A 207,315-nucleotide genomic window follows, 5' to 3' on the forward strand; every position below is an offset into this window, starting at 1 on the left:
GGGAATAAAAGTCATCAACTTGTACTCTTGAAGCACTTTGTTCCCCATTGCAGGCTGCTACATGAGGCAGCTACTCACTCTCCCATTTTTTTGAGGAATTTGTGAAGTGGCATATATGGGATTAAAGTGTTCTGTGTGATTTTGGGATCTTATCAGAAGGGATCAGTGCTTAATGTACATGGCAGTGATCAATTCAGGACAAAATAACAAAAACAGTTTCTAAGGGGATTTTACTTTTTGTCAGTTATACCTTTAAAGCTATTGATCTGCCAGAGAGTGTTTTGGAGGTTTCTTCCATTTTTAGGGATTGCATATTTTGATGTGTCACTCTACGATTGTAGAATTAAGACACAAATGTGGTTCAGATTTAAGAGTTTAAATCAGTACTAAATATTTCATTAAGTTGTTTTAAACTCTCAAGGTGAGGAAATACACAGTGTTCATGAATAAACTCGTGGATCATGTTGTTGAACCTTGGTTTGCAGTTGTGTATCAGTAGCTAAATATGAAGTGTAAGGTCTTAAAGTCCTATTAGAAAAAACTAGAAGTGTACAATGGAGACATGAAGAAGAGATGTAAAAATTCGAGGCATTTGGACTAACATCTTATGCCTAATTTCTCTTTGGTTCTATAGGCAATCTCCTATCAGAAGTGCTCATTTTAAGAGACAGAAAATTAACATCTGCCAGCTGATATGAAAGCTGAGAGAATAAAGCAGCCTTTCTCTTGTATCTATGTTCATACAGACATTTCAATGTTTTCATTTAAACTGCTTATCTCTTGATAATTTCTCACACCTTATTTCCTAAGAATATGTTTGATGTTTTCCCTTTCTAGTGAAACAGGCAATTTTTATTCACCTTTTTTTTTAAAACTTACTAGGAACCTTGGGAAAAGATGTTACACTAAAGCAGATTGTGTTCAGCAGCTGGTTTGTCCTTCAGTAGGCACTGGCCTCATGAAACTAAATGTAACCTAAGCCAGCTAAAACTCCTTTTGCCTCCTGCCTGCAGTGTGCTCTCTCTGGGGGCGAGTCCAAGGGCTGAAAAGTCCTTTCTTTACTGACTGGCTCTAGTCAGATTGAGTCACTTGGGGAGAGTCTGGATGGCATTTGCATGCAGATTGTTTTCGTGCATGAAAAATGCATGAATATTCCCTCAGGTGTTAATTAATGCAATTTTTAGTTATTGAGAACTTCAAGCAAAAAAAATCAGAGTTTTCTCAGACTATATGCAAATGTGGTCCCTACACCTAATTATTCGGACACACTGCTTAGGAATGTCTGGCAGACAAACTTCTCCTTCCTTCTATATTCCTGTGACTGCACTGTATCTTTCTAACAGGGAGAATGTTGGTTTTTTTTCAGTTTTCCTTAGCTGGTTGTAAAGTAGGAGAATTTATTGTCCATTTCTGTTCACAATAATTGAGTTTGTGGGTTTTAATTTGTTGGGTTTTGTTAGCTGTAGTGGGGAGGTAAAGAGGAGGAGCTTGAACAACCTCCTTTCATCAGACTTTAAATACTGTATTTGATAGGTAATTTAATCAGTAAACAGCAGGAGATGATGACATTTCTTGGGAAGTTTTTCAAATGATAAAAATAGCTGGACAAATGATAAAAATAGAACTGTTTCCCTCAGGACAGTACTAATGAGCCTGCAGTTTGGGTGGGATAAAGACACATGCAGCAGCTTTGTATGTTCATGCCCTGTGTGGTGTATGTGACCCTCTGGAATGAGGATTCCTTGTCGTTGACAAGGAATTTAATGCATGAGGAGGAAAAGGATTAATTGCTACTTGTTCTGATTTTCAACTTGACCTCCACAAAAGGAAGGTCCCTGTAGCATCTCAAATTGTGTCACGAAAACAACTCTACTCCTTCATTAGTGATGGTAGTTTATAGTGCTGCATTGAAATCAGTTCTGAAAGCTAAGTTTCTCTTGTAGTCTCCATGTTGGCTCTTGGAGCTTCTGGGAGCTAAGACAATGAAAATTAACAGCTTGATCCCATTAACAGATTCCATAGGTTTTTTCTGCACAGAGCTGTCCCTTTAGACATAGATGCTACAGGAAAATTATCAAATGGGTTCTGAAGAAACCAGTTTTCATTGGAGGGGGTGACTAGCTTGAAAGCAGTGCTGTTAGTACCAGTTTGGGTGAGGAGGAACTTCATTTTTACATAATCCATATTTTCAGTCAAACAACGGGACAGTTTGACTTGCTTTTCCTATTGTAGTATGAAAGGAGAACACAAAACTGTGTGCACACTTGACTATTGCTCAGGAAATACCAACCAACACAACAATACTGTAATTGTGTTACAGTTGCAGAGAAGCAGACCTGAGTAGCTTATTCATACTTGGGGATGTACCCTAATTGCATCAATATTTAGTGATGGTGATGTGGAGCACAAAATCTCTTGACCTCCTCCTGCACACCCAGCATACTCACAGTGCACATGGCATTTCCAGATAATTCTGTGCACAGTGACCTTGCAGGAGCAAAATTTCTGCACAGGAGCTCCATGAACAAAACCAGAATTAGTATTTCTGCAATAGATCTGGAATCATTTCAGCAGAAAGTTGTGAATAATAAAAGGCAGCAGAATGTGTTAGATTGCAATTTCACTTTGCTTCTATCTAAGAAATGAAAATGTGAAAAGACACCTGTAATCCAGTGCTTAATAGCTTAATTTAATATGAACTATTTTTGAAACTGAGTGGCAAGTCATAGCTAATGGTGATCGATACAGTACTTCGGATGGAAAAAAATTCCCTGGGATGACATCACTTCTTGCATTGTTATAGCAGCCCTTGAGCTAGGCAGCCCCAGAGCTGAAGAGAAAAATGTGTGATGTAAGGAAAAGAAATTGTATCTCAAACTTTTTTTTAAACCTCTGTTTCAGACTGAATTTATTTCATTTTCTGTGTTCAGATGAGCCTCCTACAATTTGTTTAGTTGAGGAAGGCTGAGAACATGAGCTCTTAAATTAATTGCAAGTTCCAGTTCAAGATTGCCTGGTTATGTACATATGGTAACAGTTTTTTTCTTTAATGTCAAGATTGAAGAAATTGATTTACCCTGGGTTCACAAAGAAGCTGCCTTCAGCTTTATATCAGATAAATAGTGGTTGAAGTCTGTCAGTGGAAGCCTCCCTGATGCCTCTCTATTTGTGGAATTCAAACTTTTTTGAAAACAATTGTTTCTAACCTGCAGAAAATATTTTAGAATGTGGTCAGTGTGCCACCTTCTTGTGTATCATCTTTCCAACCAGCTTTGTAGGAGAGCAGCATCACAAAGATCCTGCACATTGTTTGGTTTTGTGTCAAAATCCACATTAGCACCGGGAATTAGGAGTAAAAGAATGTGTTCCAATATAGCTGCTCCTTCCTTTGAGCCATGTGAGTTGTGTTGCTCAGGTGGACACCTGTCACACTGCACTGTGCTGGTGGGCTCTGGAAATACATCTAATTAGAATTAAATGAGGCAGACATTGAAAATTTTCAGTAATTGTTTGATGTGGAATATTGATCTGATAGCAGTTGCCTGGGGAGGGGTTTACAAGAAATACGTATAAACAGTATTGCTGTCTTTATTCTCGAAAATTACCGTAACTATGAAGGTGGAGTGAGTTCAAGATGTGCGTTGGTTGTACTTGCCACATTCCATCCTCAGGTGCAGAAAAGTAGGTGTATTTAAATAGTTACTTCTCTGTGCCTTGGCAGTGTAGACAATATTCAGATAGAGATGCTATATAACTGATGAAAATTTTACTCAAAGAGAACTGAAATGCCACTAAATAATAGCACCATGAAAATAACAACTTTTTAAACTCTTACGCAGCTTCCAGTCTATGCCAAGCCATTAAGTTTTCCAAAGGTATTTCCATTAAAGGGCAAAACTGAATTGTTATGTTGTATAGCAGACAGAGATTTTGATGAGTGGAGAAGTTTGGCAACTCTCCCAAAGTCACAAGAGAAGTTGGTGACCACCAGGAATAGAAGGAGCACATGCTGACAGCCAAGTGTCTGTGAGCCACAAGACCATCCTTCCTCCTGCACACAGGGAAGCACTGGCATGAAAGGGAAGTCATTTCTGTGGGTTTGGAGAGGCCTTTCCGGTGGTTCTGGCAGCATCAGCAGAAGGACACACGGTTTTGATGGGAAGGCCTGTCTGCATGCCTAAAATTATTTTGTAAAGTTGGCTGCTTTCAAACTGTGCTCATTTTATGAGGGTTGGCCAAATATTCCCCATGCAGGTAGAAGGTCAAAGATGAATCTACCATTTTTGTTGAAGAGGTTAGTAAGTGGGGGATGAAAAAAAGCATTTATTGCCTGTCCATCCTGTGAAGCCCTTTGGTCTGTGCTGTAGCAGGCACAAGTGCCAAGGAAGAGCTTGTAAAACTGGTAAGAAGAATTGTTCTTTAGTGCCGGCTTTTAGATCTAGCTCTGGCAGAAGTAATGGAAAATATGTATGAATTATATTCAGCGATCTGTTTTATTAGCAGTTCTCATATACTGTCGTATTTTCAACGATTACCCCCCCCAGTTTCAGTAGTTAAATGTCAAGACATTTTGTGTCCCTCCACTCTCTTTTCAGGCTGTAACTCCAGCAGGAACCGACAGTGTGAGTACTAACACTATGTAAAGCAAGGCCAGGGAGACAGCAATTAACACTCAAAGCAGTAGTTAGACAGTCAGCTGTTCAGTGGCCTAGGTCACGCTGTGTGGATGCAGCTGAACTGTTTGTGATGGGGAGGGAGCAGGCAGGGAACACAGCCCTTCCTGCCCACACCATGGCATGGGTGCTGCCTCGGAGGGTGGTTATTTGTGGAGAAATATCTTTTCCTTCCTCTGATATTTTGACCCAGAAGAGTGGGTTAGGGTGTAGAAGCATCAGGAGGGCTTTCACAGAGCTTGGCCCTGCCCATATGCTAGGTTTTATCAGTATTAAAAGTTGTCTAGTCCATGTTTCTGTAATTACTGGAAAGACAACAGTAAAATAGTTTTCTCCAGAAGCCTGTGTTTATCCTCATAAATATTTTGGGAAATGAAGGAGGTTATTTGCCATCTTGTAGTACTTTAAATAAAGTGTGATTCTGCAGTTACTCTATACTGTCATCTTGGAATGGGGTGGGGGTAATAAAAAGAAGCGGTGTTTAGTCATCTGACAATTAATATGAATACACGTTTCCATATGCAATAGAAAGCAAAAGGATGATAAATTTAAAGTCATTATGTAATGTTAATGTTGCAGTAGTGGCCAAAGACCTTGGATAGATTGGCAGTCTCATACCTTAGGTGTGGTGCAAACAATAAGTAAATATTTCTGCCTTAAAAAGCTTACAGATGCTGACAGCCTTTTTTTAGACAAGACTTGCTGTGAGTGCAGAGGGGGGCTTTTGTTCAGTTGTGACTTAGAGCAGTCCTCTTGAAATTGTGAAGTAAGCCCAAGGTAGAGTCAGTGCAAATGAAAATGAAAGTTGTAGAAACTGAAAGAGAAAACGCATTTATGGAGTGAAAAATTGCTGATCACAACTTGTTTCAGTGGAAATTTATCTTATGTAGCACCTGGTGAGATCCAGAGACATTTGGATTCCCAAATGTACGTCATGCTCTGGTTGGCACTGCGACTTCAGTGGTGGGAGTCCACCATGTCCTCCTTGAAATAGGCTGAGCGCTAAGGTACATAACTCCCTCCTGAGCTCCACTGTGGCTTTATTGCAATGAGAGAGAAGAGACTCACCTAAGTACTTAGGCCCAGATTTTTTTCTGGTAGATCCCCGAGTCTTAATTCTGCAGTCTTTTAATAGTGAGTTTTCAATATCTTACTACATTTAAAGAAAAAAAGGTAGTCAGTGCTTTACTGCATCCAGTTGGATTGATGTTTACATACACTCCCTTCTGGCAGCTTTCCTTCTGCTAATGTCGCTCTGATTAGCTGTAAAAGATTGAGGAGATATTCTTGAAATAGGTTGTTCCTAAGGGCCACTCTGATGTTTATCCTCTTAGAGTATGGCACAGCTGGGAATGGCAATTTGCTCTTGTAGCAGGTTGACCGAGGATCAGCTGCAGTATTAAAAGATTAGTACCCAATAATTTCCAGCGAGCTGTTCTGTAATAAACTCAGCATGTTGATGTGGATTTTCAGTGTTTGAATGCCTGTCTCCTTTAGGTAACATTTTATTTCAAGTCTAGCAAAAACCCCAAAACCCAAAAATACAGCCTGCCAAACAAAACTCCCAAAAAACCCAAAATGCCTCCCTTCCCCCCCCCTGCCCCCCCCATATTCTATGAATTTGCACTCTGATGTTAACAAAAACTTCGATTTTAAACTTGTAATTTATGTAATGATATATGTGTTTAGACATCTGGACAACAGCTCTGACAAAGCAAACAAACCTCTCTTAACTAACAGGTTGCTATGTTGTCAGCCAGAACAAATGAGAAATATGTGGACTAAGTCAGAAGAAAATCAACCAGTTAATTTCTTTTCAAGGTTTATTATCATTGTTGAATCTAACTTATTAATGACCTCTGTACATACAAAATTGAATGCATCTGTTGTAGCAGTGTTTGTATTTATCTCATGACCCTGCTGTAAGCAGCTAGCACTGTAGCGTTACATATCCACTCATATCTCATTTTCCAAAGTGCGTAGCTGCTACGTGAGGAAACAACACAACAAAATTACTAGCATTTAGAGGTGTAGCAGCACTCTCATTCCTTGCTGCCCTCTTAATTCTTCAGAGTTAGCTATGAGGACTTGTGTGGGTCTTACAACAAAATTTCTGTATGGGAATTGGTAGGCAGGAGCTTTGGCAATCTGGTGTCTTGAATGCTGATGGGGCTTTTTCCACTGCCCTGGATACAAGAGCATTTTGATGTTACTTTGGATTTTAGCCATGGTAGATGCTGCAACACTCTTTTTCTTCAGAGAAAAAATGGTGTTCTCTGGCCAGTTTTAGTCAGATGTTTAATGTTAACTTTTATATGTAAGATCAGCTATGCAAGAAAATGGAAAAATGCTTTTGCCCTCAGAGTGACACTGTGTTTCTTTAGCCTGTGAGCAACACAAGTAGGAATTACAGTGTTTGGCTCTTGGCCTTGGGAGCTGTCATAATGTCAACAAGAGTTATGAGATGCTTGTGCTGACTTTGTACTGTGTTCACAGCATCTCTGTGCCCAGGACACCAGGGTGAGCAATTGCAGATCCTCTGTGGATGTTGTGGCAGGTTCTTTTGAACTGCAAAAAGTTGTGCCAGGTCTGCTCAACGCAATTTAAAGTGTGCTGGATCTGCTTGCTTGAGCTGTGTGTGATGAAGCTGAGTGCTTGCCTTTGTTGCAAAATGTAGAAGGTGTGTTGGTATTTTAGCAGGTTTTGAAGCACTGGATGTTGTGCTCATGAGACCCAATTTTTTCATCCTTTAAACAGCAGCATCTCTGGTTCATGTATGATAAGCAGCGATGCTCTTTGTAACCATGTGCATTTGCTTGTTTTGCTATGGATTGTTTGAAAAATATCTGTTCCTGAAGGGTTGTTTTCCTTGTTTGCATGGCTGGCTTGTGAGGGCTTTAGTCACTTGGTTCAGCTTTGCTGCTGCTCCACTTAGCATCTAAAACGTCTTGGCAAGGTGCAGGAAGTGTTTTTCCTCTTCTTCCCGGAGGCTCTGCAGAAGCTTCTGCCCTGGCTGAGCCTGCCCCTTCACTGTGTGTTTCAAAAAGAAAAAGCAATTTCCCCTGTTGTCAGGCAGCCTGTGAGTAATGTGCCTTCTTGCCTCAAGAAGGATCCCAGCCCCTCTGATTCTCCATGTGTAAGGAAGAGGGGCTCATAACACTGCAAAATAAAATCCAGGATGGTGCTGTCAGCCTGTGATTGCTTTGGAGGTTGAAAAAGCAGGGAATTCAACAGAAGAAGCTCTGAAGCCAATAAAAGATTCTGTTTTGCCCTTGCTAGTCTTGGCTTGAGATAAAAGTGACTGTGGATGATAAATTTGATTGGTAGGAATCACACACAGTGGAAAACACATTAGCATTTCAGATTTATAGCATTTTGAGTCCAACACTATGTGTCAAACAAAAGCCAGAAATTTCAGCAGCAAAAGTAAAACCCATGTGAAAATTGATTAAGCAACAGTATGTCCAGAGGGCAAGATATTTAGAGTGGGTATTTGGCCTTTGTTCTTGCTTAAATGTTTTTAACCTTTCCAGTGTTATAAGTGGATTGTAGGTATATTCATAATGTGCATTGGTGTTTGCAGTCAAACAGAAATCTTGAGCAGATGTTAGAGCTTAGTAAATAAGATGCAGGAAGAGGTATGTCACAATGGATGTATTTTTAACATGCAAAATAGTCTTTGTTCACTGTATTTCACTTTGTTCACCCCTTTGTTCACTGAAGGGGAAAATCCCCACATATTGCTAAGATAAATAGATCAAATTCAGGGTTGAGTTACAAAAAACTTAACTTCAAATCAATATGCTTTAGTCATGTTGTAAATATCTGAAAACAGAACTTGATCATCAGAAGACTACTTAAAATGCTAAGCATCCTTGACAGTCACCACTGCTTTGAGCCTTACACTGAAATGTGAAATTCAACCTCTCTATTTCCTGTGTTGAGATTCAGTTGTTGAAGATATTTGCTGTATTTAAGTTTTACAATAACTTAATGTACCTAATGGTTAATTGCATTTTGTCACCCCACTGTAAAAGGCCTTGTAATTGAATGTCGGGCTTCAGGACCTTTCACTTGGCTCAGCAGAAACTCTTCTCCCAGCCTGTTTTAGTTGCAGAAGCTGCTTCTTTTCTGACAAGAGTGTTGTTGAGGGGATGGCTTCACAAAGGCATTTCTGCCTCCCTCCCCAGGAGGAGAGTACCTGGGAAACTGAGCACAAGGTAGGGATCCCCAAAGGACTTAGCACATTGTAATGCAGAAAGAAATGAGACTTCTCAAGCTGGTGTCAAACCTGTACCTCTGAGAATCACATTGTGCCTCTGAGCTTTGTATGTAATCTGGAAGTGAGAGTGGAGGAATCGCCTCCTCCTTCTCAGCTGGGTCAGACAAGTACAGCAGAGCCTGGCTGTGTTGCTTCCTCAGTCATCCACCTGCCTGAGAGCCGCTGTCTTCAGCCTAAAGGAGTCTGTGGGTATCTTAGGTCACCTCTGCCTCACAATGAATCCTGTGTCTGCCAAAAGACATCCACAGCGCCTGGGCTTAAGGTATTTCTGTAACTCTCAAAAAAAGTTTTGCAGATTTTTGAAGGTAAATGGAATCCTTCTCTCTTCTCAGCTTTTTCAAGTCCTATGTTGCTCCATCTCATAATCTTTTTATTGTACAACAAAGGTGTGAAATAATAGAAGTTAAAAATTTTGTCCAGGATGAGAACAATTGTATGAAGACTTACTAAAAAAGAGGTCTATGGAGTGTTATCTTTTTTCCCTCCTAAAATCATTGTGTGTTTACCCACCTCTGCTACCACTGAAGTAACTTAAAAAATAAAGAACCAAAACTAAGTTTGCTGGCTTAGGAGGAGAAGTGAAAAAAGAGAGTTGAGAAAATGCTGCTTTGTGGACCTGGAACTACAGTATTGAGAATCATACAGGATAATAAGATAGAAATAAATACTGTATATACTTGAATTGTAAATGGTTTGCAAATAGCAGCCAAATGCTTGATTGTAATTGAAATTGAGGAATTCCTGGTCTTTCTGTATAAGCAGCAAGTGATTTAGGTCCACAGGTGGGAGCTACTGATGGCTCTTAGGAGCTGCACCTGGCTTCCTCAGTGGAGCTATGTGGACAGCTGCTCTGAGGAAGCATCTTCCGAAGTTATTTTAGTTGCTGTCTCAACTTTCCAGGCTGTGTCTTTAGCATCTTTCTTTGCTAGAATTATACAGTAGCATAAGGCAGAGGTGCACGCTGTTCCTGAGCAGCCAGCCCTGACAAACCCCAGGCTGTCCCTTCCTTTGGATCAGGAGATCTCTCTGCATGCAAAACCAGCCTTCTCACTCGGCTGTACCAGAACTGTCTGGATTTCTCACCGAAGTTTGGTAGAAAATAATGCCAAGAAAATTTATTTTGAAGTTTTAGTATATTAGGCCTGCATGTTGCACTTGATTATTGCCTCTTTAATCTGTGTGCCACTATTTTCACAGGTGCAGAGCAAGATGTAGGAGTGGAAATTGCCACCAACTCAAAACCGTAACACTTTGCATACTGGAAATGACTAATCAAGGTGCAAAGCAACAGCTTTCAGAATGTGGTCTTGAGTTATAAATAGAGGCGGGGTTTTGCTAGGTCAGGAATTGCACAGCTGTTTGGTTGGGTTTATTTTTTTTTTTGTTTGGGTTTTTTTTTTTTACATTCCAGTGGAAATAAATTTACCATATTTTTTAATCTTTCTCATAACCTTGTTAATTTTTCACTAGCTAGCATGAATCTCAGTGCTGAATCCTGGTCTCTGCTTTAATACAGCTAATGAAAAAATTGCCACTCCTATCTGCATCATTAGCCTAATGTTAGTTAATAATACTTAGTATTCTGCAGAGTCACTTGTATCTTCAAAGCACTTAACAGTTATTAACTAATTAATCCTCACAACATGCCTGTGAGTTGGAAGGTAAATAAATATTAACATTCCCCTTTTAGCAAAGGGGTAACCAAATAGGAAGATTAAGTGATTTGCATGGACTTAGTGGCAGAGCTGGCAAGAGAACTCCTGTGCTTTAATGCTTGTGCTTATCCTTCCAGCCACACTGGCTCAGTGTGAATTAAACCCTTCACCATTATCCTGTGTAGCCTTTCTGAACACTTCAGTACTTTTTCAGATCTAAAGTTTCTGTCTCTGGTCATAACCTATCATACTGAAGGATGGCTGCTGCCCTGGGGTGCAGACACAAAGTGTGGGCAATATTAGAAGGGAGGCTACAACTCCCTCGTGCATCCCCCAGAAAATCCATGCCAGGCCTGTATTTGGAATGTTCAGAAGAAAAATACTGAGCCTGTTTATCAGGCCTTATTAGAATATATGTAATATCTGGCCATTGGTATCACAGGACAATATTAATTATTTATACTGCTGTTTCACTTAGTGCTGAATCAAAGCTGGAGCACCTGAAAATGGTAAGTCTTTCTGTGGAGACCATGTTGTCAATCACAGTCTTCAAGAAGCATTTGTGAGACCATGAGAATTCTGTCTGATATGCTTAAATGTAGGGAATATTTTTAAATTATGTAAATTATTTTAAATGGCATAAATTATTTTTAACCAAGGCCCCATGCTTTCCTCAAACCTTCCATGTCCTGTGAGGAGATCATATCCTAAGTGACTCCAGAAGGCTCTGGGTAAAGTTTTGCTTTGAGAAACCCTACAAACAAAAATGTGGTCTAAATACTAGAAAAATGCTTATGTAAGTGGACACAGAGAATGTCATTTTTAATAGATATGTAGGTCAAAGCTCAGCTTCCACCTTGTCAGCCTCCTCTGAGGGAAAAATCATTTCCATTCTTCAGCCAGAAGGGGGTCACACTAAGGGGAAATGCCTTGGCAGTGGCTTTGGCACCAAAGGTGGAGCAGGAGTTTGTGCCCTGGGATCCACTCCAGCAGCTGCAATGGCCTCAATGGCTCAGCCGTGGCCCTTCCTACCCTGAGGATCCTACTCTGCGTTCCCTACACCGCAGTTTGGAGGTGGGGGAAGCTCAGCAATGGCAGCCCCCAAGCACACCCTGCCGGGGCAGAGCTGGGGGGGGATGCCCTTTGCTGGCAGTCAGCTAACCTGGGCGCAGCCAGTGAGGAAATGTGGCCCTGCCAACCTCCATACCTTTCACTGTGACAGCATTTGAGCTTTTCTGTCTACTCTTAGACATATCTTGGGGACTCTTTTACAGCTGAGGGAATTAATGCCTTAATGCTGCTGATCTTCTAAACCTGAAGGCTGAGATATTTGTGTCCTCTCTTCCCCGCAGCCTCAGTGTTCGTGCTGGTCTGTAGTGTGCACGCTGAAATGTTAACAGTTGCCATGATGTAGGAAGACAGCAAGCTGTGGGACAGGAATGTGCCAGGGAGCAGATTCTTGTGTCCTCCTGTGTCAGCTTCTCCTGATCACCACAGCCTGTCTTTATCTAAATTGCTCCTGCGTGTCATTTTGACAGATGTCAAAATGGGCCAGAACTGAGAAGAATGGGCCAGAACTGAGCTCAGTATTTTGTTGAGCTATCCCCTGCTTCAGGGGAGTTGCTGAGTTAGCCCTGTTTCATGTTTGTTAATTGCCCATTAGAGCTGGGTGATCTGCCAGACAACAGGTTACAGAAACTGAAAGTGTCAGTAATTTTAATTTGAATTTAGTAAAAGCTTTCAGACAGAGACACGAGGTGGAATTAGGATACTTGGAAAATGGTTTAGTGTTTTCTAAATGCTTTTCCCTTGCAGATGGTACTGGTGAGGTTGCACCTTGAATCCTGTGTCCAGTTCTGGGCTCTCACTATTTTATTATAAAAAACAACAGAAAAACTGGATTTTATGAAATCCTGAACTTAAAACTTATTGAACAGCATAGTTGTTTTAGCACAAAATGGCAACTTGGCTATTTTTTTCTGTTTTTCTGGTAGTAAGAATATTTCACATTGAATGAGAATGTTTTGGATCTTTTTTTTTGATCCCAAGTTTTTTGACAGGTCAGTCACTAGTCCAAAAACTATAGATTGTACATCTTAGTGTGAGTCAGATGCTAGATTTATTGTCATGTGCATCTAGATGCGATTATTCCTATTTTTTTCTTCTAATGTTTGCATTGCTGATGGGTTTCTTTTATTCAGAGCAGTAAAATGCCCCCTGCCCGTGCCAGTTTGCTGGCATCTCCTTGCCCTGCTTGTTTTTAAGTGGTTGGAGATACCTGCCAAGAGCTGCCTGAGCAGGAGAAACATGTGGCCCTCTCCTGCTGGTCATGGAAGGACTGGGACATACAGCATGCCTGTAACAGGCTGTACCCACTATCTTCTGCATGGGGTTTCACTCACACTCGGAGCTGGCTATGGCCTGAAACTGCTCACAGAACCACTTGGGAAGCTAACAAACCCTAGAAAGGTCACGGGGAAATGGTACCTGTGTTCCTCTGCACTACACAAAGGCATTTCAGAGGATATTCACTCTCACTGTTTAGACCATAGTGTGCATTCTAAAACGGCCCTTCAGTTCCCAGGACTCCTGCTGGCATCCTGTTAGCCAGTTAAATGGGCTGTGCTGCTAGAGGCAGAAGGACAGGGTGTAGAGAAAACACAACAGCCTTTTATAAAATGTTCTCCTGATTTCCCACCCACTTAACATCAGAGAAGGCTTTTCTGATTCAAATACATATTTAATATTCTATACTTAAAAATTCTCCCTGCTCTGTTAAGCCAGTGTCAAATCTCAGTGGAAGCAGCTTTGTGCTGCATTTTAAGAGTCCACACAACTGCACTTAAAAATGACCAATTTTTCATGAGAATAGGTGCTGCCAGTAGGATCTTCAGGAACTGTGGGCTGAACAGTTTTATTTTCAACTCTTGCTGTAACTAATAAATTGGGTTTTGTGGATTTTCAGAGAAGCAAAGTGATCCCAGTTATCTTTCTTAGATTAAAATAAGCCACAACATCTTCCTTTGCCTTAGTGAAGTAGGACAAGTATTTGGCAGGGGCAGCTACAGAGCTGCCAGCAGGCTCCAGGTCAGAGCTGGAGCTGTGGACTGTTGCAACACTGCCTGAGGCAAGTTGAAAATTTTGATTAAATGGAATTTTCAAACACAGCCTTTTGTTCTGCAGGTTTCTAGGTATGAGAAAGGGGGTGAGAAGGTAGTGAGCCTTGTGACAGAGAGAATGGCTGTGGTGTTCAGGTACTCCCTCACTCTCTGGGATGAAGACTTGTGTGTTCCCGTTTTTCAATTTCACATAAAGGTGAAGTTCTCCTTTGGCTGCCTCAGCACCAGTCATGGGTAATGTATAATGCTAGCAAATTTAGCAAGTGTGCCATTGGTATTCAGCATGATGCACCGAGTCGTGCATCCTGTTTGCTATAGGTGTTGCAAAACTGTATTTAAAATGACAGCTGGAAAAAGCAGGGGTCCAATTTGTTTTTTACACTTTTTCTGGTTTGATCTCTGGCTACCTCCAGAAGGGGGGCTGGAAAGATGGCCTTAACATGTTGTGTCTTTGTTTCCTGGGTGTTGCACCTGCAAGTGTGAGCACAGCTAATGCTGTCTCACTGTTTTCCTCACACGAGCGATGGCTGGGACCGTGGCAATCTTTCCTTCCCTCTGTCCAAACCCAACTGTTTTCCTTGTGCAGGCACATGCTGCTTGGCCAGTTCTCTGCAGCCATTCATCCAGATTTCCCCAGTTACTGGCATGTTTTGAACAAACACAGACAAGGGGAAGTATGAGACACCATGTTAAAATGCTTCCTGCACAGTCCCCCTAAGAAAGGTCCTTCTACAAATGCTTGACATACAGATCATGTTCGACCTTTGATCATCTGTCATTTTATTGTAAGAAAGCATGCCATCATTTGCCACTGTTTAAAATAGACCCAAAGGAAGTCAGGGCTTAATCTTAACCTCAAACACATTGAGCCCTGTATTTCCTATCCAGCCATACACTGTGCTATCTGGTTTCCTATACCTCAGGCCTGCTAAGTTTAGTTCCTCTCAGCCAGCTGCTAAGAAGGAAGGGAAACTGTGCTCTCTGTGGATAAAGCATTTGCTGTCCAGAGGTCTCCCAGCCTTATGGACTAAGTGGTTAACGGCGATACAGTTTTGAGGTTTCCCAGTTTTTTTAAAAAATGAATTTGGAATTCTTTTCTCTCTCAATTTCTGTGGGTTCATGCATTTAAATCTTCGATGCCATACTTTCTTGGAGTTCTCTTGGAAGAACTTGTATGCTTAGGGATAATCATTTAGCATTTATGACTATCATGTGGTTAGACCATTGCTAAATTAAACACTGGAGTGTTATGCATTAATTAATATTCTATCAAACCGAGTGCAGTCACTCAGGTCTTTCATCTTAGAAAGTAGATGAATGAATGGAATATATAATGTACCATACAGAAAGTGAGATTGTCTCACTAGAAATCTTTATTCATCATAGAAAGTAGCTGCATAAAATAGCTGAGATAAAACTGACCTATTTTTCCTCCAAATCAGTATCATTCCTTGTCCGTTTGCTTCAGGCAAGCAGATTGGAGGAACTGACTGATTTCCTTCTTGGGGGTATTCTCAGGCCCTGCTATGAAAGCCACAGACCTGTTTCAGTAGTGTGTCTTCTGAGGACCTTAAATATTTATTAACTTCATTGCTTTCTTTCCCCCCTAATGTTTAGTAGAATTATAATAATTTTGACATAGCTGTTGTACCTGCTGGGTTATTGGGCCATGTCTGGCAGCCACATGCCACAATGCACACACAGGTGATTCAGCATCTACCAGCAGGAGCTGGCTTTTTGGGGAGGATTTGGCAAGCCTGTATCCCTGCTGCATAGTGATGTATATTCTCACTGGTAGTACACACTTCCTGGCAGAGTTTTGGGTTTGGATTATTTCCAAAGCAAAACTCTTAGCAACACTTCACTCTGTGAAACCTACAGCACTGGGAAAACTCACTGTTTGTCCCTCATGATTCTACTAAACCTTGGTTGAATTCCTTCCTTCTTGTGGTGTCACACATCTCCATCATTTCAAATCATGCAAGGGGAAAATCCTCCTGATGGAAAGGATATATATCACCATTGCAAGAGACAGAAGGGAATGAGGGCCTTATTTCATTGTTTGTAGAAAGCTGCTATTTTGCTTTCCTACAGCTGCACACAGTTTTATCTGAGTTGTTTTGATGTTTCCATAGTCTTGTATCCTTCCAGTCCTGCTTGGTCCTTGCTTTTGAGCGGCAGCACTCATAAATTCAATTTCAAATGTGGTATCAGGATCCACTTCTCTTAATGTCAGGGTGAATAAAAGCATCCAGCTGGACCTAAAATACAGTAGTCTTAGGTAGAATATTGATATTGGACAAAAAAAGAAAGGTTAACTTCCTCAAATGTAAAACAGGGTAGGAAATGGTACCCTGCATTTTTATTTTAATATATGGATGTATCTTATTTCTCCCCACCACCCATCATGTAATTACATAATTTTAAATGGCATACTTTGTGAGCTTCAATATTCTCATTTTGAATTTGAGGCAGATTGGTCCTGGTGTCTCCATACATTTTTTAAATTAATTTTTTAAATTTGTGAAGGAAAAAGCAAACCACAAAGTCAGTATAGAGCATTGTCCTACAGATAAGGACATAAAATGCAAAGAATGGGGATGTAAAGCAAATGCTTCAGAAAAAAATTGTCTGGACCGTGTAATTGAATTTATGTAATCCAGTCATGGAGACAGAAGAACCTGTCAGTACTGCTGTATTAGTCTGCTCACAGATGGCTGAAAATTTATTGCGAAAATACTTAGATGCTAATGGCTCCAGAAAACTCCTATAACACATCTTGGACCAGTCAGGACTGCTTAATACAAAATTCAAAGCTGAAGGCCAAAGGAGGCTTCTGTGATGAGGAAGCTCCTAATACACTGAATAACCTTGGCAAATAGTTGCCAAACTTACTGTGATACCAGATGAGAGTGGGAATATATTTGTCTAATTATTCTAATTATTGCAAGGGCAGGGATTCATAATCTTCCCTCCCTCTTTCAGCTGGTGTGTGTATATGGCTCATCTTGCTGGCTTTAACACAAAGTGCAGGAACAGTCAGGCTACTTAGGTAGCCCAGATTAAGGAGCTTTAATAAGTGCTTGCTCCAGGCCCAGCTGTGTTGGTAGAAGCATCTCGATGATGCTTCCCAATTACAGATGACTCAGAGAACCATTTATTATACTTATGTAATTATGAAGGTTTTGTGTTGTAGGTTTGCAGTAACAACTTCGGTTTATATCGGTAATCTTAACACTTCACCTGTATTTCACTTGATAGATTCAGGAACAGGCACCTCCATTCTCTGGGAAAAAAAAAAAAAAAAGATCAGCAGGAAAGCCGAAACTCATCCTTTTGTTTGTCATGTGTTAAGCAAATGGTGCTGACACCAGGAAATGTGCAGCACTTGACACGTGCATTCTGTAAGTGCTTGGATGCAGCTCGCAGGCATCGCGTGCCGTCAGTGCTTTGCAGCGCTGACAGCATCCTGGCAGCTCGTCATGCTGGACTGAAAGGAGGATAAATGACTATATAAAGCACGTAATTACATTTTTATGTGCATAAATATGTATATTAGTGAAGACTTCAAAAAATTAGCAGCTATCACAGACTAATGTATTATTTAAGCGACTTTTGGAGGTGTAAATATATTTTAAACTATTTTAAGAATGCAGTATTTTTTTCGGATGATAGTTCAGACTTTGAAGGTACCTGTGGCGGGTCAGAGGAGCCGTGCAGGTTGACTGGCAAGTTATTATTGTTCTTGCAACTGCTACTCCTTTCGTAACAGGAGATGACCATGGTGTCTCCTGCCTGCAGAGGGGCAGTTTGGCAAAGTGGAGCAGCAAGAGCGAGGACTTATGTGATTGCCTGGAGAAGTGGGGTGAGGTGAGAGAGTAAAGGAGGGAAGAGGCTGCTGGTTCACAGCCCTCTAAGGAGACATACTGATGGCAGACCAAGTCTTGGAGGGAAATGCTTGGAATAGTCACATAATATTGCAAGCTTAGCCTTATCGAGCTCAAGTGTGGATGCACAGACAGTCTCCACAGACCCTCAGCTGTCAGAACCAGGCTGCATTTGTACAAATGCTGTGCTGCTCAGGTTCTCCTGTAGTGAAAACACAGGTAAAGGCTGTAAATCCCCAGCACAGTGTCCTACAGCCACCCATGAGGCAGAGCAGCCTGACGACCCCAGTACTGGCAAAGCATCAATCTCAGTCTGAAGGAAGGCGAGCATGCAGCAAGCTGGTATAACTACAGCTCTGGCTGGCAGGTTCTGGCTGAGAGGACAGATTTCCGAAACAGAGTTTGAGAAAAATCTCTGTGTATACATCAATTCCTTCAGGAGCTTTAGGAGAATGCTGAACATGGGGTTTACAGGGACACCACCTCCTGCCTCTGCTCTTCTGCTCATAGCCCAATTCTCACTCTTCTACCCAGGTCCTTCAGCCATTGGTTAACGGTATGAGTAGAAGAAGATGTCATGTCATGATGCTTTAACCATCATCCCACTATTTATACCCTCCTTGGGTGTAAATAAACCAGGGAAACTTGGCCTGATTGTCTAATGCAGCTGCAGACAGGCCACAGCAAGCCAGGGCCTCTGCCCCACTACGCTCTCTCCCAGTTTCACCTCTTCCTGCGACATTTGTATTTTGATTTGGTTGCACCCTGCCTGCAGGCAGGAGCGAGCCAGAGCAGCAGCCAGTTCACTGTCCTGGATGGTGTGATGGCTCAGGGACTCTCGGGCACTCAAGATCACAAAGAGTGACCCTCAGAGCTGAAAAGAACTTGCTAAAAGGTTTTTAAGACCTCCATAAGACCACCGTAAGACCTCCATGAGGCCTACATACAGAACATTTATGTGTGTACAGCATCTAGCTATCCATTAGGAGAAAAACATGAATGAACTTGGAAGCAGGGAAATATTCCTGACATTACACTACTGAGTTACTGTGCACATTGCATGACATCTGTGCAGAGACTTGAGTAATGGATGACTAAGTATCATCTGATTCTCTGTTAATGAAAAGGAGGTGAATATGCATGTTTCACTGAGGAAGGAAATTATGAAACTGGGGCAAAATACTGGGAAAGGACTGCACTTCAAAACCCTCTTTTCCTTCCCAGGACAAAGCAGATGCTGCTAGCAACTTCAGGTGGGGTTGGAAAAAGCCAAAATTATAAGGAACCAGTCTTTTGCTTTTAAGTCTTCTTGAGTTACGATAGTGAGTGATAGAAATTTCATTGTATATGTTTCCAGTGTAAAGCTATCGTGTGGACAGATTTTCTTCTGCCTTTAATAAGAATTGGGTAATCCAGACACATGTTCAGCTGTGCTCTGAATTTAGAAATCAAGCATTGCTTTCAGCAAGGACTTTTAAAAAAATTGATTTTCTTGATATAAATCATCTTCTAAGGTGACCTTGGGTGAGGCAAATCAATACAGGATTGCTGGAAGCTGCACTTGCTCTCAGCAGAACTACTGACGCCAGAGTTAGGCAGCCCCAGCCAACCCCTGCCCCATGGCAGCCCTCCCACACCTGACTCCAGCCTCTTGTCCTGGCCCTGGGGAGCCCCCAGCACCCCCACATGCAAGAGCAGGTAATGTGGAGGGTGCCTTGAGCTCGTGGAGGTCCTTGGATTGTAGCAAAGCAGCACACTGTCAGGGAGACGCTGCAGATCTTCAGCTTGTTGGGCTGGTCTGTGAGATGGGCTCACTGGGATCCTGTGAGCAGGAATAATGATCTTCAGTTTGTCTGTAGCATCCCCGAGATGCAAGGTACTGCAGACTGAGCAGTCTGGCTGTGGCAATGCAGTGACCGAGATGCGCAGTCATCGCTCACTAAAGGTTTCTATTATTTTAAAGATGTGCTGGGAGAAGTTACTACTCTAATGCTATCATGTATGTATATCCAAGCTTATCTTCCTTATGGCTTCAGATATTTCTGTGAAAAACACAGGAAATAACAGAAATGCAAAAGAACACCAGAAACCCAAATAGCCTGTGCATCACTGTAGTTTCCATAATTTCCTGGATTTGACTAGCTCACAAACACTGCAGGAAGTGCTTTTTCTTGTGGTATTTTTGCTTCCTCTGCCAGAAGAGTGGAAGCATTACACAACGACCTGTGGCAATGAGAGAGGAATCCATTCTGCCGGTGGGTTGGGTCACGGCAGCACTGAATTTGTGCCTTCTGTGGCTGTTCCCATCTCTGCAGTGGAGGCCTGAGGGCCAGTATGGCAGTGCTTGCCAGGTCTGAGCACCCAGGAATGCATGGTCCTCTTTGGGGAGGGTGGGCTGTGAGGGCACAGAGCTGCTCTGAGGGCACTGGGATCACTTCTGTCTCCTCAGAACGCTATGATGGCAGAGAAGCTGATCAACCTGAGGTGCTTCTTTGCAGCTTTAGGCCAATTTTTATTCTCAGTGAATCTGCCAAACGCTCACATACAACTTAATAAATACCCAGGAGGTTGAGCCAGCTCCTTGTGTGTATTTCATTGTTTTAATACCTTTTGAGATCTCGTTTGGAGACGTGAAATAGCTGTGATGTTCCTTCATCCAGGCTGCACCCTGGCCATTCACCATTCACTCTGGTGAGCCAGAGCAAATGCATTAAATCCTGCATTAAAGCTCGGCTGATAACATTGTGCTTATTAAATAATACAAACATTTTTCCTGTTTGCCAACCAGTGGGGATCCCTAGTACACACTGGGGAAGCATGAACTATAAAAGCCTCTATTCTTTTTTAATTAGGCCGTATCTAATTAAAATTATTGCCTGCCAGTACTAGCATTTATAAAGTATTTTCCAACCCAGCATGACTCATGGGGCTATACAGAGACAGATTGCACTGCAGTCTATTTGGGATGTGTTTGCCTGTGCTGTGCAATTGTCCTTTATCATCACAGGCAGGCAGTGTTTGTTCAAATTATTATTCGGTGTGTACTGCCAGCCATCTAGGCCTCCACTGTTCTTTTTATAAATTCACTGATTAGCCTATTTTGAATATGGAATATGGGTTTGAGATCCAGCTTGGGGCTCTGAACAGACAAATCATTTGGAGGACTGTCCCTAGAAGTCACTGATGGGGAATTTAACAGCTCAAGATGCCAGGCTAGTTTGGGAGTCAGCTATTGCAAACGATGTTGAAACACCAGCAGTGTTTCTATTAACCTGTGTGGCAATGGGAACCATCACATGTGCTCCGAGCAGCCTGCTCAGGCCCGGCCCATGAGGAGTGAATGATTTGTAGGGAAGCAAAGACCCTGGCAAATGGCACAGGCTGCCATAGGCAACCCCAGGAAAACCAAGCTTAGCCAGCAACAACCACTGGGGTGGAGCCAGGTGTTCCTCCAAAGAGAGAGCGACCGAGAGCCTGCATGGAGGGATGGGAAGCGGCTGTGGCAGGCAGATGTTTTGCCTACATTTGCCTGAAGAATGAAAGCGGGTCTGACGAGGGCATGGGGCGTGGTTGAGCATGGATGAGGGGAAATGGACTGGGAGGGAACCGTGCCCAGAGGCAGCTGGGCCAGCTGGTTTGTGCAGGGCAGGAGCAGTCTGCAGGCAGTGGTGCTGGCTCATGGTGAGGGATGGGTGCTCTTGTGGGGCAAGGGGACACTTGGGGCTCAGGGAAGTGCAGGGAGCTCCCCATGGAGCTGAGGGCAGCTGCTTTAGGCCGCGCAGTAGTGCTTGGAGAGATCCTGCTGGTTTGACAGGATCTTGGCTGAAAGCATGCAAAGTAATGTGCAGCACGTGGAATCCCCAGGTTTACAGGCTGAGTGCTGGTTCCCAGGCGTGGAGAACGACTGCGGGTTTGTAGGCTTCAGGGATTAGAGCAGCAGCTCAAAGGGGTCAGACATCCTCCACTTAGGAGGTGTGTCTGCACTGGAAAGATGCAAGGAGTGGAGCAGAGTAGAGCCTGTGTGAGCCCGTGCTCCTGAGGGGAGGCAGGCAGAAAGCAATGCTTCTGCTGGGAGATGTGCAGGGCTGCTCTCCTTCCCTGCTCTGCCCAGCCCCTGTTTCATGGCCCCCACCCTCCAGCTCCCTCAGGTTGGGTTCGAATGGTGGTGCAGATGTGAGGGGTGAGAAGCAGGAGAGGAGGTGGCAGCAGGGTGCTGAGTGAGAAGACACAATGACAGTGGCAGCCACTGATGGAGCAACTGAAAGTAAAAGGGTCAGCTCCACATTCGCAGCATATACAGGTGAGCTGAAGCCATTGCTGTGGTAGTGCAAGGTTTACAGTTATATTTCATCTATTTTTCACTTTCTGTGGTATGTTTTTCTTCTAAGAGTTATTACACTGCATTAAACATAGGTGTGATGCTGTTATTGACTTTCCTTTAAGTTCATCCCAAGCAAGACTTGACAAGACATGGAATTAGGTTAAAATTAAAATCTTAACATATAAATTTAAGTTTTTAGTGTAGTCTTCCCCATCTGAGATTATACCAGCTTTATTCTTAATGCTGTACCTAATACAAAATAAGATGTAATAAATGTTCTGTGAGCTGATAATCAAAAAGGCAGGGCCTTTAAAAAGAAAAGGTAATATTTTTAGCTATAGGTGGGGAACTGGGACACAGAATCAAATTACTCCCATGTCAGGCAGGCTAGGAATTAACATGTGTTTTGAATTTCTAGTTTCATCTTAACCACAAAAGCAAATTTTCTCTTTGAGTAGGGATAGCATGTTCTGGATTTTAAAACATTTCTTATCTGGGGTGCTAAAATAATTTAAAGCTCTTGCTGTGCTATGGTTGCTCCCTTGATGCTTGGACAACTACTTTTATGTCTGCAGCATTTTCTTCTCCCACTGTGGATCAAAATAAAAACTTTCTTAACTTGTGCAAGACAGTCTTTGCTATGAGTACTTTTTTTCTTCACTGTACCTTGAAGAACAGTTGTGTGCATCACCCAATATGAGCTTTGCAGAATTTCTGGTGTTAAAACAACGGTAATAAAACCTCCTGGTGCTCTTTCCCACAGATAAACAGTGTGGTACTTAATGAGAATACAGTTATTTGTAAACTGCCACTCAATTGGTTTTTATGGGTCATTCTTTTATTTCTCTTTAATTACATGGTAGAGAAAGAAGAAGCTGAGGTTATGCATGGGACAGGGCTGGTTGTTGCCATCTAACAGGGGCGAGCTTTGGACTCATGTTTTCCTGCTGTAGAACGCAAAAAGAGTCAGTGAACTAACACCCAGGTTAGGTCCTGCTGCCATGACTGGCAGGTTGGTTTTCAGCTCCACATTGCTGCCAGAGCTGAGTTTTTTCTGAGCTACTGCTGTGCTGAAGCTGCTGCTGAGCCATTTGAATTGCTGTGATCATGTTCTGCTGGGAGTCTGATTTGCCTTCAAATTTAGGCCTTGCACCTCGAGAATTGAAGGCAGCATCTTGGGTGGATTTTCTTAGGAGCAGCTGTTTTTGCCAGCAGAAGGCACTGGGTTAGACTGCCTGAATCCCAGTGCCCTTCAGCAATTTGTTTCTCATTTCTAAATGCAACAGTATTATTCCAGATGCCTGAACTTCTCATAGGAAAAACAGTGGGAGGAGGATGCTAAAATTAAATTAGGGGGATTACAAGTTTATACTTGTTTCTTCTGCTCTTTGCCCTGCAAGAGGCAGGAAATTGAGGGAGACCAACCTTCAGGCTGGGCTGCAAATGTCACTCACCTCTTCACATCTCACAAAACCAAGTTCCCCACACCCCAAGCAGTGCTTACCCTCCATCACTCGCTTGTGTGGTGTCGGGGTTTTCTTTCCTTCCTGAGCTGAACACGTGAGTTCAGCGAGAGCTCACACACCAAAGCACAGACGAGGATGGGAAACCCGCCTGTTTGGTTGCACCTGGTTTCACCGGTTTGCAGCCACACTGAAAAGTTTTCAGCCTGAAACAGCACCTTATAGCAGAGGAGTTGCTTTTCACTGCCATTGGACACAAAATGGTTGCAGGTCTTCAGAATCACATCTCCTTCAGCTCTGGTCTTCCCTGGCACCACTGGAGAGATAGACCTGCTTTAGATCTCCTGGCCTTTGGCCAAACAATCTGTGTCTGAAAGGGAAGTACTGCCAGAGCAGTTAATTTTAGCCTTAGTAATTATTCCTGGCAGCTCATGCAGCACCAATTAAACAAGGATTTAAATTCCCCAATGATTTTTGCAAAATTTTCACTTTCAATCTGTTTTAAGTCCTAAATATGCAACCTGTCTATTAGAAGATGACTGCTTCCCCAAATAGTTTAACTTCAGGTTATTTCATGAATGAAAAGAAAGGGTTTCTCTAATGTCAGAAATCATTAGTATATGTGCTTTTAGCTTATCTTTTTTATTAGCTGTACCATCCTCCTTCTTGCTTGGTTGCTTTTGTTTATCTACTCTCAAACTCTAGACACTCATTAACCCTAGATTTCTATTTGTAAGACTTAGTGTAAGAAAAAATGTGTGTGTGGGGAGGGTTGTGTGGGTTTCTTTGTTTCCTAATGAGTACAGCCAGACCACAGGCAGGTACCATTGTGTAACCACTCATTAGAATGGCACCAGGAGCAGGGTACTAATTTGAATGCCTGTAAGGTAACAGGAGCTTATGCCCAGGTGCAGGGCTGCCCTGGCTGGCCCTGAACCCTGCCAGGAGCTGTGTGGGAAGGAGTGTAGCCATGCAAACCTGCTCAGCAGCAGAGCTGTGTTGTCACCTTGTCCTGCTGTGTGCAGCATGGACCCCTGCTGTGTGCCAGCCTCCCTCCCTGGGCGAGGACAGGAGCTGTCCTCATTGTATGTCCAGGCACAAGGCTTCTTCTGGGAGTGAAAAATGGGTGAGTGGCGTTTCCATGGTGGACTTTTCTATTATAGTCCCTACTATCCATGGTGGGACATGCAAATATGCTCTGGAGACATAAAATATGTGGGGTATTTCAGACACCCAATACCTTGGCGGTTAAAGAAACTGCTACTTCCTGCACTAAGGTTTATGTTATAATTGCATTAATAGTTGTAATAGTTTGGTGGGTGTAATTGTGAATTGTATATAAACTTGTGTGTCCTGTGAATAGGTAAAGCATGTAGTGTGTGTTGAAAGACAGAAGCAGATGTTTCACATTGTTTAATAAACACATTCCCAAGCTGTCACATCTTCATCCACTACATGGACCAAAAGAGAATGAAAGTATAACATCTGCTTGTAAACATGATCAGGTGTGAGTCAGTAAAACGCAATAAGTGCAGTACGAAATGATAAATTGCATGTTTATATGCTCTTCTATCATAATAGAGTTTGGCCTTGGAAGAATTTTAGCTAAAAAATTAAACCCAGTATCTTAAAAAGGAGCAACATGCTTCCTATATTTACTGCAGGCTCCTAGGTTATTATCTGTGGAAAATATACAAATGTAACACTTATTTCCTTTGTAGTCACACCTGCAGCCCCATGTTCTTACAGTTTCTGATGGTAACTAACGTAAAGTAAGAGCTGGTACCTTCCAAGCACCTCTTCCTTTAACTTCATCAGTAGCTTAATTTAAATATCCAGAAATGCTCACAGTGACAGTAAAAGTGATTATCTCCCTAAGTTCCTATTGTTTGAAGCACTCCTTTATCAAAGCAGCTGATTCTCTGCTGATGTGCATTTTGTGTAGCTGTCTCTGCTTGTGCGGAGGCTGCATACACCTGTTCTGCTTCAGCAGCCTGTCAGGCGTCCAGCAGTACCAGAGGGATGAATCAAATATCCTGAGAATTTGTAGCTCTTGCTTTGAAATATTAACAAAATTTGGCAAGTTAGAGTGGACAAAAAGTCCCCACTTGTCTTTCCAAACAGTTCTTTAAAACTAGAAAACTAAAACGTGTGTACAACACGGTGAAAGAACGTTTAGCTGTAGTCTCATTCAGCAATCCCTAGCACTTTACCTGAAAGTTTCCTGTGAAGCTTGTTGTTATCTGCAACATTTGGTTGGAAGTTATTACTTGGGTTTGTTATTGTTGTTCCTACTGAATTAATGGGCCTTTAGAACTGGAGACAGCACCAAGAAAAGGGGAAATGATCCCCATTTCACACCCAGCATTATACTTAGCAGGTGTGAAAAAAGCCAGAAATGTACCAAATGTACCAAATGCAAACGATGAGCAAAGGTTGGAATTGGGTTGTCTCTGTCACTCACTCTTCAGGTGGATCACGTGTCAAAGATGCAGTTGGGTGGAATGCTAAAGGACAAAAGCATCCCTGTCTCCCCTGCAAATTCAGCTGAGGAAAGGTGCTGTAGCATACCAGTAAGAGCTGCCTGTGCCCCAACAGATGATGGATAAATCCTTATCTCTGAGCTCATTGCCTGGCCTTGCATTTAAATATTTTCAATTTTCATTTATTTCCTTTTTGTTAGAACAATTGTTCTAGTTTTTGACTGTCAGAGTGGCATTTTACTTGAATGGCATACCCTTGTGTGACACTTCAAAGGCTTCTTCCTTTATTGCCATTTGCTGCCGTTTCTGTGCTTTTGATTTTTGAGAAGTCCTAGGCTGGTCCTTGCTCCTTAATTTTAAGTAAGTACCTGGTTGTTGTCATCCATTGTGTTTAGAACTCAAGGTCAATGCTGCTAAAGCAAGATCTCTGATCAGTGAACACTGATTGCCTTCAAGACAGTGCTCACGTTGCTGAGGATCTCATGCTAATAGTGTTCCTAGATATGAACTGTGGTCACTGCAAGGATTCTAATAATCTTTATTTTCAACATGAATTTTGTTTCATAAGCTCTTTCCTGTGACAACCCTGTAAAGCCAAAGAAGCCTTGCTCTGAGCTCATGTGATTAAAGCCAGGATTATTGCAGAATCACACACAAAGTGCAGTGCAGAGGGACCAGGTTAGCTCCCAGTGTAATTCCAGCCTCTGCAGTTTGGTTTGGAGCAAAACGGCTTTACCTTGTACCCAGCAAGTTTTGTATTCCTGGGATGTAGGACCTGGCTGGCCATAGCCATTTCAGGACTGGTGCAAGAGTCCTCAGATTCTTTAAAATGAGAGTCTTCTGTAAACTTGCAGGAGCATTACATTAGCTGCTAGCCCTTGTTGGAAAGTTGAAGGCAAACAACCTTAAAGAAATAGCTCAGGGTTTCTGCAAGACCAATACAGCTGATTTACAGCAGCATTCTTCAGAGTCATCGGTATCAGATGTCTTTTGTTTGCCTCGCTGTGTCTTACAAGGGGCTGCAGATTGTCAGCTTTGGGATTTCTCTTGAAAGAATTTGCTGTGATCGTAGGGCATCAGGAAACCTCTCTTTTTCTGTAGAAAGATGAGGGGATTTGGCAAATACTGAATAGCATGATCAAATAATTTACAAGCGTGACTTTGAGTTTATTTCCTTTCCCTGAGCTATTTATGCAGCACACGTTTGAAGGCAAGCTGTGAGTATTATACAAAGAAATCTGCTAGCATGCAATCTCCAAGAGGAGATTTAAGATTTAATTTCAGGCAGGATCTGGATCACAGAAACTAATAGGAAGAGCTGTTTACACTACTCTGACAGCCATACTAAAAATTTCGTGTGTTTAATGCTTGCATTTCCGTACTCCATTGCTGCTCTGGTGAAGGGCATTTATTTGCATGCATGGACTGACTGAATGAAATGCCCTCTGATGTGAAATCATGTTTTATCATTAATTGCAGAAGCTAAGGTGAATGTAAGAGGGAACATGGAAGCTTTGTCTCACCCACCAGTGTTTATTGCCATATACCAAGTGATGGGTGCTGTTCTGATCTTGAGCTCTGGTGAACTGACTGTTCTCCTGTGGCACCAACGCCTCAGGACTCTGGAGTCTTGCCCCAGAGCTGAGAGGCAGCAGAGAGAGGAGAAAAGGTCTGGTTTCCATCTGCCCACCCTGTGTGAACATGAATGAATTAATTCTCTTTCTCTAGTTATAAACCTTTAATGTAGCAAGAGCATGAGCTCAGTGCAGTATCCCGGGCTACACTGCCGGGTTCCTGTAGTCCAGCCAGTAGAGAACAATTGTGCCTCTTGCCTTCTTTTCTGTTTTTGCACGGTAAATGGTGCCTTCCCTCCAGCTGCCACAGCCATCCCTTACTGGTAAGGAAAAGCAGTAATGCCCACTTTTAAAAAACGGTAACTTTGCACTGAAACACCCCTTAGTTGTGATTTCAGCATGGTAAGGAAATGCAAGCATTCCACACCACTCCATCCTCACCCATCAGCATTTTCATCCTTTCCCAGAAAACAGCTAGATTCCCTGAGATCCTGGGGGGCTGTAGCTGACAGGACTGAACCCCTAGCAGTGGGGGAGAGCCAGAGGTCGAGATTCAAATTATTACAGTGGCTCTGCTGAGCTGGCAGCTCCCTGCTGTCTGCATCATGTGGTTCTAAAGGTTTGCTTTCCCTGCCTGTGGAGACAGAGGTAACTTTTGCAAAAATCTCCAAGTACACACAGAATTTGACAATGGCTTTGAGTTCTACTAGTGCTGGGCTTGCACAAACCCAGTACTTTGTGACAAATATTGCAGCTAAATGCATTAATTAAGAGAAAGTATGGAGTGGCTGCTTCCCCTCTGCTCATGCTCTGCTTGGGCTGGCACTACTGCCCATTTGAGCTGCTGGCTTCAAATGTCCTTTCATGACCTGCCCCACCACTTTGTCTACATCAGAGTCCTTCAGCTCATGGTAAGTTAGGGCATAATCTCTTGTGCCCTTCTCTGACCACCTCCTTTTCTTCTCATTTTTATCCCTTTTTGATCTCACTTCATCCTTTTTTCTTTTTCTGTCATCCTAGGCTCCCAGATCCTCCTTCTGTTATGGAACACATGCAAGAACATAATGGCAATAGCTCATGGCAGTTGGCATCGTAAGAAGCTCTAAATATTAGGATAATATCCCTGAAATTAGAGCTGGTGTCATTATCTATTTTTTTTAGTTCAGGTGTATTTGAACACTTCCAGTGAATATATTCAAATACTTGAAAAATGGATTCTTTCTGAGAAAATTTCCCTTTGTCCTGGTGTAAACCAGCAGAAGGATACAATTCATTGAAGAGGGAGGACTCAGCACATGGCATGTCTGTTTGGCTCAAGTCAATGTCAAGGCTTCAGCTGCCTTCAGTGGAGTCAGAATTTCTCTAATGAAAGGAGGCTATACTGCTAAATCAAACTGCCTTGATTACTGTCACTGGAAGCTCTGCTTGATTCGACACAACAGAATTTGCCCTGTGGAAGAGGTTCAGGAGAGGGAGAGAGCGCAACATATAACAGTCCTGGAAAAAAAAACTGATTGTAAAAGGTGACTTGAGCTCATACACATGAGGCCTTATTAAATGGAGACCCTTCAGTCACACAGTTACAACAGCTACAGCTGGGAAAGAGCTTTTCATTAATTATTCAACAGAAGGAAGATCTATATTTTGCCTCAAACTGACACTTTTTACCATCTGCTTAAAACATAACTGTCTCCTAACAACTATTATCCACATGGGCTTTTTCTCCTTTTTCAGACTAATCATCATACTGAACTTCCAGATTGTTTAAGGTATCTGAGGTCCAAGTATGAGCATGCTGTTACAAGTAGCTGATACTTAGAATTGCTATTCATTTTCATATGTTTGGCTGGCAGCTCATTAGTATATTTGTTTTTCTCAGTTGTAAATGTGATCCAGCAGTGGCCTTGATCTTGCTAACCCTTATATCTGAGCTTAACTGCAGTCCTGTAATCCCAACAGGCTCATTTTGAAAGGACATAGTGACTCAAATTCATGCCTAGTATAGCTATTGAAATTAGCTTTTTTCACCAGGGATAAATTTATCTCAGTATCTACAAGTGCCATGGACACATACAGAGGGTTGTTAGTAGTGGGCCCTGAACATGAAATGAGCAACCAGACCTCAACTGCTTGCTTTGAAGATGTCACTTACACGAGATTTTCTGTGAGTTCCCCCCAGGTGTCCCACCCTCACTCCTAGGAAAAAACCCAAACCAAACCCCTCTAAAAAACTACATGTGCTGCCTGGGGTCTTTGAAGGGAAACTGAGATTTATGTTAAACTCAATGAGCAAAGCATCCTGCAAATGGAAAGGAAATTCAGACATTTGCTTTCATGGGTACCTGAATTCCAAACAAATATAAACAAACACCTCTTATATGCTAAGGAATATTTTAAAAGTAGTTAATGATAAACTGAGGAGAAATTTGTGGCTCTTGTATGGTGAGTGTTGCCGCAGAGGACCGTCATCCTTTTCAGTCCTGCATTTTAGAGTGCTGTTGAGAAATGTGACATCCTGTAGTTGGCTAATCCTTCATCACTGCGAATGCCATCCCACAGTGGGAAGCCAAGACAACGTTGAGGCTGTCTTCAGAATATAATCCTGCACAACTGGAGGCTGGCTTCTGCTGCACTGTGTCCCTGGCAGCAGTGCTGGCTGGCTGGGGACCTGGAGCTGATGGAGCAGGCAGTGAGAAGCCGGGGGCCTGCGAGGACACATGGGCAGGTGGCTGCGGGCTGTGCTGCACAGCTCCCACCCCAGAGTGCCACAGGACACCTTCTCCAGAAGGGGGGAAAGCCCATGCCAAACATTTCCAGTGTTGTTCTTATCGAGAGGGGGAATTTGCTTAGATCTATACAGCCCTATGTTTGCCACACTTTTGTTTTGGAAAAAATGGTGGTGGATGGATCACACTATTGGAAATATTTGTTTAATTTTTAATTGTAGAGCAAAAGGACACTGTAAGTATATCATTGTGCATGTACTTTTGTATCAATTTTGTATCCTTTAAAAATCCATTTTGCATTCTTTCCTGTTACGGTAGTGGATTTGTAAGTTCTTTCTCATCCTTGCAGACTGGGCTGGAATTCTGAGCTACGTGTTGGGACCTCATTATCAGACATTGCCATGCAAGGCAGTGCTTACTTAGGCAGCCGAACAGCAGCTGGATTGCACCTTATCAGCCGAGCTCAAACACAGCGCATTTCACCACCCGGGTGGCTGAAACGTGCTTCTTTTCAGATGCCTTTTCAGATTCATGGCAGACTCTTTGCATATGCACCACCTGCAGACAAGAGCTCCCGAGTGACTGCTGTCCATAGTTCTGCTGTCTCCAGCGGCAGGGAATGAATGTCAGAGCTGGCAGAGTTAAAGGCATCGATTATCAGCGGAGTACCAATCATTCGCCATTATTCTGGATCTCTACAAATCCTTGTATTATTGCATTTATAACACATAAATTGTTTGAGGAAAAAACCCAACCCCCTTTATTTCCATATGAGGATGATGACAAACTAGGCAGGGCAGAAAAATTTGTAGAAAACCTGCCAACCACAAAACACTCCAAGAACAGCGTTCACACAAGTTTAACCTATCTTGTGTTCACTTAGACACCCAACCGGGAGCTCCGTAAGCCCACATGAATTCTGTTCGAGGAGGTTTGGTTTAGCGTAACTGGGTGCCAGAGCAGTTAAGCTCTGGCTGAGACACCTGGGAGCCATTAGTTTCCCTGGAGACTAAAGACTGCTTTTGGGAATGGCTGATGATTTGCCTTGCATCAGTCCTCAGGTGTTCTGCATACCTCCGGGGCTTCTTTTAGTGGCCAGCCCGGAGCTCGGGCCTCTTGCCTGCTCAGCGCTGTTCCTGCTCCAGGGACTGAGCGCCAGGACAGCTTCTCTGCTGCCAGACCTTTGCCTGGTCCTCGCCCGCGCTTCATCTGCCCTTCGGTACCTCCCTGGGAGCAAGAGAAGTAAGAGCCAACAAATCAAACTCTGTAATTCCTCCTGCATTCAATCGTATATCCTATTTGTAAACCCAATGAAGGAGGCAATATAAAACAGCAATTTGAGAACTGAATTGGTAGGAACAGCTCTCCCTCAGAGCAATGGAAAGTATCTTCTCTGTGATTGCGACATCAGATTCTGCTCCAGTTCACGCTGAGAGGATTTGCCGGGGTTGAATTTGTGCTGGTCATACTTGTGTCTTTCTGTTACTGCGTGTTTTTATTCCTTTAAAAAACATAGTTTGCATCAGTTTATCTAATTTGGATCTGAAGCCTTTTGATGTTATATAAGCATTTATTGTCATTACAATTGTGCCTGGACTAGCGACATTTTCAGGCTGTTTTGTAAAGTGGCGTTTTACACAGGGTGGGGGAAGTGCTGCAGTGTGGTACACAGGTGGTTTAATTTCAGCTTTGTTTTCTTCGGTTGAACCTCGTGTGCAAGTTGCAGTGATTTAAGAAGGTCTGACTTCAGGAAACACGGATGAATAAAAATGGGAGGCAAGTTAAGTGATGTTTGGACACTGAATTTTCTCTCAGTTTTGCCTATTAGATCACTCCTTAAGCAGACACCTCTGCTGTGCCTTGTGGTTAGACCTTTGGCTTGGTGGACTGAAGTCCATATTACCTTCAAAAGCTCTTTAAGGCAAGTTGTGTTTGTGTTCACTGTGCCTTTAAGACAACCTGCATCCTAACAGAGAGTATTGCTTCTTTACTGTTGCATTCCAGAAGATCATTTTTACTTCTTCAGTGAGCTGTTCTCTGGCAATCCCTCACTTTCTTGAGGATGAGATGGTGGCTCACAGAACACAAAACAAATTTATAGATAGGCCAGAGTTAACTGTAGGCCTTTTTGCAGGCAGTCATGGACCTGCACTCCTATTCTAGTCCTGGCACAGCTTTTTAAGAAAAATGGAGAGAAGATGAAATAGTTTTACAACTTGGGTTTGCCACATGTACCACTGACCTCATATAAACCTAAGCTATAAATGCACCTTGCTACCAGAGCAACTTCTGTCTTCTCCACTGCAGCTTTATGATCTTTTAAGTTATAACGTACCTGAAAATGAACCCCTGAGAAACTTCTCAGTGTGGCTCTTTGTCTTTATTCAGATATTATGGAATCCACTTTCCACTGCAGCATGTCTTTATTCAGATATTATGGAATCCACTTTCCACTGCGGCAGGAGGAGAGGCAGTTAATGAGGGACATACTTGCCATGTGAGCTGCTTGGTACTTTCATGGCATGGGGAAGTCTGAAGTGCCTTAAATTGGCACACATCTACCATGATTTCTAATATAGCAAGAGCAGGGTAATTAATTTCTAACATTAATCTATATAGTAGATCTGAATTTCAATATTTTTGTGTCTAAATCATTATTTCACTGTGATGGTTTTATCTCAAGAGCAATATTTCTCAACCCAACCAGGACTGGGGAATTCTGATATCAACAAGATGATGTCTTAAGATAGAGGATAATTTTTGCCCATCAGCGTCTTGGTTGTCTGTAGTTGATTTAGGACACTACTGGTCATATTAACAAGGTCTCTAATTTGGATACACAGCTTTATAAGCCAGGTTACTGGCAGCAGTAGATACCACTGACTTCAACTGAAGTGGGAATACTAGTAAAATTCAAAACTTAGAATGAGGTGTGTTTGATTTTTTTTTTTTTCCAGAATAAATGTTCCTGGCACCCAGGGGAGTGGGGTCTCACATGTCTAAAACTGAGCCTGCAGATATAGAAGTATGCAACATTCAGAGGACATCTGAGAATTCTTGTCCCAAGCTTGTGATGGTCTTTTTCTGTAGGTGAAGGTTCCATGGCCCCTATTACTTTGGTTTAGCATGGTTGTCCATGATGCTGCAAATTCAATCCCAATGGCCTGAATAAAGAGCCCCTTATCTCTTAGATCTTTGCTGATTTGCGGTCTAGTGTTGGCCCAGCCTCATTAGACAAACAATAACCAGGTACACTCACTTATAAAAGGCTAAAAATAAGTAGGTAGCAGAATGTTCTGAAATATTCATGTTCTTTATTCTTGAGGTGAGACAAATATGGGTAACGTTAGAGATGAAGCTTCACTGCCTACTGAGTGTTTAGAAGTATTTTGCCTGCTGAGTTCTCTAAAAATAAATTTGAATGTTCTGTTCTTAAAAATTATTAATATTTTTGACTCCAAGCATAAAAGGAAACTTTTATTTACTGAACTTAGATTAGTATGTAAATACTGATTTAACATTGTAAATGGAAAATAGGAACAGTGTCTCAGATTCTGTGTGACTGCCCTATTTATTCTAGCAGTTAACACAGCATGAGACTAGAGGCTGTTAGTAAATTGTGCCTTTAGGATATGAAAAATTCAACTCCCTAATAGCAGTAATTTTAAAATAAATATTCTATTAGTAATAAAGTTAGAAACATTACTCCAGATATTCTTTCACTGTTTGAGTAGGTATTTCATGAATGGGACTTTTTAGTTTTTTCAAACTCTTGGTAGATAGAGACTCTTTATTTTAATGTGGATTTTTTTCTTGGTTTTCCATATATTCAGACCTCATCCAGTGCACAGTGTTTCCTGTAAGTGTCACACTTTCAGCAATTGATCTCTTTTTTCATGTAGGAAAACCTTTCTGGATACTGAATAGACTATAAAAAACCATAAAAGCCCCCCATTATTCCTTGCTTTAGGGCTTACTTGTGCCAGTTTCCAGCTTTTCATATCTTGGTTATATGCACTTGAACACCCTGACTTCTGATAAAAATATCACTTGTCAGCTGAGACCACAAAATTATTTTTGTCAGCATCTCTTTTCCTTCTGTCTAGAGCGAAGAGGGGAGTTTTTTCTATCCTGTAATCTGATTTGGGTTTGCCTTGAAATCATCATCAGACTGTTGAAAACAACCTGTGGAAGATGAGAAATGGAGATAAACTGGGGAAAAAGGGGTAAAAACCAGGAGCAAAGTTACTGTTTTATTTACTATATCAAATTGTTTGGATTCTTATGAAGTCTTTTTGATATTTTGGTTAAAATACATTAAGTAGTACAGGACAATTTCCTCACTTTTGCCTGCCCATAAATGTTTTCCTTATCATAAATGCTATGGCTTCCCACTGGCAGGAGGTGAGTGGCTGCCTGAGTCTGGCTTCTCTATTTTTCAGCATAAACAGGTGGCACATCAACAGCTTTCTCCTTTTGTGTGAATGGTTTTTAGAAAGCTGAAACTTGGCCTTCTGGAAATCAAATATCCTATTTTAGGAATTCAGCACAGGATTCTGGACAGTAAAATGGGACAAATTTCTGTTAACTTCAATAAAAAGGAGGTTTTTGTCAGGAGAGGTGAGCTAATGCCTTCAACTCTTAAGGTGATTATTTGGTAGTTAGTTGTTAGAGGTAAGCAGGCTCTTTGACAGCTTTAATGTCTTATCGTCACATTGACTAATCTGGGTGGATCTTCCCTTGCAGCATCACTGATTTCTTAGATGCGTTTTGTGTATTCAGGCAATTTTTTTCTGAAAACAGTATCTTGGTGTTTGTTTGGTGTATTGGCATTTAGAAATTCTTTCAGTTTATAAATACCTATATATCGATACATCAAATTATTTCTCTGCATCTTCCAGGTTTTTAATGAAAACTAAATTCAGTTCTGAGCTCCATACATCCCCCTACTTTATTATTTCCTTAATATGATTTTTATTTTCAATGCTTCATTTAGATCTCAGGTCAATTGTCTATAACTTCTTCCATGCTTACTTGAAACAGTTATTTCAAGTAAAACATAATGCTTTGCTGAAATTCAGGTTGTATCGTAGTGTAAGACAATAACACAAACAAATGATTAATAAGAATCAAGTAGTGCTGCTTTTTCACTTTCTGCTGAAAAGTTCCCAAAGTAATTCTGAAACAGGAGCCTGTAGTTATAGGATACAGCCAGATGCATCTGGAAAACCTTCATCCATGCTGATACTCATGTGCAGCAGTCAGAAATTGCTGAAGAATTCTGGTCAGCCATCTTATCCTCATTTACTTGTAGTGGAAGATAAGCAGGTTTATGAAATCCTGGACTACAGCCACCTGCCTGTTATTCCCATCCAGCCAAAAGGAAAGAGGCTCAAGGGAGGTTCTGGCCAGGAGCAGTGGTAGTTCGATGTGTATCCAAATGTGAGAAAGATGCAAATGGCCAAGACATGAGACTACATGTTTTCATTTGCAGATGACATGAAATTCAGTTATTTTACTGGTATAATTGAGTGGATCTAACTGGGATGTGAGCCTGGAGCATGGCTGGCTCAGCCAAGGCTTTAGTGGGCCTTTGGTACCCACAAATGAGGGCAGTTCTTTGCTTGTGCTTGCACCTCTTTCTGCCTCTAGCATTTAAAAATGCACTCAAGAGCAATCATCAAAAGGCAGGAAAGCTTTAAGCACCAGAACTGAAGAATCCATTGATAAAGTGAATAAGTAGGAAAATGAAGTGAAGAGCTTCTCTTTGGGAAGAGATCTACCATTTTGTTATTCTTGTTTGGTACCTCGCACAAAGTGGGTTTGTGCCTGGAGCTCATGGGCACTATTTTGTCTGCAAGAGTAACTGAAGGAGAGGGAATTTGCGTACATGTGTTGATTTATTATTTTTTCTATTTTATTTATTAATTTCCCCGAAGCTGAGAAACACAAGTAGTTTAAATGCAGCAGTTGTGGTGACACCAGGAAGTAATTATTTCAGGAAGCTTGCAAATGTGCCCCTTATTAAACAAGTGGAGGTAGGTTGGGTTGGTTCGTTCGTTTAAGTAAAGCAACAAGAAAAGAATTGGAAAGGTGCTGCCTTCATAGGATGCAGTACAGGATACAAGTAAAGAAAAAGATTATGATTATGTCCCCAGTAAGGAGACAGTTGTCTCCTGGAAGGAGAGAAAAACTATGCAAAACCTTGGGGTTTTGTGGGCATTTCGGGGAACAATTCTCCATCAGACTTGCTGTTCTTTTAAGATAAATTTCTTTATAGAAAATCTAAAGAAGAAACTGCATCAGCAAATGGCTTATTGATGTGTTAAAAAAAAAAAAGTATGATGTACATAGAACGCTGTGAAAATCTAAGCTGAGATCTGTCTGCCAGATTGGTCCTGGTGAAACTGCAGAAGATGGACTGAGGTGACTGTAAATCAGCCCCTCTTTCAATCCAGGTACATCTATGGAGTATGGGGAGAAGAAGAGGATGGAATAAAGGACAAACTTCCCGTATATCTTCAGCAACTGGTTAATTTAAAGGGCTTCATATTTGAGGTATAGATTTTTCTTTTTTCTCTTTTTTAATCTATTAATTGCAAAAAAAAAAAAGTCCATGTAAAAGTAGCTTTTGAACAAATTTTAGGATTGAAATAGAAGTTGAACCCCTTCCAATAAATGACCAAGGACAATGTAGGAGTACTCTGAGTTAAGAGTACTCTGAGAAGAGGAAAGTGAATGTGCAATATTTCTGGCTTCTGCTCTAGCAAGACTACTGTTGCTGTAGCAAGACTGTGCTGACCATGAATTTTGGCTTTGAATCCATTTGTCTTCTCTCAAGCATGTAACTCTTTTAGAGAACTATTTTTCTGGAATTTGTATGGTTATATGGATTCTTCTCCTTCAGGAGGAAGGTCACTAGTGGATTACGTGAGATACAGTAGAGAAACCAGCGTGTTTGCAATGAAATTTGGTTCTAATATTGCACTATAACATCCACTGATTTAGGAAAAAATTAAAACTGCAGTGTGTGTTTTTCAGATATTTAGAACTTCAACCATCACCTTTAAAGTATATGTATTGCTTGGATGTAAATTTTGCATTAAGGAGTGTTGGATTGCTCCTAATAACCATGTAAAAAAGATTAGATCGATTTGAGCAACCAGCCTGAAGTGTTATTCTTGCTGTTTATGAATCAGAACAGCACTCATTTTTCTGCATCTCTGCAAAGGCATCCCAACTGTTTATGTTGCTTTGAGGGTGCTCTACCACCAATCCTGGCTGGAGGCAGCTGAAGTGGGGATGTGGATAATGAAGATGGTTTCCTGTTTCTTTTATCTATTTTGCTTTTCTGCTTTCTGCATTTGCTTCAGTGTTATGCTTGTTGTCAGCCCAAGAGTGGATAGCTTGTGGGCACAACTGAATTATTACTCACTTATCAGTTCATACATGTCACAGATAAAAATATATTTCTATGAGAAAGTGTTTATTGTAGTCTTGATGAAACTGCATTATGTTTATTTTGATGGATGACGGTATCCAAATGATCACAGTACAAACTGTTAGTTTCAGTCCCTTTTGATTTAAATTAGGAATGAAATTCTTTCTAATTCTGCCTGGTTGCAAGCAGTCTGGTACTTTGATAGCATGTTTGTGTTGCAACCTGCCCTCTCCTCCAGCTGCTCAGGCATAAAACAACCAAATGTTGGTCTGAGGAGGCAGAGGTACCTGTTACTGGTGATCCAGTGTTTGGGCTGAGGTTGTTAAACAGCAAATTCACATTTCCTGAGAAAAGGCAGCTGCATGGCTGTGATTGCCCAGGTGGCCACAGGGCAAGAGGGACCTGCTGGGAAGGTAGACACTAGTGAGGCAACTCAACCTGATGTCACACTCTCCCATTTAAGATTATTTTAAAGATTTAAAGCTCAGCTGCACGGTCACCAGTCCTTTGGAATGAGGATTTTTTTTTTTTTTTTGATTAATGCAGAACTGCTTGCTGCTAACTGGAGTTTGTGTTCTGTTAGAATGTCTTTGAGATGTCAGGGAGGCTTTGTGAGCTCCTTTTGCACCAGTCAGACCTGGGAGCCTCTTTGGTTTGCCAGCCCATATAAGGCATGCAGAGGACTGAAAACTAAGCCAGGTGTTTGTAACTTTGTGCATCTTTGAGTGGAAACAAATGCCCTTGAGCAGCACTTGGGCCTTCTAACGAGGTAACTCACACCTGTCTCATGCCATCGCCTGCTGGGCAGTGGCACAGGTGTTACAGGTTATGGAGCTGGATCCTACATTTTGGGCCATGATTCTCTTTGTCTTTTTGGATGCACGCAATGCAAAATGGTGAGCTGTCCTGTGGCATGTTCTGCAGCCAGTGGCTGCTCCGGAAAATGCCTGGAACAGCAGACTTACTGCCTGTTTAAAGAAAGGGGAAAAAAAGTCAATTAGCATATTGACCTTACTGAAACATGCAAATCACTTGCTTGGCCACAATTTCTGAAATGAATTCCCCTAATGTCTGTATTCATTCTTTCAAAAATTATTAAAAGGGTTTGTGGGATTATTCTGAGCTCAGATAGAAGTAAGCATCAGGGTTTTAACTGAGGAGGTGTGGAAAGCAGCAATAGTTGTAGGCTATCTTGAATAACCATGTTAGTGTTTTGCTCTTGCAAGGCTTTCTCATCCTGGACTGTGTTTTCTGTCTTTCTTTTCCCCCCTCACATAAATGTTAATAGTACTTTTAAAGGGTTCTCTGTTAAAACAAACAAACATGTTTTAATAGAGAAAAAAATGCGTTTGTTTCCTTTTAAGTGATTTTTTTGAGAAATTTCCAGCACTGCTTCAAAAATCAAAAAGAAATAATAGGTTTTGAGTTTTAGAGGATATTGTGAACTCTCGTGTTTGTGTTGTCTGGTTTTGGAATTTGCCACACTCGGTAACATGAAATCACTTCTATTTTTAAAAATTGTAAGTTTTCTGAATGCTTGTTGGAAGTTCTAACATATTTTTAAACATTATTTGAAGTGCAAATAAAATTGAAGTCGTTGCAAAGTACTTTAGGGGAGAACAGATGGGAAAACAATGCTATACCATGATGTATGTGTTCTCAGTCGTTTCTAGAAGTCGCTGAGGGTATTCTGCTTGAACCACATCTGAGCGCTCTGCTGTTCGCTTAGAGAAAGGACAAAGGACTGACAATAAGAACATGCCATTTCGCTGCCATCTACACCTGCCTGTCAGAGCTGCGCCTTGTGTGAGGCAGGTGCCGTGTTTACGCCATCGTCGGGGGAGCAGACGAGACGAGCCCCTTCGCGGCTGGCCTTGGAGCAGCCCGGCGCGGGGTGACGGCGGCTGCCGGCGCTCCGAGCCCACCGTCCCGGCGGGGCCGCCGCCCACGGGCAGGTGCGGGCGCGCCGGGCTGGGCGGGCGCGGGGCGCGGCCAGGGGCGGTGGGAGCCGCCGGAGCCGCCTCCCGGGGCGGGCGCGGACGCGGGGCGGGACGGGCCGGCGGCGGTAGCGGCGGCGGCGGCGGCGGGAGGGCGCAGCAGGGGCCGCCGCGGCCGCAGCATCGCGGCGCGGTGGCGGGGATGGAGCCCTGGAAGCAGTGCGGGCAGTGGCTGATCAGCTGCAAGGTGCTGCCGCCCAACCACCGGGTGACCTGGGACACGGCCCAGGTCTTCGACCTGGCGCAGACGCTGCGCGACGGCGTCCTGCTCTGCCAGCTGCTCAACAACCTCCGCAGCCACTCCATCAACCTCAAGGAGATCAACCTGCGCCCTCAGATGTCCCAGGTGAGACCTCTCCCCCAGCCCGTGGCCCCTGTCCCTGCCCGTGTCCGCGACCTTCGCGCCGTGCGCGGTCTCCGCGTGCTTTGCCCTGGGACTCGGGCGGCGCGGAGCGGGACCCGCGGGCTGCGGGAGCGGGATGCGCCCCGAGCCATCGCTCCGCAGCCCGGAGCCTCCGCGCCTGCAGGGCCGTGGGCGTCAGTCCAGCCCGGGGCAGTCCTCGAAGCCGGGCACCGTCCCTGCGCGGGGCAGCCGTCCGGCCCGGGCTCTCCGCGTCCCGTCCCGGGTGCTGGGACAGGGCACAGCGGCAGCGCCGGGCCGGCGGCTCCCGAAACCTCCGTGAGAACTCGTCACCCACAACGGAGGGCTTCGGGCGGGAGTCCCCCGGGCCCGTCCTGGGGTGGCCGTGCTAAGGAGAAGTTCTCGCAGTAGTCCCAGGGGCAGCAATTTAACATCTGTGTGCGTTACTGTTTAATGTGAGCGGGTTACAAATGAAACGACCTCTTGCTTCCAGTTTTTCTGGCCGTAGGTTGGGGAGGGAGGGAGGGCGGCGGAGGGGCGCGGGCCCGGGCCGGCGTGGCCGGGGAGCTGAGCCCGCCCGGAGCGGAGGCTGAAGGAGCCCTGGTAGCGCCAGTCAGCTGCTCTTCCCTGCTTTTTGTGGCTTACGGAGTTGAATGGAGAAGACTGATTAATAATGGGAAATCGTGATCTTGATAGCTGGTTGCCTGTGTAGTAATTTTTTTTTTTTTTTTTTAATTTAGGCCCTTTATTTTTGGCTTCTTAAGTTGATATTAGGAATCATTATTTAATGCCTAAATGTGATTCCTAATTTAGCCCTGTTTTAAATGCGGTTTTTAGTTTGGACTGATGTTTTGTTACTGTGACTCATAAAGTTGGTTTCAGATATCGAGATAAGATTATATTAATAATTCAAGACCAGACTATATATATTTGACTTCCTGTCACTGCTTCGTGCACACCTATGCCTCGGCAGAGAGGGTGGCAGCCAAGCAGATGTTGTTTGGAAGAAAACTAACTTCTGAGCCTGTCGTGTGTTTTAAAACATTGAGAAACAGATACACTGTAACGTTTCAGTGTTGTGATTATCTTTTTGATGTATAGTAATACAAATTGCCATTCACATTTAGGATGCTGGCAAAAAGCAGTAGAGTGAATTATACTACTTTGTCCATGTCTCTGTCGATGTTTGCTTACAAACAGTGTTATTTTACTTCTTGTTAATTCTTTCCTTTAGCAGCCATGCCTTCCTACCAAGGTGGTGTTTTCTAGAAGCTCAGAGTGGCAAAAGGAAAAACGTAGTTCAGCTAGTCAGAGTCAAAGCTCTGAGATTCTTGCACTAGATGTGAAAGGTACAAAGGCTGTCTCCGTGTACTTGGGAGCTCAAGTGCCTGCTTGAATGGCATATGCAGAGGCAATGCTTCATCTGAGTGATGGAGCACAAAGGGTGGGCTTCCCTGAGTGGTAGAAACCCAGTTCAGTTTTTTCTCTGCACCATTACAACTTGTGACTTTCAGCACTTGCTAAACCAGAGCCTTGGTTTATGTTTGGTTTTTGTTTTAACGATCTAGGAATGTGTTGTCATGATACTAACATGTTTTTGAGATGGCTAACTCATTGCATCAACTTGAATTCTAGATTAATGCTGATTATCTGGACCACTATTACTTAATTTTATTTTTGATGAATTAAAACCATGGTGGTTTCCTTCTGTCTACTAAATCTAAGTTATCAAGATGCTCTGTTGTCCTCTTTGCTAGAGCAGTTTTGGGAATCAAGATTAATGTTTATTTCTCTAAGTATGTTTGAACTATGGATTATAACTGTAGATCTTGGATTATTTACCACAGTTGTCTCTTTGTCTGCTATGTGCCTGAGATACCTGCACTCCATAGTGCTGCAGATTGCTCTCTCCAGTGTTGCATTTCTCTACCCTACACCGATTTTACCCTTTAAACAAACGGAACTGTTGGTGGATCAGAATCTATAACGGGTAACTCTACATAGTGTTGAATTTACTGGAAATGTTACCTTTGTGTTCTGTGAGTTCAAGATTCAGCGATCATCTGTGTGGGCTTTTTGAAAAGTGGACACCCTTTCTGCTGGAAATGAGCATTCAAGTGTCAATTTCAAAAATTGTTGAAATTTTGCCAGTTGCTTGTAATTTGTGGCTGAGACTGTAAGAGCTTGTAGTAATAACTTCTGGAGAAGTATCAATGTCTTGAAGATTATCCAGTTAGTGATATCTGTTTGGAGTTGTGCCCTAAACTGTGAGTTTTGTCAGAATAGTATTTGTCAGTAGACTGATAACTGCATCATAGTAGATTTGCATCATAAAACTGCTGTATCATAGGATCTTGGGGTCTTGTAGAAACACTAACTAGCTCACCTTTCCTTGTGGGGTAATGAGCTATGGGCATTGGAGGCAGAGCAGGGGTGGCATTAGGATGGATATTGTCTTGGCCACTGAATGCAGTCTGTCTAAAACTGCTGCTCTGCCTGTGCTCCTTAGCTGAGTTGTTTGAACTTCATATGGCCCTTATCCCTCATCTTCTAAAACTGAGCTGCAGCTCCTGTACTCCCTGATCTGATGTTTTCTTCCACTAAGTCTTAGAATGGGCCAGGGGAGTCTTACTTCACAGTTTTTAATCAATGCTGAGACTGAGAAGGGTGGATGAAGGCTTAATGAATGGGTCTCATTGAGGGCAGACTGTTTGATTTTGGCCTTGTCTCTTACTGTAGTTGATGTTTGTCAGGCCTTTGTCTATGAACCAAGTTTTCATGTCTTGGGGGCTACTTACAAATGCAGCAGCTCCTAAGAACAGGAAGGTGAGAGGTGGTGCCTGAGGCAGACCTGGGAGTAGGTGTCAGTCGGCTGACATAGGTATCAAGATTTTTCCATTTTGTTACATATTTATTTTTTCAGAATAAATGGGACAGATCACACCTCAGTGATGCTAGTCAGCTGTGCCTTGTAGTCCTTGTAAGCCACATCAAAAATGCAGGGGGATTGTGACTGATGCTTCAATGCCAGATGCTCTTTGTTGGTGGAGCCTAATTCAAACAGGAGCACTGCTGCTTTGCAGGGGCAGGAGTAGAAACTGAGATTGATGATGCTCAGCATTGCAACACAAAGGTGCTTGACCAAATGGCATGGGGGGTGTTTTATGGCCTGGCTAGGATGGGGAACCACATGACTTTGTCCCATCACTAGCCGTGCACCTTGTGTCACTGCTGTTCTTGTGGGTGGGCTGTTTTATGTGTCTGAGATCTGTGGATTCTGCCCCTTCACCTGTTTGGAAATAATGCCTGTGCAAGAGAAATGTCCCAGTGGCTTTAGGGTGTAAAACATTGGGGTTTGAACTGTTTGAATGCTGGCTGTTTTCATTTGCATTACTGTATGCTTATGAAAACACGTATATTTGGTTAGTGGAAATTGTCCTTTGAAGAACAGGAGCTGATTCAGTCAGTTACACTTTCCAGAAAGTGAGCCTCGGATGTTAGAAGTGTAAACCTTGCATATATAAAAGCTAAGCAGCATTGAGCCTTTCGCTTCTGAATTGCCTGCTCAGTGATCCTGTCTGACAAGCTGGTATGTCTTGGTGTGAGGTCCCCTGTGAAAAATTACACATGGGCTTTGTATGAGGTTGGAAATTCAGGTTCAGGGACATGGATGTCCAGGTTGGTTTTTTTTTTCCCCCACTTTGAGCAGAACAGGAAAATGTTGGCTCTATTAAGAGCTTTTGTGTGAAGGCTCAAACTCACTTTGCTGTTTAAACTCCCACGAGCTAACAACTTGAGCTACTTCAACCTCATGGTGTGTGTGCCATTAGAAAAGGAAATGTAAGATAGATCAAGTAATGCCTTTTGGCCTGTAACTGTAGGGGGGCCTGCCTGGTTCAGTTAGTGTTGTGAACGTGGTCTTACTGCAGGCACCAAACTCTTAAACTCTGTAGCTACTGGGAATGGAGCTAGAAGAGGGAATGTGTTAAATGAATAAGGGAGGTGTGCTGGTGTGTTGCAGTGCTCCCCTGAAGTGGAGCATCAGTCCCAGGTGACAGAGAGACAGAGGATGGAGCACTGAAGCTCAGCATCTGTGTCTTCAGAGCTGTTCACTGTAGTCATTCACTTGCCTCAGATGCTGCCTCTTGGTTAATGTTGGCTGGTGAAAGTCATAAAAATAGAAGTTGTCCATAACAGAAAGTACTAATCCTAATGTTTAATCATCATCAGGCAAGAACTTAGGTAATTTATCACCAGAAATGTAAAACCTAAACCAGTGGATTATGATGGATTTGCAGAAGATGTCATCTGTTTAATGCTTATCTTTTATCTTTAATACTTTGCAAGCTAGTTTTGAAATGGTTTTTGCAAGGCATTTAGTTAACTTGTGAGAGATTGCTAAACAGGAAAACAGCACTTAATGCAATACTGGCATGGGAGTTTACCTAAAGGGGATGTTGACATAGATTAAATATTAAAAATAACTATTTCCTATTATTCTAATAAAAATAAACAAAATATCCCTCACTTAGTATTAGAAGTTCAAATACTGTCTAATTTTAGGGAGTTATTTTTTTTGGTGTGACCATATTGTCCAAAGGAAGTTGGTAATCTCTGTCATCCATGTCATATTTTGGTGTGATGACAGAGCTTTTGTGCAGGAGTTTATTTTTCTTGGTTCCGGTGGTATCAGGTAGTCTCAGGATGTGGGTGTGCTGAATGAGACAAACCTCCCTGTTTCCTCCGATCCTGCCTTTGGCTTGGAGCCTCCCCATTCTCCCCAGCTGACCACCCTGATCTCCTACCCCTCTGTAAGCTCCCTGCAGGTGGTTATGCTGTGTTTTCTTGTTATGTTAGGTGCTAGGAAGTACTACAAAGATACATTTAGATTAATACAGTTTTTCTGAAACTGTGAAACTTCCTGGGCTTAAAGGAGAGTTTAGGAACTAATTCAGTTTTTGTCAGTGTAGAAATATGAGATGTATTTAACCGCCCCATATTCTTGAATTCTTTGAATCTTACAGTGTATTCACATACATTCGAAAGAATTCAGTTATTAAAACAAACAAACAAAAAACCCCAAAACTTTTGAAGTGTTTTCAGTCTCTTTGCTTACCTGCTGGTACTTTGGTCCGCTTAACATCTTCACCACGTTTAACTTCATTTCCATGATTCGTTTAAATGAAAACTATATTTGCCTAAGATACAATATCCAGAAAAGATATATCTATCCATGTGAGTGCTGTGTGTACATATGTTTATCTTTTATGTGTTGGACTTGATAAAATATTTTGAACAAATATTCGTTCAAAGCAAAACCTTAATATGACCTCTGTTTTGTTCTAAGAAAAAAAGACTGATGAAAAAGGAGTGACCTGGTTTTTCTAGGTAATTCTTCCTACCTTAGGAAGGTGATGAAAATAGCTCTTGAAAACTGATGTAATGATTTTAATTGATTCACATTGATTCTTTTTTGTCGGGGGAAGGGAAAACTGTAGTTGTACTCTATGGTAAAGCTTATTTTACATGTTATGTTTATTGTACAGTTATTAAATGCAGCAAATGCATCTTGCCAAGAGGTGTCTCAAATGTTCCCTTCTGCACAAAATTTTGGTGTGCTGGCAGCTATGTAATGCATTAATAGAAAAAATATTTCTGCTGGTTTCTCACAGAGGCTGTAGTGTCTGCCAGCAGTGGATGATATAAATTAATGTCTGTGTTTGGCATGCTGCTGCGTCATGTGGGAAAAGCTGTTTTTTTCTGAGCCTTGTCTGACAAAGGTGGGAGACCTGTGATAGTGGCAAGTTGAAGGATCGCTTATGAAAAGAAACATAATCAAAAGAGTTAAAGAAGAGAGATATGTATAGTAGGAGGATATAATCAAGGGAAACACTGTTAACTAGAGAGAATGGTCATAAGTTAGGAAGCTGGTTTCACAAGGGTATCAGCAAGCAAGATTCTTAAGAATTTTGATATTTATTGCAAGATAAGTACAGAAAATCAATCTTATGCTGTGTTATTCTTTAATGATAATGGCTGGTGGCTTTATCATTGCTGGCATGCCAGTCTGTTGTAACGTGCTGCCTTAGGCATGTGAGGTCCAGGGGGTTATTTGCCAGGCTGCAGCACTGCACATCAGGCTGGGTTAGCAAAAAACAGCACTACAGTTGGTGCACTGGGGAGATAGAGGGGCTTGGGTTTCTCACATGCATCTCCTTCCGCTCTCCTTTGAAGGTCAAAAGAGTTGATGAAGTCATAGTTGTAAAGAAGGAAATACAGAGGGTAAGGAAAGAAAGGGCTGAGAGGGAGGCAAGGCAGCTGCCAGGGGTGAGGAGCAGACCCTGCAGGGAGTGTGGTGGTGCAGGGACCTGGCATAACTGAGCCTGGCTTTCACAGGTGTGGGTTTTGGGGTGCAGGGTTAACTGGGAGCAGCAGCTGGCAGGCTGGTGAGAGGCACGGGCACAAAGGGCTTCCAGAGCAGTTTGATATTGGTGAAATAGAGGAGAACCTTCTGCTGAGGTGGTGTTGCCTCCTTGACCAGCAGCTGACCCAGAGGAGCATAGGACAAGTGTGTGTGGCTGCAAAGGAAAGCCACTGGGGTGTGCTCCCCTCTGTGTGCTGCCACATGCTGGGGGAGAGGGCAGCAAGAGCCCAGAGCCCAGTGTGTCACTGCCTGCAGCAGGCGGGGGGGTCCTGGCTCATGCCCTGATTGTGTGGGTATCCGAGTACAGAGGAATATGTGTTGTTTTATTAGATCACTGACAGTTTTATCTTATTTAAGTTTTGCTTTATATAGAGGTATCAGTTTTTGGACTTGTTCCCCCAATACTAACATTGTACCTCTAGTTCGTTAAAGACCAAGCAGAAAAAATCCCCCATCAAAAACCTTTGATTTTTTCCTTCTCCTTTCTGTTGTTGTGAAACAACATTGCAGTGCTTCCATCACATTCCATAATACTTCCTGGCAATGTTTAGTGCTACCTTACATTGTATTATTTCAGTATTTCAAAAATTCAATTTCACAGAGAAGTATGAATTGATGTGCCGTTTATCAAATAGCTGTTCATTTCTTCCCCTGCACTTTTTAGTGTACTTGGCATCATCTGGAGCTACCTTTTCTTTCCTCTTATTTTGCTTTGACAAGTAATGTTTAAGACTTGAGGCATTGTGAAATACCAGCTGTTTGCTAAGACTTATGATGTGTAAAATGCAATCTGAACTGACATCTCTATGGTAAGGCTTTGAATTTTTATATTTTAGAGAAAGATGTTCTCTCAAAGCTCAGTGAATGCTACTGGCTTCAGTTCACCACATTGTCAAGTGAGAATATATCTTTTGGGAAAATATCGGTCAATAACCCTTTCTGTCATCCTATACTAAATGTCAATAGTGAATGTCTTGGTAACATGAAACACTGAAGGACTATTAATAGGATATTTGTTTCTTTGTATATTCATAACAGGAAACGTTAGACACAAATTATATACTGTAGAGGTATTGTAGCAATTTGTATAAAAGCTACTCACCTACTGTTTAAAATGTTCTTGCAGACCTACAGGTATGATTCAGCTGTCTTATGTTACAACCCAAAGTATTTTTGGCCTTTGCTTTCATTCAGAATTTCATTTTATGATTGGTTAATAGGTATTCAGTTAATCTGTCAGTACTTATTTTTTTGCTCATGTTATCCCTGAAACTTATTTCAAATCATATAGAGGTTATAGTACCACCTTACAGGAACAAACAAAACAAACCAATAAAAGACATTGCTATAATCAAAGATTTTCTGAAAAAAAATCCAACAAACTCAAACCAAAAACACCCAACAACGCAAGGCATTTTAAAAGCATATTTTTAACTGGTAAAGCTTAGCAGAACAAGGTGATTTGTATTTCCAAAATCCTTGGATATGCCTTCTAATCCATGGTACCATCAAATTTACCTGTTTGTTTCTGAGCTGAATAATTGTGTGTGCTGTATAATCTATACTTGGTATTTTGTACCATTGCTTGTTCCTTCATTCACACTGTTTCTGCATGGAAAGAAGCCTCAGAATCAACTAAAATAGAATGATTAGAACTTGGCCCTTAAAAACATTAATTGTCCAAGCAGTCTGACATCACTGTTGTGGAGGAAATTTGATGCATTAAGAAATGAACATGTTACTTTGCTTGCACACACTCGAAACTAAGATACTGTAATAATTACAGCATCATCATAGCTTGTATAATTCTTTGTTCTCTGCTTGCCTGTTAGCAGCCAAGATTTAAATTGTGCTTGTGTTCCAGTGACTGACTTCAAATTCCCATCAACTACTGCCTCATGTAGCAGTGATGCCTTGTATCAGCTGATAAAAGGCCATCAGGGCAACGGTATTTTTCCCTCTGAATTGCTCAGGATCTGTGAGTAAGGATGTCTGAGTCCAGCACAAAGAAGGTTAAAGGCAGGTGGAGGACCACACTTCTCTGCACTTCAAGATTTTAGGCCTGTCTTGATGGAGGTATGGTGATGACATAGTGCTACTATGGGAATTGTAACTTGAAGTGAGCACTCATTAATCCCACTTATCTCTGTAGGATTTAGATCAAGATTTGAACTTCTTTTTCCTGGGAAAAAAGTAGACTGTAGGAAACACCAGAGAGAATGTTCAAACTATTGCTATTGCCTGCAGCATCTTTCACTCTCAAAATAGAAAGAGTGAGACTCCCTGAAGTGCCCTTGCAGGCTGCTGCCTTTGGGCTTATGGTCAGTTGATGTGTGGTTGGTTGAAAAGGGATTTCTGCCAAGCTTTAAAAACCTAACTTATATTGAGGCAGCTATTTTGAAAATGGCTCCAGAGCTTTGAAAATAGCTCTTCATGCTACTTTGTGGCTGAAGTTTTTCATTTCACAGTAGTACCGATTTGGCTAAATTGTGTGAAGTTGTGTGTGGAAACATTTAGGTTTCACTTTGTCTTAATGTTTTGCCCTCCATGTATGTGTGCAAGGCAATGCAGGGTGTCAGGTCAGATCACATTCTCTTCTGAATTGGGAAGTTCTTATTTTTAAAGATTGTTGATAATTCCTGCTGAGCTTTGGTTTCCCACTTTCCTTTTCTCTATCTCTCTCTCTCTCTTTTTTTTTTTTTTTTTTTTTTTTTTTTTTTTTTTTTTTTTTTTTTTGTGTAAGGATGCTTCTTTGGGATGTGCATGTGTCCTCTTAGCTGTGTTTGATCTGACTAAATTTCTACAGCGTTTTTAAAAGTGCAGAACACATTAAAATCTTGAGTAGTCTTTAACAGGTGTGTAATGTCCTGAGGTTTTATGGGAGTCCTAAGTAGAGTTACCTTGAGCCATTTTGTTCTGGATTCTGCATGTCCTGATCTTTTTCTCCATCAGAAAGAGCCCAGTACACATTTACACACCATCGTGCCTTGATGTTAATCACTACAAGTAGTCACGAGAAAGTTATTTAGGGTCTGTGTTCATTCAGTTTGCGTTTGTGGTTGGCAGCACTGAATAAGGTGATGCATCTTCTCTGTGGATTGTGCTGAGGCCACTGGTTTCACTGCAAGTATGCTGAACAGATGGCACTCCTTGTAAAGCTGAGGTTTAACTCCCCAATTGTTCTCAGTGATGCCTTCAAGCAACATTGTTGGTTAGGACTGTGCCTCAGGAGGTGCTGGTACCTACTGGTACTGTGCTGGTGCAGGTTTTATGAAGCTCGATGGAAGTGACTCTTGTAATCCTACTGGAATGCCTCTGTAGTTGTATCCTAGCCCTATAGTTTCCCTTCCTGTTGAAGACCTTGGTAAAATGATTAGCTGAGATGAAAGGCTTTGCTGCCTGGGACATTTATCTGTTAATGCAGAGGGTGATGGGAGAGTGTGGATGTAGGGGTAGCTGAGCCATGCTGATGCAGGGTGGGCTGCACTTCATGAGAGGCTCCTGAGGAGCACACTGGAACATATTTCAAATTTGTATGTCTTCCCAGCTATAATTGCTCAGATTCGTAGACCCCCTGGGGAAGCTGCTTAATTTAAACTATCTGCTTTCTCTTTTCTGAGAATGTAGGTTTTTGTAGCTTGGAAGCCCCATAGTGCATCATGTTATTTCAAGAACACAAGCTCTAGCAATATTAATGTAATGTGAATTATTCTCTCGTGCGAAAAATACCTGCTACGAAGTAAAAAAAAAAAAAAAAAATCATAATTTTTAAAAAAGAAATTATGAATTATTTGCCATGACCAATGGGAGAAACATAGGAAAACAGCAACTAATTAAAAGGTCCTGAAACAAGAGGAGGAATGTATTGTGTAACACTGTCTCTTAGCACATGTCACTAGAAATAGGCCTGAGGAGCGGATCCTTCCATCAGTAATGTTACAGTAATTGTGAGTGCATGTGGCCTCTGCTTAGCAGCAAAGAAGGGCTTAGATGTTCTTTTTTGGGGCAAAATTGCTGTCTTGGTGGGGTTTGTCTGTATAGGTGTTCTAAAGGTAGTTGTTATATTAATTTAGACTTGTTCTTTCTCATGCAGAACATGTGTCCATTTCCATGCAATGGAATGGCTTTTTAAAAATGTTTGTCCAAATTTATAGCCCAAAATGTAAGACCACAAATATATTTTGTTAAATGTTTAGGTTTGGAAATAACTCCTAAGTGATGTATCATTCAATTCCAGTGAGAAACAAGTGATTTCATCTAATGTTGTGTCTAATCTAAAATTTGCAGTGAAGCAGTTCTGCAGGAAAATTAGCCCTGAAAATGCCATTCTTGGGAGCTGTTCTTAAATCTAATTGGGAAAGAAATGTGGTAGTATTCAGCTTTTCCTGTTTTGTGCTGAAGAGTATTAGAGTTTGACCTCAAAATCCAGTGTTTCAATAAAGTCATGTTAAAGTTTAATGAATTTAAAATGCCTTTCATCTTGGTTTGAAAGAACAGCAGAATTTGAAATGTTAAGCTTTCTGTAGAATATTTCATTTTCCTGACAGGTCTGCGTGTGACAACCTTTTTCCAATCTTCCCTGTTTCTCATATTTTTCTACTTTGACTCAGGTGACTTGATCTCACCTATAAGAAACCCAGACTGCTCTGTGATTAAGAAGTACTGCTGTGATGGGTCTGGGTTTTTTAAAGTTATTATTTTTTCCACCTTTCCTTCTCTATAATTCTCATTTGTTTTGACTCCTCTGTTCTGCAGCTTGTGCTCTGTCCTCTCAAACTGGTCTGTGCTACTTTCACCTTCTACATTTGCCTTCCCCTCCCACTCGTATTTTCTTTTCCTGCCAGTGCATCTGTTTCCTCTTTCACTTCTTTCCTGATGCTCTTTCTTCCGTTCAACTGTTTCCCCTGCCCTGTTGTCTTCACTGTTCCTGTTGGCTTCATCCCTCTGCAGCTTGTCTGAAATGTGTTTCCTACATGGATAAGAGCATATCTCCTCCGGAAGCTGCGTGGATGAGCGTGTTGGGCATGGAGGCTCTGGTGGAAGTTATGCTTTTAGGACCAGTGAAAATGGGATTTAAGAGAACACACAGTGCTTGACCAGCAATCTCATGTTGGGCTGTTTTAAACTGCTTTTTAATGCACTTTTGATAGATGGTGATTGCTTTGCTTTTACCCATTGTTTATAAAATTTCTGTTGCCTTCCTGCTGTAGTCAGAGCTTTGTAACATATGCGAGGGTGTCCCCAAAATTTTTTTGCTGCTTTGCTCCAGTGACTGGGCAGATCACTCTGGTGGAGTGATGCGGATAAAAGCTAGTGCTGGCAGCCTGCAGGGTGAATCAGACTGGAAACTTTTCAAAGGCAGCAGCACTTGTTTCCTGCCCTTGCCACCAACCTCTGGAGGTTTGTGCCACCCCATGCCAGTGCTTAAGCAATATTATTCTGTGGTTGTGTCCTGAGGGAGCATGTGGGGATGGGAATGGTAGTTATTTTTAACCACTTCTCAGATTGATCTTCAAGGTTGCTTGCAAGGCAGAAATTGCCAGTCCTGCTAGCCAGAATGTTCATCTTGCATCTCCTTTGTGCTGGACATCAGTCTCAGTGGTTTCTGTGTCTTTCCAGTGAATTCTACTCACTCTTCAGAGGCTGATACTCATGATAATTATATTTCTGCTTCCCAGACTCACTATTTACACTCAGAGTGAAACAACCACTACACTGATTGTATTGTGAGATACAAGTTACTACACAGCGGTGTCTCTGAGGGCTTAACTATTAAGTGAATAGTTTGTTTCTTCAGGTTTCTGCAGTTTTGCTTGTTTGCTCTCATGGTCTTCATAGGCCTGGTATAATTCAAGGAAGTTGCAGGCAGAGAAGTGGGAGATGCCCAGCTGGTTATTCCATGGAAGTGGATGTGCTGTCAATGAAAGCTCAGGACGGTCAAGGCATCAGTGACCAGTAACTGTTCTGTAAATGTTCACCTTATTTCTCTGCTTGAGGCTGAAGCAGTTCAATGTTACTATTTGTAGTTATTTTTTAAAGGTTTTCATGGGACTAAATGAATTTTTTTCATGCAGTTTCTCGTTTTAATGGAGAACATGCATTTGAAGAGTAATTTTTGTCATATTCATCCCTTTATGCTGGCTGATGCTATGGTTTCATATAATTTGAAGTACTAGAGCAGCTTTAAACTATTTGTTTCATGATGAGATACTGATGAGAACTTAATCCAGGTCAATGATTTTTGTACTTTAGTATTGGATCTTAATCCAGGTCAGTGATTTTTTTACTTTAATATTGGATCTTTCATAACTTGTGAATAATTTGCCTCAGATACCCTTTCAGAACCGAAATATGCTGCTGTGAGGAAGTCCTTTTGCTTAGTTTTCAATCATGCTTTCCTCATCAAAGTTCTCATTGTAAAGTCTAGCCTGCTCTTTTATGCTTCCTTTAACTTTCTTTACTGTAATAATTGTGAGAATGACTTTAACCAGGGAAAGTCCTTTTAAAATTTGTTCTACTCTAATTTAGTCATATTCTTTTCCAACTGTTACAATTTCTCTGTATTTTCTTACCAATCATTAGTGTCCCAGGTGAAAAATAAACTTAGGGATCTTGAGAGGCTATAGATTTCCCTGGGAAGACATATGATGAACAAATAATTTGTGTGAGGTGTTTTTTTTTCTCTCCCTCAACTGGCTTGGAAATGGGTATGATTTTTTTTTTTATATAAAAACTTTATAAAATTTTCATAACAGTAGTCACTGACAAAAAGAAGTGATTTTCATATTGTTGTTTGGATGTCCTTGGATTTCCTATGTGTGCTCTTCAGTGTCCTGTATTGTATATACAAAATTACACCTTTAGCAGACAGTAAGTTGACTCGTTTTGACAGATAAGGAAATGGGACAATTTACTTTTTGCTAGTTCTCTGCAGCTGTCAAAAAAATTAATCAGAAATACCCTTGAGTGGCAAGGCATACTGGTACTGAAATGGTAATGACATTGGTAATGGCATTTGAACCAATTTATTGGTGCCTCTGCCATCCTTAAAGAGTCATTTTCCCTGTGAATTACAGTGAACAGATTTGTACGAACTTCAAGTTGTGTTTATTGATGGCGGGGTGTACACCTGACAGGCTTTAGCAGTAATGTGGGTGCCTTTGTCTCCTCCAGAGAGAGAGAGCTCCTTTATGCCCTGAGGACACTCTTGAAGCAAGTGGGAAGATTTGAGCAGAGAGGCTGTGGGAGAGTTTGTCAAGAATTTGCGTGGAGGTTTTTGTGTCCTGGTGGGGTGGCCTCTTGCTGGTGGCAGATCTGGACAGATTTTGGTAGAGCCGTGAGTCACGTTCAGAGGATCAGTTCGGTCACTTGTGTGTGGCACAGCTGTTTTCAGCCATGGAACAATGAGTCACAAACTTGTGAGTTTCCAGTCCTTGCTAAAGAAAATACCCATGTGTAGGTGCTGTTGTGGTTTCGTTTAGAAATAAGTGAGCGGTACAATAACTAAATAATTAGATTGACTAGGTCAAGTACTTACTGTATACTGATTTCTGCTTTTTTTTAAAGAACACATATTGAGGAGTGGCATGTTATTGTCACAAATGGAAAAATGCTTATTTCTGAAAAAAGTGAACAGGATCTGAATACAAATATTTTCTGAATCATATAGTCAGAAAATTGGTTGCAAGGGTCTATTCTAATTGTTTTGCCTAATTACTCTCCTGTCCTTGTTTCACGTAACCTCACTTATTCTGATCTATTAAAAGGCTGTTGCTGAATTATTTTTCTGTCTAGTTGTTCACACTAAATTATCATCTTGAAACAAACGAAACAAATTTGTTTTCTGTTACATGGACCCCATGCTGCTATTCTTATTTGACTTAAAGGCAAGGATCAGCCTTGCAGTATTGTCACGTCCATTTTCCTGTTGTTGCTTCGCCAGTGCTGAGAACCATCTCCATAGAGAGGCAGAGGAAGGAAGATCTGTCATTGTTATAAATTCCCAGTTACAAATTGCATATATATTGATTTTGTTATTCATTCTAATCTTGTCTCAATAAGCTATTATGCCTTTTAGAAGGTAGTCACTAATCCAGGATCATACTGTGTTTTATTTAGATTTCGTTTTATTTAGCTGATTAGTCTGTAGAACAAAACAATACTAAACAAAACCAGACATAATACTAGGTTTTCTAGACAAAATTTAGGCTTCCTAGACATTCTTACAGCTTAGCTCCAGTGTTTGCTGTGTTCAATATGTTATTTAAAAAAACCATCTAAGGAACCATTTGTGTTGAAGTGATGTTCTGTTAGGCAATTAGTAAGCTGATGCTTGTTCAGAGGCCTGGAAGTATGTTACAGCAGCTGCTTGTACTGCTTCTGTATGTGTACTTTTGTATAATAGATTTAAAAAAATATTTGCCTGTAGCTTGCAGGCAGATGCTTTCACTGTCCCTATGTTAGATTGCATGTTTTCCTTTATGTATGCACTAGTGCCAAAACCAGTTATGGGTTACTGCTCATGCAGAAATTTTTAGCCATGACAAGAGTGACTGTTGATTTTTATGTAGATGTGTGTAAATAGCCAGTATCTTGCTGTGATTTTGGCATCCCTTTAAAAACCTAATGTTGTTGGTGATACTACATTTAAGATGACAGGGATATATTTATACAACCAATTTAAATTGTGCTGTTCTATCATGTACTGCTGCTAAATTACTAAATATTTAATTAATTCATTCTACATGCTTGACCACCTCAGATTTTAATAGGATTAATTTTATGAAGAAAACAGGATCCAGCTTTCTTCACTAAGTTCAAAGACCAGCAGAGCACTGAATGGGGACCTCCTAATTTAGTGGTTCTCAGGTTGCCTTTGTAGATTGTTTTTTCTGGCACTGTTGTGTATTTGTCTTGTAAATTTAGGAGATCCGAAAATACAAGCATGAAACTAACAGTGATTTACACAGCCCTTCTTTCAGGAACAAGGAGTACCTTTTACAGGTGCTTTTAAAATGCTTCAGGAAATTAGGTTCTCATGAGGTCACCAATATGCATGCAGTGCTGTTCTGAAGTCATTCAGCTGTGAGTCAGTAGCATAAAGACTGGAGTTCTTCACTTTAAAAAGATCTGTAACACAGTTCATCTACGGACACTTGGAATAATGTGCCAAAACTCAAGGCATATTGCACTTTAATAATTAAAATGATTATTTTCGTGCAGTGTTCTGTAGTTCTCTTCCCAAGGCGATTGTGTAGCAAGAGAGTAGAAACATCTGGTGGCAAGATACTTGAACTTGACAAGGTATTGATGGCAGAGTGCCTCGAGTGGTTATTGAGGCGGGGCTTTCATGTGTGTGACGTCTTCTGCTCCGTGCTCTAAACAGCTGCCCCTGGGCTCCATCAGCACCCCAAGAGTTGTGCAGTCTATATTGCAGGAACTGCCAAGACACAGGAACAGTAAAGCTTCTGCTGGTATGGCTGGGGGCCTTTTGCACTTCAGGCATCTGAGGTTTGAGGCTCAGTGGAGACACTAAGCTTGCTCTGCATCTTGGGCTTCATGCTGCTCTCGTGTTGAAAAGGCAGCTTTCCTGTGTCATCTTTTATGGTCTCCCATGGACTTTACCTGCTGAAGACTGTGCAACAGATCTTTTCACAATTATGTTGGGTTCTTTACTGAACCTGCTTTCATGTTGTTTATAGTGAGCTGTTTGAAACAACTATCTGTTTTCTTGATTGGATTGCAGAAAAATTTGATATTAGTATCTTAAGACTCAGTGCATAGTATGGTTCAGTAATGCAGACTTCTCACTGGTGCTCACATTTAAAACCCCAATTGTACTGCATCAAATTGCTCAGCAGACTTAGAGCTTAGATGATGCTAAGTTGTACCATGCTGCTCAGGTTTCAAAGTATTTGATTTATTCACAATTTGATTATTTTAGGCTATTTAACAAATACTCACTTGTGCTCTAGGATTTTAATTTTTTTTCTTTTCATATTTCCATAAATCTTCATTTTCATGAGACCATGCTCATGATTGTTTTACTCTGAGATACCAAATTGCCATCCTTTGAAATGAAGTTTTGGACCATTTCTTGGTGTACCTCAACTGTTATTGTGAGACGAGGTATCAGTATGATTTAGCTGTCACATGAAATGGGACACATATAGCAGTGGCAGATGAATTTCTGTGAGCATCCGCTTACTTCCCTCTGCTGAGATAATCACAGCTGTTAATTCATACTAGTGGAAGTAGGTATTTATGCAATTTTGACACATCTCCCACACAAATTTGGGTTGCCTTCAGTGGTGTGTTTCATTTTGGCAGACGGCTTGGAGTGAGTGAATGCAGCCTTTTAGACAGCAAGTGCCTATGATGGTGTACAACTGGAATGCTTTATGTCAGCTTAACCTTTCTTTCACTGTTTGTCAGCCTTTTTAAGGAAGGAAGCCTACTGCAGCTTCACAAAGATTCGTCTGATTTTAGGTTGGTGGTGTAAATTAAGATTCTAAAACTTACCAATTCTTGCATTATACAGATGCCTCACTTGAATCCCTTTATTAGGAGGGTTCCGTGTCACTGAGAAAATGAAGCGCAGTTTGCCTAACACTGGCTGGATCTCAGGACGACACGGTGGAAAACAGTTGTGGGTAAAATGATGTTGGTTTCTTAATTTTTCATTTTGTATTTTAACTGCCCTTTTCCTCAGAATTTTTGGAACTCTTAATGTTTTTTTGTCCTTTTTATCACAGGAATTGCAGCTGTGGATCAAACCACAGTTTCATCTACTTCAGTATCTCATCATCAACATCCGGACCAGATTCTTCAGAACAGTAGTGTGTTCCCATAGGTAGCAGTGGAGGACATAGTACCCTGGGAATTTTGCAAAATGCATGTGCTGAAGCTTGTTTTGTGCCCCAAACATTCATTATGCTGTAATGCATTATGGCTCATTATGCCATTGCAGTCTGCTGCACAGGCCACAGTACTCCAGTAATCTGTAGTTGTGGTCTTCTGTTTTAAAAGGCATGTAATAAAATGAGAGGTTCAGACAAGGGCAGTAGAAGTTTTCAATTGTAGCAAACAAACAATAGAAAATGAAGAATTTGTCAGCTTTTGGCAAGAGGCAACATAATGGGGGGACTAAGAGAGGCCTGAGAAAAGAGAAAATTATGTGCTACCCTTTCCAGTGTGGAAACAGAGCGGGGATGTCCAATGGCAGTGCTAGGTAGCACTTTTGAGATGGCAACTGTATGGCACTCAATGTAGGAAGGATGGCATTTAGTGGCAGGTCAGTATGTTGAAGCTTCAAAGAACATCACAAAGTGTAAAAATGTAGTCAGTACACTGTACAACCACTGAGTTTTTTTCCTCCGATCCTGCAAATTTACTTTTGGAGTTTGTTTTCCATTCATGGCTGTTCCCACAGGTTTGTGGTTTGGACTTCTGGACTTACCTGTTCTACTTACTTGACTTGCAGTCCTTGAGAAGTATTCTCTGAATATATTGGAAACCCCTGTCCTTGCCATAGAGAGCATGGTCTAATAAACTGCAAACCTGAAGTGACACACCAGCAAAAAATAGAACAGTAGATTTTTAAAATAGGTAACTAGAGGACAGTCAGATTCATAGTGGGCAATTTGTAGAGAGCTGTACTTGCCTCCTTAAGGTCTTGCTGGGAATTTATTCCATAACCTTAAGAGTTTGGAAAAGAATACACATGCAATTGAAGAAAACATTTAAAGTATTTAAGGAATCATGCACGTTAACACTAATGACTGTTAATGAGAATATTGCTCCTTCCTTGTGGAAATCAAAGACCAAGTACATGATCTGTATCTGCTGGTAAGAAATGGAAAAGCATAGGAGTTATTTGGGCTAGGTTCACCTTTAATAGGAACTGACAACCCTGTGTAGGTCATCGGCATACCTCTGCCCTCCCTAGTTGTGTTGATTTTCCATGCAGGATTCCGTGCTGACAGCTTTTGAGAATATTTTAAGTGCTTAGAAAAGAACAAGTTAGTACATGCTAACTTAAAAATGCTCTTGAATCCACACTGTAGGTGTTTGTTGAGGGATTACATAGTCGAGGTCCAGGCCTGTGTTCAGGGCACTACAGCCACAAAGGAGATCCAGCTCAGATGGTGTATTCAGTGGTGTTACTTTTAGGTGTGAGGTAGAAGTAAGTGAAAGAAATTGTGTTTCTGTAATGGAGCTGAAGTCAGGTGTGGATCCCCTGACAAATTCTCTGCCTTTAGCTTATGTGGCAGCTTTTTGTCACACCTTCATAGTGTTCCTTTAGGGCTCACCCCCAAATTAATTTCCCTTGCACAGGTATAGGGAAAGTAAGAGGTTTTCTCATGTTACTGTGCTAACATTAGAGATGTGGTAAAAACCAGGCACAGTCATGAATAAAAGATACCAGGATACAATGGAAGCAGCTTTTTCGTGTGCCAAGCTGACAAGATGGAGCAGATGTGTTGGGTGTTCTGTTTTGCACAGATGTGAAGATCTGTGTTTCATACTGATGCTGTAAGGTTTTTAATGGTTTCAGTGTGAATACAACTTTTGTTTTTTTCTGACTGTAAAAACATTGAGACCTAATAAGTTTCCGGCTCTCCATTCCTTTTGCTGTTTAAATGTATCAGTTAAGGTGGAGGCTTTAGGGCTCCCCCACCCCTATAATAAGTTTAAATCCTTTAGGTAGGTATAGGTTTTGAGGTTTCTGACAACTGCTAATATTTCACCAACTAAGTTGAAATCTGAGTGATTAGAAAACCTGTGTTGGGAGCAATAACATCCAAGTAGGAAATCACTGTTCTTAACAGTTTTGCCATTTACAGAAACAGTTTTCCATGTCACAATTGTAAATACACCTTATGGCACAGTGACTACTGTTTTTAAATGGCAGTTTCATAAACAGTTTTGCCTGGAGCATTTTAACATCAAAATTTTAACACATTATTTTCTCGTGTGTGGCTTTTTTTTTCATGTCTTGCACAATGTAATCATTAATGAGTCAAGTGTTTTACTATTTTAGTGCTCTTTGCTCCAGGATCTCTCTTCCAGTCTATTTTGATTTTCTTTTTTTTAAACTGTTGTTTTAATGTGTGTCTGTCCCTTTCCTGTTCCTTTTCCTGGGGTTCTCTTTTCATTTCCCTCTTGCTGTCTTCCTTCTATTCATGTTTTCCTTTAGGACTATTTTCCATTTGCGATCCTTCTTTTTACATTTGCTTGTAAAACACTCAGATTTTTCTCGAAAGACATTTTAGAGGTGCAGCTTTGGGATATAAGACAGATAGGGCTACTTATTTGAAAAAGAAACTAAGCACAGGAACTCCCTAGCTAATTTCTTTGAGCTTTACGTGCTTCGCAGTGTGTTCAAGTTGCTGTTTTTTTGACAAGATAGTGCAGAATAGATTTAGTTAAGTCTTGCTAGTGGGGAAAAAAGGATTACTCTAAAAACTGCCCTTTGCAATAGGATGCTGTCCTGAGTTCTCCTACTCCTGACTCTTGCCAATTACACTTAAGGAATTCCTGTAGTCAGGGCTTAATGGTCTAAGTATTCCCATGTATTGCCAGTTTCATGGCTTGTGGGGGCACTTGACTTAAGGGACACAGAATTTCAATGTTTCTTTGCCCTCACTTGCTCAACCAATGCTATAATGCCAAGGAGAGAATCAGTAATGCATAACAAATCCTGGACTCCTTTCCCTGCCCTCTATTCACTCTGTATCAGTATTAATAGAAGTGGAGCATCCTTTGTGCTCTCTCAGCTTTTTTTCAAGTTTCAATTTCCATTTTCTTTCTTTGAAGCACAGAGAAGAGCAAACGTACATAAACAAAACTTCATACTCAAGCCAAAATGCAATAGACACAATTGAATAGTAGTCAGTTAGGAATTTTAAGAGCTTTCCTATGAATATTTAATTACTACATTAACTGAGCAAATAAAGAACATGCTATTAATATTCATAGTGTTGGTAGTGGTTCAGAGGAATTTAATATGTTTTATAGTTCATACAGCATCTTGTGTTGTACAAGCCTTCAAAGAATACCCACATCTGGAAATGTAATAACACTACAGGTCTCCCTTGCTGCTCCTTAATCCTATGAATTAAGGAGTGTCTGTTGCTCTTTGCATAGCACATTTCCTAGGAAAATTCTTCAGTTATGTAATGGTATCAGAATCTTAAGCAACTCTACAAAGAGCTCAGTGTGGTGTCTCCTCCCTATTTATTAGTGTACCTGCTTTGTGGCTTTTTGAGAGCAAAGTTTGGGAGGTATTTAACATTTGCCTGGTTTTCTTCTGCTTAGAGCTTCAGAAATATTGATCCTCTGAATGATTGGGGTGGTTTGCAGAACAGGAGGTCAAATGCAGAATGTAAAACTGAATTCCTTTGATGTGAGTGATGTGTTCTTCCTGTGTCTGTTAGTTTCTTTTTTAAACGTAATTTGCAAGTTAATAGATTTTATCTAAGACTAAGAAAAAGAATAATGCTTACTTGCCTGGTAGCTTCCATTTGCTTATTGAAAATAGGAAAAAACTCATCCTCTCATGTTGACTTGGTCTTTAAATTTCTTATGGCCCTTTTGCCTTCATTTAGTAAGATTCCGCTTTAAAGATATTTCCAAGAAAAGCTGCGTACATTTGAACAAGAAAAATGTTACAAATGCCATTCTGGAGTATGATATTGCTCTTTTCTCTCTTGCTGGCTTATGAAAAGACATTAATAGATGTTGAATTAAGACTTCATCAGTGGGTCCATACTTCACTTACAAATCCTTGCAGCTATTTTTGCTGCATATAGTGATAATTACTGCTTTTGGCAGAGCAATCTAATCTAATGTACTTTGACTGCTGAAATCTGTGAAGAGCCAGGAATGATTTCTGTGTTGAATTGTTAACCCTGACTGTACAATTCTGTCGGTACCACAATGGTGCTTTGTCTAATTATCTAGTAATCTGCTGTTAATTAACATACAGATAGCAAAAAAAATTAATTGTGACATCTAGTAGAAGTATAACATGCTCCCTCTTTTTGGGATTGTTTTGTCAAAGATGGCATGTGTTGGGGAACTGTCCAGCCTGGCTTATGGAAAGGAGCTCTTGATATGTGAGGAGCTGTGTCTCTAAGTACCTGATTTTCTCCCTTTGTTGGATGTAGTTGAAAGAATTGTAAGGAAGCTGGAAGTTTCCTGTGCACGCACACTGTGCAGAAGCTGATGAAACCCTTGGATCTTTATCTCTAGTTACTGTTGCTCTTTTATGTGTGTAGGTTCAAGGTACAATTTTGGTCTTGCTGCTGTGTTCCTTTGCTATTGTTACAGGATCTTGACGTGGTCACTAAAGGTGATGGTACTGTTTGCTCACAGTAGCCAGTTCTAGGATCTGTCTCAAATTTGGACTCAGCAGGATTTGAACAACATTTTTATGAGGTTTATGCTGCTCCTATCAGCACAGTTGTTGCAACAAATACCGAAACAAGTGAGAAGGCAAAAATCTGCAACCCTCAGGGCATTAATCAACTTCTTGAAGGAAGTTTTGAGGAGACAAGTTCTGTTTCGGTGCTTTCTTTCACTGAAACAACTTGCAGCTATCAATCTTGGTGACAGAATGTAGAAAAGCGATTCTTCCAGTTAAATCCATTATGGAAATTTTCACATTTCTCCTCTTGTTTAACAGGTACAAGTGCAGAATTTTCCTTTTTGCATATATTCTCAGGAACAGAGTAGAAATAAAAATGGGGGATTCCCAGCTAATCTGTTCTCTTCATCATTCCAGGAACAGATAGGAAAGGTCAGGAGCTCATCTTTTGTAGTAAGCACTGAGAGTGTAGAAAGAGCATTTAAGTGTTATGGCAATTGTCTGCTCTTCTGTTCTTTTGACTTCTATTCTTGTACAATTCTGCTCTTCTAAGAACAGAAAGAACCAATAGAAAAATCTCACATATTCACAAACCTGAATGTGCTTCCTTGCATGTAACATCAGTATTTCACAAATTTAAAAAAAAAAGGCAATTGTACCTTCTGAGATCTGTGAATTGAGGCCAAATTTGCACCTCTTGTTGCTTTTTTTATATACCTGTTTTGAAAGTTGGGCCTTTCCTCAGCTATTTTTGCTATAACATGCTTACTGTAATGTAAAATGCTATTACTTTTTGGTTTTGCATATATGGCTCTTTAAAGACAAGGCAAAGGCAAATAGCTGTAGTGTGTAGTTTATAAAGTGCTGCCATTTAGAGGAGGAATAGGAGGGGAAGATTTCAGGACCTTCCGTGATTGACGTGCCTTATTTCTTCCACAGGAGATAAGGTGGATTTAGTGGGCAATGGGCTAAGCAGAGTCCCTTTTCTATGTTTTTACTCTTTTGTCATAGCTTCTACAGGATGATGGCTAGGAACAACTGGCCTCAGCCCTTAAGCAGTTATTGGGAGCCTCCTGAAGTCTGTGTGGGGCTGGGAACACAACATGCAGAAAAGCCAGTGAAGTGCAGTGATGCAGGAAGGGATGAGTATTCCATGTTAGCAAAAGTGAATCACAGTGGGGGGAAAAAACACCTTTCCTGTCACTGAATGACAGTGATCCAGTCTGGTTTTAATACCCATTATAGCCTAGCATCTGTTTAGACTGCCTTAGATAACTCAGACTTCAGCATGTTCCTAGTTTGCCTTAATGCAGTGTGGATGTCTGCTCCAGACACAAGGGAACTGCCAGCTTCCCAGGCTTGTGACTAAATATCTGTGCTTGTGACTCAATCATCATAATAAAAAGGAGGTGGAAGTTGAAACAAATACAAATAGCTTTTTTCCCCCCTTGCCACTATTGGTAATTAAAATAACAGAAAAAGTGAATTAGAACTCTGTTTTTCCTGAATACTTGTCATTTCTTGGCCTTTCAGTTTTCACTCGCCTGACTGGTGTTGCTATGTTGGAATTTCATTAAATGTCTTGTGGCACAATTTGATCTTCAGAGCTCTTTGTGTTGGTTTCTGAACGCCTGTAGAAGTGCTTTTAGTACAAAGGATACATCTAGATACTGAATATTATGGCCTGCATCAAACAGACCTTTATTCCATTGAAGTACTTCAGTGCCAAAATACATTTTTTGAGAAATACCTCTTACATTATGGGAATAGAGGTTATATGATTTTCCCCTCCCTTTTTTCTTTTGCATTTCATCTTTCACTTCATTAAAGGTCTGGTTAGAGAAATCAGTCTTCCCTGTGGGCAGCTTCAGCCTTGCCTGTGCTTTTAGTATCTAATTAGTCATTTCTATTCAGAACCCTTTGTAAAATATTTCTATGCATTTCTGTCAGCGCACATAACCATGTTCTGTGTGGAAAAAGCCTCAAATAAATGTTTTTCTGTGAAGTGGCAAATATTGTGGGAGAAAACAGCATGCTCTTTCTGTGGAACCTGGCATAATTTGATTTGCCCACAGTCTTGCATTTAAAATTCAGACAAAAATAATCCTAATTATATAAACCGTACCCACTTTTTTAAGGTGGTAGACATACTTTATTTTTTTTTTCAAACTTGCTTGTCATTTCAATAAATGTTGTTAGTGCCTCTTGGAAAATTAAATTCAGTGCAGAATGGACCAGAGGCCACTAGAATATGTTCCATAAAAGCACAGTGGTTTATCACAGGAGTTACACTATTTCAGCAGCCCTGGCAATGGGGCTACATTATGGGTTTGTAGTCGTGAAACATTAGGATGCTTTAGAAATGTCTTCATAATCTATGGCTGTTAATATTGCAAAGTGTTTTCAGGCTCCTGTGCCGCAGTCACAGAATCACAGAATGGGGCTGGGTTGTGATTTCTGTCCATCTGTCTTTGGTGCTGGATATAGTCTCCTCTTAGGGCGTGCCTGTAGATCAGCAAGAGAGAAGTTGTATTTCTCACTAGGGTTAACTTGTTTTGTACTCATGGCTTATATCCCCCTACTGCAATATTTTACTGATCTGTGTACTGAGAGTTCTGGTCTGCTGTCTCCTAATATAGCCGTGCAGTTTAAAAAGGGGTGAAAAAATGCGTCATTAACTATTCCAAGGGAATGTTTTTAGGTTGTGGGTTTTTTCTTTTTTTAATAAAGAGAAAACAGTTCTTGTACTGAAAGACAGTGATTCCTGTGGAGGAGACTTTGAGTGAGGTTTAGCTCTCCTTGCATCTCTGAAAACTGGGTACCCAACTGCTCTAATGATCTCCCTTGCCATGTGCAGAACTATGTTTTCTTTAGAAAAAGAAACGCAATGATGCTGTAGGTTTTCAAATATCCTGCAGGACTGTATTGGCTAATGAGAGCCTGCAGACTGATGGTGCCTTTCTCGTACTGCCAGCAAGGAGGGTTGTCTTTTATAGAACTTCCTAGATGTTAGCAGTAGGCTCTTTTTTAATTTGGAGGCTTCTCTTACTAATTTGTACATCTTGATAGAGTAACCACTGCGATAAAATTCGTTGTTTTCAATGAGGAAAACTGTTTCTTTAGAAAGTCGCAGTATAAAGTTTTGGATAGAATTCTGAACGTTTTCTGGGTAATTTAACCAAATAACTTTTCTGAAACATTAGCAGCATATAACAGGGGTTTTTAAAGACTTTTTCCCCCATATATTGTACTGCAAAATGAATTCAATTAAATATGAACATGCTTTTGGTTTTAGTAATTTCACAGCTTTATCCTTGTAGCTGCTGTGGTTAGCTTAGTAGTTAGTAATAAAAATTTCATTTTACAAGAGAAAACTGATGGATACTGAATAGGGCCAACTCAAACTCACTCAGCAGTCTCTGAACTTGCAGGGGGTTAAACTGTAATGTCAGGATACCTGTTCTGCTGAAGGCACTGCCTGGCACACACTCAGTGATGATGTGCTCCCATCTCAAGCACAAGTGGATTTGACAGATACTTACCATGTGGTTTCTAAAGCCTACAAGACAGGTTACTTGTTATACGATTATTGAATATTAGATCATAATTAGGTCAAACCTGTTTAACATAATGATACATGTTAATGAATTAGTATTTAAAAAACAAAAAAAGAGGGGCAGAGGAAGACAGGGGGATTAGATTTTTCTTTGGTGTTACTGTTAAAATATTCCAAAGAATTTAATCTACTACTTAGAGTGTAGGTGCTTAAACATTTCCTTAAAAACATGTGGGCTTGTAATATCTTGTAATATGCTTTCTAATCTGTTCAGATATAATTCGTACTAACAATAATTTTAACAAAAGGCTGATGTCAGAAAATGGCCTCCAAATTTAAAGAAATTTGAAGTAACTAGAAAAATCTTGTTGGAAAAATGCTGCCATCTTTATCTTATATTGTCGGAGACGTCTGTTAAGAATAGTTGGAGGGGTTTTGCAGAAGGGAGAGGACATCTTGTTTGTGAAAAACTGCTGATCCATTAAATGGTTCTTTTAGCTATATTAAGAGGCTAAATGCAACTCACTAAAATGCTCTTTAGCAAATCTAGGTCAGATTTTAGGCCCATGACAGCTCCTGTCTCTCCCTTAACTTCTTGCTCCCTTTAGAGGTAAACAATTTAATACAGCTGTAAGCTTTCTTTGCACTGGGAGACTTCAGCACTAACTAATAAAAGCTCAAAACTTAGGTTTCAAAAAGGCAGCTGGATTTTCCAGTGTGAATCATGTTTTCAGTGGTTTTGAGAACTTTGATGTAAGGAAATAGATGAGTATTTAAATATTGTGCCTTGGACAAACCTGGTGGCCCTTGATAGCTTTAAAGAAGAAGAATAAAAAATCTGGGGAAAAATACAGTAGAAAACAATCATACCTTTGTATGTGCCATCTTGTTTCTAAAGCTCATTTTAAAGACCAGCTCATTTTCTGATTCTTTCTGCCGTGTGATGGAGGAAGAAGCACATATGTTGAACATCTGTTGGCCTTCCAACCTTGCAATTTCAAAATTATAATCTTTGTAAAACCAGATAAGCGTGCCACATTGACTAAGTGAGCTAGACTGATTCTTAAAATTCCACTTGGCATAAAAGCAGTCTAGTATAAATGCAGTGTTCTCCTTGGACAGTTCAGTGTGTAGCCCAGTGATGACTGCCCCATGTGAGCTGGGAGACACATGCTGAAGAGGCTCTTTGGAAAGGGGGAAAATGGTGGAGGCTGCAGGTCCAGCCAGTACAGCTGGGGATCCTTACTGTTGATGAGTCCCTGGTCAGTCACAAGTGCTTTCCTGGGAGCTTTGGGTTGCACAGGGATGTTTTTTGTGATGCTTTGTGATGAGTTTTTTGGCTGCCCTGATGTCCACAACCATCTGCTGGAGCTGTCTGGTCTTGTAGCACCTCTGGTTGAATCAGTGCTTTCATATGTGGGCCCTTGCTGTAAATCTGGTCTGTGCGTGCTCTGCTTTTCCCGTGTCTCACTGGATAGTTCTGTAAGATGTGAAGTAGGGCTGCCTGTTGAATTGGTATGGCTGTGACACTCAATATCAAAATACTGCTTTGATCAAAACATATAGCGATTCTATAATCCATCCTAATATGAGTGATCCTCATGAATCCACTAAAACATGCAGAACTCTGTTGTAATATTGAGTTGCTGTTTCAGTACTTTAAAAATGCATATTCAAAGCATGGTGCGGGGTCCTTTGAAATGCTGCTGCCTATAAATATTGTATTTGCTTTTCAACTGTGACTCATAAGACTACAACAGCATCTTTATGAAGCTGATGTCCTCAGAAGGTGCTAGTACCTCACGGAGCTAGTTGTTATCAAGAGTGCATATTGCCCTTTTTAGCTATCCCTCTGAAGTTACCAGTGCTCTTGACAGTTACTGCCTTTTGGCTTGGCAAACAAAACAATCCACAGGAAAATGCATTAAAAGCCTTTTAAGGAGATCATTGTGGCAGAAGCTTTATTCTTTTTCAGACTCAGATGATTATCAATGCATGTGGATAACTTAAAGGGAAATAGCCTTTGATTCAGTACAGAAATCAAGGTGGTCTGAGGATCTTAAATCTCCGCTAGGTAAATTTAAATGACTTCGCTCCAAACTTCATCTGGTCCTGTACACCAGATGGAGAATATGTATTTGTAAAGTCTTTAGTGTGTGAGTGCACATGCATTCGTTACACATTCAAACTAGAATTTAACAGATGAAATGCTTGATTTATACATGAATAATAACTTTCACATATTAATATAATTTTCTGAGGTAACTTAGTTGTTTTGTTCTGTGCTGTCTGTAGGGAGCTGAAAAGAAAGTCTGTCTTTAGACTATTATGGATCTAGTAGTGTATTGTCACATCGTTTTTTTTTATGTAAAAAGAGAGAAAATAGTTCCTGTTCACAAAATGTCTACTCAAAATTTGGATAATGCTTTTGAGTCTGGAGAGAATACTTATGGCTGAATTAGGACCAGAGCATAGTGGAAGTGCTGACTTACAAATAATTGTATTGGTGAATTATACGGTGTGTTTGTGACCAAAGCGAGCACGTATATTGCTAATTTACTAATTTGACATTTAGTATTTCTGTTTTCTTTCCCCTAGTTTCTCTGCTTGAAGAATATAAGGACTTTTCTTTCGGCATGTTGTGAAATATTTGGAATGAAGAAGAGTGAACTTTTTGAAGCATTTGATTTGTTTGATGTGAGAGATTTTGGAAAGGTAAGGATGCTCCTGATTATATCCCAAGTAACATCTGTGTTCCGCTGCTTGCACATAGAAGACTTTTCTGGTGGCTGTGATACAGAAGTTGTGACTAATGGATGACCATTCTTTATGATAAACATAGTGGGGAAGAGTTAAGAAAGCAGAAAAAGTAGGTTTGTATTGGAGGGGCTAATAATGGGGAGTGAAAAATACTTGGCAGGAAAGTTCTCAGCATGTGAAAAGCCAAGATAAATGGTTTGAAAGATGCTGAGTTAAAGGGAAATGAAATGGAGGAAGATAAACTGTGGGCGAGTGCTGCCTGCTGAAATCACTTTGGCATAAGTCGTGTGGATTTGGAAACCCCGGACCTGTAGGTTGTGAGCCCATGTGGCATAGATCATGTTTCTTAACTCTCAGGTGCTTGAAATTCACTCAGATCATTTGCCCTTGTAAAGTTATTTTTTGACAGTTAGTTGTTTTTTTTTTCCTAGCCTTCTGTAAAGCTCAGACACAGCTATGGTAGGTTAATGTGACTATTCTAATTTACACGATATATTTACAGTATATTCTGTTAGTCTGATGACTTATTCTACATGTAAAGCTTTTTTTCCAGTCTGTTGTTCAGCCTCCTACATATCTGTTTGATCTATCATTGCCAATGTGTGTTTGGTTCAACTTCAGTTTCTGCTTTTGAGTCATAGTATCATTACCCTAATTTCACAGGAAAAGTCTAAAAATTACCTGAAGCAGCGCTAAAAATAGCTCTTTATTCAAATTTAGTATATCTTAGGCATTATTGGTTTTTTTAAGAGATCATAATTTTACTATCTGATTTTTATGTGCTGTTCTTTTTATAAATAGGCATAGAGGTAAAGATGATCTAAGATCAAAAATTAATCGGGGCTGCAGTATGATTGTTTGAAATGGCTCAGTGGTTATCATTAACCAAAATATCTAATTGTATGTCTCAATCTTTTGTCTGGTTTTAAGTTTTTTGAGCATTAAATCAGATAACCTGGTAATTCTGCCTGTTCTTCAGTTTTGCTGAACATCTTATCCTCATAACTCATATTTAAGAAAAAGCTTTTTGATAAAATATAATCCTTTTGGACAAATTTGGCTCATTAAAAATGAGATTTATTTCTGTTTTGATTGTGCAAGTATCAGAGGAATTTTGAAATTGTTGGGTTTTATTTTTTTGTGTGCACTAGCAATGTTCTGTTTAAGATATTTAAGTCATATATCTCAATGTTTGATTCAAATATTTGGATTCTTTAATATTGTATGTTGTAATTACTTGCTGAAAGTTTCTCATTTTGTATCATGTAAAGATATCCTGTTTTTAATACAGTCTAGTTTTAAAGTAAAGATTTTACAGTGCAAATTATTCTTGCTGCATCATTGAATACCCAGCAAAAACAGTTTCTGAATTAATGGTGAATCTAACCCAAAAATGTTTCTGGTACCCTTGATATGTAATTATTACACAATTTATTTTGGAATATGATTTTATGTAAATAGAATAACTGGTTAAAAAACCCCCTATATTCCATCCACCATACTTAGTTTTTAATGTCTCTTCTGAAAGTCAATTTGAATGTAGAGACATGGATTTTTTTACTGTTTACAGCTGCCATAGAGGCACAAATAGGCTAATTATCCTTGGCACTGGTTTTCCAGTTTTAGTGCATCCAAGCAATGCCTTCCCTAGTCCAGGTCATCTTTCTTGGAAAGCCATGAGGTGAAGATGCAGTGACAAATCTGAGAGGTGCTGCTGTGTGGGATTCTCTCATGGGGTGAGCTCTGTGCGTGGGAGCAGCTGCTCATGTAGAGGTGGAGATGCTGAGCTGTGCAGCCCTTGTAATGGTTGTGTCGGGCAGCTTTTAGGAGCAGCCTGATGGCTCTGCTGAGTTGACCAAGGCTGTGCAGCGCCTGTAATGGTTGTGTCGGGCAGCTTTTAGGAGCCCGATGGCTCTGCTGAGTTGACCAAGGCTGTGCAGCCCTTGTAATGGTTGTGTCGGGCAGCTTTTAGGAGCCCTATGGCTCTGCTGAGTTGACCAAGGCTGTGCAGCCCTTGTAATGGTTGTGTCGGGCAGCTTTTAGGAGCCCGATGGCCCTGCTGAGTTGACCAAGGCTGTGCAGCCCTTGTAATGGTTGTGTCGGGCAGCTTTTAGGAGCCCGATGGCCCTGCTGAGTTGACCAAGGCTGTGCAGCCCTTGTAATGGTTGTGTCAGGCAGCTTTTAGGAGCCCGATGGCTCTGCTGAGTTGACCAAGGCTGTGCAGCCCTTGTAATGGTTGTGTCGGGCAGCTTTTAGGAGCCCGATGGCTCTGCTGAGTTGACCAAGGCTGTGCAGCCCTTGTAATGGTTGTGTCGGGCAGCTTTTAGGAGCCCGATGGCTCTGCTGAGTTGACCAAGGCTGTGCAGCCCTTGTAATGGTTGTGTCGGGCAGCTTTTAGGAGCCCGATGGCTCTGCTGAGTTGACCAAGGCTGTGCAGCCCTTGTAATGGTTGTGTCGGGCAGCTTTTAGGAGCCCGATGGCTCTGCTGAGTTGACCAAGGCTGTGCAGCCCTTGTAATGGTTGTGTCAGGCAGCTTTTAGGAGCCCGATGGCTCTGCTGAGTTGACCAAGGCTGTGCAGCCCTTGTAATGGTTGTGTCGGGCAGCTTTTAGGAGCCCGATGGCTCTGCTGAGTTGACCAAGGCTGTGCAGCCCTTGTAATGGTTGTGTCAGGCAGCTTTTAGGAGCCCGATGGCTCTGCTGAGTTGACCAAGGCTGTGCAGCCCTTGTAATGGTTGTGTCGGGCAGCTTTTAGGAGCCCGATGGCTCTGCTGAGTTGACCAAGGCTGTGCAGCCCTTGTAATGGTTGTGTCAGGCAGCTTTTAGGAGCCCGATGGCTCTGCTGAGTTGACCAAGGCTGTGCAGCCCTTGTAATGGTTGTGTCGGGCAGCTTTTAGGAGCCCGATGGCTCTGCTGAGTTGACCAAGGCTGTGCAGCCCTTGTAATGGTTGTGTCGGGCAGCTTTTAGGAGCCCGATGGCTCTGCTGAGTTGACCAAGGCTGTGCAGCCCTTGTAATGGTTGTGTCGGGCAGCTTTTAGGTGCCCGATGGCTCTGCTGCTCAGCTGTTCCCATTGGGTGCTTGTGTGGAAACTTGCCATGCACAAGTGGAGCTTGGCGTAAGCAGTGTTCAGAAGGGCTGAGCTGCATGTTCTGTAGCCTGGGCAAAGGAGCATGTGAGCTTCTGAAAAGGGCTGTGAACTTCACGTCATCTATGGAAAGGGAAGGAAAAATGGCAACTGTATTCAAATTAGTAAAATTGCAAGGAAAGAAAAGGTATGCTAAGTGATTTTGTGTGCCTTTTAAGTGTATTGTTTGTACAGTTAGCAGAAAATACCTTGAAGTGGCATGTGATTTCAATTGCATATCTGATAATGTACTTACTGCTTTGGAAATTCTGATTGTTAGTAACGGTGGTGAGAATAGGAAAGTGTCTTTTTCAAGTTCTTCTTTGCTTTTCAACTTTCCCCTTCATTATATTTTCCTGTCAACAACAACTGCAATACAGCTAGCTATGTATCTCTAGCTTCCTTGAACAGAAGTTGTATGTATGCAAAAGGCCGAAAAAATAGTGCTGCAGATTTTTCCTGCTACTGCAACCAAGTCATCTTGCCATTTTGAAAAGAATTCTATGACTTGCCCTCTCTAAATGCATACAAAATATGAATGATCTTAAAATGATTCCAGGTGCAAACAAAAAGGGGAATATGATTTAAAAACAGTTTTCCAAACTCTTGCTCAAACAGGTGATGTGATGAGTGTGTGCGTTACCTATAGCCTTCTGTGCATTTGAATGTACTGGAAACTGTCTTAAGATGTCAGAAGCTGGCAAGTACTAATTATTGGTGACATATAAACAAACTGTTGCTGAGGTGGCTCTGTAAACCTACTCTGTTACTTTTAACTCTTTCAGTTTAATTTATAAAGAAATTACTATTGAATTTGTCATGTTAAGATGGGATGTTTTGTTTAGTATGACAGACTTCAGTGACTATTTAAACGTGCTAGTGTAGGGAGCAAGAGAAATGCGTTAGCTGTAAGTGAACAGTCCACCTTCAAGGAAGTAAGGTTGAAAGGGAAAAATAAGGTGAGAAACCTGGTGAGGGCAATTGTATTTTTTGAAATATTCTGATATTTTTAAACTCTTTAAAGAAAATGGCAGAAAAACCCAGAGCATTGTAAAAGTAGCAGCTGTATCCTGCTAGTGTAGTCATAAGACTTTTAACAGCCTTGTGAAATACTGGTTACAAAATGTTTGTTGTAATGGTGAAACTTGCACTTAATAGTTAAACGAGCTGTTTCCAGATGCTTTGACATAGCATATGAAAATCTGACTTGAACTTTGCGCTCCACTTTGCATAGACTTTGATCTCTCAGTGATTAGAGAAAAAGAAAGGTGTATGTGGAGTGGATGGAAATCAGAGGTGAAGCTGAAGTAGCAATATGTAAATAGCTAAAGAATAGGTTAAGAAATGGAAGCAGGTAACCTCGTGTGTTTAATGTGTACATTTGGTATAAATATTGGTATTAGCTGTTACAAGATGAGAGTTTTCTTTTGTTTCAAATATAACAGCACAGTTTCTTATTCTTAGACTGACTGTGCTTGAAAAAAGAGGGCCTACATTACACAGGAATAGGAAGGTTCTTTAAATCGTGCCTTTTAAAACTATATATAGCTTGATTTTCTTGGAGTTCTACGGTATTCACGCATTCCCACTCATTCACCTTTCTATCAGTAAATTTCATTGTTGCTGCATTAAGTTCCTGACAGAGCATGAAGTGCTCTCCCACACACTGGAGGTGCCAGACAGTGTTTTCATTATGAATTCCATGCTGGAGAGTCATTTTTCACTACCGCAGGGTTCTTCCTTTCTACCTGTGTGCCAGAATAAGCAGATGCTGTTGGTACATGTTCTGTCAGCTTGGAGCCCTGCACACTCCTCCAACAGCAGCCTTTGTTGCTTGGTGCGCCACAACAAATTGTTGCTATGCCTATTCTCTGAAGGAACTTTGTAACTAATGGGTTGCAGAAATGGGAATATGAGGATTAGTTCTGGTGTCTGTTGATGTCAACAGATCCTCCCTGGCCTCAGAGAGCTGTGTTTGGGCTCCTGTGGGAGGGAAATGGTGTCCAGAAAGTGTCAGAAAAAACATCTTTTGTGTGCTCTGCTTTTAAATTTCCAGAAGTTTGTGTAGCTGAGCATGGAGTGTTTTTATGCTATAACTGGTCTAATATGAACATAGCAATCCTCCTTGTAGGGATCCTGCATTAGATGTCTAGAAATAATGTACAATATTCAATTATGATCTAAAAAAGACAAACAAGGAGATCAAGTATCAAGTGCCACCAATGAAATAAGTACCTAATTGTTTAAAAGCCTATAACAATGTCTAGTGTAGCTCACTCTGGTGACACTTAAAAGGCTGGTTTATGTAAAAGCAAGCAACTGCTGTGAAAATACTGAGTTGCAGTCGAGTCACGTAGTTGGTGATCATTTTAGTCACTCCTTCACTGCAAAGGAAATCTGGGCAATGATGCAGGAGGAAGTCATGCTGAAGTTGAGAATCCTGGTGTGTTAGTATTCCCTCAGGTTTGATGGATTCCAGGAAGACTGGACAGATGTGCATGAGATACAAACACCAGAATCAACACAACGAAAAGCAACTGTTGTTATAAAAAATTATATACCCTTCCAGGAAAAGTACCGAAAAAATCTTCAGTAGAACTGAAACAGTTAAGATTATCTGCAGTTGTTTCATATTTTCTTTGCTGAATTTAATCAATGTGACAATAGAGCAAAATATGGTCACTTTTCACTCATAAAGTTACATTAAAACTTCAGAACATGGGGGAACATGCCAAAACACACTACAGTTCTGTGAAGATATTAAAATGAAGGAGATTGAACTGATAAAAACAAGCCTATCATTAAAAGCAGAGCTCTGTATCTTCATTGTCTGAGCTCTTTCAGTTGTAAAATAAAACTTAAAAAAAATGCTTAATGGTTTGCTCAAGAAACTAGCTATAAAATTGCTTTCAGGAGTAGCATTTCAGGGAGATGGACTGGTTTGGGATGAATGACCCTTGAACTTCTCCAAGACATACCTCTGCATGTGGAGGAATGAGGAAACAGAAGAAATGGACAGGTTTCAGCTTTCTTCTCCATGGAGATGCTTTGGACAAAATGAGCAAGAAAATACTAGCCTGCTGCAAAACTAGAAAAAAATCACTTGCAACCCCAAAGAATATAAATCACAGTTTTGGGCAAAGTGTTGAGGTGGGTGAAGTGAGGTGAGTAATGGTATAGCTCATGAAACACCTTTTTGAAACATCCCTGAAAGCTTGCAGAGATTGTTTGCCATGGTGTGACCAGGGAAACCATTACCAGTGCTAGATAAATTTAGTGTCCTTAACTGTAACACTTTGTTGCAGTGGTGATTGCTAAGTAGGCTACAAATTTCTAGGCATATAACTTCAATAAACCTAAGAGAATTAGCAGGAGCTTTTAGCTTCTGCATGCACCTATGTATTTAGCCCTGAATATTTCAGGATTATGGTCTAGCATGTCTCTGTTCTAGAATACTAGTGGACTCTCACCTCCCTGGTCTTTCAAAATGGATTTTTATTAATCTCTTTCAGGTCATAACTTTTCAAGTTGAGACATTTGCTTCCAGCTGATGAAAAGGGTAACAATAATGTTTGGGTTTGACCACATAATGAAATGTTGAACATATCACAAATATCTGATCATTAATGAAAAATTCTTATCCAAGGGACTGCTTGGAATATTTCTGTTCTTCTATAATATAGTTCTGTTCAGTTTTTCAGCAAATGTTATCAGTTAGAATGCCAAGGTTAACAAGAAACTGTTAATATGAGAAAATGAAGCTGAGTTTCTGTGGTCATTTCTTTGTTCTTATGATGATCGTGTTGGAATGTTTTCTGTGTCTAACTGACCTATCCTGGGAACACTGAACTCATAACACTGAATTCTGGTAGTGTGCATTTCCTTTTGAGGTGAAAGAGGTTTTGGAGGAAGAGGAGAATTGAGGAATAAGTAGCTTTAACAGGCTCTAAGACTTGTATCTCCTCACACATTTGTTTATACAAATGTTTTTAAACCTGATTAATTCCCTGGAGTGCTTATAATAAAAGCATTTCAGTAACCAGAAGGTGATGGTGAAACTGACATTTAAACCCAGACTTCCTGAATTTACAAATACTGGTCTAAATAACAATAGTATAAACTACAGATAAAACCAGAAGGTAATAAACTAATGATTCGCAGATGAAGCTCATCTCAACTTTGAAGAGGTTTGTGTGTGTATTTTTTTTTCTGTGACAATGAAATTGTTTGCTGCCACAGAAGGGCTGGAAATGTTTTTTTGTCTTGAAATAAGGAGATCATGTTCAAGATACAGTAGGATGTTTATTCAAAAGTAATAGTAAAGTGAGCACCCCATTTAAAATGGGAAATGATTTTGTGCAGGACCTAAATAAAAGGTATTCAGATTCTTATTCATTTATCCTTGAAGGGCTTTGATTACATCAAGCTTAGCTTAATTACTATGGTGCTGGTAAACTGTTCTTTCCCAATATTCAGTGTGATTCCTCTGTGCCTGGCCTTCTGTCTGAGCAACAGGCTGACCTAAGCAGCATATGAATTACTTAGAATACAGTTTTGCACTCTTACCTGCTTTTCTTGTTTCCTGCAGTTCACTTTGGATCTTAGCTGACTGTATCTTGATAAAAGTGAAAGATAAGGAGGCAAAGAAGCGCAAACAAATGAAAATGGTCTTGAGAATTGAACAACTTGAAATATTTATCAGTCCCCATATTGCTTGCCAAATGTCTTTTGTTGTATGTGTTAATGATGACAACAGGTGTTCAATTGGCTTGATATATTATCATGCAGAGTTATAAAATAATAAATTTTATTTCTTTCATTGCTGCATTCTAGTAGGAAAAAGTTAGAGAATAGTAATTCTATAATTGCTAAGTTTGGTTTCTGCCTTTTTTTTTTTTTTTTGGTCTGAATGATCTGAAGATGTCTCCTAACCCTCCCCTCTCCCATCTGACTTTCTTCCCCCCCATCTCTTTTATATCATGAGTTTAAAATGTGATTGAAGGGTGTCTGTGCTAAACCTCCATCAGAGTGATTGGGCTGCTCTTGAGCTCTACCCCAGAGGCACAAACTGGCTGCTAGGGCGATGTGGTTTAAACCATCACCTGGGCAGTGTTGTGATTTCCTCTGAGGAGTTGGGGATGTGGAGTATTCTCCAAGAGGAGCTGCTGCTGACATCCTGGGCCACACCTGGGAGGTATTCCTATGCTGGGGCAAAGCCAGGCAGGCCATGATTTCTCTTCTTAGTCTGCAGGGATCCCCCTCGTCCTGCAGGCAGGAGGGTGACTGCCTCCAGCTCTGTATGGTTGGGAGGTCTATGGAAACCAGGAGGGTACTCGAGTGAAAAGTCTAGGAGTTGCTGCTTGTTTCTTTGTCAGTATCAAAAGCTCAGGGTTTGTTTATGTAAAGCATGCTCTGGTAGTTTGATTGCTTGTGAATTCACTCACTGCTTCTTCTGTCCAACTTCAGTAGAAAGTGAAAGCTGCAGTGAATGGTTTGCAGCAGGAAACGCCATTTGAGTATTTCATAAAAAGGAAATAGGTATTATGAATTAATGAGAAATATTTGCAGACTGTGTTAGAGGTGGTGACAAGGTTAGAGGAAGTGTTTGCTAATCGAGAATTATGTCATTGTATTCTCTGGTTCTTAATTCTGACACAATAATTGTGTTACAAATAAATGTCAGCTCCACATGCCTTTGAAAAGCATGGATACTTGAATAGATGGGTAATGGAAAAATATGTCAGAATATGTATTGCACTGTATTTTTCTATAAATCTGAAAAACTTACATTGTATTTGATTAGATCACAAAGACTATCTTGCTAGGAAAATTAATGCATCTTTCTGTGTAAACACTGAAACATTTGGGAATGTGGCTTTTTTTTTCTTGTCAAAACATGTTATAGCAGAAATGTGGGATCATAGGTTTTGGGCCTTAAATGTCATTGATGAAACTTTGATGAATGAGATTTATTTGGAAAAGTTCTATAAAACATGTTGTTTGCATTTTCATGGCTTTCTTCATGAGATTTTGAAGGTGAAACAACGGTAGTTGAGCACTGAGGATTTAATTTCCACACCAACCATTCAACAACTAAATCATTCAGTGTAAAATTTTATGATGAATCTATTAGCTGATAAACTTGGCAATGTGTTTAGAAACAGTTGTAAATAATGACAGTTGCTAAGTAGAAAGTAATATTACAGAAGAAATAAAAGTACTGGCAAGTAAAATATTTGCAAAATATTAGCAAAAGTAAAATGAAATGGCACACTTTAGCTACTGCTAACCTCTACAAGTAAATAAGACCTCGAGTTTCACCCAGTTGGAGTTTAAAACTGTGATATGCCAGCATGGGTCTCTAGGGCAGCCTGTGAAGAGCCTTAGGTAATAGTTATACCGTGTAATGCAGCATGATGCTGAAAGGGCTGACAAAAGATTATTGTTTAAATTTTTGGAATGTACTATTCTGAGCGTATTTTCATACACAAATTTTAACCTTAATATGATAAAATTGCCAAATTAGAGTTGTATATACGTTTGAGTAGGCTGCATTTAGGTCTTCAACTGAATCCCATTTTGTTCTGGGAACATGTAAAGAACACTTCACAGAATTACTTTGAAAAAGCCAACTGAGGGCTAGTTCACATAAGTAAAATTTATTCCCCAAGTCAACTTTAAGTTGGTGAAAGTTTTGAAGTGTTTCTAGAGTAGAACTAATTTGAGCAAAACTCCGTCAGTGGCATTGTGGAAGCACATGATGTATGTTTCTTGCAGTGGTTAATTGCTAAGAGCTGCACAATTCAGTGTACTATGTAATCCATTTCTAAACCAAAATATGTAGATTACTTGAGGGCAGGTTTACTGCATGTGCCTTTGAAGGAGAGTAGAGTAAAAAATTGAATGTAGGTCAGTGGTGGGTTGGGGAGTTTTACACTAATTCCCATTCAGCCTTCACTGTTGTCCAAAACTCACAGCTCAGTTTGAAGAGATGCTGTTGATTGCAAAGTGACTCAGTAGGGTGTAATGTAGGTTTTTCCTCCCCCAGTGCTAGACAAAAATAGAATGATATTCTTGAGTGGTATGAGACATAGCCCCAGCTGTGTGCCCTCTGACTGCTGTACCTGAATATATCTTGGGAGTTGTGTCTGGGCTTGGGGAGATAACCAGGAGGTGGCAGGAGCCTTGGAGAATAAAGCATGACATGAGGAAGAGACATGATGTGAAGCTTGTAGCAACCCTGTTCAAACAGTTGACTCGTCTAAATATTATCGGTATCAAAGTCTTGATAAAAGGTTGTAGTTGCCATGCAGTGGGATGATCCCATACAATGTATTCATGCCTTCAAAAGCAGCAGAACAAGGAGTAAGACCTAATTTCTTAATATCTATTTCACCTTCAAGTTTTCTGTCAAATGCTTTCCTCACTTAAATAATAAATTATAAATTAATAGCTTTTTGAAACAAGTGGCTAGCCAAGAATAGCTGTGCACATTTTTAAGATTATATTTACATGGCTGTTGCAGTTTCTTATGATTTTATCATATCTTTTATCACACACATGCATACACATTTGTTGAGATTTAAGCACTTGTGTATATGGCAATCTCTCTGAGAACTTGTTTGCTCTACTGTATATTGTTGAGTGATGTAGTTCTGGGTTTACTCTGAGACTGAGTTTTAGTATTTTGATTTGGGGAGGACCTCCGTTAGAGTTTTTTCAGCTAACTAAAAGGAAAGTTGAGACCAACTGAGTACCTTAAGTAGTGGTTGGACACAGTCTGATCTGTGAGAAACAATTTGGGTGTTGGTAAACAAGCTTCATTAGGAATCTTGAAGTTCAATTAACTCAGTGAAGTTAATGAGAGTTCTTAAACCACCTGATTAAAAATGTCATCATACCATTTTTAAAATGGTGAGGTCCACATTTTTGTATATGCTAACTTTGAGGCTGGATATAAGATGGTTTTTCTCAGTTGCATTTTTTGTGGCAAAAAAATGTTTGTTAAAAGCATGATCACACCATATTAGAAAACAAACAGGTTTTTCCTGGCCAAATTAGTACAAATTTGCTTTAAATTAGATTAATCTTTTAATTTATATTAATATTATAACACATTTTATCATGTTGTTTTGTCATGGAAAAAGTGGATTCTAGACCAGACAGCTGATATAAAATTCTCAATACTGTCTCTCTTTCTATGGACATTTCCTTATAAAATTAAATGAATTGGAATATTCATCTCTTTTTCAGACCTCAGGAAAGAGAGTAATTTTCCTGTATCTAGCAAGCATCTGGCCAAAACTTAGTGAAGGAACTTGAACACTAGGAACTTGAGCATAACGTGTACTTTGATTTTTGAACTTTTACAAAGTAATTCACATTTACATTTTGGGTTTTTTTAATGAAGATTTGCCACCCACAACTGGGTGGCATGAATTTGGAATCTGTAGGAGTCACAACAAAACCGATTTTAAATCTTGCCTTTGTGTGTATTATTAATTAGATTAACCATGCTGATGCTGGATACAGAGTTAAATGGGAGTGCATGAGAATATTTCTATTCAAATTGTGGGGCTTTTAGGTAATTCCTTACATCTGTTTCTCTTGTGAAAGTGACTAATCCACCTCTGTCTAGAACAGTCTGCTAAATACTAGAAAAAGATGCCACTTTGAGACTCCAGGTTAACAAAGCCATAACCACAGCAAGTAGCAGAGCGCTCTGACCACAGGCTCTGGGCAGCAGAACTGCTGGTTTCCTTCTTCCATGCTTTCCTCTTGGTGCTGACCTGTGCTCACCCTTGCCTGACACCCAAAGAGTGCTATCTGGCTGATCATTCCTACTTAGGCTTTCATCACTTAATGTTCAAACTGATTTTCTGTGGTTAGTTGCTATTTACTCTTCATCACTGCCTCGTCTCCTTTGCTGCCTGCATTCTTTGCCCTTCTCAGCTCTCTGCCGTGCAGTCTGGTGTACGTCCCCATCCCTGCAGTGCTTCTTGGGCCTTTTCCATTTATGTGTTTCAGGTTTGTTTCTGGAGTTTTTTTTTTTTAATTTTTTTTGTCTCTTGGTTTTGCTAGAAGACTGGTCTTATTATTCCTGTGCTTATTGAAATGCATCTTCAGATGTTTCTGCATAGCAGGTAAGTACCTCCTACTCATCAGAGGAGAACTATGCTTCTACTGAAATTCCGGCCGTTCTCTAGAACCTGAATATGAGATTCTCTTTGTTAATTTTTCTTCTCTAAAGAGGAGATATTTAATTTGGTTTCATTGGCTTCCTCTTGCATCTTATTCAGAGCATATTTTATATGTTCTTACTGTACAGTGAGAAGTCTTTGATGTCTTGCACCACCAAAACTCAGAAAAGGAAAAAAATAGTTCTTAGCACTGATATTCTGATGAAATTTTATTTCCTTTGTCTAAGTGGACCCCCTCCTCCCCCCCAGCCCCACTCCAAAGATGAAGTTGTGAGGAGGAACTTAGAATTTTGACACAAATTATTCAAGAAAATTATTTTAGGATTTACAAGCTATAAGATACTGTCATTTGTTTGGAAACTGTCAAAACAAGGTTTTAACTTAGCTGTGTATTTTAGTTAGAGCATTATTTTCTTGAAGAAAGTTGACATTAGGCAGTAGTCTGTTTGTAATGCAGTAGTCAAGTCTTTAGGCAAGATAATTCATGCAACTGTCTATGCTTCATGTATGGCTTTGTATATTGATCAATATATGCATATATGAACTGCTGGGATGTCTCAAGAAATCAGAAATGTGGACCAGTACCAGATTTACTTTTCCCGAATGTCTCAGATTTCATTTATCGAATTCCAAGATGAAGTTAACTGATTCCTCATTTAAAACTGAACTAAACAACGTTGAGAGGAGGGTTAGCTTTCTATTTCTTACCAAATCAGTACTAACAAATGTGACTAAAAACTATTCGGGGTGTTTGAATCCGGAAAACAAGGCTTGTGTCATAGAAAAAACAAGGCAGTAAAAAATATTAGAGCAATCGCACTCTTTAGAAGCCTGGATTAGGAACTCCAGAAGCTGATCAAGATCTTGGCAGAGTAAATGCTGCATAGAAAACAGCAAGAGTCCTGTGCCAATGCACAGCTCTGGGCTGACCCAAAAATTGCCATGCAAGGCAGGGAAGTGCAGTGTGCTCTGCTGTGAGTTCGTGCTTTTATATATTTTTTTTATTTCTGCTTGTGTGTATTTGCAGAAGCAGAGACTTGGGGCAGTGCTGGCAGTCTGAGCTGTCTGAGGCATAGAAAGGTCTGAAACACAGGTCTTCATCTCCTACTGTTGATGTAGATGGAGTATGTGCAAATAAACCAACAGGGAATGTTGCCAGGATTATTCTGGCTATGACTAAATAAAAAAATGTCTCCTTAGGAAAGTGAGCACAGACTTTTTTTTTCTTCTTAGATATATTTTTCTGGGAGTCATGAAAGATGCTTTGTTGCATTGCTCTATTGAGAATGAAAACCCAAAAAACTGAGTTATTTTCCAGTGGTTGTCCAGAAATGGAAAATGAAGGTGATTACAGGTGCTGGTTTAGAGGCAGTTGTTTTCAGAAGCATTTGAGAGAAAGTATTTTTTTGCCAAGTAAAAATAATGTAGGCTCATGGAGAAATTGAGCTGCTTTCTGTGCGAATTCATGGGATTATTTGAAAAAAAAAAAATCAGTCCTCTAATACAATGAAAAATATGAAGCTTGTAATCTAAATTTACTGACATTAATTCTTATTTTGCTCTTTGTGTACATGTTGAAAACAGTTTTCTCAGGCAGTGAAATTGGTTGCTTCGGTAGGTATGGTACCAGAGTAATGACTGCTTCTTTGCTTGTTTGCAAGCGTAGAACTCTGGCTATGAAGGGGAATTCAGTTATAAATTTGTTTGCCAGTATAAGGTAAAGTGTTAAAAGCCAAGTCCACATTCTCAAGGAAATGTTGTGACTCTGTACCTCGGTTTGAAAGCTGTTTGGCCAGTAGGAAAGAATCCATCTGACAGGGTGCCTCAGACCTTATGATGGCTTTAAACTGATCCATCTTAGTTCACTTGGCAGACTAAAGTCTTAAGGGAAAAGTGCCCTTTCTGTGCAGCTTCTCACAGAAGAGGAGCCCTGAACTTGCAGGGCAGAGAATCTTGTCAGAAGCCATTTTCCTTGCCTGCTCTGTTGGATCTTAATGAGTTGTAGTAGGAGTTGTTCTGAGGATGGAAGACCATGTGGTGCATGTTCCCACTGTCACAGAGTGGGAAGCTGAAGTACGTCAGTAATCAAAAATCCACTGAAAACTTAAACTTGTCTGGCAGTAGCCTGGCCTGTTTGTTATATATGTAACACTTCATTTTGACCAACAACTAGACCTTCATCTTAATATAAAATCGATAATTATCATTTGTTGTAGGCAGGTCTTAACAGCATTTCTCCATAGGCTGCAGTGTAAAAGCATTGGATGAGAGTGGTTCTAATGGCACCATTGTCATTGAACAGCTGTAATTTAAAGTTTCCAAAAACTGAATCTAAATCTAGACTGTGTCTTGTCCTCCTCTTTTCCAGACACCTCACAAAGTCTCCATTGTGTGCTCTCTGCATGCTGTAGGTACCTCAGTTACAGCAACAAGCCAACAGTGTTCATGCACTTCACAAAGTTCCTACATTGATATTTTTGTTCCTTTTGGTGGAAAGGAACCTTTTTTTTTTTTTTAAAACAAATTACCATGGAGGGAACTCTTACCTTCTTTGTTCTCATTTCATGTTTCATTTGCTTTACAGGTTTGGTTTCAGTTTCCTCACCTTGTTTTCTACTTTTTAAGGTGATGCTTTTTAATTTCAAACCCTTTCAGAAGCTGACTACATTAAGTCTTTTGAATGATATTTTTCTTCTTCCTCTAGTGCCTCATTCTCCTTCCTTGAATTTTCTCATGTTTCTCCTGTTGACATCTCTCTTATTTCCTGAAACTTCTATCTCTCCAAATCTTCTGCCTTTGCTGTTGGCTGAAGATTGTATTTCATGCATCTGCCTCAGTTAAGCTGGTTTTGATGCTGTTTCATTGCTACTATTTTTGGTATGAGTGTGGTAGGGGAATTTTTGTGCTGTTGGAAATACCTGTGAGTAGTCAAATTAATGCCTGCCAAGTAAAAAAGGAAGATATGTTGAGGAACACAATTTTAAGAAACATTATAGGTAGTGTGGGATAAAATTACAAGCTCTAATGCTGAATAGCTTTTAAACAATTCAGCATTGAGACTGTTCTACTCAATTTAATGTTCATCAGCTTGTATATATTTTGATCTTGATTTTAGATTTGAAGTTTGATGTAAAAAATGAAGAAGGTAGAGGTGTAGTTCAGATTGCTGGGGGATATGAATTGCAACTTTCAGTTTGAAATACTCCCCTGTGACATTTGACCCATAAAAATTTGACACTTAGCACTAATAGTGCCTTTCATTGAAACCATAATATCTATGACAAAATGCTGGGAGAATGTTGTTATCAGATAAGGTTTATCTTTCATGTTGTATGTTTGAGAAAACCACTTATGCAACGTTGGTTAATTGCAATATATTTTTTCTGAATTTTATCTCCCCAAAATGCCATTCTGCATGGACTACAAATGATGTGGGAGCCTGTTTTTTACAAAGCATGACCTTTTCTGGTGTGTTTTCTAGGTGCATCTGCTTGCCTGCGGTTGGCTCTTGCATTTGCTCACTGTAGGCTACTGCTGAGATTGACTGGAGCAGGACTAATAATGCTTGGGATATTGGGTTTGGTTTGGACTTATTGTACTGGACTGAAATACCCAACTAAATTTGTGTCAAGAGTTTCATTGAACTCATATGTGCCGCTGGTGTTTTTACCATAAATAGTGAGGACTGATGTTGACCTTAGATAAAGCTTTATGACTTGTTACCAATCTGGGATGTGTTCAGTCCTGTGCCCTTTCACAAATGTTTTTAAGCACAATTCCACAACGAATATTAGGAAATGCCTATAAACCCTACAGAGTAAAAGTGAGGTACAGTCCTGTGTGCTCTAAGAGGCAGTATTAATGTCAGAGATTACTGCCTCTACCATGGCAGAGCTGGGAAATAAGCAGTGGACCTCACCTGCCCTTCAGAATAACATGCTAAGAAACCTGTCTTTCCCTCTGTCTCTGCTTATCAGTTCTCAAATGTAGTTTATGGCGTGACCATAGAGTTGAGTTAGAACAGTGAGTGAAGAGCACAAAGTAGAGGACAAAAGTTTCTGTAGTCAGCAGAGCTGGTGAGATTCCAGGAGGCATTTTAATTGTAAATACCACTATATGGTTAATGATACGTATCTCTGGTTTGCTCTTATTTACCACAGTATCTACATCTAAAATACATACTAAGATCCTCATCACAGACTTTAAGAACTCAAAATGTTGTTTTCAACCTCCAGACAAGTGAAAGCTAAAGAACAACGTTAAAAAAGTGTATTAAAAAAAGAGAGGAGTCAATCCCACTTTCTCTTTAGTTCTGCAGTGGGATTTTGGAAGTGTAGGACATAGTTAATACAATCTGCAAGCTGCTGCATGTTCAAGGTAATGAGACAATAATTAAACAGTAAAAAATAAAAATAGTAAGTTAGTTTCTTTCATTCATTTTGTAATTTTTAGTATAAGAATCCATCTCAAGGAGAATTGGGTACAAACATGATGGGAACTGTTGTTTTTTATGTACTTCTCTGCATATTTTCTTCTACTACTACAAGGGTACTTTGGATTTTTTTTTTTTTTTTTTAATCTAAATGAACACATGATTGGGACAAAACCAAACCACTGCTCTTACCAAGTTTCAGTAGAAGCTGACAATGCCTCTTCCATTGCAGAATGTCTTCTCAAGTTTAATTTTTTTAATCCCTTATCAAAACGGATGATTTTTAAAATGAGTGGAAGACAGTGAAATGTCTGAGTTATGCCATCCTGTTTACTGTGTATCTTTTTGTAGTGTTAGAGGCAAGTGCTTTTCTGTTGGACCAATCTAACCCCTTGTCTCTTCTGGTAGAGAGATCCCCTAAGAGTGTGAGGCCTGAAAGATTGCTGTGGGCTTTTGTGAGCCACTATGAGCCAGCTGGAGGGTAACTGCAGCAAAGAGAGCAACTCACTTCCCTTTGCAGTGTGGAGGGGATTTTTTTTTTCTTGCAGATGTACAGTGTGCATTTACGCCTAATAAATATTCCTATCTTCATTGATTGTGTACTGGAGTACATTCAGTTCATGGTTCAGGTGTGACTTGGCACCACTAAGCAAACCCGTATGCTAGTTAAATTTGTGTGGTCAATGGATAAAGTAAACTCAGAAAAGGGAGAAGTGTGGAAGTGACGGGTTCACCCAAGACAGGAAGAAAAACTCTTCCTCTGCTTTTAGCAGAAGAGAGGAAGAAAAACTCCATTGCACAGCCTCCTCTGAGTATTTTTCTTGCAAGGATCAAAATTGGCAAAGAATCTGTTTAAATATTAAAGTGAAATAACACAGTGGGAGTGAGGAAAGCACATGTCACCTGAACTGCAGGATGCATACCTAAAACAGTATTGGAGGTGCAATCGGTAATCAATATGTAAGCACTAATTTTCTTCTAAAATACCCGTATGCCAATTTTAATAAACACCCAAGGTCACGAACACCCAAGATGTACATATAAAATGTACAAACTAGTGGTTTCAGTTTAGAGAATTTGCTTGTTCTTTTTGTAAGATGCAAAAATAATTTTCTGAAGCCTGTTAAAGGGCAGAGACAAAAGAAATGTAACTTTGGAAAACACACAGTACTGATCTACATCCTTTCCAATTAAAAAAAACCCCTACATATCCAAAGTCTGAACACCTTGGATAGTATCCCTGTTTAGTCATGAGGGATTTAAAAGGAATGCTTACATTTAGGTTAAAAAAAATAAATTTGTCTTAAAAGATCCTGTTTAAAATGCAGGAAAAATGCCATTTCTTTCATGATTGATTACTGTTATGACCCATATAAAAAATAGTAAAAATTATGGTATCATCAGTAAGAGTGTTCAAAAAGCATTGAAAACAAGCACTTGATCAAAGCTGAATACAGCTCGAAGATGCTGTTTCTAAGTATAGGTTATCCTTGGAGTGTTTATTCTGAAGGGAAGCGGAATGACTTCATAGCAGACAGGTTTTGCAGTACTGTCCTAAGAATATCCTTTTGTATTCTTTTGCCCTCCGTGCAAAATCTGAAATGTAGTAAATGCACCAGAAAGGACAAGCTCCAAATTCCATGTTTAGAACAACAGCATGGTCTGCACTTATAAGTTGCTGTGTTTATAACACAGCAATGCTTAAAGTAAGGTTGTCATTCTTTAAGCAAGATCTTAAAAAGAGGAAAAAAAAACCCAACCAAAATACCAGCCCCAAACTTAACACCCCAGAAGGCATGGTGAGGGCTGGGAGGTATTCAAAGAATCAAAACCACGAGCTGCAGACAGGAAGCAGCTGCTCAAACTCCTTCCCTCCATGCTTGCGTTAGGGAGTCTTGGTTTTGCGGATAAAATGAACCAAGGGATGAGCATGACTGTGCTGCTTGTGCAATTAAAACTTTTTCATTTCCCTGTAAGAACAGAGCTATCTAGGGAACCTTTCTTTCTTTTGGGCTAGTGACTGTAGCCTCGTCAGAGGCCTAAAATTTGAAAAATGGGGTTTTAAGCACAGGTTAAAAAAAAAACCTGTCTGTTGTTGGATATTGATTAGTCAAGACTTGCTTATTATAATCCAAGTAACATGGTATTGAGTTTTACAGATTCCTAGAGAGCATTTGGTTTTGGTTTTCCTCCTTTAATGTTTAGGATTCATGTGTGTAGTTGTGTCAGCCAATCCCACTGTTCTAGTTCCAGAGTTTGCATGATCAGAGTTGTCACTTCTGATAAAAGGAGTAAAATGTTGAGTGTGCAAAAGGGGGTAAATATTCTTGGCATTGACCTGTCCTTTTGGGCATTTGGACATCAGGTCATCTGTCCTCATATCTTTGAGTGGTTTATAAAAATTGCGTTCTACGAGCTTTGTCTGCCTTCCTGGTTCCAAACTGCCTGGCTCACCTCTCCTTCTTCGAAGACTTTGGAGGAAAAGTTATATCTTCTGTAGCTGTTGATTCCCCGGGGCTTTTGAAGTCCCAGCGGTTTGCATCTCTGTATTTAGCTTATCTACGAACAGATCGGCAACACCCAGGAGGTTTTTTTGGGTCCCCCCACCCCACTCTGGAGAATTTTCCTGCCGCTTCATTGTGGAGACACTAACAGTAGGGAGAATGCATCCGAGATGAGATTTCCCTAGGGCAGTGCATGTAGGGTATGAAGGTCTGCGTGCCCGGAGCAGCCAGGCTTCCCCCTGCAGCACAACAGCACCTCTGAGCTCTCCTCTCACAGCTGGAGCTGGGGCTCAGCCCTCAGAGGAAATGTGCATGACTGCCAAAACCAGCTTTTACAGCAGTTGTACCCTTGCTGCCTCTGCATGAAAGTATTTGGCACCTGGTTTCAAACCTTTTTTTCTGCAGTTGCTGGCAGGCTCCTGTCAGTCACAGACTTGGCTCGGGGTTGTGAATTTCTCTGCCATGGTTCCCTGGGACAGTTGGTCTATTTTCCTTACTGCTCCAATGCCAGTGCTAAGCCTTGATAGGAAAGAGGGATGAAGTTTCCTTAGGGAAACGCATCCTCAGATGTGTTTCCTTAGGGTGTAGTTCAGTGGAAATGGAAGAATGGGCACTTAGAGTGAGAGAGCCAGAATCAGGATGGCTGAAGGTGGTGTCAATGAGAAAACAGGCAGCATCCCACAGCTGGTGATTACCCCAGTGGAAAGTAAATTTGTGTCTTTCCTTTGGATTGCACCTATCAGTGCTCCACACCTAAAGCCTGGATTTCATTATCTGAATGAGGTGAAAATCAGGATATAGCTACACATGAAGCTGTGTGTAATGAAACACATATGATGACGTTTCTACCTGCTGGAGGTCTGCAGTCTGGCCTGTTCCTAAGGAGGTGTTGGTGCAGGTGCCAAGGCTGTAAATTGTTTTTTCACATCTTTGTGTCTGTATGGCTTTGACACTTCAGTGCATGCCACGACAGTATTTAGTAGAGGCATATTTGCACAGCTGGCATTTGAAATCTGGTTTTTCTTTTTGAGGGCCTGTTAGAGGTTGCCAGTATGTGAACCGAAGGTTTGCTTTTAGGTCAGGTTTTTTCTTCTCTCTTTCTGTGGGTGTGTTTTGTGTGTGTGTTCCCCCCCCTTCTTTCCTTTAATTTTAAGGAGTTTTCATTCATTTTGCCCTTTTGAAAAGCCCTCATCCTTTCTCCTTCCCTAGAGGCTTGTGGTTTGATTAAAACTAACCTAAACCAACATGGACTACTAACACGGTACCCGAACAAGGCAGATGGAGAGAAAATGTTCAATTTAACTTATGAACACGCTTTACTTGGAATAATATGCTCATTAGATCAGCAGCTGTGTAATTACCCTGGAGTTCTGTGGCTTCATGTATTTTCTTTTTTCTTTTTTTTCTCATCTGTTAGCCAAGTAAAATGGAAATGTAGTGATTCCTAGAGGTCTTTTGGTTCAAAAGTTAATGATGGATTAATGTACAATATTAATACATATTAATCAATATATGTATTTCAACCGCCACCCACCCCCCTCTGCTCCAAATTGATTTAGGGTTGTCCAGAACCTGGTAAATGCTACGCTAGTAAAAGATAAATCTTTCATAATATAAGTAATTTGAGAATATATTTATAGGTAGCATTTTCATCTTACCTCTGAGTGACAAAATGATGTTTCTTTTTCCCCTCCTCCTCACCAGTCTGGTGAATGAGTGAAAACAGCTTCATGAGAACTCACTCAGCATGTGGGCATGACTGGCAGTTCTGGCTTCAAAGTGTCCCGGATACGTGGCACTTAGAATTGGCCTTATAAGAGCGTCACCACATGATTTAAGTGCCTGCATGGAAGTAACTGCTTTGATGATCTAACCACAAGTGAGTCTTTCTAGGTTCTATTGGCATAAGATATGAAACTGTTGCCATCAATATTTGTTGATCACTTAAAATTTTCAGTTTAGGTAAATATCAGAAATAAAATATGGGCATAGTCCTTACAGCAGCTGTCAGTATCATGGAATTATTGCTTGTCTGGGGAGACAGTGAGTTGCAAAATGATTTACTTCTGTTTCTTCTAAAAGTGGAAAAGTACTTTTGAAATGTACTTAATCTGTTCTTTAACTGCATGATTTGCAAGTTCTTTTTAAAGAAACAAGATTAAAAAGAGACACCACTAAAATACTTTAGAAAGGGACATTTTAAACTCAGACACACTACTGCAATGGAAAGTAGTAAAACAGTCCCTCTAGTGTACTGCTGCTGTAAGCAGGCCCAGGAATATCTGATGTGATTAACTGAAGACTATGGCTGCAGGAAATTACAAAATAACATCTTGGCAAGGCATATGAAAGTTCTTACATAAACTGGAGAGTCTGACCTACAACTGTAAGTCAAGTCAAGCCATAATAACTATCAAGCCAAAAACCAAAAAAGCTGTTATAGTTCCTGATGAAGTTAAGAGTTAATGTACAGTGTGAAATCGTTGCTTTTGCCAGCAGTGCCTGAAACATGAATGAGGAGCAGAGCCACTCATCAGGGTGTGGGCTGAGGTGTGCTTCCTCTTCCAGCGCTATAGATTTGAATTTCGTGTCATATTTTGCATAAACTGGCTACGTACTGAAAAACAAACTTGGATGTTCACATCTTCTTGAAGTGAGTGTGACTTTGATGTGACTTCTAAAGACCTGCTTAACCTCTGTCTCGTGTTAGGCAGTGCAAAGGAGCTGTACTGGGGTGGGTGCACTGAGGCTTCCGTTTATGCCTGGAAGCCTCTCGCTAATATCTCCCAGTGTCAGGTTGCCTGCGGGCAGATCATAGACTTACTGAACTTTTCAGTGTGAAGGAATGTAGTCGTTGTGGGATGTTTTGGAGTATAAATGTTTCTTTTTTTTGTGTGTTGTAGCTGGCCAGAATGTCAATTAGGAATCTTTACTCAGTACCTGTTTTTTTGCCAGCTCTTCCTGGTGGTGGTGTGTGCGCAAAGCTCTGCAGCCCTTTGTACATATGTTTGTTGCAGAGCAGCACAGGCATGGAATCCATGTTGTTCTGGACTTTGTACAAGCAAGGAGTGCTACTTTTGCACTTAAACTAAGATCCAGTTAAGCCTCATTCAAAGTACAGGAGCATCTGTCAGAGTCCTTGCTTTGGAAGAGAGCTGGGTGATCATTTGGGGTTAAATGCATAAAAGGGATTAAAACTCTGCTGAAAGGAAGAGAGCAAAGCAAAAAAAGCACATGCAAAGTGCTAAATTGAATGTTAGAGACTTTAATGTGTATAGTACATTGTAATTTTGCAGTTCAGAATTGCACAGTATTAACTGTATCAACTGTATAGGGCTTCAAACTAGCACTGTTCTGAAAAACTCCTGAGTCTTTCTTTTGTCAGTTACTGAAAATCAGACATTTTGCTACATTTAAGTTTGTTTTGCTGAATGCCTATTGAAGGTCTATTTGTTTATCAGACAACTCAGTCCATACATAACTGCAGTCATCCCCGTTGACCTTGAAATTTGGGAACTCTTAATTGTTCCTGCAGTGGCTTAGAACCAAAGAACTGAGATTTCAAATGGAAGGAGAATCTTGCTTTGCCCCACTTTTTGTTGGAGCAAATACAAATATAGTTACATGCATAGTGTGATCAGAAGTGGTAATTCCATGTGCGATTACTGACATTTTCTCAGAATTCTTTAAGGAAACCACAACTGTAAGAGAAATGCTCCTCAGTAGACGTCGTTCTGTTTCTTGACAGTGCTGTTTTAAGCTGTGGTTTAAAAGGAGTGGTTCAAGGGGTAAGCATTATCTTTTATTCTGTGGAAGTTGAATTTGTGTTCTAATCGTTAGTAGAGATTGAAATGCTCAATGGTTTCTGTTCTAAGAGCAGGGAAGATTCTTGTAGTCTTCTGTTGTCTCTAGTTGTACAGTTCCTTTCTCTGTCTTTTTCTCTGTGCATTTTCTGGTAAATGCTTCTCTGGCTTCCCCAGTGTGTGTGGGTGTCATTGTGGCCCTCTGTGCCCGCCCCCTCTAAGTTTTCACATCAGTTCCTGAAAAAGTTTTTCTCTTCCTCTTATTTATAAACCTTGCTTTGGTTCGTGTTCGTATTGATAGCCCTAAAATGTAACTTGGCAGAGCACTTTGGGAATAATGTTTGCTAGTTACCCACCTAAAATTTGTAATTTTATTTCTACAGCTTTTTTATTTATTTATTTTTTTAATGTTATCTTGAAGCAACTGTAATTAGCTGTGAAGAGTAAGCCATATGTCTGCTGGGTTTGATTATGCTAGATAAGTGAGAATCCCTCTAAGGAAAAGGGTCTGCGTGGGTGGAATAGTTTGCAAAAGATTTTTTTGTATGCTGGGAAATATCGTGTTGAAACACGTAAGGGATATTCAGTTCACCAGACTTGCCCCTCTTTGTTTTGAGAACCATTAAGCCTCCTGTGGTTTTGCCGATCAGTGCCCACCCATGTGTCAGGACAGATCATTTTGCCATTGAATCCCACAACATCTTGTCTCGTGTGGCTCAGCGCTCCTTGCAGCCCTGTGCTGGGATTCTTGCAGGTGTGCAGGGGCAGGTTCTGGTCTGCTACAGAAACCAGAATTGTGCTGCAACAGTAAGACTTGTTGAAGGAGTCCTTTTTCCCTTTTGACCTTTTGATTAATGTGAAATAGTTTTGAATTAATTTTGTCATTTATTCAGTCAACTTTTGTTCACAATTTTGAAAGCTTATTCTAGACCATGTTGCATTTCTTCGGTTCAGAGGGGAAATATGTGCCCCCATCCTTGATTATGTTAATAGCATATTTATTTGTTTTTATTATTCTTTGCTGTAAGACAAAATGAGATTTTTTTTGGTGGCATTAATTTTCACAGCAGCTTAAATGAACTCCAAATATTGCCTTCACAGGGTTAATCTAACGTTAATTCTTAATTTTGCTCATCTGCCTATGAAATATGATTCACTATGGAGGCTGTGTGACTTCAGTTTCAAGTGTAGTTTGTGATATTTCTCAGTGGCTTTTATTTTGTCATTCTCCTGTGTAAACATGTAATTTTCCTTCCTTTGAGAGATGCACTTTTAGCTCTCTTTTATGGTCATGGTAGTCTTGTAATTAGAACTTCAAAAATAAACAACTGAAATTGTAGAGATTATTCCCAAATGCCTGTGAAACGTAGAATTGCTGTACTGAATTTTGACACTGCTGATAAAAACCCTCTTTGGAGATTTCTCTTCAGCTTAATATGGATTTTGATTTGAAAAGATACAGGCTGAAACCTCAGAGGAGTCTTGTCATTGGAAGTACGGAAATTCAGGCAGGGTGTCATTTTGGGTCATTTTCTCTCTCTAACAAATAGGACGTGCATATCTGAGTACGAGTAAATAGTTACGACGGAGAGGACTTGCCAGGCAGAGGCAAAGTAGGTCTTGCATTAATTCAATTGCCAGCAAAACAACTCCACGTATGTGACCGTGTGTATGTATTCTACCCTTCCTAATGGTCCCCCTCGCTTTGTGCGTAACCTCAGCGGGCACAGGAGGTGTTCTCTTAGGGTGAGGTCCTGCAGACTGCAGTATTCCAGACACGAGGAAGGGTTCGGGGCTGCGGGGCGGTGGCAGCGGGCTCAGCTTCGGCCCTGGAGCGGCCGCTCGCCTCGCAGGCAGCGCCGCTGCCTCGGCCTCTGGCTCCATCTGCTGCCCGCCGAAGCTCAAACCCTTCCTGCTGCAGATGCCGGGAGAATCACGAGCGTTTCAAGCCGTCTGTAGGACAATATTTGATAACAAGTGCATCCAGGTCCGATTGGCTGTTCGGCACAGCCGGATTGTGTCTCTGTTTATATAATTTGATTTGAAGTAGTGCTGCTGATAATGAAATAACAGAGAGCACAAGATTTTATTGCTTCTGTTCTACAACTAATCATAGTTTCTGTTTCCCTTTTCTGCAGGTGATAGAAACACTTTCGAAGCTTTCCCGCACTCCCATTGCACTAGGCACAGGAATAAGGTATGTTATGGCCGTAGGGAATGGTGGGAGTGATGCCTCTTGGTGTGCTGCTCTTTGGAAAAGTTGTTAGAGGCACTAGGCGCTGTGTCCCCACTAAGAACTTCTCTAGCTGTAAGCCACAGTGCCAGGTGAGCAGCTGAGCAAGGCTCTGGACCTCTGAGGAGTTACAAAAGCCATCTGCTACTTCTGGGACACTCGCTGAAGGCCTGAGTGATGTGCACTGCTCATGCTGAAATAGGAGGTGAACAGGGGAGCAGCCGGTATTGCAGAACTCGGGTGATAATTGTGACACAGGGATCAGAAGTCAAGCTGATGCAGTGCTGATTTATGTAAACAAAAAATGGAGTTCCTCTTCTTTATTTCTTCTAAAAAATCAGAAAAATTGGCCAAGTTCGTGAAATTCTTATTGTCAAAAATAAACCAAAGAAGCCCCAACCAGACCAAACCTGAAAATTTTGATGATTTTTTTCTGGTTGAAAAATGTCAAAAATATGTATTTGTGGTGATTTATAACAGCTGTGTTCAGTAGGGTTTTTATTATATTGTCAATCCACATAACAAAATACAAATACACATACACTGCTCATCAGAGAAAGGGGGGAATGTATAAGCACATTAACATACAATAATCTGTGGGAAAATTTCGGATACCAAACAGAAGTACACTATATGACTAGGCTAGTGGTGTCTGTAATTAATGCTATTTTTCTTTCTATAGGCCCTTCCCTACAGAAGAAAGCGTTGATGATGAAGATATCTACAAAGGTCTTCCTGATTTAATAGAGTACGTTGTAAATATATTAGTTACAGATTTTGTCTTTCAGTTCCATGCTATTGTTTGTATTGTGTTGTAGAACATATAGTTTTAATGAGAATGGGATATTTATTTAATTTGTAAATATTTGTTAGCCATCATGCTGACCAGGAAGAATTAATTATGAAAACTTTTTGAATTATTATGATGCATTTGTGTATATAAAGCAGTGTGTTTCATAGAGGGTGCTGGTAGCAAAGTAAATAAAGAATGCATTTTCAAGTTACCTGTCAGTACTATGAGAATGCTTTCAGAAGATGACAATATCACTTGTAAGGGACTCAAGGAAATTGTCTTGAACTTGCAAAGAAAATGCATGTTTGCATCATAATTCAAGTGCCTCCTTTCCCGAACGTCAGTGAAATTCTTCATGTGAGTGCATTTACCTCTTCTGGGTAAGTGTTTGCAGGATTGTCAGGATACTCTTGTGTCCCATGGCTGGGACCTCTGAAGATCCATGAGGAATCATGTTGGACAAGAGCTAGCTCAGAGCTCACTGTTCCAAGGCTCAAAGTTCCCTAGCACTCATTGCATGCCGCTTCCTGCAGTGTGGGAGAGAAGCTGCTCTTCACACCAGAGATTTGTTTCTTCAGTGCCTATAAAGAAGGGAAACCTCACCATGATTGGCATGGCTCAATTTACCACTTTCCCTGCAAAGCTTGTCCTCGTCTCTGCAGCTGACTGACTGTCTCATAGATAATTGCTTTTCACTCTGTGTAGCCGAGCGTGCAGAAGGCAGGAGTTGCAGTCTCCTTTGAGACCTGAGTGGGCAAGAGGTGATGTCCTTATCTCTTAGATGTGGTGGCATTATAACTGCTTGAAAACAGTATTTCTACCAGTTCTCAAATGGGTATGTAAATTCAGCATTGTGAGACAGACACAATTTTCATCAGACACATTTTTTTTCATTGAAGAAAAAAAAGCTAACAAATCATACCAAAGAAATTGATTCGTAACTCTTCTTTTGCAACAAATTGTGAATATTATTAATGGAAATTTAATAGTTGCATGGTGTCTCAATTGTGGAGGAAGCAATTCAAGAACAAGTGTGCCAGTGAATGATGCAAATGGCCCACATTTTTTAGTTTCCCTCAATTATTAGTAAGTTTATTTGAAAATAATTTAATTGCCCCTGAGTTTAAATGGTGTTTAAAGAATTAGTTTTTTTTTTGTCAGAAAGAGCTGTAGTAGTTAAATGTTTCTATCCTTGCTCTGCCTTTTTACCAGCTTTTTTTCCCTGGAGCAGTGGTGGTGGAATGAGTGTGTCTGCTGCATCTGGCAGCTGCCAGTGTTTAATGGATAGTGCTAGCACACCATCCCTGCTGGTGGGAAGTGAAATGCTGGACTAACTTGTTGGTTTTTACTCTGAAGGATTTCAGTGTGATCTTCCAACAGGAAAAACCTCAAAGTTATCTGCATATCTGATCCAGTTTCTATACTGTTATTGTGACTCCACTACTTTCAGTACCTTTTAGAGTTCTTTTGTAGACATACCCTAAGAAACAGGAATAAAAGATATTATGGGCTTGATACAGTCCTAGCACAAAGTAGGTAACACTTTAGCAGGGCTGACTGTAATGAAGCTGAATTAGCTGAGGGTAGAGTTGAGCACTGACTTTCTGCTTTATTTCTGTGGTCTGGGTAATTGGAGGGTATCACTTGTGCTTATTTTGAACTGCCTGATTTTCAGTTTGATTGGTTTCTTTTTTCATTTTTATGTAGCTGAAGGTTGCATGAGATGCTCCAGATTCTGGTTTATGATGTGGAGGCACAGTGCCTGAGTTCTGGCTCTGCAGTCTTTGGGGACTTTATTTTGCCCTGCATAGTCCTTTCTTCAGGCAGGAAGAAGACTTGTAACAGTGTCCCACATCCCAGTGTAGTGGGATGCTGGGCAGTCAGGAGAGGCAGCTCTTCTTCACTAGATGTGGTTGGAAAAGGGTCAAGGAGAAGAGGGCAGCTGGATTGTAGCTTGTGACAAAACTGTCCTGAGGTGCTGCTTTTGCTGTCTGGTTTAGTCCCCATGTGGTTCTAAATTCATGTAGTCTTCAGTATTGTGTTGATTTTATAAAATGTATTTTAAATGAATGGAGAAAAGAAAATTAATAGACTTAATTTCCCTTAATGAGTTGTTTTCATTAGATATTCTATTAATGAATATCTGTTTGTTTACTGTAGAAACTTCTCCAATGAGTATCCCTTGCAGAGCTGGTGGTGCTTTGTCTGTGCTGCACAGTTTGTTTCTTGTCTTGTCTTTTCAGTGAAACTGGTGTTGAGGAAGATGAGGAGTTGTATGATTGTGTCTATGGAGAAGATGAAGGTGGGGAAGTTTATGAAGACCTAATGAAAGATGAAGCAGCACAGCAACCTGTATGTTTTCCAGTTCCTAGCCACTTTGGAACAATAGCAGTTAACAATACAGTAATCACTTTGATAGTTTTGAGTGGTAAAATTTACCAGCTATTCTAAATTAAATTGCTTACTTGAAAGTGTCCTACCTCCAAAATTGTTATAATTTTGTGAGATTATTGTATATGATATTATTTCAGCCATAATTTGGACAACTAGCCTAATGAGGCCAACTGAGATTTGTTTCAAACTAATGAATTTCCTGCTTATTCAACCCTGTTTAGTTATTCAACCATATTTTGTTGATCATTAGGTTGTTATTATGTTGCAAAGTAAACTGTTCCACTAAGTTTTCTCCCGGGGTAGCTGAACTTCAGAGGTAGCTTTTCTTACTTGTACTGGTGATATCACACATTTTCTTATTCCCTCTTTCCTTTTGTTTATTGCACTCAAATTCTAGATGTTTGTGGTGTGGATAGAAAAATTGGTATGTCAATTTCTGCTGAAAGTGTCTGTGTTTGTGATCTCTTTGGGTTAGGTGAGCACTAAACTGAAGTGAATGGTTCTAACTGAAATGCCAGGATTTGTTTGCATTGCTCATATAAGTATTGATGAACAACAAACTCCCCAGATTTGCAAATGAATATAAACTATTGAGTACAGCAACTTCTGTAATTGCACAAATACTGCAAACGTTTTGGGCAGTATTGAGCTAAAGGTAAAAAATAGCTGAAAGTCTAAATAATGTTAAATTCTAATTCTTTATAGAGATTAACTACAGTTAACTGTGACAGTGTCTCCTTCCCCGTGCAAAAGAATTTGGGAATAAATGATAGATTTGAGATGAGAGTGACCATGATGATGCACACAAAGCACAGTTCTTCTGATCATACTGCATTTTTGCAAAATGGTTACTTGTGTCTGCATCTGATAAAGATGGAGCCATCATGTTCATCGTGGGAAAATGAAGAACTGCACAAATTGGGTTTTCAAGAGTAGTTTCTGAAATTACAGCACCTGGTAAATGAGAGTGAGAAGCTGTGTTCCCACTTGTAGGAGCTGGTTGTAGAGTCACACAGAGAAAGAGAGAAGGGTAAAGCCAAAGCAGTGACCAAGCTTTATGTACCTGTGTGATTTGCAGCTTGGTATGTAGTTGAGGTGGTAGGAATATGTTTTCCACTCTAAGGTGGCCAAGCTGTATAGGAGCTGTGTGGACAGTGTAAGTGTGGCTTACTCTGTGCTGTGCTTAGCAGGTGTGTCAGCCTGGCAGCAGAGAGGGAGTGGAAGGAGTCTAGCTCTTGAACTTACCAGGAGCTAAATGTTAAAATTTCAGTCCAGAAATTCTGCTGTTCCAGGAAGAGAAAAGTCTTTTGTTCAAAAGATAAAAGTGTTTTTTCTGAATGGAAAGAACGGCAGTGCTAAATTTCTACTCCTCACTATCCCTGTATTTAAACAACATCTAGTCATCTGGTCTATCTGCAGCATAGGAATTCTCTACGCTGGATGAAAATGAGTAAGATAAAACCAGGGATATGCTGAAGGATGCTGCAAATTGGTGAATAGGCTTCAGAAAGGATGTTATAGCTCTGTTGCTTATTGAGATCCTGCTTATTGTTGTTGGAGAGAGCATTTTGGATTTGTTACTGCTTCTAACTGCAAAAGCCTATCCGGTTACTGTGTCAAACATCCACGCTGACCTCTAATATCTCCAGATTTTCTGTGCCTTGCTTGACATGAAAGGTTCCGTATCATCTTATGGTTATTTACTCTTTTATTTGAAATAGGATTTTATTGAAGCTGTAATGCTGTAAATCCTATCTTGGGTAAGAGTGCTTGTAAACTATTTTTATAGAGTCATGTAATTACTGATAATTACTTCCACATCCTATGAGTCTGGTGGTTTATATGGAAAAATCCCAGGGTCTTGTTGGAGACACACACATACGTATGTGAGAATTGAACTTAGAGGTCATTGCTCTTCCTGATCTGAGGACATACTCCTGTTGTGTCTGAAGAGAAAGCTCCCCTTGAGAAATGAAAGGGGAAAAACTGTAAATAAGTACAAGGATTAGACTGAATCCAATATTTATTGCAATGCAAAGTTGCTTACATGATTCAGCCCCATTAAGTTTAATGGAATTATTAACTGCTGAGTATTTTAAATAAGATTTCTCTGTCTGGATGTAAATTAAATGTGACCTTGTATTTCAGCTTCCAAAATACATGCTGATACTTCAGTGTTTTATGTCTAAGCATTAACTTTTCATAATATTCCTTTGATTTTCATTTTACTAAAGTAATCAGCTAATTGAACATTAAAATATTCTTGGCTATTGCTGTCATCTTTGGAGGCTGCAGTACTCAGAGAATTTCAGGAAGCAGTTATCCTAATTGCGTAATTCTAAACAAATAAACCCATTTGTTATCCATTAGGTGCCTGTTAATGACTTAAACTTGACTCCATTGTAATTGCAGAAATGTCCTGAAAATGACATAAGAAGCTGTTGTCTAGCTGAAATAAAGCAAACTGAAGAGAAGTACACTGAAACTCTGGAATCGATCGAGAAAGTAAGACGCTGCTTACAGACTTGTAGCATGCATTTTTATAGCAGTCTAGAAGATAGAATTACAATAGCCAATGTATATATAATCTTTTTTCTTTCAGTTTTTCATGGTGCCATTGAAAAGGTTTCTGTCAGCATCAGAGTTTGATACTGTTTTCATCAACATTCCTGTGAGTAATTGCATATTTAATGAGCAGATATGAGGTTCATGGCTGATTGTGATACATTTGTGTTACATGTTTCTGCACAAAATGATTATTTAAAATACAATGCACGATGTGTTTATGTGGATATTAGTTGATTTTAAAAAATATGTACTACCAATTTTTTTTTCTGCTTGAAGGGAGTAAGTTAAGATAAATAGTGTTAGCATGTGAGATAGTGAATTGTTATAAACTGGAGTATTTTTGATCCTTAAAAGCTAATAATTTCTAGAAATGGATTATCTTCTAATAAATGCTGATATTTTAATGATGGTACAAAGTTGTGACTGCTAAGTTACCTATCACTGTGTACTGACTATCTGTAGCTGCTCTGCAAATCCTTGTAGCTGCCCTGGCTCTTACATCATTGAACACAATTGAAAGTTAATGTAACTCATAGTTTTGGATTCCTAATCTGGTGCTGGAAAGGATAAGGAAATCCTCTGTGAACTATCTAGGAAACCTCTTATCTGACTGAAACAATGGTGGTTCCTGTGATTGCTACTTTGTGTCATTTCGTTTTGGCTTAATCAAAACAGTGTGAAAAATTACATATATATTTTTAGTTGATAAGTGTTCAGTATGTCTTTACTCAGTCTAACATCTAAGTAAGACATTCAGAAATGGTCTGAAGCCTCTCTCAAGACAGAAAAATGAAAGCCATGTTCTTTTATGAGGCCTTTGTAAAGAAAGGGTCCTCAGAGTGTGACCCATGGGCCACGTCGAGCTATTATTGCTTGTAAAATATCACTTCGGGTTTGGCCATCTCTGGCATGTCCAACAGGCCCTCCGCTTTTAGGAGGAGGTGTTGGGGATTTTATTTATTCTGTGAGAACCTGGCCTGTCTATAAAAACATTTTGGTTGCTGTTCCAGCATCATCCTGATAGAAGGTAAGTTATGACACTTATACTGATGATATCTTATCCTTTGCCATATTTTTCCCTCAGTGAAGTTTTCACTCTGCCTCTTAATTACTGTCATGTCCTCCACTTTGAATAATTGCCCAAAACGTTGTCACAGATATCAGTAACTAACTTGTCTACTTGAATTACATCAGCTCCCCACAGAGATCCCTTTGCTTTTGAAAGCAAATTTATATTCGGTCCTGCATTAGTATTTCTTACTCATTGTAAATAAAGCCATGATGTGCCCTGCCTAAGTTACTGTAAACCTCTTTACTAAGGCTCTGTGTGCCCAGGTATATTGACTTATTTTTATTGAAAGACCTAATTCCAGTCAATGGAAACAGCTGCAAAAGAGTACAGAAAGGGCTTGAATGCTGTAAGCACAAACACGGAGGTCAGGCCACTCACTGCTAGTTAAAGGATTGCATGGGATCACATAAGTTCAGAAAGAACAAAACCCATTTATTTTAGACTAGAGAGACACATAGTAAGCTTATGTTTGGGTTGTTTTATTTTGCCTTTTGTTGTCAGCATTCAGTATTCTGCTGTTAGAAGATGCTGCTTATTTCCAACTCCAGGAACACTTCATAGGCATCCAATAACCTTAATTGAAATACAGGACTTGCCTAAGCCAAAATATTTGCAAACGCTTTGTCTGCTCAGACCTTGTCTGTGTGGCAGTTCCTCAGCAGGAAGGCTGGAGGGCAGTGGAAGCTTGTTTTAAACTAAAAATAGCTGTTACACACAGCTCTGCAGCAAAGTGAGATGTGAAGAGCAAGTGCTGTGTTCTCAGAACAGAATGGATTTTCTTCTGTTATGGGGTTGTGGTGAAGGATTGTTTCCTTAGGGTGATGTTATATTCCTTAAATAGACTCTAAAAGATGCTTGCTGGATCAACTGCTGATAATGAAATACCTCATTTTGAAGGAAGAAAACCCCTCCAAACCAATTACCCCAAACTGCCAGTTTAAAGAGAGTGCCTTTCATTGGCACTCAAATTTTTAAGTTCTGTTCTTCAAAGTGAATGTATGGCTCTCTCTATATTTGTCTGTATATGTCTGTCTATATTGTGTATATGTGCATTTGCATGTACATCTATGTGCGCACTCATAGATAAATGCACTTATATCTGTACCTATGCGTGCCTGTGAATTATATATATGGACATACAGAGAGAAAGAGAGTTGAAAGTACATGTAAGACATACTGAAGTGTTGGAACATTCATTAGCTTCAAATGATGTTAACATCAGTTTAGTTTAAAACTTGATTTGAATTAGAGATAGAAACCCAAAAAGACCCATTGTCCCCTTAGCATTAAGCTGTTTTTCAGAGGTATTGCTTAGCTGAGTCCCTGTGTGCTCCTTAGAAAAAGTGCTTCTCTTCCAAGTACATTAATTGGGAAGCGTTTCTGTAATAATGTCTGTGTACTGCAACTTAACATTCTGAGGATGAGGCCATACAGTTGCTAGCAACTTAATTTCATTTGTTTCAAGATTCTGCACCCTCATCAGTGATGCGATTGACCTTGTATGTACTGTTAGTTTTCATCAGTGTGAAGTGAAATGTTTCAACTTAGTTCACGACTCAACATTGAATATTATTTGTAGAATATCATTTCTTGCAATAAATCATCTTCAGTGGCTTGTTCTGTTAAACAGTCCTCTCTTTTTCATTCCAGTGATCTGTATACTACTTACAGTTACCCAGATTTCAAAACTTCTTGACCTGTTCTGACTTAATTTCTTGTAAATTCTCCATACAGTGTTAAGGCTGATGCAATCTCCCATAGTTTGTGTGTGATAGTGTATAAGCGAGGAGAGTTGCAACAGTAATCAACGAGCAAATCTTTCTGCAATATTCTTTTCTTTCTCTCGGACATTAGTTGTGTGCAGTATTGGGAAACTCATTATGATTGCAGTTAATTTAGCATTAGGACATCACTAATTGACCAATGTAATGTACAGAAATAATTTTTCACAGCTCAGGGACATGAATCATTACTTCAACTTTTCACTAATGTGTTTCCTTGACTTGCTTAATTTTAAAATTATCATTATAAAATAAAGGTGAATTAACAGTGCACGTTCCAAGCTAGAATAAATTAGTCTTTAAGTGGTAGTTCTTGGAGTTTCGTTTTTCTTGTTGCACTGTACAGAAGATGTGCCAAACCTGAAATTAGACTCTACTCTCAGGTGATCTGTTTTTCAATTTATTGAAATTAATGGGTCTAACATAAAATAATATATTTTTATATTCAACGCTTTAAGCCATTCTGGTTTTACAAAGCTTTTCCCCTCCCCATTACTCTTTTTAAGGATTTGGTGAAAATTCACAGGAATCTTACACAGGACATCAACGATTCCATTGTTAACAAAAATGATCAGAACCTATATCAAATTTTTATTAACTACAAGGAAAGGTAAGATTTAAGCACTCTTACTAATTGCGCCAATATATGCTCAGTTTGGTATTTTGCTGTATTTTTGCTTGATGAATATTTCTGAAATGGAATTAAATTCAAAGTAAATATCCTTATCAAGATAGTTTTGGTGTTTTGAGCCTGGAAGTCAAAATGTTTTATGAGCCCTCCCTCTTGTTAGCCCAGCTTTGGCAATATTTTTATTTAGATAGTAACAAATATATTTTTATGGAAACCTAAATATCTTGCTTTGCACAGCATTTTTTTTTCATGCACATAATCCCAGATATTTTATGGCATGTATTAGTATTGTTTAAGAGATTAAAAAAAGGATTCTTACTAGGGATATTTCAGATTAGAGAAAACAGAAGAGGTCATAACTGGAAAGAAGAGACAGCAGCAGATGTAAAAGAGAAGAGACTATGGTCTTGCTTTACCCTGAGTCAGAGGTGTGACAATAAAGCAAACAACCTTTGCCTTCAAGCTTTGAAAAGCAGCCAAGCTGATAACAGGATAGCTGTGGCAACATGCCATACCCTGTGGGCTAATTGCCAATTTTTTTACCCACCTTTTCATATTGTTCCTTCTGCTAGCACTGAACAGATGTTGGACTACACAGATGAATTTAAATGCCCATGGTACTTGGCTGAAAAACACTTGTTCTGTTGGCTACGTTGCTGGCCTCTCTTAAAGTAATCTTTGGGTTTTGGTTAAAAATGAGATCCTTCTGGGAGAAGAGTCAGAAAGACTTGAGGGAGCTAACTGGATTTGCTTCAGGGTGATGGGTGAAGGAGGATTATTGAGGTAATAATTGGTGTGTGAGAAACTGGACAGCAGCATCTAATGAATGTTAGATGGGACAGTTTTCCAAGGGAGCAGGGTGTCCCAGGCTGCCCATAAACAGTCCTGCCTTCAGAGACCCTCTGTCTCAGCTTCCAGTTTGAAGCAGGACAAAGTTATTTCCCAGGCTGTTACACTGCTGCTATAGGAGGGAATAAGGAGACAAGGAGTTGTTCTGGAAAATGCTTGTCTTTCTAAAGTTGTTCTGAAATTGTGCTAAAAGGGGAACAAAGGACACTGAGAAGAAATACCAAGTTTATACTATAAAAAAAGGGAATAGAGGTTGATGCAGTGTCTGAAACATACAGTGATTAAAAGCAATCATAAATGATAAGTCTTAAATCCTTGTCATCACCTTATTGTGAAGAAACGAATGAAAAGGGTAAAGGTTAGGTGAGAGAAAAAGAAATTTAGGAGACCTCAGTGGAAGGCTCATGGGAACCCACCAAAAGGGGTTTGAAGCATACAGAAGAAATCACCTCAAGAAATAAATGAAAAGGTGAAAGAAAAAAGCACTCTTGGCACTGCACTAGCTGAAAGCACTCCACAGAGAGGCAAGAAACTTCTGTCATAAAACCAGGCTCCTTCAGGAAGCATTGCTTCACTTGATGTCTATTGAAAATTTCTTGAGATTTCATACATTATTATTTTGATCTGAGAGCTCAGACCTGATAGAAACTGTTAGAGACAGATCAGTTTGCATAACCTACAAGTTCTTTAAAGGGTGGCTCTAGTTAATCCTATTAAGCCTGTGCTCCGAAATTTATTCGTTACAACCTCAGAAGTCTACATTGCTGTAAACACTGCAGAGTGTTCTGTTCAGCAGTTTTGCTACTTTTTAATGTATCCTGTATTTATCAGAACATATTTATGTATATGTAACTATTAAAGGAAAATGCAATGATTTTAGACCATTTTGAAAGTAGAGCAAAACTGTTCACCTGAATAGTCTTCATTCATTCATGCTGCCCATTGAACACATGGCTAAATTCTATCCTTGCTTTTATAGACACTGCTCCTTTTGAAACAAGGATTGTGAAAAAATGATCACCAGGGTTGTTCTTAAATAAACAAATGTTCCTTTCATTCTTTCTCTTCCTTTGATTTAGGTTGGTTATTTATGGACAGTACTGCAGTCAAGTGGAGATAGCGATATCATGCTTAGACAATATCTCTAAGACAAAAGAAGATGTTAAATTGAAGTTAGAGGTATCAGTATTTTTAACATATATATATACACACACATTATACCATGTGTTTCTGTGACTATGTCCTGCTTTCATTGAACTCAAAACCTTTATGATGACAAAACTAGCTGGACTGATGAGTGAATGTGTTTCCCTTCATTCTTTTGGACCCTTTGATCAAATGAAAATGTGCTGCATGTACAGAACTGCACATCCTGGTCCTGAAGTGAGGGGAGTTGTGCCATTGACATTAGCAGAGTAAAGGCTTTCCTTCAGGAAGTGACCACCAGTGGTACCCTTCCATTTATCAGCATATCTCAGCTGGAATGTGGAGCTGCAGGATCCCACAGGCTGGGAGGGACCTGTAGGCTGAACAAGCCTTTGTCACATAGCTTCAGGGTTGTCTACCATGACCCCTGGGTCCTTTCTGCCAAGCTGCTGCCCACCTGCTCAGCCCTCAGAGTCTGCATGTCCCTGGCTAGTGCCTGCCAGGTGAGGGACTTTGCCTTGTTGCATTCATGGGCGGTTTGTGCTGAAGGGTGTCAGTGGCACCCTGAGCTGCGCTGTCTGTGGATCTGCTCTGGGTGGCCTGTGCCTTTTGCTGCAGATCACTGCCAAATGCACTAAAGGGGAAGGGGCCTTGGACAGAGTCCTGTTTGCAGCTGTCCCTCAGGTGGTGCAGGAAACATCAGTCATGGCACTTTTTGAGCCTCATAATCCAGTCAGTTTTCTATAGACCTGGAGCATAACATCCCAATCTGGATATTACTCTACTGTGAGAGAGGAAGCCTTGGAAAAGCCAAGGCAGGCTGTCTCCATCCATTCACAGATCTAGGCATTTCACTGTGCAAAGCAGTCAGGTAGGGCAGGCATAGATATACCAGTGGTAAATCCACGCTGGATATTCCCATAGACCTTTTTTCTGTGCCCAGATATTGCTGCCAAGAGGACTTTGTCCACAACTTTGCAGTGAAGTGCTGAACTGAGACTGATTGCGCTGTGGTTTCCATGATTATCTTTTGCTTATTTTTCCCCCCTATAGGAATATATAATTTTTTTTTAGCTGTACAGAATGCCTAATTTCTGTTGCTTTTGTTCTACTCTCTCATGTATGTTGAAACATCTAAGAACAAGTGACTAAATGCAGGCTTTTTTCCCTTTTTGTGGTATTGTCATATCAACTTTTTCTTCATTTTGTTGATATTATTTATCACAAGCTTAATATAGTTGTTTGTATCTCACTGAATTTTCATATATATCACTTGAATAGGTTTATTTTCTAGCTCTATTGTCTTATTCTTTCTTCTGCTTTGAACTAGGAATGTTCCAAGAGGGCCAATAATGGGAAATTTACGTTGCGGGATCTCTTAGTGGTTCCAATGCAAAGAGTACTAAAATATCACCTACTGCTCCAGGTATTTTATTTTTGAAATTTAAGGGGGCTGAGAGCAAAACTGTGATTGTTTATCATCAGTGGGTTGTAAAAATGAAAGCTAAATGTCTTTGTCAAAGGAAGGTGATTGACGCTTCCCTAGATGCGTTATGAAATAAAATTCAGTCAAGTGCAGGGTTTCTCCCAGAGATCATTTCCTAGAGCTGAAGCATATCTGGGGAAAATCAAATAAAACACGATTGTTTCCTCAGTCTCTGGACCTTTTATTGTTGGGGTTTTTAAAATGGTTAGTAGTACCAAACCATAATCATGGTACTTGAAATGTGAACCATTACCCCCCCAAAAGGAAGCTGGGCCATACATACAGCATACTTTTAAGACACTTCTTAGCTGTCATAAATTGCAATTAAGCCATATTTATTTTGAAATGTTTCTTGTTATAACCCACAAAGCATTAGCTTTTGCAGTTAGTCCTGTAATAAGGGTGGAGAGTCTTATAAATTTAATTTGATAGCTGTGCCAGGAGACTCATTAGCTCAGCTGCAAAGAAATGTATTACTATATTAGACTGTCAACCCTGCTGATGCTTGTAAAATGTCATTTTAAAAAGATCTACTACTTATATATGGAGCATAATTTTTACTCTGCAGAACAACATACATTTTGTAATATTAATTTTTTGAAATACTTCTATATATGAGTCATCAATATTTTGATCAATGCAAAATTGGAAAAAAGCAAAATGAATGGTACAACTTTAGAAAAAAAACTTATGAGATCTGACTCATGATTTTATAATCAAGCTGTATATTGTGGAAAGATGAAATACAGTGTCACTGTGCTCTGTGTAACGATATCTATATGTTGTACAAGAAAAATATTTTACAGACTTGGAAAGAAAATAATGAGTAAATTATTAGAATTGTAATGCAAATAGAAGTACTAATTACTTATTTATTATTAATTTTAATATGAGTATAAAAATACTATTTAATTTCTTACGATTTTACTATGTGAGCTGAAATATTTAGTTATTGCCTCAAATTATAAAGAAGAAATGACCTGTTTCCCCAAGAGGTTACACTTTACTTCATAAAGCCCAAAAAAGACCCTGTATTTTCCATTTGGGATGTGGCTAAAAGAATTCTTTGAACATGTAAATTTGATTTCAATATGTTTTTTGAGTTAGCTTCCTCTTATGTATAATGAGACCGTGACTTTTAAGCTGTGCACACTTCAGCTGAGGTTTCACTGCCAGCATGGATCCCTGTCTGTGGACACAAGTGCATGCTTTGGAACAGGATGAAATACCATATAGCAACGTGTAAATGAACCTGAGTGTTGTTTACCTGGGCTTCCAGCATGCACATACGGTAATGATCTGATTTGGCAAGTTTTAGTGCTAGACAGACCAAATTCCCTTCTTGTGATGGTTCATTAGCAGCTAAAGTCAGTGTTTAGGCTGTGCAGCAATCATTCCTAAACACTTGCCAATTAGCTGTTTGCAATAGTCCACACTCACTGATAGGCTGCTCACTCTGGCGATGAAAATGCCAGTCTTGGGCTGTGTTTTCTGGTTTTGGCTTCTTTATTTTTGGGGGGTGGAGATGACCAATGATGATTTCAATTTATACAAATGACAAACAGTGGGTGGAAAGTTTTCACTGTTCTGTCCACAGGAGCTGGTAAAGCACACTACTGATCCCATGGAGAAGGCGAATCTAAAACTGGCACTTGATGCAATGAAGGTGAGTATTTATGGCAGTGGAATACTTTTGCCTGTTGGTGGTTAGAATGGTAGCTCAGAATTCTGTTCCCTGGAGGATATCATGTTCTTCATAACATTTCAAATGTTTTCACAGGTTCCTGTGAGCTTTGTATGTCATGGCAAGTATAAAGTTGAGGGTTTTGCTCAAGTCTGGGAAACAAATTCAGTAGTTTTCTGAAGTACAGGGTTTGTGAAATGGAACTTTCCCATTTTGGACTACTTTTGCATTGGCTGGTGTTTCAATCATGTTGGTCTTGCTTCTGAAATCTGGGAGTATTTCTACTACTGTAAGTCAATTTGATCAAGATTCGGTAATTTCCCAGTGAGATGGAGAGCTGTTTTTGTTTACAAGACCTTTTTCTGTCATCTTAATATGATCTCTGTGCGTCACCTTTGAAAGCAGTTACATCTTTCTGGAGGTAGGGTACCTGTCACTATACATTCACCTGCAGTTGGTACAAACAAAGGCTTTATAGAATAACTGCTGCCTTGTGCACAGGGTAATGTATTTCTGTGCTCCTCTGCACAGCCTCAGAAACAAAGCACAGGTCTGCTTCAGTTGCCTTCATGGCATGAATAGTGACATTCATGTGCTGGAATTGGGAAATTTTTTCTATTCTTTTTGGGGAAAGGAGCCAACATGAATTAAATTATATCTCCTGTTGTAATCTGTATGGTCCACAGTAGATCCTGAAGTCAGACTAAGTTAGTTTTGGGTCGCACAGCTGTCTCATATTTTGTGACTGCCTTGAATGCCTGGAATACCAACCAGCTCACAAATGAGATTTTTAGTTCCCTTTTTTGTTATCCATTTTTGTGCAGCAAGCATAGAGGGATGAGCACCATGATAATTTCCCTCGGAGAGGTGCCTGAAAAGAGATGGCACAGAGATGGAGTGTTCATCTATCTAGTGGCAGGCCATGCGTCCTGGTTGCTGCTAATTGCCTCAGAAAATAACTCTATTTTATATTTACCCCTGCTTTTTCATTCCAGTTTGCTGGTTTTCTTCATTGTTGGAGTCTGTTGGTTGTAAAAACCAAAGAAATCTCTTTCCAGAGTGTCTGTGGCAGATATGCACTGGCTGGCAGGACGTAACCAGTCAAAATACCACAAAACCTCACCCCCAACCCCTCCAAACCCACAAACTCCTGAGGCATGAGTGTCTCTCCTTAAGGCTGCAGCATTGCTCTCATTCTGATTTACTGTAGTCCCTGCCATTGTAGTAGAAATAACAGGGTAGCACTGGTGTTTTGCTTCTAAAAGCCCTGGTGTCTTTTCACCAAGAGAGACAAAAAGAAAATGTCTTTGGAGAAACTGCTAGCAAAACGGTACTGCCCCCCTGGAAAGAAAATTCTTGGAAGGATTATGCTGCCGGATTTCTTTTGGCAGCAAGAAAAAATGTTATTTAATTTCTAAGCTAAGTCTTTTTAGACTGATGTGAATGTATCCTGCACAGATCCATTTGGGAAGCTAGCAAAATGACTGCAGCTATTCACAGATTCTGATTAAAAACATCTTAGGGAGAAGATGTATTTTCCTCCCAGCCTCCAAATTTGTGACCATATTGAAGGGATACTGTAAAAGCAGGTTAGGAAGATCAGAATGCCTTTTCCAGCTGCTGCTCTCAGCATCCCCGACCCTACCAATTACCTCTTCTGCTCACTCCTCATCTCTAGCCATAAACAGAGAAGCCCCAGCAAATTGTCACTATTACTCAAGCGTCTTCAGAGCATTTAAAAGGCTTTAGTGAAATGTGTACAGTACATGTTCTGCTAAAGGGCACAATAATGATCTCACTGGGTGACTTCAGGTAGTATATCCCTTCAAAAGCCCCTTTTAAAATCTGCTGTGTAATGGCTTCTCTCTGCTGTGCAACAGTAAGAGCAAGATCCCACTGCTGGGGTCGTAGCTTTTTCTCTTCCAATAAGTGCCCAGGTTTATGATTCGTTCACACCTTACATTCTGCTTTTGAGCTGTCTTATATATGTTTTCTGCTATATTTTCTATTTACCTCCTATTTACCTCTGATGTTGGGTGTTGACTGCTTTTTCAGTAGTGAGCTGCATAAATTATGTTTCTGTCTTTAATCTTAAAAATAAACCACTAAGGAAATTCAGAAAAAAAATCAGCTCTTTTTGCGAATTTATTACTTGTTTCCCTCTTTCTTGATACTAAATTCCTGTTCCAATAGATATCACGAAGAGAGTTGTAAATATTATTAAAGATATGCAGGTACTTTATTCCTTCTTTATTTAGCTGTACATATTGGTAATTCTTGAACTCTAAAGAGAATTTCAAAAGAAATACTAAAAATGTAGGTAAGATGAAGATAAAATTAGAAATAAACTTCTCAAGATAATGTATTAAAGCAGTCTGTCATAGAAAAGTTATTCTTTTCCTCCCTTTTGCTGTTGATACTCTAGGACTTGGCTCAATATGTAAATGAAGTAAAAAGAGACAATGAAACACTTCGGGAAATCAGACAGTTTCAACTATCAATAGAGAATTTGGTATGTGATTTTTAAATTTGCATACAATTTTCAAATCACTTTTGATCAAAAATATTGTTAGATGTATTTTTCCTCGTTTCATAGGAGTTTATAATATTCTTGATAATATTTAAGCATAAGTATGTTTTGCTTGGTTTAGAATGACATGCATGTTAAAGTACATAAATCTCGCTATTCTGGTTGTCAGTAGTTAAATATATTTGCATAGTTAAGGGTTTGTATGTGTACAGTGCCTCTCAGATACTTTTGTAATGGGAAAACGTTTTTGTTAGAAGAAAAAAATGGAATGGACTGATTCTTTATAGTACTTAGTTTATATCAGTGAGGAAAAGATGTTGTTTCCTGGTCTAAAAAGTCCTTTTTTGGGGGTAAAAGGAGTGAGTGGTCTAACATTTGAATGTGAATCTTCACACTGTTGCTGTATGGAATCATGCATTTCGCTTCTATTTCAGAACCATTCCCTCTTACAGTATGGGAGACCTCAAGGTGACGGGGAAATAAGGATAACAACGTTAGACAAACGTGCAAGGCAAGACAGGTGATGGCATAACTTGTGGTGTTTGCTATTGAAAACCTGTTAAATAACTCTCTATAAATTTGAGGTCAGCTCACTGATTCTTGGGGGCTTTCTATTCCACTGGGCATTCACGGAGCCTGTCTGCCATTGCCCAAGAGAATGTATAAAGTGATGAATGGAAAATTAGTTATTACATTATTTTATCTAGGATCACTCAGTCCCTTACAAGGAGTAGGTCTTAAGCAAAAGTACTTTCAGTGTTGGTTGTTTTATTAGCCAGTAGTTTAGTTCTTCACCTTCAAAATTTCAAGTGCCACTGGCAAAAGTGTGTAAAATATGACTTTTTGGTCTTAGCTTTCTGGAGTGTTTTTAACCATCTCTGTATTGTATTTTCATAGGCACATCTTCTTGTTTGATCTAGCTGTCATTGTTTGCAAACGGAGAGGGGATAATTATGAAATGAAGGAAATAATAGATCTTCAGAAATACAAAATTACAAATAACCCCACTACTGATAAAGAAAATAAGAAGGTAAATATTTGTCACTAATTCACATAAAATGTTTATTTTTAGCAAGAATTTGAAGCATTTTGTGGGAGTTTAAAATGTAAATACAATTTCTTTAAGATGTTTTTCATTTTAAATGTAAGCTGGAGCGAATATTTAGAACTTTCAACTTTGTTTATTTTGAGGTAATTAAAATGTTTGAGTAAGTCATTCGAAGGGAACACAATAAAGTGGTCTTACTGTTCCCAAAATTAATGAATTAAAGAATATACAAATGCTTTGTTATTTTTAAGGGGTTTTTTTCCCCTTTCCTTTCTTCATAACTGATGACTTTTGTATTACCAATCTTCTTATGCAGTGGTCTTATGGCTTCTACCTCATTCATATCCAAGGTGAAAATGGTTTAGAAGTTTATTGCAAAACTAAAGACTTAAAGAAAAAATGGCTTGAACAATTTCAGATGGCTCTGTAAGTATATATTTATTAAGGTAGAATCACACTCATCACTCATGTAAAGATTTTGCTTGAATTATACTGAACTTTTTTCACGTTTTAATACCGTCTACTTATCTATTTTATTTGACATTCTGAGAAACAACTGATTGACATCTTCATCAACAATATTTCCCTGAAATTCCTCTTTGAAAAGGAAGAGGGCACTCTAGGCTACATCGTATTTTCCTACCTTGCTGCTAAAACTGTTTTAGCAATGCTGTCTTAACCAAATATGGGGTAATACTAATTATATTTACAATAAATATCTATCAGAATAGTGAAATTTTTTCACATCCCATTTTAATTTTGACTAATTGAAGTATGTTTCTGAAAGGTGATACTGGTGGTTTGGGAGCAGATCCTGGCATCTTTCCTAGTGGCTTTTATCTAATTTATTAGTTAGCTGAATCAAGTTGCTTGGCATATTACACTTAGTTTTAAAAGGCTGATTTCCTTTGTATGTTTTAAAGTGAGAAGAGGTTGCTTTAGACTTCTTGAAAAGTAAGTTGTTCGGTTGCAGCACTGCAGATTACATTATGCAGCATGAACTTTATTTCCATTTCTGATTCTTGTCAGAAAGACAAACATGATTATTGACACCTTGGGTATTGTGACTAAGTAAAGCATGCACAAGGGAACTGGATGACAGGTGATGCTTGCTTTAGGGAAAGAAAAAGTGTGAAGGGGGAGTGAGAGGCTCCCAGTGAACACAGAGACACAGCATTAGCAATGGTCGGTTTGGATGTGGTTGTAAAGGGGTGTGGATTCAGGAAAAAGGCTATCATGACCTGATGTGAGTGAAACTTCCTCATAAACTATACAGGCTTTTTAAAAGCCTCAGTATGAGGAGTGTTAACGATATAATGGAAACATATAGAAGGAGAACCTGAGCTGGACAGATATAATAAAGCCTGTTTACTAGGTTTCCCACCTTGATGATTTTTATTGAAGGCAAAAAATGGCATGTGTTTTGGCAAAAATTTCTGGGTGGCATAATTGGGGATGGAAGGAGGTCTTTATTTGCATGTGTGCCTTTTTCTGTCCCTCTGGTCTCCCTGCTGTGCTTTGTGTAATATCATAATTATATTTACTTAATACATGTGTGAGAAGTGAGGAACTCAGACTTACCAACTTCATCATTGTGACTCCTCATCACTCTTCAGACATCCTGGCCCAGTGCCCCAAAAAACCAAACAAACCTGAAGTCAGGCTAGGAGCTAAGAAGAGTGGGGAGAGCACTCTGATTTTTTTTCCCAATTCTTCCCAGCCATTTCTATGGCTGTGTGCAGGACCTTTCTCCCCTGCCCCTCCTCGTGTTGCTGTGTGTGTGCAGCTCTGCCCATGCAGTGCTGGGCACCAGCCAGCACTGCTCAGCTGTTGGGACTGTGCCTCTGTCCCAGGTAATTGCTGCTGCTTGCCTGTGTGAACAGAGCAGGCAGCACCTCAGTGGTTGATGAGTCTGTGTGCCATTCTTTCCTCTCTGGCAGATGGTCTTTGAAAATGGGTGGTGGTGCCTTGCATGGAAGTTTGTCCTTCTTGTAAAGCCATACCTCTAGTTTAACCTCCTTCCATGTGGTTAAGGCACCAGGGCTGGAGCAGCAGGATCAGGGCTGGGGTGCAACATGATGCAGTGGCATTATTGCTTTATCCCTTCTGAAGTTTTCATTGCTTATCCCCAACTCTCTCAAATGGGTTTGACTTCACTGTAGGTGTTTCCCTCAGCATCTCTCCCAAAACATACCTTGGCGCATGTAGCAATAATGATATTGTAATGCATGTTGAGACACAAGAGTATTACAAATACAAGAATATTTGAGAATAAACAAAGCTAAGCATGTTGAACTGTTGCTCAGCTGGCTCGATTTGTTGTTTTCATGGTTCTCATTGTCTACTGTGTAGATTAACTTATCTGCTCTAAAAAGTAGCCGTGATTGAAATTATGCTGTTATTCATTGCATTCAATTATAATTGCTGCTTCCATGGGCAAAATACTTCTCTTTACTTAAAAATTTTATGAGACTGCAAACCCAGCACAGTTGAAGGGGTGAATAACTTTGGGTTTTGATTATCAGAAATGATGCTGTTTACTGAGTTCCAGACAGAAATTTCAATGCCTTTGGAATAGCAGTGTGTTGAAGTCAGGTTTGTGCAAATGTTAAATCTAAGAACATCGTAAGAGACCAAACTAGGATCTCTCATATTATTTTTAAAGTAAGAATTAACCTTGTTGCTACTGGAACAATCTAAGAGGCATAATTATTTCAGATAGGTTGTAATTTCTCTTTTTTTAAGGAGGGGGGGACTTAGATATTTATACTGGTGTACGAAACAGTGATGAGAGTTTATTTGGTGAAAAAGCACCTATTACAGACATGCTGGTGTTGTTAAGATGAGAATTTGTCTCCAGATATGGGAAGCTTATGTTATTGATGAAGTATGAAATAGAGGAGAACACTGCTTTCCTGGCTGGACTTGATTTAGGTGCAGAGGGCAGGAATACATTAGGCATACTGGGTATGGAAAATCCCTACAGGAAGGCTAGATGAAACCCCAGTGCTCTATCCAGAGTGTTACTTTTCAGACTAGTAAATTTCTCTTGGAAAGCTAATTTCACAAACCTGTGAAAATATTCTACCTCTTAGCCTGCTCTGTGACTGTACTGTGTGGTGAGTGTTATTTTATGGGAGGTTGGAAATGCTGGGTTACTGGTCATAGGAAATTTAATAATTTGTTTTTATTTATATATTTTTTTAAAATTTATGGCACTTCTGTTCCTTCAGTATTTATTTGCTGTTTTCCTGAGACTATTGCTTTATTTAGAAAATATATAATACCAAACACCACAATTGCTTTTTCTCCTGAGAATTTAATGGGTGTTCTTGAAGTCTCTTCATACAGCACATCCTCATACAACAATGATACTGTGGTCTAGCTGCACTGAGCTTGATGCTGTTGACCTAGACACAGTACTTAGCCACAGCTGAAGCTGCTCATTTACCCATACCTCCCCCCAAAAAAGTTTTCAACCCAAAATTGCTGCTTCCTGGATTTCCTAGGTCACAATAAAATGAAGCAGGACACTGGGGCAGCATAGTTAATGTTGCAGTCAAGTTCTTAAAGTTGGAATTTTGGTTGGTGGATCTGTGAAGTTTTTGTAAAGCTGTCTGGCAGAAGCCACTGGAGGATGTTTTAAGAGGAGCCATTGTTGCAAGTGCTTGAGTTCTCCCTTGATGTGCCTCTTCTCTTGCTTGTGTGAATGGACATTCTGCATGCACAGGGAGAGTGTAACCTGCTTATTGCCTTGGAAGAGATGTGATGCTTAACTGTGACAGTGGCCAATTTGAGCAGTTGCCATTTTGTCCTTGGAGCTCTGTTCATAGCAGTGGATGAACCTTTAGCTGGAATGGTAAATAAGCATCCTTTCACAGATAGTGCTGCAAAGACTTTACTGTACCAGACATGGGATGTTTAAATTTTGTCTAGCATGTCAAATAGCACTGGTTTAAATGCAAAGTCATTCCATATCCAGGATAATATCGATATAAGTGTAAAACCAAATTATTGTTCCCATTTAGCCAAATTAGTGGCATCATGTATTAAATGAAAGTTTGTCAGCAATGTGATAAAGTGCATGGTTTATTTGCCATAACTAGGCCATTTAAAATCTCAAAAACTGATTGTGTGAGACACAAATCTTTTATATTTTCTACTAGCACATCCTGTCTAATTTCTTTGCTCCCTGTTGAAAACACCAGAAGAATCAGAACAAATATGTAATACTTTTATGTTATTCAGCTTATGCTAAAAGGTGGGAGTGTTGATTGATATTTCTCCCTAGAACACTCTTCTACACATGCTTTTTGGTTTTAAAAATGCTTTTTTAAAAAAAATAGTTGACTAATATTTATGTCAATGAATTTATGCTAACCATTCTTTATAAAAAAGAAAATACTCCTTGAAAGTTGAAGCATCCCTCCTCTATTGTAGGCATATGTACATATTCTATTCATATACCTCAGTTATATTACTACTTAGCTGACTAATTACCAGGCTTAATTTCTTATTAGAGCGCAACTGCTTTTCTCATCAGTGTTGAGAAGAATTTAAATTCTTCTATTTTCTCATGAGATGATAGAATAGCAAAAGAAAATCTGTTGATTGTTGCTATATCTGTCTCATGCTGACACTTAACACTCCCTTCCAGCCACTAAATACTTGGTGTGTAGTTTGTTGCTTGATCACAGAGTAGAGCATGAAGCAGGTGTGTGTTCTCATCACCACAACAGCAGAGATCTTTCCCATGAAAGTCTGCAGACTATATTTTCCCACTGACAATATTTGAATCCATTAGTGAATGTGACATATAATATCTTATGCTGGTTTGTGCTGAATTTATTTTGTCTTTATGTTGTCCAGTTTCCTAATTTAATTAAGCCTTTCTCAACTGGTTTTTGTAATTCACTGTAAAAATGACCGTCAGCAAACTTGACTTGAGTATAGAAACATCTTACACATAAATGCAATTTAAAGAAGAATTTAGGTTGGAAGAGGTGTGTGGAGATTTTTTGCTTCAGTCTTCTGCAAGGCTTAGGTTGCTCAGGGCTGTGTCAGCTTTGGTCCATGCTGGATTTCAATACACACAGAACCAATATGGTAAAGTCTCTTGCAACAGTGTTGGAAGACACCTTTTAATTAGGCTTTATTTAACTATTGCCTTTTGCCAACTAAGAAATTTATGGAAATATCTTGCAGGAAGAGGAACGGTTAAAATTTCACTTTCTGAAGTACTATGATTGTAGTTTCTGCTTTGACGTAGCTGAAATAGCTTTATTAATGTCACGTCTAATTAGTAATGCCTGAAAAATCAGTGGGAAACAGGTTCATTAGAGTGATTTGGGTATGCATTAATTGTATGAAGTTAATGAATCTGATTTTTCTTTTAAATACCTGAATAAAAGATTTCAGACATGAAAGCTGTACAGCCCTCAAAAAATAGTGGTTTTAGTTTTAATTACACTGTACTTTGTTTTGGGTCACTAGAGAATTTGTGCAGCAGCTCAGATAGAGTCTAACATGTTTTTGAAAAATTGCCACTTCAGTTTGACATAAATTCACACGTTTCAACTCAAGGGATGCAGAACATATCATCTGATAGTAAGGAAATAATCCTGAGATTCATTGATTATCAAACCTGGTAGATGTGTGCACAACAGTTTAGATTAGGAAAACCACAAAAATTGCAACCAGAGCTCATTGATTTTCTAGATTTTAAAGAAAACTAGTACAAGACACAAAGTAGGTGAAAAGTGTCCTCTTACCTATTCTCATTTGTATTTCCAAATTCGCTTTGCACTCTTTGACTAATGACATTGGTCAGATTCCACTCAAATAGATCTGTTCCCTCAGATAGTGCATTAATAATGCATGCGCATTAAGCTTTCTTCTGAGAGAATATTTGAGCTCTGACATATTGAACACTGACATATTAAATTAAAGGTTTCTTATCAGAGCACCTTAAAAGCCTTAAGATGTCTGCTGCATTTTTCAAATAACCTGCAGAGGTGTTTCACGTGTACCAATCTCACACAGGTTACCAAAGTGATAAACAAACACGTCTGCTTGGGGTTTTTTCATCAGTATAAGTATTGCAGTACTGCAGAAATGAATGCCAAGTCCATGTCTGTTAAAGAAGAATGCTTGCCTGTTCTTTGCTGTGACTCCCGTTGGTTTTGATCAAATGTTTTTCAGGGTTATAAGCAATCATTCACAACATATTTATAGTTAAAATATGTCTTTAGATTATTCCAGACACAGCAAGAACTGTGTGAAGATGCTAGATATGATTAAGAGCAAGCACAGTGTAAGGGCAGTGTAAAATGTGTAAGCAAACCAGAATTTATGAAAACATTGGGTAAACACCTGAAGATGATAAATATACTTTGGTGTATGTCTTCCAGTTCACAAAACCCAAAAATATCCCAATCCTTAAGTTTTTACAACTTACCTTACAATATCTGAGGAATATTACTATAAAAATTAGTGCTTTTTAAAATTCAGTGAAATAAATTTGTAGTGATGCAACATCATAAAAATAAAGTACCACCATCTTAATATTGCCTTTTTTTTTGTCCAAGGAGTTTTTGAGTGTTAAAACATAGAATGCTGCATAACATGTTTGTCTTGATACTCTGATTATATGAATAGATGTTGTAGCTTCTCCCTGCAAATCAGTTACCTTTTTCCTTAGCACAAATAGGTATTTATCCAATAATTTGCACGAATCCTGTATTTTCAGAGTTTTTGACTCCAAAACACAGATTTTTCTTCAGTTAAGTGTGAATATGATAAAATATTTAAAGCTTATCAATACAAGCAACTTAGTAAATTTGGATTTGTAAGACTTAGGACTTTCACAAATAAGATTCAGCCAGTGAATATAAAAGTATATAAAGTATAGATGCTTTTGATTTGCAAATACTGATGTGTGACAGAGCTTTGTTCCTATCAGGTGGCGTTCAAAAATGTTATACAGGAATAGATTAGCTGAAAGCAGTTCACCTCCCATGCTTTTTGGGGAAGTAGACTGATAAAGAAGAAAGGAAGTCATTGTCTTGTTTGAAACAATGCACTATGTTTCCAAAAAGTTAACAAGATAATTTCCTTGATCTCAAAAAAGCCACTCATCGTATGATCAAATAAGCAAATTTCCTAGCAAATTCTTAGAAGTTGTGTGTTCTTGATCAAAAGCCCAATTTACTTGTGATATGCTTAATTTAATTTTATAACATGTCTTCTTGATGAAGACTCTTTGATGTGACAAACCAGAATGTTTGACTATTAGCATATGGAGAACTGATTGATTGATTACTTCAGTAAATAGCATTTTCAAAGATGATTCTGAAATAACAGCCGAGCTGGAACAGAGAAAATGAATTAGCTGTAAGTAATCAGCATTGCTCCTGAGAAGGTAAAAAAGAAGCTGAAAATCATCCTTTGTGAAATGGCATTACTCACCTCTAGTGAGATTATCCCTTAGGAATGCCTTTTTAAAAAAAAAAACAACCAAACCAACAAACTAAAATCCAACCCCAAATCCTTGTAAAGATTCAAAAAGGAATACTTATTTGTATTTTACTTATTTGAAAATTACTCATTTGTGACTTTCTCTTTGCCCTCTTACTTTGTTATTGCACAAATGCCTTTCTATTATAATGACAGCATTTTGTGTGACCAGTTGAAATGGTGATAGTTGCACCAAGCTGAAATGCTTTGAGTGTAAAGTAAGCATGGTGCAAATGTAAGGCTGGCTCTGTTTGTAGGGACTGGCATCCTAAGGATGAATCTGCTGCAGGCAGTGAAGGTGAACATGTCTTGGGACCAACTTTGCATGAAATTCTTCATATGAGGTTTGGCTGAGAGCTTTTAGCCCTGTTTGACAGTAACATACTGTTGTGGGTGGGTTTTAAAAAATTTATTTATTTATTTACTGTCTAGGTAGCATTTGAATATGTGGCAATAGCTATATTTTAGTGCTAGTAAAGTTTGCCAAAATTTTCTAAGATGCTTAGTACCAAATGTCATGGCTAAATTTTAAGGTGCTTAAAATTTTGAAAGGAGGTCACTTTGGCACAAACTAGGAATTTTACTTAGGATATCTTAATATGTAATTTCTGTTAGCAACGAATATCTTAGAAATACTTACATTAGATCTGGGTTTACTGATGCGTTTTCTGCAGTGATGCCAATTATTTATACAGTAAGTAAACCTGGAATAAAAATTTTCAGTATCCAGAGGTATTAACCTGTGCCCTTTTTTTTACAAGCTACACTGCATGAGTACAACATCAGATTTCACGTCACATACACTTGAAAATGATCTTCAGTAGTTCGTGCTCAGGGTGTCCATGATTCTGAACAGTTCTGTATGGAGCATTTTAAATTATTATAGGCATAACATGGAGTGCAGAATAACATCAACTCTGAAATGCAAAGGTCTAACTTGAGGTTGAGAGTTCAGGAGAGTTCAAGGTATAGAGTTTTATCTGAGTTCCCTGTAGTATTTCTTCTTTTAATACTTAAAACAATTGCAATTCACTGCAGACTCTTTATCTGATACTTCATGCATCTCCTTATTTGTTATGCCTCTGGGCTCTCAGGTGGGTATACATGCAATAACTGTTCTCTAAAGCCAAGTTTTAATCAAGGGAAATGGCTATTCAGTTTCAAATATAATGCACTTCCAAAAAGATAGACATTTTTCGAGCACGTACATACAACTGGACTCTGCGTCATTTCTTGTGACACGATTGCATTTCTTGAAGAGACTGATGTGGGAAAATGATCTTTGAGACCTGACCTAACTAGCATTTCTGTGAAAAGAAGTCAAACCCAGAAATAAGAAGTATCATTAGAACACTCCCTAGCATGTTTTTTTTTCCTTTTTGGGGAGAACTGTCAACCCCAAAGAGTGGGCAGCTGTCTCACTGTACTGTTCTGCAGAGCCCATGACTGCTCAACAGCCTGTTGCCAACTCAAGAAATTGCTGTTTCATGTTACTCAGAAAACTATGGTAGGATTGCTGCCAGGGGAAAGAGAAGGCTCCTTCCTCTTCTCTCCAAGATGCTAGTGCCACTGAGCTACGGGAGACTGGAGGGTACAAATGGTACCTGAGAGGTTTATCATCAGTGTCCTAGACTGCCTTGGTTCAGGCAATGTTTACAAGGCCTTTGCTTGCTCTGTATTTAACAGCAGTGCTTTACCCAAGGGTATCTGGCTCAGCACCTGCTCGTGCTGATACCGTCTTGTTTTGTGGCCAATTCACTTTTTGAAAGGAACTTCCTTGATCCGTTTGCAAAGGGTTACTTTTCATTTCTCTTTGTGTGAAATCTTTCTTTTCCTTTACATGCATGGATGTGCTTCTTGTGTGCGTATATCTAAGGAATATCGAACTTTCTCAGAGTTTTTTTCCTCTCTGTAATACCTTTTTCGTTTCAGTTAAAAAAAAAAAAAGGTTTTAAAAACACTTGAAGTTTGGGAAGGAGAAGTTGAGTTGTTAATTAAGTACTCCAGAGCAGCAATAATTTTTCAGCATTAATTGAATTGTTTGTAGTGGGTTTAAGCAACACCTTTTCAGTGGCCTAGATCCAGGGATAGGAGAAATCTGTAAAGGTCTTAATTGCTGAAGTCAAGCTGGTATTGAAAAGCTGCCAGGGAAACAATTAAAAGAAATGGCCCTCAAAATACAGCAAGAACGAGAGAACTGGTCACTAGTGGAGAACAGCACTGGACCTTGCAGGTTGTTTAAACTGTTTCTAACTGGAAGCATTAAATGCAATGGTAAATAGATGTGTAATAGAAGAAAGGAGAACATTCCTGTGTGCTGTGTTCTGAAGTCTCTTTCCTTTAACTCCTTGCTGGAGATAAAGCCATAAGATGGTAGATTTGCAGTGCTCTCTGCTGCTGAATAACTTCTTGTTGCTTCTTGTTGCTTGTTTGAGCTGAGTTTGACATTCTTAACCAGGAGCCAAAGACTCCACGTTCTATTTGCTTCTACTCTTTGCATTTTCATAATGCCACTTTTTCTCTTTTGTGCACTCTTTTTCAGTAAAGGCCATGTAGTTTGCATTTTATTCATTTCCTATTTAATATTTAAACTCGCTGTAAGGATTTAATTAATATAACAAACATAATACTTCATTTTATCCCTTGATTATATTTCTGTTAGATTTGGCAGCCAGTAAGCTTTCAGTAGTATGTTCATGCAAGACAAACTTGAGACAATAGTTCTTGGTCTCCAAGGCTAATACTGAAATATCTGAAGTACTAAACATTCAAGGAAAGATATACTCAGTATAGAAAAATTTATAAAACAAGACTACAAGACTTTTTTCACTTTTTATAGAAATATATCCTTTCTGAAAATGAAGACTTAATGGGATTAATGGGATTTTAATATATTTATTTTCCACCTGGAAAAATAGAAGGAAGGGACTATATAGTAAGCTGTCTCTCGGTCTTTTACTTATTCTCTTGGGATACATCTGTAGTAATTGCTTATTTAGTAGAAAAGTTTGAGTTTTGTGGCTGGATGTTTAGTAGTTTTTCTGGTGCATGTTATTTTGTAAGCCTTACCTGTGTAGAGGAAGTTAAACTTAAGAAAGTACATTTGTGCCTACGCCCTCAAAGATGATGTAATTTGTTTGTTTATTCCAACCTGTTGTGGAAGGTACTCTGTATAGTTTTTCTTGTAGGAAACAAACATGAATGTAAGAATGCTGATAAAACCCTAAATTGTTGCTATAAGGCAGCCAAATGCCTGTGGTATTCTACTGCTCTTCAGACACATTCTGATTTAAATGTTTTCTCATCAGAATATGGTTTTGATAAGTAAGGAAATTACAGTAACAAATCTTATCTAAGTTGCTTGATACTAATGATGTACACCTCATTGCATATATACCTTGGCAACACTTTGGATCAAAGATAATCAAAGTTCAGATTTGTAAAATGGGGCATAGAACTTACACAGTTGGATATGTCAAGATTGCCAAGGTTCATTGTGTTGGTTTTTTTTTGTTTTTCTTCACTTAAACGTCAGGCTTTTGATTGTGACAAGTTTGTGTTTTGAGGGTTAAGCATGAGTTTTAAGTCTTTGATGTGTTATCGCAGCCCCTAGTGTGAGAAAATTGTAGTTAATACTGTTTCTTTTTTTTCATATTAACAATTATTTTTTGTATTTTGAGATAGGATAATCAGGAGAATTTATTCGTTATTTTATAGGCATAGGAATAAGCACCTCCACGTCTTGTCTGACAAGAAAATTTTGGGCTATCTATGTCATTACTCTGTGGTGTGCTGTGCCAGTAAACTAAACAAAGATGATTACTGGAATGGATTTTGTCTGCAGAAGTTTGTGGGGGGCGGTTGGTAACATGACACTTCCTGACACCATTTATAAAGGTGTTGCATTATGTGGGTGGGATGTGATTGGCCTATGATCAATTTACTCTTCTGAAAAGAACGAGTCAGTAGAAAGAAGTGGCACTGCAAATGTGGAGAGAATATTTTTAGAAGGGGAATATTTCATATGCACACGGAGTGCTCCAAAGGCTGATGATATGAAGGGCAATTGAATAAAATACGTGGGTAACTCTTTTCTACACTGAACTTTCAAAACTCTAAAGACAAAGGGACTGCTCAGAGATGGTTGACCGAAGAAGATGGTCATTCTGCCCCTGGAACAGCGGCTGCCATGGCTTGTGCAGAGACAAGAATTGCGTGTCCATGTGACAGAGACTCATGAGATATGCACCTGCAGGTCTCTGGCTTGGTGATGTAGCAGTGAATTGGTCCCAGTGGGACTAATATTCTGTAAGTAAATTGGAAAGAGAAAGCTTTGCTCAGAAGGCTCAGGGGCAGCCCAAGGACATTGCAGTAGTAGTGACTGGAGTAAATTTTGTTATAGGGTTCCAGCACAGTGCAGGAGGGGACACTTGTGGTTGTCCCTTACAAAACCTCTGGTGCTGAATTGAAGAGAGAATTGGAAAAATTGTCCTAAGAACAGATTCACATTGACATTTTGTCTCTGCTAGAGTGGGGAAGTTAAAACTGCCTGGGGAAAAAGTAGAAGAGACAAAGGGAAATGACTTTTCCCTCCCCACACTGCTGTTGCTCGTAAAAACAAGAGACTTTTACAATAAAATGAGAAACGTGTTCTGTGTCACTATTTACTTCAGATTAAGTATTTCTGGTGTATGAGTGACTTCCTGCTCTGGCCACTCATCAAGCTTGTTTGACAGCAGAAACAGAAAATACATTTCTTTTGCTGCCTGGGGCACCGCATTATAGCAGTGGTTGTGGTAGGAGAGACTGAGGAGTCTGCAGGAGGGCTTCGCTGTCCCACTGTGATGGTGAAGGAGCCCAGTGTAAGACCTTAAAATAAATTTTGTTAATTGCTTTAATACATTTGGATTTTTTTAACAATCATGTCTGGGTTTCTTCTTCTTCTTCTTTTTTTTTTTTTTCCTTCCTCCAACAGGAAATCCTTCTTCTAAAGAGGAAAATAGTATTAGGCTCAAAATCAATATTGACATAAGTACTCGGGGCTTTTTCTGTCTTGCAATATGCCTATGGGTTGGGAAGTAGAAGAGAAAAGAAGATTTGAGAAAGATGAAATGTTCTCTTTACTGTGTTGTGAGAGCTCTGCTCTCTCTTCTGAGGGTATCAGTGTAAGGCTTCCTTGCTGTAACCAAAAGAGCTTCTTTATGGTTGAACATGGCTATGAAAAGTTGTGTGCTATGACTATTTTGTCGTATGCATAGTAGGCATACTATATAATAGTGTGCATGACTATGTTGCATTATCAGCTTTAGTAGCTGTATTTGAAAACTCAAAACCTAGTATGTAATGATCAGTTTGAAATGTTTTGTGGAAAAAAAAATTCTATGATCCTTGTGGAATTTAGACATAGTCACAGATGAGTTGTGCTTAATCTCTAGTTGGAAACTTTCATATATTAATCAAATTGCATTATTTTTATGTCGTATTTGATTTTGCAAAAGAAATATATTGAAAACTAAAATATCGAACCCCTAGATTCATTAAGTTTCTGACTTTACATTTAAAGGCTTGATGCGCCATACATGCTGCTATAGTGCCTCATCTCAGGCTTGTCTGATGTGATGTGTGATGGGACTACAGAACTGGATTTGCCATAATGCAGCATTACTTATTTGGTAGCAGAATGTGCAAGAGTTTTTCTGCCCACAGTAGCACTGCACTAAATGTTCTTCTACAAAGCCTTCCTTATTCCACCTCTACATTTGCAGTAGACAGCACACATTGATTTTATATTTCTGGGGTTTGTTGTATCAGTAATTATCTTCCATATTGTGCTTCACTTTACAGCACTCTGTCTCCAGAGTAAGCATACAATTTCTTACTTTGCACTGTTCTTTTCAAATATTGGTTTTAATATAAAGAAGAATGAATACAGTGTATTATCTTTGTTCTGTTAATAGGAGGTATATTTTGAGTAGTTCATGCACTTCATTCTGTGTGGAAGATAGCCTGAGAGAAGAACAAAAGAGAATTTTTACATATGGAAGAAAGTTGTGTAGTCACATCCATGTGTTAAACTACTGTCTGTATGAGGTTGTGATTTTTTTTTCTTTTGATCCACTTATTAGTTTTGAAGATGGATTCTGTTCTAATTAAATGAACGGAATCTTTTCTTTGGTGTGTTCTTAAAAAATCGTCAGGTTGTTAGGTTTAATTTGATATGCTTTCAATCTCACGAGTCTTGCACTTTCGGCTTATACTTTGAACATAGTTCTGCAGGATGTCCTGGTCTTAACCAATAGGTCAATAAAAATGAGCTTTTGTTGGGAGTGAAGTACTGCAGCTTGTTCTAGGGATTTTTCTGGATTGCTTGGAGTGTAGCCTAAGAAATTTTGGCAGCCCTCTGGCAGACGCGTTATGAAATATAGGCTGTATCTAGTTAAGAGCCAAAAAATAATAATTCTTTTTCTCCTGGTTCATACAGTTCTCTATGAGATTAATTTTATCCTGCTACTGTACCTTCCTGCTGTGGATGGGCAGTATGCACACCTGTTTCTGTGAGCAGGAGTTGTGGAATTTACATCTTGCATGTTAGAGCAGAAAAGAGAGGGACACAGGTGAGGTAGTTAAAACAGTACTGATTGTAAGGTTATTCTCAGGCATAAAAGCAGAATTCCTTTTGCTTTTTGAGTACAATTTCATTTTCAGCAAGTTCATTTTCAGCAGGTGGATTTGAAGATTGACCTTTCTGATACTGGGTACTTAAACAGATTCTTTGAATGGTTTTTTGTAAGCCTTTTAATTCCATCCAATAGAGAGTGATGCTTGCATGGTTATCCATGTTTCGTTGCAGTTTGTGGCTGGTCTGTGTTTTCGTCTGGAAGTTATTTATAATACATAAGAATGTAACTTATAAGTGTCTCCAGCTTTAATGGAAGAATATGTAATTTTCTATGTCAGAAAAAGCTTCTGGTTTTTCCTTTGAGTGCTGTAGATTCTTGCATTCCTGCCCTCATGATTTTTTTTTCCTTTTTTAATTCCTATGCGTCATGCCTTGCTATTTTTTTGATAGAAAAAACAAGAAAAAGTAAAAAATTCATTAAGCCTTACTATATATATATATATATATATATATATATATATATATTCTTGTCTGATACAGTCTAGATTAATATTAAGTGATGTACCTAACATTTCAGCATTACTGATTTTGACAGTGTTAAGCTAGTTTGGGGATCTTCTTGAATTAAAAAAAAAAAAAGAGAATCATTGAAAATGCCTGTTCTCCCATTCAGTCTTGGAAATGGGATAGATGACAGAAAAAACAGAATAGATTACTTAATAAAATTTATATCTGAAAACAGTCACTGGTCCAACAAATGATGAGTGGGTCACATTTAAATTATGCTCCTGCTCTTAAAAGGGATCAATAGAGAAGGTAAAGAAAACACAGTATAGTGATGGACCAACACTTTGTACATAAATCTGATCTTTGGAAATAAGTCTGCTGGTAGTGTGTTGGTATCTTGGCAGTGTGAATAGTGATCTTTTATTTTGTTAAATTTACTGTGTGCATCTACAGCTGTGGGCACTGTGCAACACATTTAAAGAAGGCTAACCAAACCCCGGTGAATATTGTCCTAAATCTGCTGCTAATGTTTCCAAATATAGTGCTTTTCAGGCTGTGAGCTGCTTTTCCTTGTGCATTCACATAATAAAATATTGTTGAGAATGATCCTAGTTACTCAAACAAGAATAAAAATCAAATGTTTTGTTCTCTATTTATTGTGACAACTAAGGTCACAATAGGGTATATTTAGAGAAGTCTGCATAATACCATAATTCAGATTTCATTTCAAGGTGTTTGGTAAAGTCTATACTTCTGGTTCTTGTCAGTGAAAAGCATTAAAGTCTAAATAAAGCTACTTGTTTGTGGATTAAGATTTCCTGCTGTGAATGTTGCCTCATGTTCTAGATTTCATTTAATGCATATTTTCAAATTTTGTTTTTAGGTCAAACATCCGGCCAGACTATGCAGATACGAGCTTTCATGAGTTCAAAATGCATACCTTCAGTCGGGTGACATCTTGCAAAGTCTGTCAGATGCTTCTGAGGTATTGTAAAGGTTCTTTTGGGTGGTGGTCTCCCCCCTCCCTGCCCCTGCAAGGTCAGGCTGGATGGGGCTTTGAGCATCCCGAAAGGTGTCCCTGTTCATGGCAGAGAGTTTGGATAATCCTCAAGGTCCCTTCCAACCCAAACCCTTTCATGATTCTGTGTTGCATATTGCTGATATTCTGAAAAAGGAAGCCACAGCATTTTAGCAAGGGCATTTGAGTGTAGGTAGTGCCGCCTTTGTTAAGCACAGGAATGGAATAAATGAACTTCAGATTATGTTCCTCCTTGTCACACATTTTTTCTTCCCTTAGCAATGCTTTTCCTGACTAGTCAGACTGACCTGGATTTTCAGAGCCTTTTTTTTTTCCCAGTTTTTTTCTTTTTTCCCTCAATGCAATAAGGTCTAAGTAACTATGAACAGTGGTGCAGATTTCTAAACTTAAAAGTCAGGAGGGCTAATTCCTGACTTCGGAGCAGTGTAGTTGAGTTACTGGGTCTGCACCAACTGCTGCTGCTGAGGAGCGGCTGCCCTGCACTCAGGACGCTGCCTGGTTCTCCATGGGCCACCAGTTGGGTGTTCCCAAGTGCCACCTTGTGGAACAGAGACATTTAGAGAAATTAGCAGCTCCAAATATTACCTGAAGTGTCCATGATATAGGTTTTTTAAAAAAATAAACAAATTTAAAGTCTAGAATATTTTCCATATAGCCTAAAAACTACTTAATGCTTAAATATACATTCAAACTTACAACTCTCTTGAACTCATATTCCTCATTGTGCCTAGGCAAATTCCCAGAGAGATGAAGTGTAGAGCTGTAGTAGGAGAGATGCATAATGGTACAATTTCAAGTGTACTGTTCCAAAGTAGCTTTGGATTACATTGAAATGGAGATTATTATTCTGCTAGGAGTCTGAAAGAACTGTCTGGTTGTGATTTTTAAATGGCTAGTAGTGACAGAAAGCAGATGAGCTGCTTGTTTGTCAGCTGTCACTTTTTCTCAAGCCTTTAAGGACTATCGTTATGCAGAACAACAAATGTCTTCTAATACCTTCTGCCATGTCTCTTATGTCCTTTATGTGTGGAATTTGTCACCTCTAATGTATCACTACCTAATTTTATTTTACAGGGGAACATTTTATCAAGGCTATTTATGTTCTAAGTGTGGAGCTGGAGCACACAAAGAATGTTTAGGAAGACTAGACAATTGTGGAAGGGCTAATTTAGGTGGTAAGTCATTTTTATTGTTAGAATACCATTTTTAATTAGGACATAAAACTTGCTAGATATAATTAAGGTTTAATTTACCTCTAATTTGTGTTTATTGTAACATGCATACTTGTGAAACTACCATTTATAAGCACAATTAGAATTACATTTAGGATTCATAGGGATTTTTATTGCTACTAAATTGAAATGTTCCAAAGCAGGAGAGAACTGTTACAGGTTAAACCAAATTTCTCTGTCAATGTCATATACAACAAGGAATTGTTCTCATTTCAGTTGTGGACTGCTCATATGTAACACCTACAGCACAGCACATCATCTATCATCCTTGTGCTTCTCCCTTTATGTCTATGTCAATTTTCATATTTTCCTCTCAGTTCCTAAAGCTGTTTGTGTTGCCTCAGCTTCCTCTTTCATCTCTTTGGTTTCCATGGTTTCTGTCCACTCACAATATTCACAAAAAGGTGATTGATGGTTCTCTACTTTCCATTCCTAAGAACTATTTTTTTTTTCTTTTAATCAATTGCTCTGTGAATTTCTTCCCTGACCATTGTCACTTTGCACTTCCCCTGTTGTTCCACTCTTTGGGACCTTAAGGAATCTTTTGATTTCAACTACCATTTGGCCTCCCACAAGTAACTCCAAAAAATTGACATCTTCCTGTTCTGCTCAGTATTATACCTGTAAATGTCTTTCTGACGTGTTCTGACTGCTAATGCTCAGTGTTTGCCCTCATCCCTGGCCACCCTTCCCTTCCCTGTACCTGCTCTGTTGGTGGCAGTGAGCTCATACGCTATTGTCACAGTCATATAATCCCAGTGCCATTTTTGACTCTTCCCTCTGTCCAGCTTCTCAAATGTTCTTTTTACTTGAGATTATTTTGAATTGCTGTTGTGCTTGAAAAAGAAAAGCCATTGGGAGCACGTGATGATTTCTGGAAAGTGGAGTTTTAGATGTTGGGGAAGTTTCTAGTTATGTATCATTCTCAATTCTCTAAAATCTTCACATTCCTTTTCAGAATTATTTCGTAAAAATTTGTGAAGTTTCTCATGTCTCACATACATCACATAAGCTACTGCAACCTCTTCCCTTGGGTTATTTTCTTTTTGACATTAGTCTCTACAGTCTTTATAAAGTGCTGTTGCAGAGATACTCTCCCATTTTTGAATTACATGATGACTTCATCCACTGCTCTTTACTAAGCTTCAGTTTCCAAATTTTGACTCTAGCTTGTTGTTCCTTTCAACATTCTATAAGCTTGTTTCTGTCTTTGTCCCTGTGTGCATTACTTTTGATTTCTACTTGGCTTTTGGCTCTCTGTGCTAATTACCTGTCCCAATCTTCCAGGAAATCAACGGGATGGCAGGCACTGACTTTTGCTGTAGTCAGTAAACTTTTTTCTCAGCTCCTTTTCTCTATTGGAGATCTTCCTTGCTATCCTCCAAGTCTGAACCCTTTACAAATAATGTTTTGTAGATCTGGAAATCATACAAGCAATCACAATATTTGTGACTGAAACTCTTTTTGGAACACAGGCTTTTCACAGAACCTCCTGGTGATATTCTAAGGAAAATAAATACTTAAAATTATCTTAAAAATGGACTGTTTTAAAGCAATTACTTCAAATTAATAGAGTGGAAAAAACAAACACATATTGTCTTTTACAAAATAACTGTCTTTTGTGGTATAAACCGCCCCTACTTCTACTTTTTTTCTTTGTCTTGCTCCTTTTCTTTTAATCACTTCCATAGTTTTTATTTTAATTGGATAGCTGACACCCCAGGAGGTAGGAACTTGTCTTTCTGTTCATCTGTAAATATCTGTGGACACATATGGTGCAACATGCATCAGTAAGAATGACCATAAATGCCTAGATAACAAAAGGTCTGATTTCTTTTAATTTTCCTGCATACTTAAGCAATGCTACAGACTTGCTAGAGAGAACAAAGTAACAACAAATAACATTCCTCCTTCTTTGTAAGTGGAATAAATTATAATTTTAAAAATTCAAAGAAGCACAGGACGGTATTTTGGATTTTACTTTAAATCATCTTCCTGATGTTTGTAGAATTACACTGTACTGAAATTGCAAGCAACTGGGTTGCTAAGATCCTTTTTTGTTACGTGTTTTGGTTACACCCAGGTGTTCAGCCCTCTATCCTCTCTTCAGACTTTCTCTTCTCAGTCTGTTTTTTCTTCTATGCAAAGACTTCCTGATTTCTGCAGCTCCTATATAAGACAGGAGAGTTGTGTATCTCCAACCTGCTCTTGAAGCAGAAGGTCAGGAGGTGCTGGGCTGTGTCTTTTCCTTACAGTCGGCTCTTTGATCATAGCTGCAAAAACCAACCCTAAACTGCAGCTCTTGCTGTACTTCCCCTGGCTTTATCAAACAGTGAGCATGGAAAGAACAAGGGGTTTTGCTTACTCTGCTGAAAATGTGTCATCCCTCCACCTCAGGAAGGGACTTCGGCCAATGAGTAGGAAAGGAAATCCACTGTTTTTTCTCTACTGTTTTCCACTATTACTCTTTATTTGCCTTTTTAAAGAAAGAAGTATTGCTTGAGCGGTGCTGGCCATTCATAATGTGCACAGACCAAGGGAAGGTTTAAGGAGGAGTTTTACCAGTACTTGCTTCCCTGTGTGGGCCAGAAAGGGATGAGACAATTCAGACTCTCTGAATTATTGGTTAGTGAAACTTGAATGATTTTTTGGAGCTGTCCTTTAACTATTCCAGAGCTATGCTGAGAAATGAGGTCTCCCGTAAGTTATCTCTCATGCCTGCAAAGCTATGAAATGTTATGAAAGGCAGGCAGACAGAAAGATATAATGTAAAATTCAGCATTTTCACAGCGCTTTGTGGATGAAGTATGCTCTATAGGCACAAAATTCTAACACAGTTTTAATTTTGAATACTTCCCTTTTGAAATATTTAGAGAAATTATTTTATGATAAATATTTTTTTAGCAGTGTCATTTGCTGCTCCTGTGGGAAATGAGCAAAGGCTTGCACAGCAGAAAAATGCCTGGAACACTCATTGTATTGCTGTGTTTGGTGGGTTGTTTTGTTTTGTTGGTTTGTTCTTTTCTGCCCCCATTTTTTTTCTAGGGGACTATTACAGCCTTTTTCACAGGGTATAATGTAAACAAAACTGAATTATCCTTTTGGGAAACTGGACATTATTATTCCCCAGTCATGTGGTATTAATTATGGCCATAGACACGGAATATATATATCTATATATGTGTAGATATATGTATTTTCTGTTTAATGTGGTGTTCTGCTATTCTGCCAGTGCCATTCCAGACGCTTCGCAGCAAAGTGCAAATCCTCTGTGTGGTAGACAATGTCCAGAAATGATGCTCTTTGCTTGATCCTGTTAAACGTTGTTCCTTTCTTTTTTGGTGTCCGAAGAGTTTTTACATCTCGTTACTGTTTTTGCATGGCTTCCCTATTTGGACATGTCTCACTGCAATTCAGAGTGTTAGAACAGTGCGTTCTTGATGATAAATTATTTTGAATTCTTAATAGTATATTCTCTAAGTAGAACAGTTTCAATTTTTAAAATTATCTTTTTATAAGCGAAGTTTTTTCCATGTTTAAAATAAATTTCATTTCTATTCTGTAGACCTCTTGTACTTCTAGAGGCTTATTTGAGAAAAGGTGATCAGAGTTCAAAGCACTGCAGTGGGAATATGCCATTAGGTTTCTCAAAGGCATCTGAACTTTCCTCAGTATTTTCTGGTTTTGTAAAGTTTAAGGTTCTGTTTTCTTTATAAACCATGAGTAGATGTTTTTGCCAGCCTTTCTGAAATGATGCTTAGACCTTCCCTGAGTGGATTAAATCTTTTTAAATTTCTTTCCAAGTCGTACTTTGTGAAAATTCAAAAGACAGACATCGAAAGACAGATAAAACCTTTTGAATGACAAAATTATTAAGTGTCAGATTTAGATGATACACTTATGAGAGAAACATTGACAAAATCTGAAGATAAATTGCTGTGTTCTCATGCTATGCCTTATACAAAAACATATGCCAGTTCTTCAGATGTTTTGCTTCAAAGAAGGCCAGTTCAGCAGATTGTAGAAATTTTAGTGATAAAAGATGCAGAGTTAATCAGTTGAATTAATAAACAGAACAAAATGTTTGCATTTAGCCCTTGGGTTTTCTTGGTTGCTGTTCCTGCCCTTGCTGCTGTAAATCAGCAGTGCTGGTTGAAGTCTTCTGTGCTCATTTCTGTCATTATTGATTTAACAGGTTTCCCCCCCACCCCTAAAATGCTGTCCTGTACATCCTCCAATAGTCCTCTACATTTTCATATATTTTACTTTTCTGCCCTACCACTTAATCTTTCTGTGATTTGGAATTCTTGCTAATGTTCTGATGAACTCCTTTGAGTCTGATTGCACAATCTTAAACAGACTGTCTGAAATCCTTTAACACCAGGATTAGAAAATGGATGCACATATTTCTGTGACAGGCCATTTAAAAAGACATATGTGTTGTTTTCTCTGCTGGCCATGAGGGCATCTTCTCTCCCTTGCTACGTCTTCTGGCTTCTCAGCTGCATTCCTATGTCTTATTTCATGGTATAGAGCAATTTCACTCATGTGGTGATACTCTCCCTCTGCCTGGAAGAGTTTGTATCTGAGAATGCTTAAGACTGGGCCCTTGGCTAAGCAAGCATGAGTAAGATGCACCTTGAGTAGCCAAAGGGAGAAGCTGTATCCCTTGTTTCTCCCACTGTTATTGTACAGACTGTTCTGTGTCCCTTGCAATTTCTTCAGAGGCCTCATAGGATTGATAAAACAGTATCACTCTGCCCAGAACATACCGAAGAACTCCAGTCTGTTTCCTAGTCTAAACTGGCAGAATGAATTAATTTTTGTTTCCAGACTGGAATTTTTCCAAGTCCGTCAAATTATGTTGAATTAAGTATTCTCAGGCGAATGCTTGCTGGTTCTACTCACTATTGAATATTTCAATTAGAGAAACCTCCAGTGATTCTAGAATCTGAAAGTGTTTTGAATATTTTAAATATAGTGCCAAACCCACAGAATTTTCTTCTTTGTATTGCTTTTCCCAGGGAATGTTAAAGACATGTCTCATCAGGTCATAAATAGATTAGAAAAACATTAGCTGGACATTTTTATAGTAAATCTTACTTAATTTACACATGATTTATTTCTCATTCGGATAATTTCATTTGAAAAAGTACTGTATTTCTTTAGATGGAAAAGAAGTTTCTTCAGCTGTGAGATGAACTTAAAAGACAATGTTAGCATATGAATGGGTTAAGCTTAGAATTGCTTTCATACAGTAACCTGCATGCTCAATGATACAGTCCGTTCTGTTCATGTCCTAATTGCTTGCTACAGCACATTAGAGATTATGCATGAAAAGCCTGTGGTCTTGACATCTCAAAAGAAACCAGCAGCTTTCACTATTTACGTTTTTGCTGACTTAATCAATAGTTGCAAAGTTGCTGGCTCTCCTCCAAACCTCTCCTGTCAGCTGAACTGACAAGTAAATGCTCAAATCTCCCGAAGTTCATTGGAGTTACACCACTTTTTTTAAAAACTGTAACAGAGGTTGAACTGTATTGCTTAACTAATGATTCTTGCTCAACCTGAACAAAAGCTAGTTAGGGCTCTTGATATTTTTTCGGGTCCTACAGTGTGGTACATCTGGGTGACATTTCTAATTTTGTTCTGATTGAGTAATGACTGGCTAAATGACTGGAAAGGAACCCGTAGTCCCACAGCTCCTTCCAAGGGACTTAGTTTATAGTTCCCGCATTTCAAATATTTTGAGTTTTGTTTTAAAATAGAGAGGTGAGTAGCTTATCACATATACTTTTTATTTACTCTCCATTTAGTTAGCATGTAAATCCAGCTGCTCTGTTGCATCCCTGAAGAGCAGCTTATTCCCATTTTCTGAGCTGTGTTCCTTCCCTTATTGAGGCCAGATGCTGCTCCTCTTGCTTCTGTAGTAAAATATAATTATCAAAATGTGACCCAATGGTAATATGGCCTCAGTGGATAAACAAGAAAACCCCCCAAAATGTGCTGAACTGTGCCATTAATTAAGTGGCTGTCAGAACTGAAGACTCACTTGATGATTTCATTGGCACACCGGTGGTGAGCAGAAACTTGAATTAAAGTTGTTATGTGTAAAATATCTGCTGGTAGATATCCTCAGACATTACTTTTTTTTTCCCCCCTAAAAGCAGAAATGAAGGTTTTCTTGGTCTTGTACTTGTGTAATGTTAGGAAAACAGGTCTTTCATGAGGACATGACACAAATAGTTCAATACAGAATATTCTGAAATACAGGCATATTTACACTGTAATGAAACAACAAAGCCTTAATTTTTTGCCTAGGCTTTTAGATGGAGATACAGGTACTGGACATTTTTTTTCTATTCTTGAAGTGTTAACAGTGAAGCCAAAAATAGCATTTTGGTCCATCAGTGTTGGTTTTCTTTTTAATCCAAATCCCTCACTTCCCTTTTAATGAAATTTATTTTGCATGAATGATCAGGAGTATTTGTTATCTTCTTATGTAGTGATTTCTTGAACCCAGTTATTCAGTTATTGAAAGTTAATCACTGAATTTTCTAATTATTTATGATAAAATCCTTTGGGATGCTCTGATCACCAGATGGAGCTCATTCAACTAGTTGAATTTGGGATATTTTCTAGAGGTAAAAATAATATTCAGCAGCAACATTTAAAAATCAGATTCATTCTTTCCCACCTGGAGGACAGAACAACATTTCCATTTCAACTTTTTGTTAAATGATCTGCTGAAATAAATGCAAGTCTTTAGAATATAGAAAAGAAAGAAAACCCCAACGTCTGGGTTTCAAGTTTTGGCCTCCTTTGCAACTACTTACCTATGACTTCCCTTCATTTGAAGCAATTAATAACGCTGAGATCAAACATTCAGGAGAGGAGATTTTACTCAGATTTTGGCAAAAATTCTGAAAGGCGTATCATATTGTGAAATACCAAAATGATATTGAATTTCAGCAGCGCTTGAGCACCTATTTCCTTCGGGCCGCTTAGAAAAACCTCAGCAGACTCCCTGCATCTCTTCCTTTGGGCGGGCTTCTTTTCCTTCCCTTCGCTCACTGTGCAGACGGCGGCGGATCCCCGTGGAAAGGCTCCAGCCCCGGAGCGCTCTGGCTGCCGGCGCCGCTGCGGGCGGACGCGAGGCGGCCGCGCCCGCCCGGCCTAGCGAGCGGCTGCGGGCTCGGCCCCGGCGCGCCGGGGCTTCTGTGTTCCCACGCCCCGCTGCCTAGCGGAGCCTGTGTGGAACAAAAGGGAACTTTGCAGTTGAAGTCTGTTGTTTGTTTTACTGTGGGTATGCCATCCCGCTCAGAAATCTTTACAGTAAAAGTCTTCCGATGTCCTGAAGTACACAGAGAGCAGGGGTGTGCAGCTTGTGCTGGGTGTCAGCAGGTGTGTCGTGCGAGGGGCACACACAGGCAAATACGGCTGTGTGTGCTTTGGTAAGGCACCGACCCAAAATCTAGAGTGCACCCAAATACCTGCTATCAGATTAGACATTCAAAGGCCGTGTAAAAAAAAGATACCGCCTTTTGTGCTTTTTGTGGTGTGTGAGCACTGAAGCGGTACTGGCTTTAGCACTGTGATACCCCACAGGATTTTTTCCCTAATTTTTAAGTAGTACCATAAAACTTACAGTAAAAATAAATAAAGCAGCAGTGACATCAGTCTGTGGTATACTAATGCAATGCCGAATTGAACATGAAACATAGAACACTTTGAAGCTTAAGTTGTACATTTAACCTTGATACACCTTGTCACACTGTGAAAAGACGGGGGGGGGGGGGGGAAGGTGTGAACTCGACTTGCGATGAACGGCAGGCAGCTTTGAGTTGCCAAGGAGGCAGCCTTTGAGGCATTTCTGCAGTGTTCTCAGGGTTTGCCAGGTGTGCTGTCCCGGCCTGCCGTGCCGGCGCTGAGCGTGCAGGTGGCCCGCAGCCGGGGCCGGCCGTGGGCGCAGCCCGGCGGGGCCAATGAGCGCCGGCAGCGCGGCGGGCTTTGCACAACAGCCCCGGCCCTGGGCGCCTGCACCGAGCCCGTGCCAAAGGGGAGCGGGGCAACAGCACCCAGCGCAGGCTGAGATTGCTCTGTAAAAGGTGCACGGTTTGCAATCGACAATAATGCCAATTTTTACTTATGTTTCAGAACATGGAAACGTGAAACATGAGGTAAGGATTCGTTTTCTTTTGCATGTGATGTTTGTTTTGTTGGTGACATAAGGGCTCCTTAATACTCTTGTGTGCATGCTGATGGAGAAGGTATGTTTTTCTTCTGGGTTTGCAAACAGATTTATTTAGAGTGCTGTAGAAGTTGTCTAAGCAACGCGGTATTAATGATTAAATATGAATGTCTTCTGCTCAAAATGGGAATTAAACTTGCAGCGAAATGACAGTGCTGAGAGCACTGAAAAGGGTGGAGATGCTTTTTTAAGGTACAGGTAAGAAAACATACATTGCTTCACAACTGGTGGTTAAGATCCTTACTGTTCCTAGACAAAATCTGACTGTAGAGTTAAAAGTATTCTTTTCTTTTTATCTGCCATGCCAGAGAACTGTGGGGTGATGAAGGATTGGCAGGGCAGTGTTTGCCTCTTCGTGTGAAAAGGCTATGGTTGCAGAGGTATCCTGTGTTACGGAGTTTATGTAGTCTGGAGAGAATGTTAGAATGGGACCTGAACCAGAGGCGGTGGTGTGATGCACATAGTGTAGCTTGCTGCCAGCCTAAGAAGGCTGCAAGCCCCCCTGGGTATTTTTTTGGCCAGCTCCTGGGGCCTCTTCACTGCTGTACAGGAGGGCATGGCAGCTGGGTTTTGTCTGTCCTGTCTGACAAAAGAGAGGCAGCACATCAGACCTAGAGCATACTAGTTTCTAGAATTTATTTTAGATCAGAAGTTTATAGTAATTGCTTACGTGAGATGCCAGTTATAGACAGCATGTGAGTATAAGTGTTGCTGCTCTCCATAAGCATGGCTGTGTTTGATGCTGTTGCTGATAGGGGTAATGGGAGGATGTTATTGCTGACATGGCTGGGGCAGGGGGAACTGTGTGCAGGCCTGACCACGTCTGTGCTCTCTGATCTTTGAGCTGTTTGGGTGTCCCTGTAACCCCAGGCAGCAGTGGGGCCGGGTGAGGGCAGCTCTGCACCCTCTGGTGAGCTCCCGGTGGGCTGCTGCTCCTGGGATCCGGCAGGGGAATTGTGGTGATGGGGGAGCTCTGGCAGAGGAGAGGGGTGTGCTGCCCCTGCCTGTGCCCTGCCCCAGCCGCTGCCTGTGCCCAGCCCCTGCCTGCTCTCCTCACTGCATCCTCAGCCGTGCCTCTGGCCAGGTGCTGCCCAGCCTTTGGTGTCTCTGCCTTGACAGACGGGCTGAGGAAGGGCACTCTATGGGAATCACAGCGTGCCCCGTTTGCCTGATGCCTTTCCAGTCCTGCGGGCATGGCTGGAGAGCTGTGAGCAGATCATCTACTGGGCTTAGTGGACAAGGCTGTCAGGCTTCCTAAAGCTAGCTGTGGTGACCATACTGTGTCTGGGTGAAAAAACAGGTATACTGTTTTTTCTTCTTAGGAGAATAAAGGCCTCCTTTCTGGAGCTATTGATTGGCTATTGGCTCTTAAGCTGATCCAAAACACCAGGATTACATTTTTACCAAGACTCTTATTTAAGTGCCTGCTTTAATTCTCTCTGTGCAGAAGAAAACTTAAGCATGGATGAGGAACTGTCATTTTGGAAAACATGGATTTAGGTTTCATACCAGTAAAGTAAAGAATCAACTGGTAATTCAGTATGTTTAAGAATGTTGAGCACATTTCCATACAGCTATTTCCTTAAAACTGTTTTCCAGCCAGTCCTTTGGTGTATATGATTTGAGTTGTCACAGTCTCTCTGTTGTTTTTATTTCAATTAAGCATTTCTCTGTTTCCCTTTATATTTTCCGAGTCCTGCCCCTTTCCCTTTCTTGTGCTAATCTGTGGTTGCTCACCAATCTGTGTCGATCCTATCAGTAACATGGCTTCCATCTATAAAAAAAATATAGGATATAGTTGAGGATTTTGCTTTTATCCAGTACTAATATCTTCATTGTGGCAGCAGCTTTAAATTTTTATTGTGTCCACTACAGATGAAGCAAAACTTTTATCCTTTCTTTAATTAAACTTGTGGGGTTCAGAGAGACTATGTCCAAGGATCAGAGAGTTTGAAAGCTATTTTCAAACCGAGCTTTTGATTTTGCTTGCCTGTTACAGGGCTTGGTAATTTGGTTATGCCTCAGGTTACTGTTTTCTGGCTTGCCTTGGTGTGTGTCCTGCATCAGCTTATATCAACGGCAAGTAAATCAGAGCAACCTAATTGTTCCCTTTGTTATGCAACATGCCTTTCTCTGCTTGGTTTGATTAAAAAATAAATAAATGCATGAACCATCATGCAAGTTACCAGATAAAACAAGTTTGCAAAAGCAGATGAGTAGTTCAGAGATATGCATTATTTCACATTGAAATTTCCAGGGATCCATAGTAAGTGTCTTACTGTATAAAATATAGAAAAGAAATTGAAATAATCTGAGTCTTGTCAGAGAGTTTCTGATTTCACACAGCTCTGGTTCCTCCAATTTTTGAGAGACAGACAAGTTACTAAGGATATTTAAATACTTGCCCAGAAAGTAAGAAAATTAGGCATTCCATAGGGAATTGTAGTTACCTTCAGTTTAAAGTAGAAATAGTGGAAGTTTCTAACGTATTAAAACAATGCAAATGGCTTTGACTTTTGTGTTGGTGGATGTTATCTGGGGCAGATAATGCCAGAGTGCATTTTTTTTCCCTATCCTATTCATAAATGATTAAAAAATACATTTGTTCTTAGTATCAAAAAATATTGATGTATGAGCAAACCTTCTATGGACCGAGACTCTTTCAGCCTAGTGTCAGAAAAAATGGGATATATGAAAAAGCCATCAACATTACTGAGAATATTTTTCAAAGTGTGATCTTTTTACAAGATAAAGATAATTGTGTTGGTGGTTGGGGGAAATAACTTAAGAAAACCAGCTTTGCCTAGTAGATTGTGGGAATGAAAGGATTGCAATGAGCCTCCATGAAAACATGTTTATTCATATCCTTGATTCTTATTTTTGCTCTGCAGAAACGAACAAATGGAATTAGAAGAAGCTCTAGACATGTGGATCCAGGTTTGTGTCCTGACTTTCTGGCACTTAAACATTAAATGAAAAGAGTAAGGAAGCTGTAACTTGCTTTGTTACGTTGCATTATATATGTTATTGCCATGCACGCAGTGCTGAGAACTTGACTGCTGAAGTCATGAAGGTCTAAAGTGATTGCTCTGTTTGTGATTTCAAAGATAAGGTCAGCTGGTTGAACTCTTAATTTTTTTCCCTTGTTTTTTTCTTTAAGTTCTGTTTGAACAACAAAATGCCTCTGGGCTTTCAGTTAATATGACCCACCCTACTGTAGTCAGTAGTTTTAAAAGAAATAACTAAAGGATGAATAGCAGACAATTGCTTATAAAGCTCAGGTTCTAAATCTTCAAGTTGTGGCTATTCTCAGCTCTTAAGTGTAGTGGTGCTCAGTGCTTAACTGTATGAGTTGCTTTTCTGAAAGGCATAAACCAATTGCAGTTTTACATTGAATTTCAAAGTGATTTTATTTTTCCTGTTAGTTTATAGTAGATACTTCTGTGGAATCGTGGCAGCAGCAGCCCTTAAGAAAATTAAATGCTTGGTTATAGGTTGTGTACTCAAGTGGGTGAACATTTCCTCTGGAGACCCATCACATGTCTGTATAAAATATTCAATGTTTTTCAGTGCAACTGTGTGATATTTTTAGTGCCATTTTTTACAGTAATTACATTTCTGTCCTTTATGTTTCTTGTATAGTTTAATTACTGGAGATTTGTTATGCAGATATTATTTGGAATACAAGTAAGCTGTGGATTATTAAATATTTCTAGATGTGGACATCTGAGAATAGTTGGAGTTAAACATTAAGCAGGATGGCAATTCTGTACACCACATTATAGCCTGGCAGAGCTAAGCACTTTTCAAAAAGTAGGAATGCTGGTTGTGCCACTAGCATTGCAGCTGCCTTGGCTTGGAAAGTCTAAATGTTGTAACTAGCTGAAGCAGACCACACCTTTCTTACTCACGTACCTTTGACATGTTTTGGAACACGTATCGTCACTTTGTTCCCTCTAGCAAAATAAACCTGCTTCATGATTCTAGAAATTGTTCTGTGTGTCGTGACGGCTGCAGTCATAAAAGAAAAAAAAAAGAGCACCCTGTAACTCTGAAAATTAATACAGTCAGAGGGGAAAACATCAAGGGTAGGAATTAAATAATGCAGAAGGGGATGATTTCTTTCAAGTGTTTCCTAACAAGACTGAGTTCTTCCCATTCATTGGTGCCTGTTGCAGTGAAGTGTAATTGTGTGCTTGCAAAATAGTCCTTATAGGTTCAGTACCTTAAAACACAGCTGTCTCATAGAGAGTCATCGAAGGTCAAGTAATTTAGCTTTGAGAACCTGTTGAGCAGTGATTTTAGTTGCTGTTGAAATCTGATAGAAGTTTTTGCAGGATCTTTATATACAAGGATACTTTAAAAGTAGTTTTTATTGAAGACTAAGCACCACTGAAATCATCAAAAGTAGTTGAATTAAATAGGTGTTTAAAAGCTGCATATAGCCAATGCCTAAAATACAGTTCTATTTGCCCCCTGCCTTGTCCATTTACTTACACAGAACAGTTCTTTGAATTGTTGGGATAATCTTGTTATGGAGTGAAGTTCTTGGTCCTCATAATTTTTTGAAAGCCAAAAGAAGTGCAGCATGTTTGCATGAACTTTAAGTCCCTGTATTAGAGACATGGCACTAGAAGACTTCTTACAGAATTACCTCTGACGTTTTAAAGGTTTTAAATAGTGAGAAATATATTACATACTAATGTGCTCTGTGCATATACTGTCAGTTTTCAAATGAAATGAACTTTTTGTTTTGGGTTTTGTCAGGGTAGGCATTCTGTGCCTCCTGTAACTCAGTGGTTATAACTTTTAAAGTCTTGGGCAAACTCCTGGCATCTATTTTGCATAATCTAAGTGCTACTGTTCATCAGATTGCACATTGCCTTGAGAGACAAATGCTATCCAGAGGGCAGCACTTGGAAGAGATCAGTCATGTCAGGCGTACATTACTGCATTGAGCCTCAGAGCTTTCCAAGAGCACCACCATGTAAAGTCCTGAAGAGTCTGAGCACCAGGATGCTCTTTTTGCTGAGACAGGTGGTCAAAAGGTTGACTGCTCCGACCGCTTTGTCTTTAGAAGGTTTGGTCTGCTGCTGCTGCAGCCAGTGCTGATGTGAAGCATGGGTGCCAGGTTAGGGAGCAGACACTAGCTGTGAATCAATAACCAGCACCTGCAGTGACTGAATATTGATGGAGTTTGATATCACCAGGAAATACAAATATTTTGGGTTGCAATTTGTCAAGATTGTTCTGTTATGTCTGTCTTGGCCCTTGCAGTAAAGAATAATGAATAGCATGGTCAAGTTAATGCATTGGTGCTTCTCTTTTTATGCTTAGAGTCAAATTCAATTTTTGCTGACAGAGTTTAGTCCAGAATGAAAAATCATTTGAATTTGATGAGAAGTAGTGCAAGTTGAAGGATGGTCTAAACAAAACAATGGGAGGATACTGGATTAAAATATCTTGTTTCCTGCTGGTAAAGCTGATTGAGGAAGGAACCTATCTAGCTGAAGTACCCTAAAGACAATAAGTTAGTTTATGACTTTTTCATTTGTTTTTCTTTGAAGTTGGGTAAAAAGTTTTGACAGTGACAGTTTCCTCCTCGAGATTTGCTTTGTGCTGAATAAGAAGGAGGGGTAGAAGGAAAAATGATTAATGGATGATGAGGCAGAGAAATTCCCATGAAATGAACGCAGTCATGAGAAAAACGTGTACAAAAAGAAAAGTGTGCAGAAACTGCATAGGTGAAGAAAACACTGGAAATCCTACAAAATATGGCTTTGTCTTTACGCTGTGCACTAGGCCTTCAGCCTGCAATCCAGTTGCACAGAGCCTCCTGAATTACTTCATCTATTACGTTTTAGTGGGACAGGTTTTAAATAGCCTTTCTTTGGATTAAGCAGGAGATAATAAAAGCCATTGATGAAATGAACCGGTGGATACACCTGCAGCTATAAATCCAGGGAAAATTTAGTCTACGGCTTGCACGTGAACAACATGATTCTGCTTTAATGCATCTGAGAAGTGATCAGACTGATGTCAGTTTTTGCATAGAATGGGCATGTGAAATGATAATTATATGACATTTTATTCTCGTGTAGGGAACATGTTTAAGCATGGGATTTGCACTATAGGCTTAAATGACAAATGAAGCATTCATATGTATATTCATAAGCACAAATTCTTATTGTGTGAATTCTTAAGAAGGATGATGCAGTCTGATTAATATTTTTAAGGGAAATAATTTTGTATTTATTATAATAGGAGTAAAAATTACTGTCTTTTTCAGCTATTGAAATAGTGCAGTGTATGTTTGCTGTCTTTTTTTACAGTATAAAGAGTCTAAATGTGATAGATTCACAGCTTAGTGTTTTTGATACTGGTTTTACACTAAACACTTCTGCTAATATAAACATTGGAATTTTAATCTGTGGAAGTGTGAAAGTATATTTCATATCAGAAGGATAAATTTGGTAAAAATAGAACACTAGAAGCCTTATAGTCAAGATTCATTGTAGATTAAACTCAAAATCTGATCAGTGAAAGATCACTGCTGAGCATGCTCTGACTTCTTAAACAGCTGGTTTTTTTATAAGCAAGGATTGAAGATTAGAAAACCTCAGTTCTGAACCAAGGGCCAGAACCAATATATTTCCCTCCGCAGAAAGTAAAATATTGTCTGATATTTTTGGGGTGGAGGGACATAAAGCTAGCAAGTCATGTATGCATTGCAGTAGCTTGGGCAAATGTATTTTTCAGCCCAGGAATTCAAAGTTCAAATAATAACTTTAAAAAGAGGTATTTGTATTTGATACATTTGATATGATATGCAAGTCTAACTCAGATTTCCATTTCAGTGCCACTCCAAGCGTATGCCCAGCCTAAAGTAAAATCTGGCTTAAACTCAAATGCTGGGATATCCCAACCAGCAGATAAGTCTTTGCCAAGCATGTAGTTCTTATAGATAAAACTACCCTTTAACTAAGAATTTGAAACATGTCGCTCATTTTCTTGTTTTATTGAGCTGTCCAGGCACATCCTTACTAGTCCTGATTGGCTGTTGTCTTTCTCGTCCAGCCCAGTATAGAGCATGCCCTATTCCATGGATGAGAAAAGGGAACCTTCTGCATTGTGAAGCCCAGTGCTGAGAACAGGCATTCAGAAATTTATTTCTCCACTTCAACAGTGGCAGCAGCTACCTGGGATTCTGGCTGTGGTGTCGGTGGCCCAGTACTAACTAACTGGCTGCCAGTGTATCAGTGTTGAGAACAAGAATTTATCTTGGTTTTAAGCCACAGAAAAGGGTCTAAAAAAACCCCAAAAAACCACCCAACATTAAACAAGCCCCTAGTATTTCACAAGGAGTTGACTAATGTCATGTATCTCCTTGTTAGGATTCTCTCCATCTGGGTGAATTAGACCAAGTACCATCTTTTTGCTTTGATAAATAAAATCTTGTGTGTAGAATCAAGAAATACATTGATAGGTGTTTTTCATATACATTTACTAGTGTTATTTAATTATATTTCCTGTAAATAAAATGTATGAGTGAATAGTAATCCCTCGAGTACTAGAATACACATATGGCATTCTTTCCAGCTTTAGATATTGTTAACATGGAGCATAATGATGTGTCTTAATGGCTGGACAAAATGGGTGTGATTGTAAATTACATTGAGGAAAGCCAGAAGGAATACTGGAGCAAAGAGAAATGTTTCATGAAACTTCCTCTAGTGAAGAAATAGTTCTTTGACAAAGTTTGAGGTCTTTAAAAGTGTTTGGGGAGCATTAGATTTACTGAGTAACTTAAGACTTCTCTGCATGCAATGTTTTAAGCAAGCTACAGAACTGAAAACGAGGTTTGATTTTACATATACATGACACATGTTTAACTTTTGGCTGGGTTTTATTCAGCTATGGATACTTCTTCCTTTTCTACACAGCATCTAAGCACTTTGTTCAAGGTACCCAGTACGTGTCTCTAGGAATCTTTGTGGAGTAGAGGAATTGCAGGTCAGGACAGGTTTAGTGGGACAGCTGAGAGCACACTTGCTGCAAAGAGAGCACTCCTTGGCCAGAGAGATGTGATGCTGCTTACTGATACGGTATGGAATCTTGGAGTTCTTTGAGGGACTTTGATTGCAGCTCTAACCTCACCATCTCTTGGTATTGATAGACATGTTGGAGCACGTTTTACATCAAGTGGCTGAGATGGAGTTGGTGTTTGAGACCAGAGCCAGTGAGTTTCTTTGTGGTCCCACGTCATGGGACAGCTTCTCTCAGCTGGGCCTCAACAGCAGATACAGAGATACACTGAATTGTGTGGTCCAATTTGTGAGATCAGATTAATTTATCTCACATATTTATTAAAAATACATACTACATTCAAGATCATTGCCTTTTTTTTTCCTCTCCTCTACAGTGCTTCACAAAATAATAAATTTGTCTTTATTGTGTTGCAAGAAAAAACATGTCTAATGTTTTGCACCAAGAAATTTTCCACTAATGCGTTTCTGGAAGGTGAAGCAGAGTTTTGTCTTCCAATGAAGCTTTTTAAATGCAGTTTAATGATTTTTATTTGGGTTGGTTTATTTTATATTAAAATTATTTTACATTCCTGTTGGGGAGAGGTGTTTGAAAGGTGCCTGTCCCCTTGGCATCTCAGCAGTGAGCTAACATTCAGAGAAGAACATAGCCTTTAGCCTTTTCTTTTAATTAAACATCAGAAGATCCAGATGCCAAAGGGTGAAATGTATTTATTTTGTCAAACTCTTTCATCCTTGTCTGGTTGGATTGCAAGATTAGTTTGTAGTTGAGTGATTTAAAGTCCTTTGTCTTATTGGATGTGTTTTGGGGACTCTCTCTATATCTTAAGCAATTAACATTTTTTTTCCTCTTAGAGAAATAATGGTGTCCAATACATGCTTGTCCATATACTAACATAATTTTTAAACTGAGGTGGATTAAAAATCCTTCAGTATCTTTCTTTTTTTCTGCATAAAAACACTGAGTATTAAGTATTTAAGCAAAACGTCACTGTTTAGAGATAAATGCAAGGAAGTTGTCAGGGAGAAAAAAGGAAAAGGTCAGGTAGAGGTGGACAAAATGGGCATACAAGTATGACCAGTAAAATAAAAAAATACACTGTTCTGTATTTTAAATATGCACAAAAATAGTGCAGCACTATTTTAAAAAAAGGAAGAGAATGGTGCCAACAGCTATATGGCCCAAATTTGCCTTTACTTACCTTGGCAAGTGGAAGGGAATTGCTTGGTATTTGGTAAAGTTTATTGGGACTTACAAGTCTCTTATTCATCTTCAAGAGGAATATTGCATTTACCCATCTATTTTCATATCTGATTTTAATCTTCAGGGTGCTGTAATTCTCAGAAGGCAAAACAAAGATAATAAGGCAATGAATGATTAAAAATAGTCAAAAGTAACTGAATTTTAACAGTACTCTAAAGCATATGGTTTCTTTTTTTGTGGCTCACTCATTTAACTAAATCAGTATTTGATCGCTACTTCAAAGTAATTCTCACACAAAGAATTTGGGAAACATTGTAAAATTGAAAGCAGCCATCCCATGGGAGAAAAAAGACTGCTGAAAATTCACACAAGAGAAGCTCCCCAAACTGCCTCTGCCTTTTGCCTGAGGAAGATTTTAAAGCTTGGTAGAAGAGGCCAGAGGCAAGAGCCTGAGAAACTGATGTTGCTTTTCAGGAGAGTTTTTAATCTGCTCACCACTTTGAGATTCCCAGAGAAGGGAACAATGAGCTGCAGGCCAAGCTAGCTCAGGATCCCTTCAACAGTGGCAAATTAAATGGATGCTGAAGGATAGAATCTGGGGTAAGGTGCTGTGGTACTTCCCACCTGTGTTCGTTTCTTAGCTCTTAATTCTCCTTCCATGTGTTTTCATTGCCACTTTTTAAATCAGTCTAAAATCTTCACAACATCCTTTAACTGTCACTCATGTAATTAGTTGTGTGAATAAAGCACATATTTTTATTTGCTTTTAACCTGCTATATATTACTTTGATGCCTCTATGGTTTTGGATCAAGAAAATGAATAATAAATAAGGAAATAGTGAGTACTTTGGTCACTTTTATGCCACTCATGAGCTGTCTGTCATATCCCCTCCAGTCACATGCCCTCTAGCCTGAAGAGCAATTATCTGTTTAATTCTTCTGATACAGAAGGGTTTCTCTGGCCATCCTGTTTGCCTGTCTGCATGCTTCTAGGTCCTAGAGTAGTCAGTCATTCTAGTTCTGTGTTTGCCACAAGTAATTTCTTAGTGTTTGTACAGAACAGAATTAGATTATTATATTGAAGAACTAGTTGTAAAAGATACTTAGCAATTATTCTGAGATCAGTTGTCTCTATGATGATACCTGTTTCACACTCCATCGTTGTGTATGAGTGATATCCTACTTCTCCATATCCATTATCCAGATCCATTATCCTAATGCATATCTTACTTTAAGTCTTTCATGAAGGTGTGACCAAATGGCCTTCAAAGGTCCTTCCAGCCAGAGTTATTGTCTGATATTGAGTCCTCTTGTTCATGAAATCTTCCTTCAGTCCTTTGCAAATAGTGTTCTTTTTAGAAAAATGCTTTTGCACCTTTTCCAAGACTTAATCCACTTTAATATCCCATTTTAATAGTGCTTATTAACTTTTTGAACAAGGAAGGGCCAAGCATGGATTCGTTTGGGTGTCACTTCTGGACACTGCCCTCTATTTGAAAAAAAAATACTATTCTAAATTTTTATGTCCTGTCCTTTTGTGTTTTATTTATTGGGGGCAGGGGAGGAAAATTTTCCTCTTTTATCATGTAAGCTGGAACAGAGCCTCACTGTGACTCCTAGTAAAATGATTTTGCTAATCCATATTAATATATAACCCTGCTTCTTCGTCTGCTTTAAAGAACTCTAAACAATGTCCCTGACTTGTTCCTAAAAAGTATTTGTAGTCTTTATATTATATTATCCATATACTTGTAAATTCTGTTTCTATAGTAGGCTTTCCTAGTCTGCCTTGTACAACTGTGAGATACTTGTGTTGAGACATCTACTGATTACAACTGAGTTTCTTTAAAACATTGTCTTCTCATACAGCTACCTATTTTTATGGTACTGAGTTGTTTTGAGAAATAGCTTGCAGATCATAATTAACAGCTCAGCTATGTAATGTTTGAATTTATTTGGTACTAAGCACTTTCAACTAGTGACGTTATAAAACCTGATCGGATGGATTTTTCAGTAGAATCAGTTTATTCAGTTGTAACCGTTAGATGTGGTTTATGCAGGAGAAAAGGTATTTTTCTGAGGCATTAAGTGAAAGAACTTGGAGTTCAGCCCTCATCGCTGCTCTTGCTGACCTGCAAATAAATAGAAGACGTGTTCAGTCCTGCTCTTCTTGTAACTTGTGTTTCTTAAGCTTCAGTGTGCAACAGGGAATTAAAAAGTAACTTCATTATCTGATACCTTGAAAATGTGCCTCAGTCCCTTAACCTTAGAGGTTATTCTTTAACCAGCCTGTTTGGAATAGGGCATGTGGGAGAGGGGGGAGCATGAGGCCACCCTCTTTTAGTTCAGACAATAAAAGTGTGATGTTTACTCTTCTTGGAGTTTTTCCTTAATTGGGTTTGACAGCAACAAATAGCATGAAATATGGTATAACAAAAGCTGCATGTATGGATCACAGCTTTCCTTCCAGAACAACGTTACACTCCTGGCAGTAGCAGTCTTCTTGTGACTGGCAGGGATCATTTTTGGTACGCTGCAATTCACTTAATGCTGGTGTATCTTCTACAACATTTTTTCTTTATTTCTTCTTTACAGAAGACCCTACAGGTTGCCCTAGAATTTTCACCCTCCCCTTTTTTGCTTTATCTTGGGGACAAAAAAGGCTGAAAAGGAAAAGAGTATGGGGCTTGATGATAGGAACTTAAGCTCCCACTGCTTCTGTGCATTGTGTGCCAGTTTTGTTATTTGTCCATTTCTGGTGGAATTGATTTAAGCCCTGTAATTGTGTGTTGCTCTGTACAAGGCTCAGGCACCTGAGAAATACGGAATGACCTACTTAGGTCAAAGAGCCAATGCTGGGATGTAAGTGTCTAAGGTGTATTTTTTGTCGGGGCAGTATTCTGGGGAAAAGAACCAAGTCTGGGTGTTCTGCTGGTGTCAGTTTGATCTCTGGTGATTCTTTCATGTAACTACAAGCTGTTGCCACAAGGTGTGGTGTTTTTTCCCTTACTGCCTTTCTTTTGAATGTACGGATCACCCAGTCACAGGCTAAATAACTTCAGTGAGATAATGGCAAACTGGTCATGGGAGGCAGCGGTGGCAGCCTCAGTGAGTAGGTAAGTGAGATAAGTCATCCTGACTTACGTGGGATATCAACCCTCATACTTTATTTGCTTTTGGGTATGGTTTCTGTCTTAACAACTCTCACATTTTTCTGGAGGATATAATCCACATTCAGACTGGAAACAGAAAATGGAAGGAGAACCTTCACTATTGTGCAGCAAATATATGAGGGTTTCCTTGACAGGGAAAGAAGGAATCAACAATATGTGAGATGCAGCGTGATTATATATGGCAATATATATGGCAGTACTATAGCAGCACTGATGTCTTGACAGGGACTAAATTTGATACCCATCTTTCTTGCCTATGGTAATTTACTAATAACATCTTGATTTTTCAACAGAGATCAAGTGAGGAATTGTTTTATTGTATGGTTTCATTTTTGCATTTAAAAGAAGAACCTTTTACAGCTTATTATTTATTCATCATGTAAGCAATCTTCAGTTTAAGAACTTATTTATAAGTAGACATGGAAAATTATTCTACTTAAATTTGTGAACTATTTGAAAATTTTTACTAAAAATTGAAAATCTTTTTCTTTGATAAAAGGAAAAACCCCATTATATCAGAATAGCATAAAAATTTTCATATACTAGTTATGCAAGAAAAGAAAGGCTGACATAAATGAAGACAGTAAAAGCTTATATGTAAGATATGTGTTTTTATACTCAGTAGATATTTTCATTGTAGCCTGAACGCCTTTGTCTAGGTGTATCTGCTGATTGAGCCTAAGGATACTACAAATTCATGGGAAAAACTGAAGGCATCACAAAATATGATGCATTTTGGATTTTCTAGAATTTGGTTGCATAGATGGCCAGTAGTTCAAATATGCAAAGCATGCAGCATAAAAAAAATTTCCCAAGTATATACTCTTTAGGTATAAACGATTTTAACTGCATTGTGGTATTAACAGTGAAGTACACATTCATCCTTTTTTACTTTTATAGCACAAGTACTCTGTAATGAAAACAAGTTCTTTTCTCAAAGAACATAATTTATTTGCTGTAGCCTATATAAGACCAGAAATAAGTAGGCATATTTTTAAGAGCAGGTTTGTTTTAGCTGAAACAACGGTGTCTTTTCATTGCGTTAATATAATTCCATAATTCTTGGCAACATTTGTCTGCTCATGCTTGCATGCAAAAAAGGTGTACAAGGCCTGAAACTTTTGCATGTGTGCTAAGAACTATCAATTAAGAAGTAAAAGAGGTATCTGTTGTAAGCAGGGTAGAGGCCACAGAGAATAAAAATTGATTGAAGAGTAAGATCATGAGAGTCTTTACACTTGAAAAGCTGAAGGATTATACAGCATTACGAGAAGGGTGCGTGCAGGCAAAATTGTTTGTCATGTGCTGGGACCTGCCTGCTTTGCTAGGCATCAGCCACTTCCCTTTCACGTTATGTAATAATTTAAAATGCTTCTCTTGCCAGAGAATTTAATTCTTGTAAGTAACAGAAATGGGAGACTAAGGCCTTTCATCTTAGAGGCAGATGCTATTAGTCAATGCTGAACACCGAAGAAATTGCATGAAAGAGAATTGAATTCTTATTTTTGCAGTTCTTGATGAATAAAATGTCAGCACGTTTTCAGCAATGTTTGTTTTTAAATATAATACCTGTGAAAGATTCTAGGTGGCATAGATCTGTATTTTCATGGATTATATGTTGTTTTTAAAATAATTTGGTCTGTGAATTCTCAGCACTAGAAAAAAAGGCCTTGGTCCTGTACAAGATTAATGGCATTTTGCAGTATTAAATTCAGTTTCCAAAGTGTGGTTCCTGTTTTCAAGCCTTTTTCCTCTTACTGCTTGCTGCAGAGTTATCCCTGGGCATGGGGAAGTTGATATTTAAGCTACAGCTCCAAATAATTACTTCTGTGGAATAATGGACTTCTGTATTCCAAGATTTGTCCCTGTTTTTCAGAGCCTTTTGCTGCACGTAATCCACTGTCTGGGCACACCTTCATCTGTAGTATCTGCCCAATGCAAGTTGTTGGCCCCTCAGGGCAGGTGCATGTTAGAACAAATACAGGAATTAGAATGCCATGCCTGTCTATGGCATCACATTAAAAGATGTGATAATTAGCACTGGTTAATCTTCATACCATGTGCTTTTATAAAAAGCAGCACACCACATGTACCACACTTTTTAATTCATATGCCAAAACTCCATTTTGTTTAATTAAAAAAAAAAAAGAAGCTTCTTACTTTTGAGGCAACATGATTTTTAAAGTTTATATCCCTAATTTACCTCCTAGACTGCATTAAAAGGATGAGATTTCATTACTTTGTCAAAACAAATGAAAACTCTGTTTTTGAACCTGATTATTCTTTGTTGTTTATTCCCATGAAACATTTAATGCTCAGCTGTTTCTAAGACTTGTTCGAAGTGCTGAGACTCTATTCAGTCCAGGCAATTCCAAAATCCCTTACTCTAACAAGGATAGCTGCCTGTGTTACTCCTGTGTTGCTTGAGTAAACATTTGGAGTTAAAATTACACAAAACAAAAAGAGGTTGTCCTTAACACCTGTTTGGAAGGAAAAGCTGCAGTGAAAAGGAAACCAAGGTCTGTCAGTGAAGAAAAAATAGTTTTCACTCTTGATGAATCACAAATGTATGTAGCAATGACCATTAGGAAGTCAGTGATTTTCTTAGCGCTCTGCTTTCTTTCAGTGCAGTCATGGAGAGAGTCCTCCTTCTCTTTTGAGAAATTCCCTGGGTTTGAGTATAAAAACTAAGACATAATTTTGGAATTGCACAAGAAATTTCTCTTATTTTAGACATATTTCCTTGCATTTGCAATCAGAAGTTCTCAGTCTAGGGCGTGTTCAGGTGTTCTGAATTAATACGGATCTACAAAGATAAATGTTTGTATTTTAGGGGAAGCATGAGTGTTTGAGCATATGAAAATGCTTGCTGTGCAAATAGTATTGGGTTGGCATTTGTAGATTCTTTCAGCAGTGTAATTTTTGTATTTCTTTTGTGTTGTAACATTTTGTCGTCTGACTTCCCAAAATCTTTACAGTTTCTTTTCCTTCTGTTTTGAGACACAAAAGTAAATTAAACCTCAGGAGTGAATCTTTGAGAGTTAGGAACAGAGCCACCCTTAAGGGCATGAGAGACAAATGGTCATTGGTCATCTGAATAAGAATAGGGTCATTCCTTTTCCAAAAGGCAGCCCTTGTGACTCTCCCTTCTGAAGTTGAAAAACACGGCTCTTCAGAAGCATTTTTGTAGTGCCAGTTTTTGTTTCCTTGCAGAGAGGTGAGTTTTCAGGTTCATTAAAATGAGTGTCACGATGTGCCAAATGTCCCTGCTTAAGAGTGAAGTAAGAAAATGCTTTCTGTTGAAGTTATTTTTCTAAATTAAAAAAAAAAATCTGAAACTTAGTTTGGATTTTAGATTTTCTTGGCTAAGTTTCTTTTTTCTGATCAAAATAAGTGCTGTATTTATAGGAGCACTATGCTGACCTTGCTTTGGAAAACCTGGAAATTTAAAGCTCCTACTGAGAGGGGACTGTTCACTTTGGTGAATGTCCATATTCCCATGCTGCTAATTTAATTAATGCTGCTCATATTGTCACTAAGCACAGTTATCCTCAAAAATTCTTTGCTGACAAAAGCATTTGGGTGAAGCCACATACTGATGTTCAGAGCAGGGGAAGATGCCCATTTGTCTATGCATCCATCTTTAAGTATTAAAACTACTGTAATATAAAAACAAATGTGTAGAAAATAACAGAACTCATGCAGTTTCAAAAATGCAGCCTTGTAAATTAAATAACATCACTAGTCTTGTTTATTTTCTTTGCAGTGAACTCCCGCTATGATCTGCAATGTAGTTCCAAGTTTTGTGTGGATCTTAACCAGAAAATGGAGATAGAGCCACTTACCAGGGGGCGTTTTGCTAATGATCAGATCTACAAAACCTGGGGAAGCACCAGGACTTCCTGAGTTGTGGTGTTTTTCTGTTTCTTATAACAAGTTGTTGATCAGACTGTTAGCAGACAGATTTTTTCCTCCCACACACCTTCGTTTTGGTTGATGGTTGACCATTTTTGCAGAGGTCTCTGCCAAGAATAGAGTTTCTATATGCAGGAGAAATGGTGGAAAAATTGAATCTTTGAAAAACTGTAGATTTGAAGACGTAGATTTGGTAGTAAAGACTGGTCCAAGGGAAAGTGTCTCTGCCCACGGCAGGAAGGTTGCAGTGAGATGATCATTAAAGTTCCTTCCAGCTCAGCCCATTCTATGATTTTATGAATGTAAGGCTTAAAAGCAGTATCTAAAATTAGAACATCTAATTACAATGACATACAGAAATAGCGACTTAAAACTGAGAGAATTAAAAGTTCAATTAAAGTATCTTCTTTGAGGTATGTCTGCGTACTTGCTAATTGTGTTCATTTTGTCCAATAGTAATTATTTAAATCACTGCTACTCTGAAGAACGCTCTAATAGACTGTGTTGGCATCTTCCATTTATGTGAATTCTGTAATCCGTGTTCCAAGTAGTCATCCCAAATTCAAGAAATCCCACCCCAACCTAGTCTCTTTTGAGGCATTAATAGACAGCCTCAAAAATTGTATGTGTTTTTTTTAAGTGATTATTAGTGTTGCTTTCGTCATGTCCCTTCACCAGCTGAGAAGGCCTTCTAGACAAGTTTTGCCTTGGCAGTAACAAAGCCATTGACTTCAGCTGGTTGTGGAGATAAATGACACTGATGAGGAGTTGGGAGGCTGCTCTCCTGATAAATGCAAGACAGAAGAACCAGGTTTACCGTTTATTCTGCAATAAAATGACCATGAACAGGAATTTCAAACAATGAAGCTGGTAGAGCTGATTGGGAGAACGTACAAAGAATGCCAAAGGACTTTGTTTTCATATACCCCATGGTCAAATTAGGGCTTTCCTTTAACTAGCTTTTAATATTAGTGCTGGACCCAGATGATATTGCCAAAAAATGTGTCAAAGCTGGTGATTTTGTGTCATGGATGCTCAGATTGTAGGGATAACAGTTCCACCTGTTATTCACACTGCTGTCCCTATCAATCCATCTGTTCTTCTGTCACAACTCCTTGTTACTTTATTATTTGCTGTTGCGCTTCTTGATCAGAAACCTTCAGAGTGTAATTTTACCTACCATGGTGTAAATAGTAACTTTTTCTTTCAATACGAGTTCCTGTGTCTCTTTGGTGTCTGCTGTTAAAATTATCCCTGACACTGTGGGCCACTGTTCAGACATTTAATCCTATGAGGCACTGCCATGAGTTACTTAGCCCTCACTTCCTGGCTGGAGTGTGAAGATGTATGGAGATGTACCTGCTCAGGGATTTCAGGTGCAATATTCCTTCTCCTGGTCTTTACTATGGAAGGCTTATCAGTCACTAAATGTCAGCTTATTTCTTAGCAGAACTGCATTCCCTATGTTTGTTGCTGCAAAGATATAAACCAAAAAGGGTCAGAGCAAGTTCAGAAGTTCCAAACAGACACCCAAAATGCTGTTTTGGTGAAAGAAAGGACAGAACTAGTGAGCCTTTGTCATTTCCTATATGAAAGGCAATGTTATTTTCTTGAGCTTATGGAGACATCAGGATGTGGCCTTGTCAGATAGTCTAAAATTCTGTTTCAAACTCAAAGCCTCATGAAGTCAGGAGGCTTTATTCCATTGCTTATTGTTTTTTTTTTTTTCCAATCAGATTATAAATATTTGGTGACTATAGTATTCATGGAGAAAAAGAAAGTCTTCATATTAACTTAGAAGGGATGTTTAATGCAGACAAAGTTGTTTCATGTCTTTCTGCTAATAGTATAAAGTTTATCCACAAATTCACCTTTGAACCCTGCTCTCCTATATGCTGCGTCATTATTTTGTGTGTTAGAATGATCCCTGCCCAAAGAGTAAACCACGTTTTGCGTTGCTTGGAAATAACAGATGCTGGAATCAATTTTGACAGGTAGAGGTCATAATAGGGCGTGCATTATGCATGTTATTAGCAAAAAATAACATTTTTGAATCTCTGCATGAAACTCTGAGCATCTTTCAGTGTTGTTTAGAAATGCAGAGCTGCTGTCAGGAATACAAGTAGTTTACTTTTTTTTTTGTTTCATTGTCTAATGGATATTCTAATTTATTATGGACTATGTTAATTCTAAATTGTAGCCTCCTTCCTTGACTCATAACTATTAGATGAAATACTCATATGAATGGTACGGTTTATGAAAGGTTTTATTTTTCTATAATGTAACCTAATTAGTACTTTATAAATCTTGACTCTATCATGCTTTCTATTTTTCTCATGAGCTACAATTTAGATCACCAATTTATGTTAGTTCTGTGACCCAGAGCCTGACTATGAAGACTTTTCCAGGAATCTGCGTTTTTTTCCTGGTTTTTGGATGAAGTAAATTTTAGCTATTTATCAGTGTCTTAACTGGAAAAGTTTGGTTTTTGATTTCAATATTGGAAACTACTGGGCTCTTTTGTATCTTTAAATTAGAAAGTTTCCTGATAAAAAACTCTGTCATGTGCAAATCTGACTTAATGGAAGCCAATGGTATTTTTAACATTAATGATAATACATAGATGAAATCTTGATCTTGTCCTTTGTGTTGGAATTTTACCCTCTTTGTAACATGCTAATGAGTAACATTTTTGTGCCAGACATGTTTCCACAAGTTTTCTGCCGTTGTCAGATACTCTCACTACTGTAGCTGTGTACATTGCAATGGCAGTGTCTCTAAATGCTTAACTTATTTCACATTTTAGTCATTAATGCATAGAGGTTCTATACTGTTTCTGTCACAAATAATCCATAGTTATACTCTAAAGCATTTCAGGTTTCTGTAGAATACCACTTTTTCTTGTCTGCATTACTGAATTACAGCAAGTCCTCAGGATTCTTAATGAGTATATTTGTTATGAATCTAGGTACCAATTAAAAACGAAATGTCAAGATAGACAAGGAAAATATCCTAGATCTTGCCCGTCTGAACTTCTGTAAAGCAGCTGGTTAACTGCCTCAGAGGAATTGGTCTCTTATGAGAGGAAGCTAAAAGAACTTGGCTCTTTTAGCCTAGCAGAATGAAGGTTAATAGGGGTATGATTGCTCCCTTTAACTCCAGTATGAAAATAAATGCAGACAAGGAAAAGAACTTTGCAGGCTCCTGTTTCTAAATGGATGTAAGTTGGCCGTGAACTAATTTGCACTGAAAAGTAAAAGGTTCTTGTTGTGGTTTAACCCCAGCCAGGAACAAAACGCTAAGGTGAGAAGACTTGTGGGTTGAGATAAAGACAGTTTAAAAGCTAAAACAAAAGCTGCACAAACAAGGGGAGCAAAAGAGAAAATTCATTCACCATGTTCCTTGGCCAGTCTGGTGTGCAGCCATCCCAAGGAAAGCAGGACTGCATCGTTTGTAATGGTGACTTGGAGAGACCAATGCCATCACTCCAAACATCCCTTCTTTGTCCCTCACCCCACTTTATATCCTGAGCATGCTGTCATATGGAGTGGCTTATCCCTTTGTCACTTGGGGCCAGCTGTCCCAGCTGTGTCCCATCTGAGCTCCTTGTGCACCCCCAGCCTACTGGCAGGGTGGTAGAAGAAGCAGAAAAGGCCTTGACATTGTGTAAACAAACCCTGTTTTCATCATAAATTCAAACCATAGTTAGCCTCATACTGCCTTTTCTGAAGAAAACTACCCCAGCCAAAGCCAGCACAATTTAAATGCACAGAGGATAGAATTCTAGAGGGAAAAATAGGAGCAAACAGATTTGCTTTAGGGTAAGCTTGTTAAACTCATGGATTGTTTGAGATGGTTGATGTGTTAATGATGGATAGGTCTGGATACATCACACCCCAGTGTTTGTCTTCTGTGTATGTTAGGAGGTGACAGCTGACCAGTTTCTGCCCAATTAAATGTCCACCAGCTCAATGTTTATCTGCTTAACTCTTTCTGAGCTACTGTAATCAAATCTGTAAGTGCGTGCTGAAAAGGAAGTTAAGCATTCTGTTTGCAGCTTTTTGACTCTTTTCCTCGATTTATTTTTTTTTCTGTACCCCACTTATTTTTTCTGTCCTTAATGGTGGTCTAAGAGAAGTTCTATGAGAAGAACATGTACCAATGCAAATTTAGTTATTTCAGAATATTATGTACTGGTTTTTGATTGATGATTCAAAGATTTCATATAGTCTTTTGTTCCTGGAAAAAGGGATTTTAAAAAAAAAAGTTTAAAATCATATGACAGTGATAGGTCCTTTTGATATTTTCATATAACTGGCAAAACATATTAGTTGTGCACTCAGTGCTTTTATATCTTTGATTGATACAGGCTGTGTGTGCATGTGTGTTGCTATTGATCCTGAAATGAATATGGCCCTTAGTGACTCAGACACTCCTGTTGTTGGAGAGTGAATTTACCTTCAGCTGTTTTACTTTCTAGCTATAAAGTGCACTTCAGAATCTGAGTCAAATCTAAAATGTGCTAAAATAATTAGCATCAAAATATAATTTCCCTTGTTTATTCATGCATTTTTTTATCCATGGCCTTGAAGCTGGCACACTTCATTATGGAAGTGTCTGAATGAAAGAATAACATTGCAGTGTCATTGATTACTGTGCATTGTTGCAGAATACTGGAATCCTGGCCTTGTATCCCTGTTATTCCAGGTGCTGGTTTATGTGAGTGTGGTGGTGGTGGTGCACATACATTGTGCTAGGCAGTAAGTATTCATAGCAATGACAACCCTGAGCACAAGGAACTCCTAAGTAAGCCAAAGACAGCAATTGGATAAAATAGGTGTCAAAATTACTGTAGAAAATTAACATTTCTGTGTCACCGTAGCAGAGACCAGCTATAGCAAGCAAATGAGTGCTGTAGTTATCACAGTTCCTGTAAGCACTAGAACAAACAAGTTTCAAGGAGGGTTCTGAAACAAGAAAATAAACTCCATTAAGGCTGTAACCCAAAAGCCTATTTAAATGACAGGATTATTTCTAGTGATGTCAAGAGGTGTTAGATCAAATCTCCCAACATTGCATCTGCCAAGGTAACTTTATAATCAAAATTGCCATAGGATTTTACAGAATCAAGCATACTGAATTATGCACGAGTATTCTGGGCGTGGTCCATTTTGACAGGATTTATTCTGTGTTACCTTTTGAATAATTCTGCTAGTTGACACAGCACAATTTCTCTTTTTTTCTATAGTTATCTTACCCTGGTTTTCAGAGATGCCAATAATCATAATTACCAGTGGAATAGAAATAAAAAGTACTTTTTTCATGTTTATGATTAATAACTTAAGCATTATAGTATCTTTAAAAACTACCAGGATTTTCGTTGAAAAGTATATGATTATTTCCTGAGTATATTCTGATGAGCTCGATCCAAGGGTGGAGTTCTAAGCATCTTATATATGCACACTAAAAATGTGATAAACTATATTACCAAATACATGGTTTTATAATGTGAATAATATTTTGTGCATTTCTTTTGACATCCATGTATGTCTCTAAGATGAGTACTTGCTTACAGTTTGCTCACCACACGTGCAGAACTACAGTTCATGTTCTGATGGGAGGTTTCCTTGCATTAGGACAAAGCTGTCAGCTTTAGGTAGACACTTGTATGCAGCATTATTTCTGTTTGCCATGCAGTGCATGGAGCATTTGTTGATGCTGCATCAGTATATGAGAGCATGAAAGCCTTCAGTTGAGAAACAGAGTAATGTCTAGTACTTGCCTTGGTGAAATAATGGCTTATTAATAATGAGGTGCTCATTTTAAGCATGCCAGATAACTTGCAGAAACAGTAAAATTTAAGGTGTCATTTGGCTTGAGTAATTTAAGAACTGGTATTACTTTGCTTAATATTTCATCAGCACTTAGGATTAGTATTTATTCATTAATACGGAGAGTAGTAATTACTGAAGGTGATCTCTTTCATGTTTTGTACAATTTAGAGGAGATCATGGATATTTCTGTTTGTTGCCACCTAAATTACAGTAGTGACCTTGCAACAGAAATAAGTCTTCTGTGGGCCTGCTGATCCTTTGTTGTTAGAATGAAGTTAATGATGACCTTCCAGCAAAAAAAGTGTTAAATATGTCAGCCCAGTGACCTTGACTTTGCAGTCTGTCACTCTTACCTGTATTTATTAATATACATTCTTACCAAACTCTTACTTAACCACAAGCTGTCTGGTTAAGATTTGAAATTGATATACCCACTTAATGGTAATGATTTTGAAAATCCCATGTTTAGTTAAAACCAGGAAAATTATTCTATAGTTTTTTAGAAAAGATAGAGAGAAAATAATTAAAAATAGCTCTGTTGTGGTAAAATGCTTTCCTTGGCAGTAAATAGAGTGCAAAAATGCCTTTCTAAAAGCCTCTAAATCTTTAATATATTTGTTACGGAGTGTGGGTGGTGCTTCATTTGATTTCAAGTACTCTTATAGTATCAGAGCACATTCTCTGAGTGCAATACACTAGCTGTCCATAATGCTTAAAATGTTGTAATTTTTTAAAATGCTGTTAAAATTATAAGAACGTGATGTCACAGTATCCACAGTTTTATCTTCTGACTGAAGATACAGGGACTGCCCCCCCATTTGATAGACGCCTGTGGAGGATTCTTGAACTGGAGTCATAAATAGTGCTTTAGTTCTTTGTACAAGAAGACAGAAGTGGGTTTTAATTTAATTTAAAAAAAATTAAAAAAAAATACTCAACACAGCTTAGTTGTCTAGATGCAGTCTGTATGGATGTGGAAGGACTACTGTGCATCCAGAGTTCTTGTCTTGAAAATGAAACCTTCAGCTGATCCAGGCTTTGCTACATGCACGCAGAAATAATAACATGATTATTTTTTAAAAAAAAGTGTTGTGGGAAACCTCAAAGAATTATGATCCTGACTCTTGTGGCCATGTTCACATCAGCCATAGGTTTTTGGTCATACTGTTCTAAAGCAGATGAGATTATCTAGATTGGTGTCTTTAATACTAATTCATTGCGATCTTTGCCTTGAACTACAAAGATAGCATTAATATTTGAACCCTATGCAGAGCCAGGGCTGCACATGTAGGGGGAAGAGTCTCCATAGGCATGAAATCAACTTCACCCCAAGTAGAAAGGGGGATAGAGACACTTTTCCAAAGTAATTATTTTCTACTTGGTTGTGCCTGGTATAGTACAAAGTACTAGTGCCTTAGTCATGTACCTGCTAAAGACATAATGTTTCTTTCCTTGGTGGCTCTCCTGGTTTTCAGATTCTATAAATTGTCATTAAGTTAAAACTGATTCTGGCTTTTGGGATTTTTTTCTGTTTCACTGTTACTCATTTTTAATTTTTTTTTTTCAGGTTTACCAAAAATGCAAGTCATTCGGAACTACAATGGAATCCCACAGCCAGCAGCCCAAGATGGGCCACCACTGCACATCCAGATTGGGGACACTATTGAACTCATTAGAGGAGATGCACACAGCTTATTTTGGCAGGTACTGTATCATTTAACAAATAGCTATATTCTGTTTGTCCAGAAATCAACTTCTTATTGATATATTGCTATCCTAACTTCTTTTCTTTTTGAACAACAGCAACAAAATCTTTGTGTTTTATCCAGATAAATGTCTTATACAACTAATTTTGCTTTTAAATTGCCAATAGTTCCCATATGGTGTGAATTGTCATTCTTGCAACCTTAAAGTAAAAATCCCAGTGACTAAATCTGCGAGAACATGACATTGGTGGCAATCCTAATGAAATTATAAAAGTTAAGGAGCGTGTTTGGCACAAAAAGCAAAGTTTTTGTATTTTCAGTGTCTGATTTTCTAACGCAACATAAGTAAAAGCTATGTTGACAAAATCCAGTTAGTGAATATTAGATTTATAGGGAAGAGAAATAGCTGTGCAAAACAGAACCACACCTAAACTACTTGGTGGTGGCTCAAGTCAGTTAAAGATAGGGATTTTTTATAATCATGGGAAAAGTATATTCTGTTGATGGCAAAATTTGCTGTCACATGATTCACATCACTACTATTGTTACTAAAATTTCTTCCTAAATGAGAACTATAAATGTTGAAAATGCTGACTTGCATTCACTTTAATAGTAAATGCATTACAATGTGTCTCGTTTTTCTTGATTGCTTGCTTAATTGTTTGTATTATTGGATATAAGGAAATAGAGCTAAATAGAAGAACTATCAGGAGATTAATAGAACAAGAAGTGGAAAATATCTGTCTTCTTGAATTGTTTCTGTGTTGATCTTCCTGATTTTTTTTTTTTTTAGCTGTAATAAGGTAATGAATATAATATAAAAACTTCCTGGTGTATTTAGTGAGTTAGGTCATACTTTTTCTTGGGTTTTTTTTGGCTTTTGTTTTTCTGGCTACAGTTAGGATGGAATCTTCTCCAAACTCTTCAGGACTGGATCAGTAAACTCTTCCTATGTCACTGTAACATCCTGAACATTTAATGGGGGGAAGTAATAAGCAATAGAATTATTTTAATCAATTGAAAAAAAATGTAAATAGCTGTAACCAAACCACCTTAGACCCTCCCAAAAACCCTCCAAAACCCAGAAAGCGAACCAACTCCCCTCGAACCCCCTCCCCTCCCCCCAACCTGTTACTTAGCAGACCATGGGTATTTCGCATCACTACAAATAAATCTTTTCAAATGACAGTTTGGCCTTTGTAGTTTTGTATGTAGGACTTGGTTCTGCAAGGTCTAGAGTTTTAATGTGCAGAAGCATTTAAACCTACTCCTGACTTAGGACTGGCTAGAAGGTAATCATCTGACTTAATACAATTAGTATGAGCCAAAATTCTGCTACCGTGTGGGACTGATTCTATTGCCATGTTCATGCACATCTGTCAACTCAATTTACTGGAAATTGTCTTAGAGGTTGTTTGTGATTATCATGCTAAAGAATTTAGCTAGAATCTCATTGTGTTTAACTAGCAGAAACCAGAAAGTGTGTGAGGCTTTTCCCTAGAAGCCCTAGTAATAGATTTGAATTCTAATGGAAATTGTCATCTCCATTAGCATCATTCTGGAGTTTTTTTTTCTCTTTTGTCACAGAATGCTTAATACAGATTTTTCTGAGTCTTTTAATGACATCTTCATTTTAAAATGCATAAGAAAGAGTCTGCAAAATGCAATTTATATTGAAATCTTTAATTATTCAAGAGGCCTTTTAGGGTAATGTACAGCTGACCCACCAGACTAGTATTACAATGGTTTTTCTAAGTTGACCATTTAGAAATTCAAGTGATTGTAATAGAGAAGTATGTGTGGATTAGGTAAAACATTTTCATTCTTTACAGCACATGAAATAAATAATAGAAGTTACTAAGCAGTGTTTGAGCTGTAGCTGAAGTGCAGTCAAACATGTGTTGATGGACATTAATATGTTTTCCTCAGTGGTTGGTCTTATTGAGTGTGGTATCACTTGCTATTCAGGTATGATTAGTATTGAAAATAAGTATCACTCGTATGGCACACTGTTTCAGGGCTCTGCTTAAAATTAGATCTATATTCAAGAGGGATTTGTGTTTCAGGAGTAAATAGAATATATGGATACAAATACCTATATTCAAGCAGATGATGGGAAAGGGGATGAGAAAGCTCTGCTGAACACAGGTTGAAATCTGTAAGACTGACACTTGTTTGCACATAATTATTTTTTAAAATAGCGCTGGTATAAAGCAGTTTTAGCTTAAATGCTGCCTATGTGCTTTTCCCTCTCCTCTGCTGCCTGTGTACTTCTCTGTATTTTTGGTTAAGGTGGCAGCTACTGTGTGTGAGAAATTGTGTAGTGATCTCCTATGGAGAATGATGCGCTCACTTATTGTGCTTAGGATAGCACCAATCAAAGAATGTTTTTTTTTTTTTTTTTCATAAACCCTTGCTATTTTTTTTTACATTCAGCTCCACTCTGTTGAATTTTTTGAGTTCTGTTTTCTCTGGCGGTATTATGGTAGAATTACACATTTAGTATTAAAGAAACAAAATGAACTGAAACCCTGAAGAAATTTCATGCGTGTTAATGAGGATTTTTCCCTTTTAAATTTTTTTTATGTAGCAGGTATGCCATCAAAAATAAAAAAGAAATGTAATTTGCAAGATTTTAATGCTTGTAAAGTACTCATGCTTAATCTCATTGCCAAATGCTGAGCGTTTATTATAGTTACAGTCAGTATATTACATTTAGTGGAGGTTAAGTGTTTATGTGCTTTTAAAAAATTAGTTAAATTAAAACATATGTTTGCCTAAATGCATATTTTGATGCTTTAATTTTATGAATCTGTGTTCATGAATTTAGGTATGTGCTCTGTTCTGCTCTGAAACGTGTGCTCACTGCCAAATATTTCTAGGAATAAAAAGATGTTTTTAAGGTGTTCTTCAAGAGAGCTTGGTTGGTGTTGAACTGTGTGTGAACTGCTGATGCATGGATTTGTGATGGTCAGGCCACTTCTGGTGTTTAGGAGCCAGAGTAAATTGGTGGTCCTGCACTTTGGGAGGGCAGCAGTTGTGTTGCGGGAAAGGCTCAGTTTGGGCTGTGCTGGATGGATTTCTGCCCGTGGTCTCCCAGTTGTGTGGATGCATCTACAGCATCTCAGTCTGTCATAGTCAGAATCCTCTTTAATTCTGTCAGTATTCTCCTGCCCAGTCAATTTCCATTGATGTGCTCCCTTATGGAAATGCTTACCGTAGTGTCTGAATTGGCTGCTGGATCACTAGCTCTGAATTCCCACTGGAGTTTGGTCTCTCAGGTGCTGCAGCCACCAGTGCATGGTGGTGTAGTCATTTTGGGGATCTGCAAGGTTGCAGGGTGGCAGCTTTCTGTAGAATGCCAGCTGAGGAGGAAGTAACTTGAAAGGAGATAATTAACATTAATGAAGATATCAGACACTGGCAGACATTGACAGAATTAGGAATCCCATCCCATTTTCTGAGCTCCCTTCTTGCCTCTCATCTCTCAGAGCTTTCAGATCTATCACTTATAATTATTTCTTAATTATATTAAACCCCCAACAAAGCGACAACAAAACCCACAGAAATATTGAGCAACACTTTATTAGAACAGCATTTTATTTTAAAGACTCTTGGATGTATTTATTGTCATAAATTCCTCGGTGTGTATTATTATTTACTGTTACTCCCAATTATGTCTCAAAAATGGATTTTCTTTTTTTTTTTTAGGGAAGAAATCTAACAACAGGAGAGCTTGGATTCTTCCCAAGTGATGCAGTAAAACCTAGCCCATGTGTAAGTACAATTACTTAGTTCTGTTTGCCACCTTACAGGAAAACTGCCTAGTTCATTAGTTCATCAAGATTGATCTTACCTTACAAAAATAATACTGTTTCTAGTTCCTCGGTGCTTTCATGGTGGCTTCAGGATTGCTTAGAGTGTTCTAACACTTTTGGTTATTGGATGTAAGTAGGACATGTCAAGAAAACAAGTTTGATAAGCAGGTTTAACTTTTGGGAATATTAATAAATTGAACTGTCTGAAGAGTTTCCAGAGTGTAGATCAAATACATTTTATGTGAAAGTCCACTTTCTTCCTTCCCCAGCAGGAAGGTAAGAGTGCTGTGGCTCTAATCTATTCCCCAGTCACTTTGGGTTAGAGAGAGGGATTACAGCCTAAGTAGTAAGTTTAAAAATTGTAAAACTAATATAAAACTTTGAATTCTGACTGCCTGAAAAATTTTCTTTTTTCTTTAGGTTCTTACCTGTCTTTATTTCACACAACAATCTTCTCGATCTAGAAAAGTTTGTGAAAGTAATAAGAAAATTAATTTTATAATATGTACTCAAGAGTTTTATGTACAGATGTGATGGTGCATTAATATACTTTACACTTGTTCCTCCTCTGCCCTCTGTAACCTTGTACATCAAATTACTGACTTCCTTTTTTGAGGTTAATTGATAAAAACCCATAAACCCTGTAATGAATCCTATTCCTTTCTTTGCTTTAAGGCAGTTTTCACTTACTTTAACCTGATTCTCAACAGTTTGATTTATTAGTAGAATTGCTTTTGTTACAGCAATTGAGATATGCCACTTCAATGGCTTTCATAAGTAAGTGGAATCAGCTCTTAGTAGCTGCATTTTGATGTATCTTTGGGGCTTATTGTGCCTTAGTTTCCAGAACAAGTATACATGAGATCCTAAAGAGTATAAGCATATTAAAATACCATAAGACTTCTTCAACACCCTGTATTTCCAGGATTTTGTTTGAACAGGAACACACAGGCTATTTGTAGGTACCAGTTGTCTTAGATTGGGTGTGAGATCAAATCTGAAATAAAGATGAAATTGTTGTGTGAATTTAGCTTTCATCCCTCCACCCTTTGCTTATTGTTAAATTTATGAATTTCCTACCCCTTTCTTATTGTTCAAGGGTGGATTTCCCATTCCATGGTGCCATTGTGTAGTGTCACTGACTGCAACTGTAGCAGCATTTTTATGAATCACCAATATACTTTAAAAGCACTGGCCGTGAAATATCTGAAGTTAGGAAAAGTGCTGCTGGGGTGTTGTGGTGGTCTCTTTCTAATGGTAAAGCTTTCTGCCAAATTTAAAATATACTATTTAGAGGAGTATTGAAAATAACACAGTTTCACAGAATTAATAAATACTATTCATGAAATGTTACCAACTGGTGTCATGATCAGAACAAAAAGATAAATTGATGCTTCACCACTGTTAACTTGGAAGGATGAAATATAAACATCTTATTATGATAAATGATGCAGTTAAAGATACTGAAACATCAGTCGGGTTTTAAACATGCTCTAACTTTTACTGTTATTATTAAGTCTAACAGTCTTTACAACCATCTGATATAAAAATGCCAAGAAACAGCATAAAATCTATATATCAGAAGACTTTAGGAATGAATATTGAATGAAAAACTGCTGAGCTCCAGAATATCTATATTCCAGACTTTTCACAGCTGTACCTATAAACAATTTTTTCCCTTTAAAATAAGTAGTATATGTCAGCAGACATTTTATGCACTATATGAGTAATATCTGTTTCTTCCTAGCTTTCCTCCATTTTTCTAATTTCTGTACAGGCATTGGATAGTTAAAGCAGTGTGAGCCAAGAGCTTCTGGAATAACATTTGATTTTTATCCTTCTTTGTGCCAATGAACAACACTTGCTACATGAATATATTTGTCCATTCAAAATTTACAAAAGCCGCTACTCATCTATCATTTAACTGCTCTGGAGGATGGACTTACACCATCTTTGAATTTTTATATCCTTCTCACTTTGTTAGCACTACTTGACAAATTCAAAATATTCAAAAATATCTCGCAACATATAAAAGCTTTGTAATTTTTGAAATTGTCACCTTGAAATGTGTCGTTTGGTTGATCCACTGAAACATTTCTCTTAGGAATTGTTTGTCTGCATATTCATAATCTGTTAACTTTTTGCCAAGTCTCCCCATTAGAAGCAGAGCTGCCTGAGCAGCACCGTCAGTGTCTGCGGGGATGTGAAAGGCCAGTGCTGTGACACCTGGCTCTCTGAGGTGCCCCGCTCTCCTGAGGGGTTCACATGCTGCCAGCACTGCAGGTGCTGCTGTGAAAAGAGCCCTTTGTCTACACTGTTTGGGAATAATCCTTTTTCTCTCTCAAGAACTAGACTAAATGACTGTTTAATAGCTGTTTAGATGTACTGCTGCACAAGCCAAACACGTGAGCCTGGTTTCATCACAGAGAACTTTAATGTGTTCCACACTGAAGTTTATTTCAAGGTCACATCTAGAGACTTGACAGAGATCTTGGTTGATACCTGAGGTCAAGCTAGTGGGAGTTGCAATTGATTGCAATTTCAATCAATTTAAGTTTATAGGCCTTTACAATAATATTTTCCTGACTTGATTTGTTTTTGGAAGTCTCTTTTGGTGACATTCCATATATCATGAATAAAAAATTATGAGAAGAATGTTACTGTAATTTCTTCCCTATTAGAGTCCAGAAAATAAAACACTCATTGGTTTTATTTGAAGGAAAGAAAAACAAAATGTTTGCTTACCTAAGAATATGTGACCTTAAGTTATAAGTGTGTGAGATTTATGTTAACCTTTCTCTAAAATCCATTTTTCAGCATTGTGCATTTCACACGTTTAGAAGAGTAGAGCGATACTGAGTTACCACACACTAATGGGAGATAATCAAGATGAAATGCTCATTTTCACAGGAATTGCTTTACTGTGCATCCTTTGCATGAACAAACATTACCTATGCATATGTTTGTGTACCTATAACATCCATTTTGAAAGCTGATTGCAGTTTGCTTAATTTTTAAATTTAATTTTATAATCAAATGGCGTGCTTAGCAAGATACAGTGCAACAGTTACCCAAGTCAAATACGAAGGAATGAATGATGTCGTACAATATAAGTTGTGGAATATCCTCGGGTCTCTCTGAGGATTATAGACCGTATTTCCCAGTAGACAGTCAAAGGGCACACAGTCCTGAACACATGAAATGAATTTTATACTTTACTGTAAATTGGTTGCATATTTTACTGATACTTTTCTACAATACGCAGCATTGAGCTATTTTGTGTATGAAATTTGAATATAGGCAGCGTCAGAAAAGCTTTGAACAGTTCTGTGAAGTAATAATACCCAAAACAAACTGTCACAGAAGAAAAGAGCTTAAAATATTCTGTACTATATTCAGAATGATATGGAATATTTGTCCTTTATGATAACTTCCTTTAAAGAAAATAGACTTGTAGACAAATTAGATCATCTGGATATTGATAGTTATATCAGTCTAATTTCTGGTTTTTAGAAAAAAAAAAATTGATCCTTATTCTCTGTATCTTTTGACATCTTAGGTTCCTAAGCCAGTAGACTATTCTTCACAACTGTGGTAAGTCTTTGTCTTGTCTTACAAGAATCTCTGAGAGAAACAGTCACAGAAAGCAACTGTTTACTACAATTTAAATTATATTGGTTTAACCTTTCTAGGCTTCAGAAGACATTGTGTTTGGGAAAGCAATACCATGTGTTGCCTAAAAGCATTTCTGATATAATGAAGTGCTTAATGATGTTAATGTTTTGTTTACAAGTCTGTGGCTGTACAGCCTTAGTCCCAGAGGTCTGGAATAGAACAATAAGAGATGATTATAAAATGAAGTATGGAAGTATATCTTGCATGTTGAGTGAATAAAGGAAGGAATAGTGTTAAATACGTTTTCTATCATGAATAATTCTGCATTTCCTTAAAAACCCCCACCAACACTGAAGCTGTAGAGATACAAGTGGCACCTGGGGATATGGTTTAGGGGTGTCTGTAGTGGTGCAAGGTTGATGATTGGACTAGATGAATCTTGAAGGTCTCTTCCAACCTTGATGACTCTGTGAAAAAGGTGGTGTATCAAAACTGCAACCACTGCTGCACCGGGGTTTATGGAGTGTGTGAACTCTTTCCCACGAGTCAGAAAGGACATGGTGATTCTGAGAGAGCAGAATCATCACTTACGTTCTTTCACTGGTTTTATGCTTTGTCATTTAGACATTAGTTCTAACTTCCTCTTAACTTGCCAAAAGTGAAATTAGATCACATCAAAACAAATACTGATTTTTTTAATAACAAGTCAAGTAAAATGTTTATTTTTTAAAATTGGTCTTTTGAATTAATTTCTAACGTTTGGTCTATTTATGGTTTTGTTAGCAGAAAGCGTATTACTGGCATTAGTCTTTATCCTCTATGGATTTTTAATGAAGAACTGTTTTTTTACCTAAAGCTCCTTTCTAATTGGTTGTGATGTATTGGTGTGAAATGTTACATAGTGGTGGTCTGTGGTGGTGACAGTCTTTGTAAAATGGCAAGATAAGCATTATTTCCCTGGAAGCTAGGTCACTTTCCCCAATTAATAATTTAATCTCTGTTTTTGCAAATGAGTGTCTGTTAGCCTATCATGATGCCCTACAGAAACCACAAGGCAAAGCAAGGGCACAAACCCTCTTACACAGCCAGGCTGCAGAATCAGTGATTTATTTGTCTGAGCTTTCAACACTCAGCATCAGCTTTTTCAAATTCGGATTTTTTGGCGGATTTATTTATTTTCCTCTGGATATTTGGTATGCCCTTTACACTTTAGTCTGTAGAGGTTATGCATAATTATGAAACCAAATAAAATATTGTCTTGTTTAAATACCAAATTTTCACACAGGTCTTTTTTTGACCTGATCTACCTCTGGTGGCTGATTCTCCCTTCTGTTGCAATAAATCTCCCTAGAACCCAGGGAGGCTCAAAGGTTCTGGACCACTGTTGTATTGTTTCACTTGCAGCAAAAGATTCAGATATACCAGTTGGTTTTATGAGCTTTTCAAGCCAGTAGTCATTCAGTTGATGCTTGGGCTCGAGCATTTCCTTAGCAGATATTGTATTCAATATGCATATAAGTACTTTTCTAATTTAGAATTCCACAAGCCCCAACCATGGAATTTTTTCATGTTTTATTCTTCATTCAGAAATCTGGAAGTGGTATTCAGTTGTAATAGATGTATTCTTCTTGGTCTCCATGACATGTAGAATATTTTCACTCTCTATTGCATATTTAATAGAGCTTTGGAGCTTTGAAAAAAAATCAAAGGCAATTTTTATTTTCCTTGTTACAGGTTTGCTGGAGCAATGGAACGATTGCAAGCAGAAAGTGAACTAATTAACAGAGTAAATAGCACTTACCTGGTGCGGCACAGGACCAAAGAATCAGGAGAATATGCAATTAGTATTAAGTAAGTGGAAGTGGAATAAGAACTCAAGAAACTATTCCTTTTCCCATTTTTGTCTAGATATTATTTGAAGTAAATACAGAAAATAAACTGCTATTTCCATGATATACTTAGATGCAGCCTTTAAGAGAGTCAATGAAGGAAAACTGAAGTTGCTATCAAAAAATACCCAGGATTCATAGAAGGAAAGAAGCAATGGCTTTAAAATGCTGATGTAGCAAATTTGGGCTACAAAAATAATGGTGGAGCATGTTGGGGAAGAGTAAGCATTGTTTGCAGTACAGTGTGATCTGTTTCATTGGCTTCAGTCAGAAGTCAAAGCCCTTTGCATCTCACGCTATTCAGTACAATGTGGGTTTACACATTTTGTGGGTGCAAATTATTGTTTGCTTTCATGTTGTTTATCAATATGAATACAAAAGCAGAAAGTACATGGGAATTCCCAATTAGGATAAGTAGTTAGCTGTGACTTTTTTTCCTGATTACAGATTACTTCTTTAGCTGTACTTTAATAAATATGTTTGGTTGATTAGATGTCAACTTTGTTTTGGCAGAGATATACATTTTGTCTTAAGAATTTATGTGTGTGGTGTTCTAGGGGCATGCCCTCAGGTAATTATTGATTGTGTCTGATTAAAAACACGTTTATATTCATAAGTTATTCATTGCCCACAGGTACAATAACGAAGTGAAACACATCAAGATTTTAACAAGAGATGGCTTTTTCCACATTGCAGAAAATAGAAAATTTAAAAATTTAATGGTAAGCATTGATTAGCTTTTTAACAGTGTGAGATTTTCTTTGTAGCTGTTTCTGTTAGAGAGAGCTACTTTGGTTTGTGAAATTCCAGAGAGCCACGAGAGTGAGAGATTTGAATTGTGTCCACTCCTACTAATGGAATAATTTTTTATATTTATGGTTTTAGCTCTAAGTGATAAGTTTATGTGCTTAAAACCACATATTTATTTTAGGACTGGACTGTGTCCCTTGTAGTGAAGTGGAAGAGAGGAGGAATTTGAATCCTATTTATTAGCCCACTGTGAAATTAGGCTGAATCTGGAAAGGAGAATTTGATGTCTTTGGAAACCTTGGGTTTTAGGAATCAATTGGATTAAAATTTATGCAGCAGCCTTCCTGCCTGCATGCTCAAGTATGTGAAAATGCTAAGTAAAAATGGACGATAATACAAAACAAGAGCAGGATGAAGCTTTAAGGAAGCCTTAGAAATTATTATAGTTTAACCATAGATACTCTGTAAAACTAGAGCATCCTAGAAGATGGGGAGAGATGAAATGATAATCTGTAAGTGCTCATTAGAACAGGAAGAACAGCAAATTTCTTGATGAAGAATGCACCAAACTTTTTTTGCACTCGTGTCTTCATTTCACACTTATAAGCCAGTGAATTGTTTAGTTTTAGGGCTGGGGACCCTGAGATCTTTTCATTGTTTAGCAGCAGAAATCATGGTGTTGCTCACACACTCGAGGAGGAGGCTGCTTAGTCTGTGAATGCTACAAAGGATTTGTTGGAAACTGAGTTTGGCAAACACAGCAGCTGGGGTCCCATGCTGCCAGGAGTCTTCTTATGGCAGTGATGCAGCTTAATGCACTGGTGCAGGTTCCAAAGTAAAGCAGAAATACAAATAAAGGACAAAGCTGTATGAAAAATGAGCAAAAAACAATTTGCATAGCATCACAGAATTGAGACGATGGATGAAATTTGTAGTGTAAGGACCTCACTGTGCTACCAACTTAGCCTTGCTAACATTCAAGTAGGAAAGAATTATTTTATAACACAGATTTAGAGCATTATGAATTCTGCCCTTGAGAGTTAAATACACAAGTGGTAGTGTGGTGTTTGTACGTGCTGTGGAACAACTGCTTTGTTCTGGGCAGATGCTAGAGAAAAAGTAACAGTGTTTGAAAGAAAAGAGGAACAAAAGTAGTCTGAGTAGAAGTGGGAGCAGAAGAGAGACAAAGGCAGCATCCATGGAAACGTTAAGGAGTGATCTGCAGTGACACAGTGTTTTCTACAGCTTTGGAGGGGAAAAAAAGTGGAAGAGCTCTTGTGTCTACTTTTCATAGTACATTTGAGAAACTTTCACCAGAGTGATAAAAATGTGCTGAGTGTGTAAAACAGGGTGCAGTGAAAGGTCAGTTTGGCTGCTGCTGCTGTGAATCAGGGTAGTGTTACAGGCTCCTGAGCAGCCCCATCCATGCTGGCACAGACTGCTTGCCTTACTCATCTGTTTGTAAGCTTGCTACTGTGATTTGTGCAATTCATGTTTTAGAGGCCAGTTGTCAGTCAGCTGTTCTCATGGAAGAATGGAATTAAAACCTAAGCTTTAAGAGTAACAATCTGTGACATGAAGTGATTTTTTTTTCTTTTTCTTTAGTTTAAAACCATTTTACTTTTTTTGCCAACAAACATCTCTCCATTTGGAATTCTAATTACTTTCACCAAACAACACAATTCTTACAGACTTACACTGCGCAAAAAGATAACAGAAGTTTGATACTAATTATTTCCCATTTATTCAGATATCCTACTTTGAATGCTACTTACTTACAAATCACACACAGTATTGCCTTGGTAATTTGAATATCTGGATATTCAGTGATGATATGGGAGTAAATTTCATTGCTGACATTCTAGTTTGTAGGATGTGCTGATATCAAACAGCAAAGCCCAAAGAGTTCTTAGTATGACTGATGTAGGCTATTACAGGCTAAATATTTGGGTAGCTTTTTTTTTTTTGGTTTGGTTTGGTTTGGTTTGTTTGCTTAGGTTTTTTGTGTGGTTTTTTTTTTTTTTTTTTTTTTTTTTTTTTTTTTTTTTTTTCCCTTCCCCTAGAAGGAAGTGATTAAACACAGTATGATCTCCTAATTTTGACTTAACCCTGCCTTGGTCAACTCTGATTTTGGAAATCTAAATATAACTAAGTGGAATGGAGTGAAGGGTTTACAGTAAATACATTACTTTGTGCTTGTGTTTCTGAAGAGTGAAATCCCACATTTGAATGGATCAATTGAAGTACATTTGCTTTGAATTGTCCAGTCACTTTTAATCTTATCCTAGCTCTGTGTACAAACTATGTGATATTGACATTTCTAGGGCTAATTCAAATATAAAAGTCAATGGCAGGGGTTGAAGATTGCCAAAGAATAGCATTAGCTGTCAGAATTTTGAGTGGTGTTGCCTTCTTTAGAGCAGGAATTTGAGTAACTCGTCTTCTTGGTTACATAAACTATTTCAGCTATTCTTTTAAATTTACATATATGAATTTTTGCATATATGTATGTAAAATATTCCTGTGTGTAGTTATGAATGCTTATATAGATGTACACACAGATGATGAAATTTTTGAATTGGGTACAAGCAGAATGTGGAATGCTGGATTTTTCAGTCAGTGTGCACTGTCTGACACCCCCCAAGCCTGCCCTGCCTTGGAAGTTTTACATCGTTTGTGTATCTGCACATGAAGTTGCTGTTAACTTACAAACCATGTGCTTTATTTCAGATCTGTGTACTTACATTTGTAGATAAACATAATTTATCATTGTAAAAGAGATTTGAGAAAGCAGAGGCATTTACTGCTCCATCCTTAGCAAGCAGCTGACCTTGCCTTCTGCCTGACTCCAGAAAAGCAAAGACATCCTCAGCCTGACTTCAAGGAGTAGCAAACGTTGACTCTGACAAAAAGATTTTACTTCTCTGATTTTTGGGGTGTCTTTTTTTGTTTGTTTTAATTTTTTTAAGTGGCAATATGAAAGCTGTCAATTTTTAGGGTACTTCATATTTTAAAAAATAAGCATGTTCTATGGGATGTATTATAAAATAAAGGTACTTGCATAATAAAACTGACATTGGCTGTACACCGGAATGCTGAACAGGATGTGATTTCAATTTCCAATGAAAGTCTTTTTCCTTTCTGAAAGGAACTCGTAGAATACTACAAGCACCACTCTCTCAAAGAAGGTTTTCGAAGTTTGGATACTACTCTTCAATTTCCATACAAAGAATCTGAAAACTCAGTGGGACAGAGGAGTAACAGAACAGGTGGCAATGGTGAGGATTATAAATTTCTGTATATTAATTTCTGCTATATATATATATGTATTATACATATAAAGGACAAGGTACTTGGAGTTTCTTCATCTTGCATTTTTTGACATATAACCAATTACTATGGCAATGCTTTTAGCTAGGATTTTTTGAAGCTAAGCAGATTCAGATCTGCCAGGAGATTTATAAACATGTCTAGCAAGCTTGTCTTGCTGCCAAACTTAAAATCTCCCCGATATTCAAAAAGTCTATTAGACATGCTGGTGAGAGATTAAACTGCATCTTGCCTAGTTTCTTAGGAAATTTGCATATGTGCAGCTACAAGTGTTAATATCTGTGACAATTTCTAATCCTTAAAAGGGGATTTAAATAAATCAGTCTTGTAGCATAGCCCTATGAAGTAGCATCTCAGTAATACCAAATAATTGTGTCAAAAATTTAGATTTATTATATCATAATTATTTTCATGCGTGTTTTTTAACATTGAATGTTTATTAAAGTTCCCTTACTAAGCTCCTGAAAGTTAATGAACTACTGTGCAAAGTAAAAAGCAGTTAAAAAGTTGTGAAGTTTAGAAATAAACTCACAAGGCTTGCAATGCATATGCTGTTCTTTATTTAAGCTATTACAATTTAGGTGGAAGTTAGCATGATTTTTAGGACATGGGCAGGTTCAGTGTTAACGATAAAATCTACTACATCACTGGCCTCTGGAAAATACATAATGTTTCTGTCAAAGAGCAAATACTAAATTTGCTGTTCCGCAGTCATTGGCTGCATCTTTGTACTGTAACAGATAAAAAGGGGAAAAGAAAAATTAATGGGGTTTTAACAACATGAAGACTGCTGTAGAAGCCCAAAAAGTCCAGTCTAGCCTTTGTGGTGATGGTGGTGGCTTCGTTACTTTCATTTGCTGTGTTTGTGAGCTTTTGTTTACTTGCTTGCCTCTGTTCCGTACAATTTCTGTAACTTTGGAGGCTTTCTTCCTCTCCTAATTTAAGTGAAGATAATTTAGGACAAATGATTGTAAGAAACCAGTGTGTCCCTGGGCATTTAATTTACTGTCTGTACCTCCCAATTCCTCTTCTTTCCATTTCTGTTCTCTTTCACCTCTTCCCAGGACTTCTGTCAGTTGTCTCTTCTCTGTGCTCTTCATGTCCATTCCTGGTGAAATTCTCTGCCCTGTCCTTTCCTCCCCCTTTAGCTTGTGGTCTCCCTGTGCTTCTCACTTCCTCTTGCCATCCCTTGTGTTTTCTGCACCCCTTGCCTCTGCACGGCCCTGAGGCTTTAATTGTTGACAGGACATGTCCTGCTTGATTTACTTTGCGTTTGTTTGAGTTATTATTGGCCACGAGAGAACCAGATTGTTTTATTTTTTTTTTCCTTAGGCCAGTTAGAAATGTATCTGTACTGTCCACAGACTTCATACCCTTCAAGAGCTCAATAATTTTCGGCTTTACAGGATACAAGATTTATGGTGCATCCTCATTAACTTCAGTCATCATACAAAAGAAAGCATCTTCTTTTACAAGATCTTTTAGGCAGTATGCAGGAGAGCAAGAGAAATGACTGAGGGATGCTCTCATTTTAGTCAAGGGGATGAGGAAGAGCTTCTCTGCTGCAGTAACTATCAGCCCTTTGATATCAGCTTCAAACTGCTGGTGGAAACTGCAGGTTTTGTGTTAGACCAAACTGACCTGAAAAACCTTTCAATTCCCAAACTCCTTATGTAAAATCTAACAGATTTCCATAATTCTGTTGCTTTATCTAGATTGACTCAGAATGACACTTCCTTTAATGGATTGGACAGTAAAATGTGTCACCATGAGTGGGGTGATTTATTTGTTGGGGTTTTTTCTTGTTTGTTTTGTTTTATTTGTTTAACCAAAATGTCCATGATTAGCAGTCCATCTGTGGGTCACTCTGCTCAGTTTTTAAGCTGTCTTTTTCGTTTTACAGAGCTGATGTAAGAAAAGCGTTACATCTAGGCTGTGTGAACCCTGCTGGGCTGAATTTAGAAAGAATTTGGGAAACTTTAGGCTGCGGTTTGATTTAGTAGAGGAAGCAAATAAGTTGTGTGGGGCAGCAGTTGGACATGGAGTTTAGTCACAGCCCTCAGTGAGCACCACCACACAGCTGATTTTTTTGATCTCTTCCCACATAATCTAAGTGCAAGAAAAACAGTTGTTGGAAGGAAGCCAGGCAGAGTAGCTGAAGAAGGAGAGGGGCACTTCCCCATAGTTTTTCCATTTTGCAACTGCACAGTATAGGGCTGAAGCTAGTGAATGCAGTGGGTTTTTAGCTGATTGAAAGCAGGATTTGGGTTTAACACAGTATTCGCATATCTGGATTTTTCAATGAAGCCATCTTTTGAAAAGACGTCAGCCTTTTTTCCAAAACAGCTGATCTTTAGGATATATAACAAATGAGTGGGAAAAGTATTTCTAAAAAATGTTAGTTGAACCACTGAAGACTTTGACAGAGCTTTATCATTTTCTGCTGCCAAGGTCTTTGAGCTGCTGTGAAATTGAATAGCAATATTGAATTGACTCTACTTCCTAGAAAAGAGTGAAAAAGAAGTGTGTTATTTTTTTTTGTATTTGTTATGTTTTTATTTGCCCATATGGGAAGAGCAAAACAACTGGTATTTCATTTAAGTTGTAATTTCTAAGGTGAATCATAATAAGTCACCTTGTAACTTCTTAAATTTTCAGGGAATTTGATTCCTGCTTCAGCATCTACTTGATTCTTAGAATAATGTTTTAGAATAAAAATCACTGTTTTAGTGGGATAGTTATTTTGCCTTTCCAGATTTTTGGCTTCCCACTTGGGTTGGAACTTTCCTGTTCAGTCTCCTTGTCTTGCAGAAATCATCTGTGGTGTTCTCATATTCATTGTACACTTTTGATGTGATTGTAAAAGCCATCAGATACTTACTTTTGTTAAAATAAAAATTCAAGTTAATTGGGAAGATCTTTTGGGAACTGGTATATTCTTTCTTCTTCATTTTTCAGTCTTAGTCTTTTCTAGACACAACACAGTATGATCAAGTTTTGTTTTGCTACACAGAAAAATACTAATTCTTACATTAGATTACAGGAACGATCAACCAGTTAATGAAATAAAGGCAGAAAGGGAAGAAAAGTGGACATTACTCTGTGGAGTAGAATAATGGCACTTTATTCTGATTTGCTCATGTAGAGCACAATCATATTGAGAAATTTGAATCTTTATGAAATCTAGATTTTAAAGTAGCCTAAATCACTAAGCCAAGTCCTACTTGAGTGATATTTTTCTTTTTTGATTAACTAGGAGTAGATATATTTCCTAGGTATGACATCCTACTTATGCTTAATGCATTAACTGCCTACTAACGCTTAATGCATTAACTGAGTAAAGGTATCTGTTAGTAAAGTAAAACAAAACAAGTATCATCCCAACCCTTAGGGAATCAAAAGAATTCAGCCTTTCTGCTTAGGAGCCAACACCAACATCCTATCATCAAAACAGATCAGTTATCTGTAGAAATCTAGTAGGAGCTCCTTGCCCACATAGGTTTACTTGTCCAGAATTTGACACATAAAACTAAACCTCCAGCTGTATCAGAGAGAAAAATCAGGATGACGTCTGCTCAGTTAAGGACCAGCCATCCCCCATATAGCACCTAACCTAGGGGTGTTCCTGTGGGCTGCTGTTCTACTCTGCCATTGTGCTCCTGGAGAAATAAAGGCAGGTATTTTTCTCTAAAAATGGGCACTGCTTTTGAGTCAAGTGGCCCTTTTGGTTTGTGTAGCGCAATTCCCCACAGAGCTGTCACTTGGTGTTCCTGTCTCCAGTATAAAGGAACCCCTCATGTATCCCAGATAGTCCATTCAGTGTTAGAGGTGGAGAAAGCATCATCCTTGTGAAGGATCAGAAGGGGGTTTCCAGAGTGTAGGAGGCCCTGGAGCATGGTTTTCTTGTCCTGTGAGACATTAACCTAAAATGCTGTTGGTTTGTGTTGTGGATTTTTTTTTTGTTTCTAAACCCAAGGCTTCTGAATGTTAAAACACAGTATCAGTCCTGTTTATTTTATTTATGCTTGTAGTTTCCTTGTCACAAATGTATTTATTGTCATCCAGGTAAGATGCACAAAACTGTACCATTACCTCCACTATGGATTCTTGCATAAAATCATTCTAGTCATCATTCCTGCAAGTACCATTTTGAAGCAAAATTACTGTGTTTCATGTGTAGTCAGAAGAATAAATTCAGAGAAGTAGCTGTAAGTGATAAATATAACCCTGCTACTTTTTGAAGGAAAATTCTTGTTCAGTAATTACAGATATTATTACCTGTAATTTAGAGGCTACAATATCATTCATCTAGTTGAGATGGATGTACCTTTCCAAATCACAGCTGGGAGCAAAGATCCCAACTTTATTAGACATGCACACTATATATCTTTATTGCTTCTTCAAAAGACGGACAAAATGTGAGAACAGGTCAATAAACTGTAATTTCACTTGAAGCAATTCTAGTTAATTTCATCTAATTTTTGCATTTAAAAGTACATTGCCCTTAGTTTTGTTGACAACAGAGCAAGAGCACCTGTGGCTTTCACCCAAGAAAGCTGCTATAGGAGCTTAGGATGAAGTGCTGGTTCTGCCTAGGCCAAGCTTAGGCTTTCTTGCCTGCTCAAGGGGATTTTAGGAAGTCAGGGAAACTGCAGATATGAGCAGGACTGTTTGGTCCTTAGAGGATGTAGTTTAGCTGTGGAATTCCCGTTGATGTTAAAGATTAACAGGGCAGAATGTGTACTTTTTTCCCATGCCATAATATGGAGTTGACTCCAGGTTAATTTAGACTATATCCTGACCAAGGGCATGTGACTAGTGTTGCTGGGGTCAAGAGGATTTGTGTATGCATGAGTTCTTGCCTTTGTAATGGTCAGAAGTGGGGCATACAGAGAATTAAAAAACCCTTTTGTTAAATCTGAAAATATTTGCAAAGAGGCTGCAGTTACAATTTACTTCTCTGAAACCCTAAATGGGTGACTTCTTCCTACTTTACTCTTTGAAAAATGCCATTGTTAAAAATTAAATCATAGATCCAAATTTTCTAGTTATTACACTCAATTTCCTTGCAGACATCCTTAGTAGGGAACGTTAGTTTCCTTATTATCAATGAATTATATAGTTTAAAAAACTATTATTTAAATCTTATGCCAATATTTCAATGTTCTTTTGCTTTTCTCTTTTTCTCTTTTTTTTCCTCTAAGCCCCTTCTTTGTTCTGTGGGTTTTCTTTTGTAACTCCTCCAGACTACAGCTTTGTTCCCCCTTCCTCCACTCCTTTCTGGTCAGGTACTGCTTTACTGCTTTTATATTTCTTCTAAATTTGCTTCTGTTGTTTCTGTGTGCAGCAAGTGAGGGAAGGGACGAATCTAATACTTCAACTCTTCTCTGACTCCAAAAACTGAGTTATTACTTGTTATTCTTGGAGTGTAACAAAAATCAAACTCCTAAACTTTTGAATTATTACTGCTTATTGCAATAAGCAGTTTGAGTAGGTGTTGCAAAGCTCAATAGTTGCAGCAGATTCCATCAGTGACCACTTGACTGTTAATTTGCTATGCAGTTGACATCTATGAGCTGTATATTTTTAATGTATTTGTTCAAATGCACAAACATGGAAATCTCACTGCTTGTTGGTAAATAATATATTCGTCCCATCCCTGCAGCAAACCATACTGCTGTAGCATTTTAGAATACAGTAGGGTTTTTTTTGTAGAGAATGCTTTCTTTAAATTCTGCATTAACATTGTTAATTAATTTTGCCCATCTGTTTTCTAAATATTGTTTTCTTTATTTCCATTTAACCATCTCTGGCTTTAATAGATGCAATCATTTCAAACTAAAGAGGCTACAAAAAGATGCTAAAGGTAGTACCATTGGTAGCCTCAGTCAGTGCATCAGTATGGGTATGACTTGCTCTGATCGCTAAGATCTGGTCTGCAGAGAGGTGAACTGCACCACTGGACAATTTCAGAAGAATTTTGCCAGTAGAAAGGTGACTGCCTTTGGGGAGCACGTGGAAGCAGCTGCTGATGTGGAGAATGCAGCATTTGCTCACGTTACACCGGCCTGCCTTTGTGTACAGTGGTGGGGGACACTGCCTGGGCTGTGCAGGGCAGGACTGGGGCTGGCTTTTGCCCTAGGGAAGGGAGGTGTCCAGCATGCACAAATGCAGATGGAGTCATCAAGATCTCAGTGGGCAGTATGTTTTACACCTGCCCCACAGAAGTTGTCCAAATTATTTAGAGCTCTGAGAAGGATTCTTGGGGCTTTCCATAGTTTCCAAAGGGGAAAAGGATGTAGGTGGCAGCTCAGTAGTAGAATGGTTACTGGGCTGATTTGTGCTGAGAGCATCTCTGATGATTCCTCTCTTGATTCACCCCATGGGGATGGAGGGATTTCAATCTCCATGTCTTAGACCACACTTAGATATTTTACCCCTCAGTTGTTTCTTCCATTTCTATGCCCTTACATATAGATATTTTTGGGGCAGATACTTCCTTTCAGTATTCACAACAATGACTGAGAATCCAAGCTAGGAGGTGCCCTTCCAGTTGACACATGCTTTTATAACGGGACACATCTGTAGAAAAGATGAGTAGAAATCCATTTTGGATTTTGCCCTGTGGTCATGATGCTCGGCTGGAATTCCTGAAGCACTCAGCTGCTTTGAAACAACATGAAGGAGTTCAGTTTTAGCTCTTACTGTGAGCTTTTGTCCTTTTAGGAAGGGATAGGAGAGAACATCTTGCATTCAACAGCCCAGTACTTGTCTGTAAATTCCATTCTTACTGTAACTGGTATCTGTTCCATGAGAACAAATTGTGAAGTGGCCTATGATGATAGAACAGCAATCAAGACTCAGTTACTTTAACCCTATCACACTTTCCCTTATATTCTTGTATGTGGTTTAAACAAATTATAATGACATTGCTTTTTTTCCTATGAAAAACTGCTGTATCAGAAAATTCATTAATAACTACAACGATAGGTATCAATTCAACGTCTGGCATATCAAAAAATGCCAGTTTAAGTACAAAATATTAAAGGAAAATATTGATCTGTAGTGCTTAATTAAGCTTATCTACCCCTTATATTCTGAGTGCATTGCTTCATATGTTTGCAGTAAACCTTCTTTTTAAAAATAGCCCAGTGATTTGCCTACGTTAAAAGACCAAATGCTTACTTCATGGTATTACAAGTTTTTTTTTCAAAAGAGCATCTTCAGAGCTGGCTTAGTTCTGCTGCTCTGGAAGCTGGTAACAGAGGGGAAGGTTAAGCTGACTGCTGAGCACCACTGAAGGTGTTGCCTGTGCCTGGATAGCAGCACTGAGCTTTGGCGAAACAGTAAATGTACAAGGCTTCAAGGAGCATGGAAAGTAATACACAGGAGCAACCCTCAGGGCAGTGGCTGCAGATTTATCAGGAGGCCAGAGCACAAGGAGAGAGAAACAACTGCTCACAGGTTTAATAATACTACATTGACCTTCATGGAATTCAAGCACGTGAGCTAGACCAGCCTGCTGTGATCACAGGCAGCCTCTGTTGTTTGCACTCCAGATGCATCATCAGTGGCTCAAACTAGTGCTAAAATTCATTTGCAGCACATCTATTTCACTGTTAATGTCCAACATACTTCTGTGTAAATCAAAGCTGATTATAGTTCCTGTAGTCATCATCTTCTGTTTGCAGAAGGAACGGCTGGATTAAGTAAAAGCATATTTTTCTCATTCACACATGTGCTTTTTATTCACCTCCTTTGGATTTCTCACTCTATTTCCAGTTAGTTCTCTGAGTATCTCCCTCTCATTACACAAGGTTTATTTATTACTGCTTTCTCAACAGCTTATTTTCTTTTCTAACACTTTCTCTTCCCCTTACCCCCACCCCTTCAATTTCTCATTCGTATTCATCCACCTGTTGGGGTCTTTCTTTCCTTCAATCTCTACTGTTAATCCCATTCTCTCTCTGCATTCTTCCTGTAGAATTCCTGTAGGATCTGCATTCTTCCTCTTTTACTCCTTCTCTCTCCCTTCTGTACAGGTGTCCTTTCCATGTGTTGTCTTCCCTCAAGTTTTATTTATCCTGGGGCAGCACTAATTGGGAATTCATTGCTGATAGTCTCTACTCAAGTTATTTTTGTGACTATGTCAGCAGAGAGATAAGGTTAATATTTTTTACCAAAATTAGCACTGTCATTTTCCTGTATTCCATCACTCATCTGGCTTCCTTTTATATATTTCCTATCATGAGCTTCACTTTTATTTGAAAATATGGATCTTGGATTCTAAATTAATCTAAATTCTGCTACTTTCTGCCTCAAGACTTTTGAAGATATATGGTTTTGATTTCTCTTGCTTCCTTCTCCTTTTCCTCTCTCTTTCTGACTTGAAAAAGTCCTCCTTTCCCCCGGATGTGCTCCTCTTCTCTGTCCTAATTTTCCTTGCTATTTTCCATCTTTATTATTCCTCTATGCATTTATTCCCTTTTTAGTTCTTTTCTTCCCCGTTTTCCCAAATTTTTTCATCTTTGCTTCCTGTAATTTTTCCTTGCCCCTTTATCTTCTTTGTAGAATCTGAAATTATACCCTGCTGCCCAGAATCCCTCCTTGCATCCTGCAATGCTTCTCCAAATCAGCCGGTGATCTTGCTGCACACCTGTGAATGGTTACTGACCCTCCAATCAATAACTGCTCTTTTGTTTTCCTTCTCCAAAACAATTTCTGCCCGTGATGTGCTCTTTCCCTGTAAAATTGATTACTGCAATGCTGATAAGGTATAGGACATTACATTCAAGTCAGGATCTAAACAAGTAGCATCTGCATCTGACTGGCTAAGAGGGGGAAAACAACATGTTTGAGCTTTGATGTGCTTAATATATCACCTAGATTTTTGCCACATCAATATAAGCAATAAATTGAGAGGCTGATTCTCTTTTATACGGCATCTTTTACATAATTTATCAAGTGTCTGATAAGCATACTCTACATAAGCAGTCAGGAGTGTTGGACTAAACTCCAGTGACATGATATAAACTAGGGCGTTTTCTGTTGTCAAAACTGTTTTTTAGGCGTTCTGTTTCTGTGATACATCTAATAACATTTTAAATATAGTATTCCTTATTAGTTTAAAATATTTTTTTGTCTTTTGTCTTTAAGCTGAAAATATTTGAACATAAAATGATTTTCAGATATTTAATACTATTATGTATCTGTGTTCAAGTGGAGTCAGAAGAAAACTTTAACACAAGCAGAACTGAAACTGTTAAGATTTCTCAGCTCATTTGCCATGTTTTGGGTTCCTGATTTAAATTAAAGGCAACTAGAAATGAATTCTTAGTATTAAATTGTTGAGGGCATTGCTGAGCGAGAATCTTAAAGTCATTTCCCAATGAAGATTGGGCATTTCTAAGAAATGTGAAAGGGTTCTGAGGACAGAGATGATTCTGTGTAAATTATATCAAGTCGTCCATCGAGATCATATGAATTCTGAAATATTTTAAAAGGCAGCTTGCCTGTGCTCCTGAACTCTTCTTGTAATGATTTACATAGGGAAACAGTGGCATTAATGGGAAAAAAAAGCTGGAAAATGCCTTGGCCAAATAATCCAACTACAAAATGCTGTGGAGTAGTAGATGTTCTTTCCGAAATGCTCAAATCAAAGGTCTTTTATCTGTTAGTCCACACCCACTCTCCTCTCACTGTCCTCGCACTGGAATCATTGAGGATTTCTTTTGCAAGTTTGGACATTCTACATCAGCATTGGAAACATAATTTCCTATAAAACTATTTGGAAAAAAGGAGTTGGTTTTTGAAGTGATGCTTTTTGCACCTTTGCTTTTTAATAATTCTTAACAGCTTTTTATTGTTTAAAACGTCTGGGCTTTACATTGGCAAAATTCTTCTATATTGATGTACTTTAAAACTTTAAAGTGTTAATTTCACTGAACCTTAATTTTATAGAAAAAATTCATTGGTGATTTACAGAATAAACTCCTGAAAAGAATAAATTTGCATCAGTCAATATTAATGCAGATTGTGACAAATGATCCGTGAAAATTTCCTGTAGAAAGTCTGTACCTTTTTGCTCGTGCTGATGTTAGCTTCCAGTTTTAAGTGCATTAATATTTAACTTGGAGTTGTTTTTGAAAGAACAGCACCTTATTCTGGTTGTTTTGCTTCATTAGAGGTCTAAAGTTAAATCAACTGTAAATGCTAATAATTCTTTTGGAAAGAAATTAGTGACCTGTAAAATATGTTGATGCAGTTAACTGGGAGCAAGTTTTATGATGTAGTACAAGAATAAAATAATTGCAAATGTATATAGCAATCTCAGGGTGGAGAATGTATTATTTATGGCTCGTCTAGTTTGACTTTTCTTCTAAAAATAAAGAAGACTATTCAAAACATCCCAAAAAATCCCTTCAACTTTTTACACCATTCACCTATATTTAAATCTTCTTGATCTTTGTAGTGCAGATGTTTTGCATAAAACGATTGCCAGCGTATGTTGCTGTGGAATCCTTTTTTTGTATTTCTATTTACAGTAGTTTGGTAGCCTTTACTTAACCAACCCTAATAATATCACCATGTGCTTCCTTTCAGTGCTGAGCCCGAAGGTGATAGGCATTGCCATAGCCAGGTATGACTTCTGTGCACGAGACATGCGAGAGCTGTCCTTACTGAAAGGGGATGTTGTCAAAATTTATACCAAGATGAGTGCCAATGGCTGGTGGAGAGGTGAAGTCAATGGAAGGGTAAGACTTTTTTTTTTCTTTTCCTTTCCTGTGTTTCTTTCTGCCTTCACTGACAGTGATTTTGTTTCAAAAAAAAAAAAAAAAAAAAGGTGTGTGTTCCTACATTGTGCATTTAAATTCACAAGATGGAACATGTTCTGGTCTTTGTTTCATACGAGCAAGGCAGAACTCTTGCCAGGTAGCTTTCCCAGCATCTAAATTATTGGTTATTTAATGTGACCTACCAGGCTGAATATTTGGGCCAGGTTATTTGGTTGGAAAATAACCAGGATTAATAGCACTGCTACAGTTGACCTTTCTTGAACTGTTTTGCACACAGATACTTGGGGTCAGGTTCCTGGTGCTGTGGAACTCTCTTTGGCACTTTACCATAGAATGATTTCCCGTATCTTTCTGCCAGACTACAATGCAATGGAGTCGAGCACCTTTTTATAGAAGGCTGCTGCTTTGATCTCTACAAATGTGACCCAGATGAAGTGACATATTTAGCAGGGATTTTTATGAACTCACTTTACACCCTGCTCTGAGACTTGGAAGTGAAGTTTCAGTTTTGACCTATAAAGGGTTTACTGTTTCAGTCTTAGTTTACTGCCTTACAATGCAGATTAGTCAGAAGCATTTGAGACTGCTGTGTTCCATGTCTAAAGGGCTGAGATGCAGGGTCAAGGAATGTGAGGTGGAAGAATGTAAATTGTCTGGAAGCTGGAAATGAGAGTTGCAAGTGCAGTTGAAATGAATGTGCAGACTTACTGCTTTATGCAGTTTGGAGGACCTTTTTTATTGTGTACATGAGCTTGGTTATGTTAAATGGTTAAAGCTTATTAAATAGTCAATTAGACCAGAAGAAATAGGGAAGCAGAAGAAATACTCTTTGTGCTATAGATGTTTTAGATGTGAAGAAAGCTGAATAGCTCATTGCAGTGCAGCTGCCCACATTCTAAAAGATGCCCTGTTACATGCTGGCATTCCTTGGTAACTTTCATAGCCTGGACTTGACATTATAAAGTCAACTCTGGAGATATTTTGGCAAGGTAATCTAAAAATTTCAGCAGCCACCCTTTCTAGTCATGCTCTGGGTTTGGAGTTCTTTCATGAATGTTAAATTGACTTTAGATATAAAGAAGTATTAAGAAACCTAAAGCAAATACATAAAATAAGAAATATGTGACATTGCATCACTGTATGTCTTACATAAACCTTACTTGGCACATCATTAATTTAAGAATGTAGATAACTTTACAACTTCTGAAGTGTAGGACACTAGACTCTGCTGTCTAATTGTGTCATGTGTAACACCTGTTTTGGTGGCAGTGGAATTCAACTCCATGTAAAACAATCAAATCAGTCAGTGTTTCCTTTATGAGAGGATTCCCTGGACCTGACTGGGGCCTGTTAAAAGTTCAACTCCTCATTCAAAAAATAGTCGTGTCCTGCCTGTAGTAAAACTACTTCCACTCTTGGCATTTTTTTGCACTTTTAGACTTCCAAGCTGGGCAAATGTATTTTAGATTTTTTGGGGGAGGAAGTGACATAGAGGGTGTTGGTCTCCAAATTGTCATATCTGTCAGTTATTCTTTTCTTAAGGGTATTTACCCTCACTGTATCAGGTCAGCCAAGTTTATCATTGTAATCTTACTCATATATTTACTGAACAGACCTGTCCTTGTTGTGCCTAGCTCATCCATTAAAAAAAAAACCCCAAACAGCTGTGTATCTCATGTATTATTTTGTTCTGCTTTTCCCCTTTTTAGGTGGGCTGGTTTCCATCAACCTATGTTGAAGAGGACGAATGAATTAAAAACTATCCTCTGCTGACCAGCAGTTTCAGGGATTGTAAAAATTTATATCTTCAGTGTATTATTGGTCTTGTTAAGTATTTAAACAGCAACACTTTTGCCTGTCTGAATGTTCCAGTCTTAATGTTGGGATTTATACAGAAGTTTGAGCTGACAGGTTGTTACCTTACCCAGAGCTGTGCAAGAAGCAAGCTGCCAGTTTGCCATCACTGGGGATCAGTACAAAGTCCAACCCTCACCTTCCCAGAAGATCTCTGGAAAACAAAATTCTTTGTTCCTTTTCATTTCACCCCGTACTACACCATGAGTACTAGCAATGGCTGAATATTTAACGTTTCTCTTCTAGCTAACATCTGTGATGATACAAGGGAGATGAAGGCTTATTATTCCTTATCACTGCATGCAGAAAACAGATTTCAATCACTCCAGTGGGCATAAAGTATAGTCAGTAGACTTTTCTGGAGAAATCAAACTACTTTACTTATCAACTTAAAAACCATTTTACACTCACAAAAACATTCTGAAGGAAATGTGTAGTAAATATGAGTAGCATTCATGCATATGTGATTACTTAACTGGCTACTTTGAGGTCCTGCCTAAATTTTCTAACAATCTATTTAAAGACATTCTAAAAAGGTCTAGTGATGTGGAATTGCTTTAAAAACCTTCACAAAGTGGAATTGTGTGATCCTTTTATTGTCATCTCAAGCCTTTTTATGTGAGGTTTTTTCATTTAAGCATCTGACAATAAAAGTGCAACTGGGGGACAGTCATGACAAGATGAGTCGAAAGTTTTCAGCAATAACATTAAATAAATATTGCAGACCTATTCTGAAGGAGAAAATACTAATGCAAGGTGATGTCATTTCTCAAGAACAAAAATGTTTATCTTAACCTCTTGATTGATTTGGATGAACTTCAATTTCAACTCAGTGCTGTCTTTTCCTCATTAGACAGGAGTTTCTGTCACCTTTTGTGAATGCAAATGGAGCTTGCAAACTTCTTTCTGCCCTTTCCTGTCTTGTTGCCTGGGATGTTAATGACAGTTCAATGAGGGAGTTGTCTTGCTGCAGTGTTCTCAACATCCCCAAGTGTGTCTAGGTTAGCCAGCATGAAAGATTAGGCCTTGTAAAGTGGTGTCCAATGCTTGGTGAGGCAGTGTTTGATGTAATTATGAATGGGCAGAAATGTAGTTATAAGCTAAAAGAAATGTGGGTGATGTCTTCAGATGTGCGGTTTTAAATATTTAAGTAATGTCACACCTGGCTTGAAAACTTGAAAGAAAATCAAGCTCTTAAATGAGGTTAATTCATCCTGTCCAATATCCTCTCTTGGTTTTGCCTGTCCTCTTTTTCTGTTGGCATTTTACAATTAGTATGCACTGACACTGCACCATTTAACACTGCAGTGTTTTTCCCAGTCTACAAGCAACATAATCTCCACCTATTCTCCACAGAGCAGAATCTGCTAGTACATATTTGGGTTTCTTTTTGGCTGCCCCCAGGATTCTTTGCTTTTTTCTGGCCTTTCCTGGCCATCAAGAAGAATCAAGCACAACACAGAGAATTCACAAAATCCCCTTCATCTCTCTGCAACTGTCTTACCCATCTGCTACACCTGACAGGCAGTGCTGTGAGCAGGGGAAAGAGAGGAGCATCTCGTTAGAAACTTGACTTGAGAGATTCAGCCTTGTAGATGAAATTCTGCCAATGCTCTAACTTTCCAAGGATTTACCTCAAAATAATGTAAACTGTGATTGTGTTGAGTACATTACTTGATGGAATAATTGAGAGCATTTGTAAATATGTACATGATGCATAAAGATTTTGTAAATGATGTGTACAGCAGTGTAGGCTAGAGTATGCAGTCTTTGATGATGTTTTGCCATGCAGTTTGATTGTCTATTGTGAGCTTAATCCTATATTCCTTAAGTAGGCAAAGATGATTCTTTCCCAGTTTTGCCTACTTAAGGGGTAGAGGAATAGGCTCTAGGTCTGTGAAGTGTTTAGTGCTTTACTGTCACATAGTTCTGAGAAGAGGCAGTTAAATTCAGTACCAGTTGAAAAATATATCAGTCATTTTCAACAGCTTGGGTTTAGAATCATTTTGAGTATTCTCTACATCCTAAAAATTTTATAAAGCTTTTAAGCAATTCCTGAGTCCAATAGTCATCCTTTGAGAAGAACGAAAGCCATAGGTAAACTTTACTTTTGTGGCATAAATCTGCATATCATTGTCTGTGTTTAATGCCCTGTATTGATTGAGTTAATGCTGCATCTTAAACTATATTTTGAGTACCAAAGACTTCCTTAATATTCTGGAACATCTCTTTCATGTGCTACTTTTGCCTGTATGGAGTTGTTTTTTGTCATGCTATAATGGAGTTACAGTACTTTAATTTGTACTATTTTGTAAATATGTTAAATATAATAAACTGGTTAATTTTTTTGTTTAATGATGTGCCAAAATGTGTAGTTCACTACTGTGAAGGTTGTGCTTCATTTGTTTCACCACCTTCTCATTGTGACAAGTTGATAATGGTTTGTTTTGGTCTCCAAGATTTAAATATTCCTTATCTAGCTGTAAAACTGAGTTGTCAATGTAAGTGGGATAGTATAGCGTTCCTTGAGAACTTTTTATTGTCAGGATAATATTCCTTGTGCCACATCCAGGAAGGTGCTGAGGCTTTTTAAATTTATTATTATATTTTTAGCTGTAAGAATCAGTCATGTACTATTAATTTTTGTCTGTCAAAGATGATACTTGTAGTTTTTTTGTTTGAAAAGAAGTTGTGCCTAAAAAGTTTAATGTGTAACTTTTCACAGCAACATATTTTCCACCCTCTTTTTTCTTCTTTCGTATGTGAATTAACATGTAAATTCAGGCTGAATTGAGCTCAAGTCTGAAAATACAGTCTGTGTCTGATTTCATGGGCTGCTTGATAACCTCTTTGTGATGTAGCCCATTCATGTATTTTTTACAATGTAACATTCATTATTAATGTGTTTATAAAAATATTTCTGGACAGGTGAATTAATTCAGCAAGGCCAGTGGTGATTCCGATGCAGTGTTGATTTTTTGTGTCCCTTTCATTTCTCAGTAACAGAGATTTTCTTGCGGAACTGCCCTTCTAACAGATAATTATTAAACCTAATGAGGCATTTACACATCTCTGCAGATGTAAGGCATAATTTTCCTGTCACCCGTGAACATATAACATAAAGAAGAGTCACACCTAATGTGGGATGCAAAAATGTGTCCCAATTAAATGCTCTTGTTAACAGTATCACACTCGGTCACAGACATTTTCCTTCCCCTTGTATGTGAGAAGAGATGTGTCTTCTGATGGGTGAGAAATTGAGAAAGCACTGTAATTAGGGCATAAGAACCACTTGTGGCTGTGTTCTCAATAGTTTTTTTCCACTGTAAGGCTTGGAAGCTTGAAAATCTCAGCTTGAAAAAAATCTAGCTTGACAATGAAAATTATGCCAGCCAGGATTCCTTTCCCCTTTGCCTCACAGGCAAGCTTGAGATGCTCTGTGAAGAAGAAGAAAAGGACAATTCTTGAGGTTTTAGCCATTTATAAAAGGTGAGACAGAGATACATCTAGAAAGAAGAGGTGGTGCTTATTTATACAAAATACCCAGCCTCAGACCCAGGTTTTGTTCTGTTGACTTTAATGTTCAGTTCAAAAATATTCGTTTCCATTAATTCTTGTCTCCTTGCTGGAAACTGGGCTGCTGATTGCCTTACACTACTATTTTGTCAAGTTGTTCTCTTCAGAGCGCCGCTTATTTCATTTGAGTGACAGAGGAAGCACTTCCTCCTCTCCATCTCATTGCTGAGCATGGTGTTATATATCAGAGTATTTCTTTGGGTATTTTGGGTCATCTGCTTCTTTGTGTCCTCCAAACTTCTGTCCACAGAGGGTCATGGTACAGAGTTAGAGAAAGCCTTGCTGCAGTGCAGCGCTGTCCACCAAGAGCTAAACCCTCAGTGTGTTGTCAGCAGTGTTTTTGCTGCAGATGCAGAACACAAGGCTGTAAGAGCTGGGGTGATGGCAGTCAGCACATCTGGGGCACACCCAGGACAGCCAGGGATGCTCTGTGTGTGTGTGTGTAATGCTCACTCCTGTCCCAAGCTGCTACAGGAAGCAGGAGCCAGGCTGTGAAACATGCTGTGGAATTTTGGCTCTTTCCTGCATGTCCACTCCATGGAGGAGGGGTAGTTTTGAGTAATTAAGCTTCCTAAAGCTGCAAGATGAGATGTTAATCATAGCCACTTTCTCACAAAATGCTGAAATGGATGATGCATATATAATTAGCAAAAAGAAATATAGAAAGGATTAAGCTTCAGAAATTGACTGAGGAAGGGTGATTCATTGCATTATCTTAGCAACTTCCTTTTGAAGAACAAAGAGCCGTTTGTTTTTATAGCAAATGAAATTTGGGTTTCTAATTTAGTTTTATAATTCCTGATCTGCTGTAGTGTATTCTGCCCATTCATTATGAGGATCTCTGCTCCTTACATGACTGTGAAGTCAGATTTTATTTAATTAGTGTCCAGGCATAAGTTATTGGTGATTTTTTCTGGGTTTCAATTTTTTATCTGATAGATCTGCTTTTTGGAAAATATGTGAATTTCTTATAAAATGTTGCAATCTGACCTTAAGTTTACAGGTAAAAAAATGGAATGTTCAGAGGTGGCTGTTTACCAAGGGGTATCAGGCTGGTTTACTTCTTTCAGAACTGCTTTTTTTTTTTTTTTTTTTTTTTTTTTTTTTTTTTTTTATATTGATAGTGTAATATGTGGCTTTGGGAAGAACAGAACTAGAGAAGACTGGAAAACAAGCAGTAAAAAGTTGATACCACACCATATGTGTTAGAAAAAACCTGATATGTGGTAACTTTTCTACATGATTGCCCAAAATATTATATGTCTCTTGATAGCATTGGATTGGAGACAGAAATTCTCTTATGTCACGGTGTGGGAAAACATTTGTTAATGTAGTCCTAATCAAGGACTCTTGCACTTGGTCCCGGTCGTACCAGATAACTCTCTAAATCTGTTTTCAATTAGTTGTCTTTTTTTCTCAAAGCAATTGAAAGGTCTTGTCAAGGAGATGCAGTATTATTTCTAGGATTATAATTCTTACTTGTGCATAAGGCTAATGGAAATAAGTATAATTGAAGAAACCTTTTCTCTGGTAGTTTTACAATTAATGTCCTTATGGCCTGTAGCTATTAATAATGTGGAATATGCCAGGAGACCCCCACCCTACTCAGTTGGCTGGGTATGTACAAAGATCTTTTCTACCTCTTCTCCCTTCCCGATTACAAAGTGCAACTGAGGTGTGGTACAAGCCCCACAGGTATTTATGCCACTTGTGTGGGGAGAAGAAAAATACAGGCAGATCATAAAAGCAGTCATGCCTGAGTTTTGGCTTTTTAGCATTAATTTTTATTGTTCAGGAAGGGCATTCAAGCACTGGGACACTTTTCAGCTTTTGTATCAACTGGTCTATTCCCAAGAATAATTCCAAGTCGAGGATGCAATAGCAGTTTGATATTTGATTTTGAAGAGAGAGATTTATGGTTTTTGCAGTTGTGTTTTAATGTAAGCATGTGCATTGCATAGGGTAAAGATGGAATTAGATGATTAAGAGGCCAGGTGATCTCCAAATCACTGTGGTGGGATATAGAAAATAAAACTGTAGAAATCTAAACAAAGTCTAGACTTTTCAGTCTTTGCAATTTTGATTCACACTTTAGGGGAACATACCCTTTTTTGTAAATTCTCGTGAACATGGGAATGCAGGTTTAGTTTTCCTGTTACCAGAACTTGATTACAACTCCTCACATTTATGCAGTAAGACCAGATGCACAAACCCCTTTTTATAAGTTCTAAGACATGCTAGTAAACGTTTTCTTTTATATATATCTACAGGTATACGTGGATTGCTACAGAAAATATTTGATCATGTTTTTTTCTTTTATGTGCTACACTGAAGAGCCACATGGCTTTAGAAAAGCAAGTTTCCAAAAGCAGTGGTTCCCAGCCTGCACATTCTTCCCTTTCAAGTCACTGATGGTCTCAGTGTGTCTCTAGGGAGGTAAGATATCATGCTCAGGGATGTCCTTTTCAAAGGTACCGTTCCCCCCCCCCCCCCCCCCCCCCCCCAAATTCTTGACAAATACCACTTCTTGGCTATGTCTGGAATACATTTAAAATACTTTGAGGTGATATCATGCAAGCTTGGGCTGTGAGTGGGCTGGAGGACTGGATCACCCAGATCCTGATAAACTGGTAGTTTAGGAAAGAGTATGCAAATCAATATCCATGAAGTTTTATTTACAGGTGGGAAGAATTTTCTGTACCAGTTAAGAGTGGGCAACTTGTGGCTAAGCAGCAGTAGTGCTGAAAACTGTAAAAGTGAACCATGGACAGAACAGAAGTTGACAGGATTTTACTGTGAAAAAGATAAATACTGTCTTGATGCCTTGTAATGGGAACATTATCTATAAAATGGGAGGTCAAAATTTAGTTTAATTTCTGGTAAGGCTCCAGCTTAAGTGCTTTGTCCAGCTTTGGCCACTAATCCCTGTCTGTATAGGATACAGTCTCATTGAAAATATTCCTGAAGGGACTTAACAAATGTGAAGAAACTGGAATTGTCTGAATTGGAAGTATAGAACAGGCTAAGGGGGGGTTGGGGGGGGTGGCAATAGCATTCAAATAGCGAAAAGGTTTTACATAACTTAAAGAACTCTTAGTTCAGTTAATTAGTTCAGCTCCTAGTCAGTGTAAACAGTAACAGAAAAAACAACCTTGAACTGGAAAAAGGGGATTCTGTTTTTAGGAATGTTTTCTGAATAACAAGCTACATAGACAGAAAATGATCTGGGCAAGTTGTGGTAACTCCAGCCCTGGAGGTGTTTCAGATGTGGTTAGCTGAATATCTATCAGGGATAGTTTATGTGGAGTTAGAGATGCCTGAGATCATGTGTTCTTTGGACCTCCTACTGTACCACCTTCCTGTAACTGCCTTTCAGTTGTGCAGTGCCTCAGTCAGCTGCTGGTGTTCACCAAAATCTCCTAGAATGTTATACCAATGTCTAGAAGAACAGGTAAATGAAAGGTAATATGGTGAACATCCATAGCTAGCAGGCTGCTAAATATGCAGAGTTTGAATGTTTATGACTTAAAACAGTTTCTTCAGGAGATGAAATTGGCTCATATTTAGCTCATAGTGTAAAAATGTTGTAAAACCACAGTCTTAAAGGCTTGGTTCACAGTGGGAGGCATGAGCTAAAAAGCATTATGGCAGTTCACAAGTTTATTTTTGATAGAACATACTGTTGCTGCAATATGTAGGTTTGTCAAAATCAAAACTTTTGTTAAGTATGTATTGATTTCAGGGAAAGTTAACAAGAAAGGCAGCTCAGCTATCATGTCTTTCTACTTGGTTCTGAACCTAAAGAAAATGGCAGATGTGAGAAAGAAATGACTTTGCTACAAGCATTCTTTCTTCAAATCATCAGAGACTATATTTTTACAAAACAAACCAAATTCATTTGGTTCTCAGGCAGAATTTGCAAAAGTACTGTAATATGGAAATTTTTCCATAAAACAGAAAGTGGCAAACAAGCCATCAGATTGACTGTACTGTTTTTTTGAAGTCAAATGGTTGAATACCAGTGCTAAGATTAATCCTGCTTGGTGTCTGAAAGCATCCTTTTCTTGTTTGACCTTTTCTAGATAAATAACAGTGTTAGCGCTTGGCGTGGCATCCTTTTTCTCTGTTCTAAATATGTATAAGGAGATGCAGTGACTTATCTTACATGCAGCTGAATTTAGTCTCAGTTTTCAGATTGTCATGAGTATTTTCTAGTTAACAGTAAAATAAATCAACAAGCTGTAGTCTAAATGAAATGCATCTAATAAAACCTAGCTATTTTCTCTTTCTGGCTCTTCATAATGAATGCACTGTGAAGAGAAGTTTTATTTGAATGTCACTGCATGAGCAGTTCTAATTACTAATAGAATTCATCAAACAATCTAGTAGTGTAGTGACATTAAGTAATAATTAATGAACCGTGTGATATGTGGGTGCACGAAGTGACAATGATTAACCTGTGGCCTAACAGGATGTGTTTGGAAAACAAGTGGCATATGAGATGACACTTTGTTCTTCCCTGTGTCACTGGAGTTTGGCCTGTCCCTACTCACAAAATGAGCCTGGATTCAAAATCAAGAACCTATTGTTGTGGCTGGTGTTTGGAGCATGTACATGTTTCATTTCACTTCAGCCTGGGTGTGGCATGGCCGCTTATTTTGGAGCTGATGTTAATGGGTCCTTGTGTGGCTCCACCTTACCTTCAAAGATCTGGCAAAATATCAGGATTTGCTCTACTGATATATTAATTTTTTAATAAATTGTAAAACCTGTGTTATCTAGACGCTTAAGTGGCAGCTCTGTCTGTGTGATATGAAGATGTGACATAATGCATTCAATTGTGCACACAGAATATTCTTTAGCCACTGCTGGGAATCTTGCTGCTTCTAGGAGAAGGAACTGGTGGGTAAAAAAAAAAAAGTATTTCATTGGTACAGCCAGTATTATTACAAGGAACATACAGATGTTTCCATTTTCAGGCTGAACAGTCAGTTTTCTTTCCAGAGGCTGCTGTTTCTGGCAAATCCTTTGTCTTTTATTCTCGTTTGTGACTTTCTTCTCTGCCTGTGTAGTGTTTCCGTGGTTCCTTACGCTCTTTTGTGTCCTTTGTTCCTCTCCCTCTTGTCTAATGACATCAACAAAAAAACACTTCAGTCAATTCCTCATCCCTGTTTTAGGAAGCAATACCAAGAGGCCTTTTTCCAGCATGTTTTCACAAAGAGTACCTTGCCTTGGGCAGTGGTTTCTTATTATACTTACCAGTGCAAGAAACATATAACTTTGATTTCCCAACATAGTCAGTGTGAAAAATGCTTACTAGAGTATTAGCTTCAACGTGTTGAAGTATGCATAATAGAGCAGCTTTCAGAACACTTTCCAACACAGTAACAAGCACGGGGGTGTATATATAAATAAAAGAAGCCCCAAGGTAGTAGGAAATTCAATAGCAAAACACACACTTAAAGTATAATCAACATTTGCTCTGGGTTTTGAAAGTGAGCATTTCTAGTACATATTGTACTTTCCACTTCTTGACAAAAATACCAATGTTTTGGTATTCTTTTCAAAAATACCATCATGCTTTGATGAGAATAGAACCTCAAATAGAGTCACCGTGTCACCTACTCACTGGTGGCTTTTTCTTATGGATACTCTTATAGGATCTTATAGGATACTCTGAGCGTGGCTTCTTGTGAGGCAGGGAGGAAATTTGTGGTAAGAGAGAACTGAACACTCATTTTAACAACATTCTGTTGAGTAATGGAACTTTACAGAGTTTTTATATTATTTCAGAATATTTTGTACATTTCTTCTATTTATATGATCCATTCTGATCATGCAAAAAAATAGGTTATTGTAAGAGGAGGAAAATTGTAAACTCAAATGCCCTTTAAATTTATGTGGTTATTTTGAAGATCAGAATTCACTATTACGCTTCCTGGAGTGTAGTTGGAGTCATGTTATATTTTCTTTTAAGCTTTTTAAATGAAAAAAACCCAAAAACATGTGAAGCAGAGACCATGGAGGATATAGACTATAGCAGACAACCTCAGAAAAAGCTCCAGCTTGACTGGAACTGATAAGTTCTGTTGTAACAGTGGATCTTTCATTCTCAAGAAGATGTAGACTGGTGCAAACTGAAGCCATATGATTCAGTTAGGGTATCTGCTCTCGAGAATTATTCAGCTGCATGCGTTTTATCAGTGATGGTGCCTGAGGCCATATCTTAGAGTTAAGTCATAGTTCTCTGGCAATCACATAAAATAACTGTCCAGAAAATTATATTCCAGCTGCATCTCAAGCAAACTGATCTCCAGTGCAGAGAGAGAAATGTCAGCATCCCTGTATCACGTGCATGAAAGCTGAGGTTAAAGACACAACCCCAGCGTTGCACAGACTGCAGTCTCGTACTGCAGTGGGAGGTAAGCATTCCTAACTCTGAGCCTAAAACCTATCGTAATCCTACAGTGTCAGAAGTAAAGCAGACTTGAATTCAAGATCTATTGCTTTTACCTGGTTCTAGTTGTCTACCAAAGGACATGCTCTGAGAAGACCTTTTGTATGCTGGATACCTGATGCTTTTTTAGAAAACCCTCTCAGATGAAGAATCTGCTGAAAAAGGTTTGAAATGCATTGATGGGGACTACTGCTTCCTCCCTGTTTGTTATTATTTGTTTTGGGTTTCTGATTTCAACAGTAAATGCAGAAGAAATCCAAGTATTTTCACATTTGTTGGATTCAGTTACAATTTACCCAAACGGCAAGAGAGACCTGTTAATTGAAAAGATGCTACTTTGTTTCTCTGTTCTTGAATTATTATGACTGAGCAACTAAGAACATTCTTACTAAGCAGATTAGTATTACCAATTTAAAAAAGCAACACTCCATCTACACTTTTCCATAATATAGATGATGGTCAACTACTGTCCTGCGTGTAACAAAGCCAGAAGGTTTCAATTAAGCTTGCACCTCAATCTAAACATACAATGATAAACATAAAATGACAAACCTGCAGTTACCAGCCCTAAAGAGTTGTTAGGCCTGTTTGTAGAAATGTAATGCACTGACTAGGTCAATAGAAGGTAGAAATTGAACTATTACAATCTATAGGTGCCCAGACAATTTATTGACTTGAAGAGAGCCAGGGAGACCTGATACTGCTGTTGGGGGAGTGTCAGACAAGGTTGTACCTGCTTTAAAGACACTGTAAATATTGCTGGGAAGTTGGAATTGATGGGTATTGCAGACACGGTCAACAAGGATTCTGAGATGTTCTGTTTAAATCCCACAGAGAAAAAGTTGAAAACTCTCCAGAGTACTGGATGTGACAAAGATTCCACTTTCACTGACTGTTTCCTTGCTCTCTAGTATGGTCAGAAATGGACAGACTCTTATTCTTTCAATGGAGAAAACTTTTTACCAGTGAGTGCTTCTCCCTGGAGTGCCTGGGACAAGTGAGTGCTCATTGGTTAGTAGTTAGATAAGTGTTTCCCTGTTTTTTAGAATTCTTCATGTACCTAGGGAATTTCTAGTAGGTATACAGAAAGGATAGCATAAAAAAAGTTGCCAGAATGGTAAGTGATCATGTTTATCAAAATTCTTTTATTTTCCTCTTATTTCCCTTTCCCTCATCTTCCTCTAAGGAGCTGTTGAAAAGCCTGACATCTTTTGTGTTTTTTATATTGTCAGACTTGTAAATTCTTTGTCTGACGAAGAATGTGGCTCAGTGCTTGCTGTGTCAGCTGATGCCGTGTTTAGCTTGCTTCCTCTGAGGCTTGTGGTGTTACACTGGAGTCCCTGCCTGTTTACACACAGTGTTCACAGTAACTCAGAATACCTTGCAAACAGGCAGTACTTCTCCCTGCTATTACATACAGATCAATAGTCTTTTTGCAGCTGAGCAGATCATGTAATTTCTAATATAACCAAACAGGCAGCAGCATGAAGATATTATTGCCTAAAAACAGGTGCTAGAACAAAACAAATGGTTTTATTGATTCTCCTAAGTTTAATTAAATTTTCAAAACATTTCCACCCCATCACTTTCTTTGGCCTTATGAATTGTTGGTACAGTATAGGCATAGTTTTCTAATTAGTTTCTGATACTTTAAGGACAAATAACATCAGACTAAAGGATATATTCTGCAGTATTTATACATGGGAAGAATAGATACTTGTAGAGAAGAGGTTACTATCCCAAAGGTTTTTTCTCTTTTAAGTTTCAGTCTGCGTGACAGTGTTGGAAATAGATTAATACAGAGATTTTGAGATTTCTGTTGCTGAAGAAAAGCATTGCATTTGTGAGGGGTGGGTAAGGGCTGTGTGTGTCAAGAAAAACGATCTCTGTGAGTATGAGTAATGAAGCACTGGGTCTGAATGCTGGAGTATTTTTAAGGCTGGGTAGAATACAAAGGGATATTTTAAATTCATTTTTAGAAAACTCCTACATTTCCAGCCATTGCAGAACAGGTAACAGTTGATCAGTAAGGTGATGCCTAAGTCAGTTGGTTTTGAAGAGCCACTCTGATAATATCATCATCCATTTGCCCCACAGCTGGCACAAGGTTCTTCTCACTTTTTTGGCAATGATTAGTGCCTGGTGTCGGAAGAACAATCCCAAAGTCTGGATTACCGTGTACTGCAGATAGGTGGGGAAAGTCCAGTCATGATTTGGATCCATTTTTCCTCAAGGGGAGACAAGGACTACAACTGGTGCATTTGAATGTAGGAAATCAGACACTACTCTCTTACAAATGCATGCTGTTTAATTCTGTTATTTTGTTATGCTTAGTGCAGTCCTATAGAGACAGGATTCAGGGGAAGCTTTTGATCAGTATTCTAATCATAGCTGTGGTGGAAAAACTGCTACCTGGAGATTGCTGCTAGGACTGGGGAGAGGATAGATCAGTTCAGGGGCACTCTGCAGGGTACAGCCTAAAACTTGTACTAGAAGGAGACATTTTAAAAGAATGACATATAATTCTATCACGCAATGTCCCTGTAGGAAATACAAGTCAAGTGCACCAATAAATGGAAGAGGAAAATGCCATGGAAGGCAGTAAATCAAAATGTAACTGATTGGAATATTTAGAGAGCTTAATTTCAATTACTGAAAGTGAGACTATGGAATACTACAAAAGTCTGAGGTTTGGTGGGAGAGACTTGGCAGCACTTACTGTTCAGCCCCCTTTTCTACTTCCCAGAAACGGTGTGCTGGGGGAGCCCAGCAGCTGACCCTGAGGGACGTGGCCTTAGTGCTCATTTTGGAGCAGTGTGTATAGCTTCAACCTTTTCAACAGTTTGACAGTTTAAAACGGACGAATTAGGCCATTAAGCACTAGATTTGGTGCAAATGGAAACAACCTAAGAGCTTGGCTGTTCTCTGGTTAGCAGTGAAGCTTTTAGTCACTAAGTCTCAGAGTGCTGTAACTACCATTTGCTTTTGTGGCTTGTACTGTACTGAATCCTTATTAGAACTGAGGCAATGCCAGTCAAGCTGCTGATAATTCCAGTGAAGTTATACACTTCCATCATCTCTGCTACATTTTTCACTAATAATTTCATGTTTGATTTCAGTTATATTTTAACACTTTCAATTGAAATGGCAATTATTCGTTGTCAGAACCCAGCCATTACTCTTGTCAAGAAGACATATGATGCATTAGCTTAAGGGCAATTGGCAATAACTACAGAGGTGACATTCAGTTACATAGGATGGGAAGGTTCTACATATATCTTCCTCAAGTGGTCAGGGTTTGCATGCCCTGCAGTTTGCACTGTTTGGGACTGCTGCCCAACTAATTGTGCAAAACCAAACCAAATTTCAGTTTGGCTTTGAGACCATTTTGCTGTAATTAACATCTGCTCTCTCCTAATTTCACTGAAGTCTTTTTATGTTTGTGTTTTATAACTCAGTGAAAGGAGCTTGCTGAAGGGGGTGGAAGGGGAAGAACTTTGTTGCCATGTAGTCTCCCCAAGCATGTGTGATGACAAAGCTTTCTGATTCCTCCCGGCTGGGAGGCAGGGACCAAATGATATTTTCTTGCACCATTTCAGTTTGTGCAAGATATCCTTTGCTTTTTTAGATCCTGCTATCCTTCCTACTCAGGTTATGCTTGCTTTCACTTGTTCTCTCCTAAGAGAGATTTGGAATGTGATAAAACATCCTTTGTTTTATTTCATTGCCACTGGACTTGTAGGACAGATTTTAGGTGGATTCGGGCATTCCACATAATTTCTGCATCTTTGGAGCTTTAAAAATCCAGTTCTGCTAATGCAGCTGAAAGAGGCCCTCGTGTTTTCTCTTATAATTTTCTCTTATAATCAGCTGTGCATGAGGGAGGGGAAGAAGCTACTGGGATGGTATGATGCAGAGGGGTTTTATTTTCCAAATATGAGAAAATTTCTCACCACAAAGACTTTATACTTAATATTGAAGTATGCAGTGTTCCTCACATCTTAACTCTGTCCATTTTCTGACAGTTTGACCTGATACATTTATCTGGATAAAATTGTGGCTACACTGAAGTTAGTTGCAGAACCCATGAAAGCTCAGGAAAACAAGATTTCACACGCTAAATAGGCCTGTGTTTTATAATTCTGCTCACAGTGATTAGTGTACAGACATTGTTTGCCGTGTAATTTTTCTCTAGTTCTGTGCTGTTTTACCCTTCTTGGCCTCATTTAGCCAGAAGAAGGCAAACAATGGATGATGTTACTTCTGTGGGTCCTTTTTATTTTCTGCCGGGTCTTAGACAAGATTTCTCTATTGGAATACCAGTCACCACAGGAGAGTGATAAACATTGTGACATTTCAAGTCCAACGAACAATACGATAATTTACACCTAATTACCTGAGCTCGTTGTGCTCATAACTTCCCTTTAAGGCTTCAGGAGGCTCATGACACCCACCACCCTTGTTCTGAAGGGATCCTCGATTATCAGCTTGTGCCTTTCTTCGTGGGAGGGCTGGGTTTGCTAATCTTTTGTGCGTATCCCTGTGCATGTCCCAGGCCCCTCGGACTACCTAATCAACGTGTCTTATTTTTTCTGTACCTTCCTACTTGCTGGTAGTACCTGCCCAGTCTGTTGTCAGCACTCACCCAGCCTCACTGTGTGGGTCCAGTGCAGCACCGTATCTTGTCTCCTTACAGGCAGTGCAGGGGTAGGAACAGACATTCCTCCTCCTCAAATCATGTGATTACTGACCAGTTCCTGCAATCACTTGCCTTCCAAAAGCAATGCTCCTTATTTCTGCTTTTGGTTATCTAAGGTAATCCAGCTAAACCCAGCATTTCCATATTTAGAACATCCCTTTTGGAGAGCGGCAGCTTTCAGCTGATAACCAGTGCCCTTTGTTCATCTTCAACGCTGATCACCCCCGTGGAAATACTGGTCCTCGGATGCATATTCTGAGAACCCAGTGGCAAAAAATCCCCATGGACAGCACTGTGGGTGTACAGGATGATTTCTTCCCAGTTATTACTGCAATGCTTCCACCAGCATATTTCCACCTTTAATTTGCATCAAAAAAGCATAAATTTTTAATAAAAAAATTCTATGTGTGTCTTCTGCAACAAGACACAGAAGTTGTGAAGACAAACTGGCTGCAGAATTTATACGGAAACTGAGTTCCTAGAAATGAAAACATGTATATTTGCCTTCTTAATAAGATACAAAGGGGTAGTAAATGGTTTTTGTTTTTTGCATGTTACAGGAAGCTTCTCATTCACAACAAGAGCAATTAGAACAAATCCCAGAGCTCAAAAGCTGTGGCAGTTTTCTTGTCAGTATTAAGTAAGAACATTTTTTCCCCCAGATGAACAGAAGCTGTAATTTATTGTAATGTGCCCATCTGAGAGCCGAGGGGCTGGCTTTCCAGCCACTCCTTGCCCCGGGGGAATTTTCCTGAGCCCATGAATGTTACCATCTGGGAACGCTCATGTCCACCTTTGAGGTTTATTCAGTCAGTGGTACATTAATGAGATGCAACTTTGTACTTCCCATTTCTTAAAAATCTACGGTCATTAAAGCCTAATTAACAAACAAGCGACAGTTCTTACCTGTTGTGGTGCTTCTTAAAATTGTTTGCCACTGGAATCTATTTCACAAAGAATGAAAACTCGGAGCTGGCCAGTGAACAGCTGCATAGCCTTCCGGTACCAGCAAGAAAATGAAATGAAAATCATAGGCTGGAAGAGGTGAAAGTGCAGGTTTGTAACAGAGTAGAAAATAAATTCCAGCCATGTTTTCTGGCTCTCTGAAGATAATGAGTGCAATGATGCCTTAACTTCAATGGGAACAGAAGCGGACCCCCAGAGAATAGTGGTGGGATCTATAATGTAAACCCTCGGCTAATAACTCTGTTAAATAGCTTTGGTGTTGACTACAGAAGTAGCAGCTGCACATACTCTTGGCTGGAGAAGGAGAGCTGGGGAGATGTGAATATATGTGGGAACATCTGGTGTGGAAACTAATCAAACTGCAGAAATTATTTTCTCTGTGTTATTGCTTGATTGTTGTTCTCTATGCCAGAAAAGGAGAACAGGAGGTGAGTGTCAAACCTCTTCAGACAGTGCAGCAAATCCTGCTGAAAGGAAGAATCTTCTTCTTCCCCTGAGTTTTGAGTTGTTTTGCTTGAAAATGAATCAATAGCAAAACTTTTTAGGAAAAGAAAAAGCAGTTGCTCTTCATAGCATGGGCATTTCCCCTCTCTCCCCTGCTAGGCAGGTATCCATGCTATGCCTGTGTATGTAGACAAGCCCACTCTTTGTTTCCTCATTTCTCTTCCTGGCTGAGAAGACATTAATTTTCCTTGTGCAGCTTGCTGCACTCAAATTCTACTCTTGCAGCAGGAGTGGTTTAATTCCTGTGGCAAAAATTGAACTAATCTAAAGAATAACTGCAGATATTCCAGATATTCTTATTTCAGATTAGAAAGGTTTACAGTTTTGAGCAAAATATCATCTGCTGTAGTCCAGTTAACCAAAGCTCTGCATTATTTGTAACTGTGGTTTACCTTTACAATCTGTGCCAGTTTGTCTTATCGGGACATGATGCTGACACCACATCACATCTAAGTAAATGAAATCACCGTCTTGCATTGCTCAAGATCTGTTTTATGCTTGCTTAAATTATACAGCATTATTCTGCTCCTGTGTGTGGGGATGGTATTTGTGTGCTTGGTTTAGCAGTGTTATGTCCGTCACAGCCACGAGATGTCAGGCTGAGGAGCAGTGCTGGGCTTAGAGTGCTCTGCCTGTCTGTGTGTGTGCGTAAGGGAAAATGATGATGAGGGTAACAATGAAGTCTTGGATTTTTAAAGGCTGCTAAAGAAGCCAGATGGTCAGTTCTTTCTAAAGCCCAAAGGCTTTGCTTAGAATTATTTAAAACTCTCAGCCCTTCCTGTTTTGTGCACAGACATGATAAGGAATAAAGTGCACAGTGTCCAGTTCTCTCACTGGCTGCAAGGATTTGGAGTTTGGCCTCTTGTCCTTTGAGTCAATGGCCCCACTTTGAGTTAACGTCTTCAGCTGGGAGTGGAGCTATGTGAATAATGAGTCTGAAAATGCAACCAACACATGATTCTAAGAAGGCTTTATAAGTACTACCTCTACTTGTTCAGCACTGTTGAAAGAAGTTAACAAAGTTCTCAGGTGTGTTTGGAAACAAGATGTTTTTCTAGATTGTGCAGGGGAGGAGGCCAAGTTGCTGTTTGTTTGTGGGTGAGTTCTTTTGAGTTTTGGAAGACCTGCTCTTTTGGAAGACATTAAGCAGGCAAGACTCACCAACCAGAACCCGACCTGCTCTCAGGAGTAATGGCATGCAGCAAAAAATCCTAGGGGCTAAGCTAAAGAAATTCTCCTTTGGTGAATTACTTAAATTATACACCTACAGTTGAGTCCATCTTTAAAGACTGACCTTTTTCTGCTTGTCTAAACTCTACACATTCCATTTTTGCCAGGTTTTGTTGCTTTGCTCCTTTGACCTGAGCCTCTACAGAGAGTAGCTTTGCTGTCTGTGAAAAATTCCTAGCCCAGTGTGACAAGATCCAAGGACATGTCAGTTAAAAGTAATTGAGGATATGTCTTGAACTGTGTCACAGAGTTGGGAGACATCTGTGTGGTAAAGAAGCTTGCACTTTTAGACACATAACACAGAAAGAAGGTGGGAAAACTACAGGTAGACACACTAGAATCTTCCTATGTTGGTAAAAGTACAAACCCTGGATGGAATAGGAACTTCAGAGATATGGAAAATGGTCAGTCCCATGTAGTGCAGACTCAAACTGATGACTCATTACAACTTCGGGTGTAATTTATGAAACAGATGTAGGTTTTTGGGTCCTTTTGTAAGTGAATATGTGTTTTTGACACCGAGGATTTACATGTGGTACTGACTGGGGTGAAGTGATAGGGAATTTGAGGCTATTTGCCTCTCAGGCACTTGGTAATTTTGATTTATATTATTCCTTCTTAATTTAGTGTCAGTCATGAAGGAGCCTGGGAGAGACTGTGACCTCTGACAGAGATCATTTGGTGCTGGCACACAGTGTGTGTCTGGGTACTGGGTTCTTAATAATACAGCAGCCAGCTCCTATGCTGGCAAAGATACGGAGAACATGAATGAATTTGAGACTCTTGATTTGAATAATTTTATCTGAAGTCTGTTTAGTTCACCCAGTCGTGGAGTCTTGACAAATTGGGCTGAAAAGAAGAAGGTTTCATATATCAGCCTAACAACCTGAAATGTCATTATTTTCCTCATGTTCTCCTGAACCCTTGCTGATTTTGTACTGCTGCATGTGTCTATCGCTGTTCCTTGTTCTCAGTGGATACCAAAGACATCCCAGGAAGCCTTTTACCAGCATTTAAATGTTTCTATAAGAAGAATGATGCAGTTTTAACAGCATGTGCAGGTATTTGTAGAAAAGCAAATGTGTTTCCCTCTTGGCTGTTTAGTTGTCTGCAACAATAATGTCATAAATAAATAATGTTTCTGTGAGGGAGAAGAGGAGATGTTTATCAGATAGAATACATGCCAGCTAGGATAACTCCGAACAATGTTAACATGGATTAAACAGGAAAACATGCTGCTGGCAAACAAATTGTTGGTGAAAACAGCTTCAGCTAGGGAGTTCCTTTCTCTGTTGGATAGAAATGGTGCCTGCCATACAGACCAGCATCTTAAATTAAGACATTTGTCACCAGAACTGCTGGGTCTGTGGAAACATTCAAATGAGAATAATTTAAGTGCTGCAATAGAATAATGCACAATAAATAGTACATGGAACTGTACAAATGCTGCAGATTATAGTAGGATCAGAGAGATAATACCTAAGGGATTACTTTTTCTTTCCCTGAAATTATTTTTCAATCTAATTTAAAACCTGATTCTGTTTTGTTGAAATCAAGGTGAGGCTTTCCTTTGCATTTAATGGATTCTGGAACAGGTTGTTAACAAATGCAAACTAGTCACTCCTTAGAGAATGAAACCTAATTGTTCACAGAACAGAAGCACCATTTACACTGAATTTCTGTGTTTTTTCAGAGTGTTTTGTAAGTGTATTTCCTCCTTCTCTGAGGCCTGGTTTTGAGAAATACAGGGTTAGCTCATCTTCATTTCGCTTCCCCTCAGCCTCCTTTGCTAAGATTGACAGCTGAGGAAAAATACACTGATGGCTTTTGTTATCAGCGTGCGCATCTCCATTAGCAGCTGTTGAGGCTGCTGACTAATTGCCACACAAGAATTACCACTCAGAACTGAAGTCTCCACGAGTAATGACAAAGTCATGCCTGTCTGTTTGCCTCTCTGGTTTTTGTGTTTTGATTTATAAATTTAGAGCGGGCTGGATGACAAAGAGCATACAGCTCACAGGTGATACTGCCTCAGAGGGATCTTACCTCTTCTTAGCCAGCGTAAGCCAGTTGAGGAAAATGAAGTTGGCATTATAGACTAGGAAGAAAAAAATACATTAAAGAGGACTTTGGTGTTATTAAAGTACATGCTCCAAGTTCAGCATGTGCTTACACTTCATTTTTAAAATATGGTTACCCACCAGGACTGACTTCCAATTCAGTCTTTGACTTCTGTTACAGGAATGTTTCATTTGAAGTTTTCATCTCCCCTCTTTCAGAGACATTTTTTGGCTTAAGAGTTGGCACAATTTTATTATCAGCAAATGGCCCTAGTAATGTGAAAATGGAAAGCATGTTAAAATTCCTACTACAGAATCAAACTGATTACTCTGTGAATATCTAGTTATTTATTTATGTACTTTCTCAGCCCACTGTGCTCGGTTCAAAACACAGGAAAAAATCTGGTGTTTAATACAAATACTGCTTATTGGCTAAATAATGTACATTTAAAGAATAGGAAGAGAGAAATGAGTGGCAAGACAATGTCTGAAAGCAGCAGAAGAAAATACAGAGACATTGGAGATAGCTAAATTACAAAGAAAGTAAGTACATTCAGTCAGTTGTTCTCTATTGGCTTGAGGGTAATCTCTGCCTTATTACAACGTAGTGATTTATGGACTAATTAGTTGTACAAAACAAAAATATTTAGAGAAAATATTTCTCTCAAGCAGTCAGCAACCCAACGAAACAATAGGAAAATGGATTTTGTGTATTAAAAAATTAAATTCAATATATATTTATGAGCCTATTCAAAATGTAGTGTCTTTTTGCTACCAGATTTCCAGTAAGCAAGAAATATCTATGTATCAAAATCTAATTGGGTCAGTATCTAGACATTTTAGAAGAAATTAAATGCCTAAGCTATAGGTATTTCAAGCCATAAAAGATATTATATGTATTTATCAAGTCATAATGTTATTATTATGTGAGCTCTAATATACCCAGTTAAATAAAAGTCAGACAAGGAAAGGGAAAAGAAACCCCATAATAATTTCTTTATTTTGGAAGGGAATGGTAGTGCTCTGCTGTTTTTCTGTATGCATGTCTTTTAATTTATCAGACTATTAAAATGCTTCCAATTACTCTGACTCAAAAATAACATCCCTTCACAAAGCAGTAGTTGTGGTTTCCTTCTAGCCTTGAACTGAAGTGTCAAAGAGAAAAACCCCAACCAGCAAAACCACATGTGTGAGTTAAATATCACAACATTGAAACTCCAATGTTTTGGGAGGTGTAATGTAAAATAGACTTGGATGGGATAATCTGAAGTAAGTGGGTGGCAAATACATGCAGATGGGAGACTATTTAACTTCAGATTTGTGTAATTTGGATGGAGTAGGGAACTGTAGGTCTCAGTACT

General features: G+C 39.0%; 1 protein-coding gene and 1 long non-coding RNA gene across 4 annotated transcripts; both read left to right on the forward strand.

The window, feature by feature from the left end:
• The first annotated feature begins 31,274 nt into the window (after positions 1-31,274).
• Positions 31,275-39,576, forward strand: LOC136294527 (uncharacterized). Its single transcript, XR_010722437.1, has 3 exons — positions 31,275-31,425; positions 36,642-36,741; positions 39,288-39,576. It is a non-coding gene; the product is annotated as an uncharacterized lncRNA (long non-coding RNA).
• Positions 39,577-39,744: 168 nt separating this feature from the next.
• VAV3 (vav guanine nucleotide exchange factor 3) lies at positions 39,745-188,817 on the forward strand. Of its 3 annotated transcripts, XM_066192329.1 has the most exons (27): positions 39,745-39,967; positions 67,931-68,047; positions 93,294-93,352; positions 94,071-94,136; positions 96,425-96,533; positions 98,988-99,080; positions 99,178-99,246; positions 102,503-102,606; positions 104,556-104,655; positions 105,953-106,048; positions 107,706-107,774; positions 110,218-110,304; positions 110,757-110,842; positions 111,220-111,352; positions 111,687-111,796; positions 126,895-126,996; positions 128,125-128,225; positions 136,440-136,462; positions 139,425-139,470; positions 160,272-160,408; positions 164,122-164,187; positions 167,788-167,822; positions 169,578-169,694; positions 170,367-170,454; positions 173,631-173,760; positions 184,415-184,566; positions 186,318-188,817. In XM_066192329.1, exons 1-27 carry the CDS (start codon positions 39,764-39,766, stop codon positions 186,357-186,359), a joined length of 2,541 nt encoding a protein of 846 aa, XP_066048426.1. In that variant the 5' UTR covers positions 39,745-39,763; the 3' UTR covers positions 186,360-188,817. The 3 variants fall into 3 exon arrangements, with proteins under 3 accessions (XP_066048426.1, XP_066048429.1, XP_066048428.1); XM_066192332.1 differs by lacking the exons at positions 184,415-184,566; positions 186,318-188,817 and adding an exon at positions 175,145-176,727; XM_066192331.1 differs by lacking the exons at positions 136,440-136,462; positions 139,425-139,470.
• Positions 188,818-207,315: the final 18,498 nt, after the last annotated feature.

This window comes from Chamaea fasciata, unplaced genomic scaffold (assembly GCF_029207755.1).
Source record: "Chamaea fasciata isolate MVZ Bird 193981 ecotype frontalis unplaced genomic scaffold, bChaFas1.0.hap1 SCAF_10, whole genome shotgun sequence".
In the NCBI taxonomy this organism is placed as follows: domain Eukaryota; kingdom Metazoa; phylum Chordata; class Aves; order Passeriformes; family Sylviidae; genus Chamaea; species Chamaea fasciata.

Excerpts from the sequence above, each read along its gene's own strand:
- VAV3 (XM_066192329.1), top strand. The coding sequence starts at position 39,764 with ATGGAGCCCTGGAAGCAGTGCGGGCAGTGGCTGATCAGCTGCAAGGTG. Across the intron at positions 111,797-126,894 it reads GAACAATTTCAGATGGCTCT|GTCAAACATCCGGCCAGACT; the intron begins GTAAGTATATAT and ends TTTTGTTTTTAG. Across the intron at positions 128,226-136,439 it reads TGGAAGGGCTAATTTAGGTG|AACATGGAAACGTGAAACAT; the intron begins GTAAGTCATTTT and ends CTTATGTTTCAG.